General features: G+C 46.1%; 1 protein-coding gene across 5 annotated transcripts; it reads right to left on the bottom strand.

The window, feature by feature from the left end:
• Positions 1 to 10192: 10192 nt before the first annotated feature.
• Positions 10193 to 197028, bottom strand: LOC135921779 (uncharacterized). Of its 5 annotated transcripts, XM_065456089.2 has the most exons (23): positions 196893 to 197028; positions 193137 to 193169; positions 190995 to 191054; positions 190012 to 190035; positions 189334 to 189357; positions 153829 to 153971; positions 148451 to 148474; positions 146862 to 146907; positions 144382 to 144524; positions 138360 to 138405; positions 136734 to 136876; positions 55036 to 55081; positions 53454 to 53560; positions 47649 to 47694; positions 46026 to 46168; positions 43882 to 43927; positions 41679 to 41916; positions 34722 to 34890; positions 31229 to 31341; positions 29172 to 29322; positions 24909 to 25103; positions 20947 to 21084; positions 10193 to 10513 (listed from the first exon to the last, which is right to left on the bottom strand). In XM_065456089.2, the coding sequence occupies exons 1-23, from the start codon at positions 196903 to 196905 to the stop codon at positions 10307 to 10309; spliced, it is 2298 nt and encodes a 765-aa protein (XP_065312161.1). In that variant the 5' UTR covers positions 196906 to 197028; the 3' UTR covers positions 10193 to 10306. The 5 variants fall into 5 exon arrangements, with proteins under 5 accessions (XP_065312161.1, XP_070379584.1, XP_070379585.1 ...); XM_070523483.1 differs by lacking the exon at positions 148451 to 148474; XM_070523484.1 differs by lacking the exons at positions 136734 to 136876; positions 138360 to 138405 and having other exon boundaries at positions 10195 to 10513.
• Positions 197029 to 210099: the final 13071 nt, after the last annotated feature.

The raw sequence follows: 210099 nt of genomic DNA, 5'->3' as shown, positions 1-210099 counted from the left end.
TCCCTCACGCTGAACACGTCAAAGTGGGGTGTTTGCGGGTGTCTCTGTCATCTGCGTACGTCTTCCTCCTTCGCGCTGCAGAATGGGATATGGAATGGGATATGGAATGGGAATGGGTTTCCCGTGGAATTCAATGAATAATGACGAACAAAGAATTAAAATAAGCACTATCTTAAGTGCAAGGTGTGTATGAATAGCTCAAGTGGGTTAGATTGTAAGCTGCTATAAGTTCATTCAAATAGCCGTGTCAGTTGGCGGTGGTATCTACCGTCCTCGCTGGTGGATATCGCAGCTATCGCCGGCAAGGAAAAAAAAAGAAATACCCCAATCCCGTGGGGGCTAAACCCGTGCCCGCTGTGTGGGAGTCGTCTACACTACCATTGAGGCACAGCAGGGCTTGCTAGCTTGTAGCGGAGAAACATCCTATACACGCGTGCTAGCGCGCAAGGCCACACGCGATGTGGGTTTTGCGCCATGTAGCATCGATACGTGGCACACTTTGCTTTGGAGTCGCACGATATTACACCAGGTGGCACGCCATGTGGCAGTTGCATATTAGCGGTACAAGTCAGCTAGAGAAGTGTTGAGGCAGAAAAATAAGATTAAGGATATGTAAAGTACTCAGAATGAAAAACGTGCATGGCATACCTCAATAAATGAAGTACGTTGCGTAACTGTTTCTTACCGCCCCGTTTCAGAGGGTATGTCAATAAATCACATCGCCATGATCATCATCATCATGATTTGCATCCCATCGTGTCACTTCTCATGCCATGTGATATAAGCGCAGTATAGCCTCGATGCGTGCGCACGTCGCATTGCAGTTGCATATTATTATGACAGGTGGCACACCGTGTAGCAGCGCATACCTAACGGTACAAGGAAGATAGAGGAGGTGTGAGGAAAAAAATATTAAGGATATTCATGCAAAAACGCTAGAATGAAAAATATGCGCAGTAAGCCTTAATAAACCAAGCTGCCCAGGGGACTATATGTTGGCGCCCTGTTTCAGAGGGGATGCCAATAAGTCATCATCATCATCATCATCATCATCATCATCACCAGCAGCAGCAGTAGCATTGTATCGTGGTAGTTGTCACGCGATGCTAGATACGTGCCACGTAGCGTCAAGATCTGCATAATTTTCATTGCGGTTGCATTTTATTTAAGCAGAAGGCACGGCCTGCAGCTGTTCATAGGTAGCTGCACAAGGAAGATGACAAGGTTCGGGGAAAAAGAAGGTCAAGGAAATGTATACAAAAAATGTTGGCATGAAAAACGTGTTTCATATATGAGCAAAACACGCAGGCTGGATGACTGTTTGCCACTGCCCCGTTTAAAAGGGGATGCCAATAAACCCTCATCATCATCGTCATTAGCGTCATATTGCGCCACTTGGGACAACTTGTCCTACAGGCCGCGCAGCCTCTATATGCGCAAATTTTGCATTTTAGCTGCATTATGTTCTACCAACTGTCCCTGCATGCAGCAGCTGCATGTGGCAGTTGAATGCTGCATGTAGCTGGACCTAGTCAACTCAAGCAGGCTAGATCACTGTGTCACCACCTGGTTTCAAAGGTGGTGTCAATAAGTGACTATCATCATGAGCAGCGGCATCATATCCTACCATATTATATGTCAAGGCATGGGACACGTGCGCCACGTAGACTCGATAGCCGCGTTTGCGCAACGGTAGACGTTATGGCACCTCCTCGCAAGGCAGCAACCCTCTAGTGCATGATGCCGAAAATGAAGCTCCTATGGAGTCGCTCCTTTAGCTCTCGCTGTCACTGTGCTGCTTCCGCTGCAGGCTTGTGACCTCACTCTGCTGCTTCCGCCGAGCAGGCTTGTGACCTTTTGGTAAAAATGCAACGCTCTTGTAACTGCAAGCTCGTCGAACTGTCGAAAAGGTCAATTTTCACCGCCCAATATCGTCGACGTTCATGTTGAGGGAGCAGCCGCCCGTGCTGTCATGTAAGATATTTTGTACATCACGGAGCTTTAGAGCGAAGCTGTTAGCCTCTTGTTAGTCGGTATTTTTGTGTCCATGTTGGCGGGCAAAAATGTTGACCAATCCCCAAGGTTGCGCAATAGCGTGCTGACCCACGGCAGTGGTGTAGCAGGCTTTAGGAATTCAGCAAGTTGAAGCGAAAAGTGCATACATACTTTGGAATCATGCACACAACATACACTACAGCTCATAGTTATATTGCGCTTAGTTCTACACTGACGCTATTAAGTGAAGGACAGGACGTGGACGCACGTAGCGCTAAGTACGTCCACGTCCTGTCCTCCACTTAATATCGTCAGTGCAAAACTAAGCGCAATATAACATTGAACGTTCACCAAGTAGCCCCCTCCATTGCTTTTCTATATACACTACAGCATTCGTTTCATTAAAAAACACGCACCAAGCATGCATCCGAAACAGATAACTGATGATGAGGTGCTACCGATAACAAAGTGAAGCACGCTGCGCTCCCCGCATACCATCCTCATCATCAGCCTGGTTACGCCCACTGTAGGGCAAAGGCCTCTCCCATACTTCTCCAACTACCACGGTCATGTACAACTTGTGCCATGGCCTCCCTGCAAACTTAATCTCATTCGCCCACCTAACTTTCTGCCGCCCGCTGCTACGCTTCCCTTCCTTTGAATCCAGTCCGTAACCCTTAATGACCATCGGTTATCCTCCCTACTCATTACATGCCCTGCACATATGCCCGTATCTTTTTCTTGATTTCAACTAAGATGTAATTATCTCGCGTTTGTTCCCTCACCTAATCTGGTCTTTTCTTATCCCTTAAGGTCACACACGTCATTCTTCTTTCCATAGCTCGTTGCGTCGTCCACAATTTAAGTAGAACCGTTTTCGTAACCCTCCAGAGTTCTGCCCCGTACGTGAGTACTGGTATGACCCAGCTGTTATAAACTTTTCGCTTGACGGATAATAGCAACCTGCTGTTCATGATCTGAGAATGCCTGCCAAACGCCCCCCAGCCCATTCTTATTCTTCTGATTATTTCACCCTCATAATCCTGATCCGCGACCACTACCTGCCCTTTTTAGATGTATTCCCTTACCACTTCCATTGCCTTGCTTCCTATCGTAAACTGCTGCTCTCTTCCGAGACTGTTAAACATTACTTTAGTTTTCTGCAGATTAATTTTTAGACCCACCCTTATGCCTCGCCTCTCCAGGTCAGTGAGCATGCCTTGCATTTGGTCCCCTGAGTTACAAGCAAGGCAATGTCATCAGTGAATCTCAAGTTACTAAGGTATTCTCAATTAACTCTGATCCCCAAGTCTTCCCAATCCAGATCTCTGAATACCTCGTGTAAGCAGGCTGTGAATAGGATTGAAGAGTGGGCATCTCCCCGCCTGATGCCTTTCTGTCTTGGGATTTTGTTGCATTCTTTATGGAGGACTACGGTGGCTGTGGAGACGCTACAGATTTCTTTCAGTATTTTTACATAGGGCTCGTCTACACCCTGATTTCGTAATTCCTTTATGACTGCTGAAGTTTCAACTGAATCAAACGCTTTTTCATAATCAATGAAAGCTATATATAAGGGTTGGTTATATACCACACATTTCTCTATCACCTGACTGATAGTGTGAATATAGTCTAATATTAAACAGCCTTTACGGAATCCTGCCGGGTACTTTGGTTGACAGACGTCAAGGTGGTCCTGATTCTATTTGCGATTACCTTAGCAAATACTTTGTATGCAGCAGACAGTAAGCTGGTGGGTCTATTATTTTTCAAGTCTTTGGCGTCTCATTTCTTATGGATTAGGATTATGTTAGCGTTTTTCCAAGATTCCGGTACGCACGAGGTCATGAGGCATGGCGTGTACAGGGTGGCCAGTTTTTCTAGAACTATCTGCCCACCATCCTTCAACAAATATGCTGTTAGGGGATCCACCCTAGCTGCCTTCCCCCTTTGCATAGCTCCCAAAGCTTTCTTTATTTCTTCCGGCGTTACTTGTGGGATATGAAATTCCTCTAGACTATTCTCTCTATCATTATCGTCGTGGGTGCCACTGGTATTGTATAAATATTTATAGAACTCCTCAGCCACTTGAACTATCTCATCCATATTAGAAATGACATTGCCGGCTTTCTCTCTTAACGCATACATCTCATTCTTCTTCACTGCTTTTAGGTTTCCTCCGTTCCTGATCGCATGTTCAATTCTATCCATATTATAGTTCCTTATGTCAGCTGTCTTGCGCTTGTTGATTAACTTCGAAAGTTCGGCCAGTTCTATTCTAGCTGTAGGGTTAGAGACTTTCATACATTGGCGTTTCTTGATCAGATCTGTCGTCTCCTGTGATATCTTACTGGTGTCCTGTCAAACGGAGTTACCACCGACTTTCATTGCACACTCCTTAATGATGCCCGTAAGATTGTCGTTCATTGTTTCAACACTAAGGTACTCTTCCCGAGTTAAAGCCGAATACCTGTTCTGTAGCTTGATCCGGAATCGGACTATTTTCGAATTTACCGCTAACTCATTGATCCGCTTCTTATGTACCAGTTTCTTCGGTTGCCTCCTCAAGGCTAGGCTAATTCGAGTTCTTACCATCCTATGGTCACTGCAGCGCACCTTGCCGAGCACGTCCACATCTTGTAGGATGCCATGGTTGTAGATGCTGCATACGTTTCCCGGCAAAGATTGCTGTTGCACAAGCTGCCGCGGTGATGGCAGCTTGCAACTTGCGGAGTGACGTCAACCGCATTTCGTATGTAAAGCAACCAAGCTAGCAACTGATTCTATTGCTGTGACGTTGCATGCTATGCGCAGGCAACGCGTCATGGCAAAGGCAATGAACAGACTAGCGAGAAGCAGCGCGAATATGAGAAGCAACAAACGGATAAAGAAATCGCAATCCGACCACCGGCAGCTCTGGACATTCTCTTTTGTAGGGCCAGGATTGCGAGGAAATTTTGTGTATTGCCATCCTGTTTTAATGATCGCATCCTCAGATGGGACTTCTTGTCACGTCATAGTAGAATCATCGATTCTTCTTGCGCGTAGGTGGCCCTTTCGCCTTTATGTGACTCGCATTATCCGCCGGCGACCTCGGTGAGGTCTTCGCTGACAATGATCGTTGATGGCGTTTAGGCGATCTGACATGCTTGCTTACCGAAAGGACTTATTTCTCCCATTTGCAGTCCTTATTCGTTTCAGGTCTGAATCCGCTTTGATACTCACATGTAATCCAGCACCGGCACCCAGTGACCATAGTGCGTGGTGAGACCTAAAGATTCGCGCAAGCTGTCACGTGTATTGAAGATCCTTACGTACACGATGGCGCAACCTATTCACATCTTGACGCCATAACTTCTGTTTCATCAGTACGGCCTTCAGCCGTGTTCAACTGCGCCACCGCCGCTCAATTTTCGTCATATCATCGCACCCAATCTCATACATTCCTTAACGAGTTAGTATCATCGTCCGACTGCAAGCAGTCATCCTAGTGAAGCAGTAGGTTTTTCTCACATACTACTCATACCGCCTCACATGCCCTCTTGAGGTAGCATACTTATCTCGTTTCCGCAGAAGAGCGCCCGCTTATCAAGGAACAATTTGACGATATGCTACAGCGCGCCGTCATTCAGCCACAGCGAAATACTTGGTTCTAGCCGGTCATTCTTGTCCGCAACAAAGCTGTGTCCGTTCGATGTTATATCGATAGTCGCCGCCTAAAGAGGATTTCAAGAAAAGACCCATTTCTCGGATCTATAATGATCCTAATTGTCCGCAAGGTGGGAAACAAGTTTATATATTTATATATTTATTCTACCTATTGGCGGGATCCCATGGCTGAGGCTACCCGCCAAAAAACAGCTTTCGTCACTGCCGATGGCCTGTGCGAGATTAACGTTATGGTGTTCAGGTTTTGCAGTGCGCCCACTACGTTCGAGTGCATGATTCTTACCATCCTCCACAGCCACAAGTGGATAACTTTTTCCTGTCAGGTAGATGGCATAGATGTTTTCACATGGGATTTTCCGAAACATCTCGTCTCTCTGCATGACATCCTAACCTGTTTCATTTCAACTGACCTACAGCTCAACCTGAAGAAGTGCCGCTTCGCTGCCCCAAGGTAACCTATCTTGGGTCACATTGTCTCAAAAGACGGGACACTACCCGATTTCCAGGAGCTTCTCGGAGTCGCTCAATTCACAAAGGCCACATCTATCAAGACCCTGCGATGTTGGCATGTCTTCCTACTTTTCGTCACTCAGTCGGGTACTTCACATTATCGGGTACTTCACAGCCCGGTACTTCATATTATCGCACCTTTGACGATTCTGCATACCGCAAGCAGAATTTCCGCGTGGTCATCAGCATGAGATGAATCTTTTCAAAGGTTATGCGGGTTGTTTGCTTCACCGCGCATTCTTCGCCATTAGACCCATTATGACGCATTACGACTGCGTGGAGAGAGGTTCACACCGACGCCAGCGGTGTGCGCATTGGTTCGGTCTTGGCCCACCGGAAAGCAGCGAATGATGAAATCTCTTATGCGGGCCCTATACCTCAAGAAAGCTAAGCTCAAATACACCGTCAAGGCGCAGGACTGCATACCCATCACTTGTGCATTGGAAAAGTTTAGGCCTTACCTTTACGATTGTTCTGTCAGTATAATAACTGAACATTTGTTGGCTCTCCTTGAAAGCCCCGTCGGGTCTCCCTAGTCGCTGGGCACTTCGTCTGCAGGAATAAGACATTCCTGTCGTGCACTGCCCCGGTAGAAATCCTTCCGACATTAACGCGCACTCCTACTCGCTGATGACACCTGATATGGCTTCTCTGTTCCCTCTACGACCTGAGTCCCGTCAATACAAACCGCCATTGGTATGGCTACCGAGCAACGTAATGACCCACCATATGCCCTGCTGCTCGACTATTTTGCTGCTCCATTGGTCATTCCAACGCGGAAGCTACGCCATTAAGCTGCTAATATATATATTTATATTGGGTATATAGTTCGGATGCAGGAACTACATACCCGACCGTCATATGCGCTCCTATATGTCCGCGTACTTCCTCGTCGACCCCCAAGGCGCCGACACCAGCGTCCTAAAAACATCCACAAGGCTGCGTTAACGATATCACTGGAGTGGAATGTACCGGTTCGTCAAGTACTACATTCGGTCTTGCAGCGCCTTTCAACAACGGAAGACCCCTCCAACAGCTCTCCTGGCCGCGCTACAGCCCCTATCGTGTCCTGCACGACTGTTCGACCATGTCAGCATCAACCTCTACGGTCCGCTTCCATACAGCGGATGAGGAAACCGGTAGATTGTTATTGACGTCGATTACCGGCCGGGGCCCTTCCCAAGGCGACCACGCGCGACGTTCCGATGTTCATTCTACGTACGTACTACGTACGTAGAATGACAGACTCCGTGCCTTCTCAGACTCCGTGCCTTCTCGTCAGGCGCAATGCAATCCCACCTTTACGAGTGCAATATCAATCGCCAGAAATCGACCGCGTACTACAGGAAAACGAATGGTTTCACGGAGCGGTATAACCGAACCTTCGGCGACGTGTTTAGGGTGTACGTTTCCTCCGACCACACAAATTGGGATACAGTACTCAAATTCGTTATTTCCGTATATAACACCGCGACGCAAAGCGAGCACTGGTTTTTCACCTTTTGTTATGTAGTTGGCCCGTAAGCTTCGTTTCCACTGTGTACTATCCTGCCCTACCGACCTAACGGCTCTTTGTGTACTACAATTTCAGATATCGACCGATACGCTTAAGACTCAGAAGACATGGCTTGGCAATCATTAGGCCATGCCCACATTTCCTGCCGGCTCCCTGGTTTGGCTTTAGAAACCACTTCCCACACCTGGCCTTGCTTCTAAACAACTTTAACGTACCACAGTCCGTACCGTATCAACGACGCCACGTCACCTGTCAAGCATATTGATGAGCCTGTCACCCCATCCCCATACCATCGTTGTCGGATTCACGAGACAGTGCATATTAGCGGCTACAGCCATATAACGACTCCCTCGTCTAGCCTCCTCCCGGAGTGGACAAGGTGACTCCGTTTTACACCCGGGCAAATGTAACGCAGCAAACACGCCTCATGCTTACGGTGGCAGCTCGAAGACAACGACGACGAACGATGACCTGTGCGGTCATTGTGAGAGGACTCGTGCTGTTTGCAAAAGCTACAGTCATCAACGATTCTAGCCTTAAATATATCGATATATATATACACACACTGCATTGGTTAGAAGCATCACATAACGAACCTATCCATCGGAGCATATGCATGGCAATGTGTACATGGAAATCATGGTGAAATCATCATGCGTGAGCAACCAGCTGGAATCCTTATGACTCAGAGGGACCCAAACCTCCCTGCGGTTGTGCGGAAAACTACCCATGCCCCACAATGGTACCAAGATTTGGGTATACACTGCTTGTACAGTCGCGGAGAGAATAAAATGGACCACGGTGAAGGCGGCGGGAGCGGCTGCGGGGCCGGCGCTGCTATCGCGCTTCGCGCGCTCGCGACGAGAGTACCCCGAGTGACGTCAAACTTCTCCTCCGCACACTCGCACTCGCGCTGGCGCTTGTCGCACTTGATAAATTTCTAGTTCCACGTTCGGCTCCTCTGCTGCTGATGGTCGTGACGTAGGGGCGCGTGAATCACTAGTAGTTCAGCACTTAGCGCTGTCGCGCAGTAGCGGACGGCCGCAGCCCATCAAAGCGCCGCGCTGTGAAGGAACCGAACTCGATGTTTTTCTTTTGTCGGCGATTTACAGTCGCGGACGCAATGAAATGAGTCATGGCTTCGCGCGAAAAACGCGAACCAGCGCCAACAAGTGAAGGCGCCTGATATGTGTTGAGACGTCTGCTCTTGCATGCGCGTCCCTTTTAGTTCGTCGCTTTATCTCCTGCGAATAAACCCTAGTAGTGCGAGATAGCATGGGCAAATATAAAAAGTGGGTCGCGCACCGTCATTCCAACAACCTATCACGCATGGATAATTTGGAGTCTAGTGGACGAGACGCCGCAGTTATCATTTGACTACGCGGTATCGTGGTCACGCGACAGAAAAAAGAAATGTATAGGGACTGTGGCTTTATGGTGGCAGACGTCAGCAACAGCGTGAGCTGGGCGCAGAGAACAGTGCACCCCCGACAACCCATTCCGGCAGCGCACCAGACGTTGCGGCGCTGTAGCGGCGTCACCTCGCGCTGCGCCCTACGATTAAATAGCGCTAAGCCGATGTTAGAGGTCTGGAGAGGCTGCGAACTGAAAGGGACGCGCATGCAAGAGCAGACGTCTCAACACATATCAGGCGCCTTCACTTGTCGGCACTGGTTCGCGTTTTTCGCGCGAAGCCATGGCTCATTTCATTGCGTCCGCTACTGTAAATCGCCGACAAGAGAAAAACATCGAGTTTGGTTCCTTCACAGCACGGCGCTTTGATGGGCTGCGGCCGTCCGCTACTGCGCGACAGCGCTAAGTGCTGAACTACTGGCGATTCACGCGCCCCTTCGTCCCGACCATCAGCAGCAGATGAGCCGAACGTGGCACTAGAAATTTATCAAGCGCGACAAGCGCCAGTGCGAGAGTGAGGGTGCGGAGGAGAAGTTTGACGTCACTCCGGGTACTCTCGTCGCGAGCGCGCGAAGCGCGATAGCAGCGCCGGCCCCGCAGCCGCTCCGGCGGCCTTCGACGTGGTCCATTTTATTCTGTCCGCGACTGTACCTGCCTAGTGTAAACCTAAATTTGTGCACATGTGTGGGACATGCATAGTTTTCCAGACAAACGTAAGCGTGCAGAGCGGCGTGCGATTTAAGAGTAATGCCGACCTAAAGCACACATTCAAGAAAAACCTCAAGAACAAACAATATTGCGGAAATGGGGCTAGGGCTTTTAGGAAAAATACCAATACACTAAGAATATGTTCTAAACATAGGAAGAAATCCTTTACTCCAAAAGAAGCACAGGAAAAGAGCACGTATCAGAGGGCCAGCGTTTCTTGGAAGCAATTGTTCTGCCAGAACTCCAATTGCGGTTTGCGTGCGACAAACTGTGCGAATATGATTTTCACAGAAACTCAAATTGGTGATTGTACTGTCTCCCAGGAGAGACGTAAGCAGTGTCTAGTTGAAGTTCATGATTCATAGCCTGCCTCACATGATTCACACTGAGCGATGACCTAAACAACGGGCATGTGTTTATTCGAGTTGCTCCGAATGTGGCCCTAAGAAGTGCTTTCATATAGATGACAATTGGGATAACTGTATAATAAGTGCGCTATCTAGTGATTTTCATGCAAGCGGTAAGATTTGATAGGTCACTTCCGGTCTTCAGGACGGTATTGATGTTGTATAGCAGCTGAGTTCGGCTGAAGTTTCCGACAATCTTGTCTGGCTGGCAGATGGAGGGGCTGCTATCAAAGTTCACGTCATATATCGCAATGGAAAACTGGGCTTGCGTGAGGTTGTTCTTTGCGTAGCAGAACTGCATTGGAGAGAACACAAACAGAAAGGTGTGCAAATCATTCATTTTTACTCAGTGTAACAGTACTAAACCATCCATTTTGTAGCGTCGCGTTCTCATTACACAATAAATAAATGCGCAATTCATTCACACCTGCTCCATGGCCTTTATTTGTCCGTTCTCACACATCCTTGCGCCAAACGCGAACACCGTGTAATTATTGTGCCGCAGACTAAATTTAGTAGTGCTAGTACCCAGTTGAAAAACACAACAGGAAATTTTAAGAGTCTGTCGTATTTTGGGACGTTGTTTCTGTAGTTCTGTTGCCTGTAGTTCTGTTGTCTGTAGTGTGACGTCCTGTAGTAGAAAGTTGTGTAGTTCTTGATAAATATTTAATTAAAAATTGACAGAGACGTCCGTAAGGTCATGTAAATTTGTTAATACAAAATATACAAATAATACAAAAATCGTCTTCGCCTAGGATTCGAACATGCGACCTCACGATTCCCAGCCCGGCATCTTACCACTGCACCACCCCTGACATGCTTTTCGAGTGTACGTTTTGGTCATGTGAACAGTACGACGTGCCGATGCGCTGATGTTTACATTTGCCTTTTGAGAGCCAAGATCCGCTATCACTCCACCGCGTCAAGTGCCGCATCTCTAGAAGAGCAAGAGTGTTCGTACCATCGACGGGTACATCTTGCAGTGCTAGAACATCGATTTTGATGTCCGATATCCTTATTAAATAAGAAATTCAGAAATAGACAACGTTGACTTTTAGGGTTATTACTGCTAGTTTCGACAGTTGTCTCTCGTTCTTTACACTTTTGAGCGCGCATATAATTCGTGTGTTCAATGCAAAATAGCTACATGAACATTCGTGGATGAGAGTTCTTTCTGACAGCATACTGGCTTCTCACGGCAGCACTGTACCAGATTAATGAGACCCGAGCGAGACAGCTTTTCACGCAACTTTGTAGAACAACCCAAATCTTCTTTTCCGCTTCGCATAAGCTTGTGAAATATTCCTGGGAAATTAACTAATGTGTCAGTGTAACAGCACATGTAAGTCCACAGGCCTCTGTGCCACATCTTACCAAAAAAAACGGATACGCAGCCATTCCCGCAGATGGTATGATTTTGATCAGCGGCCGATTTTCAGGAGGCCGGTAGGGCGTTGCTGGTGCCGCGTCGTTACGGCACAATTATAACTATTCGCCACGTCGACTTTATTACCGGTGTCGGTGCCATCAGCATTGCCGGCTTCAGAGAAGCGCAATTGAATACCGCGCAAGACAAAAGTACAGTGTACACCACCGATGAGCAAACATACAATTTTGAAGGACCGCGACGGAAATCGCTTCTGTTGCGACTTCGGAACTCTTGGCCGTCGCGACCGAATGTTTCTGCTGCGACGTCAGAATTGGTGTCGTAACGTCGGAGTCGCTGTCAGGATATAAAGCTGTTGTTCCGACTTCAGAACTCTTGTTGTCGCGACAGAATGCTTCTGTTGCGAAATGTCAGAAATGTCTCCCAATTAAGAAATGTCAACAACTTCTGTCGTACAACAGAATTTCTGTAGTTGCGACAGGAATTCCTTTTGTCTTTTTCAACCGGGCACTACAGAAGCTTGTCGCATCACACAATTTCAGTGCACTTCTGTTGTCATCATTGGGTACTTGTTGCGGCGATAGGTTTCCGTTGTGGAACAGTTCTCTGTAGTACAACAGAAGTTTGTCCATTACTTCAGGAACACTTCTGTTATGACAACTGGGGGCCTGTTGCAATGATAGGCTTCTGTCGTACAACATTTTTCTGTAGTACAACAGAAGTTGGTCGCATTACTTCAGGAACACTTCTGTTGTGACAATTGGGGGCGTGTTGCCAGAATAGGTTTCTGTAGTATTTCAACAGCTCTCTGTAGCACTACAGAAGTTTTTCGGGTTACTTCAGGAACATTTCTGTTGGGACAACAGGGTGCCTGTAGTGATGACAATTTTTTCTGTAGTACTACAAAAATCTGTTGTAGAGCTTCAGCTTTCTGTTGTAACAACAGACATACGACAGACTGTACTTCTGTAGTAGCAACAACAAATGTCTGTTGTACATCAGAAAAGTCTGTCGCTCCATCAGGATTCTGTAGTTACTACAGAAAAATCCTGTTGTACAACAGAAATTTCTGTAGTACTACAAAAATCTGTTGTAAAGCTTCAGCTTTCTGTTGTAACAACAGACATACGACAGACTGTACTTCTGTAGTAGCAACAACAAATGTCTGTTGTACATCAGAAAAGTCTGTCGCTCCATCAGGAATCTGTAGTTACTACAGAAAAATCCTGTTGTACAACAGCAATTTCTGTAGTACTGAACACAACCTCTGTTGTCATTTTCAACTGGGTAGTAATACATATTTCATTATTTCTTGCATAGATACGCCAGAAAGGGCACAGAGCCAGTAATATTACACAAGCTCAAGAAAAATCGCACGTATGGTATAGCTTGGCAGTTTATGTAATTATATGTGTTAACGTAGGGAGTCAAAGGAATTTTTGTGTCCAAAAATAAACACAACGTAACGTTCTTATTTTGCATATTTTCAATAATTTTATCGTTAGTTTTATGTGATGCCCCTTTAGGAGATTTATTTTTTGGAAACCATATATATGTTCGGTAACCATTTCATGCTTATTAAGAACTGGTGACAACTTTTCATGAATGACACCTTCAAAACTCTTAGACAAATCGAGCACAGCGTCCTACGAGCGTGTGAGAAATAGCCACTGCAAGTAGCCCATTTCAATTTGCACCTTATAGTAGTTGAAATTTCAAGGCATAAATATTCGCAGTCTTCCTGAACCTATCTCGCTTTCCGCAGAGAGGAAAAATGGCAACATGTTTCAATGTCAGAACGAATCATGGCGAAAATTTAGATTGTGCCTAACCAGTCATTCGTACCTACCGCCCTAGCAATGCTGAGAGAAAGATTAGAACTATAGCAAATAAAATGATGTGCTCTTGACGACACAGTGCGACTTTCATCCTAAATACCTGCAGCTACGACTGGCCTCAATCGTCAGGCACCGCTTCAATGATAAGGTGGCTAGCACAGCATACTTGTTTTGAAGAACATCTTTAAACAAGACCAAGAATCATTTATGCTGATGATAATATGCCTTTCCATCAAGATGTCTCCCGCCGCTTCCCTTAAAGGGTTACTATGTCAGCGTTTTCTACAATATTATGGTGTTTGCGGAAACGAGCCATTTACAGTGCTGTTGCGCAGCGGCGATGAAATAGCAAGCTAACGTTTGGCACTCCGAGGCAGGACGTGCTTCAGCATTAACAGGCACCTAGCCAAACTCCGAAGCAGCAGTTCAGTAGAACACTATGCTGATCATGGTATGACATCGGTAACGACCGTAGAGCAGACAGAAGTGACACACATGATTGTCTGGGTGACCATGTTTTCGGAGAATAAGAGAGATGGCAGAATGAGTTCGCAATCTGTGGTTACGCATGGCACAATAGAGAGTTTTAGCCCAGCGGGTTTACGGCCAGCGGAGCGGAGCGGGCGAGCGGAGATGCGACTGCGCATGCGCACAACGCTGAGGCGGCCAGCGGTTTTACGGAGCAGCGGTTACGCCCGCTGGAAAGCACTCCCCAGCGGAGGGTATACGCAGCGCGCGAGCGTGCGTGCGTAATGCAAGATGGCAGCCGCGAACATGAACGCCGGCAGTTCTACATCGACGACGGCGACTGCGGCACTGACCTGCACATTAGTACTCAGTACATTATTAACAAAGAATGCACTGAGAACATGTAATATATCTTTAATCAACATTTCTTGCACTATAAAAGCAAGCGCAATTCAAATTCATTTCTCAGTACCTCCTATTCGGACCACTAGGTAGGGCAGCAGAGCGCCCCGCTCTTTATCCCGCTCGAGCGGGTGAGTGATCCGCCGGGCTAAAATTCTTTTTTTCGCGAGCCGCTCCGCTGGCGCAACGGTGGAGACCGCGAACGGAGCGAAACGTAAACCCGCTGAGCTAAAACTCTCTAATACAAGGCGAGCACGTTGCCCACAGTTCGATTGAAATGCTCTGTGAGGCCATTTACCTGAGGATGGTATGCTCTGCTGTTTTAAAAAATAAGGTGGCACTCGGAAAAATGAGCTTCGACAAACACCCACAAAAAGCAGCGCCCTCGGTCGCGGAGGAGTTCTCGGGGCAAGCGTGATGGCGAGAGAGAAAGCGAAGCGGAAAGGAAGCGACGCTTAGTTGCGTACACATTTGTCTACATTTTTCTGTGCAGTTTGCGCGTTAGTATGTGAAATCAGAGCGTCAACAGTCTTCCGGTGATTTCTGCTTAGATTGAACAATGGAGAGAAAGATCACATCGCAATGGTCGCAATCCTCACAGATGCTATTACACAGAGGAACAGCGAGACGCTGTGCGTGGACGGTATAAACCTGGCATGGCTATTACTTCAAAACAATCGTAAGCATGCTCAACTGATAATCGTTGCACAACTATTTATATCCAGCCCAAGCTAGTTAAAGGACATAGAAAAATGTGATGCAAACATAAGAGGGCATTGTAAAATGCCACTAACAATTGCTGTCTCTGGCTGAGTCTATTTCGTTTCTTGTGAAATTTGACCAAGGCTGGCAAAGTATTTTCGTTGCACTTGAAATTAAACCAAATAACAGGAATATATAACTGCGCAGTGGTTATGCTTATATAGCATAGATACGGGTGCTATTAGAATTGTGGCTGCTAGAACACGTCTCACGATGACTCTCGATGGTAACGCTTTAGCACGGAATCAACTCGTGACACAACGTAATGTCACCATTGAAACAAGTTATGTATGGGACATATATTGCAATAGAATGACTCTTTCGCGCTTCCGATTGATGGATGAATGCTATCAGTGTCCCCTTTGAAACGGCGTGGTGGGTTGTGCCACCAAGGTCTTGTTCTCATTCTACCTAATGTCTTACGTATCATGTTAAACAAAAAAAACCGCGCACAAAAAGAATTCCGAGCAACACATTTCTTAACCACTACTGGGAAATTTGATTTTGTACGCTTCAGTTGTTTGTGGTATGTCTACTTTTCTGCCATCAAAGATTCAATCGCCTGTTACTAATCTCTTTTGCAGACCTGTTTACTTCCCCCCTGTTATTCCTGAACCCAATGGGCTCAAGGTGCCCAGATGAGCCTAAACCGACAGCTGTGCAGATATATTCATATTATAACAGGATATGATCCATTATTTCCCATGTTCTACCGCAGCAAGCACATTCTCCTTCATTCGTGCACCTCTTTTTATAACAACGCGTTCTAAGGCATCCTGGTCTCGCTTCAAAAAGCAAGGAGCTTCCCTTTGAGGCATCATAAATTGTTTCTTTCCTGATTTTGTTTTTTACTCTTAGATGGTTACTCATAGGAGGTGTCCTTTCCAATGCTGCCACCCATGCCAATGTTTGAGCCTCGGGGACTTTGCATTTGCCGTTCTTTGTTCCCATGTTGCTTACCATACCAGTCGCGTACTTGCTGGTATGCTCCATCGATTTTTTTTTCCTCCTTTGTGACTCATTGTTTTCTTCTGTGCAAACAGCTGCGGGCGAATGCTGATAAACAAGTCATGCCGCAAGCAAGGCCCGGTGTTGCACTTCTTTCTGGCCACGTTCCGCCATCTAGTTGCACTTCGATGCAAAGAAGTATGGCACGCCGGTGCCCGCTAACGCTGACAACTTCCCCTAACTTGACGCAACCTCAGTGGCATATGCTGAGTAACCAAAACCAGCGGGAGGTTCATTAAAGGGCAGCCCATACACAGTGCATTCATGGCACAGCTCACGAAAGCGTTGGCGTGAAAGGTGTTCACTGAAAAGGAGCCTATACACGGTGTTTTTGGCACAGTCCCCCATGCGTACGGATTACGGTCCTGCAGGATATTCCTTGCTTCGGTGGCTTGATTCCGCTCAGCATCGGACAAACTTATGGAATATTTTTCGTAGCTCATACGCAGTTTCCCAAGTTGCCATCGAAGGTGTTGATCGAAGAGTGCCTTACACCTGCTGACACATACCCAGTGACACAAATTTGCATCAGAGGCTTATCGAAGCTGACCAGCTGAGATGGAGAAGCACATACCCAGTAATCCCAGTCGACGTTAAAGAAGGTCGTTGGAGATTGGTTGAGTATGTGATAACGTGTGCATACATATGTGCATGTTATCACATACTCAGTGACCCAAGTTCTCCGATGGTTGGTTTCGAAGCCTGTTCACTCAGCACAGCAGCCCGTTGCCCCACCCAACCGATCACTGAGTATATACAGTGGCCCAGGTAGGCGGGAAAACAGTTATCTACAAACACACATAGATATGTACATAGATACCAACGTAGATAACTCTACAGATAAATACGATGCGTTCAGAAAATGTGTGAAGTACCCTCAGAATGCTCAAGCTTAATATTGTGCAGCCAGAAATAACCACGAAAATAAATATTCTGTGATATTTGTTCAGACAATGTATTTTTTGTAGGAACACGATCATAAGACATGTTGAAACGTTTTCTCGGGGCGTAAGAGAGACACGTTATTCCACCCGCAGACAAATTATGGAGGAACCGTGGACTACAATGATATTCAATGTAAGCGATTAGCCCGAACTAACGAAAGAACGAAGGCGCACGTGAGAGACCATCCGCCCCTCCGTACCGCGCATCCCCGCTACTAGGTTACCCGAGAGCACCCAAGCTTCCAATGGGCGCCTTTCCTCGCCTTCACGGGAAGACGCTCCCGGACACTCGAAGCGAGCGGTCGCATCGCCCCTCGCTCCGACGACTACGGCTCGCCCGCCACCTCTCGCGCGCGTACGTCTCAGCCTTCGACCGCGCTCATGAGCGCAGCCCTTCTCAGGGCTCGCACGGCAGCTGGCGCGATCTCCTGAGCCACGTTGCTACACGGAGGCCCCATCTCATGGGTGACGCTCCGAAGCAGTAGCATCGGAAGAGGCCGAAGAAGACAGCTCCTGGCTTCAACGACTCGGAGCGTGTCTCCAAGCGTGCGGCTTTTCAAGCAGCTGCGCGCCGTTCGTTCCCGTCTTCCTCGACCGCTACAGTGCGACCGCTGCGGCGTTTTCGGACACGCCGGCGCCACCTGTTTCCGCGACGCCCGCTGCCTCCGCTGCGGTGAGTCGCATCCTACAGGAGACTGCCCCGCGGAGAAGGCACGCTGCGTAAATTGCGGTGGCCGACACCCTTCGACAGAGCCGAGCTGTCCAGAGTGGCAACGCGAAAGGAAGGCGGCCGTGCAGTTGTCTTCATCCGAGCGGCCCCTTTCGAGGAAGAAAGCGCTTGAGCTGGCCGGCGCCACATCGCACGAGTCGCATTTAACCTCTCCTTCGACGCCTACTCGCACCCCGCAGGGCCGATCCTACAGTGACGCCCTGCGTGGCCGCAACACCCAGACGGCCGCTCCTGAGCCGTCACGCGGCCCACAAACCGCACCAAGCAGCGACCCCAGGGATGCGCTCATAGCCGCTCTCGCGGCTGCACTCCGTGCCGTGTTGGTCCAGTTCCCAGCCATCGACAGCAACGTCCGACAGATGTGCGACGCGGCTATCGCCGCACAGGAAGCTCTGCTTCACCACGACTAGGAGCGTCACTGCGCCTTATAAGCGAATGTAAACAACCTGCCCACGCGCGCTGTCTGGGCAGCCGCCGCCGCGTCTATTTCACCCTTCTTTCGACTCCCTATCCCTCTTGTGCAGTGCGGTTGAGGTTTCCTCATCTGAGAGACAGTTACTGCACTGCACTTTACCCCAATTATTTCCTTCCCCAACAAGAACCTCTCCCTCACGGGGTTCCTTCGTGGCCGTTCAGGAGAGCGAACACACCCAATTGTAGCCCTCTTTGCTGCGTAAGCGTCAAGTCCTTGAGCGTTCAACGAAATGCTAGCCTGCTCCTTCATTGAATTCTTCGTGGTCGAGAATCCGCTGCTCGTAATTGTCCACTGCATCACCCACAATAGCCTGGCTACCACTGGGAGGCCAGCGAAAGGTAAGACGAATAAGCGAGCGCCGGGACCATGCAAGTAACACCCTTCCGTACAACTCCCTCCTCTTCCTGCTCGCTACTCGCTTGCTCGAGAGCGTGCACCCGTTTGCACGCCTTTCCGCGACGTATGAGCGCAACAAAGATGCTCACCCCTCCAGGCATCTTGCCTTACCCGAGAGCTCCCACTCTCTCTCTCTTCTCAATGGTGCAGTGCGGTTGAGGTGTTCTCTGTGCTACACTTGGCCCACCTTTCACCTCCCAACCAGGAATCTCTGTCTCTCTCAAACACGACGCCCCTCCCCCCTCCACTCGCTTCCCTAGCTCTCTTCGCAACTCGGTTGCCCGAATCAACAATAGAGGGTGTTGCCCAAATGCGCGCGTATTTTTTCTTGGTGAGTGGCCTTGTCATGCCTCCCGCAAGTGAACCCATCGTCGTACGGTCATTTAACCGCGAAAACGGCCGATATAGCCAAATAAGAGTAATCGCTTTGGTAATCAATTTACACAGGCTTAACATGCACAATACAGCAGGCCTATAGGGAAATTACCAAGTACGTAAGTTATTACGCCTAGAATTGAAGCGGTTCGATGACAAAGAGCAAAAAGTGTTGCTATTTTAATGCACCCATGTGTCTGTGTGCTAGCGACACCATACGTTTCCTGGTAAAAAAGATACAGGAAGGAAAAAAGGAAGCGCACCTTGGACTAGGAAATCTAAAGTGTTAATCAATATGAGTCGTCCTGCCTCTTACATGGCGGCCTTGTTCACAATCTAGGTTTTCTGTTTGGAAACATAAAGCTTGTTTGTAGAGAAAAGAAGCTAGCGAAAGGAGGGCATATCTGTGCAAAAAAAAAATTACCAGATTACGAAACTCTCTATGTTATGTATCCATAACAAGAGTTTAATGCCCCTAATCCCGGCAGCATCGCATTCTCCACTAGAAAAAACGGCGGGTTGCCGTTTTCAGGTTGCCGGTATCAGGTTGCCGGTAGACAACGGCAGGCCGCTAATTATGAGATCATGCCCTATGCGCAGATATCACGCCTTGAATAGAAACCACGCTTTCTTCAGAGCGTTCCATCTTCTTTGGTGTGTTGGGTCAGAATGATATTGTACAATAGGGTGGATCGCTATTAACAGCGATTTGCTGCTTTTCTTCATGCGACCGGCCCAGTAGCCTCAATCAAACCCTCAGTAATTAGGAAATTAACAGCTGAATCCCGTTTCCTGAATGCAGAAGCCCGGTGTTTTATAAATTAGGACACAGACGCACGCTTGCACCCGAGGAGAGCAATCTTTGCACAATGTGTCGTGCAAAATTTACTTCACAAAACTGTGGCGCTAGTGTTTTCTGGAGCAGCTAATGCGACGGTTTAGCCACCATGAGAGAGATGACAATACACGCATTTTGTTAAACTTCACTTTTTGGTATAGAACAGCGATGCGTCTATAAAAAGTAACCATTTAAAACAAATATTGCACATATAAATGCAAAAAATTGCATTGCGAATGGATGCGCACTGCTACGAGTGCTACTGACTACTTTTGTTTTAGAAAATTATGACGACTGGGAACATAGAAACACCACTCGCAAAAAATAAGCTCAGAATACGTTCTCAGAGCAACAACGTAAAATATGGCAAATTTGTACACTACACATTCTTGCCCTATTTAAAGCTGTATGGTCTCACCTGTAGCTCTCTCACGCGATGTAACACTTTGAGACGCAGGGCGCACTTACTTTGAGAAGCGGAGGAAGGAGAGCGGGGCGGCTTAAACCACCTTTTACTCGTGGCAGAGTATTTAGAAGCTATGTTGCATATTTGAATATATGCTCATATCTCACTGGATTGGCCGATAGCCCATATTTGGGAATATTGCAACTGTGGTGAAACAACTGCCTGCCTTATTTTTGCCCTTGCCACAGCCAGAAAGGACTAGGAGTTTTAACCACGCTATACACGCTGAACGAGCCGTAACTCTTAAAAGACCCAACGGCAACTTGTCAAGGTGCTGTGGACATTGGCGCCGTGTATAACTATACGATGCCTTCAGCAACTGTGTGGCACCGCCCACGCAAAGAGCCCTGGTGTTAAGTGATTCCTTCAATTCCTTTCTTCTTGTTTTTCTTTCTTTCATTCTTACCTCCTTTTAAAACAACGAAAGCGTAGTACGCGATGAAAGAAATTCCGTACGTTGTGGCATTGCGTAGGACGAGCAGAAGATGTTTTAGCATTTAAACTGATGGCCACTAAACGCGGTAGCTGCGAATTTTAATTTTTTTCTTTATTTTCCTAAGGTGCATAATGATATTCCTCAATAGCGCGATGAAGTCTCGGCAACTAAACACAAAAAACTCTTCAAGACGCGTCACTCACCTTCTTGAGGTATGTCGCTCGATTGTCAAACATTTGGGTATGTTTTTCTATGGGACCTTTGTCGTATGTCCTCATCGTGATATCGTCGCTATCTAAACCCAAGTTTTTCGTGTAGTTTGTATTTGTCAGGTTGCAGATCTGCTCAAAGAAAGAAAAAAAAATTGCACTGGCTACGCGTAATAACGGGGTCATTAAGGGCAGCGAAACTATTTCCGAGATTTGAGAAGGTCCAGCAAGTTACGCACAGCGATATGACGAAGGTGAACTATGACAAATCTGGAGTCGGGACAATGGCCGTCTGCACAAGATCAATGTCGCTGCCATACGCAATTTCAAGTCCTGCTGCAGTAGGCTTGGCCAATCGAAGGCGAGACGAAAAAAAAAAAGGATGTCACCAATGGCGCAGCGCCAACGAATGCTGAGGCTTTTGGTTATTGAAGGAACTCATAATGAACATCGTACAAGATTTGACGGCTGACGCTGCGAATGATTCTTCCTTGAAATAAGTAAGTGGTCATTTTATCTCGTCATTAAAGAAATTCAGCAGAACAATCATTGGACGCTTAAAGACGAGGCGCCCAATGCGACCCACACAACTATACCTAAGTTTGTGAGAGGTGATAAAGTTATTGCTGATGCCCACTGGCTTTAGCATGGCATTTGTGCCCTTATAGAGCAACGCTGCTGCAATCTAGAGCACGTTTCATGCTTGAAGCTAAACATTTCGACAGTGTTACCTGTCTGATTGAGAAAATTTATTAGGACTTTGAGTGTGACTCCAACCAAATCAGTGATTTTTATTATCCCGTCCTTTCGGTGTCCATTCAGCTCCTTCTTTAGGGGGTATTCTTCAGGGGTAGCAGTGTGCACCTTTTAAAAGTTCCTTCGTAAAAATGAAGGAACAGCGCGGAAAGTGGGGAAACACTTGACCGGCAATCTTTTTTTAACAGACGTGAAGTGGCGAAAGGATGCGATGTCTGCGGTGGTGCTGATGGGCTCGGATGACCGATGTTGGGGGCGCTTGACCCTGGGGATGGCCGTTGAAGTGGGCCGTGTGAGGGGGGAGCGCGGACATTTTGGTGCTGAGGACCTATAGCGGGGATCTACGTGGCTGGGTACCCTTTCCCTGTTTTTGTCGTGTCGCCAAGACTATGGATATACACAGAAGGTAGGTTGCACTTCACGCCGTTTATGTTACCCGCCCAGTTGTCTACGTGCCATCACTTCAGTAGCTGCCTTTTTGTCGAGTTTGTCTCTGTTTGAAAGATTTGGTATTGTTGGAAAACAACTTTGTGGTCTGCACTTTCAGGATGTTCGGCGACGGCGCTACTTATTGGGTTCAATGTTCTGACGTCATTTCCAAGTTGCCTGATTCTTTCTATCAAATTTTTGGTTTCCCATATATATGTGAACGGGCAGTCGGCAGGGCTGATTTTATAGACGACGCCTTGCACTTTTTCTTTCGGTGGACTGTCTTTGTTTTTCAGGAGAAGGATATTCAAAGTTTTCATAGATCCGTGTGCGACATTGAGGACTTTTTTTTCAGTATTCGTCTGAGAGCTTTGTTGGCGCCTTTGACGTATCGTATGGACACTCGTTTTTGGGGTAGTGGGGAAGTCTACGGTTGAAGGTCGTGTAGTCTGTTTCTTTTAATTGTTGTAGGGTGGTTGTTCGTAAGAAGTCCTTTGTGTAGCCATTCCTTTTAAAGTCGTTCATAGCCATTCTGCATTCGTTTTTCTTTATCTGATTCCAGTGAGCACTACGTCTCAGCTCCTTGGATAAAGAATTTCACAACAAATGCCTTGTTGTTTGGCGCATGATTAGGTTCGAAGTGAAGGTAATCGAAGTGAAGCGGCACGTGTAGTTTGCTTAGCAGTAAGCAAAAAATTTATGTATCCCGTCTATTGTCTTAACTTGTACAACCAGGAATTAGAGCAATCCATTCTTTTCGCCCCAATACGTGAACAGTACATCCGGGTTGACGGAATTCATGAGGCTCTGCAGGTTTTCGACTTGCCCCGTCTTTGCGATGCAGAAAAAAAAACATCCGGAGCGTCAAGCGACCCCGGCATCAATAATTCGGCTTGACGGGGTCTGCACCCCCTACAGAAATGGCACTGTGCGTAATAAAGAGAACGCAAACAAGCAATAATGGATAAACGAGAAAAAAAGTGAACATTAGTGAAAATTGCATAACAGAAATGCATACGGGTAAAAAAATCGACAATAGAAGGCTGCAAGAAATTATATTACAGAAAGAGACTAGTATAAGATGATACAGTAATACAGCCTTGAAATTCACATCTATAAATAATAAGTTATTCAAAAGCACAGGAAATTGGTTAAGCATTCATGGCGTCAGTGTCTACCAGAGCAAAAAAAAAACAAATCCACAATGAGCCCATTAAATGGAGAGATAGGTGTCTATTTAGTTTCTTATGAGTTTAACAAATATGGCAGTGCGTGGCGTAGCATTTGTTGACCGTAGTTAGTGCGCACTTTAGGAACGTATCATGTTTCTCGGTGACTTGTGTTGTAAATGTTAGAATTCATTGTCAATAGAGATAAATGCTTGAAAAATTTGGTGTTCTGTTTTTTCGTAGTAGTGAAACGCTTGAGTAAAATACTACGATATATGGAGATGGCCGGTTGTAAATTAAGGGCGCTGAAACGAGGCTGCTTATGAACGTCATATAGAGATTTGGTGATAGTGCGCACTGCTTTCTTCAGCAATAGAAGTTTTGTGATGTTAGACATCGTGGTGTTTCCCCAGACTAAATGACAGTAATTCAGATAGGACAGGAAGAGAGAGTTATAAAGCAGTTTTCTGACGCTGAAGGGAAGAAAAAATCGAAGTTTCCTTAGTATTCCCACAATACGAGCGATTTTGTTAGCAACTCAGTCTGTACAAAGATGTCAAAGTAGGTTTTTTCGAAATACGACCCGATGCATTTAATGGATGGGACAAAGTTGATAATCGAGGAACACATTTGCAAATGGCAGTCAATGTGGACATTTTTGTTTTTAGGTTGAAACAGTACAGCCTTTGTCTTGTTTTTATTTATAGACAGTGAATTCAATGAACTCCATCACTTCTGTTCATTTATGTCGTTTACGTAAATATTAAATAACAAAGGTCCAAGAATGCTTCCTTGAGGTACACCAGAATGAATGGGTAAGTTATTGGAAATACAGTTATTTATTGAAATCCTCTGACACCTGAACTGCAGGTAGCTTTTGATTAAGCCAAGTAGTGGGCCCCTGAAACCGTAAATTTCATGTTTTCTAAGTAGAATGGGGGGGGGTTAATTGTGTCAAAGGCCTTTAAATAACTATGAGAACGCCTATTTTCACTACATTTTGCTGAAATGCTTGTAGTATTAATTCCTTTTGTGTTAGCAGAGCTAGCTCTGTCGAGCGAGCCTTTCGGAAACCGAACTGACAGGCAGTAATAATATTGTGTTTTTCGCAGAAGGCGGTTATTCTCAGTGTTAATAATTTTTCTAGGCATTTTGAAAATGCAGGCAAAATGGATATTCGTCTGTAGTTGGGTTGTTTTTACCACTGGCCATCCATCGGTCATCCCAGCCCATGAGCACCACCACAGACATCGCATACTTTCACCCCTTCACGTCTGTTCAGAAAAGATTCCCGGTCAAATGTTTCCACACTTTCCGTGCTGTCCCTTCATTTTTACGAAGGACCTACTAAAAGGTGCGCACCGCTACCAACGGAGAATATCCCCCAGAAGAACGAAACGAATGGCCGCCGAAACGTCGGGCTGATAAAATTCATTTATTTGGCTGGAGCCACTCTCAATATCCTAACGGTTCATGCTGTATCTCACGGAGGGGTGAACACGTATCTTTGAGCGAGTCTCTATGCTGTGCGATGCCTATTTTGAAGTTTTCATGAGGCGTCTCGCACAGCAATTAACAACCTCAGCATGGCGTCTTACTTACCGCGGCTGGTAATGCATCTTGATCGACGTCACTGACCACGCAGTCTTTGAATAGGTCATACTCTCCGATGTCAGGGTTTTCGTAGTCGTCAATTTTCGGTTGGTACCAGCGGCCCTTCATGGTGAAGGACACGCCAATGGGAACTTGAAGCTTCTGCTGCGTCCGAAGACACTGCGCGAGCAGACATGCTTCATGCTGCAGGAAAAAAACGATTGTGGTATATTAAAGGGAGAGCTCTGTCGGCGTTGTATAGCATTGTTTAATATCTGTCTAGGTCAAGTTTTTAGCGTATCAAAGACGTATAGACCGGTTCTATTTGCATTGTGTAGGAATCAGATTGGAGAGCATACACGATGTAACAGTATTAAGGCAACTGAACAACAGCACTAGTGTGGTTAGTGCGTGTAACAAAGGAGAGGATAGGGACAGGTTTCAGGGAGAGAGTAAAAAGGTTGCTTCGGGAAACAGCCACATTTATGAGGATATGGTAAACTATTCCCCTACAAAAATTTTTATAGTACCACCTAAATGACCTTCATGGTTCCATATAAATATCTTTGTATGCATGCTTTCTGTATCGATGTATGTTTTTATCTAATTACAATGCTGCCTTCCGTGGTCACCGAGTAGTCAATGGTCCATTGTGGGCATCGTGGTGTGCATCGGGTTGCTGTGCTTCGTGAAAAGGAATTGAAACTAACCATCGCACCAAGTTCAGTCGCACAGTATGTGTCAGTGTGTACATACGGGCCGTTTTCAACCATCCTTTTTCACGCCGACATGGTGGTTGCTGAAAGGGTAGATATCAGTATTCGAAGAAACTCTCTTACGCCGATTTGGAGCACGGAGTTTGTGCCACTAGGTCTGTGCTGGTGTTCAGTGCACCTCTTCGTTACAATTTGGGTCACGGAGTATGGGCCAGTAGGCATATGCCTATTTAATGAGCGCTTACGACACCAACTTAGGATTCATTTGTTAAAATTAACTGATGTTGAGAGCAATGGAACGCACGTCACTTGTGTTCCTCAAGGACATCAACCCGACGCAAATCCAGGCTGCACCACAAATGTACTCTGTATGTGCCACTTTCCGATGAACGTCTTCCAGGTCAACACTTTGGCGAGCTGCACCATGAATGCAGTGGGCTTAAAGAAGCATCTCGCCAACATGGACTAAAGAGTATAGGCCACTGATTTCTCATCAAGCGAAGTATGGGGCTCAGCGTTCGCAGATACCGGTGCAATCACGTTTCTCGCTTCGGAGGCTACGCACAGACGTCTAGGCAGGATCACTAGATGGTGCAGCGTGTCCCGAAAGAAGTGTAACGAAGGAGCCCTGTTGCCACACGACGCGTTTCTCAGCGCCCGCACGCGTTGTGCGCCACGCATCTCGGAAGCCACGCGCAGCCTTCGTGGCGGCGACGCCAGCTGGCGTGGAATGTGCTTAGGGACGCGCGAAAGAAGAATCCCTCTGCACTACATGCCACAAACATAACTCGTTAGGACGTTGGCGCTACCCTGTGTCGCTGTATCGATTCAATGCTAAGCGCACGATCATCGATTGTCAATGAGGTGGGTTTCGCTCATGTAGCCATGAATGCAAGAACACCCAATCAACGGTATGGTATCGAAATATAAAGGTTCCGGTTATTCAACTGAACGGCAACTAGAGAACATTTATATTTTTTTGTTGCGTTTATACGGTAATGCTTGACTTATTCAAGAATACGTCCTGCAAATTACATGCCAAAACGAGCACTAGAAGTGCTTCAAACATCACGCCAGAATTACTTGTCTTTCATAAAATATGTTATGGCTTCATACTATTCGACAGAGCTCTTTTCTCAGAAGAGCTACAAATATATATAAAAGATAATTTTTTTGTCTTCTATCATTGAGAGTACTGGCATTAAAGTAGCTTTGGACTTTTCAGAGTTTCAGAGATTCACCAAAATAAGATTCCACATGATTAGTGCTCTTGTGTTTTTCGGTGCATCATAGAGATTGTCAATGTTAGTTCAAATTCTGTATATATTTGAATGGAACCACAGTTATATTGTTTAAATGCAATACTTAGAAGACAGGAGAGTCTCATTTCTCATCACAACTGAAGAAAAAGTGCAAACTATGCGGCAACCAGCAACACGCAAGCTCAAGCCGCACTCACTAGGGAGAGTTGCATGAAGATTGCAGGTGTCTTGCACAAAGGCCACCAAAAGAGAAAAGCTAAAACTATTGCGAGGAGGAAGTTTGCCATGGAAGGCGGGTAAATATGTGGAGAATTATGTCCATGACGCATTTGGCCTTCATGGCTCAACACTTTGTCTATTCTAAACCACCTAAGCACGCATACACGTTAATCTCATCAAACAATGAAAGAAGTTCAATTTAATGGAGGCTTGAATTTATATGAAGCCATCGAGCAAAAAATGTTGCTGAAGACTTGACATTCAGTGGCATTCTATGCTCGCTTACTCTTGAGTGCATCTCCTCAAGGTGCAAAATTTACTTGTCATAGAACCCTTGACAGAGGAGTTCACGGCCACACAACCATTCCTTGATGCGTGCAACAAAGACAAGACGTCCTCCGAGCTTGAACATCCCAAGACCCAGAACGTAGCTACCAAGTTCAGAAAGCCGAATAGCGCAGTGCTGCCAATACATATGCTTGTGTGTGACACTTGCCTAATGATTTGGCTAAATAAATACCCATGGTACATATTGAAATACCGGGTGGAAACGCAAGTGGCATATTTTTGGAAAATTTCGTGGCAGAAAATTTGTTGTAAATTTTAAATATCTTAAATAGACCGTAGGTTTAACAATCAGTATTGTGCCACGTGACAATACTGTGAGGATTACTATTTGGGTATTTATAGAACCACCATAGCTGCTTTACGTAACGCTAATCAGGGGAGAAATTAACTTTCTTTGAGAGGGTGCAGATAAATGACGAATCCATGGACAAAAACTGATTTTTTATGTCTGCTAACAAAACGCTTTTTTTGATGTGCAAGATTTAGTGAAGGTGGTTTGCGAAAGCAGCGACTTAAAAATCAACTCAACCGCAGTTGTCGTTCATCACGTTGGTACCATCAGCCCTGACGTGGCTGAATAATGCTGTGATTACGAATACCGAGTGGCTGAATATACCTAGGTTAGTTTTTACAGCGAAGCTGTATGCCTCTACCATCCAAGGAAATTTTCGTTCGTTGTCGTGGTAAGAAAAACACCCCACATACATGGGCCGATCCCGAAGATACTGCAATGCTTGGCCGACCCGCGGTGGAAGTGAAGCGTGCCTTAAGCTATAGTGCATACCGCGCCGACCCGTGGCAGAGGTGAAGCAGGCGTTAAGCACTCCACATACGTGGGCCGATCCCGGAGATAGTGAAATGCCGAGCCGACACGTGGCGGAGGTGGATTTGGCCATTAAGGGGCCCACACACGCAGCTTCGTTGGTCATCCATCTTCACAGAGTGGAAGGGCGCTGAGTTTTTTTTTTAGTCAGTGATTTTACTCATCTAAGTTTTATCAGTAGCAACATTTTGAGGACGAGATGGTTCTGCCGTCGTAGAAGTGGGAAGCAATCCAAATCCGAGAGTGGTACCGGAAGCGCAGTCTCTTGATAGTGAATGTAGGCTCAACACAATAGCTGCAGGAAGTGCTATGCAGGTACGGTGCCACCCAGAACAAGCAGTGAACATCGTTTAAAGGAAATTGTGTTCATTAGAGATGCAGTCGAGAACGTAAACTGTGAAATAGAATTTATGGGACTTGTTGACGACAGTGAGCGAAGCATTATTAAGGTTATGGATTGTTGTGTAGCTGTCGGCGACAAATTTTTCTCTTGTGTGTTACTTTTTATTGTGTAGTTTATACTTTTACAACTTTTTGCATGATGATTTACATTCTATGTCGGCATTCTGTGCAGTTTTGTACAGACAACGCTTGCGTGTAACAAGCCGGATAACCCAAAAGAAAGGTGGTCGAGATTATAAGCATCACAATATTGTCAGTTTGGTCGCACGTGGCGCCTGCTTCCCTTTCAGTACGTAGGTTGCTGTAGGTTAGATAAGCCAGCATTAAGGACCAGCTTGTTTACGGCTGTACTTCAGTCAATCGTTTTCACAGGTTTTTAACTCAAGACGTGTAGCTCAAAACACTCTTATGTTTGAAACGTGCCTGCAGTCTGATGCCGAGAGAGGGTGATAGCCTAAATTTCCATAATTTTGATGATATACAATGCAAAAGATGTACTCACGAAAGTATGCGCATGCGTAATTCTCGCACGCACACCTGGAGGTATCTTGTAAATGTTTGGTGGAAGCAGGACGCAGCGCAAAGACGGAATTTTGTTTTCTTGAAACGAGGTGTGTCCAAGCACAACAATTGCGTCTGGCATAAAAACAGACCTGAAAATATCAACAGAGTGGTCTCGTGAGTTCATCAGAGCACGGACAGATGGCTCTAGCAAGACATTTAAACGTAAAAGCGTTCGGGCGTAAAGTTCACAAGTTCTACGCATTCATGCCCCAGTAATGATGATATTTTCTTGTAAAAAAAGCTCTCAAAAGGACTCTAGCCAAGAATGCTTGGGGCTGAACCATGTTGTTCAGAAAACAAATACATTGAACTAATAGGATGTGTCTAAGTCACTCTAACGACCGCGTATTTTCTCACAAACTGTAGCAGTTGCTCTAGCACGAAATGTTTTTCACTGAAAAGCACATTCTTGACTGATCAGATCCACACATATTCCCATGGTAAGGAGCTGCTGTTTTTCGTCTGCAGATAAAATATCTAAGAACGAGGCAGGCTGCCGAGAGACAGATGCCTGCGCTTTTTTTTTCTTTCTGCAAATGAGTAAACAAATAGAATGTTTGCTTAGGGCTACAGTAATTTCGCCCAAGTTTCGCAACATCCCCTTTCGTGATTACCATAGTTCAATGTAACATTTCGCAATGTTGCTTCCCTGGTTTCGCCGTAAAAGTGCGAATTTATTTTTTCGTGGGGCTCTTATAGTCTCAATTGCACATTATCCACTCCTTGCCCAACGAATACCGGAATCCACTCTCGAAAGCCATGCTTTGTGTACAGAAGATGCCAGAAGTGCCATAGCTGCCATCTTTTAACCATAACTGCCCTAGAGTGGCATAGCCGAACGCCACCTGCCATTTTTCTGTTGAGAAGGCCGGCGTGTAAGGTGCCACATCTTACAGAAAAAATCGCGACCATAGAATGAGATTTTCCCTCAGAAATTTTTGCAAGAACATCGGTAAGCTCGACGTCTTTGTATTTACGGTGAAAAGCAGTTCATTATATTGTTCCAAGCTTGTTGCTATTCGTACTATAAGTAGCTTGTCCGTAATCCGTTTTTTTGGCGTGTTTTATTACAAGGCAGTGGTGTACAGAGACTTAAGCACTAAAAACGCAACCACTTTTTATAGGCGTTGTGATAAAAATGATGGCAACGGTTTCATTCTTAAGCAGAAAGTGGTCTCGGAAAAAAATATGTGTAACGTGTCTTGTGTTCACATCTAAGACCATCCATCACCTTCTTATTCACTCCTTGCATACCAGCGCAAGCGGAACATATAAACTGTGCAAGGAAGGTATCATGAATACATGTATTTGAAATTCCAGGTTCACCTGTGTATGCAACGAATCAGGAGGAAAATGTGACCACGTGCGCTGATTATCTTTTTTTAATAACTGTCATTCGCCCAATAAATGTGTTGCAGAAAAAAAGCTTTACAAGAGGCCTCGCTTCTACAATTTTCACAGATTTCTAGGATGAGCCAAAAATCTGCAAGTAACTTCAATATATGCAGATCTAAACAATATCGCAAGCTTAAAAATGAAAATATAGAGCTCGAGTACCACAACCCTAATTATGACTGCTCCAACTGAACACTGGCGCGAGTGCAAACCAGTGTTGCATCGCATATCAGATTTATGAAAGTCCCGAATGCAGAGGTAGATTCAAAATGTGAAAAATTGTCATCTGCCTTACTGCAAAAAGAAGTTGCAATGGAGCCGCACATTATTTCATTAGAAGGAAGTATTCGCAGTAGCAGAAAAGTTCACGCTGGTACGGTGATCAATCTCTGGAGCACTAACATTTGTATGAGGTGGTCCATCTACTTTACCAGCTCCCAAGATGAGTAGGAAACTGCCAAAAGAGGTTGAATTACTCTAATACGTCGAATCGCTTTTGCGGAAGCCCACGATCTTTTTAATTTGGTTCAGCAGTCCGCTGGATTATTTTCTTTTTTATTTCACAGTAGTGTTACTAATAACTATGGAACAGCTACTCACGCTGCTTCCTGACCCATCAAGTCGCAGCCGCTGGGCAAAGGGGTGTAGAAACCAAGGAAGGTGTAGGTGGCGACTCTTTTTGTCGGTGACGGCAGCGAGAATTGCGCTGCTTCCTGGTGGGCATGTGACAGATTGCGTTAACATGTTCGCGCTGCAATGTCCAAACACACGCTATTTCGTCATCAAGTGGCAGCGTCGATAAAGATTTTAACTTAGGTTAGATCAAAGTGCGAAGGTCAACCAGAGCAAGCTGAACCGCAGTATTATGCTCAGGATTAATTTCAACCACATGCGGTTGTTTAGGAGAAAAATGCCAGCTCGGTATAGGTCCCATTTCAGTACAGAAATACGGGTTAAAGAAAGAAATGTTTTTAAAAGACAACTATCTCAGAGATTTGAATGAAAAGTGTTGCATTTTGGAGTGAAAAGTGACTTATAATAACTCAATCAACCAAAATGTTCATCAAGAGCGCAGACATTCGTACAAATGCGCAAACATTGTTAGACATGGATCACATTTGAGTTCAAATTGCTCGGCACCACATTTGACACGCCTGTGAACTGCACGAAAAAGTTTCACAGTGTTTAAGTTGACTGTGCAAATTCACTACTCGCGAATTGGCGATGTACAGCGGATCGACATGTGTAACGGAAATTTTGTCCATTTTATATGTGGTATTAGGTGCGATGTATTGAATTGTGGGATCCTCCTTTGAGGCAGAGTTACAGACTTATACTTCATAATGGGGGTTTTTGAAATTTACCTATTCTCGACAATGTTTATTAACAATAATCATGGCCTAAACCGGAGCACATATTCTTTCCCTTTCACATTGTAGCTTTCCGTTTGACATTCAATAAACCGAATCAAACTTAGGGGACAGGTTGGCCAGAATAACAATTTTTCTTTTGCCATGTATTGAAAAAGCAGCCTCGGAGCTAAAGCTTACCTTCATAGTTAACTGAGTGATGTACATAAATTTTTTTTTCAATTCTTCGCATTACGCGCTATCAAAAGGCAGCTGTCATTGCCAGTTATTGTACCCGCAACCTCGTGCCTCAAAAAATACGCCACAGCCACTGAGCCATTAATCAAGATTCTAACAAGATTTTGCTCATATATGACGATTGTGAGGCCACGTGGAAACCACTAGCACTTTTTGGAATTCCGGATAACTGGAGGGTGCGCCAAGGTCTCCTTATTATTTGGTACTGTAATCCTTTGTTTACATCCCTTGTACATTCTACATTCTATTTACCAAGCCTTTTCAGCATGATAATTCGTTTTCCCCGACACACGAAAGAAAATTTAACCCTAAAATGTGTTGTACGCGTCTGTAACTCGCATTTTTAAACCCATAATACGGGCCTTTGGGCGAGATATGAGCATAATTAGAAAGGGTGATATATTGAAGTTGCATGTTTCCCTCCATGCGTTTTTTCACGATATGCACGCTGCGTTTTATTTTAACAATATATTGTATTCTCTCAGTAACCCAGTTTTTCAGATGTGCGCCGAAGTAATTCCGAAATGTTTGCTGAAGTGCTTATCAAATCTAGAGCGATGAAGAAGACACACTCCGGAGACCCTGGTTCGATTCCCACGCAGCCCATCTTGCAAGTTGTTTTTATTTATAAATTGCCTGCCGGGATCTTTCGCTCACGGCCAACGCCGCCGACAACACCGGCTTTTCTGCGACACGAGCTCTTTAACGCTGTGGCGTTAAAACCAGCTTAACTTTAGCACCACTAACGTTTTACTGTGATGCGCTTTCTCATAATTTCTTTCTGACATCATGAATTCTTTTCGAGCAGTCTTCGCTGATTGAATATTCTGAACCTTTCAATTTCGGGCATGCCTTCATTATTAAAATCTTCTCTCGGTAGTCGTGTAGATTTATGATGACAGGACGATTCCTGTTTGATTTCCTACCTATTCGGTGGCATCTTTGCATGCTCTTTATCGTAACTCCAAGTTTTTCGCTAAGAATGTCCTTTGTTATTTTGTCCGTAAGTTCCGTCTCTGTTTCCCTTTCCTCTGATTTTATGCCGGAAATAAGTTATTCCTACGGCTTCTATTTTCCAAGTCGTCAATTTTAGTTAACAGGTGTGACACAGTGGCTTCCAGTTTATTAATAGTTTACCTCAAATGCTCTACTTCTGCTTTTACGGTCTTGATAGTTGCCACCTCGTCTTCCAAACTTTTGATTCTCTTTGTCAAACCATCTATTACTTTCTCAAAAAAGCCCTGTTTTGCAAGAATGTCACTGACAGACGATTTCAGGAAACTCTGACTAATTAGAATCTGCTGGAGCATTTCCCTTTCAGTCGTGTCTGGGCCGGGGTTTGCCTCTTGTCTTCCTCTAGAGCAACTCAGTTCGAGTGTGAAGGAAAATGACAGGCGACCGGATCATCCTGTCACCTGTCGTTTTTCATCATACTCCAACTGTGCTGCACTAAAGCAAGGCAAGACTATGATCAAGACCGTTGAGCAATACTTGTTAAGTTGGGTCACTGTGTATGTGGGAATGGTTATGTGCCACTCCTAATAAATCTTTTTCACATCAACTTTTATCACACATATGGGCCGCCCTTCCATAAAACTACAAGACGTCAACTTCTCTCACTGGTTATGTAGGTATGGGCTCAGAGGGAAGGACGAGAAATGAACCCAGTTGGAGTACACGCCTGAGAGATGACCAGTTTCGGCTCTGACAATACAACCATTCATGATATTTATACAATGATCATCTGATAAACGTCGAAAATTATGCTGATCTGGTTTCTAGAGGATTTTTTAAATGAATGGTGTTGTTAACTTCCTTGACAAAAATTGCCTTTTTATTTTTGTTTTAGCTACATTAGTTGCATGCATTCGGACATTGTTTATTGATAATAGACCCGTTCGGATGCAGAAACGATTTCATGCTCGCCTGATATTTATGGCAAATTAATTAAGCCTTCAATAAATCCACGTGGGGAAACGTGGATAGCAATTACGTACTAAAACATACCCAGCGCGAACTCCCTCGAGTGGCAAATTAAACCTTTTGACAACGAACATCTTTGGACGATTCCTTCCTAATCAAATGTTTGCGATGAGCAAAATGTTACACGTCATATATGCCCTCAATGCCGCGTTGGAAAGAAAAGGCAGATTGCCAGAAAGCACCAACTATTGCTCTGCAGCGTTTCTCTCAGAAATTTAGAAAAAATATCCTTATATAGGCGATTCCTACTGAAAACGACCCTCCCTTCTCTGAATATATATCCTTAATACATTATACTGAATGATATAGAACAGCATATTGGCATCCATGTAGCAAAAAGAAACAGGAATCTGTTGTTACATTCGGACAGAAACATAGCATGAGTTCAGTGGCAGGCAAAACCACAGATAATCACCACTGAACCATGGAAAAGCTTCTGAGCTGCACTCCGAACGTGTACCGCTATTTTCAAAGATAAAAAAATAGAAAGTATTAAGACGAACCTTGAGAGCTTCCAATGCCTCCTTTAGTAACGCCGGACGTGACTGTAGATAAACTTGGTGGAGGTTCATGATGCCCCAATGGTAGATGTTGTTGTTCCAAAGGCTCTGCGAAGCCCACACTTCCGCTGTCTGGCGGTTCCTGAGGTGTCCGAGGAACTTCTGGATTCCCCTGAATATACACGTTTCAAAGAAGATAAAATATGTTGCAGCAACACCCACGGGACTCGTCACAGAGATTGATATATCTGAGATTATTAGGTGGACACAGACCCGTGCCATTCATCAGTTTGACATGCACTGTCTGTAAAGAATACGGCGGCCAGTGCGTATCGTCGTCCCCTTCTGTCCGTGTCAACACGCTCTGCTGGAAACGAATCGTGCTATGTGCAACCATTGACCTGAGGCTAACACTATTCGAATTATTCGAAGCGGAGCAAGAACTCGCTCAGCTAGAGTAAGGTATTCTTTAATTTCACTTCCTTGCTCTGCTATTATCGATTGCACAATGCATGCTCATCAGGAAATGTTTCAATATGTGAAATAATCCAAGCTAGAAATGCCGTAGCTAATCTTGACTGAAACGTGCAATATTGAGAGCGATAGAATATATTAGATGATAACACACAACTCAGGCTCTTAGTCTCATGGTTTCTTTAAATTGTGGTCACATTGACTTACTAACCAAGCATGCGTAGTGTCCACGCACGCCAAGAAGCGCGGCAACAAACAACACGCGATGAACGCCGGCGTGGTAAGCGCAGTAGCTGCGTTCTCGCATACTTGACTCCATACATAGATGAATTTCTGTCACTACACAAACTTCTCCACGTTTAGCTGGGCCGACATGTCAGCGGACAAGCCTACGAAGCGATATTTTGCCAGGAAGGTGACATGTGCTGACACGTTTCCGCCTAAGGACCAAACGGTAGAAGTTCACACAATTACTGAAGGGGACTTTTGCGCTAGCGTCATCTGTAGCAACAAACGGAGTGACTTAGCTAGCATGCGAATCATAACATGGATTTACCTAAACTACGTGCTTCTTTCAAACGGCTTCGTGACTTTGTAATTGATCATTTCGTCAAATTACTGTGCTAGAACTAATTAAATTAACTCCATTGAAGTAGTTTGATGGCAAAATTAGAATACAGGAGGCCTAGTACAAAAACTGGATATTGAGACCATCACGCCCCGGGCTTGACTTTCCAGGTCAGATAGGAACCTAGGGCGCTATAACGTGAAACTATTCTAAACTTCGCTATTCCAATTCTGCAGTCAATCCTGCACGATTGGTAAAAAATATTTTCGGGCCACCTCCCAATCGTGTGTCTGTAACTGGAGGCCACGGAAACCGCAATAGCTCCCCGTCTCATATGACGTGCCACACTTATTATGCTTGAGTAGACCAAGCTAAAAAATACTTATTTCTAATAAGGCGTCTTTTTGCCATCAACCCTCTGCCACTGGTCAAAGCCTTTCGGGCTGCGCCCACATGAGTTGTCTGTAACGCGACGTGAAAGAAAACAGCTATAACGAACCGCATTAATGTGACGTATACGCGTAAAAGATCCATTAACATAGCGAAGAAGACTGATTTTCTTCTTGAATAGTCGGAGACTGCCCCATTCAGCATGAATAGAAGATGGCTGCCTTCCGATCGCTCAGGCACTGGCTACTCGCACCTGCCGGATAGCACAGATTTATTCTCGTAGCATGAAACTTTTCGTGTGGCATTATAACGCTATGGAGCCCTTTTGTCAGGCAAAGGACATCGCCATGTCAACTTTGGTTTGCTGAAGATCCGTTTAAGCGGCATTCCTAGCCTCCCGTTGCAATCCGCCGCGATTTGCTACCTGCCATCGCAAGCGCAGTAAGCGGAAGTGGACCAATCGAAGACGCAGGCACCACCCTCCTCATGCGGTCATTATTTTCACTCCGCTGACTTGGTCTTATAGAAACCCTCGCCACCTGTGCGCACTGCTCACCTCCTGTCAGCAACATAGACAAGAAAAACAACTCAACGCAAGCAATGATATGCGTTTTGAAAGGAAACAAAATTGACCTCCTATAAACGAGAAGAGCGTTTGATTGGACTGTTCAAACAACGCTGCGGGTCACAGCTCGCTTCTCGCGTCGGCGGTTACGTAAATTGGACGTCAAGAGATTTAAATGAAAAGATTGAAGTAGTTTTGCGTTATAGAGCCCCAGAATAGGTATTTGTGATCACGCTCGTTTTACGTGTTATATAATGGAACACTGAAATCCAATTCTCATCGGAATAAAATGTCTTATGCGCATGACATATTTCCCAGCCATATCCAAGATGTATTGATACACAGACCCACTTCTAGGATCACAGTGTCTATATTCCAAAAGACAACGCAAAGGTGCATGCAGCCCGAGTAAACAAAAATATCTTCAACCGATCTGTTGAAGATAAAGTTCAAGCGGAGAAAAAGACGAATGCCATGATGATTTATTAGTAAGTCCATCTTTAATTTTCTCTGTAGTGCATCTCGAAATAATGGCATTATCATAAACAATGACAACATATTCAGTAGTTCCAGCTTTACTGTATAGATATCATCTGCTTCCCCATGCCTCATAAGTTCCTGTTTCTTTAGCGTTTCATAACAAATGTGCCGTTGTGAAGCTTGAATAACAACGGGGTGACGTTTGTTAGTATCCTGTTAGTGTTGTTACGGAGATTTCGAGAGCATAGAAGATTATATTTACAATATATATACAAGATGAGTCTGAGGAGTTAGGATTGCTGACCACCAACAACCCGCAGCAGCCAGCGTCTCACGATCTTCTTCCTGTCGTCGTTCATCCTTCCGTAACAGGAACCCCGGGTGGGGAAACGCCGCCTCGGCGCATGGTAGGCGTAGAACTGCGAGCGAAGTATGGCTTCAGCCGCGAAATGGGCACGACGTCAAGAGGCGGTGGACTTGAGAATGGATCAAACTGTAACAGCGCGATCTCATAATTGGCATCGTTAACTTCACGTATGACTCCAAGACAACGGCGTCATTCAAGTAAACGAGACAGGTTGACCACTTCAATCATGCTAAAACCGTGCCCATCACGCGCTGGAACGTTGCAGGCGCCAAGCACAGTCCAAATGGCATAACCTTGAACTCGTAGAGGCCGTCTGGGGTAATGAAGGCGGTCTTTTCGCGACCTCTTTTGTCGACTTCTATTTGTCAATAGCCAGACTTCAGGTCCTTCGAAGAGAAGTATTTATGGTTGCAGAGCCAATCCAATGCGTCGTCTATCCGCGGGACGGGGTATACGTCCTTCTTCGTGATCTTGTTCAGACGACGATAATTGACGCAGAAACGTAGGGTTCCGCCCTTTTTTTTCACCAAGACTACAGGAGATGCCCACGGGCTTTTTGGCGGCTGGATGATGTCGTCGCGCAGCATTTCGTTGTCTTGGCGCCTTATAGCTTCACGTTCTCGCGTAGAAACTCCATAAGGGCTCTGGCAGAGTGGTCGAGCACACTCTTCGTTTATTATGCGATGCTTTGCGAATGGTGCTTGTAGAATCCTTGATCACGTCGAAAACCACTCCTTGTGTCGTCGAAGTAGACTTCTGAGCTGTTTTTGCTTAATCGTGGGGAGACTTGGATTTATGTCGAAGTCTGGTTCCGGAGCTTCGGTCGTCGGGGTAGATGCGCCAGAATCCGACAGGACAAACGCATTGCTGGTTTCCAGAAATTCCTCGATGTATGCGATCGTCGTGCCCTTGTTGATGTGCTTGAACTCCTGGCTGAAGCTTGTCTCCATCGCTTTCGTGCTTCCTCCGTGGAGTCGAGTGATCCCTCTTGCGGTGCAAATTTCGCGGTCGAGCCGTACACGTTGGTAACCTTCGATGACGCCTTCTACGTCAGTGGGTGTTTCGGTGCCGACCGAAATAACAATGCTGTAGCGATGCGGGATGCTCACGTGATCTTCGAGCACACTCAAGACTACGAGGGCTTTCGGGCGGTATCGCTTGATCTCCGACAGCGTTATTCACTTCGACTTCAGGTAGATGATTGCGCGGTATTGGTTTAGAAGTCTATGCCGGGAATGACGTTTCGTGGACACTGTTGGAGGATAAGGAAGGTGGCTGGGTGTGTTCGGTCATGAATGGTAATTCTTACTGTGCACATTCCAGTCGGCGTTATGAGGTATCCTCCAGCGGTCCGAATTGAAGGGCCTTCCCATTCAGTCTTAACTTTCTTCAACTGGGCGGCGATGGGTCCACTCACCCGCCGTGGTTGCTCAGTGGCTATGGTGTTGGGCTGCTGAGCATGGAGGTCGCGGGATTGAATACCGGCCACGGCGGCGGCATTTCGATGGGGGCGAAATGCGAAAACATCCATGTGCTTAGGTTTAGGTGCATGATAAACAACCCCGGTTGCTCGAAATTTCCGGAGGCTTCCCCTACGGCGTGCGTCGTAATCAGAAATTGGTTTTGATATGTAAACCACCATAATATTTTAAAAAATGGGTCCACTCATGACGGAGTAATCGGCTCGTGTTTCCACTAAGGCGGTGACTGCGTGGCCGTCGAGAAGCACGTCGAGGCCGGAGGTTCTTTGTCTTGCGTTACAGTTGGACCTTAGCGTCGTGTCACGGCTGCGTCGCGTTGACCTATGGCTAGTACGTGGCGTCGTCAGGTCGTCTTTTGTTGGCGTATTCTTTGCTTCCAGACTACGTTGGCATGGCAGCGTCTCGTTGACGTGCCGTCCAGGCAGGATTTTCGGCGTATTCATCGGCGGGGGAGGTTGTTCATCAGTTGTACGAACAGCAACCGCACCTCCATCGGTTGCTGCTTTAAGTTTTCCGGATATGGGCTCGCAGATCGGCCCCGTGCTGGTCCATTGTATGGGCGGTGCTGCGGCGACAGGTAGCGGCCTGCTGACGGCGAACTGCTGGGGCTCCACTGAGGAGCGACGAGGTAGTCGGTGATGTCACGAGGGCGTTCACCTTCATGAGGGCGCGGTGCCTTGACGGCGAACTCTCACAATCCCCGGTCGCGGTATGGGCATCGCCGGTACACATGGCCGGCTTCGCCGCATTGGTAGCAGAGCGGGCGGTGGACGGGGGCTCGCCAAATGTCCGTCTTCCTCGCGTAGCTGCGCCGGGCGACGGGTGGGCGTGCTGGCGGCGGCGGTGGTGGACGACTGAATTGCGGATTTACAGGGCCCTGGCGCTGTCGCGGAGGGGGACCTTGACGGCGGGTGACGGCGGCGTAAGTCATCGCTTCTGGCTGAGGTTGTGGTGATTGTCGTTGCACTTCAGGGACTCCAAGCAAATGCTGAACCTCTTCTTTGACAATTTCAGTGATTCAATCCACTTGGGACTGCAACCTTGGGTAGAACTTCTGCAGCTCCTCCCGTACAACCATTCTGATAGTCTCGCGTAGATCATCGGTGGCCAGTGATTGAACTTTTGTGTAGTTTGTAGAGTTCATGCGGAAGTCGAGTTGCCGGTTTCGCATGTCGAGTGTCTTGCTGGTTGCTTCGCGAAGAAACTCGTCGACGGTCTTCGGTGGGCTTCGTACCATTCCGGCAAAAAGTTCCTCTTCACACCACTGATCAGTAGGCGAGCTTTCTTCTCCTCGGGCAATTCAGGGTCAGCGTGGTGGAATTACCGGCTCATTTCCTCCGTGAAGATCGGGGTTGTCTCATTAGGTAGCTGCACCCGGGATTCTAATAGCGCTTGGGCTCGTTCTCAGCGTACGACGCTTGTGAACGTCAACAGGAAATCGCTTCGGAAGAGGTCCCAGGTTGTTAAGGTGGCTTCTCGGTTGTCGAACCACATCCAGCCAGCGTCTTCTAATGCGAAGAACACACATCGCACTTTGTTGTCGCTGTCCCAGCTGTTAAATGTAGCGAATCTCTCATAAGTCTCAAGCCAGATTTCCGGGTCCTCGAACGTTTAATCGCGGAACATCCGAGGCTCCTTGGGCTGCTGCAGCACGATCGGGGACGCTGCGGCTGCCATTGGGTTGGACTTGGTGGCAATCTTCCTGCGCGTCTCAGGCAAACGTCCGTGCTCCGGGGGCAGCCCTTGCAGCCTGCGGCCACCGCGCTGGTTCTTGTTGACGTTGGGTGATGCCTTCCGCGTTCGGGCTGAGGTCATGGCTTTGTGGGGCGTCCGGTACATGAACGCAAAGCACCTCGACCAGATGTCACGAGGTAGTGACGGCAAAGAAAGCAGCCAAAAGGGAAAGACGGAACTAGCGTTTTATTGGGCGAACTTGTGCTCTCAAACACTGACTACACTCAAAGAACGGCGACAGCACTGAACACAGTCGGTAATCGTCGAAAATCTTATAAGCGCGTAAAGCGCGTCGGCTTTTATGGATCAGTCATCGAATGTTCCAGAATAATCACTAGGACCCGCATGATTTCTACAAAGTTCTACGCTATTCGTGTCGCGCATACATGCGATCAGATTACGCAAGATTCGGTGATAACGGACAGTGGATAGAAGCATCCATAACATTCTAGAAACTTCCGATACATGTAGACGCGTCCTGCGCTGAGGGATAACATTTCGCGGATGGTAAAAGCGCTCACCCGTAAAAGAGAAACGAGTTTACGCGTCAATATGAGATTCAGTCAATGGAGTCAGCAGAAACGCATTCCCTTTCTGCGTCGATTCAGGCATTCAGCTGCGCTAAGAATGTAATCTGTAGAAATCAGACGCCTTGGTATTGCGTTGTAAGGGGTAGCGCCATCTCCTTGCCACCTCGCAAAGTAACGCGGCAAGCGTTCCGTAGTTTCGCTGTCTTAGATGTAGAAATTGCTCAGACTCATATGCGAATGTATTTTCTAATTACATTTGATACCAGGAACCCAGCCGTACGTCGATGTAGGTGACCTCCGCAGCCACGCGCAAATCATTGCAGAGCTCCTACTAACAGCTTCGCTGTAAGTGAAGGCCAACGTATACTCACAGCGTATCGATGGAAATTCCAAACTGTGTCTTGATGCCTGAGGCAGCTAATGCTTGGAACCTCCGCCAGCTCCTACTGGGCGATCTTTGTTGCACGAACTGGTCTGTGCATCCGTCGTAAAGGGAGTCGAGGAAGATGAAGTCGCACAGGCCGTCGGGTGGGAGTTCCACTGCGTACTTTCCATGACAGCCGACGGTACATATCATAGAGTACGCCTGTGGTGGCCTGTACACAATGGCTATGAGGAAGATGATGGAACATCGAATGACTTGAGGCATCCACTTGAGCGTCTATTTAATTTCTTTCACGTCTAACGTTGCAAACATCTAGAGAAACAATGCTTCCTTTGCTACAAACGTGTGCTGTTGTTCTTGCATTGGCGAGAACTTTTAAAGAACCCCTCACCAGATTTGGGCCATGCAGAAGCGCGGAATGTAGGTTACGAGATGGCCGTCGTGTTTTAAGAAGTATGAATTGGATGCACGGGAGGAAAACAGCTGAAAGTTCAAAGAGAAGCCCACGCGCCATTCCTTACAAGCGAGGGTTGCTTCAAGAGAGCCAGGGTTACACGCAGAATCGCAAGTATAAAAGGCGCAGTGTCTGCCACTACACTCAACATAGCACGTGACCCTTGTAAGCCATCCATGCAGAACGCGTCGTAATACCACTGGGAGTGTGCTTCCCAGAAAAGGAAAGATAGGAAGACAAACAAAAGCAGAAGGTAGGGCTCTGGACATATACTTGACGCCATCTTTTTTTCTACGGTATATGATGGTGAAGAATGTATTGTGAGATGCAGAGGCAGAATGAGAGATCGTCTGCGTTGGCATTGACGCTCACTTCTGGCACCATGGCAATGCGACATTTGAATTTCTTTTGTCCTCTGCAATAATGAATGCCTCTCAGAAATTCTTAGCGTAAAACACTTCTCAAACGGCATCTTGTGGCTTGCAGTGAATAACGAAAATTTTCAATGGGGCCTGATGAGGGGTACTGTAGTTGCTTTATACGTATTGATCGAACAAGGAATATCGCTGTAACCAACGCTTCGACAAGGAGACCTGTTTTACCCAAAGCAACAATCGCTTTTGGCATTCCTTGTTCATACATTGGCTAGAGAAATATCTATTGTGACACCACTTCTGATTTTGTAAATTTTTAAGCTGCAATGAAAGAGGGATCAGCGCCATTCATAATGCAAGGCGCGTAAATGCGAGAACGAAATCGAAAAAAAAAAATGGCAGATCTTAGGCCCAGTGGGATCTTCCGACCATGTTAGCACCAAGATTTAGGTGGGTGGTTCATGACCTACATGACACGAACTTTACGACATTTTGGTCAGGACCCACAATTTGTGTTCGCCATGCCCTCTTGTAATATTATGCCAATTTTGGCACATACCGAGTTAACGAAACGACCATGAGAGCTCCAAGATGTAGGTGCCTTGATTGATTGATTGATAGATAGATAGATAGATAGATAGATAGATAGATAGATAGATAGATAGATAGATAGATAGATAGATAGATAGATAGATAGATAGATAGATAGATAGATAGATAGATAGATAGATAGATAGATAGATAGATAGATAGATAGATAGATAGATAGATAGATAGATAGATAGATAGATAGATAGATAGATAGATAGATAGATAGATAGATAGATAGATAGATAGATACTATCAAATTGGAAACGTTCACAAGGTGATGCTTCGCGTTTATAAGTAGGGAGAGCACACATAGGCAGCAGTATTTCAGTAGTAGCTTACGTTGCTCCACAAATGTTAGCGGAAAACGGACCCTTCGTTTTCGCCACGATGCGCAAAGTAAGATGAGTCTTTTTGAATGCCTGTTTAGATTTCCGTATTTTGTACGTATTTCAGGTATGCACGAGCAGACCGTGTGTGGAATAATTCATTCGGAGCGAACACCCGTTCGTGTACGTCTTCATGTCCATCGATTTTAGACTAATCTGCAAACAGTACCATTTCTTGAACGCTATCAACCTTGCAATATTATTTCAAGTTTTTGTAGCACCAAATGACCCACGCGTTCTCTACACGGCATGTCACAGCAGTATTTTCTTCCGCTTTACGATCCGTTTTACGGCACTTTGCGTTGCACTTTGTGTCGCGTGAAAGGAGTGAGCACTAAGCGCTCCCGTAGCATCTATAGCTTTATGCAATGTCCGTGTACTCACGTGGGAGCGTGGTGACTGTAGGGAGAATAGCCACTGGTGTTGACACCTGCGAAAATGCATTTAGATTTTAGATACGAAAAACGTTACATGCATGCAAGTGAACAATGAGCAAACATCGCCGTATTCGCTTTGCTGATCCTTCGAAAAAAACTTTAAAACTACAAAAATAAACATAAATGCTTTATTCAACGAAGCCGGTATTTTAAAAGTGGTTCGCGTTGTTGACTGGTTTTAATAAATTACGAAACGGTGGTTATTTTCCTAGATGTCATGCACATGCCGTCGTGGACGCAATTTTTCAGGGCTGCCTGCGGTTCGTGCGGACATACCAGAGGCAAGCTATATTTAGAAGCTGGGGTGTGAACAATCGTTGGAATAGTTGTGTGTATGGGATTGTGCTCCTCATCAGATAAATGTATCGACAATAGCAGCAGTGACCACATCCGTAGTAGACACGGTAGGATTTTAGATACCAGGGCGATCACTTTCTCCTTGTTTGATCAGGAAGATGGTGTCAAAAAAGAACACGAGATGCTGCCGCCTACAATTTGTGAGGGGCTATACTATTCTTGAAGCTCTTCATTATGGTAGAAACTATCACTTTCTTGATAATTTCATGACTTACGTAGAAAAATTTTAAGTACACGGTAAAGGGAACTCAATGTTGTATCCATATCAGCATAGCGCTTCCCAATGGTAAATGGTAAAAACTGAAAACTATTACAAGCCAAACATTCACAGGAATACATTAATTTCAACTTTCAACTAGACACACCATCATTTAAAGGCATAGATATATACGTTTAACAATATGGTGAAAAATATGCCCAGAAAAAATCAATGCGGAAGACGAGGAGGGAGACGAGGAGACGAGGAGGGAGGAGGCAGTTTAGCCTACACTACTGCTTTACACAAGCAGTTAGTTCATTAGCATTGTAAGATAACATGTCTAAAGAGACCTTCCATTTTGTAAGTAGCCGTAGGGGAGGGGGAGTACTTGGGTGTTTGGAATTTCAATATAACCAATAAGGATGCCGACATTGAAAAGTCATCATTCGTTTGCGAAATACAGTGTGCGGTTTCGAAGCTAAAGACCGACATAACTCTGCTTAGCTGGGTGTTAAATCATGCGAAAACGTCTACTTAGCAAGTCACGTGGCATAACGGAGTCATTTTGTGGTTGACTGCACCGTTTGCTTTATGATGGCGATTAAGGTAATTGCGGACAGGATTTTTTTGGCAGTCTTGCTGCCGAGGCATTCGAAATGCAAGTAGCTGGGTAGAGTATAGATATCTCATTATGCTCACGGCCATCACGAATACACTAATCATACAAATGCGAATAGGAAGCGTATATATGGAAATATTTCCTGCAACCACGTAAGCGTACCCTCTAACGAATACGCACTACCGCGTATTCGAAACTCCTGCAAACTACACACGTGGAGCTTTAACACACGCTATTCGACACACAATTTCTTCTCACCGAGAAATCCTTGATGTAAGGTATGATAGCAAGATGATAGCAACGACAGACGTACGATAGCAAGACTGTTCGCAAGCTGTTCAGTAAACCATGGATACTTTGTTCCTGACGTTATTGGCAGTGCTGGTCTTTTGCTGTAATGAATCTACTGCCACAATGCTCGCGCTCACTTTTGCGAAAAATGGAAGTTCAAGGTGGCCACGACGACTGTTGCACGCTATCATACCGATGGACGGCACAGACAATATCGCAAGTCACTAAGTCTATCCGATGCCGCTTAAGTACGGCGAACTTCCATGAAGTGGCATATTCCGAATGTCATGAAAGATAGTCTGTGCGGAAAACGTTATCTCTATCTATATATAAACGAAATAGTTCATAGGCCTTCGTTTACATTGTCTTGAGTCGAATGTCCCAGAAAGTACAAAATGTGAATAGCATCGCGGAAGAACCCTATACCGCAGTATTATCGCGGATCAATGAAGATGCTATTGAACGTATGTGTAAGCCTAATTGTAGTGTCAGTTCTCGCGTTTGGCCTATATTCAAATACTTGCCTCTCAAACCGCAGACGTGTGTCTGGTGGTGATGAGCTAACATTTTCTTTAATTTTAGGAACCCGCGCGAAGCTTGAGAATCGCTTTCCTAATGGACGTACTGGTGAAGCTGTCCGGATGGTTCTTGCGCTCGTACCAGAGCCACGTCGGGTACTTCGGCTTACAGGGCGGCTCGGTGTTGTATATATAACGAGAGTCACACCACTGTTGCCGTCGCCGGTGTTAGGAGCGTGTTCATCAGCAGCTATGTAAGAAAAATTGAAAAACAATATGTATACACAAGAGTACTTAACCGTCTTGGTGATATGTTTTTCGTATACGTAGGACCACGTTCCCACATGAAGCCGTTTCTCGCTATGCGCATATGTGGGACGTATTCCAGAATGCCTAGTAAAAATATTACTAGAAGCTAAGTTGCTCCTCAGAAATAAAGATCGAAAATATAATCTCTTCATTTTCATTATTGCTGGCAGAAAAAAGAAGTAAGGAGCTTCAACAGCCTTCACAATAACTTCAGACGTGTTACCATCACTGACGTATGAATGCGTTCAATTAAATTAACACTGCATTACTAATCACTTTATAACAGGCTGACACATTCGGCAGGACCATTCCGCCTGTTATGCTCAGCAGCAACGACAGGAATCCCAGATTGAGCTGCACCAGTGTTGACTAAGCTCGCAGCTGGGCTTATACGCCCAAGCGCGAGATAAATGTTCATATGGGCGGAATGCACTAGAAACAAATTGGAAAAGTGATGAAATGAATACTTTCACTCTTACTGGCGTGGTGTGGAACATGATACATTTTTCACATGGTTGAGGTTGCTCATGTCCTATCTTCACCGCTACAAGTACCCTCTGAAGACTGTGTTTGTCCTAGGGAACGCATAAATTTAATTTTTAATAACGGGGTTTACGTGCCAAATACACTTTCTGATTATGAGGTACGCCACATTTGGGGACTCCAGAAATTTTCACGAACCGTTGTTCTTTCACGTGCACCGAAATCTATGTACACGGGTGCTTACGCATTTTGCTCCCATAGAAATGCGGCTGCCGTGGTCGGGATTCAGTCCCGCGACCGATCCCGCGAATTTCGGCAAATAGCGAGTTAACGAAACGAACATGAGAGCACCAAGGCGCCGGTGGCTAGCTAGAGAGAGAGATAACGTAAAATTGGCAAATGGTCGCAAAGGAATGCTTCGCCTGTAAATGTAGCGAGACCACGAACAGCCAGCAGTGTTTGAGTAGTAGCTTATGTTGCTCCGCAGAAGTTAGAGGAAAACGGATTCTTCGTTTTTGCTACGATATGCTATATAAGCTGTGTCTTTATGAATGTCTTTTGAATTCAGTATTACGTACATATTTTTTTTCGAATTTATAGCACCGTGAGTTTAAGGTACGCGCTAATAGACAGTGTGTGGAATAATTCATTTGGATGGAACAACCGTTCATTTATGTCTTGATGTCCATCCGTTTTAGACTGACCTTCAAACACCCCCATTTCTTGAACGCTATCAAAGCAGCTCCCTCGTACTATTATTTGAACCTTGTGTAGCACCCGATGCAGCATGCGTCCTGTACACGGCATGTGGCAGCAGTATTTTCTTCCTCTTTACCATGCGTTTTGTGACACTTTGCCTCGCACTTTGCGTCGTGTGTAAGGAGCGAGCTCTAAGCGCTCTCATAGCGTTTATAGCAACATGCACTGTCCGTACTCACGCGGGAGTGGGGCTACTGAAGGAGGAATACCCGCCGGAGTTGAGACCTGTGAAAACACATTAATATTTCAGATACGAACAGCTCTAAATACACGCAAGTGCACAATGAGCAAACTTCGTTGTAGTCGCTTTGCTCACCCTGGGAAAAAAAGAGATTCAATCTCTAGAAAAATAAACATAGAAGCAGTGTTCAACGAAACGGGTCTTTTGAAAACTGCTTCGTGTTGTCGACTGGTTTGAATAAATTACAAAACGGTGGTTACTTTTCTAGATGTCATACACGTGCCATCGCTGACGCGATTTTCGAGGGCTGCTTGTGGTTCATGCGGACATAGCAGAGGCAGGCCATATTTACAGGCTGGTCTTTGAGCAATCGTTTGCAATAGTTGTATGTATGGGATTCGCTGCACATGCGATAAATGTATCGACAATACCAGCAGTGACCGCATCCCTAGTAGACACGGGAGGATTTTAGATACCAGGGCGATCACTTTCCCCTTGTTTGATCTGGAACATGGTGTGAAAAAATAACACGAGATGGTGCCTCTTACATTTTGTGAGGGGCCATACTATTCTTGATGGTCTTCATTGTGGTCAAAACTATTACTTTTTCTATAATTTCATAAGCTGCGTCGAAAAATATAAGTACACGGTAAAGGGAACTGAATGTTGTATCCATATCGGAGTAGCGCCTCCCAGTGGTAAATGGTAAAAAATTAAAAAAATATTACAAGCCAACCATTCACAGGAATACATTAATTTCAAGTTTCAACTCCACAGACCATAATGTAAAGGTATAGCAATATACCGTTTACAATATGGTGAAAAATATGCCCAGAAAAAATTGATGTGGAAGACGAGGAGGGAGACTAAGATTCAGTTAGCTTACATTACTGGTTTACACAAGCAGTAAGGTCATTAGTATTGTAAGAATATATGTTTTACCAGACCTTCCATTTTTTCAAGTAGGGGTAAGGGAGGGGGAGTACTTGGGTGTTTGCAATTTCAATATCATCAATAAGGATGCGGACATTGAAAATTACTCATTCGTTTGCGAAATACTGTGTGCGGTTTCGAAGCTAAAGACCGACATAACCATGCTTTGCTGGGTGTTAAATCATGCGAAAACGTCTACTTAGAAAGTGACGTGGCATAACAGTGTCATTTTGTGATTGACTGCGCCGTTTGTTTTATGACTGCTATTGGGGTAATCGCGGACAAAACTTTTTTTGGCAGTCTTGCTGCCAAGGCATTCGAAATGCAAGTAACTGGGTACAGTGCAGATACTTCAATACGCTCACGGCCATCACGAACACACCAAGCATACGAATGCGAATAGGAAGCGTATATATTAAAACATTTCCTGCAACCACGTAAGCGTACCATAGAAGGAATATGCATTACCGCGTATTCGCAACTCCTGCGAACTATATCTTTGAAAAACTAACGAACGTTATTCAACATACAATTTCTTCTCACCGAGAAGTCCATGAATTAAGGTGTATGGTTGACGTACGATAGCAAGGCTGTTGACAAGCTGTTCAGTAAACCATATATACTTTGCCCCTGACATTATTAGCAGTGCTGCTCTTCTGCTGTAAAGCATCCACCCCCACAGTGCTCGCACTCACTTTGGCAAAAAATTGAAGGGAACTTGAGGGCAGGGTGCGATGACTACAAGGAGGTAATCTACGCCGAAATGGTTCAAGGTCTCAAAGAAATAAAAGAAATAAGGTTGTTGTGATTTGGGGTTTTGAAAACACCGACTGTGATCTTGAGCAAAATATTACTTCGAAACAGCGTTTCCCTTTGACAGGTTTTCACACAAGTAGGCAAGTCAGACAGCGTTCTATAGTCGACATTTGCTTAACCTAGACCTAATAAGATTTAAATATTTATTTTATTGAGCAACCCGATGTATTCTTAGTGTCAACACTGCCGTCCCTGATTCGGTCTTTCACTCACTTCACCACTGAATGCATCCCCACTGTCACCGACCTTGAGCTTTGGAACAAGCGGGGTAGCTTCTACATCGTCCCATAGCGAAGCGACTAAAACAAAATGAGTGTCAACGCTGGGTACCCACGTGCAACTCGCAAAGTTCGTGAAATGGCGGAAAGTTCTCCACTTGAGGATTTGGTGCGATTCGAATGTAGCAGCGTGAGCCGATCGTGTACAACATCACGTTCGACAAATACTGCACGGCCGTCGCCACAGGCAGCAACAAGCACACGACAGTCGCTACAGTGATTTTAGAGGTCAAAATATTTCGCCGAATCAAAAAGAAACAGTTTTGCACGAAAACCGAAGCATCCATTCCGATAACAAAATAGCGGACAGCTATACAAAGTAAGGATAGTTGTTTTATGGGCTGCATAAACTTGTAAAGATAGGCTCAACAACTAAATTACCAACCATGGTGTCAAGCGCACACAAGCAAGCATGAACATATCCGGCTCGATGACTGCGGAAACTCCGTGTCACACCGCTGGTGGGAGATAACGCGGCAGCAGCAGCGAGCGAAGTGAGATTCTAGGAGAAGAACGCCGCAACCCCTCCCCCCCCCCCATCTCCCCTCCCCCTGATGCCTCGCAACGTCGAGTGCCTCGTTCACGACGGGAGACGGTATGCTTCCTGTCTGACTTCGTCTGGGCCCTATAACGTAAAACTATTCCAATATGTTTTTATTCCAATCTCCTGATGTCAAATTTGCGTAACTGCCGGCGCAAGCATAGCGCGGTCACCCACGGCGTTGCCTGAACAGACCCATCAAAGCTCTCCTCGTTCATACGAGGTCACCTTTGTTTACCTAAAAAACATATAACATTGCCTAGACTGAGTAGTTTGTGTTATCTAATTGGCTGACAAGAGGCGAGGAACACGCTCAAGTGGAGGGGGATTAGATAGGGCCAAGCCAGTGCACTGAAAGTCGATAACCGGACGAAGAAGGCGGTACCGACGTCTGCAATTTGTCCGCTTTCCCTTACTTAGCTTGCGGTACCTGATAGTAAATCGCGCAGGCATGCAACGGAAACTTAAGCATGAGGAACGGATCCTCAGCAAAGAAGTGGTGGCAGAACGATGTCGTAAACGTGCCGAAAGTGCTCAAAATGGTTACACGGCCAAGCAAAATGTTTTATTATACGCAAATAAACCCTAGCTCTCCGACAGGTGCGAGTAGCAAGTGCCTGAGCGATCGGCGGCTGCCATATTTTATTCCTTTCAGAGCGTAGCAGCCTGCTGCAATCCAGAAGAAAATTTTGTTTTGTTCGGCATATTATTGCATCTTTAACGCGTACACGTCACTTTGACGTGGTGAGTTTTTGCGGTTTGGTGACGTCGCATGACAGGCAGGTTGAGTGGGTGCAGCCCGAAAATTTTGACCAATAGCCGAGGGCTAATGGCGAAAATGCGTCTAATAAAAACTATTTTTCTTTTGCTCAGTCAAATCATGCATAATCAGTGTGTACACGCCATATCAGATGAGGAGCTATCACGGTTTTCGTGACGTCGCGTGACACACAAGTCAAATGGGGTGGCACAAAAAAGCTTTTGACCAATCGCGGAGGACTTTTTGCAGAATTGGAATAAAAAAGTTTGGACTAGTTTTACATTATAGCGCCCCTGTTCCGCACTAGCGAGATTAAGCCGTGATCGTCGGGTACCGTCGCACGCCTTCAGTCGTACATACAGCGTAGGACGCGCAAGGATCGTGTTATCGTCCTTGGACTTTATAAGGTCACTCACGGCCACGGCGACGCCGACGGCGGAACTGCACTTTGGGTGTCCATATTATTGCCACCGCGATAAAAAAATCTAACTTTTATTATCTCAAGAGGTCCATTGAAACTTTATAAGAGTAAATATTGTATGGTGAGGTTTCTGTTTATTCAGCTATTTTGGATTAGCCATCAGCTCTTGCATTTCTTTTTTTTTTTGCAGAGTGTGCGATCAGTGCCTAGCAAGTTCTAAATTAGGTCATATAGGATTTCGGGAGTAAGTAAATTCCCTTTAATGCATTCAGTGTTTTCTCCGCTGCTTGACCGAGATAATTTATTGCAGAATGGGTTCAATTGGTGCCACACTACAAATAGAGGAGACTTGAAATCGACAAATAAAACGCGTTCATTGGCAGCACTTTTTCATCCGCCTTGTGGATGGAGTATATTTTTTTTTATTCGTATTGTTAACTCCGTCTTGAGGTTCGTTGCATGGAGCTTGTAATGAACGCAATTTACACAGATGCACCCATATTTAGCACTGGTAAGCCAACAAAGGAGAGCACGTTTATCATATTATCAGGGCAGTGTTGAAAATCGCTTTTCTGCGCATCATTATCTAGTAAGGTAACCCATGCTTATAGACTCAGGAAAAAGAAAAGTGCAGAATGATTCAATAATCCAGTACGGGCTCGCATTAGTTGCACTTGGAGAGTGTGGTTTGTTCGTAAGCATCGTTTTTTGAAACTACTGCTTATGGAAGTGTTTTTGTTTACACATTTAGGCTTTCTTTAACTAAATGAAAAAGAAATGCAAAACGAGACCACACTTCGTGCCTCTAACTGTTAGTACCTATAAATTACATGCCTTAAGCCAATGCGAGCCAATGCGCCTATATTTCCTGCATATAAAGCGTATGGATATTCAGGCAATCATTTCCAAATGCGGTTGTGCCCTTCTTGATGTTGGCTACAATATGCAATACCTTAATCTCGCATCAATTGAATGCAAGCCCAATACACCATTAACATAACTCCTCGCGTAGAATCGGCAATTTCTTCCAATGAAGTTAATATTTCTCCTATACTGTGAAACACACATTTCCTACAAGTGTACGACTATTTAGTTATTTCGTTTCTGTTACTCTTAAGTACTTGGAAGAAGTCTTCTTAAGCAGAATTTTGTTCCTAATGGCATAATCAAAAACAACGTCCATTTTTTTCATGTAAGTGAATTTTTTCATAATTAACTTCTACGCTCCATTTCCTAACACATGAGCCTAATCATTGGAATGACTGGTTAATTGTAACAAGGCGAATAAATGAACAATGGTCGCCAAATGACCAAATTGTTAAAACGTGAAAAGAGTGCCACACCTGCGTATTAGTTATCTCTGGCACTCGGAATTTGAATGCGTCTGCTATTTGTAGAATGCATCTTCGTTGTTCGATAGCTCTTTAGCCATAAGCTTACCGCTGTCGAAGCTGTGCATATTTTGCCTACAACGACGTGTAACAATTCTGTGCTGTTTGTATCGAAACAGAGATTACGGTTCACTGTTTGTATTCTGGATATGACCCCTCTAATATCTGTGGTGAGTAACTTGGGGGCGTGAGGGGGGACATCATCAAATCGGGTGCGCGTACACCGTAACTGGCTAGTTCAAGGTGGCTAAGTCACAAGTCACTAAGTCTATACAATGCCGCTTAAGTACGGCGAACTTCCATGAAGTGGTATATTCCGATTGACATGAAGGATAGTCTATGCGGAAAACGTTATCTCTATCTTTGTATAAACGAAATAGTTTTTTGGTGGTCGTCTACATTGTCTTGAGTCAACTGTAACAGCAAGTACAAATTGTGAATAGCATCGTAGGAGAACCTCAGATCGCGGTATTATCAAGGGTCAGTGAAGATGCTACTGAACGTATGTGAAAGCCTAATTGTAGTGTCAGTTGTCGCGTTTGGCCAATCTTCAAATGCTTGCCTCTCAAACCGCAGACGTGTGTCTGGTGGTAATGAGCTTACAGTTTCATTAATTTTAGGAACCCGCGCAAAGCTCGAGAATCGCTTTCCTAATGGACGTACTGGCGAAGCTGTCGGGATGGTTCTTGCACTCGTACCAGAGCCACCTCGGGTACCTCGGTTCGCAAAACTGTTGCCGTCGCCGGTGCTAGTAGCGTCTTCATCAGCAGCTAAAAAAAATTGCAATAAAATGTATACACAAGAGTACCTAACCGTCTTCGCGATATGTTATTCGTATACGCAGGACCACGTTCTCACAACAAGCCTTTTCTCGTTATGCGCATATGTAGGACGCATTCCAGAATGCTTAGTAAAAATATGACTAGAAGCTAAGTTACTCCTCAGAAATAAAGATCGATAATATAACCTCTTCATTTTCATTATTGCTGGTCGAGAAATGTTGTCAAGTGCTTCAACAGCCTTCTCAATAACTTTAGGCGTGATATCGTCGCTGACGTATGCATGCGTTCAATTAAGTTAAGACTGCATTACTAACCACTTTATAACAGGCTGACACACTCGACAGGACCATTCCGCTTGTTATGCTCAGCAGCAACGACAGGAATCTCTGATTGAGCTGCACCACTGCGACTAAGCTGGCAGCTGGGCTCATACGCCCAAGCGTCAAATAAAAATTCACATGGGCGGAATGCACTACAAGTCAATTGACAAAGTGATGAAATGAATACTTTCACTCTTACTGGCATGGTGTGGTCCATGACACATTTTTCACATTGTTGAGGTTGCTCATGTCCTATCTTCACCCCAATAAGCACCCTGTCAAGACTGTTTTTGTCCAAGGGAACACATAAATTTAATTTTAAATTACGGAGTTTACATGCCAAATGCACTTTCTGATATGAGGCACGCCACATTTGGGGACTACGGAAAAAATCACCACCTGGGGTTCCTTAACGTGCACCTAAATCTAAGTGCACGGGTGTTTTCGCATTTTGCTCCCATAGAAATGCGGCTGCCGCGGTCGGGATTCAATCCCGCGACCAATCCCACGAATTTTGGCAAATAGCGAGTTAACGAAACGACCATGAGAGCACCAAGGCGCCGGTGGCTCGCTAGATAGATAGATTACGTAAAATTGGCAAGTGTTCGCAAAGGAATTCTTCGCCTGCAAATCTAGCGAGACCACGAACAGCTAGCAGTATTTCAGTAGTAGCTTATCTTGCTCCGGAGAAGTTTGAGGAAAACGGATTCTTCGTTTTTGCTAGGAGACGCTAAGTAAGCTGTGTCTTTATGAATGTCTTTAGAATTCCGTATTACGTACATATTCTTTTTTCGAATTTATAGCACTGTGAGTTTAAGGTATGCACAAGTAGACCGTGTGCGGAATTATTCATTTGGATGGAACACCCGTTCCTGTATGTCTTGATGTCCATCTCTTTTAGACTGGCCTTCAAAAAGTCCCATTTCTTGAACGCTATCAAGGCCGCACCCTCGCACTATTATTTGAAGCTTTCGTAGCACCAAATGCAGCATGCGTATTGTACACGGCATGTCGCAGCAGTATTTTCTTTTTCTATACCATGCGTTATATGACACTTTGCCTAGCACTTTGTGTCGTGTGTAAGGAGTGAGCTGTAAGCGCTCCCGTAGCGTCTATAGCAATGTGCAATGTCCGTATACTCACGCGGGAGTGGGGCGACTGAAGGTGGAATAGCCGCCGGAGTTGACACCTGTGAAAACACAATAAGATTTGAGATACGAACAGGTCTAAATACATGCAAGTGCACAATGAGCAAACTTCGTTGTACTCGCTTTGCTCACCCTTCGAAAAAAGTCATTCATACTGTAGAAAAGTGAACATAAAAGCTGTGTTCAATGAAGCTGGTGTTTTGAAAACTGGTTCGCGTTGCTGACTGGTTTGAATAAATTACAAAACGGTGGCTACTTTGAACGGTGGCGTTCATGATAGCATTTTTTCATCCGCCGTGTGGAAGGAGTATTTTTATTTGTTTATTCGTACTGTTATCTCCGTCTTGAGGTTCCTTGCACGTGTAGGTGTCAATTAAAGAGATTTACACAAATACACCCATATTTAACCCCCCGAAAAAGGAGAACACTTTTATCGTAATATCTGGGCAGTGTTTAAATTCAGTTATTCGGGTGGCTCGCATGCCCGCAATGCCCGCGGAAGAAATTAAGATTGTCGTGCTGCCCGGCGGAGGGCTCGATATTTTCGAGGCGGGAGCTGCATGCATGGCTACTGCCATCAATGCGGCAGCGGGAATTGAGGAGGCAGATCGAGCTGATGATATAGCGTGTTCCAATAGCCATCTGATCATTATGGTGCTCAGCACTCCGTGTGAGGAGCGAGCGAAGAAGTATGCTCGAATACAAGCTATCAACGTCCAAGGAAAAATATACGAAGTGAGCGCTTACGGAACGACCGCCCACGACACAGTCAAGGGCGTGATCAGGGGCATAGCGCTCGAGGCCAGCGAAGCCGAAATAATACAGCAGATCGTTACAAAGTACAACCGCCTTGTAGTGGGGGCGAAGCGTATCGGGAACACGACGACAGTAATCGTTGTGTTCAACGGTATCAAGGTTGCCAAGTATGTACGTTATGGATCCACGTTCTATCCGTGCAGTCTCTACAGGAAGCAAATAGAAGTTTGCAAAGTATGCGGCAAGGTCGGCCATAGGCGCGACGTGTGCCCCACACCGAACGTACGTGTTTGTCTTTCATGCAGTGTTTCTAACCCTAGAAAGGGCCACAAGTGTGTGCCCAAGTGCAAGCTCTGTGGCGAAGAACAGGCGCTGGCGATGGGAACGCCATAACGCCAAAGAACAGCGAAAGCAAGCACTTGAATCAAGCTCCTTTCCACGCCTAGGACGCTCCCGTTCGCGCAGCGCTTCCCGTGGCGGATCCCGCAGCGCGTCGCGCCATGCACCACGCCACGCATCGCGCTACGTTTCCCGTCATGGCTCGCGCAGCGCATCCCGCGGCCGTGACTCATCGGACAGGAACAGCTGCGGGCGCAAAGCGATCGCGCTCCCGTGACAAAGTCAGCTGGGCCGACGTAGCCAAGGGTGAACTTAAATGCAGCAACGCCAGCTCCTACAGTGACACTAGTGGCCGAAGCACACCGAGCAGCTGGCAGGCGTGGGTTACCGGCCCCTACTACAAGGAACTCCAACAACTCCGCGCAACCAATGCGACGCTGGTAGAAACCACGCGCCTGCTTGCCGAAGAGCTAGCCGAGGTCAAGAAAGAACTTCAAGCACAGCAAGCCAGCAAGCCTATCCAAGGACAGACCCAGCTCAGTCACCCGAGACACCTACACCCACCACCGACACGCCATCACACCAAGGCACAGAATCAAAGGACAAAACCCAAGACGCTCCCCAGGAGGAGAAGAGCACCGACCCAACCACCAAGAAACGAACACGCTCTTCATCACGACATTACAAGGAGCTGACCCAATTGGAAACTCAGCTCGAAGCCAAAATTGAAGCGCTCGCCAACACCTACGCCCGCACGGCTGCCGTGACCGACCAACGACTGGCACTTCTGGAGGAACTGATCACCACGTCCTTCCGCACCATACAAGAGCGTTTCGAATTCATTGAACACACCCTCAAGCCCATAGTGCGCAGCCCTATCTTTTCAGCGGAATTCGCCAGCCAACCATACCTTCAAGAACAGACGCAAGCCGCACCCTCGCCACAACTATGTCGCGACCCCAATCCACTATAGGATCGCTACCGGGCCTTACGGTCTGGCAGTGGAACTGCCACAGTTGCAACAACAAGAAAGCAGTGCTGCAACAACATATTACCACCGTAAACAAGAAACCCGAGATTATCCTGCTGCGAGAAACGGCGATGGTGACCCCCACCTTCCCTGGGTATCGCGCTTACGTTATCCCAGCGGAGGGACGGGGCGTCTGCACGTTCGTCCGCAAAGGGCTCACGTTCATCGAGCACCAACTCAAACAAGGCCGCAGCCGCGTGGAATACGTCTTCACCGAAATCATCCCAAGAAAACAACGGAAAGGCAGCCTGTTCATCGCCAACATCTACAGTAACCCCTACTACACACAGCCAGCAGCCAAGCCAGAGACAACACGTTGCTGATCGGAAGCGACTTCAACGACCCCATCGAGCGCGGGGTTATGTGAAGGACACGGCCAAGGGACGGTGCTTATTACAGGATACCCTGAACCAGAACTGTGTCCTAATCACGGCCCCAGCGCATCCTACCCGCATCGGCAACTCCGTAGCATGAGACACCACACCACACCTTACATTCATCAAAAATGACCACACGGGCAAAGTAACATGGTACAACACAGGCGTCGACCTGGGCAGTGACCACTACATCCTCAAAATTACGATACCCGACCAATTACGGAGCAATACCATTATCATAAGTGGACGGACTGGGACGAATTCCGTAAGAGGCGCCTAACCACAGCACAAGACATCACAGAGATCGAAACCTGGGGCGCTATAACGTAAAACTATTCCAAACTTTTCTATTCCAATTCTGCTATCAGCCCTCCGCGATTGGTCAAAAACTTTTTTCGACCACCCCCCATTTCACCTGTCTGTCACGCGACGTTACAAAAACCGCAATACCTCCCCATCTTATATGATGTGTGCGCACTGATTATGCATGATTTGACAGAAAAAAGAAAAACAGTTATTTCTGATTCGACCCCTTTTCGCCATTAGCCCTCGGCTATGGGTAAAAAGTTTTCGGGCTGCACCCACTTCACCTGACTGTCACGCGACGTCACAAAACCGCACGAACTCACCGCGTCAAAGTGACGTGTACGCGATAAAGATGCATTAATATGCCGAACAAAACTGAATTTTTTTCGGAATAGCCGTAGGCTGCCCCGTTCCGAAAGGAATAAAAGATAGCTGCCGCCGATCGCTGAGACGCTGGCTACTCGCACCTGCCGGAGAGCATGGGTGTATTTGCGTATAAAAAAACTTCTTGCGTGACCATGTAACGTTTTTAAGCACTTTCGACACGTTTACTACCTCATTCTGTCAACTCTTCTTTGCTGAGGGTCAATTTTAGCGTCATTCTTAAGCTTCCGTTGCATGCCGCCGCGATTTTTGACCAGCCACCACAAGCTAAGTAAGGGAAAGCCGACCAATCGCAGAAGCCGGCACCACCCTCTTCATCCGGTTATCGTTTTTCAGTGCACTGGCTCTGCCCTAGTGAATCCCTCTCCACTTGAGCGTTCTCCTCGCCTCTTGTCAGCCAATTAGATACACCAAGCCGCTCAGTGTAGGCAATGTTATTCGTTTTTCAAGCAAACAAAAGTGACCTCCTATGAACGAGGAGAGCGTTTGATTGGTCTGTTCAGACAACCCTATGGGTGACCGCCTGGTGCTTGCGTCGGTGGTTACGCAAATTTGACGTCAGGAAATTGGAATAGAAACATATTGGAATAGTTTTACGTTATAGGGCCCCTGGGGCCTTATAACGTAAAACTATTCCAATATGTTTCTATTCCAATTTTTTCACGTCAAAAAGCACCGGGCGGTCACCCACAGGATTGTCTGAACAGACCGATCAAACGCTCTTCTCGTCCATACGAGGTCACTTTTGTTTGCTTGAAAAACGAATAACATTGCCTACACTGAGCGGCTTGTCGTATCTAATTGGCTGACAAGAGGCGAGGAGAACGCTCAAGTGGAGAGAGATTCACTGGGGCAGAGCCAGTGCACTGAAAATCGACAACCGGATGAAGATGGTGGTGCCGGCGTCTGCGATTCGTCGGCTTTCCCTTACTTAGCTTGTAGTGGCTAGTCGAAAATCGCGGCGGCATGTAACGGAAGCTTAAGAATGACGCTAAAACTGACCCTCAGCAAAGAAGAGTTGGCAGAATGAGGTAGTAAACGTGCCGAAAGTGCTTGGAAACATTACACGGTCACGCAAGAAGTTTTATTATACGCAAATACACCCATGCTCTCCGGCAGGTGCGAGTAGCCAGTGTCTCAGCGATCGGCGGCAGCCATCTTTTATTCCTTTCGGAACGGGCAGCCTGCGGCTATACCGAAAAAATTCAGTTTTGCTAGGCATACTAATGCATCTTTATCGTGTACACGTCACTCTGACGTGGTGTGTTCGTGCGGTTTTGTGACGTCGCGAGACAGGCAGGTGAAGTGGGTGCAGCCCGAAAACATTTTACCAATAGGCGAGGGCTAATGGCGAAAAGGGGTCGAATCAGAAATAACTGTTTTTCTTTTTTCTGTCAAATCATGCATAAACAGTGTGTACACATCATATCAGATGGGGAGTTATTGCGGTTTTCGTGACGTCGCGTGACATACAGGTGAAGTGGGGGGTGGTCGAAAAATGTTTTTGGCCAATCGCGGAGGGCAGATAGCAGAATTGAAATAGAAAAGTTTGGAATAGTTTTACGTTATAGCGCCCCTGGATGGCGGAGCTCCGCGATGCAGTGCGCTCAGCCACAAAGACCATAGAAACAGAGGAGGACGTCATCATCATGGGGACGTCATCATCCTGGCCCATGTGGGAGAGGCCAAACGTTCGATACAGGCGCGTTGGAATCAGCACCGGCTGAATCGCAAATTGAAGAAGAAGGTGGCTGACTTAAACAGGGCCATTGAACACCATTGCATGCTCCTGTGCCGTCAACAGTGGCACGAAATCTGCAACCGAGCTGACAGGGAACTGCATCGCAGTTGTACATGGAATCTATTTCGGCATCTCCTAGACGAAACAAAGACCAAGTCCTACAGGCGCCACCGCCTGGCCCGCCTCATGCACACCATCACACAACAAGAAGGAAATGACGCTGTTATCAGGAGCCTGGAAGCCAAGTATCTGCCAGACACGCCAACGGAAACCCACCCGCCATACGGGGGGCTGCCCAACGCGTGGCTCAACCGAGACATTACCATATCAGAGGTACGGGCAGCGCTGCACGAGCGCAACACCCGCTCAGCAGCGGGCCCAGAACTCGTTACAAACATGCTACGCAACCTGGACGACGCTTCAATAGAGGCCCTAACCCATTACTTCAATGAGTGCTGGCATTCGGGCAAACTCCCCCGACATTGGAAAACGGCAATAACGATCTTGATTCCGAAACCGGGCAAACAACTAGACATCGGCAACCTGCGTCCCATCTCGCTGGCGTCCTGCGTGGGCAAGGTGCTGGAGCACGTGGTCGCCAACCGGTGGCAGGAATACCTAGGGAAGGAAGGCCTATATCCTGACACAATGATCGGCTTCCGGCGCAGACTCCGCACCCAAGTTGCCATGTTACAACTCAAACAAGAAATCATCGACAACAAGACACAAGACAGCAAAGTAATTCTGGGTCTCGATTTGCAAAGTGCATTCGACAAAGTGAAACACTTTGCCATATTAGCACAAGTATCAAGATTCAACATGGGGGTAACCAGCTACAATTATATTCAAGACTTCTTGACCAACCGCACGGTCGAACTGCACGCCGGAGACCTCAAGCTCCCCGAACACAAGCTCGGCAGTATGGGTACTCGACAGGGCTCGGTCATCTCGCCGTTGCTCTTTAACCTCGTCATTATCGGGGTAGCGAGGGCAGTAGTGGGGCCCAGGGTCGGGCATACGCTCTACGCCGACGACATTACCCCACGCAATTCGAGCACCTCTCTACCACCAAGACGGGCCGTAGTATACTGACGTCCCGGGCTTACAACCACCAAGCTCCCAGCCGGCAACCGTGCGAGATCACAGATGAGGCGCGGGCCCACATTTACGTGGACTCCATCCCGAAAAACATGCACCCAGAGTACAACCAAGAATGGCGGCAGGCGCGGGCCAAGGCTCTCACCGAACAACACGCCCAAGACCCGCATGCCCGGTACGTGGACACCGCGGAATACAAGCGGGAAGGCTTCGCGGCAGTGGGCGTTGCGGCGGGTACCGGCGCCAAGACAACGGCAGCGAGCGTGCGGTGCACGAACGCCACAGACGCTGAGGAGGTTGCCATCGCTCTGGCGATTACCGAGGCCGAGTGTCGCACCGTGCTGTGCGACTCGAGGAATGCCGTGCGCAACATTGCCAAGGGGCGAATATGCGCGCCGGCGTTCGCCATCATCGGCAAGCTCCAACTTCAACACCGCGGCAGCACCATCCGTATGAAGTGGTTGCCGGCGCACGCCGGCAAGTGTGCATCCTCACCGAACCACAACGAAACGGCCCATTCGGCGGCGCGAGCGCTTACTTTCCGTGCCCCTGAGAGTGACTGCTCCGTGTGGTGGTTCGAAACCAAGGACAGATTGACTAGTTATGCCGAAATAACCGTGTTACCGCTTAGCTCGACGGACAATGCCGCCTCCCCACCAGGCCCTCAGTCGGGAGGAGGCCGTAATCCTAAGGCAAATACAGAACGCGTCACTCCTCGCCCCCGCAATGCTGCACGTGCTTCACCCAGAGCCCTATCCGAGTGGGCTGTGCGGTGTTTGTGCAGCGGGTCCGGCGGACCAGTGGCACATCATGTGGGACTGTGCCAGGTTCCCCACGACAGCTACCTCCAGGGCTTAGCCACCCGAACTTCAAGGTGCGCTGCAGTCTGCAGACAAGGACTCACAACTATGGGCCGTCCAGCAGGCCCGGGGTACGCTCGAAAAGCACAAGCCTCATGACCCACTACAAACTGGCCCAACTGGGCTAGTGCAGAGTAGGGTATAGCCCCGGGTTGACACTTGGCCAGCTTCACGAAGCGTTCAAACCGTCGTTTGCCGGCACTTTATCAAAGTTATACCGTTCCTCTGCTATCCTAAATTCGTTTTTCTGCGCATTATCATCCAGTAAAATAACCCATGCTTATAGACTCAGGAAAAAAGAAAAGAGCAGAATGGCTTAATAAACCACTACCACCTCGCAATGGATGAACTAGGAGAGTGTGGTTTGTTCGTAAGCCTCGTTTTTCAAACTGCTGCTTTATGCATGTATCGTTGTATATATTTAGGCTTTCTTTTAATAAATGAAAAAGAAATACATAGTGAGTCGACACTGCGGCTCTCTAACTTTTAGTAGATATGAATTACTTGCCTTAACATGCCTGTTATCGAGCCACTGCGCCTATATTTCCAACATATAAAGCGTGTAGGTATTCGGGCAATCTGTTCTAAATGCGCTTGTGAACTTTTTGATGTTGGCTACAAAGTGCACTGCTTTAACCTACGATCAAGTGAATGCAAGCTCAATACACCATTAACATCGTTTCTCACGTCGAGGCGATAATTTATTCCAATGAAATTACTATTTCTGCTATACTGTGAAACAGAAATTCCCTACAAGGTATCGCCTATTTGGTTAGTTCCGTTCTCTTCCTCCTATATACTTGGAAGAAGTCTTCTTAAGCAGAATTTTGTTCCAAATGGCATAATCACATAAAAAGCAGCCCTTCTTTCATGTAAGTGAATTTTTCATAAATATCTGCTATGGCGCGTGTCCTAATACATGAGACGAATAAATAATCAATCGTCGGAAAAATTACAGAATTGACACATTGCCAGAAGAGTGCCACGCCTGTATATTAGTTCTCTGGCACTGTCAATTACAATAACGTCTTCTATTTATAGAATGCATCTTCTTTGTACAATGCCACTTTTGCCACAAGCTCACAGCTGTCGCAGCTGTGCATAATTCGCCTACTACGACGTGTAACAATTTTGTGCCGTTTGTATCCAAACAGATGTTACGCTCTACTGTCTGTTTCGTCAATATGGCTCCTATAATATTTGGGGTAAGTCATTTGAATGGGGGGTGAAGGGGTACATCATCGAATCGGGTGCCTGTACACCGTCACTGGCTAGTTCAAGGTGGCCACGACGACTGTTGCACGGTATCATACCGGTGGTCGGCTCGACAATATCACAGGTCACTAAGTCGTTCCGATGCCGCTTAAGTACGGCGACCTTCCATAAAGTTGTATATTCCGAATGACATGAAGGATAGTCTATGCGGAAAACGTTATCTCTATGTATATATAACCGAAGTAGTTTATTGGTCTTCGTTGACATTGTCTTGAGCCACATTTCCCAGAAAGAACAAAATGTGAATAGCACCGCAGAAGAACCTCAGATCACGATATTATCGCGGGTCAGTGAAGATGCTATTGAATTTTCGTGAAAGCCTAATTGCGGTGTCAGATGTAGCGTTTGGCCAATCTTCAAATACTTGCCTCTCAAACCGCAGACGTGTGTCTGCCTGGTAATGAACTCACATTTTTCTTTTTTAAATTTAGGAGCGTGCGCGAAGCTTGAAAATTGCTTTCCTAATGGACGTACGGGTGAAGATGTCCAGATGGTTCCTGCCCCCGCACCAGAGCCACCTCGGGTACCTCCGTTTGTTGGGCGCCTCGGTGTTTTGTATATAACGTGAGTACCAGCACTGTTGCCGTCGCCGTTGCCGGCGCCGGTGCCAGTTGTGTCATCAGCAGCTAAGTAAGAAAAATTTTTAAAAATGAATACAGAAGAGTACTTAAACCGTCTTCGCGATACGTTTTTTTGTATACTTAGGACCACCTTCCCACAAGAAGCCGTTTCAGGTTATGCGCATATGTGGGACGCATTCGACAATGCCTAGTAAAGATACGACTAGAAACTAAGTTACTCATCAGAAATAAAGATCGAAAATATGATCGCTTCATTTTCATCCTTGCTGGCAGAAATATGCAGTCAAAAGCTTCAACAGCCTTCTCAATAACTTCAGGCGTGATATCATCGCTGACGACACATGCGTTCAATCATATTAACGCTGCATTACTAAGCACATTATAACAGGCCGACACATTCGGCCCGACCTGTCCACTTGCTATGCTCAGCAGCAAGGACAAGAATCTCTGATTGGGCTGCACTGTTGCGAAAAAGGTGGCAGCTGTGCTCATACGCGCAAGCTTCAAATGAAATTGACATGTGATGTGCGCAATGCACTATAAGGCAATTGGAAAAGTAATGAAATTAATACTTTCACTCTTGCTGCCTACTAAATTGCGTCGTTCTCATTAAATTAAACTAGGTGTTTCTATTATGCCAACTTTTTAACAATCGGCTGCCGTAGATATCTCTATTTGAGTCTTTTGTTTTTATTCGCCTGGGTTGCCATTTGCATACCTTTAAGATGAGATGAAATGTAAGCATGAAATCCAGTTTCATGGATATCGAACTCAGGCAACTTATAGAAAGTGTTGTCCATGATACATCTTTCCCCGTGTTGAGGTCGCTCGGTTCTTACCTTCACCGCTCTAAGTACCCTCTGATGACTGTCTTTGTCCAAGGGAATGCTAAAATGAAATTTTAAATGATAGGGTTTTACGTGCCAAAACCACTTTCTGATTATGGGGCGCACCATACTGGGGGACTCCGGAAATTTGGATCACCTCAGGTTCTTTAACGTGCACCGAAATCTAAGTAGAGGGGTGTTTTTGCATTTCGCCCCTGTAGAAATAGGAATGCCATCGCCGTGGCCGGGATTAAATCCAGTGACCTCGTGCTTAGCAGCCCAACACCATAGCCACTAAGCAACCACGGCGGGTCAAAGGAACGTTCAAAGTAGCTAGTGGGCATCGGCTTCCGAGGCAAGAACAGATAATTCGAGACAACAGTTTTTGTCTTCAAATAGTTTTCCCTAAACGCAACTGACGATTGCCGTAAGACACGCCCTGACCTGCCGTCACCGGAGTGAGAATTTCTCCTCTTATTAAAGGTTGCGAGGAAAGTAGAAGATGCTGGGTCGAATGAGCGAAGGCGTGTCGAATGGGAAGATTGATTTTCTTACAATGAGAATGGACAACTACGAGGTAATTGTTATGGGTATGACCATGCGCCTGCCTCAAGTGCACAGTAGCCTTCACAGGTGGAGCGTTCTGAATTTTGAAAATCTGCTCACAAATGCTCAAAATGTTCATGCAAAAGCGTCAAATGGCGCATTTAGCGAAAAAAGTCGTCGTCTTTCATTTCATTGTTGCTCATTGTTCATTGCTCATTGAGTCGCTCATTGCTCAGAAAGAAAGCGCGAACACTGGTGCGGAGCGCATTCTCTAGCGGCGGCAGCGCAGGTGAAGTAGCGCATGCGCAATGGGTCCGAAGTCCACACCAGTGCTTCGTTGCCATAGGGCTCACCTCATGACTGGTCGCCACGACTGAGTATGTTTTGTGCGGCACTCCGCTTTCCTCCTCCCTATTTCATCACTCTCTGTTCCTCCGCTTTCTTCTTCGCGCTCTCATGAATCTCGACGTCATCCGCTGCGCTCCGCGTTCGCTGTTTCATCTTTCGTGGTGCTCATTCGCTCGGTTACAAGGGACGCCGAGGCAGGCCTAGGGACACCGACGCTCAACGCAGGAACAGCCGCCTAAGGGCTACGCTCTTAAACGGTGGTAATGAGTTCCGAACGCCACGACCCCGACTGTGCAATACTAGCGGCATCTACGTAGCAAGCCTTCGTGCCTAACTTTATGACGTCATGCTATTTGGACCAAGATTTTCGCTGCAAAGTTCGGCGTGACGAAAGCGGTGACGTCGAAATGCACGCGGGTAACTCGACAGCGTCCCTATCAGATTCTATGGCAATCGGACAGGGTACATGACGTCACGGATCCAAGAGCACCGGCCTTGTGCTCTTTAGGAACCGTTAGCGATGCGTCTCAACGAGCTCCTTTGCCTGCGAGGAGTTCATAACTCCAAGGACCGCTCTGCAGCACTTACGTGTGATCGGATTTTTTGTAACTTGTTTGGACTGTCTAACCGCACGTAGCCAGTTAATATTAGATGTGGGCTTCATCGACATCAGGCAACTTTACTGGGGTTTCTAGCGCATCGTGTTTACTCTGCAGGTCAAATAATACGGTATGAGAAAAATCATTTGTACAGCTACTGGTAGCTTGCAGTCATTCACCTGAATTGACGACGGGGACAATATGTGGTCTGCTAGAAAAATATCCGACCTTTGGCCGAAAAAAAAAGCTGGCATAGCTCGAGCGTTGGAAACCTAATCACCTGCAAAGTAGTCTCCTTGGGACTCCACACGCTTCTTCCAGCAGTGCTACCATTGTTGGAAGCATTCCGGGAAGGCCTCTTTTGGAATGGTTTTAGCTCGGCTGTCGTTGCAGCCATAATGTTATCTCTTGCCTGAAATCAGGCGCCTTTCAATGGCCTCTTGATTTTGGGAAACAGCCAGAAGTCGCAGGGGACCATATCAGTAGAGTAACGAGCCTGTTGAACTACATCAGTCTGGTTTTTCCTGAAGAAAGTCTGAATCATGTGCGAGGAATGTGCAGGAGCTTTGTCATGATGGATGCACCAATTTCCTATTGAACACAACTCCAGTCTCTTGCGCCGCCCAGCATCACGTAGGCAACGCTGGACATCCCTGCAATACTCTTTGGGGATTGTTTGACCCTGTGATGCGTGCTCGTGGCGTACCACACCACTGGAGTCAATGAAAGCAGTCAGCATCTTTTCGACGTTGCTGCGCTCTTGACATGCCTTCTTTTGTCTTGGTGACGTGGAATGCTTCTTCTGTTACGACTTAGATTTGGTTTCCGGGTCGTACCAGTGCACCCAACACTCGTCACTAGTGATTATGTAATTCATGAAGTCGGCATCACGTTTTGTGGAATCGAGCATGTCCTTTGAGACTCAACACGAAGTTGCTTTTGCTCCACCGTGAGTAGCTTCCGCATGAATTTCACCGCAACTCTCTTCATGGTCAAATCTTTGGACATAAAGAAATGTGCAGAAAAAGTGCTGATGCCCACCCCTTCTGCAATTTCTCAGATAGTCACACGACAATCCCGCATCACCAAAGCGTTCACTTCGGCAATGACCTGGTCATTTCGGCATGTTGATGGCCGACCGGTGCATGAGTGTCTCGCTCTCGCTCTCCACCATGTGCGGACGTCTTCAAAACGCTTGTACCACTCCTTAATCTGTCTGCTGCACATAGCATCGTCACCGAAAGCTGTCTGAATCTTCCGAATGGTTTCCACTTGCCTGTCGCCCAGTTACTGGCAAAATTTGATGCAGTAGCGCAGCTGCAGTCGCTTCGCCATTTTCCTTGCAATAAAAAACCGACGGGAGCACTGCGCACTACCTCACTCAAACGCTGCGTCCCAGCGACAAAGGTTATCAGCAGGCAGGGAAATATTCGCACATGCACACGAAGGTTCAAGGTCGGCTGATGCAAGCGCGCTTGTTTCACATTCATCAGGTGTTCACAAAAGAAAATAAGATTGGATACTTTTCTAACATACCTCATATATGCACAAGAAGTCGAAATGGAATATAGACAAGCAAACAGCTTGTCCATTGCTTGACCTATGCTGAAAGCCTTTTATATGAAATACCTTCACTCATTGCTTTGCAGGTTGGCTTGAATAATGTTGGCCATCATTGATTCTGCGTACCTGTTGCAGCGAGCCATTATATTTTGAGAACACCGCTGGCCCTTTATTATTCAACAGCGGTTTCCCAATATAGTCATTGAAAGTCCCCTCATTACATACATTTTGTACAAGTGTGGCTGACCCGGGCGTGCACAATCCGCCGCGGTGGCTTAGTGGCTATGTTATTGGGCTGCTAAGCACGAGGTCGTGGGAGCGAATCCCGGCCGCATTTCGATGGGGGTGAAAGAGAAAAACCGCACGTGACCCGTGCATTGTGAACACGTTAAAGATCCCCTGGTGGTGAAAATTTATCCACGATTTGATTATGGGGCACCCCATAGAGGGCATGACCCATTTGGTAGGTGAAACTGCAGAACTCAATTCAAGTGTCATGGTGCTCAAGTCGTCTGCTTTGAACGTGCGTATGCTCCAAAAGTGTACCGAAAAACGTATGAGTTGGAAGCCTGGTCAAATGAGGTACATTTCCGCAGTTCCACCTTAGCTAAGCGACGAGGGAGACCATTTAGGGGCACATGTGGTACACAATATGCTGGGAAAGGTTGACATTGCAAGCAAACTCGCCATTGAATGCAGCCCTATTTTTGTTACACCTGATAATACAGAAATATTAATGCTATAATATGATATTATATATTAAATATGATAATAAATAAAAACAGAAAATAAGGCACAAATCCCTGGAATTTGCCTTAACATACGCTAAAGAATATTTTTATTTAAAATGCAAGCTACAAAACGAAAATCAGTGTTACGTAAGCATAATACACTTTTGCTTACTGGCAGTTATGTTAGTGCCCATGAACATTACGAGCAGCACCAAGCCGAAGAGCAGCAGCGAGCAGTATGCGAGGGGACGTTTCCACGACATGTCGCTCTCGATTTCACTGTGGAGTAAAAGATGAAATATACAGGTTTGATAATAACGCTGCCACCAAGTATTCTAGGGGATATAACAAAGGAGAGATAATGCTTATTTTTAGTTGAGCGCCATTTTGCTTTGTTCATGGTGCGAGATATTATTTTGCGTAATGGATAGTGCGCACCATAGCAGATATTTCTAGGTCACTCGACAGGTGAGGGAGACTCTACATAGCCGCTTGATCAAAGGTTATGGGTGCTTCAGTAAGCTCATCGCCAATTGTTGTACTAGATATGACTTCTCGATAGAAGAGAATATGCATATTTTTGATAAAGTGGAAGCACGGGTGAGTTGGTGATTAACAATCGACATGTCTTCACAGTGATACAACACAGGCGTTACTAATCAAGATACACAGAGGAAACAGAAAATGGAGAAAATGCGAGGCGTGGATGACATTTAATGCCTTGCCACGGGGCAATCATGCCATTCGCAACTGACTCACAGAGTATCCACAATCGCTGTCACAAACGTTACAGAGAAGTTAGCCGCCTAGCCAACGGGATCATTTATAACGCCATCACACTCTGATTTACGAGCAAAGCTCAGAAAATGTTCTGCACATTCACTGTTGACCTCCACATGCGCCATGCGAGCAGTTTCAATGGCAAGCACATTCAATTATCATTTGGCGCGGCCCATGCTGGATGATTTATTCATGAAAAATGGTCATTGCAGAAGTAAGTACCCATATGGGCTCACAAAAATTAAATGACATGAGTTCTGCGTGGACAAAAACTTCTAAGAGAAGGCAAACGTAAAAAAAATACAAGAAGGGGAAGAAGTGCTGGTCATTGATGGCACACGAAAAGGAAGTCGGGCCAGTAGTAAGATTTGACCAAGGCTATTGCGTACAAGTCCTCCGTAACCTCTCATCTCAAAATGAAGTGTAGTACCGACTCCAACTAACCTTTGTAGGGAATAGTTCAAGCTGTCGTTGGTTTATGTATGGGGGACGGCAGCTCCTGTTTGTGTGACAGTCCAAATAAAACACTGCAGGTTTTATTGTGTCACGTTCGCGAAGAAATTTACCATCGCATAACTCTTTGCATGTTCACGAACGTACAAGCATTTACACTGCGCCGTAAACGAATTATTTTTCGGTTCTTGCGCAAAAAGATTTCGAAAAATTTTATTAATTTCGATTCTTTCCTTTCAATTTTGTGATCGCGATATGCTCTGTTTACACGTCCTGAGATTCTTGAAGCTACGTTGCTGTATTAGAAATGAACTTACTATCGAGTTCGGGTATAGCAGTTGCGTGGGCAACCGTTCTCGTTGTGTTGAAGCTCATTAATATTCGTTTAAGTTTGTGTTCTATCTGCGCGGTGATTCAGACCAATCTATACATGCTAAAATTATGAGTACTGCCCGAGCAAGCAGCCACTGGCCCTCAACGACAGCAACGGCATGTGTCGGTACTGTCAAAGTGTTCGTTAATCAAGGATGGGTGATGTCTGAGAACTTATCACTAAAAAAGTGAAAACAACAAAAACTAAACAACGAGAAAGAGCGGGTTAACCAAGGAGCGCGATTTTTATTAATCATATCATGAGACGCGAACAAAGAAAAAAAGACATCAAAGAAAACATAGGGGATTAAACTTCGAATTACTAATTGTTTTTAGGAAATTACAAATTAATTGGCAATCAAAGTACATGAAGCTAAACATTTAGACAGAATTGCCTGTCTTGCTGGGAAATTGATCAGAAATTGAGACTGACTGCAACCAAATAACTGAATTTTATTAGCCCGACGTTTCGGAGCCCATTCGGCTCCTTCTTCAGGGGGTGGTGGTGTGCAGCTTTTAAGGGGTCTTTTGTAAAGAAAGGAGGAGGGGAGCACGGGAGGTGGGGAGACACTTCACAGACGGGAACGTGGGGGGAAAAAAAGGCGGTGGGGCGGAGGGGGTTGACGGCTGCCGTGATGCTGGGGGGCTGGGATGAGCGGCGCTGGGGAGAGTGCCCGCGAGAATGCCCATGATGGGAGGCTGGGGGTGGGGGAGATTACAGGGCCGCGCCGACATTTTTGTGTCGGTGAAACAAGCGGCAGTCTACCTGGCTGTGCTTCCATTTCTTCTTTTCGTCATATCGCCAAGGCCATGGACATACACCAAGGGTAGGTTGCCCTTCACGCGGTTTATGTTACCCCCCGTGTTCTGTATGTGCCACGACTCCAGTAGTGGTCGCTTCCGCGAGTTCATTTCTGTTTGAAGGATTTCAGTTTCCTGGAAAGCAATTTTGTGGTCGGCGTCTTCAGTGTGTTCAGCGATGGCGCTGCGAATACGGTTGAATGTTCTGACGTTGTTCTCGTGTTGTCTAATCCTTTCTTTTAGATTTTTGGTTTCCCCGGTGTACGATGGCGTTAAATGGCGTTAAATGGCGGTAAGCAGGCAGTGTCGCAGAAAAGCTGGTGTCAGCGTCGGACGTCATTCCGCCAAAATATTTCTGAACCACGCATGCCCAGGCCTTCCACGTGACGCTAACAATTCAATTGACTGAAAAAATGGAACTTCTCAAGCTAAAATTCGTGAGAAAATCGTAAACTATGACACACACGCAACACACAGACATAATAACTCTCGTATTGTAATTTGAATACGCGAAAAAACCTAATCCTGCTATGTGAAAACTCAAACAAGCACCTTTTCCAGCGTTTCTACAATGCACAGACCGGAGACGGCGTCCGCCATTTGGGCACGCCGTTGTGAATATATCCCCGAGTCCACGGAGCAGCGCGCCCTTTCCTTGAAACACTTGAAGGTGGCGCTCGCCTCAACCGCGTCGCGGCCCATGCGAGAGGCCGCGTCTCTATCAGAAAGCACGCCTTCGTTCATAGCGTTCGCCGTGAGCGCTTCCTGGCCAATATTAGCGTGCTTTAGGTGAGCGCATTTACGCTCCGCTCCGCAGCTGAGCGGAGCGGAAACGCAATTGCGCATGTGCCGTCCGCTTAGCCGTAAGCGGTATGGCGTAGTGAGGAACACGGTCCGCTCAGTAGCTGCCTGAGCGGAGCGTGCTGCGCAGCGCGTTGGCTAGCGTTGGCTTCAGAAAGGATTGTATTGGATGCAGAAAGCAAGCTCGCCGGCTATCACGTGGCGCTCCCCAGGGCGGCGCTTTATTTTCCACCGGGTAAAATGGACTGGTAAAGCATTACAAGCACACGTCTGGATACTTCATGGACAAATAAGTTATGCAAATTTATTTTGATTTATAAAGGTGATCAACGGGCGTTTTTATTTTCTTTCATTTCCATGACTTTGGGTAGAGGGCACAGCAACTACGAACGATCCACTCCTCTAGGCTAAGCGTGTAACTAAAAAGTTAAAATCACCCACCACTCCGCTGTGGCTTAGCGGGGCAACTCGAAGCGGAGCGTACCGCAAAGACGCGCAACTAAAACAGTCTACTACGGTTACGCTGAAGTTGCCAGAAAGCGTGATAAGCAATCGGGGATCTTGGACTGCTATTGTATTCGACTCTTAAAGGTGATGTTCTAGCATACTACAATTAAACAAAAATGCCGGCTTAAATCACAAGCATAGCATGGCTGGACATTTACCGATAGACAATGCTATGGATTCCGAATGAAGCTTTCTTTCCTTGTCTGGCACAGATTCTTCCATGAGTATGTTACAGGCTGTGTAATAAATAAAGTGGCATAAAGTAGCAGGTACCGCTGTAGGCTATACAATTTGATACTTTAAATGATGCCCTAGAAAATTAGAAAAATTTCGCAACTGCTCGTGAACGAAAGCAATGCGCCAAATAAAAATATCGCATTTTTGCTTACGTTTGTTGTATTTCTGCAAAGAGGTGTACAAGAAGCAGACCATACAAATCCTATGGAGCTACACACGCACAAAGAGTTGCGTTCACTGCTTGTGAAATAGAATCTGGAGCAGTAGATTTCTGGAGCGATGGATGCAAAACCGGCGTACTTTGGTCTCTAAAACATGAACAGCCTTCATGTGTATCAGGTTTGTCACCCTGTTTTCATTTTATGTAGTCTTGCACATTCTAAAGCTGTTCATGTATATCACATACTGTAACAACATAGAACGGGTATGTTTTTTTTTTGTAATCTATGCAATATAGCAATTTTCTTTCCTCAGGCTTCATTGCATTATTCCTTATACCTTTTGTACAAAACATACAAAATTGGAGACACGCAGAAAACCAAACAGCAGCGCTCTGTCCCGACAGTCAATGAAGAAAAGAAACTAAGGTACCGTCAAATGAGCCGACTTCTACGAATATAAAGCGAGGTAAAAAAAATACATATACAGTACACGTTGGAAGCTATCTCAAGTGAAATTTCTGAAAAGCGGTGAATAAAATTTACTGAAGCTGTTCATCTACTGCGCTGCGTTTGGCGGCTCAGAAGTTAGGCATCTGCTGGACAAGACGCCGAGACTATGCCCGTGCCAGTCACGTGAACCAAGTGACAGCGGATTATACTGCCTCCGCAATGGGCGCTGTTTTCTGTTGCAGTGTCTCTGGAATAGGTCCGATTTATATGCCGACAATCCGACCGACCACGTATTCCGAACCTCGAAGTATAACGATGAGAGCGTGGTGGTATTAAATCAATAGTGTATTTGTTGCGGTAAGGATGTTATAGCACGGTTTCTTAGTTCATCGCTTACACCCGCAGATAAGAGACACCTTCTCTGGCCCATCTGGGCTGTTGGTGCAGATGCAGCCGCATAAAAGCCGATTAATTATATGACTGATGTCCTGCGTGTGACCTGTTCCGCAAGAGAGCTACGGCGGTAGGGCCCGTCCATCAAGCAACCACTGTTAGTAATGTTTGGGACGTTTCTAAAAAAAACTATTCATTTGAATAGGTAGTTCAATACGTTGCGCTTCCCACATTCGAGATAAACATGGTGAAATTTGAAGAAATACCGCTTTCAGTATCGCATGCTATAAGTGCCCAATAATAGGCGGACATTTAAGGACCCTCAGGCTTCCACGTTGTCTGTCACTACAGCGAGAGCTTTACTTCGCTCTCCTAACGCCATTCAGATGTCTCGCAAAAAATACACGAGAATGCTCACAAGATATTTCCATCGGTCATTTACGCTCACCCTGGTTCGGGGATGGTTGAGTGGATTCAAAGAAAGTTAAGGGAATTAGAGAGGACTATAGGTGGCCTTTGAAAGCAATAGTTTAAACACGTTGTATGCTTGATAGATGGTTGACTAAATAAGTACTGTAGAATAAACACACAGTGAAGATACGACACTTATATTGAAGTGGTCGTAAATCTTGGTACACCAGCGTTCTGGTGTTGCGCATGTCGTTTGGGATATATTTGTACAATTTGCGAACAGACCCATGCTGACAGGAATAAGCGGGCCATGTTTTTGAAACACAAAGGCGCTTGTTAGCCCTATATTGCTTCAGTCTTTTTCGTAAGGTAGTGAGTTTTACATCACGAAAAGAACGACAAAGAGCATATATGTCCCAGCAGGACCCCCTTTCGCTGAAAAGTGATAACATTATTTCTTTTTTTTCACATCAATTAAGGGAGTGCCTGCGTTTTCCAATCAATCAATCTTCGGCTTGGGTCTCACACACAGATAGGCGCAGCGGCCATCTACGCTGAGCATTTATGTGCTTTATCAAAGAAATAACGGACAAGGTGTAGCGTCAATACAAAAGATTGCTTCATTTACCACGCTTTCTCTGTGGATGTATCCATTCTTCTATGAAAAGTTGGGAGGCCAGATTATGCACAAACGATTTGATTTTCGCATCAGTGGAAGGGCTCCCAAGTTAAGGTTAATAGCTATTACACTCGGAACTGTTTAATTCCTAGAAACAGCATAATTTTCCTATTCTCCAAATTGGAGTTCCTAGAATCGAATAAAAAGCCCTGCACAAGGGAACAAGTCACCGTCTCGAACTGAGAACATTTCACCCAGACTGTACGTGATTAGGAAATCGGTACCATCGTCTACTGCAAATCACAATGCTCTATGCACTCACGTGCTACACTTTGTAAAAATATTGATGGAACAACATTTGAGGCTTTGTACTCTAGGACAGCTAGTACTTACGTGTAAACCATGGTGGTGTGACCCCATAAGGTGTGGCCGTAAATGTGGTGGCTCCGTAGGCTATACGTGTGGTACAATGAAAAATGCAGCGTTAGTTGAGATACAAACCGACAGTGGCCAAGTTGTGCGAAATGTCTACGTGTAAGTTAGAAAAATCAACAATGACTCTCATACGCGCTGATAGTGCCATTGAAAAGTATAATGCACCTAAAAGTTACATATCTCGCATTTCATGTTATATTGCTTAAGTGCTAATTTTCAGTACTGTATCATGTATGGTCTTTACCGAAAACTAAAGCGAACTTCACTATACTGACTGCAGCTTTGTACCCAACATCTGTAACGATATGTACTGCAAAAATGGAAAATCGGGAAGGCTCTGTCAGTGATGAAGCCGCGATGGGGTGAGTGAAACATCTTTGCGCGACTTAGAGTGTATGGTCACTAGGGCACAAAAATGAAAACCCGTTACATAAGCGGTATTTATTAACGCCTCCCAAAGATTCAACGCTTAATTTATGGGACGGCTAGTGTGAGTCCTATGGTCTAATCCATCGATAGTACTCGCTGCCTCTATGTAGTGAGGCCACCGTGAAAAAAGGTGAGGGGCGTGAATGGGCACCTGCCTGTCTTACCGCCCGAGTTTAGCGGCGACATTTTTGGGTCCTACATGTGGAAACAGGGGGCTTCCTGCCCGATAAACCGTGAAACTTCCTTAACAAATGCCACATTTGTAAGCCTTACAACACCCAATGTGCAATGGTTTGAACGTAATTGAATATAACTACGCTGGCAAAGTGAGCTTTCTGAAACCCAAGCACTGCGGCTGTGATCAATAAATGTAATGTCAAGCTATACCTCACTGAACGCAGAGTGGGAGGCTAAATTTAGCTATGATTGCGTCATGCATTCCCGCAGAACTGTTCCATCTGCGCACACTACACTTGCATCATTGAATAATGGCGTCTTATTTGTACATATACACAAGGATTACAAAGCAAAGCGTCACATTTAATCAGGCATTGCAAACATTGCATGCTTAGCCTTGGACAACACTAGTAGGGATGGTGCCGTCTAATCTTGAAATCGGGCTCGCTCCGCATATACGCAGTGGACCCGCCTCCATAAAGAGTGGTGGCCGCAAATTTACATCACGGTGTCTTCACCCTTCTTCCTGAACGTGGGAGCGGCATAGCTAAGCAAGCATAACATTTCTGCAACAAATGGCTTGTCATGTTTATAACTCCCGACGTGCAGATGTTTCAGTTGCATAAATAGTGCCCCCTGTGACTGAATAAGTATATCAAGCCCCATGCGTCCCACACGGACTGATGAGCTGACGAATCTGGGCACGCGACCCACGTATGGAGTGCGGTTTTCTTTTTTCATCTACAGAAGGACACCAGAGTAATGCGCGTGGTTATTTCAGTTACCAGGGCAGAAGCAATAATTGTATTATAGGTCTTCCTGTCGTACATGTGTCTCAAGCGACCCCTTATGGTACTCAAACGGAAAGACCGTCTCCCCTCGAAAATTTTACCCAGAACGCAAATGTCAAAAGCATAAATGCGCAGGTGAATCTAGATTGAGTTCACTAAACCTTGCATGACGATAATAATAAGTTATACATGAATAAGAAACAAATGCTTTCACTCGGGCCGTCATGAACATGCCACGCAGTGGGGCAATCGATTGATATGCAGCTTTCGCTCGCATGTGCAGCTCGCAGTCCCGTTTGATGAAACGACATTGTACCATATGCGCACAACAAACTCCCTTAGGAACTCGTGCTTTAAACATTCTATCGCTGCCTCCCTATGAAGTCATAGCTTTGCGCCAAGCGATCGGCGTGAATTACTCAATCACACCCGCTTTTCCTCCTCTCCATTTTGATTCAGTGAGACCCTGCCTGTGACCAGCAGCCACCACGTTCACCGAAGTCCAGCCGTCACCGACCCCGATCAAAGCGTTTAAGAACATCAGGCACGACAAAGGCAGGCTCGCTGTGCCTTGTCACACGAGCCTTTCAGGCATGATTACAAATTTATTGCGCTTGTGGGGATGCGTGACCGTCATGCGTCCCCTGAGTTCTTGTTTTTCCGCAGAGCTTCTTTGTCTTGCAGTGCGGCTTCGTCGCGTGCCCTGGCGCCCACTTTGGTCGGAGTGATTGAAGCGCGATGCGAGAGATGGCGCGAGTGTGGCGCTGCTAACGCCGCCTCACGGCGGGGTTACTTCGGGGCGCAGGCGAGAACACGCTGGGTCATTGGGTGTGGGTGGAGGTACGACGCGGACGACCCGCGCGTGCACCGATCCATGCTTCTGGGAGACCGTCTCGCGTGGCATCCATCGAACGCGCCACCGTTCGCGTGACCGTACGCGCGAACGACCAGGCGTTGGGATCCAGCATAGGGCGAACATATTCGCTCGCTATATCCGGTCGCGGTGAGCCGGACTTCCAGATTTGTCGCCCGCCCATCGGCATGTTTTGTGTATTAGAACCCGGATAGCAGGCATTGATCTATGAAAGGTGCAATAAATGCCCTTGTGAGTGTTTGCACTACTGTGTTGTTCCTTTGTCCCAAGAGCATGGAGGAGAACCCCACACGGTCAAACCACGATAAATAAGAACGAACGACATGGCATGCTTGTTTTTCATACTTACGCGTTCCCACGTCGTCGGCCAAATAATAGGGATCTGTGCCTATAAAGAAAACGCGATGCTGTTAGACGTGCGCAGAATATCAACAAAATAAGCTTCGAAAATAAATGGTTCTGTGATGCGGTTGAATTGGCGAAAATAAAGGCCGCATAATCGTTTACGCCAGAAGATTGCCGTAAAAGCATCCGCATGAAAAATGAATACTTTTTGTAAAGCACACCATTTGCTCTTCACGACAAAAAGTACAGGCAATGCTTTATTCTGGAAATCATTATTCGTGTAAATTCACAGAAGAGTGGAAACAAGTCAAGTCGACTCACGCTCTGAGGTTTCATACCATCCCGAATGACCAGATCGCTTTCACATGGGAGGTATGAACTTTCGTATACACGTAATGTTTTAATCAACACAGCCTTCACAAACAGTGTTTTTAACATACCCTAATATGCTGCACTTATGGAAGGAAAGACTCTTTGGCTGATGGCTATCTTTATGAAAGCAATAAGTAGTCTTAGAAAAAAGATAAGCAGTCTCGTTGATATTCACATATGTTTTAGAATACTGAAAATTGAAATGCGTGAAACGAATGGTACGCTGGAATATAAAGTCTTTGTATAATATGCTGAATGGGCATGCACAAAACTGACATAGTAAGATATCCAGGACACCGTGCTATATTTTCTGCGGACAGCTACTTGCGTAGTGGCGAAAGTATTCAGATTCAATAACAATTCTTCGCATACAATACCTTCAACGCAGTGTCATCTTGATTTCACGCCTCATACAAATTCACGGGGTCTCTTACGTTATCCCTAAGACAACTTCAAGGCGAAAGCCGAAGTGCCATAACATTTAAGAAGGACACATCGGGTGCGATCTTGTACGCGTTCCAAAATAGAACGAAGGCGGTCCTTTCCACCGAGCCGAACACGATTGGTCAATTTGAACCGTGACGAATGCAATGACGTCAATTGTGACGTGATATCTGCTGTCACTCATTCCGTGTCATCTGCTATCGGACGAATGCAATGGAACGGACCGCCTATTTCGTGACGCAAAGAACAGACCACCTCCGTTCGATTTTAGAACGCGTACAAGATCGCGCCCATGACCTATGCATCCTCCTTAATTCACTTAGTCTATTTCGCTTAGTCATCCCTCCTCATTCGCTTACTTATCTAAAGAGGAAGCTTTAGCTCAGGCCCTACTACGATGCCACCGATTCAAATACATGTAAAACGCAGAAAAGCATTTCTGACATACCCACTGGGCCTAATTTAAAGAAATTTGTTGCATTGGCGAGAGAAAGTTAAATTCTGCTGAGTGTTGCAAGCGGAAGTTCGGTTTAGAGCATGGGTATCCTCAAGGGCCGCTGAGCAGGTGTGGCCATATTGAGCTGACAAGCGCAGAGCATACATTGCGCGCTAACGATCGTGTCTGCAAAGTTTTACATCACTACGCGTCGCCGGAACATTGAAATTTAAAAGCGAACGCCGCATTTTCCTTCTCCTCGCGGCCGCCGCGCTGCAAGCCGGAGGATGATGCACACGTGCTAGTGGGCCTACGTACATGGCTACATTGCACTTTTCTGCTTTGCACTGTGACGTCACTCATGGGGACACATCACTTCGATATTTATGCAGTCAACATCTGTTATTTGTGTAATACGTTGCTTGAATGAACAAATTAAAGCTTGGAGAAATAATAAAGTATACAAACCAAATGTCTGCATGCTTTTGTTTTACTTCGCACCGCAGCAAGAGAGATGTTCTTGCTGCGGTGCGAAGTGCCTTCGAAGTGCGAAGGTCTGGTGCCTTCGTGCTCCCGCGTCATGCGATCACACGTGCAGGCTCCGAAACTATGTTATTTTCTACTGCGTTCAAGCGCGGGATCATGCTCTCTGATTCTCTTGTATTCCTCAGAATTCCTGTAGTGATGATTTGTGCCGCTAGTCAGGTGTCCTTGTGCACAGCGCACAAAATCGCGCGCTGCGCGACACGAGACAATCACAACAGCTTGCGTGCGACGCCTTCAGCGGAAGTGCGCCGCGCAGCCATAAAGCGAGGAGCAAAAGAAATGAAGGCGGGGCCCGTGACGTGTGCGCCACGCCATCCTCCAGGTCCATCATCAGAAAACACAAGGAAGGAATTTAGTTTGCGGAGGCTAGATGGGGTGTATGCAGAGTGTGTCTTGCTTGGTAGTGGTGCTCGCTTGCTGAAATCATGGGTTAGCGGCGCGAACACATTTCTACCTGGGCTGTTGATGACCCGACTTGAAAAACTTTTGCGGCAGAACACTTCCTAGAGAACACGTAGCAATTTACAGCGTATAACTAAAATTTGCTACGGGGTCTGGGGAGGGGCCCATTAAAATTAATTTTTAAACTTGACAATGTAAAAAAAATAGGAGTACGAAGTTTACAAATTCGTTGCACTGCACCTTGAACCGATATCACAGTTGAGTCAACTGCTTCCATTAGAACATTCTAAGCACAAATTAGATATGTTAGTTTATGCCTTAGGTGCAGTTGGTACATCGTTCACAAGGGTTTTGTAAAAGTCTTACTTAAGTAATAGTGATAAATTTTACAGCCCTGTGTAATATATCATATTTATCCGCTATAGAAGAATATTAGATGCAATTTACAGAATTCTTGTTGCATTGTTCATTTCTGTGTTACAGAGTAGTAAACTTCATAGATCGTTTTATGAAAATATGAGTCTTCAGTTTTTATTTGAACGATGATGGCCTGTATCGAAAATTTGCTACCAGCAATTTCTACCAACATGTTCTAATAAATGCAACAAACATCATCAAATTTGGTGCTGTCGTTGCCGAAAAAACAATTTCCCCTTTTCCTATACATAATTATGAGCCCCCTAGCCAAAGCTTCCTGTTGCGTAGCTTGCTCGTGATGGTAATTTGCTCACCCACCTCCTAATTTGCTTACTCTTCCTACTAAATTCGCTTAATATACTTCACTTAGTCATCCCTCTTAATTCTAAATGTCTACGACTCAACTTTCAGCAAAGGCGAAGTGTTTGACTCCGACCAAAAGTCGTGCGTTCGACTGCATTAACTCTATCATAATGAACTGCGCCTGAATTAACGTCGCCTTCTTTAACACCAAAGGTGGCGCAATCGACTCCCGCCAAAAGTAGTGGGTTCGAGTTCCTTAACGCTATTGTAATTACCTTAATCTTCACTAACACCAAAGGTGATGGGTTGGATTCCCACAAACGTTGTGGTTCGGCTCCCACCAAAGATCGAAGGTTCGTAGCCTTTTTGTATCCATTCACGTCGTCGACGTGTTTTGGCTCAAGTTCGACTAATGAAACTCATAAGGCTATCGCCTAAATAATAACTAGTCAACCTACAGATTCCCACGTTTCCACCCTTCATGGATGTTGTGTCCTGCAGCTCCCTACTGTCGTGGCGTATCGACAATCTTTGCAGAGTCCGCTAAAGCGTCCGCTAAATGTCGCAGCACCATCCTGTTCAAGCGTGTCTGCTCTAGTTGTCTTTCGGCATGATACTTAAGGAACAGCCAATACGCAGATGCAGGCGGACCACGCATGTGTGCATAAGGTGAACAAATTTCTGCGGTGGCGCCCGCGTGCCAGCCTCAATAGAGGGCGGCGTAGGTCCAAGCAAACGCAGTGGTAAATGAAACAGGTCCAAGTTACAAGCGACACGGCGAATACACAGAGGACGAGGAAGAAGACGCAACGACCCCGTTAGTGAGACGGGGCGAGAATACACGCACATGCGGGGCTTGCGAGCACCTGTGGGCTCTTGGTAAATACGGTGGGTTGCCCGGTCCAATAGAGGCACGGTCACTGATGCATCGAATTTTGACGTCCTTTCCTCGAAGAAGCCGCCTCGGCTTAGCGCTTTTTCGCGTCGGTCTTCGCCGTGCTCCTGGTTGCTAGGCCTCACCGTGGCTCAGCACAATACAATGGGCACTGCGCGGAGAATTGCTTATCACAGACTATTGGAAAAACGAAGCTAGGCTATTGTATGCAAGCGAATGCTGAGAATTTGGAGACTGGAGATCGGAGACCATGCTCTGGATCTGGATGGATCTGGAGACCGTGCTCCTTCTGTCAAAATTGTTTTGGAATGTATTAGAGAATAATATTAGGTAACATTTTTTCTATCGTATTAAGTATGAATTGGTCAATACATATCGGTAGTTCAGTTTGGATGTAAACATTCAGTAGCGCAAACCGTTGCATCGGTGAGTCACTTTTTCGTCCTTATCGCCTCGTCAGGCACCTGGATGCAGCTAAAAGAGCGGCTGTTGGGCCTACCGAGCTGCATATACTGAAAGCTGCATTTACTCCTTCTTCCGTTAGAATGAAAAGGCAAATACCGCAGGTTCCACTCACCTTGGTCTTTCATGTTGCGAGGCTTCGACACTGGTATGGGAAGAGAACGTAGCCGCGAGGCGGAAGGTGCTGCTGACACGAGACGATGCTCCGACAATGATGATGATTATGACCACTGCAACTTTGACACATGCCCACTGTTGGTGAATTGGATAGTAATGACAAGGGAGGAGGAAATGCCCTTCACTTTCAAATATATCAATGAAACTAAAAACAAGCAACGAAATTAAGAGGAGTAAGTTCGGCTTGAGCAGTTCAATAGCAACTTGAGATTTTCAAAACGGCACAAGATTAGGCAAATTATGGATAACATGAGAAACGCAGACGACGAGATTCAGCACAACCAATTCATTCTTATTCACAAGCCAGCACATTTACAGCGATGCTGTTATACTCTCCTTCATCGGCATATCCGTGGCGCCGTCAGAGGGCCAAAATGCGAATCGATCCCGGAGGTGCAGAAACACCGGACTGACCTGCGGTCCAGGTGAAGTAGGCTCCAACAACTGAGCAAGGCGACGTAAAAACGGCATAGATTCTTTGGAACTACGCGCACAACTTAAGGAACAGCATTCGTTTCGATACCAAACAAGCGCTAAACGGGCATCCGAACCATATAATTGATGGTAATGAGCTACTCATGACAATGCGAGCACGTAGCAATACCAGCATACTTTCCCGCTAAAGATTATGACAGCGCAAGCTGGCGACCCCGGTATCAGGCCATTATTCTTTTGTATATAAAAGAATCAGCCTAGCAATTGATCTCAGAGTTGTTGCAGCGAAGCACCACTATAGGTAGGCAACGCATAGTTAAAATTTCATAAGAGCGGCGTGGGAAAAAGCGACAGCACGACAACCAGACTTCTTGCTCTCAGAATTACCATCATAACCATTACTACCAATATTCTTAATTAATATTATTGCTATTACTCTCAAGCAATAAAGCATTGCAAACTTCCCTCAGCAGTTGTTGTGATGGTTTTCGACAGCTTCGATGGGCATCTACTATTGCAGGGACGGGTTGAGGAGTCAATATTTCTCTTTAATATGTACTTCGAGAATTATGGCTTAACACGAGCAGTTCGCCATGGGCTTTAAAGCAGTTCGCACAATCTCGGCCAGTCTGGGGCGCGCCTGCGCGATGGCAAGAATCTACAGTTTGTCCAATTGAGACTTTTGTTATCAAGTATGTCCTGTGGCCTAAGATGGGGGGCGAGGGATCAGGTGAAATGAAGGATGGCTACCTCTGTAGCGAAGGAAAGTAAAGCGTTAACTCTTTTGGTTGTGTGTTCTTGCGGTGTGACCCGGTAGTCGGATGAAGCACCCTTACTGGTCGCGTGTGATTGGCCCTGAAGCTGACCGTGGTAGGACAGGAGCAGATCAGACGTTGTTCGCAGGGTAGCTTGGGCATTCCAGTGCTGAAAGTCAGGGGGGCCCGGCTCACCTCCATTTATTATGGGTGGGGGGGACGGAGTGAAGGCTCGGCCCCCCAAGTCAGGTCAACTGCTACATTGCGGTGCGCATTCGACAAGCGTTCGAAGTGAATTTGTTACCAGTTTTGTGTTGTACGGGGTTATTCTAACTCCACTTTCTCTATTATTGATTTATTCACGAATAATCGATTGATCTGGCAGGATGAAAAACAGGAAAGGAGATATTGCCGAATTTCTCCAAGCATTTCCCCGAGGCCCTACACTTGATTTTCACCCTTTGTTCGACTAAGAATATTTGTTGGCACAGATAGCATACGGTTTCATGAGATACCTGAGCAAGAATCTACCTGCTCATGACTTAGTGAAGGTTCGCCTTAGCTTACTGAGGTTCCCCAATAATTTTCATTCGTATTACTGTGCATCATGAGTGATGTGTATTGCCAATTACGCATGCACATTGACGACTTGCATGGGTTGGAAACAATCAAATATATCCTTGTAGTACACGTAGGTTGTTCAAGATGATTGCTAGATTTCAATTTCCTCCGCAGCAGCCGATTTCTTCTATGCTTTCCGTGGCTTCAATGTGCAGTTTTTTATGGTCATGAAAGCAAAATTTGAGCCCCTCAAGTTCCCTTCTTCTCATTTGTTCATATATGTATATATGTATATCATCATCAGCATCAGCCTATTTTTATGTCCACTGCAGGACGAAGACCTCTGCCAGCGATTTTCCGTTACCCCTGTCTTGCGCTAGCTGATTAAACCTTTCATTTGCAAATTTCCTCTTTTTATCACCGTACCTAATTTTCTGCCTTCTTCCACTGCACTTCCCTTCCCTTGCAGCTCATTCTGTAATGTGTCGCCGGTTATCCACCCTACGCATACATGGACCAATCAGCTATATTTTTTCGTATGGTCTCAACTAGAATATCGGGTATTCCAGTTTTCTCTGTAATTGACCCCGGTGTTTTTCTGTCTGTTAACGTTACGCCTAAAAGTTTTCATTCTACCACTCTGTGTGTGATACGTAGCTTGTTCTCTAACTTCTGTGTTAGACTCCAAGTTTCTGCCTCATATGCTAGCACCTGTAAAATTCAAAGATTCTACACCTATATTTTGAATGACAGTGGTATGCTCCCAGTCAGGATTTGGTCATTCCTGCGGTATGCACTACAACACAATTCTTTCTTCTGTAAATTTGCTAGGCAGTGTCAGGGCAGCCTGTGATTAATTTTACTAAATAAACTCCCATACAGAGTCTAGACGCTGACTGGGGCTAATAAATTGTTGTTTTCTAGCCAGGCCATTAAGCTTATTTTGGCTTCTGCATGATGCTCTTTAAACCGACTTTTGCATTTTATCGGTAAGGATTCTTATTCCTTCTTTGAGATTAAACTCCAGTGTTGCACGACAGGATATTGTCATATGTAAATTGAAGGATGCCATGCTATTCGGCGTTGATGTTCACTCATAAGCCTTCCCAGCCTAATTAATAGCACGAATACTTCTAAGCATGTAGCGAATAGCATTGGAGAGATTGTGTCTCACTGCAATACCCATTTCTCGATAGGTAATATTCTGCTTTTCTTGTGCAGAACCAAGCTAGGTGTACAGTCTTTGTAGATAGTTCCCAAGATTGTCACCTATTCCTCCTGTACTCTTTCATTACGTAATGCCTGAATGACTGCTATTACCTCTGCTGAATCGAATTCATTTTCTCAATATATGAAGGCCCGTAGTAGGGCCTTCTTTTTATTTACTTGGGCAATGCGATGGTCTGGTACGGTGACCGACAATGGGTAGCGATTTGTATGGTGCAGCAATAGTAAGCTCAGTTCAAGACTGCGACGGCGGTCATGTCTAAATTTTACGACTGCAGCATTATGGGCCGCGCTCTTCCCCGCTACTGTCATGTTGCGGCCTTGTGCCCACTATACAAGAAGAGAGAGAGAGAAGAATAATGATACGAAATGCAGAGAAGATGGCCTGATGTATATTGCTCTAGCCAGCTACTCTGCGTTGGGGGAAGGGGAAGAGGGAAAGAAAGAGGGAAAAAACAAGCGCTTGGTGGGTGACGGTGAAGAGAGAAGGATGCAAAACATATGGCAAGCAATTTGGCATGCTGAAAGCCTACAGTCCACGCCCGCACTTTTTAAAAAGTTCAGTAACGCCTAGATGGCCCTGAAACTCGGTTGAACGTCTGGCCAAGGGCCTAAGATAACGTCCTCCGACAACGGTGGGCTGTCGAGACGCGTAAGGTCCTCGTTCAACATTTGGCGCTCTTCCACGTACTTAGGGCAGTCAGAAAGCACATGACCTATAGTCTTATTAACCTTGCACAACTCACAGTCTGGAGACTCAGTGAGCTGAATAAGGTGCGCGTATCCGCGCGTAAATGCTACGCCCAGTCTTAGCCTTTGTAGGAGACTGGCACAGCTGCGTTGAATTTTCGATGGTAGCCTCAATTTCATGGTAGGGTCCAACCTCTGGAGTCGTGTGTGGCGATTACCCGGATTGTCCCAGTGTTTTTCTATCGATTTTCGGATGACACTGGAGAGGAAGCAGTTGGCATCCGCCACTATACAAGAAGGCGAACGCGTTAATTATCTCGCACGTGGCGGCAGACGCATTTTGTGCGCTGCGTTAGGGTAGTCGTGTAGGTAGGGGAGTCAACTCTGTAGGGCCTTTTGCCATTTAGTGCGAACGTGAACTGAATTTTGCTTGCCCATCACAGGGGTGAATGGATTCTTCGACGGCTTGTAGGGAAAGGTATGCAGCTGTGCAGTCAGAGTGGCCACTATGGATCACGACGTGCGCTTGCGTCTTTTCAATGTAGCAAGCGGTAGACGCACACAAATTATCTTCATCGTATTGTTCAGCTGTGCTTATTAGGACACCCAGTATAGTGGTGTATTTATCTTCCAGTTGGTGAATTTCGTGTCCGTTAGAGTAAAAGATGACGTGGAAGCTTCCATCGGTCACATGTTTAGTTTATAGGGTGTCTTCGCAGACGAGAGCGTCATGCTTGTAGTCTTCAGTGCCTGATAAATTATGTAACTTGTGCAGTTGTGTTTAGGCCGTCAACAAGGTGATATTGCAACAGATGTGAAAAGCAAGAAGAAGAAGAGAGAAAAGAAGACGAAGAGAACGAGGGGTTTATGAGGCCGGACTGCAGTACGATCACGCTGCGACCATCGTCCATCTCTTGTAAATAAAACCATTTCTTCGCAACTCTTCGTAGCAGTTGTGGTGGAGGTGCGGGGTCCGTTAGTTGATGGCGTCAAACTCCGCTCAGACGCTGGCGAATCGCTGCGTCTGGTCTCGTGTGAGAAGTGGCTCACTGGAATAAAATCAGTCGTCCTCAAGTCATATCAAGTATGGGTTCGGCATGGCGAGAATATCATTGGTGTCTTCATGATTGACGGCCTTGGCGACAGTACCGAGCTATATGGCCTGTGGAACCGCAGTTGTAGCGCACGTTAGGGTCGCCGTGCACAGCATATTCTTCGAAACGAATGCTAGCGTGCTGCGGGTGGCGAGAAAGTTCGTTGTCATGTGGATAACGTGTCTCTGCTGCTCGCTGTAGTCCGTTATATCGGCAATAAGTCACGTCGTGGTAGTAGGGTCTGGGCTGATCTTGTCGTGGCCTGACATAAGTCACAGGTCCTCAGGGTAAAAACGCGGCTGTTCGCGTTGTCGTCGAGAGTCATAACTAGGGCATCTGTCGTAGAGACGAGGCTACTGTCGGGGCACGAATTCATAATCCTCAGTGCCCCTCGCCGCAGGATACGGGGTGAAGGATGCCACGTTCGGCTCGAAATATGGTGGTAGGCGGAAGCTATGAGTGGCTGGATGCACCACTTGCGCGTGCAGGCTTAGCTCTTAACGAACTATTTGTCGGGTCGTTGATGCAAGATCGAGGGTTTGGTTGCGGTCTACGCTTGCAACTGTCGTCACATTGGCTAGCCTACCAAACTTCGGCGAGGCCAAACTAGCGTAACTTCGGCCTCGTCTTCAATTCCTCGAAAGTGCGACAGTGCCGAATGACGCCGGCAACGGAAGCCATGTTGTTTTTTGCGATGAGGGAACTATAACCATTCTCGGCGCTTCCCTTTAGGGCGTGCCCGGCTTTGTCGGGCACGTCCTAAAAGGAAGCACCCACAACCCACAACCTTCGCATTTCGCGAAGATTGTGGGTTCGGGTCCCACCTGCGGCAAGTTGTTTTTTCATCCACTTTAATTTCCATTAATGTATCGTTTCTTTATTCCATTTTTTAAGCACAAGTAATTTCCCCTATGTTGTCCTTGGTGTCAGTGTTTGTTGGCTTCTCATGATATGACTAATAAAGATCGGGCCCCTCGGTTAACCCCCACTCTTCTCGTTTATTACATACGAGGGTCTCGAATCCGGCAACATTGATGCCTTCAGGTAGCATACGTGGGTTTATTGACCGGTTGCCTTCACCCAAAAAAAAAGATCATGTTCTCGTGACGCCTGCGGCAACAAGGACGTTCCACGTCCGCCGCCAAGGTCTGTGAGTGGTGGCGCTGACAAACACTCCCAGGGTTCTACGAGTACACATAAATACCCAAGAAAGTGGATGGGGTAACAGCGCCACGGTAGCTCAATTGGTAGAGCATCGCACGCGAAATGCGAAGGTTGTGGGTTCGGTTCGCACCTGCGGCAAGTTGTTTTTTCATCCGCTTTAATTTCCATTAATTTATCGTTTCTTCATTCCATTTATTAAGCAAAAGTAATTTACCCTATGTTGTCCTTGGTGTCAGTGTTTGTTGGCTTCTCATGATATGACTATATATATATACCCAGTTGAAAATGACAACAGAGGTTGTGTTCAGTACTACAGAAATTTCTGTTGTACAACAGGATTTTTGTGTAGTAACTACAGATTCCTGATGGAGCGACAGACTTTTCTGATGTACAACAGACATTTGTTGTTGCTACTACAGAAGTACAGTCTGTCGTATGTCTGTTGTTACAACAGAGAGCTGAAGCTCTACAACAGATATTTGTAGTACTACAGAAATTTCTGTTGTACAACAGGATTTTTCTGTAGTAACTACAGATTCCTGATGGAGCGACAGACTTTTCTGATGTACAACAGACATTTGTTGTTGCTACTACAGAAGTACAGTCTGTCGTATGTCTGTTGTTACAACAGAAAGCTGAAGCTCTACAACAGATTTTTGTAGTACTACAGAAAAAATTGTCATCACTACAGGCACCCTGTTGTCCCAACAGAAATGTTCCTGAAGTAACCCGAAAAACTTCTGTAGTGCTACAGAGAGCTGTTGAAATACTACAGAAACCTATTGTGGCAACAGGCCCCCAATTGTCACAACAGAAGTGTTCCTGAAGTAATGCGACCAACTTCTGTTGTACTACAGAAAAATGTTGTTGTACGACAGAAGCCTATCATTGCAACAGGCCCCCAGTTGTCATAACAGAAGTGTTCCTGAAGTAATGGACAAACTTCTGCTGTACTACAGAGAACTGTTCCACAACGGAAACCTATCGCCGCAACATGTACCCAATGATGACAACAGAAGTGCACTGAAATTGTGTGATGCGACAAGCTTCTGTAGTGCCTTGTTGAAAAAGACAAAAGGAATTCCTGTCGCAACTACAGAAATTCTGTTGTACGACAGAAATTGTTGACATTTCTTAATTGGGAGACATTTCTGACATTACGACAGAAATTCTGATTTCGCAACAGAAGCATTCTGTCGCGACAACAAGAGCTCCGAAGTCGGAACAACAGCTTTATATCCTGACAGCGACTCCGACGTTACGACACCAATTCTGACGTCGCAGCAGAAACATTCGGTGGCGACGGCCAAGAGTTCCGAAGTCGCAACAGAAGCGCTTTCCGTCGCGGTCCTTTAAAATTGTATGTTTTCGCATCGGTGGTGTACACTGTACTTTTCTCTTGCGCGGTATTCAATCGCGCTTCTATGAAGCCGGCAATGCTGATGGCACCGACACCGGTAATAAAGTCGACGTGGCGAATAGTTATAATTGTGCCGTGACGACGCGGCACCAGCAACGCCCTACCGGCCTCCTCAAAATCGGCCGCTGATCAAAATGATACCATCTGCGGGAATTGCTGCGTATCCGTTTTTTTTTTGTAAGATGTGGCACACAGGCCTGTGGACTTACATGTGCTGTTACACTGACACATTAGTTAATTTCCCAGTAATATTTCACAAGCTTTATGCGAAGCAGAAAAGAAGATTTGGGTTGTTCCACAAAGTTGCGTGAAAAGCTGTCTCGCTCGGGTCTCATTAATCTGGTACAGTGCTGCCGTGAGAAGCCAGTATGCTGTCAGAAAGAACTCTCATCCACGAATGTTTATGTAGCTATTTTGCATTGAACACACGAATTATATGCGCGCTCAAAAGTGTAAAGAACGAGAGACTACTGTCGAAACTAGCAGTAATAACCCTAAAAGTCAACGTTGCCTATTTCTGAATTCCTTATTTAATATGGATATCGGACATCAAAATCGATGTTCTAGCACTGCACGATGTACCTGTCGATGGTGCGAACACTCTTGCTCTTCTAGAAATGCGGCACTTGACGCCGTGGAGTGATAGCGGATCTTGGCTCTCAAAATGCAAATGTAAACATCAGCGCATCAGCACGTCGTACTATTCACATGGCCAAAACGTACACTCGAAAAGCATGTCAGCGGTGGTGCAGTGGTAAGATGCCGGGCTGGGAATCGTGAGGTCGCATGTTCGAATCCTAGCCGAAAACTTTTTTTATAAATTTTTTTTATACTTTTATGTTCTTCTTTTTTGTACTAACAAATTTACATAACCTTACGGACGTCTCTGTCAATTTTTAATTAAATATTGATCAAGAACTACAGAACTTTCTACTACAGGACGTCACAGTACAGACAACAGAACTACAGGCTACAGAACTACAGGCTACAGAACTACAGGCAACAGAACTACAGAAACAACGTCCCAAAATACGACAGACTGTTAAAATTTCCTGTTGTGTTTTTCAACTGGGTATATATATATATATAGATATATGTATACATTGCATTGGTTACAAGCATCACATAACGAACCTATCTATCGAAGCAGATACATTGCTATGTGTACATGGAAATCATAGTGAAGTCATCATGCGCGCGCAACCAGCTGGAATTCTTATGACTCAGAGGGACCCAAACCTCCCTGCAGTCGTGCGGAAAACTACACATGCCACACAAAAATACCAACATTTTGGTATACACTGCTTGTGCGTGCTTGTTAACCTAAATATGTGCACATGTGTGGGACATGCATAGTTTCCCAGACAAACGTAAGCGTGCAGAGCGGCCTGCGATTTAAGAGTAATGCCGACCTAAATCACACTTTCAAGAAAAACCTCAAGAACAAATAATATTGTGGAAATGGGGCTAGGGCTTTTAGGAGAAAGACCAATACACTAAGAATATGTTGTAAACATAGGAAGAAATCCTTTACTTCAAAAGAAGCACAGGAAATGAGCACGTATCAGAGGGCCACCGTTTCTTGGAAGCAATCGTTCTGTCAGAACTCCAATTGCGGTTTGCGTGCGACAAACTGTGCGAATATGATTTTTGCAGAAACTCTAATTGGTGATTGTACTGTCTCCAAGGAGAGACGTAAGCAGTGCCTAGTTGAAGAAACATGAACGCATGATTCATAGCCTGCCTCGCATGATTCACACTGAGCAACGACCTAAACAAAGGGCATGTGTTTATTCGAGTTGCTCCGAATGTCGCCCTAAGAAGTGCATTCATATGGATGAAAATTGGGCTAAATGATAATATGTGCGCTAACTAGTGATTGTCATGCAAGCCGTAAGATTTGATAGCTCATCCCCGGTCTTCAGGATGGTATTGATGTTGTATAGCAGCTGAGTTCGGGTGAAGTTTCCGACAATCTTGTCTGGCGGGCAGATGGAGGCGCTGCTATCAAAGTTCACGTCATATATCGCAATGGAAAACTGGGCTTCCGTGAGGTTGTCCTTTGCGTAGCAGAACTGCATTGGGCAGAACACAAACAGAAAGGTGCGCAAATCATTCATTTTTACTCAGTGTAACAGTACTAAACCATCCATTTTGTAGCGACGCGTTCTCATTACACAAAAAATGAATGCGCAATTCATTCACACCTGCTTCGTGGCCTTTATTTGTCCGTTCTCACACATCCTTGCGTGAAACGTAAACTTTGTGCAATTATTGTGCCCTAGACTAAATTTAGTAGCGCTAGAAGTAATATATTTTCTTTATTTCTTGCATAGATACGCAAGAAAAGGGACTGAGCCAGTAACATTACACAAGCTCAAGAAAAATCGCACGTACGGTATAGCTTGGCAGTTTCTGTAATTGTATGTGTTAATGTAGGGAGTCAAAGGCATTTTTGTGTCCAAAAATAAACCCGAGGTAACTTTTTGTTTTGCATGTTTTCAATAATTGTATCGTTATATTTAATGCCCCTTTAGGAGATTAATTTTTTGGAAACCATATATATGTTTGGTAACCATATCGTGCTTACTAAGAACTGATGACAACTTTTCATGAATGACACGTTCAAAACTCTTAGACAATACGAGCACAGCGTCCTATGAGCGTGTGAGAAAGTAGACCAGTGAGAAAGTCTGCAAGTAGACCATTGCAATTTGCACCTTACAATATTTGATCTTTCCAGGCATAAATATTCGCAATCTTCCTAAACCTATTTCCCTTACCGCAGAGAGGGAAAATGGCAACATGTTTCAATGTCAGAACGAATCATGGCGAAAATTTAGATTATGTCTCACTGGTCGTTCGTAAATATCGAACTAGCAATGCTGAGAGACAGATTAGAACTATATCAAATAAAATGATGTGCTCTTGACGACAGAGTGTAACTTTCATTCTAAATAACTCCTGCTACGAGTGGCCTCAATCGTCAGGCACCGCTTCAAAGATAAGGTGACTAGTGCAGCATACTTGTTTAAAAACATCTTTAAACAAGCAAAGAATCATTTATGCTGATGATAATATGCCTTTCCATCAAGATATCTCCCACCGCTTCCCAAAAGGGGTTACTGTGTCAGCGTTTTCTACAATAATATGGCGTTTCTGCAAACGAGCCATTTACAGTGCTGCTGCGCAGCGGCGATGAAATTGTAAGCTAACGTTTGGCACTCCGAGGCAGGACGTGCTGCAGCATAAGCAGGCACCTAGCCAAACTCTGAAGCAGCAGTTCAGTAGAACACTATGCTGATCATGGCGTGGCATCGGTAACAACCGTAGAGCAGACAGAAGTGACGCACATGATTGTCTGCGTGACCATGTTTTCGGAGAATAAGAGAGATGGCAGAATGAGTTCGCAATCTCTGTAGTCACGTGTGGCACAATACAGGGCGAGCAAGTTGCCCACCGCTTGATTGAAATGCTCTGTGAGGCCATTTACCTGAGGATGGTATGCTCTGCAGTTTTGAAAAATAAAGTGGCACTCGGCAAAATGAGCTTCGACAAACTCTAACAAAAAGCAGCGCCCTCCGTCGCGGAGGAGTTCTAGAGGCAAGCTTGATGGTGAGAGAGAGAGCGAAGCGGAAAGGAAGCGACGTTTAGTTGTGCACACATTTGTCTACATTTTTCTGTGCAGTTTGCGCATTTGTTTGTGATTCAGAGCGTCAACAGTCTTCCGGTGATTTCTGCTGATATTGAACAATGGAAGGAAATATCACATCGCAATGGCCGCAATCCTCACGGATGCTATTACGCAGAGGAACAGCTTGACGCTGCGCGAGGACGGTAGAAAACTGGCACGGCTATTGCTTCAAAGCAGTCGTAAGCATGCTCGACTGATAATCGTGGCACAACTATTTCTATCAAGCCCAAGCTAGTTAAAAGACATAGAAAAATGTGATGCAAACATAAGAGTGCACTGTAAAATCCCACTAACAATTGCTGTCGCTGGCTGAGTCTATTTCGTTTCTTGTAAAATTTGACCAAGGCTGGCAAAGAATTTTCTTTGCATTTGAAATACGACCAAATAACAGGTACACATAACTGCGCAGTATTTATGCCTATATAGCACAGATACGGGTGCTATTAGAATTGTGGCTGCTAGAACACGTCTCACGAAGACTCTCGATGGCAACGCGTTAGCACGGAATCGACATCGTGACACAACGTAATGTCACCATCAAAACAAGTTATGTATCTGACATTTATTGCAATGGAACGACTCTTTCGCGCTTCCGATTGATGAATGGATGCTATCAGTGTCCCCTTTGAAATGGGGTGGTGGGTGGTGCCACCAAGCTCTTGTTCTCATTCTACCTAATGTCTCATGTATCATGTTAACAAATAAAAACACGCACACAAAGAATTCCCAGCAACAAATTTCTTAACCAGTACTGGGAAATTTCTTTTTGTACGCTTGAGTTCTCTGTCGTATGTCTACTTTTCTGCAATCAAACACTCAATCACCTCTTACTAATATCTTTTGCGGACCTATTTACTTTCCCCCTGTAATTCCTGAACCCAATGGGTTCAAGGTGCCCAGAGCGCCTAAATCGACAGCTGTGCAGATATATTCATATTCTAATAGGATATGTTCCATTATTTCCCGAGTTTTACCACCGCAAGCACATTCTCCTTCATTCGTGCACCTCTTTTTTATAAATACGCGTTCTAAGGCATACTGGTCTCGCTTCAAAAAGCCAGGAGCTTCCCTTTGAGGCATCATAAATTGTTTCTTTCCTGATTTCGTTTTTACTCTTAGATGGTTACTCATAGGAGGTGTCGTTTCCAATGCTGCCACCCATGCCAATGTTTGAGCGTCTGGGACTTTGCGTTTGACGCTCTTTGTTGCCATGTTGCTTACCATACCAGTCACGTACTTGCTGGTATGCTCCCCCGATTTTATTTACTCCACTGTGACTCAATGTTTTCTTCTGTGAAAATAGCTGCGGGCGAAAGCTAATAAAGATGTCATGCTGCAAGCAGGGCCCGGAGTTGCGCTTCTTTCTGACCACGTTCCACTGTCTAGCGGCACTTCGATAAAAAGAGGTGTGGCACGCCGGTGCCCGCTAGCGCTGACAGCTTCCCCTAACTTGACGCAACCTCAGTGGCATATGCTGAGTAACCAAAACCAGCGGCAGGTTCATTAAAGAGCGGCCCATACACAGTGCATTCATGGCACAGCTCACCAAAGCGTTGGCGTGAAAGTAGTTCATTGAAAAGGAACCTATACACGGTGTGTTTTGGCACAGTCCCCCATGCATTCGGATAACTGCCCAGCAGGATATCCCTTGCTTCTGGGACTCGATTCCGCTCAGCATCGGACAAACTTATGGAATATTTTCGTAGCCAACACCCAGCTGCTCAAGTTGCCGTCGAAGGTTTTAATTGAAAAGCGTCATACACCTACTGACACATACCCAGTGACACAAATTTGCCTCAGAGGCTTATCGAAGCTGACCAGCTGAGATCGAGAAGCACATACCCAGTAGCCCCAGTCGATGTCAAAGAAGTTCGTTGAAGGTTGGTTAAGTATGTGATAACTTCTGCATACGTATGTACATGTTATCACATACTCAGTGACCTAAGTTCTCCGATGGTTGGTTTTGAAGCCTGTTCCCTCAGCACAGCAGCCCGTTGCCCCACCCATCCGATCACTGAGTATACCCAGTGACCCAGGTGGCCGGCAAAACGGTTATCTAAAAACACATATATGTAGGTACATAGATACAAACCTAGATAAATCTACAGATAAATACGATGCGTCCAGAAAATGTGTGAAGTACCCTTAGAATGCCAAAGCTTAAAATTGTGCAGCCAGAAAGAACCACGAAAATAAATATTCTGTGATATTTGTTCAGACAATGTATTCTTTGCAGGAACACGATCATAAGACAATGTGAAACGTTTTCTCGGGGCGTAAGAGAGACACGTTATTCCACCCGCAGACAAATTATGGAGAAAGCATGGACCACAATGATATTCAACGTAAGCGAATAGCTCGAACTAACGAACGAACGAAGGCGCGCGTGAGAGACCGTCCGCCCCCTACATACCACCCATCCCAAGCTACTAGGCCTCCCGAGAGCACGCAAGCTTCCCGTGGGCGCCTTCCCTCGCCTTCACGGGGTTCCTTCGTGGCCGTCCAGGAGAGCGAACACATCCAATTCTAGCCCTCTTTGCTGCGTAAGCGTCAAGGCCTTGAGCGTTCGACGAAATTCTCGCCTGCTCCTTCATTGAATTCTTCGTGGTCGAGAATCCGCTGCTCGTTATCGTCCACTGCATCACCCACAATGGCCTGGCTACCCCTGGGAGGCCAGTGAAAGGCAAGACGAATGAGCGAGCGAGGGGAACATGCAAGTAAGATCCTTCCGTACAGCTCCCTCCCCTTCTTGCTCGCTACTCGCTTGCTCGAGAGCGTGCGCCCATTTCCTCGCCTTTCCGCGACGTATGAGCGCACTAACGAGCGAGAAAGATGCTCACCCCTCCAGGCATCTTGCCTTACGCGAGAGCTCACACTCTCTCTCCCTTCCCCCTGTGCAGTGCGGTTGAGGTGTTCTCTGTTGAGAGACAGTTACCGCGCTGCATTTATCCCCACCTTTCATCCCCCAACCAAGAATTTCGGTCTCTCTGTCGTGCAAAATTTACTCGACAAAACTGTGGCGCTAGTGTTTTCAGGAGCAGCTATTGCGATGGTTTAGCCACCATGAGAGAGATGGACAATAGACGCATTACGTTAAACTTCATTTATTGGTACAGAACAGCGATGCGTTTATAAGAAGTAACCATTTAAAACAAATATTGCATATTGAATGCAAACAATTGCATTGGGAATGGATGTGCACTGCTGCGAGTACTACCGACTTCTTTTGTTTTAGAAAATTACGATGGCTGGGATAACTAACAAGAAATAATTTCTGAATACCTTCTCAAAGCAAAAACGTAAAAAAGGCAAATTTGTGCACTACATATTGTTGCCATATTTAAAGATGTATGGTCTCACCTGTAGTTCTCTCGCGCGAAGTAGCTCTTAGAGACGCAGGATGCATTTATGTTGAAAAGCGGATGAATGAGAGCGTGACAGGTTGAACCACCTTCACTTGTGGCAGATTGTTAGGAAGGTATGTGGCATATTATAATATGTACTCCTGTTTCATTGTGATGGCCGATAGCGAATATTTGAGAATTTTGCAACTGTGGGAAAACAACTGCCTGCCTTATTTTTGCCCTTGCCACAGCCAGCAAGGATTAGCAGTTTTGACCAGGCTATACATGCTGGACAAGCAGCAACTCTTAGAACACCCAACCCTTTGACACTCACCAATACGGACGTGAGCGCGAGCAGATAATAAGGCGCTGTTTCTTTTCGCATGACACATTGGCTTGTACTAGAGCAGGTTGTGAAGGCGCAGTGTATAACTCAGTGGACATTGCCACTGTTGATAACTATGCGATGCCTTCACAAACTGTCTGATAGCGTCCACGCGAAGAGCCTTCATGTTAAGTCGTTCCTTCATTTCCTTCCTTCTTTCTTCCTTATTTTCTTTTATTCTTACCTCCTTTTCAAACAATGAAAGCGTAGTACGCGATTAAAGAAATTCCGTACGTTGTGGCATTGCGTAGGACGAGCCGACGATGTTTTGGCATTTAAACCGATAGCCACTAAACGCGGTAACTGCGTATTTTAATTGTTTTATTTCATTTTCCTAAGGCGCATAATGATATTACTCAATAGCGCGATGAGGGCTCGGCAACAAAACACAAAAAACGCTTCAAGACGCGTCACTCACCTTCTTGAGGTACGTCGCTCGATTGTCAAACATTTGGGCATGTTTCTCTCTGGCACCTTTGCCGTATGTCCTCATCGTGATATCGTCGTTATCTAAAGCCAAGTTTTTCGTGTAGTTTGTATTCGTCTGATTGCAGATCTGCTCAAAGAAAGAGAACAAATTGCACTTGCTACGCGTAATAGCAGGGTCATTAAGGGCAGCGAAACTATTTCCGAGATTTCAGAAGGTCCAACAAGTTACGCACAGCGATATGACGAAGGTTAAATATGACAAATCTGGAGTCGGGACACTCGCCGTCTGCACAAGATCAATGTCGCTGCCATATACAATTTGAAATCCCGCTTCAGTTTTTTTGGCCAATCGAATGCGAGACAAAAAAAAAGAAAAAGGATGTCACCAATGGCGCAGCGCCAACGAATGCTTAGGATATTTTTTATTGAAGGACATCATAATGAGCATCGTACAAGATTTGAAGGCTGACGCTGTGAAGGATTCTTCCTTGAAATAGGTAAGTAGTTATTTTCTCCCGTCATTAAAGCAATTCAGGTGAACAATCACTGGAAGCTTAAATACGAGGCGCCCAATGCGACCCACACAACTATACGTAAGTTTGTGAGAGGTAATAAACTTATTGCTGATGCCCACTGGCTTTAGCATGGCATTTGTGCCCTTATAGAACAACGCTGCTGTAACCTAGAGCGCGTTTCATGCTTGAAGCTAAACATTTCGACAGAGCTACCTGTCTGGTTGAGAAAATTTATTGGGACTTTTAGAGTGACTCCAACCAAATAAGTGCATTTTATTATCCCGTCCTTTCGGTGTCCATTCAGCTCCTTCTTTAGGGGGTATACTTCAGGGGTAGCAGTGTGCACCTTTTAAAAGTTCCTTCGTAAAAATGAAACGACAGCGCGGAAAGTGGGGTAACACTTAACCAGGAATCTTTTTTAACAGACGTGAATTGGCGAAAGGATGCGATGTCTGCGGCGGTGCTGATGGGCTCGGATGACCGATGTTGGGGGCGCTTGACCCTCGGGAATGCCGTTGAAGTGGGGCGTGGGAGGGAGGAGCGCAGACATTTTGGTGGTAGTGACCTATAGCAGCGATCTACGTGGCTGGGTACCCTTTCCCTGTTTTTGTCGTGTCGCCAAGGCAATGGATATACAAAAAAGGTAGGTTGCCCTTCACGCGGTTTATATTACGCGCCAATTTGTCTACTTACCATTACTCCATTAGCAGCCTTTTTGTCGAGTTCATCTCTGTTTGAAAGATTTGGGTTTCTTGGAAAGCAACTTTATGGTCTGCATCTTCAGGATGTTCGGCGACAGCGCTACTTATTGGGTTGAATGTTCTGACTTCATTCCCAAGTTGCCTGCTTCTTTCTATGAAATGTTTGGTTTCCCAGATATGTGTGACGGGACCGTCAGCAGGGCTGATTTTACAGACGACGCCTTGCACTTTTTCTTTAGGTGGACGGTTTTTGTTTTTAAGTAGAAGGATGTTCAACGTTTCGATAGATTCGTGTGCGATATTGGGGACTTTTTTTTTTCAGTATGCGTCTGAGAGCTTTGTTAGCGCCTTTGACGTATCGTATGGACACTCGTTTTTGGGGTAGTGGGGAAGTGTACAGTTGATGGTCCTGTAGTCTGTTTCTTGTAATTGTTGTCAGGTGGTTTTTCGTAAGAAGTCCTTTGTGTATCCATTCCTTTTAAAGTCGTTCAGAGCCATTCTTCTTTCTTTTTTTTTATCTGATTCCAATGAGCACTACGTCTCAGCTCCTTGGATAAAGAATTTCACAACAAATGCCTTGTGGTGTGGCGCATAATTAGGTTCGAAGTGAAACGGCACGTGTAGTTTGCTTAGCAGTAAACTTAAAATTTAGGAATCCCGTCTATTGTCTTAACTTGTACATGCAGGAATTGGAGCAATCCATTCTTTTCGCCCCAATACGTGAACAGTACATCCGGGTTGACGGAATTCATGCGGCTCTGCAGGTTTTCGACTTGCCCCGTCTTTGCGATGCAGAAAAAAAATTCCGGAGCGTCAAGTGCTTTCAGCATCAATTCAATTCCGTTCAAGATTATTTGCATCTATACATGTACAGATGACAGGAGTAGAGACAAAAAGCCAAATGAATTCGGCTTGCCGGGCTCTGTACCCCCTACAGAAATGGCACTGTGCACAATAAAGAGAACACAAACATACAGTAATGGATAAACAAGAAAAAAAGTGAACATTAGTGAACATTGAATAACTGAAATGCATATGGGGAAAAAAAATCAACAATAGAATGCTGCAAGAAGTTAAATTACAGAAAGAGAATAGTATAAGATGATACAAATAATACAGCCTTCAAATTCACATCTATAAATAATAGGTTATTCCATAGCACAGGAAATTGGTTAAGTATTCATGGCGTCAGTGTATACCAGAGCAAAAACGAAGAAAAAAATCCACAATGAGCGCATAAAAAGGAGAGATAGGTGTATTTTTAGTTTCGAATGAGTTTAGCAAAGTTGGCAGTGCGTGGCGTAACATTTGTTGACCATAGTTAATGTGCACTTTAGGAACGTACCATGTTTCTCCGTGACGTGTGTCGTAAACGTTAGAATTTATTGCCAATAGAGGCAAATGCTCGAAAAATTGCGTGTTCTGTTTCTTCGGAGTAGTGAAATGCTTGAGTAAAATACTGCGATATATGGAGGTGGCCGGTTGTAAATTAAGAGTGCAGAAAAGAGACTGCGTGGGAGCGTCAAATAAAGAATTGGCGATAGCGTGCAATGCTTTCTTCTGCGATAGAAGAAGTTTTGTGATGTTAGACATCGTGGTGTTTGGTCAGACTAAATGACAGTAATTCAGATGGGACAGGAAGAGATAATTATAAAGCAGTTTTTTGACGCTCAAGGGAAGAAAAAATCAAAGTTTCGTTAGTATTCCCACGACACGAGCGATTTTGTTAGCTACTGAGTCTGTAGAAAGGTTCCAAAGTAAGTTTTCCTGAAATACGACCTCGAGGCATTTAATGGATGCCACAAACTTGATAATCGAAGAACCCATTTGAAATTCTCGTCAATGTGGAGATTTTTGTTTTAGGTTGAAAAAGTACAGCCTTTGTCTTGTTTTTACTTATAGATAGTGAATCCAATGAATTCCATCGATTAAGTTCACCTAAAGCAGCGTTTGCAAGAGCTAGCAGGTCCCCTGCACAACCAGATGTAAAGAACAGATTATAGTGTTATCAGCGTATATGATGAATCAACAAGCGTAAAGATTAAATAACAAAGGTCCAAGAATGCTTCCTTGAGGAACATCAAAATGAATGGGTAAGTTATCGGAAATACAGTTATTTATTGAAATCCTCTGACACCTGAACTGCTGATAGCTTTTGATTAAGCCAAGTAATGGGCCCCTGAAATGGTACATTTCAAGTTTTGTTAGCAGAGTGGTGTGGGTAATTGTGTCAAAGGCCTTTGAAAAAAATATGAAAACGCCATGTGTCACTAAATTTTGCTCAAATGCTTGTAGTATTAGTTCCTTTGTATTAGTAGAGCTAGCTCTGTCGAGCGACCCTTTCGGAAAGCGAACTGACAGTCAGTAATAATATTGCATTTTTCGCAGAAATCGGTCACTCTAAGTGTTAATAATTTCTCTAGGCATTTTGAAAATAGAGGCAAAATGGATATTGGTCCGTAGTTAGGTTGTTTTTATCACCGGCCATCCATCTGTCATGCCAGCAAATGAGCACCACCGCAGACATCGCATACTTTCGCCCCTTCACGTCTGTCCAGAAAAGATTCCCGGTCAAATGTTTCCCCACATTCCGCGCTCTCCCTTCATTTTTACGAAGGCCCTCTTAAAAGGTGCACACCGCCACCCCCGGAGAATGCGATTGGGCGCCGAAACGTCGGGCTGATACAATTCACTAATTTTGTGGGAGTCACTCTAGAAGTCCTAGCGGTTCATGCTGTATCTCACGGAGGGCTGAACACGTGTACTTGAGCGTGTCTCTATGTTGTGTGATGCCCATTTTTAAGTTTTCATGAGGCGTCTGGCACAGCAATCAACCACCTCAGCACGGCGTCTCACTTACCGTGGCTGGAATTCCAGCTTGATCTTCGTCACTGACGACGCAGTCTTTGAATAGGTCGTACTCGCCGATGTCAACGTTTTTATAGTCGTCAATTTTTGGACGGTACCAGCGGCCCTTCATGGTGAACGACACGCCAATGGGAACCTGAATCTTCTGCTGCGTCCGAAGACACTGCGCGAGCAGACATGCTTCGTGCTGCAGGAAAAAAAGGAGTGCGGCATATTACGGCGACAATTCTACACGTCGGTGTTATATAGAATTGTTTAATATATGTCTAGGTCAAGTTTTAAGGGTACGAAATACGTATAGACGGGTGCTATTTTCATTATGTAGGGATCAGGTTGGCGAGCATACACGATGTCACAATACTTAGCAAAGTCAACAACATAACTAGTGTGGTTAGTGCGTATAAAAAAGGAGAGAATAGGGACAAGTTTCAGGGAAAGGGTAAAAGATTGTTTCGGGAAACACCCACATTTATGAGGACATGGTAAGCTATTCCCTTAACAAAAATTATGTACTACCTAAATGACTTTCACAGTGCCCTTTATATATCTTCGTATGCATGCTTTCTGTATCAATCTATGTTTATATCTAATTACTTTCCTGCCTTCCGTGGTCACCGGGTAGTCAGTGGTCCATTGTGTACATCGTCGCGTGCATTGTGGTGTTCATCGGGTTGCTGTGTTCGGAAAAAAGGATTTGAAAACAACCATCGCACCAAGTTCAGTCGCACAGTGTGTGTCAATGTGTACATACGGGCCATTTTCAACCATCCTTTTTTCACGCCGACATGGTGGTTGCTGAATGGGTAGATATCACTATTCGAAGAAACTCTCTTACGCCGATTTGGAGCATGGAGCATGGCCACTAGGCCTGTGCTGGTGTTCAGTGAGCCTCTTTGATCCAATTTGGGTCACTGAGTTTGTGCCAGTAGGCATATGCCTCTTGAATGAGCGCTTACGACACCAACTTAGGAATCATCCGTTAAAATTATCTGATGTTGAGAGCAGTCGAACCGACGTCACATGTGTTCCTCAAGGACACCAACCCGACGCATGACCAGGCTGCACCACAAATGTACTCGGTATGTGCCACTTTCCGATGAACGCCTTCCAGGTCAACATGCCACTCTTAAAGAAGCATCTCGACAACATGGACTGAAGAGTATATGCCACTGAGTGCTCATCAAGCGAAGTATGGGGCTCAGCGTTCGCAGATACCGGTGCAATCACGTTTCTGGTTTTGGTGGCTACGCACATACGTCTAGGCAGGATCACTAGATGGTGTAGCGTGTCTCGAACGAAGCGCGATGGAGGAGCCCTGTTGCCGCACGACGCGTTTCTCAGCGCCCGCACGCGTTGTGTGCCACGCACCTCGGAAGCCACGCGCAGCCTTCGTGGCCACGGCGCTAGCTGGCGTGGAATGTTCTTAGAGACGCGCGAAGGAACGATCCCTCTGCACTACATGCCACAAACATAACTCGTTAAGACGTTGGCACTGCGCTGTGTCGCTATATCGATTCAATGCTAAGCGCATGATCGTCGATTGTCACTGAGGTGGGTTTCGCATTTTCGCATTCATGTAGCCAGGAATGCAAGAACACCCAATCAACGGTATGGTATCGAAATATAAAGATTCCGGTTAGTCAACGAAACGGCAACCCAAGAACATTTATATTGTTTTCATAGGTTGCTACGGAAATGCTTGATTTATTCAAGAATATGTCCTGCAAATTACATGCCAAAACGAGCACTAGAAGTGCTTCAAACGTCACGCCGAAATTACTTGACTTTCATAAAATTTGTCATGGCTTCATACAATTCGACAGAGCTCTTTCCTCAGAAGAGCTGGAAATATATAAAAAATCTTTTTTTTTCTCTTTTATCATCCAAAGTTCTCGCATTGAAGCTGCTTTTGACTTCTCAGAGTTTCAGAGATTCTTCAAAAATAAGATTACAGACGACTAGAGGCCACGTGCTTTTCGGTGCATCGTAGAGATATTTAATAATAGTTCGAATTCTGTATATATTTGAATAGAACCAGAGTTATCTTGGTCAAATACAATACTTAGAAGACAGGAGAGTCATTTCTCATCAAAACTGAGGAAAAAGTGCGAACTCTGCGGCAACCAGCATGCTACGCTTGAAAAACAACGTGCTCAAGCCGCACTCAATAGGGAGTGTTGTATAGAGATTGCAGGTGTCTTGCTCAAAGGCCACCGAAAGAGAAAAGCTAAAACTATTGTGAGGAGGAAGTTTGCCATGGAAAGCTGGTAAATATATGGAGAATTATGTCCATCATGCATTTGGCCGTCATGGCTCAACAGCTTGTCTATTCTAAACCACCTAAGCACGCATACAGGTGGATCTCATCAAGTCTAAACAAGAAAGAAGTTCAATTTAAGATGGAGGCTTCAATTTATATGAAGCCATCGAGCAAGAAATGCTGCTGATGACTTGTCATTCACTGGCATTCTATGATCGGTTACTCTTGAGTGCATCTCCTCATGGTGCGAAATTTACTGGTCATAGGAACCCTTGACAGAGGAGTGTACGGCCACACAACCATTCCTTGATGCGTGCAACACAGACAAGACGTCCTCCGTGCTTGAACACACCAAACCCGAGAACGCAGCTACCAAGTTCAGAAAGCCGAATAGCGCACTGCTGCCAATACATATGGTTGTGTGTGACACTTGCCTAATGATTGGCCTAAATAAATATCCATGGTACATAATTAAATACCGGGTGGAAACGCAAGTGGCATATTTTTGGAAGATATCGTGGCAGAAAATTTGTTGTAAACTTTAGATAGCTTAAATAGACAGTAGGTTAAATAAACAATCAGTATTGTGCCAGGTGACCATACTGTGAGAATTACTATTTGGTTATTTATAGAATCACCATGGCTGCTTTACGTAACGCTAATGCAGTCGAGAAACTTACTTTCCTTGACAGTGTGCAGGTAAATGGCGAATCCATGGAAAAAAACTAATTCTTTAAGTATGCTAACAAAAGGCTTTTTTGATGTGCAAAATTTAGTGAAGCTGATTTGGGAAAACAGCAAATTAAAAATCAACTTAACCGCAGTTGTCATTCATCACGTTGGTACCGTCAGCCCTGACGTGGCTGAATAAAGCTGTGAATTACCATTTCGCTGAAAAGCATTACGCAAGCGTTAAGTAATCACATTTTCTGGGATAATATAGGGAAGTCATACGAATACCAAGTGGCTGAATAATACCTAGATTAATTTTTACAGCGAAGCTGTATACCTCTAACATCCAAGGAAATTTTCGTGTCGTTGTCGTGGTAAGAAAAACACCCCACATACATGGGCCGATCCCGAAGGAACTTCTATGCCGGTCCGACCGCGGCGTTGATGAATCAGGCTTTAAGCACTCCCCATGCCTGGCCGATCCCGAAGAAAGTGCAACACCGGCCCAACCCGCGGTGGAAGTGAAGCAAGCCTTAAGCTATAGTGCATACCGGGCCAATTCGTGGTGAAGGTGAAGCAGGCGTTAAGCACTCCACGTACGTGGGCCGATCCCGGAGATAGTGCAATGCCGAGCCGACACGTGGCGGAGGTGCATTTGGCCATTAAGGGGCCCACACACGCAGCTTCGCTGGTCATCCTTCTTCACAGAGTGGCAGGGCACTGAGTTTTTTTAGTCAGTGATTTTGCTCATCTAAGTTTTAACAGCAGCAACATTATGAAGAAGAGATGGTTCTGCCGTCGTAGAAGTGGGAAGCAATCCAAATCCGAGAGTGGTACCGGAAGAGCAGTCTCTTGACAGTGAATGTAGGCTCAGCACAATAGCTGCAGGAAGTGCTATGCAGGGTACGGTGCCATCCAGAACAAGCAGTGAGCATCGTGTATAGGAAAATGTGTTCATTAAGGATGCAGCCGAGAATTAGAAATGCGAAATACAATATATGGGACTTGTTGACCACAGTGGGAGCAGCATTACAGTGGTTATGCATTGTTGTGTAGCTCTCAGCGACATGTTTTTTTTCTTGCATGTTAGTTTTTTTTTGTAGCGTACGCTTTCACAACTTTCTGCATGATGATTTATAGTCTATGTCGGCATTTTGTGTAGTATTGTACAGACAACGCTTGCGTGTAACAAGCCCGATAACCCCAAAGAAAGTAGGCTGAGACTATAAACATCACAATATTGTCAGTTAGGTCGCGCATGGCGCCTGCTTCCCTTTCAGTACGTAGGTTGCTGTGGTTTAGTTAAGCCTGCATTGAGGACCAGCTTGTTTACGGTTTACTTCAGTCAATAGGTTTCACTGGTTTTTAATACCAGACATATTGCCCAAAGCACTATTATGTTCGCACCGTACCTGTCGTCTGATGCCGAGAGAGGGTGATAGCCTAAATTTCAATAATTTTGATGATATACATTGCAAAACACATACTCACGAAAGTGTGCGCATGCGTAATGTTTGCACGAACACTTGGAGGAATCTTGTATATGTTAGGTGGAAGCAGGACGCACTGCAACGACGGAATTTTGTTTTCTTGAAACGAGATGTGTCCAAGCACAACGATTGCGTCTGGCATAAAAACAGACCTGAAAACATCAAGAGAGTGGTCTCGTGAGTTGATCAGAGCACGGGCAGATGGCTCTAGCAAGGCATTTGAATGTAAAGGCGTTCGGACGTAATGTTCACAAATTCTATGCATTCATGCCCCACTAATGCTGGTATTTTCTTGCAAAAAGAAAAACTCGCAAAAGGACTCTAGTCAAGAATGTTTGGGGCTGAACCACGTTGTTCAGAAACCGCGATAGACTGAATAGGATGTGTTTACGTCACTCTTATGACCTCGTGTTTTCTCACAAACTCTTGAAGTTATTCTAGCCCGAAAGGTTTTTCACTGAAGAGCATATTCTAGATTGATCAGATTCACACATATTCCCATGATAAGAAGCTGCTGTTTTTCGTCTGCAAATAAAATATCTAAGAACGAGGCATACTGCCGAGAGACAGAGGCTTGCGCTTTTTTTCTTTCTGCAAGTGAGTAAAAAAAAAAGAATGTAATCTTAGGGCTACATTAATTTCGCCCAAATTTCGCAACATCGCATTTTGTAATTAAAACAGTTCAATATAACACTTCGCAATATTGCTCTCCTGGTTTCGCCGTAAAAGTGCGAATTTGCTTTTTGTAGGGCTCTTATAGTCTCAATTGCACATTATCCCCCCCTAGCCCAACGGATACCGGAATCCACTCTCGAAAGCCATGCTTTATGTATAGAAGATGCCAGAAGTGCCATAGCTGCCCTCTGTTAACAATAACTGTCCTAGAGTGACATAGCCGAACGCCACCTGTCATTTTTTTCTGAGAAGGCCGGCGTGTAAGGTGCCACATCTTACAGAAAAAATTGTGACCGTAGAATCAGATTTTCCCTGAGAAATTTTGGCAAGAACCGAGCATCGGTAAGCTCGACGTCTTTGTATTTACAGTGAAAAAGCAGTTCATTATGTTGTGCCAAGCTTGTTCCTATTAGCACTATAATTAGCTTGTCCGTAATCCGTTTTTTTGGCGTGTTTTATTACAAGGCAATGGTGTACAGAGAGCTAAGTACCAAAAACGCAACCACTTTTTATAGGCGTTCTGATAAAAATGATGGGAAGGGTTTCATTTTGAAGCAGAAAGAGGTCGCGGAAAAAAATATGTTTAACGTGTCTTGTGTTCACATCTAAGACCATACATCACCTTCTAATCCACTCCTCGCATACCAGCACAAGCGAAATATATAAACTCTGGAAGGAAGGTATCATGAATACATGTATTTGAAATTTCAGGTTCACCTGTGTATGCAACAAACCAGTGGGAAAATGTGATCACGTGCGTTGATTATCTTTTTTTAATGTGTGCTATTCGCCCAATTATTGTGTCGCAGAAAAAAAGCTTTACAATAGGCCTCCCTACTACAATTTTAACAGATTTCTTAGGATTAGCCGAAGATCTGCAACTGACTTCAATATATGCAGATCTAAACAATATCGTAAGCTTAAAAATGAAAAAAAGAGCTCTAGTGCCGCAACCCTCAATTATGACTGCTCCGACTGAACTCTGGCGTGAGTGCATACCAGTGTTGCATCCCATATCAGGTTTGTGAAAGCCCAGAAGGCAGAGGTAGATTGACAATTTGAAAAATTGTCATCTGCCTTACTGCAAAAAGAAGTTGCAATGGAGACGCACATTATTTTATTAGAAGGAAGTATTCGCAGTAGCAGAAAAGTTCACGCTGGTACGGTGAATCTCTGGAGCACTAACATTTTTATGAGGTGGTATATCGACTTTACGAGCTCCCAAGGTGAGTAGGAGATCGCCAAATTAGGTTGAATTATTCTAATATGTCGAATCGCTTTTCCTGAAGCCCTCGACCTTTTTAATTTGGTTCAGCAGTCCGCTGGATTAATTTATTTTTTATTTCACAGTAGTCTTACTAATAACTATGTAACAGCTACTCACGTTGCTTCCTGACCCATCAAATCGCAGCCGCTGGGCAAAGGGGTGTAGAAACCAAGAAAGGTGTAGGAGGCGACTGTTTTTGTCGGTGACCCCAGCGAGAATTCCGCTGCTTCCTGGTGGGCATGTGACAGATTGCGTTAACATGTTCGCGCTGCAATGTCCAAACACATGCTATTTCGTCATCAAATGGCAGCGTTGATAAACATTTTACCTTAGGTTAGATCAAAGTGCGAAGATCACCCAGAGCAAGCCAAGCCGCAGTATTATCCTCAGGATTAATTTCAACCACATGCGGTAGTCTAAGAGAAAAATGCTAGCCCGATTATGGGTCCCATTTCAATACAGAAATACGGGTTAAAGAAGGAAATGTTTATAAAGACAACCATACCACAGATTTGAATGGAAAGCTTTGCATTTTGGAGTGAAAAGTGGCTTATAATTACTCAATCAGCCAAAATGTTCATTAAGAGCGCGGACATTCGTACAAATGCGTAAACATTGCCAGACATGGATCACATTTGAGTTCACATTGCCAGACATCACATTTGACACGGCTGTGAATTGCGCGGCAAACTTTCACAGTGTTTAAGTTGACTGTGCAAATTTAATACTTGTGAATTCACGATACACTGCGGAGCGACCCGTGTTCGAAAATTTTGTCCACTTTATGTGTGTTTTTGGGTGCGATGTATTGAATTGTGGGATCCTCTTTGAGGCTGAGTATTGGCATTGGCGCTCGCCTCCTGGAATCATGGGTTCGCGGCATTGGAATATTACTGTCTCGGCCATTCATGAACCAATTCGAGAAATTTTTGTGGCATAACGCTCCCAGATGATACGTAACAACTTCCAGCGTATAACCGAAAATTCTTTTCTGGCTTGGTTAGTGACACTTTAAGTGGTTCACTTCGTTTTCTAAATCAGTACCAAGTTGAAACAATTTTTGTGGAGCCAGCAGAAAAAAAAGCGAAAGGAAGGACGGAGGGAAGAAGACAGAGGTATTGGTCTCTTTTCACTTTACAAATGGTGCGGACTCCCTCCACAATAAATGACGTGTTTTCATGGGTGGAGAATTGCCTCTCACGCACCTGCGAGTATTTAAGCCCGCAATGCCTGAAAGCGCAGTTGCGCTTCGTGCGCATAATACTACCCGATGCAAAACCTAAAAAAACATAACCTATGATGGCTCGGTAGAGTATGATTCTCTCGCGATTAGAAGCTGTTTGCTAAAACAACACCGAGCGGAAACAACCTTAAGGATGCCAGTAGTAAAAAAATGAAAGGCAGGGTTGGAAGTAAAGGAGAAAGCTATGTCTTTCTACTTCACCACTGAGGACATAATGTAGAAGAAATAGCAGGCGCCGTGTAACGTAAAGCTATTACAATTTATTTTTATTCCAATCTCCTGACATCAAATATACGTAACCGCCAAGGCAAGCATCGTGCGGAGACCTGCAGCGCTGTCTGAAGAGCCCAATCAAACTCTCTCCTCGTTTGTAGGTCGCTTTTTTATGAACAACAGAGTCCCAGGTGTCGTTAGCTATTGTCTATGAGACGCGAAGGTGTAAGTCTTGCAAAGCCTTCTGTAATTCACCTTAATCTTGTTAGTATACCATATTCATCATGATTCCTCCTTTCTCGACATTAACCCACACTAATCCACCTTTATCCTCCATCGTAAATTAATCCACCTTGACCACCCTTAATGCACCTATATCGAGTATAATGCAGTTTACCCCGCCGCGATCCTGCTTAATCATGTTTAATCCATTATTATCAACCTTAATCCATCAACTAATGCATCATGAACTTTGCTAATCAAAAATAATATCTCAGGAACTGCTGGACATGATTTGCTTCGCTTCTGGCCATCCTTGGGTCACCATATATTTTCTGTCCCTTACAAAGCGAGCTTGAAACAGAGAGGTCTAAGGCTTTCGCCCTAATAACATTGCGTACATTTAGCACTTTTTCCTGTGTATTTGGCTATCAAGTGGCCAGGAAAACACTCAAGTGGAGAGCGTTTCGATGGGGCCAAGCCTGCACAGTGAAAATAGATAACCGGATAAAAAGCGTAGTTCCAACGTGTGCGATTGGTCCGGTTCCCCTAACTTAGCTTGCGGTGGCTGATCGAAAATCACGGCGGTGTGCAGCGGAAGGTTCAGAATGCCGCTAAGACGAATCCTCCGAAGAGAAGAATGGGCAGCGCGATTTCTAAACGTGCCTAAAAGGTTCAAAAACTTGATAAGGTCACGCAGAAAGTTTTATTATAACAAAAGAGACCCAGGCTCTCCAGCAGGTGCGAGTATCCAGTGCCTGAGCGATCGGCGTGCAGTCGTGTCCTATTCCTTTAGGAACGAAGCAGCCTCCGGCTATTCCGAAAAAAAAAATGTTTTCTTGGGCAAAATAATGCACCTTGAAAGTGTGCACGTCACTTTGACGTGGTGAGATTTCGCGGTTTGTGGCGTCCCATGACCGACACGCTAGGTAGGTGCAGCCCGAAAACTTTTTACCAATAGCACATGGCTAATGACGAAAAAGCGTCAAATCAGAAATAAATTTAACACTGCAGCGTAAGGGGCCCCTTGTCGCAGTAAATCTGGTTCAGCGTCCGGCGTCGGCGTCTAGTGAGTGAGAACTGCCGTATAAATTTCGGTATATGTGTATACCATGCCTTCATGTATAACATGCCGTGTACGCGAGTTATATTGCGACAACATTATCTCAGTGATGTTGCTGGCATCTTGCCTTACATTCTTAACAAAGTTGCCCCCTCAGAATTTGGAGAATGAATGCCCACAAACCAATCTCATAAACTAAACACTGAAAATGCATGCCTTTATGTTAAACACACAGGCTGCAGGGAATTCCGTTTTCCGTCTCCTTTTCTAAAATCACTTCGCACACACACATAAGGAGCTATCGCGGTTTTCGTGACGTCACTTGAGAGACAGGCGAAGTGAGGATTCCCTGAAAATGTTTTGACCAATCACGGAGGGCTGGTTGGAGTATTGGAAAAGTTTAGAATAGCTTTACGTCACTGCAGCGCCCGAGGGTAACGTCATAAGCCTACCATGACCGTATGACATGCTCAAACAGGTACTTGACGCTAGCCACCCTGAAATAGACGCTTCTGAATTTTCACCTTCTGTACATTTTAAAGCTTCAAAGCACACTTAATTTGTTGAAGGTGTATGCATCGCACGGAGTACTCATGTTGAAACCCGAAAAGAAAAATCAATGTGTGCGCCAAAGGTTTTCTGCTCACGAATTTACTCTTTCGAACTTTTCATAGTTTTGAAGGCTGGAAAAAGACTGTCTCTAGATACAGTCAGCCCTCCAGGGCGTGATTGTCTCATGTGTGTACGGTAAGACCGCCTAGAAGAAACTCTTTAATCTTTAGGTCACAGTGCAACCTGCATTACCTTGCATCAAAAACAAGCAATTTATGAGTGGCATGAATTCCTGATGTGCAGTGGATACCTGGCATGCATCACCTCACTTTGTGGGTGTGATCCAACAGAGTCAGTGGAAAAAAACAGGTATGGGTCAGCGCTCTTGTTAGAATCCTTGTGCGCGGTCTGTTTTGCGCTGTTCGTTCACGAAAATATAAACGAACCAAATGGACCAGCTCTCTGTCTTGATCGAGCACGGGGCTAACTGGAATAACCACTATTTTCACATTTTTCTGCCTACGTTACTATCGCAATTGGTATTTTTCAGACGCCTTTGCTGCAATGGAAGCTTATTGATTTCTTTCTTGGCGCAGTTATGTTGTGCCTCTGTGTTAACCACCGTGAAAAACACATTTTTTCATAGTTGTACGAAAGCTTATGCGTATTTACTGTATCTCATTGTGATGCAAGTCTTGAAGAAGATTTGAAAAACAATGCTCACTAAGAACAACATCACCGCGCGCAAAGTTTAGTGATGCTGCGTCCGTGGGGGACTACAATGTCTGCTTGCAGAGTTTCGTTAGTATAGCCGGCAGGCATTTCAGTGAGACTGCTACGTATGGCTGCCATCTCTAATCCCCTTGGTTCTCTAAAAAAAGTGTTTTTTCATTTAACGACAGTCTCTCGTTCCTGCAGCATAGATCAGCTATCTAGAGAGAGGGTGGGTATAGTTCCTGGCTTCTATAGCCCCGCGAATGGCATGGTCGGCTCCCATCGGTATCCTAGATCGGAAACGGGCGCCATGCCAAAACAGATCAGGTAGAGCTGACCTACGATGGCGATAGCTGTGTGCGGATAGCCGAAACGCGTCAGGTGTGAGGCGTGTCCTGCAGCCAAGCTCCTCTCTTGCGCTTCGTTCTCGACACGCTGGGTTTTCCGTTGGTTTCGCAGCAAAGTCCACGATGTCTTGATAGGCGTTGAAAAGGTTCATTAAAGAGCAACACATGACAAGCGGCACATGCCCACGGTCCACGAGGGCGCAGATTTAGTGGCACATAACCAAGAAGGTGTCGAAGAGGATCATTTTTGAAGTTCAGCACATCGCCACTGGCGCATACCCACGCAGACGGACCGCATGTTAAACTGCGCTACCTTCATCGTGTTACATTTTTAGACCGCGCCATCGCCGGTGAATATCTGAAAAGCTGGATGCAGCAGATGAGAAATGGAACAGATCCATCGAGTTAGCGTCTAAATATATTATATTAGAGCGCACGAACACGCATACACGCACATAAATTATGCCGAGCCAGTTGTTAAGCGGAGTTGCTGAGTACTGTCCAACACGACGGACGCCTTGAACGCATCGCGGTTTCGTGGGAAGCATGCGCTTACACACGCAGCGCAATTCGAATTTATGCTATCCGCAAGAAGCGTTTACTTCCTCATTACCACGCCACCGCGGGTGCAGGAAGGCGAGCTTTCTGGCTCTCTTGTGTTTCTTTCCCCGCCCGGCTGCGCCGGCACTGCTGCGGATGGATGAATGAATGCATGGATGTTGTGAGTGTCCCCTTTGAAAAGAGGCGGTGGGTTGAGCTATGAAGCTCTTGATATTATACTATTATAATATACCACTTCTCGGTATCTTTGTCCTGGGTTCTTTCACACTAGTGTGGGTAACTCGGCTGTTCATGGGCCGATGCAAACGGCATCGAGCTACCGTGCTGAGGGAAACGTGATCGCAACGCACTGTCGGACGAACATGGCTTACTCTGTATAGCAAGACATGGTATGTGCCGCTTTCCAGTGAGCCTGTACAATACAGCCTTCGGCCATTCGATATGTGTCGTTGGGCATGTGCCGCTCTTAGAATAATCTTTTTACAAACCCAATTGGGTAATATTCTTGTCTTTCTCCAGAGCAACTCAGTTCGAGTGTGAAGGAAAGTGACAGGCGACCGGATCTTCCTGTCACCTGTACTTTTCTTTCAGACTGCAACTATGTTGCACTAAAACAAGACAAGACTATGATGCACGAACTCACCCGTTCAGCAATACTTGTTAACTTGGGTCACTGTGTATGTGGGAATGGTTATGTGCCACTCCTAATAAATCTTTTTCACGTCAACTTTAATGACACATATGGGCCGCCCTTCCATAAAACTTCAAGACGTCAACTTCTCTCAATGGTAATGTAGATATGGGCACAGAGGGAAGGATGAGAAATGAACCCAGTTGGAGCCTCAGAGATGACCAGTTTCGGCTGTGACAATAAAATCATTCGTGATATTTATTCAATGCTAATCTGATAAACGTCGAAAATTATGCTGATCGAATTTCTAGAGGAATTCTTTAAAGCAATGGTGTTGTTACGGTCTTGACAATTATTGCCTTTTTATTTTTGTTTTAGCTAGATTAGCTGCGTGCATTCGGACATTGTTTAGAGATGATAGTGCCGTTCGGATGCAGAAACAATTTCATGCTCGCCGGATACTTATGGCAAATTACCTAACCCTTCAATAAATTCACGTCGGGAAACGTGGATAGTAATTTAGTACTAAAACATACACAGTCCGAACTCTCTCAAGTGAAAAATTAAACCTTTTTACATCGAACATCTTTAACCAATTCCTTCCTAATCAAATATTTGCGATGGAAACAATATTACATGTTATATATGCCCTCAATGCCATGTTGGAAAGAAAAGGCAGGTTGGCACAAAGCACAAACTATTACTCTGCTGTGTTTCTCCCAGAAATTTTGAGAAAAATATCTTTGTATAGGTGATTCCTATTGAAAACGATCCTCTCTTCAATCAGTATATATCCTTAATACATTACAGAGAACGATATAGAACAGCATATTGCCATCCATGTAGCAAAAGGAAACAGGAATCTGTTGTTACATTTGAACACAAACATAGCATGAGTTAAGTGGTCGGCAAAATCGCAAATTCCAGTCACCACTGAACCATTGAAAAGCTTCTGAGCTGCACTCCGAACGTGTACCGCTATTTTCAAAGATAAAAGAAATAGAAAGTAATAAGACGAACCTTGAGAGCTTCCAATGCCTCCTTTAGTAACGCCGGACGTGACTGCAGATAAACTTGATGGAGGTTCATGATGCCCCAATGGTAGATGTTGTTGTTCCAAAGGCTCTGCGAAGCCCACACTTCCGCTTTCTGGCGGTTCTTGAGGTGTCCGAGGAACGTTTGTATTCCCCTGAATGTACACGTTTCAAAGAAGATAAAATATTGTCACGTGGTGGTGACGTTGAATAACACAGTAGCAATACTGTGAACAACAAAACTAACTTTTATTGGGCGAACCTGTGCCCACAAAACAGGCTACACTTATAGCACAACGATAGCGGCGAACACAGTCGGCGATCGTCGAAAATCTGATCAGCGGGTCCAGCGCGTCGGCTTTTGTACAGCAGTCATCAAATGTTCCAGACTAATCGTTGGGACCCGCGTGCCTTCCACAAAGTTCTACACCATTCGCGTCACACGATGACATCAGATAACATAAGGTTCGGCGACAACAGACAGCAGATCTTGAGCTGTCTTGAGCTCAAGCTCAAGTTTGAGCCTCTCGAATCATCCGTCCAACTACTCTCTGATAAGTTTGACGACTTTCAGACACGCCTTCTTGCCCAAGAAAAGTTAACCAAGGAAGTTACGAAGCGAGTTGAACAGCTCGAGAAGGGGGAAGGGGCCAGGGAAATTGCACAGCTCAATCTGGATATACATAATCTAGAGTGGCGCAGTCGTCGTCTGAACATTGAATTTCACGGCATCGCGGAGTCTGATGACGAAGACTTGATGAAGAAGGTTAACGACATAGGTACGACACTGGAGCTTACGCCACTGTGTTCGAGTGACATAACAGCCATTCACAGGATTCCTGCTAAGCCGGGTAAAACACGGGGCATAATTGTTAGCTTATCAAAACCAGAAATTCGCGACGCTTGGCTGGAAAAAAGGAAGGCGTTACGAGACGCTAATACCAACATGTTTATCTGTGAAAATCTGACTCGTTTCTCTCGTACTCTTCTGGCAAGTGCAAAATGCTGGGCGAAGGAATCTGGCTACGCGTTCGTTTGGCACACGAATGGAAAAGTACTTGTAAGAAAAAAGACCGGCGCACGTGCAGTTGTTGTCCGTGATAAGGACGATCTTGCAAACCTGAAATGATAGCATAGTCCTCTGCTATACTTGCATGAAAGCGCCACACCATTCATGTCAAATATCGCGTATCATACTGTGCAGCTGAAGGATGAGCAAAATCTTTCAATATTTCATTTGAACTGCCAAAGCTTGCGAAATAAATTTGATGAGGTTACCTTATTTTTATCGAGCCTAAACCATGAATTCGATTTCATTTGCTTTAGTGAGACATGGTTCACACCGGATGACTGTTTTTTACTACCTGGATATGACTGTGTGTCAGCCTGTCGTTCATTGAAGCGTGGAGGTGGCGTTGCCCTGTATGTCCGTTCGGATCTGCCGTACCAAATTCCACCAAATTATAATATTGTGAACGAAAATTTAGAATGTGTTTTTATTCACTGCTTTAACATAATTCTTGCTGTCGCGTACCGCCCGCCATCTGGTTGTATAAGCGAATTTATGCAGTTTGCAGAAGAAGTATTTGTGCGCAGTATTGAAATCAACCGTGAATGTGTTTTTGTCGGCGACTTTAATATAGATGCTTCTGAAAATAATGCTACCTTCTTGCATTTCAGAGAACTTTTCGAATCATATGGTTGTACAAATGTAATTAACGAGCCTACCCGTGTCACCTCAAGTACTGAAACAATATTAGACCTGTGCATTACAAGCTTTTGCCCTGATGAAGTGAAGTCAGGTGTAATCACTTGTGACCTTACCGATCATTTACCAATTTATTGTCTAATACCATCGAAACAAAAGCGTACATTAGTAAAAGAAACACTGGTTAGAGACTACTCGGAACAAAACATGTTAAGGTTTAAAGAACTCATGGAACAACAGAAATGGGATAGTGTCATAAAAGAAAACGATCCAAATGTTGCTTATAATGTTTTTCTGAAGTGTTTTACTTCTGCCTACAATGCCTCCTTTCCGCTAAAAGCCCCTAAAAAACACAAAAAAACAAGAAAACCTTGGATATCACATGAATTATACACCAGAATTAAACAAAGGCAGAGACTTTTCCAGAAGTTTTTAGACACGAGATGTGAAGGTGATCTTCAAATATTTAAGAAAGTGAGGAACAAATTAAGTGCTGATATCAAAAAAGCAAAACGAGAATTCTACATGAAAAAATTTTCTGAAATTGTGGGAAATTCTCGTCTTGTATGGAAAGCGATCCGGGATATTATAGGAAAGACAAGTTCGCCAAAACGTGTTTTGTATGAAAGTGAGTCCATGAGTGACATTGAGGTCGCAAACTTGTTTAACGAACATTTTATTAATGTGGGTGCTTCGCCAGATGACCGCGCCAAAATGCCTTGTGAACATTTTGTGAAAACACATTGTCAAAATACTATATTTATGTCACCCACTGATCAATATGAGATAACTGATATCATATTGGCTTTGAAAAACGATTGTGCCGCTGGAGCTGACGATATTAAAGCTAGACCACTGCAAGCTGTCGCGCCGATGGTAAGCATCCCGCTTATGCACATTCTCAACCTTATTCTTTCAACCGCAGTGTTCCCAGACGCAATGAAGCTAGCCCGTGTTGTCGTAATACATAAAGGTGGTTCCGTTAAAGACAAGAACAATTACAGACCAATATCAGTGCTTCCTATCTTCGCAAAGATAGCGGAGAACATAATACATAAAAGACTTTCTGGCTTTCTGACGGCAAACAATATAATAGTAAGCGAACAATTCGGGTTTAGAAAAAACAAGTCGTCTGAAAGTGCCCTTCTTGAAATAAAGGAGCACATACTAGACAACATCGAAAAGAAAATAGTTTCCCTGGGAATATTTCTGGATTTTAGAAAAGCTTTTGACTGTGTCCAACACAATGTGCTCTTAAAGAAATTGCCATTGTATGGAATACGGGGTAAAGCTTGGTCTTTGATAAAAAGCTACTTAACTTCGAGAGCTCAATTCACATGCATAAATGGCGTAAATTCGGACTTAAAATTTGTAAAATATGGCGTACCACAGGGATCATTACTAGGACCAACGTTATTTTTATTATACATTAACGATAACGTAACGCTAGAAATGTCGCAGCTAATCTTGACTGAAACGTGCAACATTGAGAGCGATAGAATATATTAGATGATAACACACAACTAAGGCTCATGGTTTCTTTAAATCGTGGTCACATTGACTTACTAACCAAGCTTGCATAGTGTCCGCGCGCCCCAAGAACCGCGGAAACAAACAACACGCGATGAACGCCGGCCTGGTGAGCGCAGCAGCTGGGTTCTCGCGTACTTGACTCCATACGCAGATCAATTTCTGTCACTACACAAACTTCTCCACGTTTAGCTCCGCCGACTTGTCAGCGGACAAGCCTACAAGGCGATATTTTGCCAAGAAGGTGACATGTGCTGACACGTTTCCGCCCAAGGACCAAACGATAGAGGTTAACACAATAAATACTTAAGATGACTCTTGTCCTAGTGTCATCTGTAGCTCCAAACGGAGGGGCTCAGCTACCATGCGAATCATCAGATGGATTTACCTAAACTACGTGTTTCTTGCTTCAAACGGCTTCGTGACTTTGTAATTGACCATTTCGTCAAAGCACTGTGCTAGAAATAAATAAATAAACTTCAGTGAAGCAGTTTGATAGCAAGGTTAGAATACAGGATGCCTAGTACAAAAACTGGAAAGTGAGACCATCACCCCGCGGGCTTGACTTTCCAGGTTCGATAGGAACCTAGAGCGCTATAACGTGAAACTTTTTCAAACTTTTCTATTACGATTCTGCAGTCAATCCTCCACGATTGGTAAAAAAATCTTCAGGCCACCCCCCCATCTTGTGTCTGTAACGGGAGGCCACGAAAACCGCATTAGCTGCCCGTCTGATATGACGTGCCACACATATTAAGCTTGATTAGACCAAGCTAAAAAATACTTATTTCTAATAAGGCGCCTTTTTGCCATCAGCCCTCTGCCACTGGTCAAAGCCTTTCGGACAGCGCCCACATCAGCTGTCTGTTACGCGACGTGAAAAAATAGGTAAAACTCACCGCGCTAATGTGATGTATACGAGTAAAAGATCCATTAACATGGCGAGGAAGACTGATTTTCTTCTTCAATAGTAGGAGACTGCCCCATTCGGCAATGAATAGAAGATGGCTGCCTTCCAATCGCTCCGGCACTGGCTACGCGCACCTGCCGGATAGCACAAATTTATTTCCGTATCATGAAACTTTCTTGCGGCATTATAACGGTATGGAACCCTTTCCTTAGGTAAAGGACATCACCATGTCTACTTTTGTTTGCTGAAGATCCCTTTTAGCGGCATTCTTAACCTCCCGTTGCACTCCGCCGCGATTGTCTTCCTGCCATCGCAAGCGCAGAAAGGGGAAGCGGACCAATCGAAGACGCAGGTACCACCCTCCTCATTCGGTAATTATTTTCCCTGCGCTGACTCGGTCCTATAAAAACCCTCGCCACCTGAGCTCACTGCTCACCTCCTGTCAGCAACCTATACAAAAAAAACAACTCAATGCAAGCAATGTTATGCGTTTTGAAATGAAACAAAGCTGATCTCCTATAAACGAGGAGTGCGTTTGATTGGAGTGTTCAGACAACACTGCGGGTCACGGCTCGTTTCTCGCGTCGGCGGCGGTTACGTAAATTTGACGTCAAGAGAGTGAAATGAAAAGATTGAAATAGTTTTCCGTTATAGAGCCCCAGAATAGGTATTTGTGATCACGCTCGTTTTACGTGTTATATAATGAACAATGAAATATCATCTTAATCGCGAAAAACTCTCTTATACACATCATATAATTTCCCAGCCATATCCAGGATGTATTGATGCACAGACCCACTTCTAGTATCACAGTGTCTATATTCCTAAAGAAAACCCAAAGGTGCATGCAGCCCGAGTAAACAAAGATATCTTCCACCGATCTGTTGAAGATAACCTTTAGGCGCAGAAAAAAACAAATGCCATTATGATTTAGTAGTAAGTCCATCTTTAATTTTCTCTGTAGTATATCTCAAAATAATTGAATTATGAAATAAAGTGACAACATATTCAGTAGTTCCAGCTTTACTGCATAGAAATCATCTCCTTCCCAATGGCTCATAAGTTCCTGTTTCTTTAACCTTTCATAACAGATGTGCCGGTGTGAAAATGGGTTGACGTTCGCTAGTATCCTGTTATTGCTGTTAAGAGGGTTTTGGGAATATAGAAGACTGTATTTACAATATATTTACAATATGAGCCTGAGGAGTTAGGATTGCTGACCACCAACAACACGCAGCAGCCAGCGTCTCGCGATTTTCTTCCTGTCATCGTTCATCCTTCCGTAACAGGAACTCCGGGTGGGGAAGCGCCGTCTCGGCGCATGGTAGGCGTAGAACTGCGAGCGAAGTATGGCTTCTGCTGCGAAACGTGCTCGACGTCAAGAGGCGGTGGACATGAGAGTGGATCGAACTGCAACAGCGCGATTTTATAATTGACGTCGTTAACTTGACGTAGGACTTCATGAGGCCCTGTGTAGCGAGAGAGAAGCTTCTGGGAGAGGCCGACCCAAAAATCTGATGACGAAACCAGCACTTAAGCACCTGGGCTGAACTGAACATCGAGATGGCACCGGTCGTAACGCTCTGTTTACAGATGCTGCGAGGCTAATAAACGGGATCGGGTGACTTGACGCGGCATGTTAGCGCGATCGATGAATTCGCGGGCGTACTCAGTGGCAACGCAGGGCACAGAAGGTAGGATGGTGTCTAAGATCAATGTGGGGTCGCCACCATACAAAAGATAAGAGGGTGAATATTCTGCGGTGTCATGTCGGGAGGAGTTGCACGCGAATTTCACGCAGGCCAGCCTGGCGTCCCAGTCACGGTGATCGTTGGAAACGTACACTGACAGCATCTGTGTGAGTGTTTGGCTGAGACGTTCCGCAATACCGTGGGTGGTAGGTGGTGGACAGCTTGTGCGCAGTGACACAGGAGCAGGAGGAGGTCGTCCACAACTTGAGACAAGAAGACGGGGTCGCGGTCTCTAAGTATCTATCTAGGTGCTCCGTGCTTGAGAGTGACGTCGTGAAGGAGCAAATCGACGACTTCAGTTGCTGAACTAGTCGGCAACGCCTTTGTTATCGGATAGCGTGTCGCGTAGTCAGTAGCGATGGCAATCAACTTATTCGCTCTATTCGTCGTCGGAAAAGGGCCAAGAAGGCCAAGGCCTACACGAAAGAATGGTTGAGAGGGAACTTCAATTCGATGGAGTCGGTCGACAGGTGGCAGGGGAGGTTTCTTATGGGGCTGACACTATTCGCAAGATGCGACATAACGATGCAAAAAGCGGTAGAGACCCGCCCAGAAGAACCGGCGTTGTACGCGGTCATATGTACGCAAAACTCCAAGGTGTCCCGCCATCGGTGAATCGTGAAGGTGATCGTGAACGACGGATAGCAGATGATGAGGAAGGACAAAGGGCAACTCGGGAAAGTTAGGGTTTGTAATGCTGTGGTAGAGGACGCCGTCGTGCAGCACGAACATGCAGCTCGTGTCGTCGCTGCTGCCAGTTTGCACTCCGGCGATGATGGACTGTAAGGATGGGTCGCGTTGTTCTTCTGCACGCATGTCGGTCATGTCAGTCAAAGCCATCATTCAGGTCACCGGATCATGCGCAACAGGATCAGGGTGATCCACTGGGTGACGCGAGAGGCAGTCAGCGAGCGTCCTTGTGCACATGTCCAGATTTATAGATGACAACAAATGAAACTCCCTGGAGCCGCAAACCCTCCGACCATGCCGTCCTGTCGGGTCGCGGAGAGAAGACATCCAGCAAAGGGCGTGGTGGTCTGTAACGACTGAAAACTTGCGGCCGAACAAATATGGCCGGAACTTGGCGACAGCCCAAACTAAAGCCAAGCACTTCTGCTCGGTGATGGAGTAATTTCTCTCGGCGGGTGAGAGCAGGCGGCTGGCGTAAGCTATCATGCACTCGGCACCATTCTGCTGTTGTGCGAGAACAGCGCCGATGCCGTGGCCGCTTGCGTCAGTCTGAACTTCGGTTGGTACAGGTGGATCAAAGTGGGCAAGTATGGAGGGGTGGTCGGAAACCCGATGAGAGCGGCGAACGCGGGAGCCTGCCCCGGCCCCCATGAGAATTGCACGTTCTTCCTTAGAAGATCAGTCTTCGAAAGGGCAAAGGCCGACCAAACAGCGAAAATAAGAACACAGGCCGACGAAGCAGCGCACGTCACAAGCAGAACGTGGCACAGGGAAATTGCGTACGGCGCGAACTTTTCCCGGATATGGTTGGACACCAGATGCGTCAACACTAATCTGACGGCGCCTGAATTGTCACTTCGTGGTGTTCAGTTGAAAGCCGGCTTTTTTCTTTAAATTATGGGGTTTTACGTGCCAAGCCACTTTCTGATTATGAGGCATGGCGTAGTGGAGGACACCGGAAATTTGGACCACCTGGGGTTCTTTAACGTTCACCTAAATCTAAGTACACGGGTGTTTTCGCATTTTGCCCCCATCGAAATGCGGCCGCCGTGGCCGGGATTCGATCCCGCGACCTCGTGCTCAGTAGCCCAACATCATAGCCACTGAGCAACTACGGCGGGTTTCAGAAACACTTTCGTGTTTCCTCCGTGGAGCCGAGCGATTCCTCTTGCGACGCAAATTTCGTGGTCGAGCCGTAGACATCCGTCACCTTCGATGACGCCTTCTACGTCAGCGGGTGTTTCGGTGCCGACCGAAATAACAATGCTGGAGCGTGGCGGGATGCTCATTTGATCTTCAAGCACCCTCAAGGCGTGGTGACTACGAGAGCTGTCTGGCGGTATTGCTTGATCTTCCGACAGCGTTATTGACATCGACTTCAGGTCGATGATTGCGCCGTGCTGGTTCAGGAAGTCCATACCGACAATGAAGTCTCGTGAACACTGCTGGAGGATAACGAAGGTGGCAGGGTAAGTCCGGTCATGAATGGAAATTCTTGCTTCGCACATTTGAGTCGGCGTTATGAGGTGTCCTCAAGCGTTCCCAATTGATGGGCCTTCCCAAGCAGTCTTAACTTTCAACTGGGTGGCGAGGGTCCACTCACCCACCGTGGTTGCTCAGTGCCTAGGGTGTTGGGCTGCTAAGCAAGAGGTCACGGGATCAAATCCCGGCCATGGCGGCCAAATTTTGATGGGGGCGAAATGCGAAAATACCCGTGTGCTTATATTTAGGTGCAGGTTAAACAACCCCCGGTGGTCGAAATTTCCGGAGTCCTCCATTACGGCATGCGTCATAATCAAAAAGAGGTTTTGGCATCTCAAACCCCATATTTAAAAAACGGGTCCACTAATAACGGAGTAATCAGCTCCTGTGTCTACTAAGGCGGTGACTGCATGGCTGTCGAGAAGCACGCCGAGGTCGGTGGTTCTTTGTCTTGCGTTACAGTAAGGTCTTAGCATAGGATCACGGCTGCGTCGCGTTGACCTGTGGCTGGTACGTGGCGTCGTCAGGTCGTCTTTCGTCGGCGTATCCTTTGCTTCTAGACTACGTCGGGATGGCGGCTTCTCGTTGACATGTCGCCAAGACAGAATTTTCGGCGTATTCATCGGCGGCGGAGGTTCCTCGTCAGCTGGACGAACAGCAACCGCACCTCTATCGGTTGCTGCTTTTAGTTTTCCGGATATGGGCTCTCAGAGCGGGCCCGTGCTGGTCCAGTGTATGGACGGTGCTGCGGCGACAGGTAGCGGCCTGGTGACGGCGAAAGGGACGGTCGTCGAACGCTCTACTGAGTGGCGGCGAGGTAGTCGGCGATGTCACGAGGGCTCACCTTCGCGAGGGCGCGGTGCGTTGGAGCGGGAGGTGGTCGGGGGATCGCCCAATGTCCGTCTTCCTCGTGTAGCTGCGTCGGGCGACGGGTGGGCGTGCTGGAGGCGGCGGTGGTGGACGACGGAATTGCGGCATCATATGGCCCTGACGTTGTCGCGGAGGAAGACCTTGACGGCGGGCGACGGCGGCGTAAGTCGTTGCTGCCGGCTGAGGTTGTGGTGATTGTCGTTGCACTTCAGGGACTCCAAGCAAATGCTGAACCTCTTCTTTGACAATTTCAGTGATTCAATCCACTTGGGACTGCAACCTTGGGTAGAACTTCTGCAGCTCCTCCCGTACAACCATTCTGATAGTCTCGCGTAGATCATCGGTGGCCAGTGATTGAACTTTTGTGTAGTTTGTAGAGTTCATGCGGAAGTCGAATTGCCGGTTTCGCATGTCGAGTGTCTTGCTGGTAGCTTCGCGAAGAAACTCGTCGACGGTCTACGGTGGGCTTCGTACCATTCCGGCAAAAAGTTCCTCTTCACACCACTGATGAGTGGGCGGGCTTTCTTCTCCTCGGGCAATTCAGGGTCAGCGTGGCGGAATTAACGGCTCATTTGCTCCGTGAAGGTCGGGGTTGTCTCGTTAGGTAGCTGCACCCGAGATTCTAATAGCGCTTGGGCTCGTACTCAGCGTACGACGCTTGTGAACGTCAACAGGAAATCGCTTCGGAACAGGTCCCAGGTTGTTAAGGTGGCTTCTCAGTTCTCGAACCACATCCAGCCAGCGTCTTCTAATGCGAAGAACACACATCGCATTTTGTTGTCGCTGTCACAGCTGTTAAATGTAGCGAATCTCTCATAAGTCTCAAGCCAGATTTCCTGGTCCTCGAATGTTTAATCGCGGAACATCGGAGGCTCCCTGGGCTGATGCAGCACGATCGGGGACGCTGCGGCTGCCATTGGGTTGGACTTGGTGGCAATCTTCCTGCGCGTCTCAGGCAAACGTCCGTGCTCCGGGGGCAGTCCTTGCAGCCTGCGGGTACCGCGCTGGTTCTTGTTGACGTTGGTGATGCCTTCCGCGTTCGGGCTCAGGTCATGGCTTTGTGGGGCGTCCGGTACATGAACGCAAAGCACCTCGACCAGATGTCACGAGGTAGTGACGGCAAAGAACGCAGCCAAACTGGGAAAGACGGAACTAGCGTTTTATTGGGCGAACTTGTGCTCTCAAAAACTGGCTACACTCAAAGAACGGCGACAGCAGCGAACACAGTCGGTAATCGTCGAAAATCTTATAAGCGCGTAAGGCGCGTCGGCTTTTATGGATCATTCATCGAATGTTCCAGAGTAATCACTAGGACCCGCATGATTTCTACAAAGTTCTGCGCTATTCGTGTCGCGCATACATGCGATCAGATTACGCAAGGTTCGGCGATAACGGACAGTGGATAGAAGCATCCATAACATTCTAGAAACTTCCGATACATGTAGACGCGTCCTGCGCTGAGGGATCACATTTCGCGGATGGTAAAAGCGCTCACCCGTAATAGAGAAACGAGTTTACGTGTCAATATGAGATCCAGTCAATGGAGTCAGCAGAAACGCATTCCCTTTCTTCGTGGATTCAGGCTTTCAGCTGCGCTTAGAATGTAATCTGTAGAAATCAGACGCCTTGGTATTGCGTTGTAAGGGGTAGCGCCATCTCCTTGCCGCCTCGCAACGTAAACGCGGCAAGCGTTCCGTAGTTTCGCTGTCTTAGATGTAGAAATTGCACAGGCTCATATGCGAATCTATTTTCTAATTACATTTGATACCAGGAACCCAGCCGTACGTCGATGTAGGTGGCCTCCGCAGCCACGCGCAAATCGTTGCAGAGCTCCTACTAACAGCTTCGCTGTAAGTGAAGGCCAACGTATACTCACAGCGTATCGATGGAAATTCCAAACTGTGTCTTGATGCCTGAGGCCGCTAATGCTTGGAACCTCCACCAGCTGCTACTGGGCGATCTACGTTGCCCGAACTCGTCTGGGCATCCGTCGTAGAGGGAGTCGAGGAAGATGAAGTCGCACAGGCCATCGCGTGGGAATTCCACTGCGTACCTTCCATGACAGCCGACGGTGCATATCACAGAGTACGCCTGTGGTCGCCTGTAGTCAGTGGCTATGAGGAAGACGAAGGAACATCAAATGACTTGGGGAACTCACTTGAGCGTCTATATAAGTTCTCTCACGTCTAACGCTGCAGACATCTAGAGAAGAAACAATGCTACCTTTGCTAAAACCTGTGCTGTTGTTCTTGCATTAGCGAGAACTTTTAAAGAGCCCTTCACCAGGTTTGGGCCACGCAGAAGGGGGGAATGTGGGTCACGAGATGACCGTCGTGTTTTAAGAAGTATCAATTGGATGCACGGCAGGAAAACAGCTGAAAGGTCAAAGAGAATCCCATGCGCCATTCCTTACAAGCGAGGGTTGCTTCAAGAGAGCCAGGGTTACACGCAGAATTGCAAGTATAAAAGGCGCAGAGTCTGCGACTACACTCATTATAGCACGTGACCCTTGTCAGCCATTCATGCAGAACGTGTCGTACTACCACTAGGAGTGTGCTTCCAGGAAAAGGAAAGATAGGAAGACAAACAAAAGCAGAAGGCAGAGCTCTTCACATATACTTGACGCCATCTTTTTTTCCACAGTATATGATGGTGAAAAATGTATTGTGACATGCAGAGGCAGAATTAGAGAGCGTCTACGTTAACATTGAGGCTCACTTTCTGGCACAATGGCAATGCCACATATGATTTTCTTTTATCTTCTGTTATAATGAATGCCTTTCAGAAATTCTTGGCGTCAAACGCTTCTCAAACGGCATATTGTGCCTTGCTGTGAATAACAAAAACTTTCAATGCAGCCTGGTGAGGGGTACTTTAGTTGCTTTATATTCATTGATCGAACAAGGAATATCACTGGAACCAACGCTTCGAAAAGGAGACCTGTTTTACCCAAGGCAACAATCGATTTTGGGATTCTTTGTTCATACATTGGCTAGAGGAATATCTGTTGTTGAACCGCTGCTGATTTTGTAAATTTATCAGCTGTAATAAAAGAGCGATTGGTGCCATTCATAATGCAAGGCGCAGAAATGCGCGAACGAAATCGAAAAAAAAACGGCAGATCTCACGCCCAGTGGATCCGCCAAACATATGAGCACCAAGACGTAGGTGGCTGTTTCATGACCTATATGGCACGCATTTCACGACATTTTGGTCAGGACCCACAATTTGTGTTCGTCATGCCCTCTTGTAATATTATGCCAATTTGGCTCATACCGAGTTAACGAAATTACGATGAGAGCACCAAGATGTAGGTGCCTAGATAGATAGATCGATAATATCAAATTGGCAAACGGTCACAAGATAATGCTTCACCTTTAAAAGTAGCGAGAGCACACATAGGCAGCAGTATTTCAGTAGTAGCTTACGTTGCTCCACAAGCGTTAGCGGAAAACGGATTTTCACCACGATGCGCTAAGTGAGATGTGTCTTTTTGAATGACTGTTTACAATTCAGTATTTTGCACGTATTTGAGGTATGCGCCAGTAGTCAGTGTGTGGAATAATTCATTCGGAGGGAACACTCGTTCGTGTACGTCTTCATGTCCATCGATTTTAGACTAATCTGCAAACAGTACCATTTCTTGAACGCTATCAATCCTTGCAATATTATTTCAAACTTTTGTAGCACCCAATGACCCACGCGTTCTCTACACGGCATGTCGCAGCAGTATTTTCTTCCGCTTTGCGATGCGTTTTAGGGCACTTTGCGTCGCACTTTGTGTCGTGTGTAAGGAGTGAGCACTAGGTGGTCCCGTAGCATCTATAGCATTATGCAATATCCGTGTACTCACGCGGGAGCGTGGTGATTGTAGGGAGAATAGCCACCGGTGTTGACACCTGCGAAAATGCATCTAGATTTTAGATACGAAAAGCGTTAAATGCATGCAAGTGCACAATGAGCAAACATCGTCGTATTCGCTTAGCTGATCCTTCAAAAAAAACCTTAAAACTGTACAAAAATGAACATAAATGCTTTGTTCAATGAAGCCGATGTTTCAAAGCTGATTCGCGCTGTTGACTGGTTTGCATGAATTACAAAACGGTCATTACTTTCCCAGATGTCATACACATGTCGTCGCGCACACGATTTTTCAGGACTGCTTGTGGTTCGTGCAGATATAGCAGAGGCAAGCTATATTTAGAAGCTCGTCTGTGAACAATCATTTGCAACAGTTGTAAGTATGGGGTTGTATCGACAAATGTATCGACATTGCCAGCAGTGACCGCATCCGTAGTAGACAGGGGAGGATTTCAGATACTAGGGCGATCCCTTGCCTCTTGTTTGAGCTGGAACATGGTGTCAAAAAAGAAGATGAGAAGATGCCTCTTACAATTTGCGAGGGGCCATGCTATTCTTGAAGCTGATGTAGTAGTTCTGCGGAAACTCGCAAGGTGGAGAGAAGTAATGAATAAAAGGAAAATCAGACATCCACCTGTTCGTAGCAAATGCTACAAAGGAAACCCATACGGGTTCCTCGAAAGAAGAGCCTCGTAGTTAAAGAAAAATTCGTCCTTCTACATGACTCGAACCCGTGACCACCACCTTTCCAGGGCAGCCGCTCTACCATCTGAGCTAACCAGGCGGCTAGCAGATGGCAGGGAGAACTTGAATTTCTCGACAACACGAAGCAAAGGCAAGAGTTTGACGTAGTAGTTCTGCGGAAACCCGCAAGGTGGAGAGAAGTAATGAATGAATGGCAAATCAGACATCCACCCGTTCATAGCAATTCCTACAAAGGAAACCCATACGGGTTCCTCGAAATAAAAGCCTCATAGTTGAAGAAAAAACATTTTTAACGAAGAATTTTGAATAGTTGAAGAAAGAAACATTTTGAAGAAAAATTTTGAATAGTTGAAGAAAATCCGTCCCGGACCAGAACGAAGTTTTCTTCAACCAGATCAAGACGCACGGGCACCCAAAATGAAGCCTCAACTACAACGCCTGGCGTTTGCTACTACCACCGCCGTTTTGGAAACGACGCTCGTCACTGTCGGCGTCCCTGCGCTTGGAAGGGACACAGGCCGGCCGACCTCTAACGGCGACGAGTGGTCCGGCCCAGCACACAAGTCGCCTTTTCTACGTGACGGACAGAGTTACGGGACAACGATTCTTAGTCGACACAGGTGCTGACGTCAGCATTCTCCCCGCCCAGCGCTCCGACCGAAAAGCGACTCCTGTGTCGTTTTTGCAAGCCGTTAACGGCACCAGGATTCCAGTTTTCTCGTCACGCTCCGTCATGCTAAACCTTGGCCTTCGACGAGCGTTCCGCTGGATTTTCCTGGTTGCAGACGTCCGTCATGCAGTCATTGGAGCAGACTTTTTGCATAACTACCGACTCCTTGTGGACATCCAACGACGCCGTCTCATCGACTCCGCGACCCAGCTATCCGTCCCCGGCGTCCCATCTTCAGGCACATCGCCCATAGCGCCTATTTCTGCCATGTTGGACGAACCTTTCGCCGCGCTCCTACGCGAGTTTCCCACTTTGACGCACCTGCCGGACTGGACGCAACCGGTACAACATGACGTGTGCCATCACATCGTCACCTCCGGCCCACCGGTCTACTTCCGACCCCGGCGTTTGTCCCCGGAGAAACTCAAGATCGTTCGCGCGGAGTTCGAACACATGCTGCAACTTGGCATCATGCGCCCTTCCTACAGTAACTGGGCATCACCACTTCACATGGTGCCTAAGAAGACGGGAGACTGGCGCCCATGCGGTGATTGCCGGGCCGTAAACAACGCCACAGTTCCTGATCGCTACCCTCTACCAAACATTCAGGACTTCACGGTAGCGTTGAACGGTGCGACGATCTTTTCTAAGATCGATCTCGTTCGCGCCTACCATCAACTGCCGGTCGCTGAAGAAGACATTCCCAAGACCGCCATCACCCCACCCTTCGGTCTTTTCGAATTTCTCCGCATGCCTTTCGGTTCATGGAACGCGGGCCAATCCTTTCAGCGTTTCATCGATTCCGTCACTCGAGGGTTGCCTTTCGTTTTTGCATACATTGACGACCTTCTCGTCGCAAGCTCTTCGGCCGAAGAACATCTTCACCACTTGCCGTTGTTGTTTTCACGCCTTGCCAGTGAAGGAATTGTCATCAACGCCGCCAAGAGTGAATTCGGTCAACCCGAACTCGAGTTCCTCGCTCATATCGTCGACGCTAACGGCATTCGACCACTGCCGTCCAAGATTCGCGTCATCGAAAACCTTCCCCGACCGACCACACTCACCAAGCTTCGCCGATTTCTCGGATTCGTCAATTTCTACCGCCGATTCATTCCCGAGTGCGCACGACTTATGGCTCCACTAGACGCTCTCCTGGTAAACAAACGCAAACAAGTGCTTCAGTGGAGTGAAGAGGCCACCGACGCTTTCACAAGAGTCAAGTCTGCTCTCGCCGACGCCACGCTGCTGAGACACCCAAAGCCAGACGCACCAACTGCCATCATGACTGACGCTTCAAACACCGCCGTTGGTGCCGTTCTGCAGCAATCCATCGACAATGGGCGGCATCCACTCGCTTTTTTCTCCAAGAAACTGAAGCCTGCGCAGTCCCGCTACAGCGTGTTCGGCCGTGAATTACGCGCTGTTTACCTGGCTATCAAGCATTTTCGCCATTTCCTCGAAGGCCATGCATTCACTGTCTTGACTGACCACAAGCCCCTTGTGCACGCAACGAATCGTTCGGCGTCCTGTTACTCGCCCCGCGAGATTCGACACCTTTCCTACATCTCCGAGTTTACAACAACGTTCCGCCACATCAAGGGCACCGACAACGTTCCAGCCGACGTCCTCAGTCGTGTCAATGTCGTTTCCACGTTGACATCGGAACCTTTCATAATCGAGGCCGACTTACTCCCCAGTCAACAGCGTGGCGACACTGAACTTCGTACACTCCGGAATTCGTCAACATCCCTGAAATTGGAAGACGTCGTTGTGACCCCAGATGGTACGTCCATCGTGTGCGACACTTCTAACGACACACCCAGATCATACATTCCGGCATCCCTTCACAGACGTCTATTCGAAACCGTGCACAACCTGTCGCACCTTGGCATGCGCGCGACACAGAAGCTTCTTTCCAGTCGTTTCGTTTGGCCTCGGCTAAACGCGCAAGTTCGCGATTGGGTTCGCTGCTGTTTGTCGTGTCAACGTTCGAAGATCCAGCGTCACCCCATTCCGCCTGCCAAGTCTTTTCTTCCACCGGATGCTCGTTTTGACACCGTACACCTGGACCTCGTCGGCCCTCTTCCACCTTCGAAAGGTTACTGCTACATACTGACATGCATCGACCGTTATACACGGTGGCCAGAAGCTACACCTATATCTGACATCTCAGCGCCCACTGTTGCAGCAGCTTTCGTGTCTACCTGGATCGCAAGGTTCGGCTGCCCATCCACAATCATCACAGATCGCGGTCGACAGTTTGACTCAGCACTCTTCAACGAGCTACTCAAACTACTCGGAACGACACGTTTTCGCACAACTGCTTACCACCTGCAGTCCAATGGACTAGTTGAACGTTTTCACCGGCATCTCAAGGCCTCCCTTATGGCACATGAATCGCCGGAGAAGTGGGTACTGCATTTGCCCCTCGTCTTACTTGGCATCAGCGCCGCACTCAAAAGTGACATAGGTTGCTCCTGTGCTGAGCTAGTTTACGGCACTCATCTACGCCTTCCGTGCGATTTCTTTGTCGCCACCCCCCAAACGCCTATGCCATCACCTGCCGACTACGTTGCCGAACTGCAAGCTTTCTTCAGCCAGATACGCCCCGTGCCTACACGTTCACAAGAAGCAAGGTCCCCGTACGTTTCTCCCCCACTCAGCTCTGCTACCCACGTTTTCGTGCGTAACTGCCGTGCGGAAGCCTTTGCAACCACACTACTCCGGCCCATATTGTCTTCTAGAGCGTCGTCCGACGACCTTTGTTGTCAATGTCAACGGACGATCAGACACAATTGCCCTGGAACGTCTCAACGCCGCCTACATCGAAGTACCCGCGCCATCAGCTCCATCAGTATGCGACGCGACCCTGCTGCATCTTTCGCCTCCGCCAGTGCACGTGACACCGAGGACCAACGCCAAGACACGCCGCGTCACGTGGACTTTCCATCGTTCGTCGAACTTTCCTCCTCTCTAGGGGGCGGGAGCCCTCTGTAGCGGCAGCAGCATCGGCGTCGCACGAGGAATGACGTAGACGCTCGCGTCTACACGAGGCACGAGCGGCTGGCACGCTCCGACGGGCTAGCGTTCCGAAGGAGATTAATTAAAAGAATGCTACGCTAAGCGATCGAGTGTTTGTTCTTCCTCTCCTGCGAGTGCCCGACTTTACCGGTCTACGTGGTCGCTCGTCGCCACAAGCTATATACCGTTAACAATATGGTCAAAAATATGCCCACAAAAAATTAATGCGGAAGTCGAGAAGGGAGACTAAGATGTAGTTAAGCTTACATTACTGCTTTACACACGCACTTGGGCAATTAGCATTGTAAGATTACATTTTTAAGCAGACTTTCCATTTTGTTAAGTAGGCGTAGGGCAGGGGGAGTACTTGGGTGTTTGGAATTTCAATATAACCAATAAGAATGCGGACATTCAAAAGTCCTCATTCGTTTGCGAAAAACTGCGTGCGGTTTCGAAGCTAAAGACCGACATAACTCTGCTTTGCTGGGTGTTAAATCATGCGAAAACGTCCACTTAGAAAGTCACGTGGCATAACAGAGTCATTTTGTGCTTGACTGCGCCGTTTCATTTATGATGCCTATTGGGGTAATCGCGGACGGGACTTTTTGTGGCAGTCTTGCTGCCAAGGCATTCGAAATGCAAGTAGCTGGGTATAATACAGATACTTCAATATGCTCACGACCATCACGAACACACCAAGCATGTGAATGCGAGTAGGAAGCGTATATATTAACACATTTCCTGCAACCACGTAAGCGCACCATCACATGAATACGCGTTACCGCGTACTCGAAGCCCCTGCAACCTACACCTGTGAAAATCAAACAGACGCTATTCGACACACAATTTCTTCTTACCGAGAAATCCTTGAATTAAGGTACGATAGCAAGACGATACCAACGACAGACGTACGGTAGCAAGACTGTTCGCAATCTGTTCAGTAAACCATGGATACTTTGTTACTGACATTATTCGCAGTGCTGCTCTTCTGCTGTAAAGCATCTACTCCCGCAATGCTCGCACTGACTTTTGCGAAAAATGGAAACGAATTTGAGTGCAGGTTGCAATGACTACAAGGAGGTTATTTACGCCGAGAGGCTTCTAAGTCTGAAAAAATTTTTAAAAGTAGGTTATGATTTGGGGTGTTGAAACCACCGACTGTAATCTCGAGGAAAATATTACTTCGAAACAGCGTTTCCATTTCACAGGTTTTCACACAAGCAGGCACGCCAAACAGCGTTCATTAGTCGCCATTTGCTTAACCTAGACATAATAGGAATTCAATAATTAATTTCATGATCAACCCGATCTATTCTTAGTGTCAACACTGACGTCCCTGATTCCGGTATCTTACTCATGTCACCACTGACTGCATCGCCACTGTCGCCTGCGTTCAGCTTTCGGACAAGTGGGGTAGCTACTACATGGTCCCATAGCAAAGCAACTAAAAGAAATGAGCGTCAACTTGCCCAACAAGAAGTCCTTTTAGTCAATGTTGGGTACCCGCGTGCTACTCGCAAAGTTCGCGAAACGGCGGAAACTTTGTCACTTGAGGATTTGGTGGGATTCGAATGTAGCAGCGTGAGCCGATCGTGTGCAACGTCACTTTCGACAGATATCCCTCGGCTGTCAGGCACGACGGTCATCCCAGGCCGGAACAAGCTGACGACAGTCGCTACAGTGATTTTAGAGCTCGCAATTTTTCGCCGAATTAAAGAAAAAGAGTTTCACCCGAAAAGCGAAGCATCCATTGCGATAGCAAAATAGTGGACAGCTATACAAAGTAAGAATAGTAGTTTTATCGGCCGGATAAACTTGTAAACATAGGCTCAACAACTAAATTAACAACCATGGTGTCATGCGCACACAAGCAAGCATGAACATATCTGGCTCGATGACTGCGGAAGCTCTCTCTCAAAACACTTGGGGGAGATAACGCGGCAGCAGCAGCGAGCGAAGTGAGATTATAGCTGTCTATTTCATGAAAAGTGCATGAGCGCCAAGAATACACTGCAAGCACAAAACCACGAGCCGTCGAGGCACTTTGACTCTGCCCTCACCACACACATCTATCGACATACGTTAGGGAGACTCCGAGCACGCCGCCACATGTGCAGTTGCAACCGGAGAAGTACGCCGCAACCCCCCCCCCCCCCCCCCCCCGAAGCCTCGCGACGTCGGGTGCCTCGTGCAGAACGGAAGACGGTGCGATTCCTGCCTGACTTCGTCTGGGCGCTATAAAGTAAAACTATTCCAATATGTTTTTATTCCAGTCTCCTGACGTCAAATTTGCGTGACTGACGACGCAAGCATCGGGCGGTGATCCGCAGCGTTGCCTGAACAGACTAATCAAAGCTCTCCTCGTTCATAGGAGGTAACTTTTGTTTGCTTAAAAAACTAATAACATTGCCTAGACTGAGCGGTCTGTCTTATCTAATTGGCTGACAAAGAAGAAGGACACCCTCAAGTGGAGAGGCATTCGATAGGGTCAGGCCAAGTTCTCGACTGTTCACTGAAAGTCGAGAGCCGGACAAAGTAAGTGGTCCCTGTGTCTGCGATTGGTCCGCTTTTCCTTACTTAGCTTGCGGTGGCTGATCCAAAATCACGGTGGCATGAAACGGAAGCTTAAGCATGACGATCGGATCTTCAGCAAAGAAGAGGTGGCAGAACGAGGTGGTAAACGTGCCGAAATTGCTCGAAAATGTTACACGGCCACGCAAAAGGTTTTATTATAGGCAAATAAACCCATGCTCTCCGACAGGTGCAAGTAGCAAGTGCCTGGGTGATCGGCGGCAGCCATCTTTTATTCCTTTCAGAACGTTGCAGCCTGCGGCTATTCAGAAGAAAATTTTGTTTTTTTCGGCATATTAATGCATCTTTACCGCGTACACATCACTTTCACGTGGTGAGTTTTTCGGTTTGGTGACGTCGCGTGACAGGCAAGTTGAGCGGGTGCAGCCCGAAATCTTTTGACCAATAACGGAGGGCTAATGGCGAAAAGGGGTCGAATCAGAAATCACTATTTTTCTTTTGCTCAGTGAAATCATGCATAACCAGTGTGTACATGCCATATCAGCTGGGGAGCTAACACGGTTTTCGTGACGTCGCGTGACACACAGGTGAAATGGCGGTGGTACAAAAAAGCTTTTGACCAATCGGGGAGGGTTTATTGCAGAATATGAATGGAAAAGTTTGGACTAGTTTTACATTATAGCGCCCTTGTTTAGCACGAGCCAGACTGAGCCGTGACCGTCGGGTTCCGTCGCGCGCCTTAAGTCGCACATACAGCGTAGGACGCGCAAGGACTGTGTTATCGTCCTTGGACTTTATACGGGCACTCACGGCGACGGCGACGCCGACGGCGGAACTGCGCTTTGGGTGTCCATATTATTGCCACCACCACAAAAAAATCAAATTTTTAATATCTCGAGGGTTTAATTAGAACTTTGTAAGAGTAAATACTGTAAGCTGAGGTTTCTATTTATTCACCTATTTTGGATCAGCCGTCAGCTTTTGCTTACTTGGTTGCAGAGTGTGCGATCAGTGGCCAATAAGTTCTAAATTAGGTTTCATACGGAGTTTCGATAATACGTAAATTCTCTTTAATGCCTTCAGTGTTTTCTCCGCTCCTTGCCCGAGATAATTTACTGCTGATTAGATTCAATCAGTGCCAGAGTGGAAATTTAGGGCACCTCAAATCAAAAAATAAAACGCGTTCGTTGGCAGCACTTTTTAATCCCCCTTGTGGACGGAGCATACTACTTTTTTATTGGTACCCTTAACTCTGTCTTAAGGTTCGTTGCATGGAGATTCCAACGAATTAAATTTACACAAATGCACCGATATTTGACACTGGTAAGCCAATAAAGGAAAGCACATTTACCGTAATGTCTGGGCAATGGTTAAATTGCATTTCTGCGCATCATTACCCTATAGAGTAGCCCATGCTTATAGACCCAGGAAAAAAGAATAGTGCAGAATGATTCAACAAACCATTACGGGCTCGCAGTAGTTGCACTCGGAGATTGCGGTTTGTTCGTAAGCACCGTTTTTGAAACTACTGCTTTATGCAAGTGCCTTTGTTTATAATTTTAGGCTTCCTTTTAATAAATGAAAAAGAAATACAAAATGAGTCGACACTTAGGGCCTCTAACAGTAGCAGCTATAAATACATGACTTAACATGCCTGTTATCGAGAAATCGTATTGATATTCGGGGAATCGTTTCCTAATGTGATTGTGCACTTTTTGATGTTGGCTACAAAGAGCACTGCCTTAATCTAGGATCAAACGAATGCAAGCCCAATACACAAGTAACATAGCTCCTCACGTCGAATCGGCAATTTCTTCCAATGAAGTTACTTTTTCTCCTATACAGTGAAACAAACATTTCCTGCAAATGTACGCCTAATTAGCTATTTTGTTTTTGTTACTCCTAAGTTCTTGGAAGAAGCCTTCTTAAGCAGAATATTGTTCCTAAGGGCATAATCAAAAAGGCCGCCAATTTTTTTCACGTGAGTTAATTTTTCATAATAACCTTCTACACTCCATTTCCTAACACATGACCCTAATGAGTGGAAGGACGGGTTATTTGTAACAAGACGAATAAATAAACAACGGTCACCAAATGACAGAATTCTTGCAACGTCGGAAGAGTGCCACTCCTGTGTATTAGTTATCTCTGGCACTCTCAATTTCAATGCGTATGCTATTTATACAATGCATCTTCGTTGTTCCAGACCTCTTTAGCCATAAGATTCCCGCTGTCGCAGCTGTGCATATTTGCCTACAACGATGTGAAACCATTTTGTGCGGTTTGTATAAAAACAGAGATTACGCTTCACTGTTTGTTTTCTGGATATGACCGCTATAAAACTTGTGGTGAGACTTTTGGAGGTGCGGTGAAGGGGGACATCATCAAATCGGGTGCCTGTACACCGTAACTGACCAGTTCAAGGTGGCCACGACGACTGTTGCACGGTATCATACCGGTGGTCGGCACAGACAATATCACAAGTCACTAAGTCTACACAATGCCGCTTAAGTACGGCGAACTTCCATGAAGTGGTATATTCCGAATGACATGAAGGATAATCTGTGCGGAAAACGTTATGTCTATCTATATATAAACGAAATGGTTCATAGGTCTTCGTTTAGATTGTCTTGAGTCAAATGTCCCAGAAACGACAAAATGAGAATAGCATCGCAGAAGAACCTCAGATCGCGGTATTATCGCGGGTCAATGAAGGAGCTATTGAACGTATGTGAAAGCCTCATTGTAGTGTCAGTTGTCGCATTTGGTCAACCTTCAAATACTTGCCTCTCGAACCGCAGACGAGGGTCTCGTGGTAATGAACTTACATTTTTTTTTCATTTTAGGAACCAGGGCGAACCTCGAGAATCGCTTTCCTAATGGACGTACCGGTGAAGCTATCCGGATGGTTCTTGCACTCGTCCCAGAGCCACGTCGGGTACTTGGGTTTACAGGCCGGCTCGTTGTTGTATATATAACGGGAGTCACAGCACTCTTGCCGTCGCCGGTGCTAGGAGCGTGTTCATCAGCAGCTATGTAAGAAAAATTGAAAAACAATATGTATACACAAGAGTACTTAACCGTCTTCGCGATATGTTATTCGTATACGTAGGACCACGTTCTCACAACAAGCCGTTTCTTGTTATGCACATATGTGGGACGCATTCCAGAATGCCTAGTAAAAATATGACTAGAAGCTAAGTTGCTCCTCAGAAATAAAGATCGAAAATATAATCTCTTCATTTTCATTATTGCTGGCAGAAAAAATGTAGTCAGGAGCTTGAGCAGCCAGCTCAATATCTTCAGACGTGATAACATCGCTGACATATGCATGCGTTCAATGAAATTAACACTGCATTACTAACCACTTTATAACAGGCAGACACACTCTACAGGACCATTCCGCTTGTTATGCTCAGCAGCAACGACAGGAATCTCTGATTGCGCTGCACCACTGCGACTAAGCTGGCAGCTGTGCTCATACGCCCAAGCGTCAGATCAAAATTCACATGGGCGGAATGCACTACAAGCAAATTGGTAAAGTGATGAAATGAATACATTCACTCTTACAGGCGTGGTGTGGAACATGATACATTTTTCACAATGTTGAGGTTACTCATGTCCTATCTTCACCCCAATAAGTGAACTATGAAGACTGTTTTTGTCAAAGGGAACGCATAAATTTATTTTATATTACGGGGTTTTACGTGCCAACTGCACTTTCTGATTATGAGGCGCGCCACAGTTGAAGACTCTGGAAATTTTTACCACCTCGGGCTCTTTGATGTGCACCTAAATCATAGTACATGGGTGCTTTCGCATTTTGCTCCCAAAGAAATGCGGCTGCCGTGGTCGGGATTCAATCCCGCCACCGATCCCGTGAATTTTGGTAAATAGCGAGTTAAAAATACGACCATAAGAGCACCAAGACGCCGGTGGCTAGCTAGGCAAATAGATAACGTGAAATTGGCAAATGTTCGCAAAGGAATGCTTCGCCTGTAAATGTAGCGACACCACGAACAGCCAGCAGTATTTCAGTAGTAGCTTATGTTGCTCCGCAGAAGTTTGAGGAAAACGGATTTTCCGTTTTTGCTACGAGACGCTAACTAAGCTGTGTCTTTATGAATGGCTTTAGAGTTCAGTATTACCTACATATTCCTATTTCGAATTTATAGCACCATGAGTTTAAGGTGTGCACAAGTAAACCGTGTGCGGAATTATTCATTTGGATGGAACACCCGTTCATGTGTGTCTTGATGTCTACCTATTTTAGACTGACCTTCAAGAAGTCCCATTTCTTAAACGCTATCAAGGCCGCACCCTCGCAGTATTATTTGAAGCTTTCGTAGCACCAGATGCAGCATGCGTTCTGTACACGGCATGTCGCAGCAGTATTTTCTTTTTCTTTACCATGCGTTATATGGCACTTTGCCTCGCACTTTGTGTCGTGTGTAAGGAGTGAGCTCTAAGCGCTCCCGTAGCGTCTATAGCAATATGCAATGTCCGTATACTCACGTGGGAGTGGGGCGACTGAAGGTGGAATAGCCGCCGGAGTAGACACCTGTGGAAATACTTTATTATTTCAGATACGAGCAGCTCAATTTACATGCAAGTGCACAATCAGCAAACTTCGTTGTATTCGCTTTCCTCACCCTTCGGAAAAAAATCATTCCAACTCTAGAAAAATGAACATAAAAGCTGTGTTCAACGAAGCCGGTGTTTTCAAAACTGGTTCGCGTTGTTGACTGGTTTGAATAAATTACAAAACGGTGGTTACTTTCCCAGATGTCAAACACTTGCTGTCGCCGACGCGATTTTTGTGGGCTGCTTGTGGTTCGTGCAGACATAGCAGAGGCAACCATAGTTAGAGGCTGGATTTTGAGCAATCGTTTGCAATACTTGTATGTATGGGATTGTGCTGCTCATGCGATAAATTTATCGACAATACCAGCAGTGACCGCATCCGTAGTAAAAACGTGAGGATTTTAGATACCAGGGCGAACACTTTGCCCTTGTTTTATCTGCAACATGGTGTCAACAAGTAACACGAGAAGCTGCCTCTTACAATTTGTGAGGGGACATACTATTCTTAATGCTCTTCATTGTGGTATAAACAATTACTTTTGTTATAATTTTATGACCTGCGTAGAAAAATATGAATGCATGGTAAAAGGAACTGAATGTTGTATCCATGTCGCAGTAGGGCTTCCCAATGGTAAATGGTAAAAAATAAGAAATACCGCAAGCCAAACCCTCACAGGAATACATTAATTTCAAGTTTCAACTACACAGACCATAATTTAATTGTATAGAAATATCCCGTAAAAATATGGTGAGAACTATGCCAAAAAAAATTAATGCGGGAAACAAGGAGGGAGGATAGGATGCAGTTTAGCCTACATTACTGCTTTATACAAGCAGTTGGGTCATTAGCATTCTAAGATTATATGTTTAAACAGATCTTCCATTTTCTTAAGTAGGCGTAGTGGAAGGGGAGTACTGGGGTGTTTGGAATTTCAATATAACTCATAAGGATGCGGATATTGAAAAGTCATAATTCGTTTGCGAAATACTGTGTGCGGTTTCGAAGCTAAAGACCGACATAAGTCTGTTTTGCTGAGTGTTAAATCATGCGAAAACGTCTATTTAGCAAGTCCCGTGGCATAACAGGGTGATTTTGTGATTGACTGCGCCGTTTCTTTCATGATGGCTATAGAGGTAACCGGGGACGGGACTTCTTTTGGCAGTCTTGCTGCCGAGGCGTTCGAAATGCAAGTAGCTGTGTATAATACAAATACTTCAATATGCTCACTGCCATCACAACTACACCAATCATACGAATGCGAATAGGAAGCGTATATATTGAAACAATTCCTGCAAACACGTAAGCGTACCCTCAAAGGAATACGCATTACTGCATATTCGAAACTCCTGCAAACTACACCTGTGAAAATCAAACACACGCTATTCGACACACAATTTCTTCTCACCGAGAAATCTTTGAATTAGGGTACGATAGCAAGATGGTAGCAACAACAGACGTACGGTAGCAAGACTGTTCGCTATCTGTTCAGTAAACCATGGATACTTTGCTACTGACATTATTCGCATTGCTGCTCTTTTGCTGTAATGCATCTACTCCCACAATGCTCGCGCTCACTTTTGCGAAAAATGCAAGCGAATTTGAGCGAATGGTGCAATGAATACGAGGAGGTTATTTACGCCGAGACGCTTCTAGGTCTCAAAAAAATTTAAATATTAGGATGTGATTTGCGGTGTGGAAACCACCGACTGTAATCTCAAGGAAAATATTACTTCGAAACAGCGTTTCCATTTCGCAGGTTTTCACACAAGCAGGCACGTCAGACAGCGTTCATTAGTCGACATTAGCTTATTCTAGACATAATAAGAGTTAAATAAATAATTTAATAATCAACACGATCTATTCTTAGTGCCAACACTGACGTCCCAGATTCCCCTCTCTTACTCCCTTTCCCACTGAATGCATCCGCACTGTCACTGCTCTTCAGCTTTAGAACAAGCGGGGTAGCTTCTATATCGTCCCATAGCGAACCGACTAAAAGAAAATGAGCGTCAAGGTTGGCTACCCACGTGCAACTCGCAAAGTTCGCGAAACGACGGAAACCTCGTCACTTGGGGATTCGGTGGTATTCGAATGTAGCAGCGTGAGCCGATCGTGTGCAACATCACGTACGACAGACACTGCACGGCCATCGTCACAGGTCGCAACAAGCAGACGACAGTCGCTACAGTGATTTTAGAGCTCGAAATAATTCGCCGAATCAAAACGAAAGAGTTTCGCACGAGAAGCGAAGCATCCATTGCGATAACAAAATAGTGGACAGCTATACAAAGTAACGATAGTAGTTTTATCAGCCGTATATACTAGTAAACATAGGCTCAACAACTAAACTAACAACCATGGCGTCACGCGGACACAAGCAAGCACGAACATGTCTGGCTCGATGACTGCGGAAACTCTCAAAACACTTGTGGGAGATAAAGCGGCAGCAGCAGCGAGCGAAGTGAGATTCTAGCTGTCTATCGATTTCAAAGTGAGCGCCAAGAATTGACTGCACGCACACAGCTACGAGGCGTCGACGCACTTAGACTCTGCCCTCAACACAGACAGCTGTCGAGATACGGTCGGGAGATTCCGAGCATGCCGCCACAAGTGCAGTTGCAACCGGAGAAGAACGCAGCAACCCCTGCCCCCCCCCTCCCCATCTCCACTCGCCCCGAAGCCTCGCAACGTCGGGTGCCTCGTGCACGGCGGGAGACGGTGCGCTTCCTGCCTGACTTCGTCTGGGCCCTATAACGTAAAACTACTGCAATACGTTTTTATTCCAATCTCCTGGCGTGACAGTCGCGTAACTGCGGACGGCAGCATCGGGCGTTGACCCACAGGGTTGCCTGAACAGACCAAGCAAAGCTCTCCACCTTCATAGGTGACTTTTGTTTGCTTAAAAAAACGAATAACATTGCCTAAACTGAGCGGTTTGTCTTATCTAATTGGCTGACAAGAGGCGAGCGACACGCTCAAGTGGAGAGGGATTCGATAGGCCCAGGCCAGTGCACTGAAAGTCGATAACCGGACGAAGAAGGTGGTGCAGGCGTCTGCGATTGGTCCGCCTTCCCTTACTTAGTTTGCAGTGGCTGATCGAAAATCGAGGTGGCATGAAACAGAAGCTTAAGCATGACGAACGGATCTCCAGCAAAGAAGAGGTGGCAGAACGAGGTGGTAAACGTGCCGAAATCGCTCGAAAATGTTACACAGCCACGCAAAAGCTTTTATTATACGCAAATAAACCCATGCTCTCCGACAGATGCGAGTATCAAGTGCCTGAGCGATCGGCGGCAGCCATCTTTTATTCCTTCCGGAGCGTAGCAGCGTGCGGCTATTCACAAGAAAATTGCTTTGGTCGGCAAATTATTGCATCTTTACCGCGTACACACCACTTTGACGTTGCGAATTTTTCGGTTTGGTGACGTCGCGTGACAGGCAAGTAGAGTGGGTGCAGCCCGAAAACTTTTGACCAATAGCCGAGGGCTAATGGCGAAAAGGCGTCGAATCAGAAATCCCTATTATTCTTTTGCTCAGTCAAATCACGCATAACCAGTGTGTACACGCCATATCAGATGGGGAGCTGACGCGGTTTCTGTGACGTCGCATGACAGACAGGTGAAATGGGGGTGGTCCAACAAAGCTTTTGACCAATTGGGGAGGGCTTATTGCAGAGTTGGAATAGAAAAGTTTGGACCAGTTTTACATTATAGCGCCCCTGTTCCGCACGAGCGAGATTGAGCCGTGATCGTCGGGTCCTGTCGCCCGCCTTCAGTCGCACATACAGCGTAGGACGCGCAAGGACGGTGTTATCGTCCTTGGACTTTATACGGACACTCACGGCCACAACGACGCCAACGGCGGAATTGTACTTTGGGCGTCCATATTATTGCCACCGCCATAAATTTTCTAATTTTTAATATGACCCGAGGTCAATTGAAACTTTATGAGAGTAAATACTGTATGCTGAGGTTTTTGTTTATTCACCTACTTTGGGTCAGCCGTCAGCTCTTGCTATTCTTTGCAGAGTGTGCAATCAGTTCTTAGTAAGTTCTAAATTATGTTTCATACGGGATTTCGGGAATACGTAAATTTTCGTAAATGCCTTCAGTGTATTCCCCGCTGCTTGACCGAGATAATTTACAGCAGATTGGGTTCAATCAGTGCCACCCTACAAATATAGGAGACATGAAATTGAAAAATAAAACGCGTTCTTTGGCAGGACTTTTTCATCCGCCTTGTGGAAGGATTATATTATTTTTTTATGTGTACCGTTAACTCTGTTTTGAGATTCCTTTCATGGAGGTTGCAACGAACAAATTTACACAAATACATCCATATTTAACACTGGTAAGCCAGTAAAGGAGAGCACATTTGTCGTAATATCTGGGCAGTGTTTAAAATCGTTTTTCTGCATATCATCATCCTGTAAAGCCCCCCATGCTTATAGAATCAGGAAAAAAACAAAAGTGCAGATTGATTCAATAAAACAGTACGGACTCGCATTAGTGTCACTTGGAGAGCGTCGTTTGCTCGTAGGCATCGAATTTGAAATTACTGCTTTATGCAAGTGTCTTTGTTTATACTTTTAGGCTTTCTTTTGTTAAATTAAAAAGAAAAACAAAGTGAGTCGACAGTTCGGGCTTCTAACTGTTAGTAGCTGCAACATTACATGCCTTAGCATTCCTGTTATCGAGCCACTGCGCCTATATTTCCTACATATAAAGCGTATCGATATTCGCGGAATCCTTTCGAAATGCGATTGTGCACTTTTTGATGTCGGCTACAAAGTGCACTGCCTTAATCTAGAATCAAACGAATGCAAACCCAATACACCATTAACATAGCTGCTCACGTCGCATCGGCAATTTCTGCCAATGAAGTTACTATTTCTGCTATCCTGTGAAACAGAAATTTCCTACAAGTGTACAACTATTTAGTTATTTCGTTTTTCTTACTCCTAGGTACTTGGAAGAAGTCTTCGTAAGCAGAATTTTCTTCCTAATGGCATAATCAAAAACACCGTCCATTATTTTCATGTAAGAGAATTTTTTATAATTAACTATTACGCTCCACTTCCTAACACATGAGCCTAATGATCGGAAGGACTGGTTAATTGTAACAAGACGAATAAATGAACAATGGTCGAAAAATTACAGATTTGTTACAACGTCAGAAGAGTGCTACACCTTTGTATTAGTTATTTCTGGCACTCGGAATTTCAATGCGTGTGCTATTTATAGAATGCATCTTCATTGTTCGATAACTCTTTGGCCACAAGCTTACCGCGGTCGCAGCTGTGCATAATTTGCCTACAACGACGTGTAACAGTTTTGTGCCGTTTATATCGAAACCGAGATTACGCTTCTCTGTTTGTTTTCTGGATATGAGCTCTATAATATTTGTGGTGAGTCACTTGGGGGGGGGGGGGGGTGAGGGTGGACATCATCAAATTGGGTGCCTGTACACCGTAACTGGCTAGTTCAAGGTGGCCACGACTACTGTTGCACGGTATCATAGCGGCGGACGGCAAAGACAATATCACAAGTCACTAAGTCTATACAATGCCGCTTAAGCACGGCGAACTTCCATGAAGTGGTATATTAAAAATGAAATGAAGGATAGTCTCTGCTCAAAACGTTATCTCTATCTATATATAAAAGAAATAGTATATAGGCCTTCGCTTACATTGTCTTGAGTCAAACGTTCCAGAAACTACAAAATGTGAATAGCATCGCAGAAGAACCTCAGATCGTGGCATTATCGCGGGTCAATGAAGAAGCTATTGAACGTATGTGAAAGCCTTATTGTAGTGTCAGTTCTCGCGTTTCGCCTATATTCAAATACTTGCCTCTCAAACCGCAGACGTGTGTCTGCTGGTAATGAGCTTACATTTCCTTTAATTTTAGGAACCCTTGCGAAGCTTGAGAATCGCTTTCCTAATGGACGTACTGGTGAAGGTGTTGGGATGGTTCTTGCACTCGTCCCAGAGCCACGTCGGGTACTTGGGTTTACAGGCCGGCTCGTTGTTGTATATATAACGGGAGTCACAGCACTCTTGCCGTCGCCGGTGCTAGGAGCGTGTTCATCAGCAGCTATGTAAGAAAAATTGAAAAACAATATGTATACACAAGAGTACTTAACCGTCTTCGCGATATGTTATTCGTATACGTAGGACCACGTTCTCACAACAAGCCGTTTCTTGTTATGCACATATGTGGGACGCATTCCAGAATGCCTAGTAAAAATATGACTAGAAGCTAAGTTGCTCCTCAGAAATAAAGATCGAAAATATAATCTCTTCATTTTCATTATTGCTGGCAGAAAAAATGTAGTCAGGAGCTTGAGCAGCCAGCTCAATATCTTCAGACGTGATAACATCGCTGACATATGCATGCGTTCAATGAAATTAACACTGCATTACTAACCACTTTATAACAGGCTGGCACATTCGGCAGGACCATTCCGCTTGTTATGCTCAGCAGCAACGACAGGAATCTCTGATTGCGCTGCACCACTGCGACTAAGCTGGCAGCTGGGCTCATACGCCCAAGCGTCAGATGAAAATTCACACGGGCGGAATGCACTACAAGCCAATTGGAAAACTGATGAAATGAATAATTTCACTCTTACTGGTGTGGTGTGGTCCATGATACGTTTTTCACATTGTTGAGGTTGCTCATGTCCTATCTTCACGCCAATTAGTACACTCTGAAGACTGTTTTTGTCAAAGGGAGCACGTACATTTAATTTTAAATTACGGGGTTTTACGTGCTGAATGCACTTTCTGATTATGACCTCGCCAAAGTTGGGGACTCCGGAAATGTTCACCACCTGGGGTTCTTTAACGTGTACCTAAATCTAAGTGCACGGGTGCTTTGGCATTTTGTTCCCATAGAAATGCGGCTGCCATGGCCGGGATTCAATCCCGCGACCAATCCCGCGAATTTTGGCAAATAGCGAGTTAAAGATACGACCATAAGAGCAGCAAGACGCCGGTTGCTAGCTAGGTAAATGGATAACGTAAAATTGGCAAGTGTTCGCAAAGGAATGCTTTGCCTGTAAATCTAGCGAGACCACGAACAGCCAGCAGTATTTGAGTAGTAGCGTATGTTGCTCCTCAGAAGTTAGAGGAAAGCGGATTCTTCGTTTTTGCTACGATACGCTAAGTAAGCTGTGTCTTTGTGAATGTCTTTAGAATTCAGTGTTACGTACATGTGTTTTTTCGAATTTAGAGCACCGTGAGTTTAAGGTATGCACAAGTAGACCGTGTGTGGAATAATTCATTTGGATCGAACACCCGTTCATGAATGTCTTGATATCCATCAGTTTTAGACTGACCTTCCATAAGTCCCATTTCTAGAACGCTATCAAGGCCGCACCCTCGCACTATTATTTGAAGCTTTTGTAGCACCAGATGCAGAATGCGTTCTGTACACGGCATGTCGCAGTAGTATTAACGCGATAGCGTTAAGGAGCTCGTTTCGCAGAAAAGCCTTTGTCGTTGGTGTCGGTGTCGTCAGCGTTGGCCGTGAGCGAAAAATTACGGCAGACAATTTATAAATAAAAAGAACTTGCAAGATGGGCTGCGCGGGAATTGAACCAGGGTCTCCGGAGTGTTTGCGGAGACGCTACCACTCAGCCACGAATTCGATCGCTCAAAGTGGGACAAAAAACGCCCCTAGTGAATGCGGTGTCGCCTTACAAACGTGCCATAGGAAGCTATACTGCTGTGTATATCGGTAATTATAAGCATGTAATTTACAGAAGTAGCAGTTAAACGCGTAGCGATGTATGTTTCCGCTACATTTCTTCTGGGCTTACCGCACACGCAGAGCCATCTTGCGGCAAACACAGAAGACCCCCTCCTCTCAATGTACGGCGCTGCCCCGACAGGTGGCGCCCCACGCGGGCATTGGGGCTGTGCGGGGACCGGTGCCAGGCGCGTCGCGGCCCTGACTTCCTCTCCCCTGACGGCGCTTCGCCGTGCTCCCACACGGGTTGCAGAATCAAGCGCCGTTGCTTTCTTTAGATTTCTATCTATCTCTCTGCCCGTGCCGATCACGACGTTTGGCTGGTGCCGATCGTTTCCCCCTCCGAGACACCGAGTTCTTTGGTTCGTTCCATTTGCTCAGGCGCACGTTTCGTTGCCGCGCCGAACGCTGCATTGCTAGCTGGGCGCAAAGTCCGATGCGGGGCGCCTCGTAAGTGATCGCTGCGCCGTAGCGCATTGTCTTACAACCCTTGGCGGGTCGGCAGGAACGCTGTCGCGTTCCACTCTTGAAGGCGAAGCTTAACCATCCTGCAATTTTTTTCTCCCTCTTTACCATGCGTTATATGGCACTTTGCCTGGAACTTTGTGTTGTGTGTAAGGAGTGAGCTCTAAGCGCTCCCGTAGCGTCTATAGCAATATGCAATGTCCGTATACTCACGCGGGAGCGGGGCGACTGAAGGTGGAATCGCCGCCGGAGTTGACACCTGTGAAAACACATTAATATGTCAGATACGAACAGTTCAAAATACATGCAAGTGCACAATAAGCAAACTTCGTTGTAGTCGCTTTGCTCACCCTTCGAAAAAAAAAAATCATTCAAACTCTAGAAAAATGAACATAAAAGCTGTGTTCAACGAAGCCGGTATTTTGAAAACTGGTTCGCGTTGTTGACTGGTTTGAATAAACTACGAAACGGTGGTTACTTTCCTAGATGTCAAACACTTGCCGTCACAGACGCAATTTTTGAGGGCTGCTTGTGGTTCATGCGGACATAGCAGAGGCAATCCATATTTAGAGGCTGGTCTTTGAGCAATCGTTTGCAATACTTGTATGTATGGCATTGTGCTGCTCATGCGATAAATGTGTCGACAATACCAGCAGTGACCGCATCCCTAGTAGACGCGGGAGGATTTTAGATGCCAGGGCGATCACTTTCCCCTTGTTTGATCTGGAGCATGGTGTCTAAACACAACACGAGAAGCTGCCTCTTACAATTTGTGAGGGGCCATATTATTCTTGATGCTTTTTGCTGGGGTAGAAACTAATAGTTTTTCTACAATTTTATGAGCTGCGTAGAAAAATATAAGTACACCGTAAAGGGAACTGAATGTTGTATCCATATCGTAGTAGCACCTTCCAGTGGCAAATGGTAAAAAATAAAAAAAGATTACCAGCCAAACCTTCACAGGAATACATTACCTCACGTTTCAACTATAAACATCATCATATTAAGGTATAGCAATATACCGTTAACAATATTGTGAAAAATATGACAAGAAAAAATTAATGCGGAAGACGAGGAGGAAGACTAAGATGCAGTCTAGCCTACATTACTGGTTTACACAAGCAGTTTCGTCAATAGCATTGTAAGATTATCTGTTTAAACAGACCTTCCATTTTGTTAAGTAGGCGGTGGGAAGGGGGAGTACTTGGGTGTTTGGAATTTCAATATAACCAATAAGGATGCCGACATTGAAAAGTCATCACACGTTTGCGAAATACTGTGTGCGGTTTTGTTTCTAAATACCGACATAACTCTGCTTAGCTGGGTTTTAAATCATGCGAAAACGTCTACTTAGCAAGTCACGCGGCATAACAATCATTTTGTGATTGACTGCGCCGTTTCTTTTATTATGGCTAATGGGGTAAACGCGGACGGGAATTTTTTTGGCAGTCTTGCTGCCAAGGCATTCGAAATGGAAGTAGCTGGGTGGAGTATAGATATCTCAATGTGCTCACGGCCATCACGAATACACTAATCATACGAATGCGAATATGAAGCGTATTTATTGAAACATTTCCTGCAACCACGTAAGCGTACCATCACAGGAATACACATTACCGCGTATTCGAAACCCCTGCAAACTACACCTGTGAAAATCAAACACACGCTATTCGACACACAATTTCTTCTCACCGAGAAATCTTTAAATTAGGGTACGATAGCAAGATGGTAGCAACAACAGACGTATGGTAGCAAGACTGTTCGCTATATGTTCAGTAAACCATGGATACTTTGTTACTCACAATATTCGCAGTGCTGGTCTTTTGCTGTAATGCGAAAAATGGAAACGAATTTGAGGGCAGGTTGCAATGACTACAAAGTCGTTATCTACGCCGAGAGGCTTCTAGGTCTAAAAAAATTTAAAAAATAATTTGTGATTTGGGGTGTTGAAACCATCGACTGTAATCTCGCAGAAAATATTTTTTTCGAAACAGCTTTTCCATTTCACAGTTTTCCTCACAAGCAGACACGTCAAACAGCTTTTATTAGTAGACATTAGATTAACCTGCAGATAATAACAATAAACCAATTTATTTGTGAATGAACCCGATTCATTCTTAGTCAGTGTGAAACCTGACGTCACTGGTTCCGGTCATGCTGTCCCTCATTTCACCACTTACTTTATCCCAACTGCCACCGGCCTTCAGCTTTGGAACAAGTGAGGTAGCTTCTACATCGTCCCATAGCGAAGCGACTAAATGAAACAGTGTCGATGTTGGGTACCCACGTGCAACCCACAAAATTCGCGAAACGGCGGAAACATCGCCACTTGCGAATTGTATGACGTTCGAGTGTAGCTGCGTGAGCCGATGGTGTGCAAAATCATGTTCGACAGATACTGCACGACCGTCATCACAGGCTGCAACAAGCAGACGGCAGTCGCTACAGTGATTTCTGAGCCCGCAATAATTTGCCGAATTAAAAAAAAAACAGTTTCGCCCGATAGGCGAAGCATCCATTGCGATAGAAAAATTGTGGACAGCTATACAAAGTAAGGACAGTAGTTTTATCGGCCGTATAAATTTATGAAGATAGGCTGAATAACTAAATTAACAACCATGGTGTCCCGCGCACGCAGGCAAGCATGAAGATATCTGGCTCGATGACTGCGGCAACTCCCTGTCAAAACGCTGGTGGGAGATAACGCGGCAGCAGCAGTGAGAGAAGTGAGATTCTAGCTGTCTATCGCTTTCAAGAAAAGTGAGCGCAAAGAATAGACCGCACGCACAAAAGTACGAGCCGGCGAGCCACTTAGACTCTGCCCTCACTACAGACATCTCTCGAGATACAGTCGAGACACCCCGAGCATGCCCCCACATGTGCAGTTGAAACCGGAGATGAACACCGCCGCCCCCTCTCGCCCCCCCCCATCTCCCCTCCCCCCAATGCCTCGCAACGTCAGGTGCCTTGTGCACGACGGCAGACGGTGCGCTTCCTGCCAGACTTCGTCTGGGCCCTATTATGTAAAACTATTATACTATGTTTTTATTCCAATCTCCTGACGTCAAATTTGCGTAACTGCCGACGCAAGCGTCGGGCGGTCACCCACAGCGTTTCCTGAACGGACCAATCAAAGCTCTCCTCGTTCATAGGAGGTCACTTTTGTTTGCTTAAAAAACTAATAACATTGCCTAGACTGAGCTGTTTGTCTTATCTAATTGGCTAACAAGAGGCGAGAAAAACGCTCAACTGGAGAGAGATTCGATAGGGCCAAGCCAGTGCACTGAAAGTCGATAACCGGACGAAGAAGGTGATGCCGGCGTCTGCGATTGGTCCGCTTTCCCTTACTTAGCTTGCGGTGGCTGATCGAAAATCGCGGCGGCATGCAACGGAAGCTTAAGCATGACGAACGGATCCTCAGCAATGAAGAGGTGGCAGAACGAGGTCGTAAACGTGCCGAAAGTGCTCTAAAATGTTACACGGCCACACGAAAGGTTTTATTATACGCAATAAACCCATGCTCTCTGACAGGTGCGAGTAGCAAGTGCCTGAGCGATCGGCGGCAGCCCTCTTTTATTCCTTTCGGAACGTAGCAGCCTGTGGCTATTCAGAAGAAAATGTTGTTTTATTCGGCATAATAATCCATCTTCAACGCGTACAAGGGCGCTATAACATAAAACTTTTCCAAACTTTTCTATTCCAATTCTGCATCAGCCTACCGCCATTGGTCAAAAACGTTTTTGTACCACGCCCACTTTACTTGTCTGTCACGCAACGTCACCAAAATCGCAATAGCTCCCCATCTAATAAGACATGCACAGAATGATTAGGCATAATTTGACCGAGCAAAACAAAAATAGTTATTTCTAATTGGACCCCTTTGCACAATTAGCCCTCGGCTATTGGTCAAAAGTTTTCGGGCTGCACCCACTTCACCTGCCTCTCACGCGACGTCACAAAACCGCAAAAACTTACAACGTCAAAGTGACGCGTATGAGTTAAAGATCCCTTAATATGCCGAACAAAACTGAATTTTCTACTGCATAGGCGCAGGCTGCCCCTTCCGAAAGAAAAAAAAAAGATGGCTGCCACCGATCGCTCCGGCGCTGGCTACTCGCTCCTGCCGGAGAGCGTGGGAGTATTTGCGTGTAATGAAACTTTTTGCTTGGCCGTGTAACGTTTTCCAGAAATTTCTGCACGTTTACGACCTCGTTCTGCCAAGTATTCTTTGCTGAGGATCCGTTTTAGCGTCATTCTTAAGCTTCCGTTGCATGCCGCCGCGATAGTCGACGAGCCACCGCAAGCTAATAAGAGAAAACGGAGCAATCGCAGGCGCCGACACCACCTGCTTCATCAGGTTATCGATATTCAGTGCAGAGGCTCGGCCCCATCGAATCCCTCTCCACTTGAGCATGCTGCTCGCCTCTTGTGAGCCAATTAGATAAGACAAGCCGCTCACTGCAGGCAATGTTATTCGTTTTTCAAGCAAACAAAACTGACCTCCTATGAACGAGGAGAGCTTTGATTGGTCTGTTCAGGCACCGCTGCGGATCACCGCCCGATGCTCGCGTCGGCAGTTACGTAAATTTGACGTCAGGAGATTGAAATAAAAACGTATTGGAATAGTTTTATGTTATACGGCCCCAACTTCGGTTTGACGTGGTGACGTTTTGCGGTTTGGTGACGTCGCGTGACAGGCAGGTTGAGTGGGTGCAGCCCGAAAACTTTTGACCAACAGCCGAGGGCTAATGGCGAAAAGGCGTCGAATCAGAAATCACTATTTTTGTTTTGATCAGTCAAATCATGCATAATCATTGTGCACACGCCATATCAGATGGGGAGCTAACGCGGTTTTCGTGAGGTCGCCTGACAGACAGGTTAAATTGGGGTGGTCTAAAAAACTTTTGACCAATCGAGGAGGGCGTATTGCAGAATTGGAATAGAAAAGTTTGGAGCAGTTTTTACATGATAGCGGCCCTGTCTCACACTAGCGAGATTAAGCCGTGATCGTCGGGTCCCGTCGCGCGCCTTCAGTCGCACATAGAGCCTAGGACGCGCAAGGACGGTGTTGTTGTCCTTGAACTTTATGCGGATACTCAAGGCCATGGCGAAGTGCACTTTGGATGTCCGTATTATTGCTACCGCGATAAAAAAAATCTAATTTTCAATAACTCAAGAGGTCAATTGAAACTTTATAAGAGTAAATACTGTATGCTGAGGTTTCTGTTTATTCACCTATTTTGGATCAGCCGTCAGCTATTGCTTTTTTTTTTTTTGTTGCAGAGCGTGTGATCAGTGGCCAATAAGTTCTAAATTATGTTTCATACGGTATTTTGGGAGAGCCGAAATTCTCTTGAATGTCTTCAGTGTTTTCCCCGCTGCTTGACCGAGATAATTTACTGCAAATTGGGTTCAAGCAGAGCCACACTTCATATATAGGAGACTTGAAATTCAAAGATTCAGCGCGTTCATTGGTAGCATTTTTTCATCCGCCGTGAGGAAGGAGTATTTTTATTTGCTTATTCGCACTGTTAACTCTGTCTTGAGGTTGGTTGCATGTAGGTTGCAATAAATTAAATTTACACAAATACACCCATATTTAACATTGGTAAGCCAATAAGGCACAGCATATTTATCGTAATATCTGAGCAGCGTTTAAAATTGTTTTTCTGCTCATCATTATCCTGTAAAGTCCCCCGTGCTTATAGACTCACGAAAAAAGAAATGTGCAGAATGATTCAATAAACCACTACGGGCTCGCATTAGTTACACTTGGAGAGTGTGGTTTGTTCGTAAGCGTCGTATTTAAACTACTGCTTTATGCAAGGGTCTTTGTTAATAATTTTAGGGTTTCTTTTAATAAATGAAAATGCAATACATAGTGAGTCGACACTACGGCTCTCTACCTTTTAGCAGCTATAGATTACGTAACCTTAACATGCCTGTTATCGAGCCACTGCGCCTATATTTCCAACATATAAAGCGTGTACATATTCGGGCAATCTGTTCTAAATGCGCTTGTGAAATTCTTGATGTTGGCTACAAAATGCACTACTTTAATCTACGATCAAACGAATGCAGGCTCAGTACACCATTAACATCGTTTCTCACGTGGAGGTGGTAATTTATTCCGATGAAATTACTATTTCTGCTATGCTGTGAAACAGAAATCCCTACAAGGTGAAGCCTACTTGGTTAATTCGTTTCTGTCCATCCTAAGTACTTGGAAGAAGTGTTAAGCAGGATTTTATTCCTAGCGGCATAATGAAATAAAAACACCGCCCTTTTTTCATGTAAGTGAATTTTTCAAAAATAACTGCTACGCCGTAATGATTTGAAGGGCTGGTTTACTGTAACAGGACGAATAAATAAAAAGTCGTCGGCAAAATTACAGAACTGACACATCGCCAGCAGAGTGCCCCTCCTGTATTTTAGTTCTCTGGCACTCCCGATTTCAATGACATCTTCGATTTATAGAATGGACCTTCTTTGTGCAATATAATTTTGCCACAAGCCTACAGCTGTAGCAGCTGTTCCTAATTTAGACTACTACAACATGTAACCATTTTTTTGCCGTTTGTATAAAAACAGAGATAACGCTTCACTGTTTGTTTTCTGGATATGAGCCCTATAATATTTGTGGTGAGTCACTTGGTGGGGTGAGGGGGGACATCACCAAATCGGGTGCCTGTACACCGTAACTCGCTAGTTCAAGGTGGCCGCGATGGCTCTTCCACGGTATCATACCGGTAGTCGGCAGAAAAAATATCACAGGTCACTAAGTCTATCCGATGCCGCTTAAGCACGGCGAACTTCCATGAAGTTGTATATTCCGAATGACAGGGAGGATAGCCTATGCGGAAAACGTTATCTGCATGTATTTAAAAACGAAACAGCTTATTTGTCTTCGTTTACATTGTCTTGAGCCAAATGTCCCGGAAAGTACAAAATGTGAATAGTGCAGCAGAAGAACCCCAGATCGCGATACTATCATGTGTCAGTGAAGATGCTATTGAACGTACGGGAAAGCATAATTGTAGTGTCAGTTGTTGCGTTTGGCCAATCTTCAAATACTTGCCTCTCAGGCCCCAGACATGTGTCTGGCTTGTAATGAAAGTTCTTTTTTTTTAATTTTAGGAACCCACGCGAAGCTTGAGAATCGCTTTCCTAATGGACGTACTGGTGAAGCTGTCCTGATGGATCTTGTGCTCGCACCAGAGCCGCCTCGGGTACCTTGGTTTGTAGGGCGCCTCGGTGTTTTATGTGTAATGGGAGGCACATCACTCTTGCCGCCGCCGGTGTTAGGATCATCTTCATCAGCAGCTAAGAAAGAAAAATAAAAAAAAATTAATAGAGAAGAGTACTTAAACCATCTTCGCGATACGTTTTTTTTTTTTGTATACGTAAGAGCACCTTCCCACAAGAAGCCGTTTCCGAATATGTGCATATGTGGGACGCATTCGACAATGCCTAGCGAAAATATGACGAAGCTAAGTCACCCATCAGAAATAAAGATCGAAAAGATAATCTCTTCATTTTCATCCTTGCTGGCAGAAAAATGTAGTGAGGAGCTTGAACAGCCTTCTCAATAACTTCACACGTGATATCATCGCTGACGACACATGCGTTCAATTATATTAGGGCTGAATTACTAAGCCCATTATAACAGGCTGACACATTCGGCCGGACTTTTCCCCTTGCTATGCTGAGCAGCAAGGACAAGTATTTCTCATTGAGCTGCACTGTTGAGAATAAGGTGGCAGCTGGGCTTGCACGCTCAAGCGTCAAATAAAATTCACATGTGCGCAATGCACTATAAGCCAATTGGAAAAATAATGAAAACAATACTTTCACTCTTACTGCCTACGAAATAGCGTGGGTCTCATTAAATTAAAGCAGGTGTTTCAATTATCCCAACTTTTTAACAATCGGCTGCTGTAGAGATCACTATTTGAGTCTTTTGTTTTTATTAGCCTGGGTTTCCATTTGCATACCTTTAATATGAGATCAAATGTAAGCACGAGATCCAGTTTCATGGTTATCGATCTAAGGCAACTTATAGAAAGTGTTGTCTATGATGCATCTTTAACCGTGTTGAGGTTGCTCGGTTCTTATCTTCACCTCACTAAGTACCCTCTGATGACTGTCTTTGTCCAAGCGAATGTTTAACTTAAATTTTAGATGATGGGGTTTTACGTGCCAAAACCACTTTCCGATTATGAGGTGCGCCATACTGGGGGACTTCGGCAATTTGGATCACCTGAGTTTCTTTAACGTGCACAGAAATCTAAGTTGCCGAGTGTTTTTGCATTTCGCCCTGTAGAAATGCCGTCGCCCTGTAGAAATGCCGTCACCGCCTCCATGCTTAACAGCCCAACACTATAGCCACTAAGCAACCACGGCGGGTCAAAGGAACGTTCAAGGTAGCTGGCGGGCATGCGCTCCCAAGGCAAGAACAGATAATTTGAGACAACAAACTTCGTCTTCACATAGTTATCCCTAAACGCAACTGACGATTTCCGTAAGGCACGCCCCGATCCGCAGTCACCAGATCGAGAATTCCTCCACTTATAAAAGATTGCGAGGAAAGTGGAAGATGCACGGTCGAAATAGCGAAGGCCTCTCGAATTGAAAGATTGATTTTCTTGCAATGAGAATCGAAAACGATGAGGTAATTGTTCTTGGTATGACCATGCGCCTGCCTCAAGTGCACAGTAGCCTTCACATGTGGAGCGTTCTCAATTTTGAAAATCTGCTCGCAAATGCACAAAGTTTTCATGCAAAAGGGTCAAATGGCCCATTCAGCGAAATAGGTCGGCGTCTTTCATCTCGTTGTTGCTCATTGTTCATTGTTCATTGAGTCGCTCATTGCTCAGAAAGAAAGCGCGAACACTGGTGTGGAGCGCATTCTCTAGCAGCGGCAGCGCAGGCGAAGTCGCGCATGCGCAATGGGTCCGAAGTCCATGCCAGTGCTTCGTTGCCATAGGGCTCACGTCATGACTGGTCGCCGCGACTGAGTATGTTTTGTTCGGCACTCCGCTTTCCTCCTCACTATTTCATCACTCTCTCCTCCTCCGCTTTCTTCCTCGCACACTCCTGAATCTCGCCGTCATTCATCTCCCGCTGCGCTCCGTATTCGCTATTTCATCTTTCGCGGTGCTCATTCGCTCGGTTACAAGGGACGCCGAGGCACGCCTAGGGACACCGACGCTCAACGCAGGAACAGCCGCCTAAGGGCTGCGCTCTTAAACGGTGGTAATGAGTTTCAAACGCCACGACCTCACACTTAGAAGTGGACCGAGGGTCTTACCGACTGTGCTATACTAGCGCCATCTACATAGCAAGCCTTTGTGCCTTACTTTATGACGTCATGCTACTTGGACCATGATTTTCGCTGTTGTGCTCGGCGTGACGAAAGCGGGGACGTCAAAATGCGCGCGGGTAACTCGACAGGTAACTATGGCAATCGGACAAGGTACATGACATCACGGATCCAAGAGCACCAGCCTTGTGCTATTCAGAAACCGTTAGCGATGCCTCTCAACGAGCTCCCTTGCCTTCGAGGAGTTCATAACTCCAAGAACCGCGCTTCAGCGCTTACGTGTGATCGGATGTTTTGTAACTTGTTTGGGCTTTCTAGCCGCACGGAGCCAGTAAATTTTAGATGTGGGCTTCATCGACGTCAGGCAACATTACTGCGGTTTCTAGCGCATCGTGTTTACTCTGCAGGTCAAATAATACAGTATGAGAAAAATACGTTGTACAGGCACTGGTAGCTGCCAGTCATTCTGCTGAAATAACGACGGGGACAATACGAGCTGTGTTAAGATAATATCCGACCTTTGGCCGAAGAAAAAAAGCTGGCATAACTGGTGCGTTGAAAACCTAATCACCCGCAAAGTAGTCTCCTTGGGACTCCACGCACTTCTCCCAGTGGTGCTACCATTGCTGGAAGCATTCCGAGAAGGCCTCTTTCTGCATGGTTTTAGCTCGGCTGTCGTTGCAGGCATGATGTCATCTCTTGCCTGAAGTAGCGCTCATTTCAATAGGCTCTTGATTTTGGGAAACAGCCAGAAGTCGCAAGGGACCATATCAGGAAAGTACGGAGCCTATTGAACTACATCAGTGTGGTTTTCCCCTAAGAAAGTCTGAATCATGTGCGAGGAATGTGCAGGAGCATTGTCATGATGGATGCGCCAATTTCCTGTTGACCACAACTCCAGTCTCTTGCGCCGCCCAGCATCACGTAGGCGACGGTGGACATTCGTGCAATACTCCTTGGGGATTGTTTGACCCTTTGGTGGGTGCTCGTGGTGTGCCACACCGCGGGAGTCAAAGAAAACAGTCAGCATAGCTTTGACGTTGCTGCGCACTTGGCGGGCCTTCTTTGGTCTTGGTGACGTGGAATGCTTCTTCTCTAGCGACGTAGATTTGTTTTCCCGGTCGTACTCGCACACCCAAGACTCGTCACTAGTGATTATGTAATTCATGAAGTCGGCATCACTGTTTGTGGAATCCAGCATGTCCTGGGAGGCTCAATACGATGTTGCTTTTGCTCCACCACGAGCAGCTTCGGCGTGAATTTCACCGCAACTCTCTTCATGGCCAAATCTTCGGACATAAAGGAATGTGCAGAAAAAGTGCTGATGCCCACCCCTTCTGCAATTTCTCAGATAGTCAGACGACGATCCCGCATCACCACAGTGTTCACTTCGGCAATGACCCCGTCATTTCGGCATGTTGATGGCCAACCGGTGCATGAGTGTCTCGCTCTCCAGCATGTGCGGACGTCTTTAAAGTGGTGTACCCCTCCTTAATCTGTGTGCTGCACATAGCATCATCACCGAAAGCCGTCAGAATCTTCCGAATGGTTTCCACTTGCCTGTCGCCCAGTTTCTGGCAAAATTTGATGCAGTAGCGCAGCTGCAGTCGCTCCGCCACTTTTCTTGCAATAAAAAAACGACGGAAGCACTGCGCACTACCTCACTCAAACGCTGCGTCCCAGCGACAGACGCTATCGGCAGTCGGGGAAAATTCGCACATGCGCAGGAAGGTTCAAGGTCGGCTGATGCAAGCGCGCTTGTTTCATATCCATCAGGCGTTCGCAAAAGAAAATAAAATTGGATACTTTTCTAACATACCTCGTATATGCACAAGACATCGAAATGGAGAATAGACAAGCAAACAGCTTTTCACTGATTAAGTTTCTTGTTACGTTGCAATTTGAAATAGTAACAGGGGAGTTCACAAAGCGTAATCACTTGGAACGAATGCTCGGAATTATAGCAGCCTTGAGATAATCATTCACAGAATGAGCATCGAAATACAGTGGCGTTGCAGTTAATTTGAGGCTTGAATGCATAAAAGAGCGCTTTGTATAAAACTGCAATTTTACAGAAAGTTTGACGGCGCTTAACTTGGAAGTGCCATGCTCGCGATTCATTCCAAGTGAATATGCGTTGCAACCTCACTGGCCATAAATTGTTAAATATGGTATGTGCCTTAAAGTAAGATGTTCAAAAATTAAACACGGCAATCTTGTTCATTCGTCAAATACGCACTTGCATTCATAATACTGGTAATGTGTGCCTCTTTGAACTATTGAGTTCATGCATTATAACTATGCTTTCTGCCACAGGCGACTGCTAAAAATTTTGTATAATGTAAAATTCTGTATATTTCATTTCTGAGTCAACGCCAACACTCGCCCCTCGCGCAAAATGTTATTCGCGAAACAGTGCAGTTCTTGAACTGCACCACCCTGGGCTTTTGTTTATAGTCCTCATGTGCATCCCTCCACATGCCCGCAGTATTATATTCTATTCCATTCGTAATCTTTCCTTTCTTCTTTTATTATATTTTATTCCACCTTTGCCTGCACCCAGTATGTAGGTTAGCATACTGAATGCACGCTTGGGTGCATCTCCCAGTGTTTCCTAAGTTTGCGCTCCCTCCTTCTCTGGCTCCGTTTAATGTAAACCCAAGAGAGCTGGTAACTATTCACTCAAAGAAGGCGTCCGCTGGCGTGAGATGAAAGGTTGATCAAAATACAATGTTTTTTGCGGCTGCCAAAAATTCTGCACACCCACCAAAAAAAACAATCTTAGATCTTCGGCCAACTGCCACGTATAGGCAAATCTGGTTCTTCGACAAGAAAATAGATCGAATAATAATAATAATAATAATATTTGGGGTTTTACGTGCCAAAACCACTTTCTGATTATGAGGCACGCCGTAGTGGAGGACTCCGGAAATTTTGACCACCTGGGGTTCTTTAACGTGCACCTAAATCTAAGCACACGGGTGTTTTCGCATTTCGCCCCCATCGAAATGCGGCCGCCGTGGCCGGGATTCGATCCCGCTACCTCGTGCTCAGCAGCCCAACACCATAGCCACTGAGCAACCACGGCGGGTAGATCGAATAATCGATGACAATTACCCCATGTAAATTCTCTATTTCAGATCCACCAATTCTCTGATATGTACTTTGTAGCCTTCTGAACCTATGCTGAAAGCCTTTGATTTGAAATACCTTCACTCATTGCTTTGCAGGTTGGCTTGACTAATGTTAGCCATCATTTTTTCTGCGTACCTGTTGCAGCGAACCATTATATTTTGAGAACACCGTTGGCTCTTTATTATTCAACAGCGGTTTCCCAATATATTCAATGAAAGTCCCCTCATTACATACATTTTGTGCAAGTGTGGCTAAGCCCGGCGGTGCACAATCCGCTTCGGTGCTTTAGTGGCTATGGTGTTGGGCTGCTAAGCACGAGGTCGTGGGAGCGAATCCCGGCCGCATTTCGATGGGGGTGAAATGCAAAAACCGCCCGTGACCCATGCATTGGGGGCACGTTAAAGATCCCCTGGTGGTAAAAATTTATCCCCAATTTGATTATGGTGCACGCCGTAGTGGGCGTGACCCATTTGGTAGGTGAAACCGCAGAACTCAATTCATGTGTCATGGTGCTCAATTTTCTTTTGTGAACGTGGGTGTGCTCCAAACGTTTACCGAAAAACCTATGAGTTGGAAGCCTGGTCAAATGAGGTACATTTCCGCAGTTCGTTAATATTAGGATCCTTAGCTAAGCGACGAGGGAGACCATTTAGGGGCACATCTGGTACACAATATGCTGGAAAAGGCTTACATTGCAAGCGAACTTCCCATTGAATGCAGCCTTATTTTTGTTACACCTGATAATAAAGAATGGTACAAATCCCACGAACGTGCCTTAAAACAGGCTAAAGAATATTTTTTATTTGAAATGCAAGCTACGAAAAGAAAATCAGTGTTACGCTAAGCAGAAATACATTTTTGCTTACTGGCAAATGTGTGAGTGCTTATGAACAACAGGAGCAGCACCAAGCCGAAGAGTAGCAGCGAGCAGGCTATGAGGGGCAGTTTCCACGGCCGGTCGCTCTCGATTTCACTGTGGAGTAAAAGATGAAATATACAGGTTTGATAATAACGCTGCCACCAAGAATTCTAGGGGATGTAGCACAGGAGAGATAATGCTTATTTTTTAGTTGAACACCTTTTGCTTTGTTCATGGTGCGAGATATTATTTTGCGTAATGGATAGTGCGCACCATAGCAGATATTTCTACGTCACTCGAGAGGTGTGGGAGACCCTGCATAGCCACTTCATCAAAGGTGATGGGTGCTTCAGTAAGCTGATCGGCAATTGTTGGACTAGATATGACTTCGCGATAGAAGAGAATATGCATATTTTTGATAAAGTGGAAGCACGGGCGAGTTGGTCATTAACAATCGACGTGTCTTCATAGCGAAAAAAACGAGGACAGAAGATCGGACACAACACAGGCGTTACTAATCAAGATACTCAGAGAAAACAGAAAATGGAGAAAATCCCAGTTGTGGATGATATTTATTCCCTTGCTACGGGGGAATCATGCCATTCGCAACTGACTTACAGAGTATCCACAATCGCTGTCACAAACGTTAAAGAGAAGTTAGCAGTCTAGCCAACGGGATCATTTATGACGCCATCACACTCTGCTTTACGAGCAAAGCTCAGAAAATGTTCTGTACATTCACTGTTGACCTCCACATGCGCCATGCGAGCAGTTTCAATGGCAAGCACATTCAATTACCATTTGGCGCCGCCCGAGCTCATCTCAAAATGAAGTGTAGGACCGCCTCCAACTAACCTGCGTAGCGCATAGTTCAAGCTGTCCTTGGTTTATGTATGGAGGACGGCAACTCCTGTTGTTTGTGTGACAGTCCAAATAAATTATTGCTGGTTTTATTGTGTGTCACGTTCGCGAAGAGATTTATCATCGCATAACTCTTTGCATGTTCACGAACGTACAAGCAATTAAGTGCACCATAAACGAATAATTTTCGTATCTTGCGCAAAAAGATTTCGAAAATTTTTATTAATTTCAATTCTTCCAATTTTGTTATCGTGATGAGCTCTGTGTACACGTCCTGAGATTCTTGAAGCTATGTTGCTGTATTAGAAATGAACTTACTATCGAGTTCGCGTATAACAGTTGCGTGGGCAACCATTCTCGTTGTGTTGAAGCTCATTAATATACGTTTAAGTTTGTGTTCCATCCGCGCGCTGATTCAGGCCAATCTATACATGCTACAAATATGAGTCTGCCCGAGCGAGCAGCCACTGGCACTTAACGACAGCAGTGGCATGTGTCGGTGCTGTCAAAGTGTTCGTCATGCAAGGATGGGCGACGTCTGAGAACTCATCACCAAAACAGTGAAAACAACAAAAACTTTACAACGAGAAAGAGCGGGTTAATCAAGGGGCGCGATTTTCATTAATCATATCTTGAGACGCGAACAAAGAAAGGAAGACATGAAAGAAAACATAGGGGAAATTACTTGGACTTACTAATTGATTTTAAGAAATTTTAAATTATAGGCAATAAAAGATGATGAAGCTAAACGTTTCGACAGAATTGCTTGTCTTGTTGGGAAATTGATTAGGAATTGAGACTTAATGGAACTAAATAACTGAACTTTATAAGCCCGACGTTTCGGAGCCCATTCGGCTCCTTCTTAAGGGGGTGGCGGTGTGCCGCTTTTAGGGGTCTTTTGCAAAGGAAGGAAGAGGGGAGCACGGGAGGTGGGGAGACGCTCCAAAGACGGGAACGGGGGGGAACAAAAGGGGGGGGGGGTTGACGGCTGCCGTGATGCTGGGGGGCTGGCATGACCGGTGCTGGGTAGAGTGCCAGCGAGAGTGCCCTTGGTGGGAGGCGAGGGGTGGGGGAGGTTACAGGGTCGCGCCGAAGCGAGAGTCTACCTGGCTGTGCGTCCTTTTCTTCTTTTCGTCATGTCGCCAAGATATTGGACATACACCAAAGGTAGGTTGCCCTTCACGCGGTTTATGTTCCCCCCGTATTCTCAATGTGCCGTGACTCCAGTAGTAGTCTCTTCGGTGAGTTCATTTCTGTTTGGAGGATTTAAGTTTCCTGGAAAGCGATATTGTTGTCGGCGTCTTCAGAGTGTTCAGCGACGGCGCTGCGAATACGGTTGAATGTTCTGACGTTGTTCTCGTGCTGTATAATTTTTTTCTTTTAGCTTTTTGTTACCCCGATGTACGATGGCGTTAAATGGCGTTAACCACGCAGTGTCGCAGAAAATCCGGTGTCAGCGTCGGACGTCGTTCCGGCAAAAATATTTCCGGACCACTTATACCCATGCTTTCGATGTACGGAAACAATTCAATTGACTGAAATAAGTGAAGCTCTCAAGCTAAAATTCGTGAAAAAATCGTATACTACGAGTCACACGCAACTTACAGACATAATAGCTCTCGGATTGTAATTTGAATACACGAGAAAACCTAATCCTGCTGCGCGAAAACTCAAACAAGTACCTCTTCCAGCGTTTCTACAATGCATAAAGCGGATACGGCGTCCGCCATTTGGGCACATCATTGCGAAAATATCTCAGGGTCTACGGAGCAGCGCGGCCTTTCCTTGAAACACTTCCAGATGGCGCTCGCCTCAACCGCGTCGCGGCGCATGCGAGAGGCCACGTCTCTATCAGAAAGCACGCCTTCGTTCATAGCGTTCGCCGCGTGCGCTTCCCGGCAAACATTAGGCTGTTTTAGCAGAACGTTTTTGACGGTCCGCTCCGCTCAGCGGGTGCGGAAGCGCAAGTGGGCATGCGCGACCCGTTCAGCCGTGAGCGGGCGAGCGGACGCGAGCCCCCTCTCCGCTAGAAAGCTTTCTCAGCGTAGCGCGGCGAGCGGGTCAAGCGGGTCTAGCGAAGCAAAATGGCTGCCCCCAGTGCTGCTGGCCCGTCAACGAGCTCGTTTGAATCGGGATTTGTAAAGCGCAAACCTAGAGTACACTTCAGGAGACACGAAGATCTTCTACTTGGGGAGGTTGTGGCCATGAACCCGTTCCAGAACCCTGCCATGTGCGCACGTTTGTTTATGCGGACCACGTTTTAGGTGTACTGAAATAGCAATAAACCTTGCCTTGGCTACAACACAGCGTAACGGCTTTGTAAAGGTAAGGATTATATATATATATATATATATATATATATATATATATATATATATATATATATATATAATGAGAAGCCAACAAACACTGACGCCAAGTACAACATAGGGGAAATTACATGTGCTTAATAACTGAAATAAAGTAATGATAAATAATGGAAATTAAAGTGGATGAAGAAACAACTTGCCGCAGGTGGGAACCGAACCCACAACCTTCGCATGTCGCGTGCGATGCTCTACCAATTGAGCTACCGCGGCGGCGTTTCCCCATCCACTTTCTTGGGTATTTATGTGTACTAGTAGAACCCTGGGAGTGTTAGCCAGCGCCCCCCCTCACAGACCTTGGCGGCGGACGTGGAACGTCTTTTTTGCCGCAGGCGTCACGAGAACGTGATCACGTTCTCGTGATCACGTTCTCGTGATCACGTTCTCGTGACGCCTGCGGCAAAAAAGACGTTCCACGTCCGCCGCCAAGGTCTGTGAGGGGGGGCGCTGGCTAACACTCCCAGGGTTCTACTAGTACACATAAATACCCAAGAAAGTGGATGGGGAAACGCCGCCGCGGTAGCTCAATTGGTAGAGCATCGCACGCGACATGCGAAGGTTGTGGGTTCGGTTCCCACCTGCGGCAAGTTGTTTCTTCATCCACTTTAATTTCCATTATTTATCATTACTTTATTTCAGTTATTAAGCACATGTAATTTCCCCTATGTTGTACTTGGCGTCAGTGTTTGTTGGCTTCTCATTATATGACTAATAATTATCGGGTCCCTCGGTTAACCCCCTTTCTTCTCGTTTATATATATATATATATACATATATAAGAAATGAAAATGCAATGTATTGCGTGAAATGCCTCCAGACATTTGCGTAATTCCAAATATATGATTTTATTGCGGCAATTCTTACAAATTGAGTATTATGTTCATAGCGGTTTTAGCTTCTGCGGCAAGGTGGCGCGTCAGGCGGGCACATGACATGCCTTTCGGACACAGCCGGGCGCTCCGCTAGCACTGATTCTTCGTCCGCCGCTCCGCTAACTGTGAGCGCGTACGGGCCGATTTACGCTCAAACCGCCCATGGCCGCACGCCGCACCGCAAGCGAGCGGTTCGCCAGTAATGGCTGACGTGACGTCACGAGAGGCGGTCGTGAACTTTCGCCTCCGTGCGGCGACCGCATAAACATGGCGCTGGTTCGAAGCGAAGCGGAGCGCGAGGCCTAGATCGCTAGGCTGCCGCGGCAATTTGTTTTTTGTGTGGTTTATTGTGATCACTGCAAGAGCTATTCAGCACCTGCAAAGCTATTTGTCTAACACAACAAGCAGCTGTACTCTTCCTGACCTCTTCAGTCCGTGCGATCGCCAAAGGAAACAGACGGATGTGTGTTGTGTTTACGCGAGGATCGGAAGGAATGAAGCCGCCGATTTCGTGTGTTTTAGGCCGTTTTTTGCATGTGCATTACAAACGTGAAGGCCATCGCTCACACCTGCATTCTAAGCATGACACTAGTTTGGTACGCGCCAAAATGAAAAGATTTGCGATCGCCCACCTCAGCATATAGTGTTCGTAGGTGTTGTGTGTGCGCGCTTCATCGATACGAAGATTGCACGTTTGTGCAGTGCTGGTTTGTGTTTCAGAAGCGATGACACGATGTGTAGCGATGAGCTTCATTGTCGTCTCATTGCAGGCATTCGTAATGTGCTGTTTGTGTCTTGCTTCGTGTGAGCTGTTTTGCCGGCTGCGATGCGCATTGGTGACCGCGAACACGTACAGAATGTTCGAGCGCTAGGGTTCTTACTTTTACGAAGCGTAAGTGTACTGTGATATGTACGTGCAATGTACGTGCAAGGCGTATAAGTGTTCGTTTCATGCAATATGCATATGTTCTGAAGTGAACAGTGCATAAGCGTCGCGGGCGAGTTTTGGTTCCGGCCCTTTCTGCCCCGTTCACGTATGTTGTGTGTTTTTCGGAAGTTATTTCTGTGCTATGAAGGTGTTTATAATCGCTGAGGGCAATATAAGGAATAGCTTAAAAGTTACATGAGTACATGCGCGCTGTCGTGAAATGTGGACGCGCGTGTGCACTGTTCTGATGTACGCGAATTTCGGGCACTCTTCATTTTTGTCATGTGGACATTGGTGTAAACAGCAGAAATCCTGAGGCGTATTTCCAGATTAAGCAATGTATACATTCTTATACTGAGAGATGTGAGCGCCTTGCATGTGCAAGAAATTCAGCTGCTTGTTTCTTGTTAGTGTCCGAGTACACACTGTTAGTGCCAACACCAGTGGCACAGCATGATAAGCATATAATGGGTGAAAACTAGATACTTCATTTTGATTCTTGACAATTTGAATTTTTCGATAAAAAGTCATATGCATGTTTTAACAAAGCATGAAGATGACAACACAACTGGTATGGTCAATATATGATTCGAGGACTGTAGCGGAAGAAAAAGAATGCGGGCACAGAAGGAACGACTATAGTCGGATACAACTTTAGAAAAAAGGGGAGGCCCCGCCCAGATGACCAAAGCGCGATGTCCGATTGCTTCCGTGACTAAAAAAATTCCACTAAAAAAATCGTGCTTCTGAAACGCGCAATTCTAGGTATAAATAAAGACTTTTGTATTTTGATAACTGGTTTAGTAGAGCTCTCATGTGCTACAGCACATGCCGGATAACTACTGAAAAATAACCCCTTGCCTTATACAACGCTGCCCGTCGTCTGCTCTTTAGCTTCATGCAAGTGACAAAAGTAGAAAGAGCAGCTCTGGCTCTTGCACTTGTTTGCATGTACACAACACATTTAGTACTCCTGTTCTGAGCTTCAAATGAATCAGCTGCTATTGAACAAGTACTTATATAAAACAATGCATTTATCGCAACCATTACAAACTCAAGATGCTCTGTGTCAGCGAAAGCACAGTGTTGAAGGTGAGGAGGGAGGTCAAAGCTTCGCATATTTCGGGTGGCAAACTGTCGACGCCCTCGCGAAAGTGCCCATGAAATGCGGAGAAAAGAAGACGCAGCACGAAGTATGACACGTTCTGCGCACCGAGGTCGTGTGCATGATTTCTTTTGCCGCAACGAGATACCGACGGTTGAAAAGATCACTAACGAGTTCTCAAAGCGTATATGGTGTTATGTTTGTGCCCTGGGATTTGTCTGACGGAAGTCCAGTGCTATGGCGTGTCGACTGTGGAGGCAGCATTCATCCCCGCATGGTCCCTGCTTCGAGCACACGACTACGTGCACGGCTCGGGTTTCCCCGTGGCTCCATGGTGTCCACGACGGAAGCAGCCACCGTATCACGGACTGCTATTCGGCCCCTCCCCGTGACGGCAGCAATGCAACCTCCCCTCCTTTGCCCAGCAGTGCCCGCACCACGAACGACTCCAACTGTGTTTGGGACGGTTTTCAAAGGAGGGCTGTGTTTCAACCCTGTGCCTTACAGTTTGCTCCCTTTGTCCTATGCGGGCCATAAAACTTCCCCCGCGCGCCATTCTGACCGACCACCAGATCGGCCCGACGCCGCAGCGCAGTTTGAGGAAGTGCTGGCCACCGAGAGCGGCGTTAGGACCACGGAGGCTGCCCAGAGACCCTCTCTCTCTCGACCTTGTTTTGTCCTTAGGGACTGTCTGGCGAATCTGTGGACTCAGGGGTGTTATTTAAGCAGCTTTCAGCTGCTCTGTTGGTCTCTCTCCTGATAACGACGACAACATGTAAACATTATGTAAAGAATTCTTCACCGAGAAAGCTCTCCTCGTCTCTGACTCTGCGTGAAGTGGGGTCGAGACCTCCTGCCAGCCACACATACCTCGACACACGCAACAATGGATCTCCCATCACTGAAGCGGTGTACTGTGCATCGCCTGCTTTTTGAGATCTGATTCAAGCACGAGAAGAGGAGCTGCAATTCGCTGCTGACCAACCGGGATGATATCGCTGAATGGCAGAATGGCTACCTTCGTGACGTGGAGCGCTACGGGCAGAAGGCCGAAAGATCTTTTTCCTGGACGAGACATGGGTGACGGCGGTACACACTGGGTCGATCGTGTGGACAGACATCGTGGTGAAGAAGCGCGGACACCTATACGCTCGAGCAAATGGCCTGCCGATGGGTCTGAAACAACCTTCTGGAAAAGGCCAGCGCCTGATTTTGACGCACATTGGCAGCCAGGATAGTTTCGTCGACGGCTGCTTAGATAAATTCTGAGGCCAAAAAACAAGCGACTACCACGAAGAAATGGACGGCAATCACTTCGAGGGATGGTTGAGTGACGTTCTGCAGAAGTTGCCTGTTGGTAGCGTCATTGTTTTGGGCAATGCACCTTGCCATTCCCAGCGAGAAGAGAAATTGCCATCAACAGCTTGGAAGAAGGAAAAAATACAGGAGTGACTCAAAAGCAAAAACATCACCTACAGCGAAAAGGTGGTTAAAAAGCAGCTGCTTGAGTTGGTAGCATCTGTAAAGCCACGCTTTCTGAGCTACATCGTAGACAATGCAGCTGAAAGGGCCGGTTGCATCGTACTCGGGCTCCCACCGTACCACTGCGAATTTAATCCTATCGAGCTCGTGTGGGCAAAGGTAAAAAATGGCATACCTGAGGACAACAGAGGCGTCAAGCTGTTCATGGTCAAAGACGTCTCGAGGGGAAAACTCAAGCACGTAACGGCGGAAGACTGGAGGAAGAAACTTCACCATGTTATGGACCTGGAGGCAAAGTTCAGACTTGATACGTCTAGAGTGACCGCATGCAACCCATCATCATCCAACTGGGTCAAGATGACAGTGAAGAAAGCGACTCCGACTGCGGGCTGTCCGGCATTGAGCCACTCGAAGCATGACGGCTTCTTTTTAATTAAAGAACAGCCCTTATTAGAGCTACTAAAACATTGCCGGTGGGTTCGCAGCAGCCAAGCATTCTGCCGTGACCTCTCAAATAAGCAGTTCATTTGGTGACATATTCCTTTTAATGGAAGCCCAATTCTGAAAAAGCAACGTCCGGCACAGATCGTGGTCAATATAAGTATTGGCATGGAAACGTGCTGAAATGCTGGAAAATTTGAATGCAAATACAGTTGTTAACCCTGAATAATTATGCGGGGCCCAAAATGCCATTCGGGCAGCCACTGTCCAGCTTCACACGAAAAAGCAGTAGTCAACGTGAAAGTGACATCCGCACCAATGTGCACGCCAAAGCACATTGTGCTTTGCGTGCGGTTGTGCTGCCCCTACTGTTATTTCCAGCCCATTGAGATGAATAATGCCAATGTCAGAAGGCCCAAAATACTCTATTGGGCAGCCACCTACGAGCATGACGGGCCCTGTGATGAGATAATAGTCATCAGGGCATGTTTGAAAGGCACCTTTAGCATCTGCACTTCAAAGCGCAGCCATGTCGTAGACATTGTAGGTGAAACAGCAGCAGTCAACGCGAAATTGACCACCACTTTAGCAGTTTGCATGCAAAAGCACATTCATGTGGTCGCATTCTTTATTTTGGTTTTATGGCTCAGGCAAGTAATATAGACAAGAGAACATTTATTAAACATCGTTAGCTTAGTGAGGACCAAAATACTCATTTTGGGTAACTATTAATAGCAGTAGTCGAGGGCACGCTTGAAAGGCACCATTAGCAGTCTGCACGTCAAAGCACAGTCAAGCTGTCGCCACTGTCGGTGAAACGGCAGCAATCAACGCGAAAAGGACAGCCACTGTTGGCAGCTTGCATGCAAGCACACATTAATGTGGTGGCATTGTTTATTTGGGCTACCTGGCCCAGGCAAGTAATGCAAATAAGAGAACAATTATCAAACATCAATAGCTTAGTTAGGCCCAAAATACTCAGCCGGGTAGCTATTAATAGCAGTAGTCGAGGGCATGCTTGAAAGGCACCATTTGCAATCTGCGCATCAAATCACAGTCATGCCGCAGCCATTGCTGTATTTGTTTATCTGACCCGGCAAGTAACACCAATGTAAACACAATTATTCAGCTTAAATTGCTCTGCTAACATTGTTTATACTAAAATATGCTGAGTGAAGTTGAATGTGTTTTATTGAGGCAATTATTTAATTCACAAGCCATTGGTATAGCGATCGATGGCCAGGTTCAGACAATGACATTTGTGAAGTAATAAATGGTGAAAGTTGCAAAAGCTCTCAGTGCACTGCTTTGCCGGGCTCCATTCACTGAAAAATGTCTTTGCAACGACGAAAGCATCAGACAGGAAATGATACCCCACTGCACAATGTTATTCATGTTGAATATTTTTACCATCATATATATGTGATGGGCAGCGAAACCGTCTGTTTACTAAGACTGAATGCATGAAGAATGCAACAGCATAGCAAGGTGTTGTTTTGCAATATGCAGCCTTTCATGTGCACTTTTGGCGAGCTGCCATATGCACTGATGTATTAGCATGAACAGAGGTAAGAGGCAAAGTTACTGTGCAACCCTAATGATGCTTTTAAGAAAATGTATCTTTAAACCTTTCTGTTTTCATAGGCGACCAAATTTTTTTTTGAGCAAGTTGGTTAATCACATTGCAGCAACAACACAAGAAGCAAGGACAGAAAACACAGCGAGTAGGCAGATTGGAAAGATGAGGTAGACCTGTGAGACAGGTTTTAATGAGATGGAATAGGCCAGCCCTGCAGTGTACAGGAGTTAGTGCTTTGAATCAGATTGGTTAATGAAAATTTGTAAAGACTTTGTTAAAAAAACTAGCAAGAACAAATGCTAATATAAAATAAAAGTACAGAAATAAGAGTAAGCGCAAACATGCATGGTAGCAGGCACGTGTTCACACACAAATGCGAAAACAGAAAAACTCGAATAGTAAGAAATGTGGGAAATTAAAAAAAATATTGACAAACGCAAGAAAACACACACATTTACGAACAGATGCGGGTAGAGGTAATATAGGAGTGGGTTCACAATCTGCTTTGCTTACCTCCTTGTATGTTTTTTTTTTAACCGCTCTCTTAACACTGTCTTGGGAATTTTTAATTGCAACATATCACAAGAATCGAAAAGCAGCATGAAGCTATAATAATATTTGGGGTTTTACGTGCCAAAACCACTTTCTGATTATGAGGCACGCCGTAGTGGAGGACTTCGGAAATTTTGACCACCTGGGGTTCTTTAGCGTGCACCTAAATCTAAGCACACGGGTGTTTTCGCATTTCGCCCCCATCGAAATGCGACCGCCGTGGCCGGGATTCGATCCCGCGACCTCGTGCTCAGCAGCCCAACACCATAGCCACTGAGCAACCACGGCGGGTAGCATGAAGCTATGTTGTGGGAAACCATATCAAACGCTGGCAACACAACTTATGCGTGACTGTGCCGCAGCATGCATTCTACAGCTTGCGTGCGTGGTGAGCACTGGTGGAAAGCAATCAATCGACGGTGCTACACAATGCTCGAACACCACCGTTAGACGCTCGACTATCTCACTGCTGACAATGATCGTTCATGCAAAGTTGATGGCAAGAAATCTTTGCGTTGGAGGCTTGTTTTGCAAATATTTTCTGTTGAGATGCTCGTAAGTTCGTTTCATGTGCGCACGCTTTTCTCATTTCTCCCGAGAATGATTTTGCTCCTTCGCTTCACCCCGTCCAACGAGAAACGCAGAGACACTACACAAACACACGCCGCTGACAGTAGGCACCAGACTTTGGCAAACTTTTCTTGTTGTAACTCGTAATTTCATGAAGTACAAGTCCTGAAAAGGAATGACGATAGGCTAACTCGGGAGATCCTTGAGGCATTCGAGATAAGTAAAACAGGAGCGTAATGTGTAAGCACACCGTCAGTGGCCTTGACAAGAAAGCAAGTCACCCTTTTGAGAGAGCCTCAGATGTATAAGAGAAGAGATATGGCGATGAAATAAATAATAGTGGGGATTTCAATCAAGAGATCAGTTGACAGTGCAGCTAGGTACTCGTCTAGTCGTTCCTTCTGTGTCCATGTTCCTTAATTTCTGCTGCTACAATCCTCGAAGAATAACCAAGTAGCCCAGTTAAACACCCTTTTGTCAACATATGATATTCTGTTGGCTGCTGGAGCATGTAGTGTGTATGTAAGTTTCGAAACCATTATTTTAAGCTGTTGTAGTACATAAGGATGTGTGAATATTTGCAAGTTTGCAATTATGCATCGAATAGTGCCCTATTCGATTTGGTGGTCACCTTTTGTAAATGTGTTCTGTGAGCTGTACTCCATCTCAGTAGTTCCTTGCCGCACTGGGGAAGCTGCAGGGCTCCTTAGTTAATAGGAAGGCTAAATGCCCCTCAAGGTGTCTTCATTGCACCGCACCGTCTGCTCGGTGTCTGCTTTCCATCCTGTCAGTACATGCACTCTTTGCTGAGTGATACAGATGGCACATGGGGTCATCTTGATGTTGTAGGCTTCCATGACTTCTTTTTCTTTGGTTACTACGTTTGAGCAAGATCTCCTTCCTGTGGAAGATACGGCATGAAGCGCTGTGTATGGCAAGGTCTCTGGGTGCTTGTATCAGACTGCAGTTGTATAGGTGGTCGCACAGTCAATCATTTACGCACCTGCCTGTTTGGCCTATGTAATGAGCCCCACGTGTCAAAGGTATCTTGTAGACCACGTCTATCGTGCATTCAGTCAATCCTTTAACATGGCTTATAGTGCATGCATTCAGGGTATTCCTTTCGCTGGTCATTTCATTTACTTTTGAGCACTTTCGCTTTAGCTTTTGTCGTGCTCTGAGGACCACTCGTTCGCTCGGTTAAACTGAGCGAACGAGTTCAGCAAAAGATGAGAGCGAAGGCGCAGCAGGAGATTAAAAAATCGGCAAGTGAGAAGAGGCATGAGGAGGAAAGTGGATAGGAAGGTGCAGCATAACCATGAGGCAGAAAGGAGAGGAGTGTATGGCAAAAGTGTGTGAATAAAAGCGAAGTGCAGTGACGGTAGCTATGAGATGGTGCCAGAGTAGCACGCAATATCTGGGAGGTTTGTTGGCGGTGGCTTCTGTGAACCACGCCCACGCGTCACGCATGTGCTGGCTCATGTGATCTCCAGATTGGCAAGGCACTGGTGCCACACTTCGCTCCATTTGCAACATGCCACACGAGACCAATTGTCCATGCCAACACAATGACAACACATGTAGAGCTGCACTCAAATTTCGTATTAGAGAGTATCGTAATCAGTGATTTTTTTCTGTCAATTGCATGTGCTCTGCAGTAATAAACATTGCAGAAGCATTGCTGATCGCTTATGCTCTTATGCCTCTCAATATAGGTATTGTATCAAAGCAGATTCCTTGCTTTGTACATGTTTGTTTCCTGTCTCTGCACATATTACACTTTATGAAAAGGGGAGGCTAGGGAACAGCTTAGAAGTTATACCACTGCTCCACGTATTGCAATTATTAATTCTGTGCTAGGTGTCATGTGCTGTAATGTAAGCTATGCAAATGCTCCTTATGCAATTTTTTGCACATGTGGCGACACAGCAAAACACCTTCTCTGCCACTGCCCAATTGTCGCATATCTGTACACGTGTACATGTGTGATAGCGTTTCCCTTTCTGTCATGCGGGCCATATTGCGATCACATCACCCTCGCTTACTATGTGTATGTAATCATTGGCCGCCAAGCTGTGGTGTACTTTTTGCCCTTATATTCCTTGGCTGTCATTCTGCCACATTAAGTTGCTGCCATGCAATAAAACATGTTTCAAGTTCAGTCTGCCTCTTCGTTCACGGAAGCCCTGGAACGCGACACCAACCTTTCATGCTAACAATGTGTTCTGTGAGCTGTACTCCATCTCAGTAGTTCCTTGCCGCACTGGGGAAGCTCAAGGTGTCTTCACGGTGTCTGTTTTGATGCCATAACAAGAAGCTTTGTTTACGTGCATGCGACACCAAAGCTTCGCTTCACCTGTAGACTTTCCCTCCATTTACCTTGCAGCCACCTTAATAAACAGCAAGTATGAACGCCCTCATAAATGTTCACTTGCGGCGCAGCGTCTGCTCGGCGTCTACTTGCTGGAATGAAAGCAGTTTAGGAAATAATCTAAAGCTCTATTTTACTGACCAGCATTTATCATGGGTGCGAAGAGGGTGTTGCGACAGAAAGCCTGTGGTGCAAATTCAAGGAAATGTACTAAGATGCTGATCAAAAATTTTATAGTTGTATAGTGCAAAACCACATTTAGTCTGAGGGTATATGTGCAGTGCTACTGGGAAGCTAGCTATAGTTCTCACAGCAATGCACCAAGCAAGGTTGTAGCTTAATTGTTATAAAGAAAGGCAGCATCAGCTAGGCTGTAAGGGCGAGAAAAATTATTCGTACAATTCACCAAACATACAAACAATATAATATGACTATAATACCTTGTGCTAGTTATATCATAAGAAGCCAACAAACACTGACACCAAGGACAACATAGGGGAAATTACCTGTGCTTAATAAATGAAATTAAGCACAAGTAACTTCCCCTGTGTTGTCCTTGGTGTCAGTGTTTGTTGGCTTCTTATGATATGACTAATAAAAATCGGGCCCCTCGGTTAACCCCTTTCTTCTCCTTTTGCTAGTTAGTATTTCAAGTGATTAAGAGAATGATACAAGGGCTGTTGGGTTAATCTGGTTTATTCGTCATGTTAAAACACAGGCTGTGAAGTTAAATTCAGCATGTCTAGGTTGTTAACATGTCTCAGTAATTACGAAATTGGGGAGGTGGCAGTGAGACTCCCTGGGGAAGCAATACCTCAGTTGTACTGATGGCATGGCTTGATTATATAATTTCATCATTGCTTGTTTAGAAATAGGACGGTGGGTTAGAACCTATGAAATGCCACAACAGCAACGCTGAACATCCATCCTTACTTCTCAGAGGCTTAAAGAATGATAAACAGTTATGCTTCAGAGAATATTTTGGTATGAAATATATGCCATGTTGATTTCAGTGCAATGGAAAGAGGTGATTGAGCACAGCCATGCTATTGTAGCATGCATGAAGGAATACAGGAGAGCCTGGGGGCTAATATATGTTAATAGAGTGAACAAGTAGCTGTGACTTGCGAGGTTATTTTACTCCACAGAGGATGCTGCAGTAAGGTTCGTGCAACTGTAAGCAATACGAGAATGAGTGAAAGATGGCTTGTAGTAGATGGATTTGTATGACAGATGAGAATGTGCACCCAATTTGCCACTACGCATTTTTCTCTATTTTAAGTTAAGCACAGAGTGCGAGTCACTATGGCTTCTTAACTGGAAATTTCTGCCTTCCATTTCATAGTGTTTATGGGGCTTTCTGCATTCATTTGACTACTTATGAAGTGATTGCATAATAGAACATTCCCACATTACAGATTTACACAGAACATAATATGAATTCATCATAAAGCTTCACCAAGAAACTGTTTGTTGGTTATGAAAATAAAAAAATGGCAACAAACATTCCCTTCCTTTCTTGTGCTGCCCCGCACATGCTGCTAAATAACTAATGTCTACAATGCAGACATTCTTTCTTTCATTAGGGGTAGGTGCAAGTTGCCCTGACACAATGAACATGCATTCATTGCCTACAAGCTACTGCATGTTGGAATTGGTGTTACAGCAGGCATGGCAAATGTTCTCCCCTACTTGTGTCTTGTGTACCATATGAGCCAGCATTTCATTTCATTGTCGTGTACCTGTTTAAGCTGTTACTGATTCAGGAAGGCAAATATAAAACGACTTACTACGTCAACCATTTCGCATGCAAGATCACTGCACTCATTGCAAAGCTTATTAGAGAGGTTTAGATCAGGGGGATGCAATCGTTGAGGCTCGAAGTACTAGGGGGCCTCAATGCTTGCGTCCCCTTAATCTAGATCTCTATAGTCGCTTGATAATCTTGCTTTGCTTTGAGATGAAGTACACGTACTGTGCACCTGTTTGTTAGCCTGTGCATTTCTCTTTCTTTTTAATGTGGCTGTGCATTAGCTAGCTAGGTTGTCACTACGTGAATGCCAAGCCCTACGCAATCAAATAACATTACTTTGCTATAGCTCACTGACTGTGCAAGCTTCTTTTTATCTAGGGAAAAGAATAAATAGAGAATGCACGCATAAATGATGTTGACAGCAGCAAATGGTCTCAAGGCAATCACCCTTGATTGTCGCCATTGCTGAGAGAGCAAGCATGCCTGTATTCACTTTGACCACAGGCTGTACATTGTTTAAATGCTGATAGAAGTATGGATAAATAGTGAAGGGGCAGCAGATTGGCCACCCAGGCCTTTATGCATGGGTATTGCTGCCTTGTGTGCCCTGTAAAGCTCTGTCATCTCTTAAGGCATGAATGACATAGCACTACTTCTATTGGCAGGGACATTTTTAGCACCAACAAGAAATGTAAACATTAGGTGAATTCACGCCTATATGTGCTGTCTTTTCAGCAATATGAATTAATATTTCTTTTCATGCAAACATTCTTGAAAACATATCTGACAAGCATCTCTGCCTGAAGAAGTAACTGTGATATGTACATATCACTTTTATGTATGTCATAATTGTAATCTATTGCTCAAGACGTACTGATGGCTAGTTGTTTAGTCATGACTTAACATGGCAGTGCACTTTGAAATAATGACGTAACATAGAATGAGCAAATGCTAGCTCTGTGTGCTCCTATACGTTCATTCGGTGTAACATCATTGTTCAGAAGTGCGATGCCATATTACATCATGTAAGCAATTGTAGGCTCACTATTGATTTGACAGCTACTAAAGAGACCTCAGCAGCAAAGTGCAACTAAATCAACAAGCCACTGTTGATGATTCACATGCGTGCTCGGTGACGAAGTGACTTGTCAATCAACACAGCTGTATTCCGTGATAATAGAACCATCTGTATAGGAGTATGTTAATAGATAATTCTGCGGCGCTTCAGTGTGCTACGCTGTTGCTGTGACAGATCCCTTGCTCATTGGCTTAGATAAACCTGTGTGTTCGTGTATGCGCGTTCTTCCAAGCTGTTACGTACAGGGTCTGGCCCCATCCATGAAAGGAATGCGCATTGGTTGGTGGTAGAAAACAGACCGAGTTTATTTTCTACAACGGATGCAGATGAGAGCCACATGTGTTCGAGGGGGCAAACTCTCGGTCCCTGTCTAGTGGCCGAGACGTTGGGGGTGATGGAGCATTCTTGGAACTCGACACGGAGCGGGGTCGCTTCCTGTTTCGTCTGCACTGGTGCCTTATCCAGCCGAGCAGTGGTGGTGCTTCGCTTGTACACAACACTTGCCTCCCTTCTCAGATGGAGTTGCCCTAGTGATCCGGAGGGTGTCGTTCCCGCTGCAGGCATGACTCTGCAGTTGTGTTTGGCACAGTCTCAGGGGCAGTCCCAATCTCTGGTTTGGTCACCGATGATTGCGAAGGCTCCAGCATTCCTGAGAGAGTGGCCTCTGATGACGTGGAGTTATCTGCTTTTATCCCAAGCATAAATGGGAGCGGGACACTGCTCGCGGTTAGCGTACAGCCCTTATCCTGTGTATACCAGGCTTGATACCAGGCTTGATGAGGTCACATTGTCATCGCACTAACCTGTTGGGGCCTTTAATGAGCCATAATCTGTGGCCTAGCTCTTCCAGAACCGTTCCCTCTGTCCAGATCGGCTTCCCTCCGAAGTTTCAAAAGAAAACTGCTTGTCCGACAGCGAGTACTCTCGACTTTGTGTCCCTGTTGCAGTTGGTATGGATTTTGTTCGCTTTTGCTTGGGGCTGAATGCACGTGAGAGCTGTATCCAGCTCACGCCCGAACACAAGTGCAGCTGGCATTTCACCCGTTGATGTGCAGATGGTGGTGTGTTGCTTTAAAAAAAGTGGGCCAGCCTACACGCGGATGTTTTGTCCTTGTTTTTGGCTAATGCTCGTTTTGTTTCAAAAGCCATCCTTTCTGCTTGGCCATATGTTGTAGGATGGTACGGTGTGCTTGTTACATGGATCACCCCATTCTTCTTTAGGAAGCTCTCAACTTCTACTGAAACGAAGGATGGCCCATTATGCCTGCCTGCCCAACAAAAGTCAATGCCTGCCCAACAAAAGTACCTTCGTGCACATGCCTTCATGACCACAATTATATGGTGGTTTGCAGGTGCGAGTTTAACAAGGTAGTTTGTCGCCTTTGTTGGAGTTTCCATCCGGACAGACAGACAGAAAAACTTTAATCATAGCATGTGAGTTTGGACTCTTCTGGGTCCCTGGACCACCGCACAGTCCCGCACTACGTCGAAACGTTCATGCTCCTTTTGCTCATGACGTCGGCAGCCCGAGCAACCGCAGTAACCTGCGATGTCGGGTCCGTAGACGAGAGCAGGACCTCCCAGTCCTCCCAGCTTGAGATGGCGGGCTGTCCCTGCGGGGGAGGATCGGCAGGGCAGCCAAAAAGGATGTGGCAGAGTGTGGCGTGAGGGTCTCCGCATAGGGAGCATGTAGGGGAGGTGCCACAGTAGTGGGATAAGAGCTGAGGGGATGGGAGAGAGCGGGTCTGGAGGCGTCTCCAGAGGATCTGTTGGGAGTGCGTCAGGGAGGAGTGGGGAGGAGGGTAGGACCGACGGTCCAAACGGGGTATTTGCGTGAGCTCCGCAAAGCTGTGTACCCGCGCCCTCGAGAAACTCGGATCGAGGCTGTCCTGAGCCCGGCAAATTAAACCTCGGGCCAATTTATCGGCAGCCTCGTTTCCGGGGTTCCCAGAGTGAGCCGGCACCCACCGGAGCTCAACCCTAAGTGGTAAATTCTAGGTGGGGATGTTCAACAAGTTCCAGGCAGGGTTGTGAATTCTGCCTCTGGCAAAGTTGGACAAAGCAGTCTTTGAATCGCTAAAGATGTATTCAGCATCCGAAAGGGCAAGGGCTAAGGCGATGGCGGTCTCCTCTGCTTCCTCAGGTGTAGAGCCCGAGGGAAGATGGTGAGTTAGGGGTCGGGGTAAGGTTGGGTTGTAAGCAACTGCTACAGCTTCAAGCGTTGTACATGCGGCGTCCACCCAGATGGCTTTCTCGACCTGTCCGTAATAATTGTGGAGGGCATTTGCGCGAGCTACGCGGCGAGAGATGTGATATTGGGGATGGACGTTTCGAGGAAGGGGTTTCACTACAAGGGGTGTATGAATGTGTCGAGGAATGGCCATAAGGGTTGACTGATTAGGGGGTATGTTGATGCGAAGGGAGGCGAGGATATGGCGGCCAGTGGCGCTCGCGGCAAGTCTTAAATGCTGCGTCTGAAGGTGTGCCTCAACTAGTTCAGGAAGCGTGTTATGCATGCCTAGTGCAAGGAGTTTGGCTGTGCTAGTACTGCGAGGCAGGTTGAGGGCTGCCTTAGTTGCAAGGCGTATCATGGCGTTCACGCGCTCGGTTTCCGTGCAGTTCAGCTTGAGATATGGAGTGTCGTACAGAATGCGGCTAAGCGTAAAAGCATGTACAACTTTCATGTTGTCTGCTTCGTCTAAACCCTTGTGCAGGGAAGATACGCGGCGTAGAAGCTGCAACACTGATTGCGTGGACGCCTTGAGTGTTTTAAGGGTATGGTCATTGCGTCCGGAATCCTGCAGGTAGAGACCAAGGATGCGCAGGGTGGGAGTGATGGGGATAAGGGATCCTTGTAAAGTGATTTGGATGGGTGAGTTGGCGGCAGATTTTGGTCTCATTAGGAGGAGCGCGGACTTAGAGGGGGAACATTCGAGTCCGATAGATGATACGTGAGCGGAGATCGTGTCGACTGCTAATTGTAGAGTTTCCTCAATGTGCCCGTCTGAGCCATGAGTGGTCCATGCGGTAATATCATAAGCGTACAGAGTACGTTTTAGGTGTGAGATGAGATTGAGCTTCTGGGCTAAGGGGATGAGAGCAATGTTAAATAAAAGGGGGGAGAGGACCACGCCTTGTGGGGTTCCAAATTCACCGAGCGTATAAGAGGGTGTGCTGAGCTGATCAATGTGCAAGGAGGCAGTGCGGCCAGAGAGGAAGGCGCGAACGTAGTTGTAGGTCTTAGGGCCTACCTGTAGTTCCTGCAGTTCCCGTAAGATGGCAGCGTGTCGAATTCTGTCAAATGCCTTAATGAGGTCAACCGCCAGGATGGCTTTAGTAAGATGGGGGATGGTATCATCAAGCACATCGTGCGTAATTTGAAGTAGGGCATCCTGCGCAGATAGATGCGCACGAAAGCCGACCATACTGTGGGGGAAAAGGTGATTTTCTTCCATGTACGTTGTCAGTCGGGCGAGGATTATGTGCTCAAAGGTCTTGCCGAGACAAGATGTAAGAGAAATGGGGCGGATGTTCTCGAGGGTGATGGGCTTGTGGGGTTTTGGGATAAATATAATTTTTCCATGCTTGAAGGAGGCAGGGAGGGTACCTGCCTCCCAGCACTCGTTAAAGTACGTAACGAGGTGAGATATGGAGGCATCATCAAGATTTCGGATGGCAGCATTCGTAATTTGATCTTCCCCGGGTGTGGTATTGCGCAATTTCAATAGGGCTGCACGAAATTCAGATTCTGTAATAGGAGCGTCAAGCTGTGGTTGGGGTGAGCCCGTGTACTCGGGATGTTTGCAAGAAGGACCTGGGGTGGTATAGGTGCGTTTCACCTGCGCGAGGAAGGCGTCGGTGTCCTGCCGATGATTATGAGTGAGGCGGTGAATGCTAAGACGCGTCTGAGTTTTAGATTGCGTGGGATCGAGCATATGGCGTAACAGGTGCCAAGCGCGGGTTGTGGAGAGATTGCCTCGGAGGCCGTCACAAACCTGAGCCCAGTTAGCTTTGCAAGGAGTGGCACTATGGTGTTCTATTTGGGATTGAAGCTGGGTGAGTTTGAGTTTTAGTTTCCTGTTGTGCTTTTGAGTTCTCCACCTTCGCGTTATGTTCTCTTGAGCTTCAAGAAGGTGGGCGAGCTTACTGTCGATAACGGGGGTGTCTAGGGTAGTATCGAGCGTTTGGGTATGTTGGCCAATGCCTTTCTGTAACTGAGTAGTCCAGGTGTCTAGGTCGAAGGGGCCCTGTGCTGGCTGCGGTTGCCTAAATTTACGGAGCTGATCCCAATTAGTGTGCCTAGCGGTAAATTTGGGCTGAGGTCGGCGATAGTTCACCGCTATGCGAATCAGGTGGTGGTCGCTGCCCAGTGTGGCTTGCGTTCTTTCCCACTGTAGGTGAGCCAAGTTTCTACCAAGCGTGAGGTCTGGGCTCGTATCGGCAGTAACACTGTTACCAACCCGCGTAGGTAGGCTAAAATCGTTAAAGATGGTCAGGTGAAGTAATAGCGTATTATTGTATAAAACTGTGCCTCTGTGGTTGGTGCGTCGATAGCCCCAGTCCGCGTGAGCGCAGTTAAAGTCACCGGCAACCAGTAGGGGGTTTGATCCTGCCATTTGGGTTAAGGATTTGAGGAGTGGAATAAGTAGGTGAATCGGCTGTCGTGGGAGAAGATAGCAGTTAAGCATGAACAGGGGAGATTGTGCAGGGGTGGGGGGTAAAATTTTCATGAAGGTGTGAGCAATAGGGGAGGTAACGTCGTGCTCCGCGTAATGCAAGGTGTTACAGACGTATGTAACCACCCGAGGAATATCAGTGGAGTCAGAGGGGATAACAGCGTATCCTGGCAGTTGCCAGCAAACATTGGCATCCTGGATAGCGATAATGTCTGGTGGGGACAAAGAGTTGGCGATAATCTGCTGCAGAGGGTCGCGCTTTCGCCGAAAGCCCCTGCAATTCCATTGAATAATTTGTAAGGAATTTAGGTGCCTCGGAGGAGCCCTGTTGAAGGGTGGCGGGGCGAAGGAGGAGTGCAGAAGGTGGGACTGCGGGAGGAGAGGCCGCTGAGAGTCCAGATATAAGGTTAGCTAAACGCTCCTCAACCTTGGCCATGATGCTAGATATGACCCTATCTATTATACGCGTAATGGTAGCTTCAATCATAGTCTGGCACTGTGCAGTGACCTGCGCAGTAATGCGCTCTGTGAACTTGGATTCTAGGTTTTGGGCGAGGTCCTGAAATTTGGCTTCCAGGTCTATAGGTTGGACTGGGCTCTCATCAGGCCTCCTCTTTTTCTAAGGAGGTTGGTCGGACGGGTTGGATGAGGAAGATGGGGATGGTGGAGTGGGGGGTAGAGCAGGGGTGGAGGTAGAGAGGGCTGCCTTGAGCTGCCTTACCTCATCCCGCAGAGCCTTCACGTCCGAGTCCTGGGAGGTCATGATATTCGTCTTGGCAACCTTGGAAGCCCATGTAGAGGTAGACGGGAGGGTCGTGTTAAGCGGGGGAAAGTCCTTCTTGGTAGAGAACTTTGACTTCTGGGGCGGTGGGCTAAGTCGTTTGGTGGCGGCATTTCTTGCCTTGCACGAGCTGGTGCCCGTGAGGTGCTGCCCCCCACAGAGAATGCAGATCGGGATGCAGGAGGGAACATCTTGCGGCTCATGCTTGTCCCCGCACCGCGGGCAGAGACCACTCTTGGGGTGGGGGCACACGTCGTGTCTGTGGCCCGGTCGACGACAGTTTGTGCACGCGTCTGGACTTCCCTTGTACGTCGTGCATCTATGCACTACACTCATGTAGCGTATGGTGTGAGGGACTGGGCCATGCGCAAATGTGATCAATATGGAGAGGGTCCTACCCATTCTGCGGGCTGCGATGATATCAGCTCCCGTGTTGCGAGTCTGTAGGTCTTGTAGCATCTCTTCGGGTGTTTCCGCCCAGTAGGCTTGCGAGATGACTCCGCGCGAAGCAGCGGGCGGCGGTGCGATGTAGGCGGCGACAGGGCAACTGGTTTCTTGAAGGACCACTTCCTTGAGTTGTACGAGGTGAAGGGCCGTTGACTCGTGAGGTGCAGCGACCGTGAAGGTGTTATTCGTCGGGGGAATCTGGAGGTGAAACTCTCCTAGGTCCCGGTCAGCGGCGGTGACTCGCAGAGCTTTCATGAGTGGCTGCGCCATGGCTCCGTTCAAAGCGAGGCCTCCTCTTGGTCGGGAGACTACCCTTATAGTGCCGGGAGGGAGTGAAGCAAGTTGCTTACTTCGCAATGCGATTGCGTGCGTCACGCGCAGCTGTTGTTATTGAGCACGGTATGTCGGCTTGAAGGTCGCAGGGGCAGTGTCGGCCGGAGCACCAACGGTGGGCGCGGCAGGCTTATCTCCAACAGGGGCTGCATGAGGAGGCACAACCAGCGTTTCCGGGCTTGGTTTGCCTCCCTTGTACGCGCGGAGTATCGTGGTCCACTCACTGGGTCTGAACGTTGTCGGGTCGAGGTCTTCGCCCTGCACCTCCATGGCTGTTGGGGGTGGGTGCGCTACCAGTGATTAGCGAGGCAAGACCAAGTGCGGCGGCTGGCCAGGAGCAGACTTTCCGACATCGATGTGGTCCAAAAAAGTTCGGATGTAGGTTTAGCGGTCGGCAGCGGCGTAAACGGGGGGATTCGTGCGTATTCCGTGGTGACTGGCACACACAGCGCACGGCACCTCCTCCATCCGGAAGCCTCTAACAAGGCACCCTTCCTGCACTGAAAGCTCAGTCTCCAGTTTCCGGCACGATGAAAACTGTTATTTCAGCAGTTTATGAACTTAACAATTTGAAACAGCCTCCAGCACTTGGGACAGAACTGAGTCCTCTCGAGTCATTCGTGCTAGTTGACGCGGTGAAAGCCCGTAGCTGGGCATGGTAGCCAACATGAGCACGTCTCTTGGGGGATAAGGTTCATCTTGTGCCGGCAGTTGAAGTCAGCTTAGAGTGCCCGCATTTTGGTGCAGTAGGCCAGGCCTGTACAGCAACTTGTAATCATACGTTGCTAGTTTAAGGCACCATCGCGTAATCCTTGATGAAAAGACCCGGGGTACTTGCTTTGTTTCACTCACGAATCCAATCAATGCCTGGCGATCTGTTATGGTCACATGCCGGCCAGCTATGTACTTATGAAAAATGACTGATGCTGTAGATTACTGCTGCACTTTCTTTGCTGAGCTGGAAGTAGCTCGATCTTTTCGGCACTTCCCAGTGTTCATTAACTGAATGCAATGGGCGCCTCTCGGCAAATAGCATCTTCCCGAGCGAGGATGGCATCAATGCAGTACGGCGATGCGTCCACAGACAAAAGAAGGGGCTTCGTCCCATCGTAGAGAGCGAGCACTGTAGATGCACGAATCATCTCCTTAAGTGCCTCGAAATTGGCTTGATGCTTGCTCTTTCACTTCCAGGGCGTGTTTTTCTCTAGGAGCCTATACAATTCCACCACGACCATTGTTCTGTTCTCCAAAATGCAGTCGTCAAATGAAATAAGGCCCAGAAAAGCCCTTAGGGATGTCTTGTCAGATGGTTTTGGTGGATGAAGTATAGCCTCAACCTTTTTCTCGGTGTTGCAAACACCATTGCCACCAATTTGATGTCTCAGAAACTAAACTGACGTAATTCCGAACCTGCACTTTTCTTTCTTGAGGCGTAAGCCTTTCTCAGGCTCGACAATTAGGCTCGACAGAACCTGATTCAGATGCTGTGCGTGCTCATTTGCACTATTCCCGTTGACAATGATGTCGTCAAGGTGAACACTCACCCCTGGAATTCCAGGTATCTTTGTCTCCCTCAGGCACTGGAAGATAGCTGGTGCAGCAGAAATTCAGAACGGGAGGCATTCCACACTGAATAGTCTTTTTGTGGTGTTCACTGTGAGCAGTGCTGCTGTTTTTTAATCAACTTTCAGTTGTTGATATGCTTGATAAAGATCCAACATTGAGAAGAGGGTTCCACCATGTAGGTTTGCAAACACTTCAGCTGTAGTTGGTAGCAGGTAAGAGCCTTCTTCGCTGCTGCATTAACGGTAACAGTTTTAACAGTCCTCCCGTAGTCACCACAGACATTGAGTGTACCGTCGGTCTTCTGAAGACGTACCGATGGGGTTGCCCATTTGGTATGCTGCGTTGGTTTTAGGATGCCTTGGTGCTGTAGATGGTCAATCTTATGTTCCATAAGCGCCTGCAGCGCCACTGAAATCGGACGAGCCTTGCAAAACATTGCTGTCGCACCGTCTTCGAGTTCCACGTGAACTAAAGGACCTGCATAGCTTCCAATGTCTTCCTTGAAGACATCTGGGTGTCATCCCACGACCTCTGTAATTTCTAGTGCTGGCTCTCCAACGTGGTTGATCCCCTTCACCTGAATTTTAAGTGCCAAAAACCAATCTCTTCCTAGGAGGTTGCACCTGGTGCCCATCATAACCAACAATGGCAGCAGATAGTCCTTTGATCTCAACATCACATGAACTTGTGCGGAGCCCACGACGTGTAATTGTTTACCTGACCATGTGCACAAATCGAGCGGCTCGCATGAAAGCCACGGAGTGTTTTTCTTCCACCTTCTGTAATCCGTGTCCTCGCTTGTCAGGGAGCATGCTGTACCTGTGTCCATCTCAAACTGGACTGGCTTTCCCTCCACTATCAAGTCCACGAGCAACTTGGGGCAGTGTGTACGTACACTATCTGTGTGCAGCTTGCAGCAGGAAGTGCTGACAGGTGGTGGTTTGACAGTATGTGCCCATAGCCGCTAGTTGTCGGAGCGTGGTTCCGTATTTTTCTTTTTCTTTGAGATGCAGGCATGCTCGACGTGACCTTCCTTAGAGCAGAAACGGCACTCGGCTGTCTTGAATTTGCGTGTTTCAGGGTCGTGCAAGCCGTCGCATCGATAGCAATGTCACGCTGACGTATGCTTGCCTCCTGGCCTGATTTGCGACGTCCTGTTAATTTCCTCCGAGTTTGCCACTCCCTTGATATCTCGCTGATGCCTTGACGCACTTTCCGCTCACAAGGCTAAGGCTGCGTTCACACTTGGTGTCGGAGCAGGCGGAAGCGGAAAAAACTTGACAAAATCCGCCCGCCTAGGCGGAGAAACGGGCGGAAAACCAGGCGGCGAAAAAATCGGTCTCGGACCGATTTTTTCGCCCAGGCGGAGCGGAAAGACGTTCCGCTTTACCGGAAGCTGCAATCGCATGTGAACATCCGGTCGTAAAATTTAACATTTCCCATTGCTCATTGTTTATTTTTAGAAAAAGCAACTAGCCAAAGCTATCGAAACTATGTCTCGTTTATCTTCCGTGGTAGACGAAAGTTAAAAACGACACGCGCAGTTGCGCGAAATGGTAGCTTTTAGAAACTGATGGGTCAATGAATGAACGTATGTCTTGAAATAGTGTGATGAACAGTGCCACCACGCGGACAAACGTACGCAAACTAGATAGATGTGTGAGAAAGCGGAAGTGGTTTCCGCTGCAGTGGCGAAACAAATTTGAACGTTTTGTACATGCGCGAAAAAGATTATCCGGCCGCTTTGGCTTTTCCGTCCGCTTGCGGTTTGCCAAGTGTGAACGTAGCCTAAGTCCACAGCGCATTCAAATGTCAGGCTTTTTCTGCGAACAGTGTCTGCGAAAGATGTTCGTCCCACACGCCGCGGACGAACCTGTCCCGCAGCATCACATCTTGGGGCGGCATAGTTGGGTTCGCCGCTGAAGCGGTCGTTTGGGTGTCAGGTGACGTCGTCGATATTGTAGCCGAAGGCAGCGCTCCGAAGTTGCAGTCGGCTGTCAAGGTTCCGAGGGCCGCAGCGTAGCTGCTGATCGACTCGTCTGGCCGTAGGTCGAGTCTTTGAAACACGTACCGGCTCTAAAGCTCGGATGTCCTGGTGTCGAAGTGCCGCCTAAGAAGTGTCACTAAATCATTTAAGTTGACTTCGGCGCTATCAGCGGGCACACGGTGTTCGAAAGTGTCGGCTCCACAAAGCGTGAGGAGAAGTGCCCGCTTCCTCGCTGACGTCGCTCGCCACGAAGTAAAAGTTGAGGCGCTGGATCCACGATTCCCATGATTTGGCCAAGAAAGGCTCGACAGCGCCGTGCATTCGTCCTGCAGCCATGGCCTTCGAAAACTTATAGATCCGCTTCGCAACTCCTGCCTCATCGCCAGTGTTACGTACGGGGTCTGGCCCCGTCCGTGAAAGGAGTGCGCATCGGTTGGTGGCAGAAAACAGACTGCACTTATTTTCTACAAAAGACGCAGGCGAGAGCTGCAGGTGTTCGAGGGGGCAAACTCTCGGTCCCTGTCTGGTAGCCGAGACACTGAGGGCAACGGATTCTCAGAACTCGACTCGGCATGGGGTCGCTTCCCGTTTCTCCGCGCTGGTACTTCGTCCAGCCGAGGAGCGATGGTACTTCACTTCTCCACAACACAACCTTTCGCTAGCACAGCTACAAAAAGTGCGCCATCGCACCGTACGCAACCGAGCACATAGTGACGTATGTCGTCGCAACATTATGCGGTAGCAATAAATAAATAATAAAAAAGCGGCACAGGTAAGACAACTGCACAGTGTTCCAAAGGTGGCTCAGCACGTCAATGCCTAACATGCAGCACAGAATATGACAGTGCAAGAGTTGCGTTTTCACCATGACGCGGAAGCTTCAACCTACATCGACAAAAATATGACAGTGTCGTCTGCTGTTGGCGATAGTTGCCGACTTCGAACAGTGTTGCTCTGCGCACTGCCGAATGTTTGCGAGCTTTCAAAAGAGTCGCGTCCCCAAACCGAAGTGCGGATGCAGGCGCATTCGAACCGCTCGAGCTAACTAATAAAAAAATAACTAATAATACAGCAAACGTAATAACAATACCCTGGCACGATGCGAAATATTGCTGGTCGCCAGCACACGAGGCTGCCAACTCGCTGATGCATGTTGCCAGTTGCAGGTTACCTATTTGGTCAACCAGAGGGCGCATGTGAACCGCACCGCATCTTGCGGTTTCAGCGTAAATGCAAATTTGTGACCGATCGCGACGATCGCCCGTTTTTCACGAACCGCATGCATGCGGTGCGGCGTGCGGCGATGGGCGGATTGAGCGTAAATCGGCCCTACGCGAGAGCGGAGCGGACCGTCAAAAACGTTCTGATAAAACACTCTATTAGTGTGTTTCAGGTGAGCGCGTTTACGCTCCGCTCGGCAGCTGAGCGGAGAGAAAGCGCGAATGCGCATGCGCTGTCCGCTTCGCCGTAAGCGGGATGGCGGAGCGAGGAACACGGTCCGCTCCCTGAGCGGAGCGTGCTGCGCAGCGCGTTGGGTAGCCTTGACGTCAGAAAGGATTGTATTAGATGCATAAAGCAAGCTCGCTGGCCATCACGTGGCTTTGCCCAATGTGGCGCTTTATTTTCCACCGGGTAAAATGGACTCGAAACGCATTACAAGCACACCTTTGGATACTTCATGGACAAAAAAGGTATGTATATTCGTTTTGCTTTATAAAAGTGATCAATGGGCGTTTTTATATTTTTTTCATTTCCCTGAATTTGGGCGGAGGGCACCGCAACTACGAAAGATCCACTCCTCTAGACTAAACGTGCAACTAAAAAGGTAAAATCCCTCCGCTGTGGCTTATCGGGGCAACACGAAGCGGAGCGTAGCGCAAAGACGCGCAACTAAAACAGTCTACTGCGGTTACATACGCTGAAGTTGCCAGGAAGCGTGAGAAGCAGTCGGGGATCTTTAACTGCTGTCGCATTCCACTTTTAAAGGTGAAGTTTAGGCGTCCTCCAGCTTGAAAAAAAATGCCGGCTAAAATCACAAGCATAGCATGGCTGGACATTTACCGATAGACACTGCTATAGATTCCCAATGAAACTTTTTTTTATTGTCTGGCACAGATTCTTGCATGAGTATGTTACAGGCTGTATAATAAATAGCAGGTACCGCTATAAAGTGACATAAAGTAGCAGGTACCGCTGTCCGCTATAGAATTTGCTACTTTAAATGACGCCCTGGCAAATCAGAAAAATTTCGCAACTGCTCGTGAACGAAAGCAATGCGCCTAATAAAAATATCGCTTCTTTGCTTACGCTTGTGGTGTTTCTGTAAAGACGTGTACAAGAAGCAGACCATATAAATCTTCTGGAGTTACACACGCACAAAGAGTTGCGTTCACTGCTCATGAAATAGAATTTCGAGCAGTAGATTTCTAGCGCGATGGCTGGAAAACCGGCGTACTTTGGTCTCTAGAACATGAACAGCCTTCACGTGTGTCAGGTTTGCCCCCTTGATTTCCTTTTATGTGGTCTAGCACATTCTAAAGCTCTTCATATATGTCAAATACTGTAACAACATAGAACGGGCACGTTTTTTTTTTTTGTAATCTAGGCAAGATAGTAATTTTCCTTCCTCAGGATTCATTGCATTGTTCCTAATACCTTTTGTACAAAACATACAAAATAATTGGAGACACGCAGAAAACCCAAAAGCAGCACTCTGTCCCGACAGTCAACGAAGAAACTAAGCTACCGTCAAATAAGCAGACTTCTACGAATATAAAGCGGGGTAAAAAAATACATATACAGCACACGTTGGAAGCTACCTCAAGTGAAATTTCTGAAAAACGGTGAATATAATTTAGTGAAGCGGTTCATCTACTGCACTGCGTTTTGCGGCTCAGAAGTTGTGCATCTGCTGGACAAGACGCCGAGACTTTGCCCGGGCCAGTCGCGTGAACCAAGTGACAGTGGATTATACTGCCACCACAATGGGCGCTGCTTTCCGTTGCACTGTCTCTGGAATAGGTCAGATTTATATGCCGACAATCCGACCGACCACGTATTCCGAACCTCGGAGTATAACGGTGAGAGCGTGGTGGTATTAAATAAATTCCGCGCACTAAATCGTGTATTCGTTGCAGTAAGGATGTTATAGCATGGTTTCTTGGTTCGTCGCTTACATCCGCAGATAAGAGACACCTTCTTTGGCCCACCTGGGCTGGTGGTGCAGATGCAGCCGCATAAAAGCCGATTAATTATATGACTGATATCCTGCGTATGGCATATCCCGCAATACAGCTACGGCGGCAGCCGGTCCATCAAGCAGCCACTGTTAGTAATGTTTGGGACGTTTCAAAAAAAAAAAACTATTCGTTTGAATACGTAGTTCGAAACGTTGAGCTTAACACTTTCCAGATAAACATGGTGAAATTTGCAGAAATACCGCTTTAAGTATCGCATGCTATAAGTGCCCATTAATAGCCAGACATTTAAGGACCCTCAGGCTTCCACGTTGTCTGTCACTACAGCGACAGCTGTACTTCTCTTTCCTAACGCCATTCGGATGTCTCGCGAAAAATACGCAACACTGCTCACAAGATATTTCCATTGGTTATTTACGCTCACCTTGGTTCGGGGATGGTTGAGGGGCTGCAAAGAAAGTTAAGGGAATTAGAGAGGACTATAGGTGGCCTTTGAAAGCAATAGTTTAAACACATAGTAGGCTTGATAGATGGATGACAAAATAAGTACTTTAGAATAAACACACACTGAAGATACGAAACTTACATAATACCGCGCAATAAATCATGCATTCTTTGCAGTAAGGATGTTACAGCACGGTTTCTTGGTTCATCGCTTACATCAGCAGATAAGAGACACCTTCTCTGGCCCGTCTGGGCTGGTGGTACAGATGCAGCCGCATAAAAGCCGAATAATTATATGACTGACGTCCTGCGTATGGCCTATTCCGCACGACAGCTACGGCGGCAGCCCGTCAATCAAGCAGCCACTGTTAGTAATGTTTGGGACGTTACTAAAAAAAACTATTCGTTTGAATACGTAGTTCGAAACGTTGAGCTTCGCACTTTCGAGATAAACATGGTGAAATTTGCAGAAATACCGCTTTCCGTATCGCATGCTATAAGTGCCCAATAATAGCCGGACATTTAAGGACCCTCAGGCTTCCACGTTGTCTGTCACTACAGCGAGAGCTTTACTTCTCTTTCCTAACGCCATTCAAATGTCTCGCGAAAAAAACACAAGAATGCTCACAAGATATTTCCATTGGTTATTTACGCTCACCTTGGTTCGGGGGTGGTTGAGGGGCTGCAAAAAAAGTTAAGCGAATTAGAGACGACTATAGGTGGCCTTTGAAAGCAATACTTTAAACGCGTAGTATGCTTGATATATGGTTGACTAAATAAGTACTGTAGAATAAACACACCCTGAAGATACGAAACTTACCTTGAAGTGGTCGTAAATCTATGTACACCAGTGTTCTGGTGTTGCGCATGTTGTTTAAAATATATTTGTACAATTTGCGAACACACCCATGCTGACAGGAATAAGCGGGCCATATGTTTGAAGCATAAAAGGCACTTGTAAGCCCCATATTGCTTCATTCTTTTTCGTAAGGTAGTGACTTTTACATCACGAAAAGAATGACAAAGAGCACATATCTCCCAGCAAGACCCCCTTTCGCTGAAAAGTTATGGACAACATTATTTCTTTTTATCTCTCACATCAATAAAGGAAGTTCCTGCGTTTTGCAATCAATCAATCTTCGGCTTGGGTCTCACACGCAGATAGGTGCAACTACCATCTACGCTGAGCATTTATGTGCTTTGAGAAAGAAATAATGCACAACGTGTGCCGTCAACACAAAAGATTACTTTATTTACCACCCTTTCTTGGTGGATGTATCCATTCTCCTATGAAACGTTGGGAGGCCAGATTATGCACAATCGAGTTGATATTCGCATCAATGGAAGGGCTCCGAAGTTGAGGTTAGTAGCTATTGCACTCGGAAGTGGTTAATTGATAGAAATAGCACTATTTTCCTCTTCTCCAAATTGGATCTCATATAATCGAATAAAAAGCCCTGCACAAGGGAAGAAGTCTCCGTCTCGCACTGAGAACATTTCACCGAGACTGTACGTGATTAAGAAATCGGTACCATGGTCTACTGCAAATCACAGTGATCTATGCACTCATGTGCTGCACTTAGTAAAAATATTGCTGGTACAACATTTGAGGCTTTGTACTCTAGGGCAGCTAGTACTTACGTGTAAGCCCTTGTGGTGCGGCCTCAAAAGGTGGCGCCATATTTGGGTTGGCTTCGTAGGCTATACGTGTGATACAATGAAAAATGCAGCGTTAGTTGAGATACAAAGCAACAGTGGCCAAGTGGTGCGAAATGTCTACGTGTAAGTTAGAGAAATCAACAATGACTCGCATACGCGCTGATAGTGCCAATGAAAAGTATAATGCACCAAAAAGTTGCATATCTCGCATTCCATGTTATATAGGTAAGTGCTAATTTTCAGTACTGTATCAGGTATGGGCTTTAGCGAAAACTAAAGCGAATTTCACTATACTGACTGCAGGTATATACCCAACATCTGTAGTGATGTGTACTGCAAAAATGGAAAATCGGCGAGGCTCCCTCAGTGAAGCCGCGGTGGGGTTAGTGAAACATCTTTGCGCGACTTAGAGTGTATGGGCACTAGGGCACAAAAATGAAAACCCATTACACAAGCGACATTTATTCATGCCTCCCAAAGATTCACCGCTTAATTTATGGGACGGCTAGTGTGAGTCCTATGGTCTAATCTATCGATAGTATTCGCTTCCTCTATGTAGTGAGGGCTCCGTGAAAAAAGGAGAGGGGCGTTAATGGGCAGCTGCCTGTCTTACCGCCCGAGTTTAACGGCGACATTTTTGGGTCCTACATATGGAAACAGGGGACTTCCTGCCCGATAAACCGTGAAACTTCCTTAACAAATGCCACATTTGTACGCCTTACAACACCCAATGCGCAATAGTTTGAGCATGATTGAATATAACTACGCTGGCAAAGTGAGCATTCACAAACCCAAGCACTGCAGCTGTGATCGATAAATGTAATGTAAACTACACCTCACTGAACGCCGAGTGGGAGGCTAAATTAAGCTATGATTGCGTCATGCATTCCCGCAGAACTGTTACATCTGCGCGTACTACACTTGCATCATTGAGTACTAGCCTCTTATTTCTACATATACACAAGGATTACAAAGCAAAGCATTACAATTATTGACGCATTGCAAACATTGCATGCTTAACCTACGATAACGCTAGTGGGGATACTGCCATCTAATCTTGAAATCGTGCTTGCTCCGCATATACGCAGTGGACCCGCCTTGACAAAGAGCGGTGGGCGCAAATTTACATCACGGTGTCTTCACCCTACGTCCTCAATGTCGGAGCCGCATAACTAGGCAAGCATAACATTTCTGCAACAAATGGCTTGTCATGTTTATAACTCCCGACGTGCAGATCTTTCTGTTGCATGAATAGCACCCACTGTGACTGAATAAGCTCTCTCAAGACCCATGTGCCCAGCCCGGGCTGACTAAATTTGGCTCCGATTCCGTCATGCGTGGCCGCGGAAAAAGCGCCAGCCGTGCACGCAACCCACGTATGGAGTGTGGTTTTCTTTTTTCGTCTACTGACGGACACCAGAGTAAGGCGCGTGTATAATTCAGTTGCCAGGGTAGAAGCAATGATTGTATTATAGGTCATCTTGTCGCGCATGTGTAGCAATGGACCCCTTATGGTACCCAAACGGAAAGACCATCTCCCCTCGAAAATTTTACCTAAAACGCAAATGTCGAAAGCATGAATACGCAGATGAATCCAGATTGATTTCACCTAACCTTGCGTGATAACCTTAATGAATTCTAAATGAATAAGAAACAAATGCTTTCACTCGGGCCATCATGAACATGCCATGCAGTGGGGCAATCGATATAGATGCAGCTTTCGCTCGCATGTGCAGCTCGCAGGCCCGTTTGATGAAACGACATTGTACCATAAGCGCCCAACTAACTCCCTTAGGAACGCGTGCTTTAAACACCCTGTCGCCGCTTCCTTTATGAAGTCAATAGCTTTGCGCCAAGCGTTCAGCGTGAATTACTCAATCACACCCGCTTTTCCTCCTCTCCATGTTGTTTCAGACAGCCGCTGCTTCTGACTAGCAGCGACCACGTTCTCCGCAGTCCAGCCGTCACCATCCCCGAGCAAAGCGTTTAAGCACAGCGACCACGACAAAGGCAGGTTCGCTTTGCCTTCTCACATCAGCCTTTCAGGCATGATTACACATTTATTGCGCTCAAACCACGATAAATAAGAACGAAAGACTTGGCATGCTTGTTTTTTATACTTACGCGCTCCCACATCGTCGGCCAAATAATCGGGATCTGTGCCAATAAGAAAACATCATGCTGTTAGACGTACGCAGAACATCAACAAAAGGAGCTTCGAAAATAAATGGTCCTGTGATGCGGTTGAATTCGCGAAAAGAAAGGCTGCACCATCGTTTACACCAGCAGAAAGCGGTAAAAGCATCCGCAAGAAACATGAATACTTTTTGTAAAGCACACCATTTGCTCTTCACGACAAAAAGCATAGGCAATGCTTTAATCTAGAAATCATTATTCGTGTAAATTCACGGAACAGTAGAAACAAGTCAAGTCGGCTCACGCTCTGAGGTTTCATAGTATCACGAATGACCAGATCGCTTTCACATGTGAGGTATGAACTTTCGAATACCCGTAATGGGTTTTATTCAGCACAGCCTTTACATACAGTGTTTTTAACATACCAAAATATGCTGCACTTATGGAAGGAAAGACTATCTGGCTGATGGCTACTTTTATGAAAGCAATAACTAGTCTTCGAATAAAGATAAGCAGTCTCGTTGATATTCACATATGTTTTAGAATACTCAAAATTGAAATGCGTGAAAAGAGTGGTGCGCTGGAATATAAAGTCGTTTGTATAATATACTGAATGGGCATGTACAAAACTGACATAGTAAAATATCCAGGACACCGTGATATATTTTCTGAAGATAACTACTTGCGTAGTGACGAACGTATTCAGATTGAATAATAATTCTTCATATACACTACCTTCAACACAGTGTCATCTTGATTTCACGCCTCATACAAATTCACAGGGTCTCTTACGTTATCCCTAAGACAACTTCAAGGCGAAAGCCCAATTGCCGTAACATTAAAAACGGACACATGGGGTACGATGTTGTACGAGTTCCAAAATAGAATGGAGGTGGTCTGTTCCACCGAACCGCACACGATTGGTCAAGTTGAACCGTGACGAACGCCATGACGTCAATTGTGACGTGATATCTGCTGTCAATCATTCCGTGTAATCTGCTATCGGACGAATGCAACGGAATGGACCGCCTATTTCGTGACATAAAGAACAGACCACCTCCGTTCGATTTTGGAACGCGTACAAGATCGCACCCATGACCTATGCATCCTCCTTAATTCACTTAGTCTATTTCGCTCAGTCATCCCTCTTCATTCGCTTACTTATCTAAAGAGGAAGCTTTAGCTCAGGCCCTACTACGATGCCGCCGATTCAAATACATGTAAAATGCAGAAAGGCATTTCTGACATAACCACTGGGCCAAATTTAAGGAAATTTGTTGCATTGGCGAGAGAAAGCTAAATTCTGCTGAGTGTTCCAAGCGGAAGTTCGATTTAGAGCCTGGGTATCCTAAAGGACCGCTGAGCAGGTCTGGCCATATTGAGCTGACAAGCGCAGAGCATACATCGCGCGCTAACGATCGTGTCTGCAAAGTTTTACATCGCTACGCGTCGCGGGAAGATCTGAAATTTAAAATCGAACGCCGCGTTTTCCTTCACCTCGCGGCAACCGCGCTCCAAGCCGGAGGATGGCGCACACGTGCTAGTGGGCCTACGTACATGGCTAGACAGTGCATAGCCTTCTGCTTTGCACTGTGACGTCGCTCATGGTAACACATCACTTCCATATTTATGCAGTCAATATGTGTTATTTGTGTAATACGTTGCTTGAATGAGCAAATTAAAGTTTGGCGAAATAAAACACACAAACCAAATGTATGCATGCTTTCGTTTTACTTCGCACCGCAGCAAGAGAGACGCTCTTGCGTTTCGTCTTCTTGTTCCCCCGTCGTGCAGTCGCGCGCGCAGACACCGAAACTGTGTTATCTTCTACTGTGTTCAAGCGCGGGATCATGCTCTCCGATTCACTTGCATTCCTCAGTATTCCTGTAGCAATGCTTTATGCCACTAGTCAGGTGTCCTTGTGCACAGCGCGCAAACTCGTGCGCTGCGCGTAACGAGACAATCACAACAGCTTGCGCGCGACGCCTTCAGTGGAAGTACGCCGCGCCGCACGCGAAAGAAGCGAAAAGAAAAAATGAAGGCGGTGCCCGTGACGTATGCGTCATGCCATCCTCGAGGTCAGGTATTGGAGATCTCAGGGAAGGCATTTCCCTTAAGTAGGCTAGATGGGGTGAATGGAGAGGGTGCCTCGTTTGGCAGTGGAGCTCGCCTGCTGAAATAATGGGTTCACGGCACTGAAATATTTCTATCGGGGCTATTGATGAGCCGATTAGAAATATTTTTGCGGTAGAGCGCTCCCTAGAGGACACTTAGATCCTTCCAGCGTTTAACTAACATTTGCCTAGGGGCCTGGTGAGGGCACCCTTAAAATGTGTTTTTAATATTGATAAGTTAAAAAAATCGAAGTACGAAGTTTACAAATTCGTCGCTCTGCACCTGGAACCGATATCACAGTTGAGTAAACTACATCCATTAGAACATTCAAAACACAAATGAGATATGCCAGTTTGCCTTAGGTGCAGTTGGTACATCGTTCACAAGGGTTTCGTAAAAGACATAATTAAATATTAGTGATAAATTTTACAGCCCCCTGTAATACATCATATTTCTCCGCTTTAGATGTAATATCAGATGCAAATTACGGAATTCTTGTCGCATTGTTCATTTCTGCGTTACAGAGCTGTCAACTTCATAGCTCGTTTTCTGAAAATGTGAGTTCTCAGAATTTTTTTTTAGACGATGACGGCCTGTATCGAAAATTCGGTACCCGCAGGTTCTATCAACATTTTCTAATGAATGCAACAAATATCAGCTCCCTACCATCGCGGCGTCTTGACTATCTTCGCAGAGTCCGCTAAAGCACCCGCTAAATGTCGCAGCACAGTCCTGTTATGGAAGTATGTGCTGTAGTGGTCTTTCGGCATGATACTTAGGCAACAGCCAGTACGCAGCTGCAAGCGGACCACGCATGTGTGCATAAGTCCAACAAATTTCTTTGGAGGTGGCCGCATGCCAGACTCGATCGAAGGCGGCGTAGGTCCAAACAAACGCATTAGCAAAGGAAACAGCTGTCTAACTTGCGAGCGACTTGGCGAAAACAGAGACGAAGAGGAAGACGCAACGACCCCGTTAGTGGGACGTGGTGAGAGTACGCGCTCATGCGGCTCTTGCAATCCCTTGTGGGCTCTTGGTAACTACGGCGGGTTGCCCGGTCGAATAGACGCGCGGACAATCACGCATCCAATTCTTAGATCCTTTCCCCGGAGACGCCGCCTCGGCTTAACGCTTCTTCGCGTCGGTCTTCGCCGTGCTCCTGGTTGCTAGGCCTCGCCATGGCTCAGGGCAATACAACAACGGGCACTGACCGGAGGGTTGCTTAGCACAGCCTACTGGAAAAATGGAGCTACGCTGTTGTACGCAAGCAAATGCTGGGAATTTGGAGACAAGAGATCGGCGTCGTTATAATGTCGACGTACAATCGGGCCGCCGTGCTCCTTCTGACAAAATGTTTGGGACTCAATTAGAGAATAATATTGCGTAATATTATTCCTATCGTATTATGTATGAATAGCTTAATACATATGCGTATTTCAATTTGGCTGCAAACATTCAGTAGCGCATACCGTTGCATCGGTGAGTCACTTTTTCGTCCATATTGCCTCGTCGGGTACCTGGATGCAGCTGAGAGCACGGTTGTTGGGCCTACCGAGCTGCATCTACTGAAAGCTGCTTTTACTCCTTCTTCCATCAGAATGAAAAGGCAAATACCACCGTTCCACTCACCTTGGTCTTTCATGTTGCGAGGCTTCGACACTGGTATGGGAAGAGAACGTAGCCGTGAGACGGAAGGTGCTGCCGACACGAGACGATGTTCCGACAATGATGATGATTATGACCACTGCTACTTTGCCACATGCCCACTGTTGGAGAATCAGATAGTAATGATGCGGGAGGGACAAAGGCCCTTCAGTTTCAATTATATCAATGAAACTAAAAACAAGCGACGAAATTAAGAGGAGTCAGTTTGGCGTGAGCAGTGTAATAGCAACTTCAGATTTTCGAAACGGCACAAGATTAGGCAAATTATGGATAACATGCGATATAGAGACGAGGAGATTCTGCACAACAAAGTCGTTCTTATTACCACGCCAGCGCATTTACAGCGAGGCTGTTATACTCTCCTCGGTCGGCATTTCCGTGGCGCCTTCCATGGGCAAAATTGCGAATCGATCCCGGAGGTGCAGAAACACCGGGCTGACCTGCGGTCCAGGTGAAGCAGGCTTGAATAACTCAGCAAGGTGAGGTAAAAAGGGCATAGATTCTTTGGAACTACGCACGCAACATAAGGAACAGCATTCGTTGTAATACCGAACAAGCGCTAAACAGGCATTGGAACCACATAATTGATGGAAAGAAGCAACCGATGACAATGCGAAGAACGTAGTGGGTCCAGCATACTTTCCCGATAAAGATTACGACAGCGCAAGCTGGCGACCCCGGGTTCACGCCACTGGCCTTTTGTATATAAAAGAATCAGCCTAGAAATTATTATCATTGTTATTGAAGCGAAGCACCACTATAGGTAAGCAACGCATAGTTAAGATTTCATAAGAGCGGCGTGGGAAAAAGCAACAGCACGACAACCAGTGGCGTCTTGCTCTCAAAATAACCAATAATACCATTACTACGATTATTCTGAATTAATATTACTACAATTACTCTCCATGAATAAAGCATTGCATACTTCCCTCAGCTGTTGTAGTGATGGTTTTCGACACCTTCGCTGGGCATCTACTTTTGCAGGGACGGGATATTTTTCATATTTCAGTCAATATTTTTCGTTAATATGTACTTCGAGAATTATGGGTTAACACGAGCAATGCGCCACGCTTTTTAAAGCAGCTCGCACGATCTCGGCCAGTCTCGGGCGTGCCTGTTCGATGGCGAAGGTGAGGGCAAGGGATCAGGTGAAATGAAGGATGGCGACCTCTGTAGCGAAGGCAATCAAAGCGTTAACTCTTTCTGTTGTGTGTTCTTGCGGTGTGACCCGGTAGTCGGATAAAGCACGCTTATTGGTCGCGTGTGCTTGTCCCTGAAGCTGACCGTGGTATGGCAGGAGCAGATCAGAAGTTGTTCGCAGGGCAGCTTGGGCATTCCAGTGCTGAAAGGCAGGGGAGCCCGGCTTGCCTCCATTTCTGACGTGGGGGGGGGGGGGAGGGAAGGCTCCGCTCCCCAAGTCAGGTCAACTGTTACATTGCGGTGCGCATTCGACAAGCGTTTGAAGTGAGTTTGTTACCAGTAATGCGTTGTGCGAGGTTATTCTAACTCGACTTTCTCGATTATTGATTTCTTCACGATTAATCGATTGATCTGGCAGGAGGAAAAACAGGAAAGGAGATATTACCGAATTGCATCAAGCATTTCCCCGAGGTCCTACACATTATTTTCACCCTTTGTTCGACTAGGAATAATTGTTGGAACAGATAGCATACGGTTTCATGAGCTACCTGTGCGTGAATCTACCTGATCATGACTTAGTGAAGGTTCGCTTTAGCGTACTGAGGTTACCCTGTAATTTTCCTTCGTATTACTGTGCATCATGAGTGATGTGTTTTGCCAATCACGCATCCACATTGACGACTTTCGTGGGTTGGAAACAATCAAATATATCCTTGTAGTACCCGTAGGTTGTTGGAGATGATTGCTAGATTTCAATTTCCTCCACAGCAGCCAATTTCATCTATGCTTTCCATGACTTCAATGTACAGTTTTTTATGGCCGTGACAGCAAAATGTTAGCTCCTCAACTTCCCTTCTTCTCATGCGTTTCCATATCTATATATGTATAGCATCATCATCAGCAGCCTATTTTTATGTCCACTGCAGGACGAAGACCTCTGCAAGCGATCTTACATTACCCCTGTCTTGCGCTAGCTGATTAAAACTTCCGCCTGCAAATTTCCTAATTTCCTCACAATACATAATTTCTCCCGTCTTCCACTGCACTTCCCTTCCCTTGCCGCTCATTCTGTAATGTGTCCCCGGTTATCTACCCTACGCATACATGGACCAACCAGCTATATTTTTTCCTATTGTCTCAACTAGAATATCGAGTATTCCAGTTTGCTCTGTAATTGACACCGGTATTTTCCTGTCTGTTAACGTTACTCCTAAAAGTTTTCGTTCTATCACTCTGTGTGTGGTACGTAGCTTGTTCTAACTTCTGTGTTAAACTCCAAGTTTCCGCCCCATATGTTAGCACCTGTTGAATTCAAAGATTCTACACTTTTCTTTTCAACGACAGTGGTATGTTACCAGCCAGGATTTGGTCATTCTTGCTGTATGCACTACAACCCAGTTTGTTTTTTCTGTAAATTTCCTTGGCATTGTCAGGGCAGCCTGTGAGTAATTTCCCTAATAAGCTCCCATACAGAGTCTAGACGCTGACTGGGGCTAATGAATTGTTGTGTTCTAGCCAGGCCATTGAGCCTACTTTTGGTTCAGCATGAATTTAACTTAAATTTAATTATGGGGTTTTACGTGCCAAAACCCCTTTCTGATTATGAGGCACGCCGTATGGAGGACTCCGGAAATTTGACAACCTGGGGTTCTTTAACGTGCACCCAAATCTAAGTACACGGGTGTTTTCGCATCTCGCCCCCATCAAGATGCGGCCGCCATGACCGGGATTCGATCCCACGACCTCGTGCTCAGCAGCCCAACACCATAGCCACTCAGCAACCAGGGCGGGTAGTTGAGCATGATGCTCTTTAACCCGACTTTTGCACTTTATTGGTAAGGATGCTTATTGTTAAGGCCCATTTGTAGTTTGGACCGCCTTAACGAGCTGACTTACGTCATAGCTCGCCTCCTGTGCAGAACACAGTTGACTCATATTGAGAATTGACTCATATTAAGCAGAACACAGCTGACTCATATTGCTCACCTGAAGGCTTTCTACCCAGCTTGTACTTCCTGACTCGCCCCACGAGCTTCGTGTGCTTGCGGGGAAATTTAATAGACGGAAAATAGCAAGGAGAAGGAGAGAGAAAAGAAGAGAAAGAGAACGAGGAGTTTGAGAGGCCGGACTGCGGCACAATCAGGCTACGACCATCATCCATCTGCTGTAAATAAAACCATGCCTTCGCAACTCTTAGCAACATTATCATCAGCCTACACATTAAACCAATGGTATTCAACTACGTCTAACTGCGATGCGAGCTTGGTCTGGTGATTATGAGACTCAACATAGGGAATCCTACAGAGATCGTGAGGTGCCGGGCCAAATTATCGGGAGAGAGGTGCAATCATACTTCCTCTGTTAAGAATAATTTTACAATGCCTACATTTCTGGTGCTTGCCTGGATACTTTCGACAGCTTTGAAAATAGCAGGTTGGCCAATAGTGTTAAAAGCTTTCATCAAGTCAACTGCTGCTGAAGTGTGCAGTCTTCCTCTCTAAAACCTTTTCTATGGATTGATGGCGGTATGCAGAAACTAGGACTGTCCTATATGCCTAACTGCGGCCAAAATGCGCTCTGAAAGGGGTGGAAGCAGCCGTACTCCTCGGTATGGCGGGAGACGTGTCTGATAACCATTTTTCCACAATGTACAAAGGGTTAGAGTAAGCCAGAATGGTCACACATTACAGAGCGGGGTCGGTTGCCTGCGAGGTTTTGGTATCAGTAGGGCAACGTGATGCGTCTGTGCTTAGATTTCCAGTGCTTCTTAACTCCAGCATATTGTGCTTAGTGTCTGCGTCTCCACTGCGAAACATGCTCCAGGAAATCCCACCTTGTCCGGGAGCATTGTTACGCTTCACTTGCGAGAGGTCTAGCTGAAAAATTGGAGTGGTGCACTGGTGCCTTCGAGTTTATCAGACGACGACTGGGTGTAAATATCGAGCGGTAGCTCAGGGTTGCGGGAGAAATTGTGCATGCTGCCTCATTTTCTAATTCCCCGGCGGTCACACCGGTGCTAGTTAGTATGCTGTCCAGGGGACGTATTCTGAAACGTTCGCCGCGGCGAAAGTTTCGCACTGGCCACGCCTCGGCCGTTGCGGCGCGCTCTGAATGGCTGCTTTGACAAAACCGGAAATTCAGCTGGCGCAAGTGAATTTCCGGTTTTGTAATAGCAGCCATTCAGCGCGCGCCGCAACGGCGGAGGCGTGGCCAGTGCGAAACTTTCGCCGCGGCGAACGTTTCAGAATACGTCCCCAGGTTATTGCTAGTCTTCTTTTTACCATTCATAGCTCGCAAGATGCGCCACGAGACCTACGAACCACAATGATTTAACAGAGTGCCACAACAGTCTAGCCATCTATCCCAGCTGAAATTCTTAGGGCGTATTCTGGCCTTTACTGTTATTTGGCACAATCACCAATTTCTCATAATCCTTTCTTGAAAGTAGCTTTCTCGCCCTGCCTGTTCCCTACACCTCCAGAGGTTCATGATGTGGGTATGTGCTGTTGCTGTCAGCAGTGCAGAGCTCTGGCTTGTTCTTAATTCTTAACATCTTTGATATCCTTAACAAGGTCTTCAGCAAGAAGCTTTTCTATCTGGTCGTCGAGTGACTCTCTGAACATTTGTCAATAGACTGTCGCAGTAGTACGTCCTTGTTTTTTTTTCACAATTGAATTTTGCTGAATAATATATGGGTAATGATCCCTGCGGATCATCTCGTGGCCGCATTAACGATATTCCATCATGTTGTCAGCACATGCCAAGTCAGGCCTCGAATCATGTCACGTGGTCCATGTTGCACTCCACATCACGTAGGATTGAGGAGATCAGGAGCAGCAAACAGCGCTAAACAACAGGGCGAAGAGTCGGTAGAGTATATATAACCTGACTGAAAGGATAAAGACATTTGATTGTTAGAGAGCAGTGTGATCTGTGTCCCCCTCTTATTCCTGTTGTTTAGTGCTGTATAGTGCACGTAATCATGAACCAACCAGTCCAAATGCGTACCAATATGGAGATCATTGGCCAATAAAAATTTAGCTTTTTCTCTCGCTGCAGTGAGGACTCTTATTCTTTTTAAGTTTGAGCTTCCGTAGAGCCATTGAAATCCCATTGAAATCCCCATTAGCATCTCTATCTGCCAGAATGGCAGAACTTGGATAGGCGTAATTCAGCGGCGTCCACCAATCGCAATTTGTGCCTTCTGATTTTGCCCATGGTCGGAAAGATGTGCTGGCGATCACTAAATGCTTCTTGTTGTGATGTGTTCTCGCTGCTACTATTTCTCGCAATGGTACTATTTCTGCTACTCTCTTGCAAAATGTGGCGGTGTCCAGCAAACCATCTCAAGTGCCGTTGTGTACAAAAATCGGTGCTGTCCTAGTAATTATTTCTGTTCTTAATGAGCACGCATGACGCATGGAGAAAAGAAAGCTTTGCAATGACGAATATTCGGAGACGTTCCTTAGTCGTTTGCAGCGAAAAAACGCTGGAGTAACCTGTACGCTCGAACAGACCATTTCATTATGAAACACAGGCTCCAAGGTCTCGACAGTTCTACTGAAGAATGTGAAGTGTATGCTCGGGGGAACAGCCACCATATTTCTTCCAATAGGGGGCGGACCTTTGCTTTCCAGTAGAGCTGCGCTTTGTTTGGGGGTGGCTGCTTGTTTGAAGGGCACCCAGCGCTGTAAAAATTAACCTTGTCCTAGGCGGAACCACGGGCGTCCATGATTTGTTGATTTTAATCGCGCCTAGTGCACAAAGATTCGTCATGATATTGGCAAATTGCGTAGTTACGTCGGCGAGTTCGGCTTGCGTATCCTCTCGGGCACTAAGTATTTTAGTGACATATGCCAATGCTAGCGTAATCGCTTCATTGGCATGCATATCGCATTTTCGGATACCGGCTGCGATGTGGGCGGCGGTATGCATTTCTTGTGCTGGGTTTGGAAAAGCAGCATTTGTCTTGTCATACGGTGAAAGAGTTTCTACTCCTACCGCTGGGTTTGTCGGAATGTTCTGGGAGCAGAATCTAGGTAATGCTTTCTGAAGGTTGTCCGGGCTTTTTATTTGTTTCTTCCAGTAGCTCGGCGATAGTACGGTGTACGTGAGCATGAAGGAGCGTTTCTTCTCTAGCTGGGCTTGCACCTTCGCTTTCGCGTGGTCAAGCTTGGATAGTGACTGCCGAGGCCGCTTCGGTTGACGTGACAACTGCGTTGTCTACTCGATGTTTTGTAGGGCCAGTGCATGGGCTGACCACTTGCTTTTTTTGAGGTGCTCGTAACTTCTATTCCTTTTTCTACATTAATCGAATGACGGATCTTTTGGTATTACGTCTACAGTTGACAGCATGCTGTCGAATTGGGCTCCTTGAATTTAACTGATGAAGGTAACGACGCTGGGATGCTCTGTGCAGGCACATGCGGTTTGCTGGTGGCTGACGTTGTTCTGGGCATCTTACAAAGAAGAGTACACCGCAATGTGTTTTGTTCATGCCTGACTAAACACATGGAACTCGTCGGTTTAATGCAGTGGCGTAGCCAGAAATTTCGCTCGGCGGGAAAGGGGGTGCTTACATTGCAGCTCGGCCTCCACCTCTTAAATTTGTCGAGGGATCAAATACATGAAAAATAACTTCGTTGCCATTGCCAAAGATGCTGCAAGCAAATTTTTGAACGCTACCAACTGTCAAGATACATAGAGTATGCATCTTTTCATAAAAGAACACACTCGTATTTCCCAAATACTATGCCCTAAATAACCGATATCAAAGCTTCCATGTTTTTGCATATTCATTCAATAAGTAAAGAAAATAGCACATGAAGTTTAGAACTCTATCAGTTCGAAACCAACGAAGGAGTGCTTGCCGCTGATCCGAAAAGTGGAAAGGCCGTGAAATTAACAAGTCGAGGACAACTATTTAATTGGAACTTTGTCATTCAAGTGCCTTGTTTACATTTTTGTACAATGAAACGGCTAGGAAAAAATCTCAATGACGCTGTCCTTTGTCCGAATGTATTGCGCTGGAGCAGCTGTCACCGGTCGTGTATTTTGAATAATTTCACCAAAATTATAGTCGCAACAAAGAGCACATATAAAAAGCACGCATTCTGCAATATATACGAGCGCAAGTCAAATGAAAGTGAGCCGATGAGCATATACGAGAAACATAGTACTTTATTTAAAAGTAGTCTCCATGAGCATTAAGACATTTGTCCCGCTGTTTAACGAGTCGCGTGATTCCCGTCTCATAAAGACCTTTGGGTATCTGCTTCAAAAAGTCTGTAACTGACTCTTTCACGCCATCGTCCGACACGAGTCTCATTCCCTTAGCTGTTTTTCATCATCATCATCATCAGCCTGGTGGCGCCCACTGCAGGGCAAAGGCCTCTCCCATATTTCTCCAACAACCCCGGTCATGTACTAATTGGGGTCATGCCGTTCCCTCAAACTTCTAAATCTCATCCGCCCACCGAACTTTCTGCCGCCCCCTGCTACGCTTCCCTTCCCCTGGAATCCAGTCCGTAACCCTTAATGACCATCGGTTATCTTCCCTCCTCATTACATGTCCTGCCTATGCCCATTTCTTTTTCTTGATTTCAACTAAGATGTCATTAACTCGCGTTTGTTCCCTCACCCAATCTGCTCTTTTCTTATCCCTTGAAGTTATACCTATCCTTCTTCTTTCCATAGCTCGTTGCGTCGTCCTCAATTTGAGTAGGACCCTTTTCGTAAGCCTCCAGGCTTCTGCCCCGTAGGTGAGTACTGGTAAGACACAGCTATTATACACTTTTCTCTTGAGGGATAATGGTAGCCTGCTGTTCATGATCTGAGAATGCCTGCGCTGTTTTTTCAATTGCCCGAAAATGTAGAATTTGTAAGGCGACAGGTATGGGCTCTACGGCGGATGTTGCATCCTTTCCCACTTGGACTTTGCCTGTTTTTCGTTAACCACATAAAGGACGTGGGGACGCGCGTTTTGAGCCAGATAATCAATGCCACATGCACAACTGTTGCAATGCAAGACGAAACTTCAGTTAATCATGCAAAGCGGAACGCACAATGCCGCCACTAGAAGTGCACCACGCTGACGAAAAAAATCAGTTTCGCCTGAAAGAGGAAGCATGGATTGCGAAAGCAAATTAGAAGTTAGTATGAAGTAAGTATGAAATTAGTATGAAGTAAGGATAGTTGTTTTATCAGCCGTATAAATTTGGAAACATTGGCTTACTAAGTGAAAACACAAGCACGTTGTCAGCATGCACAGGCAAACATGAGCACCTTACACTGGATGAGCATGGACTCTCGCTGTCAAAACGTTGGTGTGAGCAAGCGTGGCAGAAGCAGCGAGCGAAATTACCTTTGTGTGGTCTATCGCTTCAGCGCAACAGCTGCAAAAGTACGAGCCACCTGAAATCCCTTTCAAGATACGGCGCGCACAATCGCGCACGGCTGTGCAAAGTATGTGTGATCGCACGCTAATTTCGGTTTTCCCGTAATATACTGCACGTTCCTGCATAAACCTTCAGTTAGGAAGGTTTATATCACTATATATATATATATAGTCATGAAGCAGAAGGGCATCGTGTTTTCGGTGGCAGCTTGCAGACTGTGACAACGGCCCGTGCGTGGATTACGCGAAGTACGTCTGTCATTTTCCATCCTTGATTTATTTCCGCGTCAATAACTTTTCTATTTCGAAAAATGAATTAGCAATAACACAAACATACAGTTATCGTATTGTAATGGAATTGTTCAAAATTTAACTTGCTCATTTTTAAGTGAACCCTTGATTTCACATATTTTAATGTTTAGTTCGTGTTAATATTCCTATGTGTGTAAGGCTGAGTAACTTAATGTGCGCTACCTAATTTCATTTATTTTTCGTTTCTCAGTAATCCTCAATTTTTCAACTCCTCTAAATAACTTTATCACCTGGTTCGTAGCCTAACCCCCTAAGTGGGTTTGTGCCATTGAATAAGGCATCATCATCAGCTCATGCGGTTTGCTGCTGCTAGGCTGCAGGAGAGTGAGAGAGACGAAACATTTATGTCCACTGGCGAGGGCTGCAAGCCTGGGCCAGGCACGGCCCCACTGCACTTGAGGTCCCTTAATCCACGTCCCTCTAGCACATCTGCAGCCCACGTGGTGGCGGTCCTCTGCCGGTGCGGGTCATCGCGCACAGTGTGGCCTCCCATTCCTTCCACGTGGACAGCTCCAAGCTCGCCGGGGTAGGATCAGCCGGGCACTCCATCAGGATCTCTATTAGGGCAACGGTTGAGTGGGAACACAAATAGCAAGTTAGGGTGAACGCACCAAGCTGAATGCGGGATAGTAGACAGATGAGGAGTACTCGTGCCTGCAGGCTGTGCCACAGGATGTGGTGGTGGTAGATACGGGATGAGTGGGGTGGGGGAGGTGTACCTGGCGTTCTGCCCTATCGGACTGCGTCAGCTTGCTGAAGGTATGCATGCGCTGTCTCCAGTCATCCTGGTTCGATGCCTCCACAGCCCGGTTTCTTCGCCCTCGGGCGTGGACATTGGCTTGACTGATTTCCAACAATTATCACTTCTGTAATTATACTCATTATATTTTGTGGCGCTTGCTGCAATCCCTCAAGTCACCCTGGAACTCCGCACGGGTACATTGCAAGCCAACCCCATGAGTGGCGCAAACAACGCACCGACTGAACACATGGCTAGCCTGTCACTTGCGCCAGCGTTCTACGTCAAGGCGACCAGGCCATCTTCAGCAGGACCGGAGAACATGAGGCAGAAGAGAGGTTGTCCTCCTATGAACGTGTAAGTACTCATATTAAGTGCGATGAGCACACGAAACTCCACAACGTCATATTTTACCTTGATTACATCGCAAACTTCTGGTTTAAGAATCACTAATCTCACATTGCGAGTTGGTCTGCATTCACGAGAAATTTTACCGAAGTGTATTACCACACCGCTGTCTGCAAGATATGCGCCAAAGAGCGCCGTCGCCAGCAAGCAGAGCAGCCGGGTGAGACTTCTCGTAGCTATGTTCAGCATGTATGTGACATCTGCAGCAGCATTAATCCACCAATGACCTATGAGGAGAATAAAAAACATATTCTGAAGAACGCAGATTACGATGCGTCTCAAATACTGCTTGCCAAGAGTACTGCCAGTACAGCCGTACTCAACCTGGGCTCCTGCATAACCAAGAGCCTGCCCCAGCCCTGACTCTAGCCGCTAAACATACCATCCGTGCCCAGACATCTCATGCTCTAACCCGCCCTCCCCTATTCACCCGCTAGCTTCAGAAAAAGCACCACTCTGCCATGTCCTCTACCCTTCTCTATTCATAACTACTATGGCGCCATTCGCTTATGCCCACTACCCGTCCTGGCTCAAACTTCCGCCGCTCAAGTACGCTGCCGGCGATCGCAAGGCCAACCCTACCGCCATATTATTCCGTCCCACCACCAACGCACCGGGTTCTGCTTGGTCCCGTTCTACGGCAGCCACCAGAGCTTCTTCGTCGAGTGGACACGTGGCGCACGCCAGACAACAGGCCTATTTGTTTCGCCTGTGGAATTATTGGTCACTTTTTCCGCTTCTGCCATCGTATCATGCCCTCTCACCATGACACCTTCAACTAGTTTTGCTACGCACCGAAACATGATCCAGAGATTCCTTGCGAAGGTGCCACTGACTCCCGGCCGAGAACCTTGACCTCTAACGCCGCTCAGACAGTAACCGTTCTTTTGTCCACGTCACCTATGTGTCATCGACCCCCTGCCGCCGATGGCATCTGATTGCCCCAGTAATGGAGGCAACCACTGCGAGATCATCGAACTGTCTAAGACCTGAATTTTCAACGCATAATGTCGGTGTTGAAGGAGCAGCCGCTCAAGCGCCTGTCAGTAGTGCACTATGCACCACTCTTGTAGTCATCTATGACCTTTTGTACATCATCGAGTTCTACAGCGAAGCTGATGGCCTCTTGTTAGTCGGTATTTTTTGTGTCGATGTACGTGGGCAAATATGTTGGCCGATTCCAGAAGTTGTGCAATACCAGGCCAACCCACGGCTGAGGTGAAGCAGGCTTAAAGCATTGAGCAAAGTGAATCGAAAACTGCATACGTACTTTGGAGTCACGCACACAACAAACAGAACAGCAATCGCTTCAAAAAAAAACAAGCACTGAACGTGCATGCCAACCAGATAAATAATGATAGGGCACTCCCGATAACAATGCGATGCACGTGGTGCTCCCTGCATGTTTCCCGGCAAACATTGCTGTTGGACAAGCAGCGCGGCGACGGCAGCTTGCGACTTGTGGAGTGACGTCGCCAGCATTTCGTATGTAAAAGAACCAACCTAGCAAGTAATCCTATTGTTGTGGCATTGCTACGAGCAGGCAACGCATCAATGGCAACGGCAATACCCAGAATCAGCGTAAATATGAGGAGCGACAAAGCATAAAGAAATCGCACTCCGACCAGTGGTGGCCCTGGACATCCTTTTTCGCAGGGCTTGGATGGCGAGTCCTTTTTGTTTCTTTGTTGCCATCCTGTTCTAATGATCGTATTCTCAGATGGGACCTTACTGTCACGCCATAGTACAATCATCCTTTCTTCTCGAACGCAAGTGGCCCTTTCGCCGTTATGTGACTGACATCGGCCGCCGCCGACTTCGGTGATGTCTTCGTTGACACTGATTTACCTACGGAGACGTCGGTGCTTGTGACCTTGTCGTGTGCTGCCGTGCCAACTCCTCTATGACGTTGGAGCCATCTGACATGCTTGCTTAACGCAAGGGCTTATTTGTCCCATTTGCCATCCTTATTCATTTTAGGTATGAATCCGCTTTGATACTCACATATAATCCCCACCGGCACCCAGTGACCATAGTGCGTGGTGAGACCTAAGGATTTGTGAAAACGGTCACGTTTATTGAAAATATTTACGTACACGATGGTGCCACCCATTCATATCCTGACGCAATAAATTCTGTCTCATCACCACGGCCTTCAGCCATTTTCAAATGCAACATCGCCGCCAAATTTTCGTCATCTCATCGCACGAAATTTTATACCCTCCTCAACGAGTTAGATTCTTCGTTGGGCTGCAACCAACCATCCTAGCGTAGCACTTGGATTATCTGACATACTACTGACACCGGCTCACATGCCCACATGGACGTAGCGCCAGCATGTTTATCGTGTTTTCGCAGAAAAGTGCCCAGTTATCACGGAACAAGTTTACTGTATGCTACAGCGCGCCCTCACTTAGTTTTACCAAAGTACTGGCTTCTCAGCTGTGGTATAAAATTTTTTAAACAGGGTTGAAGTACCTCAGACAGGCTGGCCAACGTTTCGATAGGTGGACCTATCTTCGTCAAAGGCGGCCTCGTCATCCTCGGCGTGTTAGTTTTAAAGGGTTAGTGCAGTGACGTCACGTGCGGGTGTTGTCGCTGGCGGCTGGTTTTAAAGAGAGAGTTTACAAGAGGGAACAGGCGCTGTTGTCCGACGTCTGTGAGCCTCATTCTCAAGACGAAGGAACAAGAGCGTGAGAGTGGGCACGCGGGGAGGAAAGAAAAGAAATAGAAGCAGAAAAAAGGGGAAAAAAGGAAAAAAAGAAAAAAAGGAGGGGGGAGCCAGGGCCGTACCAAGACACAACAAAGGGGGGGGTGAAAGAAAAAGAAAGAGAAAAATGAAATCTTTAAGAAATATGGGGGCTTGGGAGCGTGTTGGGGATGCGAAAGGTTAGGAAGTATTCAGGGGGAGTCGTTGGCGGCATGTTTTTGAGGCATTAGAACGGCGGGTCAAGCAATAGGTCGAGTAATTTTGAAATAGTTAAGGTGGCGACGAGGAGTCTGCGGTGCAATGTGTGGGGTGACTGAAAGGCAGCGGCATGGTCTTTCAAGGGGCACTGCCCGACGCGCTTAACGTAGGTGTCGTTACGGCGGCATCCAGAAGGCGATACTCTGGGTTGAGGCGCCGAAAAAGGCATATTGACTTCGGAATGTGTTGTCGAGGGGGTTTCAAAAAA

This window comes from Dermacentor albipictus, chromosome 8, assembly GCF_038994185.2.
Source record: "Dermacentor albipictus isolate Rhodes 1998 colony chromosome 8, USDA_Dalb.pri_finalv2, whole genome shotgun sequence".
Classification (NCBI taxonomy): Eukaryota; Metazoa; Arthropoda; class Arachnida; order Ixodida; family Ixodidae; genus Dermacentor; species Dermacentor albipictus.
The sequence above is the reverse complement of the archived record's forward strand: the minus strand, read 5'-3'. Positions and strand labels throughout refer to the sequence as shown.

Excerpts from the sequence above, each read along its gene's own strand:
- LOC135921779 (XM_065456089.2), bottom strand. Across the intron at positions 144,525-146,861 it reads TTCAGTCGCCCCGCTCCCGC|CTGCTGATGAACACGCTCCT; the intron begins GTGAGTATACGG and ends TTTCTTACATAG. Across the intron at positions 46,169-47,648 it reads TTCAGTAGCCCCACTCCCGC|CTGCTGATGAACACGCTCCT; the intron begins GTGAGTACGGAC and ends TTTCTTACATAG.